General features: G+C 37.8%; 6 protein-coding genes and 1 long non-coding RNA gene across 11 annotated transcripts in view; 1 reads left to right on the forward strand and 6 right to left on the reverse strand.

Moving 5' to 3' along the window:
* Window positions 1-37,048: 37,048 nt before the first annotated feature.
* Window positions 37,049-51,976, reverse strand: LOC121376525. The gene is made up of 4 exons (XM_041504429.1): window positions 50,604-51,976; window positions 44,748-44,981; window positions 41,936-42,941; window positions 37,049-37,397 (listed from the first exon to the last, which is right to left on the reverse strand). The coding sequence occupies exons 1-4, from the start codon at window positions 51,040-51,042 to the stop codon at window positions 37,382-37,384; spliced, it is 1,695 nt and encodes a 564-aa protein (XP_041360363.1). The 5' UTR covers window positions 51,043-51,976; the 3' UTR covers window positions 37,049-37,381.
* A 10,415-nt stretch (window positions 51,977-62,391) lies between these two features.
* LOC121380040 lies at window positions 62,392-89,238 on the reverse strand. 3 transcript variants are annotated; one of them, XM_041508788.1, is made up of 9 exons: window positions 89,173-89,220; window positions 87,422-87,676; window positions 70,753-71,128; window positions 68,638-69,834; window positions 67,384-67,486; window positions 66,607-66,664; window positions 65,385-65,498; window positions 63,859-63,947; window positions 62,392-62,987 (listed from the first exon to the last, which is right to left on the reverse strand). In XM_041508788.1, the coding sequence occupies exons 3-9, from the start codon at window positions 71,087-71,089 to the stop codon at window positions 62,867-62,869; spliced, it is 2,019 nt and encodes a 672-aa protein (XP_041364722.1). In that variant the 5' UTR covers window positions 71,090-71,128; window positions 87,422-87,676; window positions 89,173-89,220; the 3' UTR covers window positions 62,392-62,866. The 3 variants fall into 3 exon arrangements, with proteins under 3 accessions (XP_041364722.1, XP_041364706.1, XP_041364715.1); XM_041508772.1 differs by lacking the exon at window positions 87,422-87,676 and having other exon boundaries at window positions 89,173-89,238; XM_041508781.1 differs by lacking the exons at window positions 87,422-87,676; window positions 89,173-89,220 and adding an exon at window positions 76,098-76,282.
* Window positions 89,239-91,463: 2,225 nt separating this feature from the next.
* On the reverse strand, window positions 91,464-148,488 carry LOC121380058 (unconventional myosin-Ie-like). Its single transcript, XM_041508800.1, has 29 exons — window positions 148,324-148,488; window positions 142,775-142,900; window positions 132,234-132,323; window positions 127,271-127,365; window positions 126,207-126,294; window positions 125,467-125,556; window positions 124,570-124,647; window positions 123,563-123,647; window positions 122,093-122,196; window positions 120,565-120,697; window positions 119,342-119,538; window positions 118,832-118,999; window positions 117,829-117,999; window positions 116,194-116,274; window positions 115,006-115,091; window positions 114,065-114,146; window positions 113,201-113,307; window positions 110,900-110,998; window positions 110,189-110,333; window positions 109,208-109,322; window positions 107,961-108,130; window positions 107,420-107,479; window positions 106,220-106,305; window positions 103,480-103,629; window positions 101,838-101,986; window positions 101,401-101,580; window positions 100,215-100,398; window positions 99,023-99,198; window positions 91,464-96,548 (listed from the first exon to the last, which is right to left on the reverse strand). Exons 1-29 carry the CDS (start codon window positions 148,324-148,326, stop codon window positions 96,472-96,474), a joined length of 3,375 nt encoding a protein of 1,124 aa, XP_041364734.1. The 5' UTR covers window positions 148,327-148,488; the 3' UTR covers window positions 91,464-96,471.
* Window positions 148,489-151,755: 3,267 nt separating this feature from the next.
* LOC121380073 (kelch domain-containing protein 1-like) lies at window positions 151,756-163,746 on the reverse strand. The gene is made up of 8 exons (XM_041508825.1): window positions 163,307-163,746; window positions 162,586-162,744; window positions 161,188-161,324; window positions 159,666-159,759; window positions 159,319-159,471; window positions 158,225-158,380; window positions 156,836-157,009; window positions 151,756-154,322 (listed from the first exon to the last, which is right to left on the reverse strand). Exons 1-8 carry the CDS (start codon window positions 163,506-163,508, stop codon window positions 154,255-154,257), a joined length of 1,143 nt encoding a protein of 380 aa, XP_041364759.1. The 5' UTR covers window positions 163,509-163,746; the 3' UTR covers window positions 151,756-154,254.
* Window positions 163,747-163,849: 103 nt separating this feature from the next.
* On the forward strand, window positions 163,850-176,378 carry LOC121380066 (integrator complex subunit 14-like). Its single transcript, XM_041508812.1, has 10 exons — window positions 163,850-164,055; window positions 165,221-165,388; window positions 166,306-166,476; window positions 166,992-167,365; window positions 167,816-167,952; window positions 168,745-168,874; window positions 170,297-170,376; window positions 174,136-174,308; window positions 174,697-174,762; window positions 175,548-176,378. The coding sequence occupies exons 2-10, from the start codon at window positions 165,227-165,229 to the stop codon at window positions 175,773-175,775; spliced, it is 1,521 nt and encodes a 506-aa protein (XP_041364746.1). The 5' UTR covers window positions 163,850-164,055; window positions 165,221-165,226; the 3' UTR covers window positions 175,776-176,378.
* On the reverse strand, window positions 176,279-181,041 carry LOC121380081. The gene is made up of 2 exons (XR_005958878.1): window positions 180,529-181,041; window positions 176,279-179,477 (listed from the first exon to the last, which is right to left on the reverse strand). It is a non-coding gene; the product is annotated as an uncharacterized LOC121380081 (long non-coding RNA).
* Window positions 181,042-231,755: 50,714 nt separating this feature from the next.
* The window catches only part of LOC121380099 (tripartite motif-containing protein 2-like), a 24,962-nt gene continuing 5,086 nt past the window's right edge, over window positions 231,756-251,631 (reverse strand). Inside the window, exons 1-3 of one of the 3 annotated variants that reach the window (XM_041508854.1) lie at window positions 242,333-242,570; window positions 238,212-238,306; window positions 231,756-234,779 (exon numbers count right to left, since the gene is read on the reverse strand). In XM_041508854.1, coding sequence (XP_041364788.1) covers window positions 233,692-234,779; window positions 238,212-238,281 — 1,158 coding nt within the window. In that variant the 5' untranslated portion in view covers window positions 238,282-238,306; window positions 242,333-242,570 and the 3' untranslated portion in view covers window positions 231,756-233,691. Of the gene's footprint in view, window positions 234,780-238,211; window positions 238,307-240,010; window positions 240,071-242,332; window positions 242,571-251,631 lie in introns of those variants that run through there. The other 2 variants (XM_041508873.1, XM_041508864.1) reach the window with 2 other exon arrangements.

Below are 251,631 nucleotides of genomic sequence, written 5' to 3' on the forward strand. Positions count from 1 at the left end.
TTGACTACATGTATCAAGGCTGAATACGAGGAACGAATATTAGCCTTGATTTATGAAGATGCTACAAGCTGTGCACATTAACGGCCTTAACGAGGCCACACACGTGGACATATACCGGTACTAATAGATCGGACGTGAAACTTTTAGATCTTCGTTAAAAAAATTATGTCGAAATTCCTTCTATTTAAATTTTTTTTTATTAAATACTCCGATTCTCTCTTCTTTCTCTTATTTATTTTTGGACTGTCCTTCTAAAATGCTCCAAATTATATAAATATTCAGCCGAGCAGTCAAATTATTTTTAAGTTTGGCTTATTAACTTATTTTATTTTTTAAAATTCTATTAACTTTTTCACTAATTGCTATTTCCAAAATTCTGCCCATTTCCAACTCTAGCCGCTAACCCCCCCCCCCCCCACACACACACACACCCTCCCCCCCCCCCCCCCCCTACACACACCTTCAGTCGACCCAGTCACTGGCGAAGTCAGAGATTGTGCCCGGGAGAGACGTGCTTGAACCTTAATTGGATATAGGCACCTTAATATGTTATCCACTCCAGTTCGCTAAGGGGGTGCAACCTCCCAGCACCCGCCCTTTGGATTTGCTCCTGGCACTGGTGGTGTTATGGTTAAACCACATCGTTTGAAGCTGGTAGGTGCCAGGATCGTATCCCAGTACTGGCTAAATGCATAGTTTAGTGACGAAGTAAAAACCTACTACACCGACAGGCCCGGATCTAGGGGGTGTTAATAGGGGGGACCGTAACATTTAACGTAATGTTACTAGAATGTAGTTCGCTGACGCTGTACAGAAATACTTTTTTTACATTATACAAAGGAAAAATTAATTACGTGAACAAAAATAGTGGGTACGAGCTCTTTGTGCCCCTGCCTGTATCATCTCATGTTCTCTGTCTATCTGTGTCTCTGTCTGTCTCTGTCTGTCTGTCTGTCTGTCTGTCTGTCTGTCTCTCTCTCTCTCTCTCTCTCTCTCTCTCTCTCTCTCTCTCTCTCTCTCTCTCTCTCTCTCTCTCTCTCTCTCTCTCTCTTGTAACCATTACAACTTCTATTCTCGACAGATGGCTAAGACAGTTGAGGTATGTGCCAGGGACAGCGTACTTAATCAGTAATTTGATCTTTTATACTTACAGATTGGACGAACAAATGAACCAAAGATAAGAGGAAAGAAGAAAAAAAGAAAGAAAAGAAGAAAGAAAGAAAAAGAAAGTGAAAAAGAAAGAAAAAAAAGAAAGAGAAAAAGAGAAAAAAAGAGAACAAACAGACGAACAAACAAACGAACGGACGGTCGAAAGAAGGAACGAAGAACAATTGAAAACGGTGCCTGAGACGTTTGCGTCTGGACACAAGTAATTAAAATTGTTAAATCTCTCGGATTCACGAGGATCTTGATTGAAATTCAGCGTTCTAGCTGGCGACAAGCAAAGAAGAAGAAAAAGGACCCGCTAGAACAAGACTAAGCGCCGCTCTGCGCTTCTCTAACGTGAGTCAGTTGTTTTGTATTCCATAAACGTCGCCAATAGTCGGGTGATCGGAATGGAATTACACATGCCCACCGATAGTATTAGCTAGTTTAATCGTTTTCTCTACTTAATGATTTCAAACAGAGTGTCTCGCAGGCTGGAGTAATTAAAAGAGTCCTAGAGCTGACCGGCAAGTTAATTCGGTGCCTTGGGCTGTCAGGGGCCGCACGAAATGAAGTGGGTAACACAGACCCGGTGGCCTTAACGAGATTGATGAGTCTTATTTCAATTCAAGTTAAAATAATAAGAGAAAAAATCGTCGAATTTTTAAAGGCGCCTGTTCGACTATATTGAGTTTTATTTGGTTTCAAGTTAAAATAATAAGACAAAAATCGTCGAATTTTTAAAGGCGCATGTTCGACTATAATGAATCTTATTTCACTTCAAGTTAAAATAATGGGCCAAAAATGTGTCGATTTTTTTAACGGTGCATGTTCGACTATAATTATTAGTTTTATTTCATTTCAAGTTAAAATAATAATTTTTTAAGAAATCCATTTTTTAAAGGGGCATGTTCGAATATAATGAGTCTTATTTCACTTCAAGTAAAAATAATAAGAACAAAAATTGTAGATTTTTTATATGCTCATGTTTGACTATAATGTGTTTTGTTTAACTTCAAGTTAAAATAATAATTTTAAAATGTGTCGACTTTTTAAAGGTACATATTCCACTATAATGGACCGGCCTCGGTGGCGTCGTGGCAGGCCATCGGTCTACAGGCTGGTAGGTACTGGGTTCGGATCCCAGTCGAGGCATGGAATTTTTAATCCAGATACCGACTCCAAACCCTGAGTGAGTGAATGAATGAATGTTTAACGACACCCCAGCACGAAAAATACATCGGCTATTGGGTGTCAAACTATGGTAATGCAAATAAATAAAGTGATGATCAACATCAATATAAAAATTCAAGGTTTAAACAAAAACAGTGTAAAGAACTGTGCAAAAATACAAATACAAATATCACAGAATTTTACGGACACCGAATTTTACTCTAAACTTCAATTTGTGCTGTATTGGCCATTCTCAAAGAAAATGTTACACCCCTGCACCACGGTGAGGTTACAGCACGCGCAGGGGCTGAGTGAGTGTTCCGCAAGGCTCAATGGGTAGGTGTAAACCACTTGCACCGACCAGTGATCCATAACTGGTTCAACAAAGGCCATGGTTTGTGCTATCCTGCCTGTGGGAAGCGCAAATAAAAGATCCCTTGCTGCCTGTTGTAAAAGAGTAGCCTATGTGGCGACAGCGGGTTTCCTCTAAAAAAATATGTGTGGTCCTTAACCATATGTCTGACGCCATATAACCGTAAATAAAATGTGTTGAGTGCGTCGTTAAATAAAACACTTCTTTCTTTTTTCCACTATAATGAGTTTTATTTCACTTCAAGTTAAAATAATAATGATGATGATAATAAAAATTATATTTTTTAAAGGTACATGTTCGACTATAATTAATTTGATTTCATTTCAAGTTAAAATAATAATTTTTAAAAATTGTTCATTTTTAAAGGTGCATGTTCGACTATAATGAGTCTTATTTCAATTTAAGTTACAATAATAAGAAAAAAATGTGTCGAAATTTAAAACGTGCATGGTCGACTATAATGTCTTATTTCACTTTAAGTTAAAATAATAAGAACAAAAATTGTTGATGTTTTAAATGCTCATGCTCGACTGTAATGAGTCTTATTTCACTTCAAATTAAAATAATAATTTAAAAACATTTGTCGAATTTTTAAAGGCGTATGTTCGACTATAATGAGTCTTATTTCACTTCAAGTTAAAAAAAAAAAAAAAAATGTCGATTTTTTTAAAGGTGCATGTTCGACTATAGTGAGTTTCATTTCACTTCAAGTTAAAATAATAATTAAAAAAATTGTTGATTTTGTAAAGGCGCATGTTCGACTATAATAAGTTTTATTAAACTTCATGTTAAAATATTAAGAAAAAACTTGTCAATTTTTTAAAGGTGCATGTTCGACTATAGTGAGTTTCATTTTACTTCAAGTTAAAATAATAGGAAAAAATTGTCAATTTTTTAAAGGCGCATGTTTGACAACAATGAGTCTTATTTCACTTTTAGTTAAAAATAATAAGAACAAAAAGTGTTGATTATTAAAGGCGCATGTTCTGCTATAATCAGTTTTATTTCACTTCAAGTTAAAATAATAAGAAATTGTCGATTTTTTGAAGGTACATTATTTCTAGTTATTAATGACTTTTGTTTATTTATTTATATATTAAAAAACACTGAACAAACAAAACATTATAATAAAATAAAAACAAAAGAAAATAGATTTTTAAAATGATGGCTTGCAATATTAATTAGTATCAATAAGAAGTTAAAATAATTAAAAAATATATATATCTATATTGTCAATTTCTTAAAGGTGCATATACGACTATAACTCAAGAATGTACGGTATTTCTTGTTATTAATGACTTTTATTTATTTATTTATTTATTTTAAAGAAAAAAAAATGAACAAACAAAAAATTAAAATTAAATAAAGACTAAAGAATTTTTTTTTTTTTAAATGACGCCTTGGAATATTAATTAGTTTCCTAATCGGAATCTTAATTTCTAACATCTGTATATGGTTTTTTTTTCTTTTTCTTTTCTTTTAAATTCTAACATTTGCTTCAGCATAAAGTAGTTTTCATACAAAACAGTTTGTTGGGGGGGGGGGGGGGGTACATTATTATAATGGCGTGCTATTTTATAGATTACTAACGTTTCACATGCACTAGTAACTGTTCTTGTATATATTTTTCCCAAGGAGTATTTTAGATATAGTCCGTTTGCGGCAAAAGGGAACCGGTGAATTGTCACATAACTGTATACAGTATAATATTAAAACTCACATAAAGACATATTATTAAGTTTTAAATCCATAGCAACTCTCATAACATATTTTGCAATCTTTTAAAATAAAACTCACATAAAGACATATTATTAAGGTTTAAATCCATAGCAACTCTCATAACATATTTTGCAATCTTTTAAAATAAAACTCACATAAAGACATATTATTAAGTTTTAAATCCATAGCAACTCTCATAACATATTTTGTAATCTTTTAAAATAAAAATCACAACGTGTCTTTACAGTTTACCATCAAATTGTACAGATTAAAGCTTATTTGTAATACTATACAGGGGAGAAGACAAAATGCTGGAACAGCACATGTATGCAGTTTCGCCTGAAGTAATCGATAATGCAGTACCCAGAGAGTAATCAATCAATCAATAAAATATTTACATGCTCCTATACCACGAAGGTTTCGAGCATGTCTATCCCAGGTTCGGCCACCGGATGCCAGTAGTCCAACCTGGGACAGAACAATTACTGGGGCAATTTTGATATTTAAACAAACAGGGAAAAAGGACTTTACAATAAATAATTTTGTGCGTTATTTTCCCAAACAATATTTAATATACAGCAAACAACTAACAATTTGTAACGCAAATTTAGATCGGGCAGTCCTAAATATAAATATATTTTAAAATTTTTTTTAAATATATTAATTAGCCCTCAAAATAGGGGTGGCAGGTGACTAAGAGGTTAGGCTTCAGCCACAAAAAGGTTTTTTTAATAGGGAAATATGTTTTACTTAGGGGCACCCATCGTATTGGGGACTTCGGTGTGGCCGAAACCGGGGAAGGCTCCGGGGGGGGGGGGGAGGGGCAGTCCCCCGGACAAACCTAACACCCCTTATGGCCAAAACCGCCTACGCCTACCCCAGAGAGTAAAGGTAGGGTCCATGAACTCGCTGTTCCATCAGCTTGCTTCCTTCCTGTGTTAAAAAAGGAGATTAACCCATTCAGTTTGACGGTGATTCATCAAAAAACAATTCTCCTTTTTTTAATTTACTTTGAGATTTTTTTCTAAAATTGTTTGAGACTTGGTATGGGTTTATGTTTTGATATGAATTTTTTAAGGCTGTACAACTGGATATATTCTGATATGCAATAAATAACCCCAAAAGTGTATACACAGCTTATGGTCATTGTGTGTTTAATATCAACCTCACCCATACGATAGTAATAACAACTGAAAAGTGGGTGGTGCATTTTCAGTGGAGTTTTGTTTTATCAATGAACAGGAGTTAGATTCATTTAAATGTTGATGGTTTATTGTATCTGGCTCTTATAGTACTGTAAAAGAGGCAGACTAGCAGGAAATGATACTCGTCTTCTATTACATTCATATTATTCATTCATTCATTCATTTCATTTTAATTTTAAACTTTAACAAACATTAGGTATGGCTAAAGCATACATGTACATCGTTGCCAAAATATTATTTTTGAAGGCAATACTGAGTGTCGCCTTAGCGTAGCCAGGATGTTTTTTGGGGTGTTTTTGTTTGTTTGTTTTGTTTTTGTTTTGTATTGTTTTGGGGTTTTTTGTTGTTGTTGTTTTTTGTTTGTTGTTGTTGTTGTTGGGGTTTGTTGTGGAGTTGAACATTGCTTTGAGATGGAGAGCAAAAGATGCTTGTCAAACTGATCATCAGAAAGAAGGTGATGTCTTTATAGTGGCGATTGTCCTTTTGGTCTCGGTCAGTTTTGGGCTTTGTTCAAAGTTGTTTCGCTTCTATGTTTTTGTTTGAGGTGGGGTTTGTGTGTGGGTTTGTTTGTGCGTGTGTGCGTGTTTATGTGTGGGTATTGATGTTTTATTGTTTCTTTCGTGTGTTGTGTGTGTGGGGGGGGGGGGCTTTTTGTGAGGTTTTAAAACATATTTTTTGTCTTCTTTTTTCTCGGGAGGTGAGTACTTTTATTGTTTGTTTCTTGTTTTTTTGTTGGAGGGTTTTTTTTTGGGGGGTTGGGGGATTTGGGGGTTTTTTTTACTGCCAGGGTTAATTTTGATATTGTTAATTATTGTATACTTAAATTTCATTTATATACTTATTTAATACTGTTAGATGTTAGGGGTTTTTTGGGGGGGGGGGGGGGTCTTTAAAATTATATTGTCTTATCATATTACTGTACGGTTAAGAACAAAAATAGTCAAAATATAAATAATAATAGTAATTAAAATTTGATTGAAATATATGATCATGAACACGAATGGCGATTGATTGTGTGTAATTGAAACCCACTGATTAGTGTTAATTTCCGGCTAAGGCACAGTTCGGTACAGACGACTGGTCGGGCGGAATCAGGTGTGTCGAGTGAACGTAATATTTTAAAGTGTGATGAAAAAGGAGATAACAACACATTTCAGGTATTCGTAAATATTAATTAAATTCGCTCGTGTGATGACTAAACGATCGAAGCAGACAGTCAGACAGACAGACAGACAGATATTTTATTAAAGTCTCATCTTATGTACACAATAATAAAATGCAATTTAAAACACAGTATAAAAATACGTAAGCCATTCCTGACAGAAACTATGAGAGACTATCAATAGATAAAAATATAAAAATGAACGTACATTGTCAACCATCCGTCGTCGTCGTCGGTTTCCGTATATCAGGCCCGTGTTAAGGTAATGAAAAGGAAAGGAATGTTTTGTTTAACGACACCACTAGAGCACGTTGATCTATCAATCATCAGCTACTGGATGTGAACATTTGGTAATATTGACATGGTTTTCAGTTAGTTTGTTTTGTTTAACGACACCACCAGAGCACATTAATTTATCAATCATCGCTATTGGATGTCAAACATTTGGTAATTTTGACATATGGTTTTCAGTTAGTTTGTTTTGTTTAACGACACCACCAGAGCACATTGATTTATCAATCATCGGCTATTAGATGTCAGACATTAGGTAATTCTGGCATATAGTCTACGAGATCCCGTGTCATACTAGAAATATCACAGTGTTCTGTCCAGTGTGTATGTAAGAGAGTGGACTTAAAGTCGCAGACACTAGTTCAACCCATAAAAATAGGCACTAGGTATGTTTAATCTACAAACCTATAACACATCTGGATCAAGTTCAAATAGAATGAAACAACAATCCGTGACACTAACTACGTATTATTAACCCTTTGAATCACAATACCCCGCATATCCACCTAATTCACTAAACCTCGCAACTTTGCGATTTCGCAGTAAATTGCGAAAAAGGAAAGGAAGGAAATGTTTTATTTAACGACGCACTCAACACATTTTATTTACGGTTATATGGCGTCGGACATATGGTTAAGGATCACACAGATATTGAGAGAGGAAACCCTCTGTCGCCACGGGCTACTGTTTTTGATTAGCAGCGAGGGATCTTTTATATGCACCATCCCAGAGACAGGGTAGTACATACAACGGCCTTTGTTACACCAGTTGTGGATCACTGGCTGGAACGAGTAATAGCCCAATGGGCCCACCAACGGGAATCGATCCAAGATCGATCGCGCATCAGGCGAGCGCTGTATCACCGAGCCCCTGAATTGCGAAAAGACTTGTAATGACAATAAGATTTTGTTCGTGAGAGCTTTAAAGAAAGAACTTTGTTAATTAGACCCCTGTTCTAGAGATTAACCACAGTGATATACGTAGTGACAGGGCATGGGGACATCGGATCATTATTAACGCTCTCTTGCCGTAGGGCGTTAATAACTGTGCAAATGTCTGTCTAGCTCTCTTACCGTCAGAGTACTCGGGCTAACCCCACCCCATTCCGCCCGTCGAATGATTTCCTTACCAAGCCCCTGGAAACTGAAGCAAATTCTAATCCAGCATGTAATGTATATGACAACAACAACTTTTACCTTATTACAATTCCAATCAGTGGTGAAAATAACCATTGTTTTTCTTTGATCTTTGTGTGTTTATTATTCATCGATATTTTAATATGACGTCGTCCGGAATAGAGACTCTTTTTTTTCACGATAGCAAGGATATGATAGGGTATAAACCATTAATGAATTCAGAGATTTTGAAAATGGAATAAATATGCAATACATCTACAGACGCTGATCAAATCGGAATGTTTTTTACCAATAGGATTTTCATATGAAATCATTCATCGGAGAATCCCTCATTCTTTGTTGATAAGTATAATGTAAATTTAACTAATCGATACTCGATCAAGGAGAAACCCGTATGCACGTTCTAATGAAATCACCTTAATTGCTCGTCGAATATCCGGCTTCTTATCCGCGGGACTAGATTTGTCTTCAGGGAACGGCTCTGTCATTTTACTTATTGTTCACTTGCAAAATTTTGCAATCCTTAAAAACAAACTTTACCGCTTCAAAAGCAGATATTGTTAGGTAGCCTCGGATGTGAAATGAATGCACGTTATTTGACTAGTGTACTCCGTAACCTGAGGCGTGCATGGATTATCAGAATACGAAAAGAAAGGAATGTGTGTTTAATGGCGTCCGTGCGTATTGTTTAATCAGTGGCGGTTAGAAGAAAGGAAGGAAGGAAGGCATGAAGGAAGGAAGGCAGGAAGGAACGAAGGAAGAATTGTTTTATTTAACGACCTCTTAACACACACACATATATATATATATATATAGCGTTGGACATATGGTTAAGGACCGCACAATAAAACAAACTAAAAACGTTTTGATTTGTTTGGTTATTATGACACGTAGTCTTTAGACAAACCCGCTACATTTTTCTGTTAACAGCAAGAGATCTTCTCTATGCACTTTCCAACAGACAGGACAGCACATACCACGGCCTTTGATATACCAGTCTTGGTGACGACACAGATGAGTTAGCAAACCCACTGCTGCCACATCAAGGGATACTCTTTTTCAGTTAGCAGCAAGGCACATTTGATATGCCCCACCCCACAAACAGGATAGTACATGCCACGGCCTTTGTTATATCAGTTGTGGAGTACTGGTTGGAACGAGATAAAAACATGGGAATCGACCGTAGATTGATGGTGCATCAGTGGAGCGCTTTACTACCGGAGTAGCCTGTGTGTATGTCAAATTGTACAGATAAAAGATTTCTTGTTGCAAATGAGAAACAAATGCAGAGGGTTTTCTTTTTCTTTGAAGATTACGTGTCAACATGACGTGTTTGTTTGGCATCCAACAGCAGAACAGAACAGAACAGAACTGTATTCACTCAGAACACCAAACGGTGTTACAATGAGGTGTTTACAAGCATATATATACAATACAATGGCGGCTGCTGACTAAAAAATACATGTATATAATTATGTATATGTGTGTGTGTGTGTGTGTGTGTGTGTGTGTGTGTGTGTGTGTGTGTGTGTGTGTGTGTGTGTATGTATGTATGTATGTATATATATATATATATATATATATATATATATATATATATATATATATATATATATATATATATATATATAATTTATATATATATGTATGTATGTATATATTTATATATATCATACACAAAAACTAAAATATATGAGGTGAATAAATCTATGACAAAGGTGTGCCGATGATGAATTAATTATTCAATGTGCTTTAGTGGTGTCGTTAAACAAAACAAAACAAACTTTTTTATTCCTAATGGAATCTGGTACCGAGATACCAAACTCAACACGAAACAGCCTTAAAGTCGCTGTTCCTAGTTTGAACGAGTGAAAGAAAACATAATGTTTGGTTAATCTACAAACCTCTAACATCTGTTCAAAGTTACAACAGTGAAATAAGAGTCTATAACGTTGGATAGGAGCAATATCCTTAAAAATAGACTAGAGCTCGTCTCCATAACCATTACTTCTCAGAAATAATTTAGTTGCGGGGTTTTTTTAATATTAAAAATGTATTTCGTGGTATTAGAAACACCAGGATGACTAGAAACACTTCGAATGTACGGAAATGAACAATCTAAATAATAAAATCTAAATAAGCTCTGATTTCATTGATTAAAAAAACGCCCTGCTCCAACAGTGAATAATACGCCGTAGCGTTTAAAAACTAGTATCTGTCACTTTAACACCGGTGCCTTCGCAAACTACGCTACCATCCGTTGATTCCGTTTCCTTTTAATTTATGTATTTATTGTAAATTCTTGTAACTGTTTTGCCTAAATGTTAAATATTAATGAACGATAAGTCCATGCTCGGGATATCCGTGAGATGCCCCATTAGTGAGATTAAACTGAGAGCTAGTTATGCGCTGTCATGCCCGTGGTGGGTCGCGCCATGTTTCACGAGCCAAGTTCTCGTCATTGACGGGGTCCAGTCGACGATGCGTCGAGTTTTACACTGTGCCAGCATATGGTCTGGAGAAATATTATATTCCGAGTGCGTGGATACTTTTGATTAATATTTCACCGTTTCAAGATAATTGTCATTAAAATTCGAGCTACTGCTTTCCGGTTTGATTAATTATTTTCGTTTGTTTCTGTTATTCGAAACGGTAAACGAGAGAACATGCATATGCTATTATAAGAAGAGAAGAGGAAAAAAAACGTTAAGTCGAATTAATAATCCTCATGATGACAGCTTACAATAAATGTTGTCCAGATGTTGAGGTTTCTTCTGTTACTACTGGCGGGGTTGGCGGGGTTGGTGGGGGTGGTGGTGGGTTGGGGGGGGGGGGGGTGTCAATTGACAAAGCGCACACCGGAGGTGCCTGGGTCGTAGGATGTCAATATATATATATATATATATATATATATATATATATATATACAGTAGATTCTCATTGGCTTGAACACCCAACGGTCGAACCTACCGGTATTCTCGAATCAAGAACAATGTCCCGATTTTTTCTCTATTAAACCCTTTTATTTTGGTGCTGATTGGTCGAATACAGATGCTTTCTCTCGAACCAATTTATTGTTCCGAACTGTAAAATTAAATATATTTAGCTCGAACGACTAAGTCTATCCGAAGAAATACAAACAATTATTTATGTACGAATTTTTCATCGACCCTTTCACGTCAGTCACAAAGTAAGTTATTATAAATTCGGAAGTGGAACGAATTAATCCTAGATCATATGCCGGCTTATCATGTTGTTTATTTAGCACCTATCAGTAATTATTTTTCTAGTACAGACAATTGTTCTACGATAATCGTTAGCGGAATGAACCTTGCATGTAACACCAATCAGTTGGTGAGCCTAGGCAGGCCTCGCCGATTTACTTTAATCATTTTAATCGCTACTCTACGCATGAGCGTGGGCATATTTTGTTTTTTAACTTGAAATACATGAGAGATCAATGTAATGTAGTGATTGCAACAATAACAGGTAAAGGGCCTCCACCTGTGCTTCATGCACTTTCATTTTTTCTCAACGTTCTCAATATGTCGCAAAAGATTCTACAACAGCATAATAAAGAACGATTTTTAAAATTAATAAATATTTATAAATACAGACTAGCAGTGTGTTTGTTTATTTAACAGTGATAAATAATAGTTACAAATATATATCTCATCCGACATTTGACGGCGACTTCTTTACTCATGAGTTAATCAGACAATCTCGCCCAAGCCATTTTTACGGAAATATGCCAGGTGTTCCGATTGGTTTTTGTGTTACAGAAGCACCCGACAACGGCCGAATGCATGGTTCGAACTACCCGATGGGTCGAACAGACTTTGATGCAAAGACAGTGTTCGAGCCAATGAGATTCTACTGTATATATATATATATATATATATATATATATATATATATATATATATATATATATATATATATATATATATATATATATTGGTGGTGTTTTATATCAAGTAACAGTGGATATTGCAGATATTTTCTTGTTCAGTATTGTGCTGTATTGGAATTGTTATTGCAATTAAAATTTAAGTAATACCTACAAAACTAATTTTTGGTAATATACAACTGGAGAAAGGAGATGGAGGCAAATGTCATGACTGTTACTTTCTTACTTGATATACAGTAGAGATGTCGGGACTGAATGAGTACTAGTATTCCTGAAAGTGTGGAGATCTGTTATTTGCTGCACCTTATCGCTGTTGTTAAAATATGCCTTGTATAATAGTAAACATTTAATGTGGCCGCTTAATATAGGTATTTTAGCGATTTGGGATCCGATTTACATTATAAATCGTTTTGGAGGGGAAAACGTGGCCGCTTAAGGCAGGTGACCGCTGATTACAGGTGGCCTCTAGGACAGGTTTGACTATATATATATATATATATATATATATATATATATATATATATATATATATATATATATATATATATACTCTTCAAAAGAAGAAACGCAAAACCACATTGTCGTAACATTTGGAGAATTGATTTAATTATTGAATGGTGAGTCCGATAATTACCAAATGTTGCAGGATTGTTCACAATTCACTCTAGTCCATTGTGAGTAAGTGATAGGACACACCACCAAGGTCAAGGTCATCTGGAGTCAATACCGGGTGTGGCCTCCGCGTGTGTTGACAACTGCCTGGCACCGCCTGCCCATTGAAGCAACCAGAGTACGATGATGACGTCCCGGGGGATGGTGGCCCACTCGGCCTGCAAGGCTGCTGCCAGCTCGGGCAGGGTCTGGGGCTGTGGTTGTCGCTGTCGGAGGCGTCGGTCCAACTCGTCCCATAGATGCTCCAATTGGGTTCAAATCCGGTGATATCGATGGCCAAGGAAGGACATTAATGTTGTTGTTCTGTAGGAAAGCCGTTGTGAGACGTGCTGTGTGAGGCCTGGCGTTGTCATGTTGGAACACTGCGTTGGCGTTGGCCATAACTGGAACGATGTGTGGCCGGAGGATCTGGTCAATGTAGCCCTGTGCATTCAGGTTGCCCTGCACGTGGACCAGGTCAGTTCTGCCAGTGTGTGAGATGGCTGCCCACACCATGACACTACCCCCCCGCCGAATCTGTCCACTTCCTGCACGCAGTTTGCCGCATAACGTTCACCACGACGCCTATACACGCGACATCTTCCATCATGACGTCGGAGCAGAAATCGGGACTCGTCACTGAACCACACCTGTCTCCATCGCAGTTGAGGCCATTGTCGATGAATCTGGCACCACTGCAGTCGGAGTCGACGGTGTTGTGGTGTTAAGATGACACCTCGAACTGGACGTCTGGCACGAATTCCTACCTCACGTAGGCGGTTCCGTACGGTCTGGTCGGATATCCTGCGCAAACCTGGTATTGCTGCGGCTGTGGAGGTGGCAGTAGTCAATCGTTCCCGAAGGTGGCGTACCCGGATGTAGCGGTCCTGCCCGGGGGTAATGACCCGTGGTCGACCGGATCTAGGGAGGTCACGTGTTGATCCATGTTGCTGGTAACGGTCCCACAGTCTGGAGATGGTGCTTGGGGACACATGGAATGCCCTGGCAACGGCCGTTCTGGATTCGCCTGCGTCTAGTCGGCCGATGGCATTGTTTCTCTGCGGTTCACTGAGACGTGGCATGTCCTGGATTGTCAACTGTCGGCCAGATACAGAGGCCAGGCAAGCGAACACCCTGCACTTTTATACTGTCGGTGTTCATGTTGCACGTGCAGACAACGCACGTGCAGTGGTGACATGGTTTGCACGTGGCTGCGTTTTTGCGAATATTCACATTTTGGAACTTTATTGTACAGTAGCTGCGTTTTATCGAATGTAACCGTGGGAATGTGTTTGGGACATGCAATGACCTTATATTCACAAAGCATGAACCGGTAGGAAACATAAAATCGGAGTTATAACCCATTTGTACCCTTTTGCGTTTCTTTTTTTGAAGAGTATATATATAGTCATATATATGTATATACTGACACAACGGATAGTGATACGTCACCACTTTGAGTTGATGACGTCACAGCAATTTGCTTTTCGTTCTTTACGATTAAAAGGGCTGCTATATGTAATAAAGATCGTGGTTAATATATAATTTAAATATATACATACATGAATAAATGAATAAATAAATAAATAAAGGGACAGACACTAGTTTATACACACTAAGGCATATTTTTAACCCAGACCCTAGTTTCAATCCGTAAAAATGGACTCTAAGTTTGGTTAAGTTACAAACCTGTAACAAATCTGAATACAACAGAGTGAAACAAGAATCTGTGACGTTGAAATACTCTAAAAGCAGACTAACACGCACTCCATAACCGTTACTTCTCAGACGCACGTGCGTTTTAAAAAATATGAAAAATGTATTTTGTGGAGTTAGAGACAGCAGGATGACCAGAAACACTTCGGTTGTACGGAAATATAAGTAATGTTTGATTTCAGTGATCATAAACGGCTCTAATATTGAAAAATATGCCTCAGTGTTTAAAAACTAGGGTCTGTCCCTTTAATTAACACTTCTGAGAATTTCGCCATCTTTAAGTCACCAATTTATAACCGTGTCGATCAGTGAAACTAGTTTCAACGATTAGTACTCCTACCGAATTTACGGAGCCTGTTTTCTTAAACACAGGTGTTTAAGCATTATAAATGTGTGTAGATACACGCGTGTAAAACATCAACATGCTTTGTAAATTCGACCATTGTCATTATCCGTAATACTGATGGTGTGTTTGTATTCATTTCAACTTATGTTCGTGCTTATATCCAATTAAGGTTCAAGCACGCTATCCTGGGCACACACCTCAGCTATCTGGGTTGTGTTTTCTAGACAGAGGGTTAGTTGTTAGTGGCTAGTGAGAGAGAAGAGGGTGTAGTGGTCTTACACCTACCCGCTGAGTCGTTAAAACTCGCTCTGGGTGAGATCCGGTACCAGGCTGCGAAACCAGTACCTACCAGCCGTATGTCCGATGGCTTAACCACGACACCACCGAGGCCGGTAGGTGTGTTTGCGAAACCTCTATTTTGCAGTATTTATTACAATAGCGGGCGTCATTACAATAGCAGTTGTAAGCGAACCCATTGGGTTTTCCCGTTGCAAGTAACGCCTCACGAGTGGTACATGAAACGTCGTGGTATATGTTGTCCTGTTTGAGAAACGTGCTTATAACAGATCCCTTGCTACCACTAGAAAAACAATGTAGCTGGTTTCCTCTGAAGACTATATGTTAGAATGACCAAATTTTTGACAGCCTATAGCCTATGTTTAATAAATCAATGTGCTATAGTGGTGTCGTTAAACAAAACAAATAATTTAACTGAAAACTGTGTGTCAGAATTATCAGATGTCTGACGATTAATTAGAGAGTGTGCTCTAGTGGTATCGTTAAACAAAGTAAACTTTAACTGTTATCTTCTTACTGTTACTGCTGCTGTTGTTATTGCTAGTGTTGTTATTAATTTTTAATTCAAGTTCGTACTTCTATCCAAAGTCTTTAACACACATCTCAGCTATCAGGAAATCTGCTACATTTTTCCATTAGCAGCAAGATATCTTTTATATGCATTTTACAAAGACAGGACAGCACATACCACGGAATATAATAATTAAACGTATGGCTGTTGGGTAGCTACAAACTTAAATCGACGTTGAAACGTCCGTCCACTGAACTCACATATTGTTCGATCCGATCCTGAGATACGAACTCATCACCTACCAGCTATAAATAAAAACGGTCTAACCACTGCGTACTAGAGCTGGCTATAACTGTAATAATTTTTCGAAGTCTCTGAAGAGATATTTTTTTCGTTTTCGTCTGGCGTGTGTGACACTGATGGAGCGCCGATCCCAGTTGCCCCACGTCCGCGACAGATAAACATGTGTATTCATTCGTCTTGACGTCTCGACGTTAGCGATGACTGCAATCACGACATGGTCAGCGCCGTGGTCTATCGCACACACGGAACAACGGGGACAACATGTGTAGCAGTGGCTGATCGACCGTCTGAGTTGAGATGGGTCGGAGAATCGACTTCCTGGCTCGGGGTTTTGTTCGTTATAGATAGATATGTAGATATAGAGAGAGAGATAGATAGCTAGATAGATAGATAGATAGCTAGATAGATAGATAGATAGATAGATAGATAGATAGATAGATAGATAGATAGATAGATAGACAGACAGACAGACAGCTACAAACATAAAGAGGTACATAGATACACAGATTGACGAAGAGATAGATGAATGGATAGAAAGAGAAAACAAAAGAAATGAACAGAAAAAAGGATATGATGAAAAAATAAGGAAACAATAAAAGAAAAAAGAAACGCGGTAAAAGAAACAGGCAGGCAGGCAGACAGACAGGCAGACAGACAGACAGACAGACAGACAGACAGACAAACATCAGTCGCGGATCCAGGGTTTTGTGAAAGAGGGGGCGTCGGACGTGGTAAGAGGTGGTTGAACCGGCTTTTTTTTCTGGCTTTTTTCTTCTTCGTTTTTTTTATCCGCGCTCGGGCAGACAGACATAGACAGACAGAAAGACAAAGAGGGAAAGACAAACTGAAAGAAATAGTCAGACAAACAGACCAAAATTTTTTTTTAAAGGAAACATAATCTAAGAAGCTGTCGTGTTATTTTTGTTATTGATTATACAAACTGAAGTACATGTACATAAGAGAGAGAAAAAATAATGACACAACTCCCATTTCAATAACTACAAATTGTCTGCGAGTCGCGGACTAGCGGCATGGAAACGATATGACAGAACCAGTCGACGCTGCATATTACGGAGAATTTATTGCCATAACAAGATTACTTGTGATCGAATAGAGCTAACACACGGCCCGCTTCACTAACTCGGCCGAATCGCGTTTAACCATTTAAACGATGTTTGGGGAATACGCTTTAATAAACAACAGGCAATTTTGAATAATTTACTCCGATGACATTTTGCGTGTTATCGTCTGGTATAGCCTGCTATTTACCAAACCCTCGGGGAACGGCGAGTGGTCGCAATAATTTTGCCCCGATATAGGCAAATTAATGACTTCATGAAGTATTAATGCACGCCGACCTTTTGTTTAATGTTTCCATCCGAGAGACAGGAGACGGCTTCGTGGAACCAAATGGCAGTCGTTAGTGCTTCATCCGGGCTATTGTGTTAGCAAATTGGTATATGTAAATAATTGTATTCCGGAACTTTTTAGTTTTTTGTGATATATATTTATTTACTTGTTAGAAGAATTTTTTGTTTTGTGAATTGGCTTATTAAAACAAATACAGCAATAAATAGTTAGTTCGTTAATAATGGATTGAGTAATTATTTAAGTGAATTGGAGACGCACTGAATTTTAATATTTAATACTAAAGAATAGTCCATCAAATAGAAAACAAAGTTATTAGTAATGTTTTGGATATATGGAATTGTTTTTTAATTCATTTTTTCTTCTGTTTTCCTTAAATATTATTTTCTTCTTTTGTTTGATGCTTCACTGCATCTTTCTGTGTTATTCTTTTCTCCTCTTCCTTTTCTATGTCTTTTGTCATTGTAAATGTATTGGTAAATAGTCATATCCAACGAGGTTTTTAAAATATATAAATATTTTGGTTTATAACCATATAGTAATACAGTACAACATATGTGTTGTATAGAAACACATCCAACAATAGAAAAAATAAATATATACAACTATCACCAATACCAGCCGTGGCAATTAAAACAAAATTAACTTTAAGGTTCGAAATTGACACAGATCAACCAACCAGCAAGTGACAGTCAAAGTATGCTAGTGCCCAAACCTTTTGTTGTTTATGTAATAAAATATGTTTTCAATCTAGAGTATTGTAGTGTTCTTAAATTTAAAATTTCATTAAACTCGAATATTTCCCTCAAATAGTTCATTAAAAGTTTCATGTGTCATTTTGGCAGTTTATGTGACATTTTGGCATAAATTATTTAAAAGTTACGTTTTTATTTCGAAGCTAAATCATAAATAATAATCTACCACATTTTAAAAAAAAGAACCGCTTACTTTTATACACAATACGTTTGTTTGTTTTGTTTAACGACACCACTAGAGCGCATTGATTATTCATCATCGGCTATTGGATGTCAAACATGCACCATCCCACAGATAAGATTTCGCATACCACGGCCTTTAATATACCAGTCGTGGTGCACTGGTTGGAACGAGAAATACTCCAATGGGCCCATCGACGGGCATCGATCCCAAACTAACCGCGCATCAAGTGAGCGCTTCACCACTGGGCTGGGCCCCTTTGAAACATAATAAAAAAATAATATAATAAAAATTTTGGCAATCAATAAAGTGCGACATCTCCTATATTTTATTGCACTTTGAGTTGAGTTTTAAATATGTATTGAAGAATAACACATTAAATTCTTTCTTCTAACGCATAATATTGACGTTAGTTAAACAAACGAAGTAACTAAATTATTTATTTAATTATTAATAAAATCATAATAATAAAATAAGAATACAAAGCATCATTTATTGATAATTTATACAGAATTTGTTTTAGTCGTATATGTACCCGGCGGGTATAAAACTGTGCCCTGGTTTCCGTCTGTTGTGACATTGTGACGTCATGCCACTGTTGGCTTAAAATTAACATATTTTTATTGGGTGTTTAGGGTCCTTTTAATCATACATTAGAGACATCCTAGGCTATGTTGAATGGACCGGGGTTAACGTATGTGGAATAAATAGAGGTTATTACCGGACTGTCTTTTGATATCGTCAATATTCAATAATTATTAGGAATAAAAATTGTATTATCCGAGTTTTGAGGAGCATAATAGGCTATATATTTTTACTCCTAATATATCATATTGACGGTATTAGTTATCAAAACAAACGAGGGTAAAACTCCCTTTACCATATAATATCAAGCTTAATACGTTTTTCTTTTATAAACTTTATACTAAATTATAATTCCAATCAGCCAAATATGCATGAATATATAATGTGGAGTCCCTTTACCGACATGCACTGCGCTAAAATCAAATATATAGTTTGTATATAGTGCCACATTCCCGCCACAAATTGTGAATAAATTGTTCAATTATTTTTAGATTGAAGGTAGAATATTACTTACTAGTATAAAAATTACTTTTGTTCATTAAAACAAAACAAAACAAATCATTTTTGTGACAGTTAATATAATGGTGACGTGTTTCTCCTAATATTATGATCGTCTTTACCAGCGTCGTCGTCATGATCGTGTTATTGCTATGGATGAGTTGAATTATAGTTGGCGACACGACAAACGGCACAGACTTTGTATTTATTTATAATTTCTTATTTTGCTTGTTTAAAATATAGTTTCACTGTAGGCTAAATGTTTTTTGTGCATCAATTTGTTTGGATTCTTTGTGGCGGGTTTCTGTTGTCGTCGTCGTTGCTGTCGTCATTGTTGGTGTCGTTGTTGTTGTTGTCGTTGCCATTGTTGTTGTTGCCGTTGCCGTTGTTGTTATCGTTATCGTTGTTGTCATTGTTGTTGTCGTTGTCGTTATCGTTGTTGTTGTCATTGTCGTTGCCGTTGTTGTTGTCGTTATCGTTGTTGTTGTCATTGCCGTTGTTGTTGTTGTTGTCGTTATCGTTCTTGTTGTCGTTGTTGTTGTTGTTGTCGTCGTTGTCGTCGTCGTCGTCGTTGTTGCTGCTGTTGTTGTTGTTGCTGTCGTTGTTGTTCGTTGAAATTAATCTAATATATAGATTATTTCATTCTCTCCCCGTACAAGGAATAAAAAACAATTTCATGTCAAACTATTTACATCAAAATTATAAAATGATCTTATTGGGAAATCCAGAATTTAGTGAACACGAAAATGAAGAAATTATTAAACCTATTTTAATACTGATAACTGCTACTAAACGTTTTTGCTAAAGTTAACACCTTAATTTTATGCTAGACATCACCCAATCCAATGTAAACGTTCTGCACTTTTCTACTCTCTCTCTCTCTCTCTCCTCTCTCTCTCTCTCTCTCTCTCTCTCTCTCTCTCTCTCTCTCTCTCTCTCTCTCTCTCTCTCTCTCTCTCTCTCTCTCTCTCTCTCTCTCTCTCTCTCTCTCTCACACACACACACACACACACACACTTTCTCTACTCATTCTCTTTTTCTTCCTCTGTGTTCAAGTCTGTGTATGTCTGCTGTATTTTAATATGTATCCGCTTGTGGAATGTAGGGAGAGGTCTTAATACAGGCTAAGCCCGTTGACCAATCCTATGTTGTTTTGACAAAATAAATATTGTTTAAACCAAATAAAATAATATGCAACGTCAAGGTGTTGTCGAGACATGAAAACTCACGACGAATTTGTTTTTATCGAACTCTGGCCACCATACACAGGATCAGCGACGGCAGAACATTGAGGCACTATCGTTTTGTTTTATACACGATAAATATAACTGGGAAAATATGCAACACCATCAATAAATTAGAAAGAGGGAGTGTCTTCTTTTTCGTTTTTCTAAACTTTTAAAGGAACATACCCCACTTTTTAAACACTAAGGCATTTTTTTTTTTAATATTATAGCCGGTTTTTTGTAACTGTAATCATACTTTTCTTAGATTTTATGGTTTAGTGGATCAATTTCCGTACATTCGAAGTCGTTTTGGTCATCCTGGTGTTTTTAATACCACAAAATATATTTCTCATATTTTTTAAAAACGCACGCGCGTTTGAGAAGTAACAGTTATGGAGTCGAGTTTCAGTCTATTTTTAGAGGGTATTTCACTATTTCAAAGTCACAGACTCATGTTTCACTCAGTTGTAACTTTATCCAAATGTGTTACAGGTTTGTAGATTAACTAAACTTGGTGTGCATTTTCACGGGTCTGTCCCTTTAATGTTGCATGTTTTATACTTTTCTTCGTTATTCGACCTTTAAAAAAAAAATTGGACTTTTTAATTAATTACCCGATACCGGGCCTACTGTATATAATTATCCATTACTATTATTAAGAATTAAAATAAAATAAAATAAAATAAAGTCCATCACAGGAATTAGATTAATCCTAAATCTTAATACTTGCTTTTGTCCCGTCAAACAATTAAAAATATATATTCATTCCGCCACTGTATATGTAGCCACATGTATGGCCTTGGTCGCTATAATTCCTTTGAAGTAAAATTAATTAATAAAAGTAATTGATGCGATCCGAAAAGTTTTTACATGCTCATGTACCACGAAGGTTTCGAGCATGTGCACCCAGGGTTCGGCCTCTGGAGGCCAGGAGCCCAACTCGGAGCAGAACAAGTAATTGAAGATTGCGCTAGAGCTTTCTACTCTGGATTTGGGAGCGAGGCGTAGCCCAGTGGTAAAGCGTTCGCTTAATGCGCGGTTGGTTTGGGATCGATCCCCGTCGGTGGGCCCATTGGGTTGTTTTTCGCTCCATGGCCAGCCAGTGCACCACGACTGGTACATCAACGGCCATGGTATGTGCTATCCTGCCTGTGGGATGGTGCATATAAAAGATCCCTTGCTGCTAATCGAAAAACGAGTAGCCCATAAAGTGGCGACAGCGAGTTTCCTCTCTCAATATCTGTGTGGTCCTTAACCATATGTCTGACGCCATATAACCGTAAATAAAATGTGTTGAGTGTGTCGTTAAATAAAATATTTCCTTCCCTATGTATTTAAAAGTAATATTATTACAATATTAATTGCCTCCCCCATTAGTTAAAGTTAAGGTTTGTTTAACGACACCACTGGAGCACATTGATTAATTAATCATCGGCTATTGGATGTCAAACATTTGGTAATTCTGACTCGTAGTCATCGGAGGAAAGCCTGTACATTTTTCCTAATGCAGCAAGGGATATTTTATATGCACTTTCCCACAAACAGGAAAGCACATACCACGGCCTTTGTCCAGTTGTGGTGCATTGGCTGGGACGAGAAAACCCCCAATCAGCTGAATGGATCCACCGAAGTGGTTCGATCCTGCGACGCAAGCACCTCAAGCGAGCACTCAAACGACTGAACTAAATCCCGCCCCTCCACTCATTAGAGGCTGTAAACCCCTCACTATAGAATACGCCCCCCCCCCCCCCCCACACACACACACACTCCAGATATCGTTTTCACTAGCCTGATTTTAATTTTTTAGTCTCCAACGACACCCACCCCCCACCCCCACCCCCACCCCCCTCCACGGGCTTCGCACCTTCTTCCGTTTTAAATATAATACGCCGCCAAATGTTTTAATTAGTCTGAAACCCGTCTCTGCTATTTTGTTTGACACTTTCATTCACGTTTTAGCAAACACCAATAGAATAGCTGTCATATACAAAATTACTTTCGGCAAACACCGGAACACCCCCAGTCTTTCGGGTTTTGTTGAAACATTCCCAACCGACAGCGTGATTAAGACCAAATATCCGCTCGTAAACCCTCTCAGGGGACCCAGTGTCGCAGAACGGAAGTTCATCCGCGCTCGGAAGTCTTTTACTTCGACATTAATCAAATCTCGTCAAAACTGGCAGGTATTTCCCTACTCATACCGGCTTTTCTTTGGTCTGTGATTATAGCTTTGGTTAGATGGACATATGGTCAATTAGGGAAAGATTTCCCGACTACCTCACATCAGCAAGGGCAGATCATCAGCGTAATTAATTTCATCGTTTATTTTCTATATCTAACCGTCAAGGATTGATCGCTGGCGCACTTCAAAAGGTAACGCGCGCTGGCAAAGAAAAATTGACAGCAATCAAATGGCGGCAAATTACTAGTGAATAACAAACCGATACTTTCACTTAAGACGAATTGATTTCCCGAATCAGCTAGACAGGTTTGTTGTTTTGAGGTTGACGCTGACGGGAAAGCAAGTGTCGAATGGGTAATGGTAGCATAGGTGGTGGTGTAACTTCCTCAGTGCGTCTCTCATTGGCTTTCGGTTATGTATCATTAACAGTGAGTGAGTGAGAGAGAGAGAGAGAGAGAGAGAGAGAGAGAGAGAGAGAGAGAGAGAGAGAGAGAGAGAGAGAGAGAGAGAGAGAGAGAGAGAGAGAGAGAGAGAGAGAGAGAGAGAGAGTAAAAAACCTAAAGGCGTGCCTCTGTCCTCGAATGGTTCAGGCACGTCCTTCTGGGCACAACCTCTGCAGGCCAATATTATCCGCAAGGTCTCTTTTGACTTCACCAGGCGTGGAGGAAAAGTTAAAGTTTGTTTTGTTTAACGACACTACTAGAGCACATTGGTTTATTAATCATCGACTATTGCATGTCAGACATTTGGTAATTTTGACATATTGTGTAAGAAAGGAAACCCGCTACATTTTTTTCATAAGTAGCATGTGGTCTTTTATATGCATCATTACACATACAGCTAGGATAGCACATACCATGATCACGAGAAATAGCCCAATGGGCCCACCGATGGGGATCGATCCCACACCGCTTTACCACCGAGTTACGCCCCGCCCTCTGACGAGGAGAATGTGAATTATTATTTATGTCCCCGCCCATATTTTTAAACAGTTGCTTTTTATTGCATTTTGATGCCGAAAATTACAAATTTGTATGGCAGCTGATAGGTTCCATGTTCGTGTGATTTCACAGTTCGTTGTGACTGTGTATATAGGGGTCGATCCCCGTTGGTAGCCCATTGGGCTATTTCTCCTTCCAGCGGTTGCGTGTATAGCACTGGCTAATGAGGGCCCGTGCTTATAAAACTTAAAGTCTAGACTTTAATAATTAAAGTCCAGACTTTAACGTAATGCTATTTGAATGGCGTTGCCATGACGTTAAAGTCTGGACTTTATTAAAGTTTAGACTTTATGGTTTATAAGCACGGGGCCAGGTCTATGCACAAGGATGCCCTTTTTTAAATCGGTTTTTGTTTTGGGGTTGAGGGGGTGCCACAACACCTCATTTTAACTTTCCCGTGATAACCACAGGTTACATAATATTAATGTTATTCATAAATATTATTCGTAGTTGGGTATGTATGATTTATGTTGAACCATTCATAATTATGTATGTTGAACGATACATATTTTGTTATATAATCACTGAAAAGTCTGAAAAACAATAATACTAATATTCATAAATGCACCCCTCACTGCGAAGGTAATTATTGGCATTTTAGGTCTCCGTTTTTAGATCGGAAGTCACATAGATATAATTTCTTTTTCTTTTAAAGAGTGTTTTCAGCAATATATTAAAGCTACTATAAAGCATAATTACCCCGACTAGATGCACTTGTAATGTACAGTAATTGATAATCTCAGAGGTGACTTGACGATTCCAGCACTAGTATTCTAGTCTGCTGTTGGGCGAACTAATATAGTTGACAGTATTAGGTCCAGATCTGGTGGTTTTACGACAAAGAGCGAGTGATATCTAAGGAATCTTAAACGACTCTTTAACAAAGCGGTCAAATCGATTGTAGCTAAGCGTTAGAACTCGATTGTGGTTGACGTGTGTATATAATATTCACATTCTAAATTGATCTTTAAAGTCTTTAGTTGTTGTTGAGGTTTTGTTATGTTTCTCAGTGGATCAGATGAATTTGGTTTTGTTTAATTTTGGGGGTTAAGGTTTTTTGTTTGGGGGGGTTTATCCTCTCCCCGCCCCCATGCACGTGTTTTGTATATTTTATCACACCCCCCCCCCCCCCCCTTCACCTCAAATGTATTTATCCTATACACAGATATGCATGTAGATACTAGTATGTAGTGAAAACAATTAGGAGCAGCACTTGTGTATAGTTGTATAGTGTACACTAAATTTAATTCTATTGCTAAAATGTTTTAAACAATGGCGGGACGTAGCCTAGAGGTAAAGCGCACGCCTGATGCACGGTCGGTCTAGGATCGATCCCTGTTGGTGAGCCATTGGGCTATTTCTCGTTTCAGCCAGTGCACCGCGACTGGTATATCAAAGGCCGTGGTATGTGCTATCCTGTCTTTGGGATGGTGCATATAAAAAAATTCTTGCTACTAATGGAAAAATGTCGCGGGTTTTTTCTCTATGACTAAAAAGGACCATATGTTTGACATCCAGTAGCCGATGATTAATAAATCAGATGTGCTCTAGTGGTGTCGTTAAAAAATTTAAACAACTTTATTTTTATTATTGTTACAAATACTCCGAATTTCATTAGTTATATTAAAGTAAATATCAAAGGTATGATTTATTTCCATCAGTAATAGACACAGTTGAATCAGAAAAGTATTTGACAGCTGTATTAAATAATTCTTGAAATGGAGAATAATGGTTAAAAAAAAAAAAATCACTTTTTTGCAAAATTCCTTTAATCTTGATATACTATCTTTACAGTAGTTTTGTAGATACAGTTGAATCAGAAAAGTATTTGACAGCTGTATTAAATAATTCTTGAAATGGAGAATAATGGTTAAAAAATAAATAAATCACTTTTTTGCAAAATTCTTTTTTGTGTCATGAGAAGGCATAAACATTAAAAGTGTATGTTTATCTCTACATGACAGGCTTGTTTCGTGAGAGAGTTGAATTGCTCTCACTCATCAGATGTAGATTTAATTACACCGTCAACGGAAAGCTGATGACGTAATGGACTCTGTGACGTCGAGGTTACGTCACTATGCATTGAGCACTCTATAAAATAGCGTCTTTCAACTCGAAAACGACTACTATTATATATATATATATATATATATATATATATATATATATATATATATATATATATATATATATATACTAACGGAAAAAAGTAACTGTGTATGGTTATCATGTTGATAAAAACATAATTTCAAGACATAAAACGATAAAATGATCAGATAGCATTGTTTATTAGGCAATTCTGCAAAACTTCAATTCATTTAAAATGTCACAGCATCCGTCATTTCATTGGTATTGGGGATGAAAGACACGGGGGTCAAAAACCAGTTCACAAAGTTAATAGCGCGTATGGCCACCGTTTGCGTCGATGCAGGCCTGGCACCATCGCCTCATAGAGCCTACCAAATTGTTGAAGAATGCCTGGGGAATGCCATTCCAGATCTGGACTAATGTATGACCCAGCGCTGCCAATGTCATGTTAGGCAGTGCACGTACACGACATTGCATCTCATCCCCAATGTGCTCGATTGGTGCAAGATCAGGTGAGACTGCAGGCCACTGCAACACATCGATGTTCTGCTGCGCTAGAAAATCCCTTACCACCCGGGCAACGTGAGGTCTAGCGTTGTCTTGCTGAAGCGTGATGTGACGTTGCTGTCCTTGCACAAATGGGATGACGTGAGCCTGGATAATGTCGTCACGGTAGCATACAGTGTTCAAATTGCCATCGATGACCACAAGAGGTGTTTATCCAGTTGACATGATGCCACCCCAAACCATGACACTGCCTCCGCCATATGCACGTCGCTCCACAACATAGGCGTCACTAAAACGTTCTCCAACACAACGATAGGTTCTTAAACGGCCGTCGTAAGTGAAACCTGGACTCATCCGTAAACAGAACACTCGCCCAGTCTCGGCGTTTAAAGCGCAAGTGTCTTCTACACCAAGCCAGACGGGCTACACATGGCGTCTTAGCAAAACTACAACATGGATACGCCATTCACGTAATCGATTCCGTACAGTTCTGGGGCTGATGGAACGCAATCCAGGGTCCGCGCTGTTAGACTTGCTGTTTGGAAGCGAAAGGTGCATGAGTCTGATATGATTGTCCTGCTGTTTGACATCACGCGTGGACGACCTGCATGTGGTTAATTACAATTGTTGAAAACGTCTCCACAAAGCCTGAATAGTGTTTATGTGGACACCAAATTGAGTAGCAACAGCGCGATGGAGCATACCAGCCTGGATCATGCCAATTGCGCAAAGGCGGTCATTTTCATTTAGCCTGGGCATTGCTCTACGTTCAACCGAAAAAAAACATGCTTTTCTGTTCTCCCGGTTGCCAAACAATGACCCGACAGTAGCAAAGTTGACAAAGGCTGGAGCAGTAAAATGTTGGGCAGAAAAAGCGTGAAAAAAACAGACCCATGTCCAAGAAGTGAAACGGCACGTGCCAATACGGCATTGACCCAGTGATTGTGTGGCAGTACGTTCACTGGTCAACTGTGCAAAACATCATGCTAAAATATTGGGCGGTGTTAATTTTATCCGATTTTTTAGGTTACACTGTTACTTTTTTCCTCTAGTATATATATATATATATGTATATATATATATATCTGTGTGTGTGTGTGTGTGTGTGTGTGTGTGTGTGTGTGTGTAGCTATAGAACTATGGAGAAAAACAAATAAATATTGTAACATGGAGAATTATTACAAATAAACAATTTAACGAACATAATGAGATGTACCCAATCGGCATTAACCTATGTAGGGGCGGGACGTAGCCCATTGGTAAAGCGTTCGCTTGATGCGCGGTCGGTCTGGGATCGATCCCCGTCGGTGGGCCCATTGGGCTATTTCTCGCTCCAGCCAGTGCACCACGACTGGTATATCAAAGGCCGTGGTATGTGTTATCCTGTCTGTGGGATGGTGCATATAAAAGATCCCTTGCTGCTAATCGAAAAGAGTAGCCCATGAAGTGGCGACAGCGGCTTTCCTCTCTCAATATCTGTGTAGTCCTTAACCATATGTCTGACGCCATATAACCGTAAATAAAATGTGTTGAGTGCGTCGTTAAATAAAACATTTCCTTCTTTAATCTATGCGAACTTTTGATTCAGTGGAGGGTTAAACAATTTAATGAAATATATTTCTTTGGAGTCCAAAAGTAGATGAACATTTTGATCTTGGTTATCAAAATCTTTGTATATTGGAAATATCTTAAAACAGTGACTCTTTTTCGGATAGGAACTGACTGTCCGATATAAAATCTATCATAATTTGTACATTTCAAAACAAATACATAAACACATAGATAGATAGATAGATAGATAGATAGATAGATAGACAGACAGAGAGAGAGACAGAGAGAGAGGGAGAGAGAGAGAGACAGACAGACAGACAGCCAGAGACAGACAGAGAGAGACAGAGACAGACAGAGACAGAGACAGACAGAGAGAGAGACAGACACAGAGAGACAGACAGAGACAGACAGAGAGACAGAGACAGAGAGAGAGAGACAGACAGACAGAGAGAGAGAGAGAGAGAGAGAGAGAGAGAGAGAGAGAGAGAGAGAGAGAGAGAGAGAGAGAGAGAGAGAGAGAGAGAGAGATTTATATATTATTTGTGGATGAACAAGTCCTATAGCCCTTCACAGTAAATTCCTTTGATTTAATATTAAATGTTGAACCTTCTAGTAAGTGTTTACAAGTACCACACTGTGGATCTTTACAGGTTGTTGTAAACTTGTAATTATTGTGAATTTAATATATATCGCATTCTGGCAAAAAGAAATAAGACGTTCGGGGAAAATTCTACTTATAATATTCGTTGTATTCCACATAAAAATGCGAAGTGGTTCGTTTGGAACCCTATATAGATCTTTGTTGGTAATACAAATATGAATAAAAGTTGTTATCCAGATTTCGGTATTTTCGTTTAATTCAGGCAAAACTCAACCTGCACACTCCCGTCCTCCACCCCTACCCACCAACAAGGGTGCCAGAACGCACATAATATCAGGGCCGTAGCTAGCGGGGGGTGGGGGGTGGGTGGGGGTGACAAGGGGTAAAAAAAAACTTGAAGAAAATCCTCTTCTTAACCCTTTGAGTTTTAGGCATATTCGTCGGTTCCAAGAATTCATCTGACCCACCCAATCCCCACCCCCACACACACCCACCCTCAAAGAAATCTTAGCTACGGCCCCTGGATATTCACAGTATTTAGACCCACCACCATTTACCACCCTTGCCACAGTATGCATATTGCAGCAGATACGTGACATTATAATACACTGACAATGTTCAGTGCAGCACACTATGAGCTTCTAATACAGCTTTTTCTCTCTTATACGTTATAAACACTAATAATACTCAGTGCGCCACACTATATGAGCTTCTAATACAGCTTTTTCTCTCTTATACGTTATAAACACTAATAATACTCAGTGCGCCACACTATATGAGCTTCTAATACAGCTTTTTCTCTCTTATACGTTATAAACACTAATAATACTCAGTGCGCCACACTATATGAGCTTCTAATACAGCTTTTTCTCTCTTATACGTTATAAACACTAATAATACTCAGTGCGCCACACTATATGAGCTTCTAATACAGCTTTTTCTCTTTCTCTCTCATACGTTATAAACACTAATAATGTTCAGTGCAGCACACTATATGAGCTTCTAATACAGCTTTTTCTCTCTTTCTCTCTCAGAATTATAGCCATTAACACAAACTAACGGGTTGGGCTTTTTTCGTGCGCACTCTTTTTTTTATTCAAAGTCTTCGCACAGCAGTTTTGCCGATATGCCTGAAAAGGTTTAATTATTCGAATGACGATAGGACATATGGTTAGCAGTCGATTAATTGTCGTACTCAACTGCTTTTATGACTCTTCCCTTTCCGGATTTTCAACAATCTTAAGTGTAGGCCAAATTTTACATTTCCCTAATAAACACAAAGTGAAGCTAACGGCACCTGAGCCACACTTTCGAACAAAAGAACCCGTGATTTGCCACAAACACTTCCGTTCGTTGATCGTCGCTCGTTTGTCGCCCTTGGCTCGATTTTGAATAAAACTTGCCACTGGCGTCCTGACATCGATATGTAAATAAAGGGTCTCTGTTAGCAGAATACCCTGCTATATAATTGTGGCATTTTTAATGTGGGTGTTGAGCTCATGCGCATATTTATGGTTGATAAACTCTGCTTTAATTGGAGCTGTAGAAACCGCGGATAAAACAAACAAAAGAAGAAAAGGGAAGTATAAAATAAAAATAAAAATAATAGCGGTGCGATACAGATAAAGGGAGGAATTTGCAGCTCGGAATTATTGGTCAGAAAAGATAATTGAAAACAAGATTTTAAAATAATAAATTTAAAAAATAAGTGCAGAATTATTTTAGGAGAAAAAAAATAGTGGGAAGCTAGTTTATTTGTTTGCCACATGTTAAAGTTCCAACACATAATTATTAAAATACACTTTGATTGATTGATTGATTGATTGATTCTTTTTTAAATTTATTTATTTATATGTTTGTTTGTATATTTGTTTATTTATTTATTTGTTTGTTTGTTTGTTTGTTTGTTTATCTATCTATTTATTTATTTATTTATTTATTTATTTATTTATCTATCTATCTATCTGTCTAGACTGAATATTTCTGTCTCTGTAAAGCTATTTCATATTTTATATTCTTTTTTTCAATGATTTCTCTATTTTATATTTATATCTATATTCTATGGCTTGTAATACATCATAATATCTGTATTTGCTTAAACGTCATTTTTACCTGTTTTATATACGAACGAATTTATCTAGAGTTAAAATCCGCTAAATTAATGCTAAACGACGTGGTCTGTGTGGTGTAATGGTGACGTTAAAGGAAACATGACACGAGACCATATTATAGCTCATTTTAAAAGAAAAATGATATAAAAATAATATACAAATAACTTTATAACAATAAAATACGTGTAGTTAACTTAAAATGAAGAAATTACGCTAACCAGTATCAAAGTACGATTTATGCATATTTCTTCGTGAGCGTTCGGAAAAAAAGGGAAGTGACGTCAGAGCCGCTGTACTCTTCCATTGTTGTTAACTGTTTATATATGGAGTAAGGGGCTTACGATCTTTTCAGTCCAACAGTGCCGTACTGCGCGGCCTTCGGGTGTAAAAATAAACAGTTTAAACGATCGGGATTGTCTTTTTATGGTTTTCCAAAGGATTGTATCCGAAGAAAGACGCGTGTATTTTATCGCAAAAGAAAAGATAGGACACCAGCACTGCATAGTACTTTGGTGTCCGCCTAATTACAGCCCGGAGCCCGAACGTTACCCGGAGACAAAAACAGTATTCGGTTGCGAATGCCGAGGTGTACATTGTACATATTTGGCACAAAGATACACCTCAGCATGATGTATTTATATATGTTAAAACAAAAATGTAGAATTTTTTATTTATTTATTTTTTTGGAAAAAAAAGATTTTTCATGTTAGGGCTGTAGGCCTACATAACAAAATCTGTATTCACCGTCCGAAGAAGGAAACGTCAATAAGTAATTAAATATGGCATATACAAACATGGGATTTGGCATGAGGATACATCTCAGTACGATGTATTTAAATATGTTTTTAAAAAACGTGTAGAAAACAATAATAATTTTAAATAATGTTTTTAATATTCGGGCGGAATACGTTACAAAAACGTTCCTCGTCGCCCGAAGCCCCAAAGCAACACGAAGTTCAATACAAAAAACCCCACTACTGTCGGTGTCGAAATAACTATTATGTTTCATCCACGAGCTGACTTGAGAATCGGAGTGTTGTTTTAGTTAATTGGTCCTTTCTTTCCGTGGCCTGCACATGTGATTCCTGATTGGCAGGTGTATATTGCAGGGTATCGACCAGGTAAGTGATTACCACGGTCTAGACATGCGTACAAAATACGTGCCAGTTTTTTTAAGATTACAGGGTATTGTGGCGTAACCTGTCGCGACTATAGTACAATGTTAATGGACATTATCAGCCGCCCTGCTTCATTACTGTAAATAATGCTGTAAAACCCTTGATTAAGTAGACTTTCCCATCTAAAATTACAAAACTGACCAATTACGTAGTACCAAAGAAAAGAAAATTATCACTTGGTATCGTGAGTGAACGTTTTTACTCTAACGCACCCTACCAATAGGCCTAATAATATGCTACTTTTTTTTATGAGAGAAAAATACTATAACCCCATTTCGTTCTATTGATGCAAATAGAAATATATTTAGTTTTAAAAGTTGATTATACTCTCAAGTCATTTATGTTGTTTTACAAGCCAGGTTAATGAAAGTGAAGCGCCTTGTCGTAAATTAGAGCGTTTGTTTACACTGTGCATACAGATTTCATTATGTACAGCCCGAACATAAAAAATGCGATATTTTCTAAAAAACCCAAAAATGTTTGTCCTACATTTATATTTTTTACATATTTAAATACATCATATCGAGGTGTATCTTTATGCTAAATATGAACAGTATACACCTCGGCATTAGCATCCGAGTTTTTGGTTTTGTCTCCGGGTTACTTTCGGGCTCCGGGCTGTAAATTGGTCGACCGGTCTGGTCTGGCACCATCAGTTTTCTCCACCCTCCGACTCGCTATCCGTTTTTTCTTCAGTATCACTGTTGTAAGTAAATGTGTGTCTTTCTTCATTTACTAACAGCTCATATTGATACGGCAAAACGTTTTGCGAACGAACACTCATTGTTTTGGTAAGCTGTGCAAGTCTTAGATTCTTTATGAGTGGTACGGACTAATGCTTTTAAGTGTAAGGCTTCAGATCAAGCGACGCGTCTCTGACGTCAGGGACCTCGTGATTGCCCTGCTCATTAAAGATCGGCAATTTCCGCTAAGAGCTCGTATCTGGGGTTCTTTTATGGAGATATTTTAAGTAATTAATTTTTTATAATATTTTTTTTTAGGTGATTCAATTTATAATTAATTGTACATGGTTGGTGCCAAATATGGTTTACGTGACATGTTTCCTTTAACTCACTAATCTAGTGGTGACGCTAACTCACTACTGTAGTGGTGGCGTTAACTCAGTGCTGTAGTGTTAACTTAGTGCTGTGTAATGGTAACGTTTACATAGGCCTAGCGTTGATGTTAGCTCAGTGTTTGTAGTGCTGACGTTAACCAGTGTTGTAGTGCTGACGTTAACCAGTGTTGTAGTTGTGACGTTAACTTAGCGAGGTGGTGTTAACTTAGTTCTGTAGTGCCAACTCAGTGCCGTAGTGTCAACTCAGTGCCGTAGCGTCAACTCAGTGGCGTAGCGTCAACTCAGTGTTAACTTAGTGCCGTAGTGCCAACTCAGTGGCGTAGCGTTAAACCAGTGTTTGTAGTGCTGACGTTAACTTAGCGAGGTGGTGTTAACTTAGTTCTGTAGTGCCAACTCAGTGCCGTAGTGTCAACTCAGTGCCGTAGCGTCAACTCAGTGTTAACTTAGTGCCGTAGTGCCAACTCAGTGGCGTAGCGTTAAATCAGTGTTTGTAGTGCTGACGTTAACTTAGCGAGGTGGTGTTAACTTAGTTCTGTAGTGCCAACTCAGTGCCGTAGTGTCAACTCAGTGCCGTAGCGTCAACTCAGTGTTAACTTAGTGCCGTAGTGCCAACTCAGTGGCGTAGCGTTAAATCAGTGTTTGTAGTGCTGACGTTAACTTAGCGAGGTGGTGTTAACTTAGTTCTGTAGTGCCAACTCAGTGCCGTAGTGTCAACTCAGTGTTACCTTAGTGCCGTAGTGCCAACTCAGTGGCGTAGCGTTAAATCAGTGTTTGTAGTGCTGACGTTAACTTAGCGAGGTGGTGTTAACTTAGTTCTGTAGTGCCAACTCAGTGCCGTAGTGTCAACTCAGTGCCGTAGCGTCAACTCAGTGTTAACTTAGTGCCGTAGTGCCAACTCAGTGGCGTAGCGTTAAATCAGTGGCGTAGCGTCAACTCAGAGGCGTAGTGTCAACTCAGTGCCGTAGCGTCAACTCAGTGGCGTAGCGTCAACTCAGTGGCGTAGCATCAACTCAGTGGCGTAGTGTCAATTCAGTGGCGTAGCGTTAACTTAGTGGCGTAGTGTCAACTCAGTGGCGTAGTGTCAACTCAATGGCATAGTGTTAACTCAGTGCCGTAGTGCCAACTCAGTGGCGTAGCGTTAACTCAGATGCGTAGTGTTAACTCACTGTTGTGGTGGTGACTTTAACTCAGTACTGTAGTGGTGACGTTAATCCGGGTTAGACACATGTTTGACAAAGTCACCATCCTTAAAAGAACGTTTTGCTAGTGCCCTGTGTATTATCGTAACACAGCTGATAATTGCTAGTGTGTGTGTATGTTTGTGTGTGTGTATATATATATGTGTGTGTGTGTGTGTGTGTGTGTGTGTGTGTGCGTATGTACGTACATACGTACGTATTTATTTATTTATTCCGTTGGATTATTTACGAAACATGTCTTATGTTTGTATAATATTTTGAGCAAAACAATTGTTGAATTAAATATAAACAAGTTGAATTTTTTTTTTATTCAATAATTTTATTTGTACAGTATTATACAACGGTCGATAATACATGTTAGATAAACCGTGGGTTACAACTGGAACCTTTTTACATTTATACGTATTACATCCATTCTTACAGATCATACACTAGACAAATAAATAATATATATACTATACAGCTTCACACGAATAAGCATTTACCATTTACACACAAATTATACATCTGAACACAAAAATAGCATATACAATACATTCATCAATTATTCTTTTAATGACACAAAAACATTTCAAATCTTCACAAACATCAATAATATCTCTTTGCGCAAAAGTAGAATACACAATTTATTTTTATGCACACGCACGCACACACACACACACACACACACACACACATACACACAAAGAAACAAACGGGTGACCTGCATACACACAGATATTGTAAATAAACACACATTGTCTATACTATTTATTTACACTCGACAATTAAGGATTTACGACTGTACATATTTACAGTGATATACACAATATTATATTTACAATAGTTCACGTAAGTTTCATTATTCTGAGAGAGAAAAGAAAACGATAATGTAGTACCTGAAGTAGAGTCACAAAATAACACACCTGTACGTAAACGAAATGAACACTAAAACAGGTAAACTATGATTAAAGAGATTATCCTAAGTTTGTTGTCATTGTAAGAATTTCCCGACTAATGGAATCTTTTAACGACTAAAATTACATACTAGATATAGTTTACTGTTTAGAATGTCAATGTCTGTATATTCAATGTGTTTCTGGTTCGTAAGTAGCTCAAACTGCATTTGGTCTCCCAATAATTTTGTACGTACAAAAAAAATATATATTAGGAAATAAAATGAAGTTTGACCAACCGCCCTCGATGGTATTGTGATTAAGCTACCGGACTTAAGGCTGGTAGGTATTGGGTTCGCAGCCCGGTACCGACTCCCACCCAGAGCGAGTTTAACGACTCGGTGGGTAGGTGTAAGACCAATACACGGAATTCTCTCTCATTAACAAACTAACCACTAACTCTCTGTCCTGGACAGACAACTCAGATAGCTGAGGTGTGTGGCCAGGACAACGTGATTGAACCTTAATTGGATAGAAGCACGATAATAAATATAAATAAATTAATTCATTCATTAATTAATTAAGTTTGATCTAGTTTAAACACTGGGACGATCAGAAACACGTTTAATATACAGCCACTGGTATTTTATGCAGAAAGGTGTATTCAACATGCAAATTTAGTAATTAAAACGTCTCTGTTACTCGGCAACATCTTGATATCTAATATGGAGTTTTCTGATTACCTGTTGCAGTCCTTGGTATGAGCACAAAGCATGCGAATATGGCGTGTAATACTAGATGTGCTGATAGCCTGTGATAAGGTACACTGGACAATAAAGTAACCGCCAATATTAATTTAGCTTTCTTTAATTTTATTTAAACTATTCAGCATGAGTCCCATTATTTTTTGTATCTATTAAAATCAATAACGTTCTGTGAACACTCAAGCCTCATTTTATACAGTGTATTTACCGAATTAAGTTTTATCATGAAGAACTATATGCATTAAAATATTTATGTTAGTTTTTTGTGTGTGTTTTTGCGGAGCTTTTTTGTTGTTGTTTTTGTTCAGTATATTGTATGTCCCTCATCCAAGAATGTGTCTGGTCATATAACTCCCCTCTATTCCTCCTTCTTGGATTGACTATGTCTACAACACTACTAAAATACGGAACACACAGTAGGAAAGACGAAACAACTAACCTATGAAAAATACTTCAGTTATAGACCAAATATTATTCTACGGCAATATTTAACTCGGTAGATTTTTTTAAAAGAAAAAGAAAAAAAAAAGAAGATCTATGACATAAAATATATATATTAAAAATAACGTAATAAAAAGCTACTATTAAATTGTGACGAAATGTCAGATAGTACTAAATAGCAGCGATAAATAGCCGCGATATAACCGTATTCAGTTACGTTATTGCAGAATGGATAAATATTTTTGTTAAACGAAATTAGATAGATCTTCTGTTTTTTTGTGTTAATTTTACTTCTATTTGATCCTTGTGTATTTTTTTAACAATAGTAATATATTTTTATGTAATTATATACTTTTATTATGTATGTACAGTGAAAAGAAAACAATAAAGAGGTGGATCTTGCTTATGGTTGAACAAGAACTGCTTATTAATTAGCTGGATTTTTTTTTTTTTTTTTTTTTTTTTTTTTGATTATTAGTTGTTTTTTTTTGTTTGTTTGTTTGTTTGTTTGTTTTTTGTTGTTTTTTGTGTTTTTTTGAAACGGAGAAAGAACAGACGTGCCTATATTCTATAAAGAACGAAATATTAAAAGGCCAAACATACCTGCGTTAACGCATTTGTATCTTTATAAGGAGTGAAATGACTATACCAGTTTAAATAATATACACTGTGCGTCGCTTCTGTGACGTCATAAAAGTCTGGGCCATCAAACAGAAATACATAATAAGCAGCCAGGTATAATACTATTTCAAAGAGTATAATCGTGGATATAAGAAGAATGCGATAACGTGTGCCCAGGTCGAGTATGACCCTTTAACAAGAAGGAGGAGGAGGAGTCATGAGCAGGAGCGCGAATCTAGGGGGGGGGGGGGGGGGGGGGGGGGTCATGATCCTACACACACACACACCCCCCCCCCAATCCGCCTTACCTCGACTTTATTTTAACCATCTCCCACTCCTTACGGCTATCTTATTCCGCTCGAAATCTGTCGTAGAATGTTTGTGGATAAAGGTAAAGGGGCGATAAATAAAGTAACTATGTGCGATGGATGAGCTGATGTTTGCCATAAAATACTGGTTGTGTTGTACGAGTTCGTGTCCGACTCATTGCCGATAACTCCTGTGAACACGGGCGTATAGTGGTCAGTCACAAATTATCTCCCTTGCAGGTAGATTACCATCTGCGTGAGGTAGAGCTATTCGTGGCATATTTCTGTGTCTGAGTCATCCGGTTATTAGTATGCGAGTTCAAATTATGCTTCCGTGGTACTGAAATAAAAAGAGAAAGAAACGGTGTTAGCGACATCTTTGAAAAGTAAATAATTATTAAGATCTTGTATCATTAAATTATTGATAAATGAATTGGCCCTTACCACTAATTAAATTAAAAATAAATTTATAACAGTAATTTAAAAAAGAAAAAGGAAACGTTGTTATCTCAAAAACAGATATTATTTGAGTAAATGTAACAGTAACATTAAAAAAAAAAAGATATAGCAAACCTGCATTTCGTTATTGTATATTAATGTTTTCAAAATACAAATTCCAAATGTTACAAATTAGAATTGATGCGATTGTTTTACGGGTGACTGAAAACTCAACGATTTGAGCCCAAAAAGGGAGTACAATAAGAAGAAGAAGAAAAAGAAGAAAATGGTAAAAATTATAGATATGGGAGACTAGGTATCATATATTAGAATTATAAATGTATTTAGATTGTTTTAAACATGAAAAAGGAATGAATGAATGTTTAACGACACCCCAGCACGAAAAATACATCGGCTATTGGGTGTCAAACTATGGTAAATGAAAAACAATTAATGATCAACATCAAGATAGAAATTCAACAGTTAAAGGAGTTACTTTCTAAAGAAATAATTATAAATAGTTCTTTAAAATGAATAGGCTTTTTTTAAATTTTAAACGTATTAAAGTATTTGGTAAACACAAAATTAACAGTTTGACACTAAATGACATTTTCAACATGCCCCATTAGTAATTAAAATGTTGGAAGGGGGGAAGTGAATTTCGTTTTCTTTCTTTATATGAAGTTAATCTGTCGCATATCCTATACATAATACCTCATTACTCACCCCACCTAATAAACACCCTGGGTCTGCGCCTGTTTTACAATCCACATATTTATAACACAAATACATTTGAACAACCAAACCATTAACATTTTCAAAATCGTATCTTTGCATAAAGGCAGAGTCAAAAGGATATTTTGTCGGTATAACCAATGCTCTCGTGAGACACTGTGAAGTGTTTCGCCATTACGAGAACTGCCATATACTAGAACGATACTTCCCACCGACTTCAGAGGACTGCCACTCATGGGAAATTCGTCCTACTTATTTTCAACAACTGTTATTCCCGGCAAGTAATATATCCCACCAAATGCGAAGAGGTGCCTCTCCCCAGGACGATGCATGCCACCTTGATTCAAGGCGGACCGCCACTCATGACAATGCATTCTACTTTTAAGGAAAGGTGAGACGTAGCCCAGTGGTAAAGCTCTCGCCTGATGCGCCGTCGGTGCAGGATCAAGTACAGTTCATTGAGTTATTTCTCGTTCCATCCACTGCATCACGACTGGTATATCAAAGGTCGTGGTATGTGCTATCTTGTCTGTGGGATGGCGCATATAAATGATCCCTTGCTAATAATCGAAAAATGTAGCCAGTTGCTTCTCTAAGGCTATATGTCAAAATCACCAAGTGTTTGACATCCAATAGCTGATGATTCATAAATCAATGTACTCTAGTGATGTCGTTTAACAAAAAAACTTTAACTCTAGTTTGTAGGATGACTGCCACTCCATATGACAAGTCATCCTTCCTAATTTGTATGGGACTGCCAAAATCAGTTTGTAATTATAATATACCAATTCAAAGCGAACACACAATCTAATGATTTAAAACACATTTTCAATTTCTAGGCATACTAATTTGTCTAGCCTACAACTAAATAAATAATTGTTTGAATAAAGAACAATTGACAGGACAAAAGAAACAAAGAAGACCATACAAAAACAAACAGCTACACACGTTGAAACGGGAAGCATGGACAAACTAGCACTAGAAGAACTGCATTATGGGTAACAACTTGTCCTCAGTTCAGTTTATGGACAAATATTTATGTGTCATTTAAAATAGCATTATTAGAATTGGATTTTGCTTGTTTGAATATATTTTAATTGTGTATTTAATTACAAATGCATGCTTATAAATCATTGATGTTTACTAAATAACATTATTATTTCTTCTGCAAATAATATATCGACTGCGGCTGTGACTTATTCCAACTAAATTGACTAAAATAACTTCTTGATCTCATTTATTGTTCAAGTAATTTCATAATCTTGATTTAAAATTGGCGGTTATTTAAAATACATGGGGGTATCACATAATACTGTTATCATAGAATTAGACTGGTTTAGCCCACGATAGACCGGTTTTACCCACAATGTAGCTATTTTACCTAAGGATCAAATGATCGTCTCTGTAGGTCATTTTGGCTGAAATAGAAAGCACTGGAATGCAACTGATAATGTTAATTGTAAAGCAACTTAAATAAAATTATGGAAGTAAAACTGACGGTTTTAGCAATATATATCATTAGGCTGCTGCAGTAAAGTCATTTCTGGTCATTAAAAATGGCAACAACTTTCAAATAAATATTCGTCAATACATGGACACCATTGTAAGTCGTGTTGTTTTGAAAACTCTTCCATCGACATTTCAAGACTTTTCTATCTCCTTTCTATATATTATAATATGAAGTACATTTTGACACAGCATACTGTATTATTTATTAGGTAACAAATTGTTATGTCATTAGACATTGTTACTAAAACAAATGAAGGTTTTTATAAAAATAAAGAACCTCTTATATTTTGTTATTGGAGCGATGTTTTGATCATAGCAACGAAAGCTACAAGCTAGGTGACGTAGACAACCATAATTTGTTGTTAAGAAGTAGTACATATTTGATCTTCTTTTTTTGGTATAAAACAAGTATTTTCGGATTTTTCCTTTTATCAATAACATTGTAAATTATTTTTAATGTTCACCAAAACAGTTTAACTTGTAATCGATAGTCATTAATTTTAGAATCTAGGACAGCGTGTTTTGAACCTCCGTATATAAGAAAGTCAATTTCTATATTATCATTATCATCATCATCATCATCATCATCATCGCCATCATCATTATCATCATCATCATGACCATCATCTTCATCATCATCATCATTGATATTTTTTATTAAATGAATATTTGGATTGCAATTTGTATTTTTTAATATGCCTTGTTTCGTCATTATCCTACAGTAACGTAAAAATACTGTATACGTCTTTTTACGATAATGAAACGGGTGGGGTTTTTACCGCCAAACGAACGTGAAGGCGATTGCGAACGAATAACTGTTCTATTGATACCAGCAAAGACGATACGGTTCGCAAAGAGAACGCAAAGCAGTTGAAATTTATCAGCCGTTCACTCCTACATTGCGACTCTCTGCTTTATCTATACTCTTCAAAAAAAGTAGGTGAACTCTAATAAGAATTTACATTTGCCAAAATTGTAAGGTATATTAGCTGTGGGGAAAGGTTATATGATAATAGTGAATTCATTGGGCAAACATTACAACCGGTAGTTCAGTATTACAGTAAATTTTATGACCACCAAAGATCTTGAAGGACGATTGGGGTCAGAAGTGAAATTATCAGTAAATCGCAAATTCAAACAATAAAAATGACTAAAAACAAAACAATAACAACTGTGTGATCAACAGAATGAAAACAATTGACAGAAATAATGTTCCAACGTGATTAATCGACCTTCCTGGAAATTGTCAAAATTGAGAATGACACCCCACGCACGTGTACGAGGCAACTGCGTGATGCACGTGCAAACTATGTAATGTGTTTCGGTGTGTTGATAAACAGACCTGAACGTTCTCTAGGATGTCTGTGGTCAAAACATATGTTCGGTCTAATAGTTGATATTAACATTGATATTTTAGATTCCCCTACTTTTTTGAAGAGTATATATAGCAAAGTACTAAAACAAATAAATCTGATTAAAATTAGCTCCACTATTACACGTGGATCTAACAGCAGCCCGTTGGAGCTCATGTCCAGTTGACCCTTCATTCGACCAATCAAAACCTTACTTGCAAAATCATGCCAGTGATTTGAAAAGAATTTGAAAACACTCGGGATTATGCCGAGGGTATACGAAAGATTCGGGCGAATTACGAAGTATGCCGGAAACTAATTGCAATATAAAATTTATATAAAATTCGTTTCAAGACGAAAAAACCCACCGTGATGATATAGTCATAAAATCTGTTTGTACTAGTATACAATCTAGAGTTTATTACTGCACTTTTTCCCTTGTTTTTTTTTCAATGTTGAAATAGACCAACAAGTTCGCCTATTGCATAAATAGTTTCGCCCGATATTTTTAGAATTTGTATGCTCCCGAATAACGCTATAAAAGGCGAAGTGTAATTGGTCGATATTTAAATTGTTATTTATAGATGAAATGTCACCTGGACATGGGAGTCCACGCAATGCTGTTAGATCTACTGGTAGATCCAGTAGAGCTAATGTTAATCAGATTGAAAACAAATTACATATTCAGGTTCTTTGTAGACCTACTAAAAACATGAAAAACATGAAAATGGTGAATTGAAGATTGAAGAAGAATGTGTTGAGAATTGATTATCGGTAGAAATAGAAGGTCGTTCGCGTTCCTTTGGTGGTAAAGCACCTTACGTTCGCCGACAAAAGTACTTACCAATTTTCCGTTTTCACTCCACATGGAGCACAGATGTTTGGCGGGAAATCGCATTTTTCCGTCTCGGGATTAAAATAGAAACCTCCTTTCTTTAGCGTGCATTTTTCATAACCTCTGAACATTTCATTGTGACAGGTATAGAAATATTCGCAACCCCTCAGTGGAGACGGGTAGCGGCCATTTTTCTTGCCAAAGCAACTGGGGCCCATTCCGCATGGCGCCGGCGTATTGTTAGCGGCGTCGCACTCTCCCGTAACGTGGTTGAAGACCAGTCCATCTTTGCACGCCTTCATGGAGACGACGTAGCGCCGACTGCATTTGTAATACGACATGCAGTTGTTGTCCATGTCGGCGTACGTTCCGTCCAACTGATTCTCGCAGATGTTCGGCAGCGTACCGCACGGCGCAGGGATATCTTGAGAAAACTCGCATTTCTCCGTCTGTGGACTGAAGGCTCCGAACGGACATTTGAGGTAGCCCATGAGCTCACCCTTCCTACAGTGATAGTACATGGGGCACCGGCCGTACGGGTCGGCATACAAACCGTCCTTGAAGCCGTCGCACAGGGTGGTGCTGTCGTTGCCGCAGGGCGGGGCCACGTCGTTGGGTCGACACGTCTTGAGCCTGGGGTCGAACGACGCCCCCTTGCTACACGTCTCGTACTTCGTGAAGTTCTTGTTCTGACATTCGAAGTAGAGGTCGCACCTTCCGGTCTCGTCGGGGTGAAGGCCGTCCTGTCTTCCGGAGCACATGGGCTGGAAGCCGCCGAACTGTTTGGGGACGTTCATCAGTTCCTCGCACTTGTTCGACTCCGGGGAGAAGATGGGTTTCTTCTCGCTGCAGTCCTTCTGCGCCACCGTCCGCTCGTTCTTGCACATGATAAAGCGCGGGGTCCACTCTCGGAGCGGGAAGGGGTGGCGACCGTCGGGCTTGCTGATGCAACTTCCGTGTCGTATTGCGCATGGGCGACAGTGGGACTTGCCGCAGACGTTTTCTCTGTAGTCGCCTGTAATATAAGATATAAAAAAACATCCTTTGTAACAGGCATAAACGTACAAGACGGAAAGGAGACTCATTCAATGAATTGGTTACTGCCTTTCAAAATTCTGGAGATTTAATGGAGATTTTTAAAACAGACGACAAAATTGAAACGGGGCATTTCCAGTTATACATTACACAATCAGACTATAAAATATTCAAAGCGTCCATGTAAAACTTTAGGAAGGTGGACTGTGCCAACCATGATCAAGTGGTTTTAGGTAAACAAGTGGTTCTAGGGAAATGATCCATAACCATTAAAGGCATATTGTCACAGGCCACTGACCTATCACATGGTCTGACAAAGTATTATTTAAAAAAAAAAAAAATAATAATAATAATATATATATATATATATATATATATATATATATATATATATATATATATATATATATATATATATATATATATATGTATATATATATATATATATATATATATTTGATTTGTCCCTAAATGTACTTTATTCAACCATCTACATAATCACCGTAATCCACTTTTTAACGATATTTTGTAAAAATAATTGAATTATGGCAATGGTCCATAATTCAAAAACTAACATTGCTGAGAGGGTTGACTTGGATTTCACTCCATCATGGTGTAGTTAAAGTGATGCAAGAGCTAGATTTGGTCTGTAAAAATTAATGTAATTTTGATTTATTATTCATTTTTAGAGAAATAAGGTCCTTAAATCTGACAGTATGCCTTTAAGGGACCGTCTTGAGTTTGTACCCATAATTTGTTTTATTATAATCCATACAGTAAACAAATTCTTCTTCTTTTTTATTACACCAAACTCTATGGAAAGAGAGGCGAACTGGAAAAAACAGCTCATTTTATCTTACAGACTGGACTATTGGTCTAAATTGTGAAAGAGAAAAAAATAAAATAAAAAATATTATTATTTCTCAATAATTCCTAATAATATTTGGCTACAGAGAAAAGGCTATGTTGGATCGTTATTGCATTATACAAACGTTATCATTATAATAATGTCCAGTTATTTTTGTTATATTAGGAGAATGAATTGTTATTTTTGTTCTCATTAGACATTTGTTTCTCAATTGGACATTTTTTTTCTCAGCCATTCAAGACTTAATTGACGTCAAGGGACTACGTAGCAAACAAAGAAAAACATAATCAAATAAGCGAACGTGTGGTGTGCGGTCAAGTAGACTGGTTAAAGCACGTATTTACACAAAGCGTGTTTAGTTAACGGTGTCACGCACTTGTAGAACCAGTCTAGTTTATATACGACATTTTCCGGTGACACGCGGTCCCTTTTCACGTATTCATTAATTAATATACGGGTTGTTTTAACCACGAAAACCTACATGATCCACTAGGCCTATAGTCCTTCTCACAGGGAACGTCGTTATTGTGCTATAGAATTTACTACAAGTTATTTATTTCTGAGCCGATTGTTTTTTTAAATTGAACATAAAAATAGTTGTTGATTTTTTTTTTTGGGGGGGGGGGGTGTTTCGAAAAACAATTTTACTTTTCTTTTGACGTCAAACTAAACTTAAATTATTTACGACTATACATACATCGGTATGTCCCTATCTGTGTACATACACACGCACACACCACAAATACACGTGCGCACGCATGAACATACATTATGTCTCCCTACATTATTGAAATTGAAGTCCGTTATAATATGATCATATTTTACATACAAAAGAAATATATCAGTGTCTTACTAACTGCTATTTGTAAGAAAAACCTTATGATTAAAAAATAAAATGGTATCTGCTTTAACACGTACACGGAGCCTTTGCGTCTTTTCTAGTGCCGCAGTCAACGTCTTCGTAGTTCTCGCATTGTCTCGTGGCCAGCGAGAACTGTTTCGGGTAGGGACATTCTTGTGTGAGAGCTTCGTGGTACATCCAGTCATCAGACTCCACCGACAGGGTGCAGTTGTAGAACCAGTGGCAGTGCGTGGGGTGGGGCAGCACGACCTCCTCCTTGGAAAACACACAGGGGTGGTTCGGATATACACCTGAAATAAAGCGAAAATTTATCAAAGACATATCTATCAGAATATTTTTAGCTGGACCCTCATAAAGGTATCAGCAATTTGAAGAATTTGGTAAAAAAAAATAATAATAATAAAAAATAAAGTTAAAGTTTGTTTTGTTTAAAGGAATGAAGGAAATGTTTTATTTAACGACGCACTCAACACATTTTATTTACGGTTATATGGTGTCAGACATATGGTTAAGGACCACACAGATATTGAGAGAGGAAACTCGCTGTCGCCACTTCATGGGCTACTCTTGTTGATTAGGGTTACTCTTATTGATTAGAAAAAAAACAGTGTCAGAATGACCATATGTTTGACGTCCAATAGCCGATGATAAGATAAAAAATCAATGTGCTCTAGTGGCGTCGTTAAATAAAACAAACTTTACTTATCGATTAGCAGAAAAGGATCTTTTATATGCACCATCCCATAGACAGGATAGTACATACCACGGCCTTTGATATACCAGTCGTGGTGCACTGGCTGGAACGAGAAATAGCCCAATGGGCCCACCGACGGGGATCGATCCCAGACCGACCGTACATCGAGCGAGCGCTTTACCACTGGGCTACGTCCCACCCCGTTTTGTTTAATGACACTATTAGTTTGACGCGTAATCTTAGAGATAACCCGCTACCTTTTCAATAGCAGCAAGGGATCTTTTATATGCATCTTCCCACAGACAGCACAGGTTGCATATACCATCACCGTTGATATACTAGTCGTGGGACACTGGTTGGGACGGGAAAACACCCAATCAGAAAATGGGTCTTTCTGAGAAAGACTAACATACATGTAATGAATGTATGTGTTTGTTTAAAATACTGAAGGTTTTCTTTTTAAAAGACACACTCAGATGACACCCTCTTGAATACTGTAGATGCCGCCTCTCTATAAAAATGCTGATATTTTAATATTTAAACCACGCCAGTATAGATGACACCCTCTTGAATACTGTAGATGCCGCCTCTCTATAAAAATGCTGATATTTTAATATTTAAACCACGCCAGTATAGATGACACCCTCTTGAATACTGTAGATGCCGCCTCTCTATAAAAATGCTGATATTTTAATATTTAAAACAAGGCAGTATAGGCAATATTAACTAAAATTAATCTATATTTTATAATTACAGGTTTTTATATTATTATTGTTAACTGAGGCTTTTGATTTTGTAAAATGTGAACTGGAAGCTTCACATCGGAAACAGCCTGAAGTTTAAAGTGAACAGTAATTAATGCAACGTTATTGTGTACAAGAACTACTTAGCGAATTACTCAATCGTTGACAACCGAATTTGGAAGTTTGAAGGTTGCTTGGATGAGGGAGGGGGGCGTTATTCTCTCAAAATTAAACTTTGAAGTTTGCTTGGGTGAGTGGGGCGTTATATAAACTTAATTAAAATGTAACTTTGAAGGTTGCTGTCAAGGAATATTGGGTCTATAAACTCGTAGAAAATATATGACCTTTGTTTATTTATTTATTTTCTGTTTGGCCCTTCCCATAAAATCAATTCGCGAGCGTGACCGCGCGTATGTTGGACGACAACTTGTATAAGACGTTGCTAACTTTCCCCTTGTTTGTCTACAATGAGGCAATGGCTGGAATGCAACGCAGTCATGTTCTCCAAACACCCATTACCGTCACCAGTCCACCGTGACGTCACGAAACGAAAGTACACAAATTAGTTTATGTCATTACACTTAATTGATTTTTTCTCAGTGGCGGATACTGAGGGAGGTGGGAGGGGTACCACCTTCGGTAGCGTCCTTTGCAATTGGGTGGTACGTGAGAGTTTGTCTTTCCGTACAAGTGCAGGAAAAGTAGCGTTGTCTATACCAGCGTGTGTTTGAATTCAATTGTTGGGTTTAATAACGAAGAAGGCGTGTTGTTGCTTGGTGTTAGACTTTGACGTCAAATATTTCATGGAATCGATTCTACACTTGAGGTGTAACCCTGACACGTTAAAACCAACGAGTGACACTCCACGACACATATCGTTTAAACAGCGCCTATTAGGTGTCAAATATATGGAATTAAATTACACATGGTCTGGTGTGATATTAGAAACACCAGGAAGACCAAAAACACTTCGAATGTACGGAAATTGTTAATCTAATCCATAAAATCTAAGTAAGGTATGATTTCAGTTATCAAAAACGGTTATAATAATCAAAAATATGCCTTAGTGTTTAAAAACTAGGGTATGTCCCTTTAATATTTTAGTCGTGGAGCACCGGTTGGAACAGGAAATAGCGCAAAGTGCCCACCCAGAGAGATCGCACCTCAGAGGAAAGCTTTACATATGAATCACCGAGCAGAGAATTGTTGGTCACCCCAAAAAACCCGCCAAAAAAAACCCCAAACAAACAAACAAAAACAAACAAACAAACAAACAAAAACACCAAACTATTAAACAAAACGAGAACAGTGCTATTGTAGTTCTTACAGTTTAGCTGGAAATACTTTATTAGTGTGTCCTGATTAAAAAAAAAAAAAAGTTAATATTTTATTTGTTATTTTATTTTATTATTTTTATTTTTTAAAAGAAAAAATTGGACTGTTATCAGATACATTTTATAAGTGCTAATTAACGTTATACCCAACCATGTTTTTGCATATTACATTATCGTGATTCATAAAAAAAAAACTAGAGTAAAAACATGAAGAGTGTATTAGCATTACTATGACCTGTTGCTATATAGAAATAATGGCCGTGATAAACATCAAAAAGTTATTTTTTATAGATGAAACATTATTATTGTGATACAAACTACATACAGACGCTTAAAATTTTGAAACAGGTTTCAGGTATAATATAGTCTGTTTCAAGTTGGTTTCAAGTTGCGTAAATTGTCAATATTAATGTAAGAATATTCTTTGTCAAAATGATATTTTCAATCTAGGACATATAGGACACCTTATTAATGTTTATTGTGTGCGGGTATGTTGTTTGTTGTTTGTTGTTTGTATGTGGTAACAGGTCATTAGAATGCTAATATAGTTATCAGAGTTTATTGTGTGCGGGTATGTTGTTTGTTGTTTGTATGTGGTAACAGGTCATTAGAATGCTAATATAGTTATCAGAGTTTATTGTGTGCGGGTATGTTGTTTGTTGTTTGTATGTGGTAACAGGTCATTAGCATGCTAATATAGTTTTCAGAGTTTATTGTGTGCGGGTATGTTGTTTGTTGTTTGTATGTGGTAACAGGTCATTAGAATGCAAATATAGTGTTCAGAGTTTATTGTGTGCGGGTATGTTGTTTGTTGTTTGTATGTGGTAACAGGTCAATAGAATGCTAATATAGTGTTCAGAGTTTATTGTGTACGGGTATGTTGTTTGTTGTTTGTATGTGGTAACAGGTCATTAGAATGCTAATATAGTTTTCAGAGTTTATTGTGTGCGGGTATGTTGTTTGTTTGTTGTTTGTATGTGGTAACAGGTCATTAGAATGCAAATATAGTGTTCAGAGTTTATTGTGTGCGGGTATGTTGTTTGTTGTTTGTATGTTGTAACAGGCCATTAGAATGCTAATATAGTTTTCAGAGTTTAATTTTAGAGATTTTCATAAATCATATGTAGGTCTAATTAGTAAAAAAAAATAACCTCAAAAAACAGTTGGCAATAATTTTGATTAGCACCTTTTTAAAAAACCTATTCTCGACACATAAAATATCCCTTCTTATTCATTGCCAGTGGGCCTTTTAAGTATTTTTCCAACAAACAGGACAGCTTTTATTTCGGTCTTTGATATGCCTGCTGTGAAGCATTAATTATTGAAGGGAAATCATCCAGTAATTACGAAGGGAAATAACCCAATAATTGTAGCAATGCGCACAACCATATGTTTGGGTACATCCTGGTTTGCCTTTTGGTTTGCGTTTGAGTATAGATCAGTCTGAACCCGAGTCGAGATTCTGAAAGGTTTTGTAACTACGATCTTGTCAAAACACCCCTTTCTTTCTGCTATGTGCAGAGATACCATTTTTGATATTCGGATTTGTTTTGAGATTTGTTTTGTTTTGAGTTTTGAAAGAGAAAGAAAAAAAGCTTTCACTTATAATTAATGAACTCCTGCTCAGTGATGATGATGATGATGATGTTCTGATTTTTTTTCGGAATAATAAGAAAGTCTTTCTTTTTTCTCACAGTAATGAAGGAATGCTAGTACGTTTGCTATTATTTACTAGTCAACATAAATCCTCTTCGTTTTCTGTCATGATCATGCGTCCTTACTATATATTACTGTTTAATATAAAATATGCTTTGTACTAAATTAAATAATTTTGGAGGATGGTAAACCAGGTATGTGAGGCAGGTGGTGGGTTATTACAAATGAACCAAATCTGACGAGTTGTGGCAAAATGAAGCGCAGTGTTGTTAAATATATATATTCTTTCTTTTCGTTTCGTGGAAAATACGATGATTCGCTTTCACATATTGTTTTATTGTTAAATTCATAATTTACATGTAATCCAGGACTTTGTAAACGTGGGTCATAAAAGTCTAACGAGTGAAAGTTTGAGTTTCTCGACGGTAAATTAGCCGAGCTCCTGTAATGGGTCGGGGATCTGCGTCCTAGAAATGTTTTCAAATAAAGATGCTTAAAGACGCGTTTTCAGTGCATTTTAGTGTTGTACATTGTGGATAAGGAATTTTGGTTTTTAAAAAGTAATTAAAAAGGGCACTTCAAACAGTGACACCACCATTGATCAGTTTAATGCTGAAATATCTTTTGACAGTTTTATTTTAATCAAGCTGATATTTTGGTATCTAACAAAAGACAATTTACACATGTCTCGACTCTTTTGACAGTAACATTTGTGTGGGTCCAGTACAAGTGAAAATGGAGAAATGTAAAATCTTGTAATATGCTTAGAAAACGAGCTCGGCTTGGTTTTGGTGTTGCCAGAAAGAGGTACTACAAACCAATTGGATAATATACAATATGCACGATTTCCAGAGATAATTAATATAATTACCTGTACGTGTTCACGAGTTAGTGTTACCGGCCCCGGTGGTGTAGTAGTTAAACCATTAAACATGAGGTTGGTACCAGTTGTCATGCAGCGAGAGCTTTAACAGCTCGTTTGAGAGATGTACGACCACTAGCCACTAACCCTTAAAGGCATATTGTCACGGATTTAAGGACCTTATTTCTCTAAAAATTGATAATAAATGAAAATTACATTAATTTTTGGAAACCAAATCTAGCTATCATATCACCTTAACTGAACCATGCTGGAGTGAAATCCATGTCAACCCTCTCCGCAATTTTAGTTTTTTTTAATTATGGACCATTACCATAATTCAATTATTTGCACATAATATTCTTAATATGTGGAATATGGTGGTTACATAGATGGTTGAATAAAGTACATTTAGGGACAGATCCAATATAATTTTTTTCAGGTAATACTTTGTTAGGCCATTTCATAGGTCAGTGGTCTGTGACAATATGGCTTTAACCGCTGTCCTAGACAGACAGTCCTGAAAGTCGATGTCTGTTGGTGTAGGACACCGTGCTTGAACCTAATCTGATATGAACACGAAAATCAATTGAACTGAACGAATCAATTAAAGCAGTTGTACTTACGTTTGATCTCCACAACATATTTTCCAGCCGGATCCTCCTTGTTAAGTAATGCATCCATTCTGTCAGACGTGGCGGAGAAGTTGCTGATTCGACCCACTCGGACTGTCTTAGACTTGAGTGACTTCACAACCATGGGGGCCGCTTCCACCACAACCACGGGGCAATCGTTCCACCGAGAGTCCCGTCCCACACAGTTCCTGGCGGACACGGACCAGACGTATCCTCGGGGACACCCTGGCATCTTTATGGGCTGTCCGGAGACGCAGATGAAGTATTTGGTGCAGTTGGTAGGGTCCCGGACCCAGTGGACGCCCAGGTTGTTACCCTGACAGGGCGCCCTGACGATCTGGTTGTGTTTGACGATGAAGTGCAGCTGAACCACTCCGAAGAGGACGAGGATGATGAAGAGGGCGAGGAACTTTTCTCCAAGTCGGTCCATTACGAATGACTTCCACTTAGACTCCGTTTTGAATGCTGGAACACGCTCTTTGATAGAGCTAACACTGGATGACAATGATCGCCTTCCATGCCGGGTCCAGCTTTTATACCGACTCGCAGTTTGGCTTTGGGATTGGATAACGTCCACAGATCAGGGCAACGTGATGGCGGGGGACTCGGTTCAAAGTCAGCGGAGTCGGCCTGAGTACACAGTTTCGTATACGCAAGAACGCTTGTTTAGCGATCAGACTCAACCTTCAGCGGCCATGTTTACTGGTTCAATATACGCTCGCTGACTTTGAAAACTAGGAATTCTAAACAAGCTGGCGATGCGATGGGTCAGAAAACTTAATTAATTTGCCCACGCGACACTGCTTATTTAGATGAACCTGACTTGTGCCCGTGTGTGTTTATCTGAAGCATCTTGTCTTCCAACGTGTTACATGTTTGATATTGGCCTGATGGCTGTCGGTATATGTATATATGTGTCATCACATAAGAAATGTATTGTGCATTTCAGTCTGTAATTTAAATATAGTTTGAGACATAATATTGTGATACCTCTGTGTTTATTTTAATATATGATGTTAACAAACAGTTTGCCATCTGCAGTTTGCAATGAACGTGACCGTGTGTGTTATACTCAATATACAGTCTTGAGCGTTCGTTGGGGACGTTTTGCGTATGTGGAAGTACATGTAGTTGTCTCAGGAGGTCATTTATATTAATATATAATATTTATTATTTATCTGCCAAGGCTATGACGTCATGTTGCCATGATGGACCGTAGTTATGTGTTATTTTCTTATGAAATATTCAATATCTTCGAATATCTCCTTTATTTATTCAATAGATTAGCTATAAAAGTATACCAGTTTTAATACACTTTTGATATAATCATAATAGGATGCTTTCTTTCTTTCTTTCTTCTTAGACTATTCGTCAAAATTACCACGTGTATATAAATATATATATATATATATATATATATATAAAAATGATAAAAGAAAACAAGTGTACAGTATATATGTATTTTAAAAAAAACTATTTAAAGAAATAATGATCCTTTTACATGTTTCAGTCTGTACTTATCTTCAGAAAGGAACTAAATAACTGCTAAATATGACGTCATACATATTATGACGTTACTGTATATATATCGGGTTGCAAAAGGAAACAATAACCCTACTGAATATAGAGTTGTTTTACAAATATGGGGACTGCAACTTTATTATATGGATATTTGTCATTTTCAGTGAACATTTTAGGTTCATGTAGGTCAAATATTGTTAAAATAGCAACATATTCAAAACTGGAAGTAAAAACAATGCGCCGCCAAAAAGCAAAATGCCCACCCCCCAAAAACGAGAACCCTACTGAACATGGAATTGTCTAAAACGTATTGGGACTGTAATTGTAATAACACACACTCATTACTCTATGGATATTTGCCACCTTCAGTGACAATTATAGATCCATAGCTCCAATATTGTTAAAATAGCAACAGATCCAAAATTGTATGAAAAATATGCGACGCCAAAAGCTTTGAAATTTTATTTTACTTTTGTTTACTTGAAAAATGTGGTCAGTGTGTCCACAGTTTTGGTCGTAGACTTCCCCAAAAGGAACCGGCCTCGGTGGCATCGTGGCAGGCCATCGGTCTACAGGCTGGTAGGTACTGGGTTCGGATCCCAGTCGAGGCATGGGATTTTTAATCCAGATATCGACTCCAAACCCTGAGTGAGTGCTCCGCAAGGCTCAATGGGTAGGTGTAAACCACTTGTACCGACCAGTGATCCATGACTGGTTCAACAAAGGCCATGGTTTGTGCTATCCTGCCTGTGGGAAGCGCAAATAAAAGATCCCTTGCTGCCAATCGGAAGAGTAGCCCATGTAGTGGCGACAGCGGGTTTCCTCTCAAAATCTGTGTGGTCCTTAACCATATGTCTGACACCATATAACCGTAAATAAAATGTGTTGAGTGCGTCGTTAAATAAAACCACTTCTTTCTTTCTTTCCCCAAGAGGAAATAAATGTTCTGAGTTCTTTCAACGTGATTGCTTCTCATGTCTCTCTTATCTTGTCCTTTAGTTTAATCTCTGTGGATATATTTTCACTTATATTTTGTCGTCGCAGTTTTGTACTTACAATTTTGAATCTGTTTCTATTTTAACAACATCTGACATATGGGTCTACAATTTTCACTGAATGTGGCACATGTCCATATAGTAATGAGTGTGAAATAGCAAAGTTAAAGTCCCTATATGTGTTACATGTAGCTAATGCCATATTCAGTAGGGTTGTCGTTTGGGGGGGGGAGGGGGGAGACCCGATATATCTTACAGACTGTCTTCAAATGGGTTTTTTTTTGTCCATGATGAAATCGATATTCTGATTTCTTCCAACGTGATTTCTTCCAATTTCTCTATTATTGTGTTCTTTTAGTTTAATCTCTGTGAATACTGCTGGTAAATAAATAAGTAGTTTTTGGCGTTTTCTTAATTACAGTTTTGAATCGGTTGCTAATTTAACAGTATTTAACACAATGACCTACAATATTCAGTGAATGTGGTAAATATCCATATAGTAATGATTGTGAAATATTAAAACTTCAGACCCATGCCTCTTTATTTAGATAATTCCATATTCAGCAGGGTTATCGGTTTTTTGTGGGTAGTTTTCTTCCCCTCCCCCTATCCGATATATACACTGCCCCCACAAACATTGTTTATTTATCACGGTGACCACTACCTAATGACACCTAAACAAAGTACTGTCCAATTGCGGTCAGACATTTGTACGACCGTGTTTGTCAAGAGACAGCTGGCTGTATTTGTAGAGAATGGTCAGCGTGGGTGAACTAATGTCACTAACCGCAGACGTGTATGTATTTATAGAGAATGGTCAGCGTGGGTGAACTAATGTCACTAACCGCAGACGTGTATGTATGTATAGAGAATGGTCAGCGTGGGTGAACTAATGTCACTAACCGCAGACGTGTATGTATGTATAGAGAATGGTCAGCGTGGGTGAACTAATGTCACTAACCGCAGACGTGTATCTATATATAGAGAATGGTCAGCGTGGGTGAACTAATGTCACTAACCGCAGACATGTATGTATTTATAGAGAATGGTCAGCGTGGGTGAACTAATGTCACTAACCGCAGTCGTGTATGTATGTATAGAGAATGGTCAGCGTGGGTGAACTAATGTCACTAACCGCAGTCGTGTATGTATGTATAGAGAATGGTCAGCGTGGGTGAACTAATGTCACTAACCGCAGACGTGTATGTATGTATAGAGAATGGTCAGCGTGGGTGAACTAATGTCACTAACCGCAGACGTGTATGTATTTATAGAGAATGGTCAGCGTGGGTGAACTAATGTCACTAACCGCAGACGTGTATGTATTTATAGAGAATGGTCAGCGTGGGTGAACTAATGTCACTAACCGCAGACGTGTATCTATTTATAGAGAATGGTCAGCGTGGGTGAACTAATGTCACTAACCGCAGACGTGTATGTATGTATAGAGAATGGTCAGCGTGGGTGAACTAATGCCACTAACCGCAGACTTGTATGTATGTATAGAGAATGGTCAGCGTGGGTGAACTAAAGGCACTAACCGTAGACATGTATGTATGTATTTCCAGTGTGTGGACACTCGAGGTCTGCTTTACAAACGTGTCACTTGATGAAAATGACCACCACGATCATGCCGCAACGTAAGGTGATGATGATGATGAAGATGATAATGATGATGATGATGATGGTGGTGGGTGTCGTTGATGTGGTGATGTTTTGATGATGGTAATAATGACGATTGTGGTGGTGATGATAATATTGGTGATGGTGATGATGAAGAAGATGATGATGGTGATAATGGCGGTGATGGTGAGGATGATGATGATGTTGTTGATAATGATGATGGTGATGAAGATGGTAATGATGATGGTGGTGATATTGATAATGATGATGATGGTGGTGGTGGTAATATTTATGACGGTGATAATGATGATGATGATGATGTTGGTTGTGATGATAATAATGATAATGATTTTGATAATGATGATTATGGTGATGATGGTGATGCTTAGGACACATAACAACTTTACATATGCCAGTTGTGGAACACTGACTGAAATGGACAGTAACTCGACAGTTAGACACCCGCTGCACTTCCGGTGAATGCTTTACCACTGAGTTGCGACCAGGGAAATCTTTACAAACTCTGGTATCTCCTGGAGCAGTGGTCAAGACATCGGTTTTAAGTTTAGTAGGTACGGGGTTCACACCCCTGTACAAGCAGCTGCCAACTCTAAACGACGAACATTACATGAGTAGACGTTAGATACATTTTACATTATGAGTTAAAACCAGACCCGCGGGAGAGGGTCTGTGCCCCCCCCCCCCCCTCCCCCACTTGTAAGCAAAACTACGTGGGGTTTTTCCTACTCTAAATAAATAAACAAATCTGGCTTGTGCCCCCCACCCTCCATACACATACACTAGAGATTGTGCCCCTCCTATTCTAGATATCTCTCCTATGGACCTGTAAACGTATCTAACGAGCAAAAGCGTGTTGGAACGCACTCAACACATTTTAATTACGGTAATATGGCGTCGAACAAGGACCACACAGATAATATGTGCATGAGAAAACCCACTGCTGCCACGCCAGTGCCTACTCTCTTCGATTAGCACCATGGCATCCCATAGACATGACAGTACATACCACGGCCTGTGGTACACCAGCTGTGGAACACTGGAACGAAAAATAGCCCAATGGCCCCACCGCGGGGGGTCGAACCCAGACCGATTGTGTATACGGTGAATGCTTTACCATCGGGTTACGTCCTGCCCAACCCAGACTAGTACTGTTATGTCTATATAACCCAGAGGCGGATCTAGGGGGGCAGGGGCTCGCCCCCTCCCCCCCCCTCAATTTTGCGACAGTTATAATTTTATTATATATTAATTTTCATTTTTTTACGATCCTCTCCAAACCTCCCCCAAAGTTCCATCGGCATTCCGCCTCATGTCAATGGGACCCCCCTAAATTGATTTTCTGGATCCGCCACTGTAACCGAAATGTTTTTTAAAAAGGTCATCGGCTATTAGACGTCAAACATTTGGTAATTTTTTAGTTGTAGTCTTAGACAAAAGTTCGAAACTACTACATTTTTTCTTTAGCAGCAAGGGATCTTATATACACTTTCCCACACATTGGACAGCATATGCTACGGCTAACAATCGTGGTGCACTGGTTGGGACGGGTAAAACCAGGTTACCCATTCAGAAAATGGGTCCACTGACGTGATTCGATCCTACGACGCATGTACGTCAGGCGAGCGCTCTACCCACTGAGCTAGATCCATCCCCTAACCGAGATATGTGTCCAAGACAGCGTGCTTGAAGCTTAACTGAATGTAAGTGCGAAAATAACGTAAGAATTAATATAAAAGTAAATGAGTTAGAATTTATAGTCTTAAAGGGACATACCCTAGTTTTTAAGCACTAAGGCATATTTTTTTTACTATTAGAGCCACTGTTGATAACTGAAATCAGATATTATTTAGATTTTATTGTTTAGATTATCTATTTATGTACATTCGAAGTGTTTTTGGTCATCCTGGTGTTTTTAATATTACAAAATGCATTTTTCATATTTTTAAAAACGCACGTGCGTCTGAGAAGTAACAGTTATGGAGTCGAGTTTTAGTCTGTTTTTAGAGGGTATTTCACCATTTCAAAATCACAGACTCGTGTTTCACTCAATTGTAACTCTATCCAAATGTGTTATAGGTTTGTAGATTAACTAAACTTAGTGTTAATTTTCACGGGTTGATATAATTTTTGTCATTGAAATACGTTAGTAAAGGAGAGTTTTCATTCCACGACATGCATTTTGTATTCATATTGTAATAAAGCAGATTTTGTAGGCTATTTACCAGGGGTCTGTGATATGGGGGGGGGGGGGGGGGGGGGCACCCCCAAAAAAACCCGAATGGTTGACAAAACTGCTACATTGTTTGTTCATCACGAAACAGTTACTGCATGTTCTTGTTAAGGTCCACATAAGAAGGAAAAACCGACTGTAAGAAAGCTGGACTAAAATATAGGGGTTCAGATTCTGAATATGACTGATAAACAAATATCCAATATTAGACCGACGCAAGCTTGTATGACCTTACTAATTCCTACGACCTTGCATAACACACTCCCCAGTTTTGATATGATACTTGCACTTGGATCTTCTAACAAGAACATACGTCCTGTGATGGTCTATACTCACGAACCTGTTATGTCAATTCTCAAGTAAACGAAACGCTAAACGCAAAGCGTTCTGTTGTTTTTCGCAGACATAAACGACCAGCTGAAAGAAAAATAACAAACACAGCCTTGATCATCAAATTAATATTGTGTTGTTTTTTCGTTCAAAACATGTTGCCGGTGCGACTGTATAAAACTTATAATTCGAGTATTTAATGTGTGTATACGTCTGTGTTTGTTCATCATATTGTGTTGATCACATTGCAAGCTGAGACCCAACGTGAAGATTTGATCGGTGTGATGGTCAAATACGAGTGTTAGCGGTACGTCAACAAGTCAATATGTATGGTATCGTCCACGCACACACATTCTGACCCCTGACAGTCGAATGTTATTTACCGGGCAGATGTCCGCAATGGTGTGTTAGAGAGAGATTCCATAATAGGTTCATGGTGATGCAGTCTGTGTCATTCTCTGTATCAAAAGGGATTCTTCTTCGCCTTCTTCTGTCTGTCTGTCTCTGTATCTGTCTGTCTCTGTCTGTCTCTGTCTCTCTCTCTCTCTCTCTCTCTCTCTCTCTCTCTCTCTCTCTCTCTCTCTCTCTCTCTCTCTCTCTCTCTCCCTTCTCGGTATCTCTCTCCACCCCACCCCCCCCCCAACCCCCCCCTCTCTCTCTCTCTCTCTCTCTCTCTCTCTCTCTCTCTCTCTCTCTCTCTCTCTCTCTCGGTATCTCTCTGCCCTTCTCGGTATCTCTCTCTCTCTCTCTCTGCCCTTCTCGGTATCTCTCTCTCTCTCTCTCTCTCTCTCTCTCTCTCTCTCTCTCTCTCTCTCTCTCTCTCTCTCTCTCTGTATGTGTCTCTATGTGCCTCTCTCACATTCACTTACTCTGCCTGCCTCTCCTCTTTTTTCTTTCTTCAATGTACTATTGGTTGTCATGGGATACGCACTCCTCTCATAGGGAAAAGGTATTATGTTTTATAGTTGGAGGGGTAGCCCGAGTACTCTGACGGTAAGAGAGCTAGACGGACATTTGGACAGTTATATGGTAATGAGCGTAATGTCTGTCTAGCTCGCTTACCACCCGAGTAATCGGGCTAGGGGAAAGGGAGATGGGCCAGTCTAATGTCGTAAACACTGCACTTGGCTCGAATCTACGATGTCTGGCTCAGTACTTTATTAGCATACAATGTATTTTGGCTAAGCATCTAGAAGTAAATTGTAACAAACACCCGCCATGGTAAAGTGTTTGTCATTGACTGGTAAAGTAAAAACATAAAAAGTTTGCTTTGTTTAAAGCGACACCACTAGAACATATTAATTTATTAATAATCGGCTATTGAATATCAAACCTTTGGTACTTTTTAAAACGCCATGAGAGCATATTGATTTATTAATAATCGGCTATTGGATATCAAATATTTGGTACTTTTTAAAACACCGTAAGAGCATATTATTATTGATTTATTAATCATCGGCTATTGGATATCAAACATTTGGTAATTTTGAGTTTTTTGAGGAAACCTGCTACATACGTTTGTCATCAGCAGTAAGGTGCAATGTTTTAGACGGAAACAAATCCACTCAGAGAATGGGTCGACCAAGGGGTTTCGATCCTTCGACCCATGCACCTCGGTGAGCGCTCTGCCGACCGAGCTAGATCTCAGCTCCACTAGCCAGTGGTTTTGTTAATGCTAACACTGGACTGACAAGCGGGATGACGGGCAGGCTGGTGACTTGGGAAGATGAGGAATTTTGGAAAGCACAATGACCGATAAGTGAATAAAGGTGAGTTGATCTTTACTTATTTGAATTAAAACCAAAAACCTATTATGGGTATTAGAATTACTTAATTACACACACACACAAACACACACACACACGAGAGAGAGAGAGAGAAGAGAGAGATAGATATATATATAGAGAGATGGATATATATAGAGAGAGATGTATATAGAGAGAGATGTATATGTATGTATATATATATATATAGAGAGAGAGAGAGAGAGAGATGTATATATATAGAGATAGATATATAGAGATATATATATAGAGAGAGATGGATATATATATAGAGAGAGATGGATATATATATAGAGAGAGATGTATATGTATATATACTCTTCAAAAGAAGAAACGCAAAACCACATTGTCGTAACATTTGGAGAATTGATTTAATTATTGAATGGTGAGTCCGATAATTACCAAATGTTGCAGGATTGTTCACAATTCATTCTAGTCCATTGTGAGTAAGTGATAGGACACACCACCAAGGTCAAGGTCATCTGGAGTCAATACCGGGTGTGGCCTCCGCGTGTGTTGACAACTGCCTGGCACCGTCTGCCCATTGAAGCAACCAGAGTACGGATGACGTCCCGGGGGATGGTGGCCCACTCGGCCTGCAAGGCTTCTGCCAGCTCGGGCAGTGTCTGGGGCTGTGGTTGTCGCTGTCGGAGGCGTCGGTCCAACTCGTCCCATAGATGCTCAATTGGGTTCAAATCCGATGATATCGATGGCCAAGGAAGGACATTAATGTTGTTGTTCTGTAGGAAAGCCGTTGTGAGACGTGCTGTGTGAGGCCTGGCGTTGTCATGTTGGAAGACTGCGTTGGCGTTGGCCATAACTGGAACGATGTGTGGCCGGAGGATCTGGTCAATGTAGCCCTGTGCATTCAGGTTGCCCTGCACGTGGACCAGGTCAGTTCTGCCAGTGTGTGAGATGGCTGCCCACACCATGACACTACCCCCGCCGAATCTGTCCACTTCCTGCACGCAGTTTGCCGCATAACGTTCACCACGACGCCTATACACGCGACATCTTCCATCATGACGTCGGAGCAGAAATCGGGACTCGTCACTGAACCACACCTGTCTCCATCGCAGTTGAGGCCATTGTCGATGAATCTGGCACCACTGCAGTCGGAGTCGACGGTGTTGTGGTGTTAAGATGACACCTCGAACTGGACGTCTGGCACGAATTCCTACCTCACGTAGGCGGTTCCGTACGGTCTGGGTCGGATATCCTGCGCAAACCTGGTATTGCTGCGGCTGTGGAGGTGGCAGTAGTCAATCGTTCCCGAAGGTGGCGTACCCGGATGTAGCGGTCCTGCCCGGGGGTAGTGACCCTGGTCGACCGGATCTAGGGAGGTCACGTGTTGATCCATGTTGCTGGTAACGGTCCCATAGTCTGGAGATGGTGCTTGGGGACACATGGAATGCCCTGGCAACGGCCGTTCTGGATTCGCCTGCGTCTAGTCGGCCGATGGCATTGTTTCTCTGCGGTTCACTGAGACGTGGCATGTCCTGGATTGTCAACTGTCGGCCAGATACAGAGGCCAGGCAAGCGAACACCCTGCACTTTTATACTGTCGGTGTTCATGTTGCACGTGCAGACAACGCACGTGCAGTGGTGACATGGTTTGCACGTGGCTGCGTTTTTGCGAATATTCACATTTTGGAACTTTATTGTACAGTAGCTGCGTTTTATCGAATGTAACCGTGGGAATGTGTTTGGGACATGCAATGACCTTATATTCACAAAGCATGAACCGGTAGGAAACATAAAATCGGAGTTATAACCCATTTGTACCCTTTTGCGTTTCTTTTTTTGAAGAGTATATATAGAGAGATGTATATATATATATAGAGAGAGATGGATATATATAGAGAGAGAGATGTATATATATAGAGAGATAGATGGATTGAGAGAGATTCCTATCATAAATATTATCTTTCAAAAAGAAAAACAAAAATATAAAGTTGATAAATACTTTATTAAAATAATGAAGTAAAATTGTTTGATTACATGATACAAAATGTTAACAAAATACATACAGTGAAAGAGTTCTAAATTATACTGACAGATTTATAAAATAACACAATGAAAGAGTTATGAATTATACTGACAGATTAACAAAATATTGTTGTGAAAGAGTCACAGATGTACTCAGAAAGGATTACACCAAGTAACAGTCATTATTAAACAATGTATGTCACGTACTAGCTACACTGGTCACAGGAATGAAAACCTACATACAATGTTTAAGTGTCATAAGATTAAGATTCAAACTCCTGTGGAAAAACAATCCTACATGAAACCGACTAGGTTGAGGATACAGGAATTAACTTTGTTATACAGGTGTTGTATTAATCAACCTACATTTTTATATTATACAGGTATTGTAGATATATTAATCAACCTACATTTTTATATTAATTCTCTGTCCAAGCAGAGGGAATAAGATTTATATTTCTTCATTTCTCATGAGCTTTAAAAAGTATGGGCCGTAACAAAAGAAAAATATTTTTTGAGGGACATTTTTCATTTGAAATATTAGTAGTAATGAACAATTTTCAAGCTTAAAATTAAAGCTGTAATCCATCTATATTTTTAATATTTAAGCATTTAGAAAAGATTATCGGTTTTTGTGTTCATCACACAATATGTCATTCTTTAAATATTTGTACAATGTTATTTGCCATCTAGGTCACATTCCAGAGCAGTTTGAGTAAAATTGACATCTTGTGGCACCTAGCTTCTCACTGAAGATCTAAATCACTGCAGAACATATACATGTACTGCCTGAAGAAAATTATTAACGATATGTGTCTGAACTTGCCTCCTTAACATGATAGCCAATTGTCTTCAAGAAAGACCTTTCTATATGCACATTAATCTACAGTGGTTATAAATAACATAATGGGTGAGGTAGTGTTAACAATGGCCACGTGGCATGTCCATTGCATGTAGGCAGCTAATGGAAAGGAATGGAATGTGTTGGCGACACCTCAGCACATATTTTACTCTGGCTATTTGGTGCCTTAAAGTCGCAGACCCTAGTTTCAACCCGTAAAAATGGACACCAAGTTTGATTGATCTACAAACCTGTAAGACATTTGGATAATGTTACAACAGAGTGAAACAAGAGGGGCTCAGACATTGAAACGGTGAAATACCCTCTAAAATACGACTAAAACTCGACTCCATAACTGTTATTACTCCGACAGACGTGCATTTTTAAAATATAAAAAATGCATTTTGTGCTATTAGAAACACCAGGATGACCAGAAACACTTCGGTTGTACAGAAGTGGATAATATAAACAATAAAATCTAAGTAATGTTTGATTTCCGTGATCATAAACGGCTCTAATAGTGAAAAATATGTCTTAGTGTTTAAAAACTAGGGTCTGTCACTTTAACATATCTTTATTTTGATGCTTCCAAAAAACAAAGGGACCAAGGACACAGACAACAGGTCATCGACGGACGGTGATGTGTGGTGTGTGTGGTGGTCACGGCTTGTTGACCAGTTACGTCGTGGATGCACTGACAGACAACAGGTCATCAACAGACAGTGATGTGTGGTGTGTGTGCTGGTCACGGCTTGTTGAGCAGTGACGTCATGGACTGACTGACGTCACAGACAACAGGTCATCAACGGACGGTGATCTGTGGTGTGTGTGGTGGTCACAGCTTGTTGAGTAGTGACATCGTGGACGAGGACACAGACAACAGGTCATCGGCAGACAGTGATGTGTGGTGTGTGTGGTGGTTACGGCTTGTTGAGCAGTGATGTCGTGGATGCGCTGACTGACGACACAGACAACAGGTCATCGGCAGATGGGGCTCCACTGTGTACCAGTGTCTTCAGTCGATTCAGGTGCACTAGCGCCCTGCAACAAGGAAACATACCAACGTTATTACTTTATACACTGGTGGGTGTGCAGTAAAAATAAATAAATACAAGTTTTTTTGACAACACCTCAGCACATTTTAAACTTGATTATTCCTACCAAAAAGTGGAAAAGGATCTTTTATATATTTTTTCCTACAGACAGGACAGTACATACCACGGTCTTTGATGTACCAGTCATGGGGCACTGGATGGAATTTGAAAACAAATACATGACTCCAACAAAGATGATCAATACTACAACTCATTGCACGATTTCTGTGCAAGGGTGAAACATTGTTTAGAATATTTCTGTCTTATAGGTATTTGAAAACATGTACATAAATATAGAGCCGTGTTTGTTTTTTATAACGACACCACTAGAGCATATTTATCTTATTAATCATCTATTAGATGTCAAACATTTAGTAATTCTGACATATAGTCTCCTTGAAAGCCTGCTACATGTTTCCATAGTAGCAATTTTAAATTATGTGCACTTTCACCACAGGCAGGACAACACATACCACAGTCTTTGTTATAACACTCATGAAGCACTGGTTGGAACATGAAAAACCCCAATCAGAGAAGGATAAGTATAGAAAATTAGTTTAATACTGTATGTTTTAGTTTGCCTGCTTGTCACAGGGGTATATAAGGGTGTATTGGTATGTATGAGGGGGATTCAGTGAGTTAGGATGAACCCCACTCCCCTACTGAGGCTAAACATTTTTTTTTTTAAAGTGCAGTAGTTGGCTATTAATATAGCTAAACAAAACTGTAAACAGAAGGACCGTTGGGTTCATGTTTGATCCCCCCTCCCCCTCACCCCCAGATTCAGACCCTGTGACAGACAAGCACACACTACTCACCGCTCCAGGCTCTGACCTCCGGGCTCAGATACGAAGTTATAATCTTTTAGCGCTGGCAGTGAGATGGGAGAGACAGGACCCGGTTTGTGCTGAGGAAAATAAAACAACATTGAGCCAGAGAATACAGGTACCGGTATATAATGCTAGACTCAAACACGAAGTTATAATCTTTTAGTGCTGGCAGTGAGATCCACGGGTTAGGCAGGACCACGTTTGTGCTGAGGAAAATAAAACATAAGGCTTATGGAAAGAAAGAAAGAAATGTTTTATTTAACAATGCATTCAACACATTTTATTTACGGTTATATGGTGTCAGACATATGGTTAAGGACCACAAAGATTTTGAGAGGAAACCCGTTGTTGCCACTACATGGGCTACTCTTTCCGATTAGCAGCAAGGGATCTTTTATTTGCACTTCCCACAGGCAGGATAGCACAAACCATGCCCTTGTTGAACCAGTTATGGATCACTGGTTGGTGTAAGTGGTTTACACCTACCCATTGAGCCTTGCGGAGCATTCACTCACGGTTTGGAGTTGGTATCTGGATTAAAAATCCCATGCCTCGACTGGGATCCGAACCCAGTACCTACCAGCCTGTAGACCGATGGCCTAACCACGACGCCGGTATAAGTTCAAGTAGAGATTACATCAAAGTCCGACAACCAGAACTGTTTATATATCCTCTCTCAGTGGGGAAAAAAAAAAGAAGAGTGGTCCATTATCTCTCTTTTTTTATTTTTTTTTTATTTAATGTATGTTTTGGGATGGGGTGGGATGGTGCAAATTAATTAGAGCATACAGTCATGTAGTGAGAGTGGTGCAAATTAATTAGAGCATACAGTCATGTAGTGAGAGTGGTGCAAATTAATTAGAGCATACAGTCATGTAGTGAGAGTGGTGCAAATTAATTAGAGCATACAGTCATGTAGTGAGAGTGGTGCAAATTAATTAGAGCATACAGTCATGTAGTGAGAGTGGTGCAAATTAATTAGAGCATACAGTCATGTAGTGAGAGTGGTGCAAAGCTAGAAACTGCTTTCTTTTTTGGATTGTTTTGAAATGTTTAATCACTAAAACTTGTTTTCCTGAAAACCATCAGTTTGCATATACCATGTACATGTATATGCAAATTCATGTAGTTAGCCTGTAACATTATATTTAAGAAATGCAAAATAAAATATTACATGCCCAACTATTACATAGCAGGTAGAAATATTAAAGTTTGTATAAAAACAAACCTACTACAATGAAGCCAGACACCCACGAGAGTAAAAAGTCCAGTTTTAATGGGTATCTGAACTGATACTTAAAAATGGGTTTAAGCTGTTACATGTATTTACCAAATTCAACAAATATATTTCATAACTAATGCCAAATAGCCAATTGAAAAATGGACTGAAATTTACTTAGGCCTGAAGAATTTCTGACCAAATATGCCAAATTACAAATTAAATAAGGATCCAGCATTAATCAGAGTTGATACAGATTTACCTCAAACATGTTCATCTGAGAAAAAACACCTACCACTAAACTGAGTTCCTTCCCTTGTGTGGAGGTCTCTTCTGCTTGAAGTTTAAAAAGCATGTTTTTCAGTGCCTCCATGCTACCAGGCTGCTGCGAACCCGTCAGTGTTGGCGACTGAATTTATCAAACAAACACAGAAATCTGAATAAGCCTTTCATCATAGATATAATAACAAGCATTATGAGAGTAATGCTAAAGCAATATTTTCATATCTCCTAAATTCAAGGGCCATAACTGTGAAAATGGGTAAATGACCATGAAAGTAAAACTTGATCTGTAACAGTACACGATAAAGCTACATGTACATACAAAATTCCATCTCAATATCTTCAGGCATTGCAAAAAATTAGTCTGCAAAACAAATTTTCATATCTCCAAAGTCCATAACTCTGAAAAATATGTAAATTGCCATGAAAGTCAAACTTGATCTGTAACAGTACACGATAAAACTACGTACACCAAATTTCAGGTCAATATTTCAGGGCCCCTGGTCGGATCAGTAGAGACTAATAATACCGGTATATTAAACTGTTAGGCCGTTACAAATGTATGGAGACAAGGCAAACACAATGACAGGCCATGTAGTATTCTCATATAGGTTTATAGCTCTGGCGGATCAAATTTGTTTGCCAAATTATCTATTAAGCTTGTAAAATTGCAGAAACATTTATTTTTCCATGACATTATTTTGCCAACTTAAAACAAGCATTCTGAGAGTACTGGTAAAGCAATACCTGTTCCCAACCAATTCCAACAAATGTTCATATCAACAGAGCTTTTGATCAACGAACCTTATACCTACGAGCTTACATACTTAAACACACTTAACATTTTACAATTTAAAATAAAAACTAAAACAAAACTAAAAACTATATATTATATTATGCGATTAATGCATGTAGCAACACTTATAAATTAACAATGATACCATCTTAACTGACACCAATTTTGGTTAATAAAATTACGTAAACATTTGTTTAAACCTACCTTTTGCTGTAGTCAACAAAATTACGTAAACATTTGTTTAAACCTACCTTTTGCTGTAGTCAACAAAATTACGTAAACATTTGTTTAAACCTACCTTTTGCTGTAGTCAATAAAATTACGTAAACATTTGTTTAAACCTACCTTTTGCTGTAGTCAACAAAATTACGTAAACATTTGTTTAAACCTACCTTTTGCTGTAGTCAATAAAATTACGTAAACATTTGTTTAAACCTACCTTTTGCTGTAGTTGGTGTTCCTGGTGTTCCTTGTGTTGAGGTAAGACTCCTGTTGTTCTAGAATTAAGCAAAACAAAATAAAACGATGTCAAATACAAATACAAAATTAATTGATTACTTTTTAACATTCTTTCACAAGAAACACTGTACATTTTAATTTCGAGCTGTTTATAGGTCAGAGCACATTGATTTATTAATCATCGGTTACTGTATGCCAAACATTTAGTAATTCTCACATATAGTCTTAGAGAGGAAACCTGCTAAATGTTTTCCACTAGCAGCAATGGCTCTTATATATGCACATTTACATATACAGCACAGCACATACCATGGCCTTTGATCTACTAGTCATGGAGCACTGGTTGGGATAGGGAGAAAAGCCAATTAGAGAATGGGTCCACCGATTTAGTTCAAATACTCAAGTATGTCAAATGAGCGCTCTACCAACTGAGCTAGATCCTGCCCCCACCCACCCACCTCCCACACACCACACACACACACACACACTGCACATACGGTATGTATAATACATTTTTATTAGATTAAATGAAATAAATAAGATTATCATATGCTATAATTACGTGTTGCTCTATGTTAGAATGAACACACACGCACACACACTTCACACATTTCTTGTGTATAATAAACATTTTCCTAACATGCATCTAGAATAGCAAATGAGAATAAAATATTTGTACTTTCATTAATTACATTTCTTAAAAAAGACTATTATACACTGCGCAAGGAAACTTGATTGAAGATATTGGAATACGTACAGATTTGCTCTATCCAGCCCATCACCAGACTCAGGATTCAATCGACTAGTTGGTTTGGCAGGGGTTGGAATGAACGGCAGATCGTCAGACACACCTGTGACACCTGATAAACAGACACAAAATTAATAAAAGTAACAAACCTGTATACTGTATCAACTTGTTCAGAACCTTTCATTTAAATAAATAGCAATGTGCCATACTGTTGTTTTCTTGCACAGAAACAGAAAGTACATGTTATCAGTGTGGTCTCAGCTCATGGTGGTTGCTCATTGGGCCCCGACTGGTATTTTAAAAATGTTTTCACGCAGAACCTTGTATTGTACATCCATCCATTAATCAAACAAAAGCACCTAAATTATTCCATTAATAATTGCAACAAACATTCTGAGTGTACTGCTAAACCAATACGTCTACTACTAGGCCCGACAAATTTTCCTATCTCCAAAGTTCAAGGGCCATAACTCTATGAAAAATAGGTAACTCGCCACAATAGTCAAACTTGATCTATAACAGTACATGATAAAGCTAAACACAACATGTCAGCTCAATATCTTTGTGGGGAAAAAAGATTGACAAACAAATGTTTGTATCTCCTAAATTCAAGGTCCATAACTCAGTAAATCACCATGAAAGTTAAACTTGATCTAATACAGTACATCATCAAGCTATACACAAAATCTAAGCTCAATATCTGAAGGCTTTGGGGGTAAAAAAAAAAAAGTCTGGAAAACAAATTTTTGTTTCTCCAAAATTCAAGGGCCACAACTCATATGATATTTAATATAAGTTAATATAAGTTGGTAAGCAACCTGACTGCTGGTAGTATGGGAGTTTAGTAGCCACTGAACAGTCGCCACAATGGGAAATGACAAATGTGTGGTACAGAGACAAGCAATTATTGCATTTGGAGAGACAAGGACTGGGATGTGGAGGTGGACAGCTAAATGTTAAAAGACAAAGAAAAATTAATGTAATGCCCACCTCTGTTTAATAAATAGCTGATTACAGCAGTGTCAAATAAAGTGACTGACTGCTAGTCCTTACTTAGGTCGCTGTGTTTGTTAATAAGGAATATTAAACTTGACTTCCACTAACAATATTACATGTACTAAGTGCTGTCTGGTACTTACTCAGGTGGCTGTGTTTGTTAATAAGGACTGTAGCACCAGTAATATTAAACTTGATTTCCGCTAACAATATCTACCCACCTGTCATTATATGTATACAGTTTACTAAATGCTGTCTGGTACTTACTCAGGTGGCTGTGTTTGTTAATAGGACTAGCACCAGTAATATCAGACTTGATTTCCGCTCGGCCCGTCGCGGATGAGCAGGTCTCCATGCTCGAACACCGCTGCCTATTTCTCCTGGGTCTGTTCCCCACCTCGGAACTAAACTTTTCAGGAGAAGCCGACACCTTCCTGTCCAGTTCTTCGAGATATTTATCAAGACTGGTCTGCAGCTGAGAGGACTGCGACAGTTCGAGATACATTGCGTCGAGGTACGGATTGTCTCCAAGTCTCTGCTTTGCTGGCAGAGATTCGTCCGTGCGACCGTTCAACTTGTGTAAAACATTTTCCTTCCCGTTAAGAATGTTGTTTCTCTCCTCTTCGAGAGCCAGCACCCGTTGAGAATAAGCACGAATTTCCTCGGACACGCTGTTTCCCTTTCTGCCGAGACCGCTCACCTCGCTTGTGTTCAGATCGGAGAAGTTCAAACCCGGCAGAGAGTTATCTGTAAACCCTGTCGTGTTATTACTGTCACGCGTCGTCGTCTTGGAAAACAAAACTTTCTTCTTCTTCCGGTTTATATCCACCAGCAGGTCTGAGTAGCCGGATATATCCAGATTCTCGGCCGCCTCCACCCATTTGGGGATTCCATTTTGTTTTGCATCTTTATTGTTTTTATTCCAATCCGACTCGTTCAGAGTGTCGGCCTCGAGACTCTTCACCCAACCTGGTGTTACCGTGGAGACGGAGGAATCTAAATCATCCACCCAGCTGGGGTGTCGTTGCAGCGCTGCAAGGTGGTGGCGAGACTGCTGAACATGCGATGGTAACGGTGGAGCCGATCGGCTCCTGTTGCGGTCAGCAGCCGCCAGAGAAAATCTCTCTTTTGCGTATTGTCTTTGTGATTTCAAAACCACGGGAGCTAGACTTTCGATGGAAAACCTTCTCTCCCGACCCGACGGTCTTGTGACCTGTGACTGTAGAGGAACGCTGCTGTCGATGGTTCTCGCCCGAGGTCGCGGAGTGCGGTAGCAGTACACGTGGCCATTCCTCCTATCCTTGTCTCCAGCTATCTGTCGCTTTGACTCGCTGTATGGATCGACAGACAGAAGAACATCCGTCGTGAGGCTGCCGATGTCACTCACACACTTCATGCTGATGCTCTCGTCATCGTCGTTGATGTGCTGGAGCAACGAAGCCGACCTGGACAAGGCATCTTCAACTGGAAAAACAAATCAACAAATATTTGATTTATACATGACTAAATGTCATTATAATATTATACATATTATACTTTAATACAATAGGAATAACTGTTCTAGTTGTAGTATAACAAAAAGATATATAAAAGTCTTTAAAATATTAATTTAAAGGTGAAACCATGGATGTCCAGAAACAAACTGGATGGTAGCCAACTCAGAACTTAAACATTTATTTCAAATGGACTGTCCTGAGTGCACTGCCACTGCTAAGATGTTACTGACTAACAGAAATGTTTATAATGACCACAGTTGCTACATTATATAAAAATGTTTGTATAAAATATCGGTAGCTGTATATTAAATGTGTTTCTGATCATCTTAGTGTTTGTACCAGATCAAATTTCACTTTATTTCCTAATATATATTTTTTCATATCCTTGTAGAAAATAGTTGGAAAAACAAATCCATTTTGGGCTCCTTACAAAATATTAGGACAACCAAAACAACACTGAATAAACAGACACTGATATTCTAAACAAAAAAGTATATTTAGTTTGCAATTTAATTTGTTAAAAGATTTTTATAAGTCGTAACCATCTTACAATGGCAGCAAAATCTGGAGTCTCTTTAAGCCTTCAAATGGTATTTTATTCTCTCTTGTTTTTCAGATTATTTCAATTCTGTACCTCAATGCTACCCAGAAAAGGAAGGAAAGAAGGAAATGTTTTATTTAACAACACACTCAACACATTTTTACGGTTATATGGCGTTGGACATATGGTTAAGAAGCAAGAAATAGCCCAATGGGCCCACCGAAGAGGATCGATCTCAGACAGACTGCGCATCAAGCGAACGCTTTACCACTGGGTTACGTCGTGCCTAACCAGAAAAGATACATACTTCAGAAACTGTCATCAGAGACTTTGTCAACATCTTACCTTCCTGGCGGAGTGCCGACCCATGCTGTCTTCGATCAGCAGCCTGCTTCGCTCTCTGCAGTTTGATTCTCTGCAGCCTGTGTTCAATCTCGGCTTCCAGCTCTCCGGTCCGCGGGAGACCGGGTGGCCGCCGCACGCCTTGTTTCGACAGTAGCAGCTCATACGCGTCCTGCTGCTTCCTTGTGCGCTTCTTCTCGTCAAACTGGTGCAGGTATGCCAGCAGGGCCTCCGACGCAGACTGGAACTCCTTGTTGCCCACAACGATTCGCCCCATCGTACACCGGATCCGACTCTTTGGCAAACACTTCATGGCAGAGACACACGTATTGTTAGTCATGAAGACAACAGATCTGACACAACACGGACCTCACACTCACTGAAGAACAGAAAGAATAATGGTCATGAAGAGTATAATATTAAATATTAAATTTTTGCCCATGCAGACACATTAATTCCTAAAGGTCATCACAGATCTATGCAGCAATGTAATATTGTAGTTGCATTAGACGAAAATTGCAAGAGATTGCAATGTGCACACTTACTTTCAGCCTTTGAATGAGTAAAATCAAGGTGAGCTGAAGATCACTCTCCTGAAATAGTACTCGGCAAGCCATCACACAAAGTTTGAAATAAAATGTATTTAAAAAAAATATTGCAAGGTGATCAATTTGCCGCTATCCTAAAGCTTTCCAGACAAAGCCTGAGCTGTTGATGAAAATGTTTGTTGCATGCGACTGAAATTTCTCCGATCAAACATGTTTAATTTTACTGAACGCAAAATCTAATCACATGAAGTCATAAATGAATACACCTTTGTCATAACGAAGCATTGAAGCAATACATGTAAGTTACACATAAATGACCAGATAGATTATACTCTAGATAGCAAAACACCTGCAGAACCAAGAACCATGAACGATGATTAAATCTGTCTCATTCACCGCTGCAAAGTCTGTCGGAGAACTAAACACGTACTCTACAACTATGATCATATCAAATACTTATATGTACCTTGGTAATAAAACTGCTCACTTCAGCATACTTTTGGAGTGGATATAAAAATCTCAATTTAATCTACCCAATTCGTTTTAGCATTTGTCAAAGCCCACATGCATTCTATGCTTTGTCTTGGCCAGACAATAGCGTCTCGGAGACACGTACTAAAAGCTGTACCATCTTAAGGGGCCACACGACAACACCCGTTATTTTACGATTACATGCCAATACAAAACTGAAAAATAGCATACAGACTCGGCCACGTGTGCATAAAACGTTAATCCCGGTGGGATTAGTATTTTCAAAAGCTGTGTCGAGTCTCATACACAGGCCTGGAGCCCGTGTCCTCCACAGCCCTCTTGCGATTGTCTGCACTGGGAAATCACTGACATAAGACATACTGGAGTGACATTTACCGGATAGGCGTGCATTCAAGCTTGGCGTGATACGTTAATCCCACATATAATGCTGCAGTGCTTGTCGGAATGATCTTTTTCCGCACTAAGGCACTTTCCATCAAGTAGACAGCGAGCCAAAGACTAAAAGCGCAGCCCTCGCACTTCAGGCAGAGAATGGGGTAACAAAACGAAGGTACATGTTGAAAATGTCGAAATTTCAAAAGATCAAAGTGTTCCTTTCTTACAGTGAATGGAGTGTGGAGAATTCCAATGTCATGACAGGTGTCATTAAGGTGGTTTTTAAAAAGGCCTGTAGTCATCAATGTGGAAAAAAGACAAACTTTTTATTGTGTTATATCATGGTTTGTGTTTGATGTTTTGTACATATACATGTGCGGGTGGATTAACACCACACAATGAACGCAGGAACATCAAAAAGACTGAGCCACATCAAAAGTTGTTGTTTACAAAATAACCTATCCTAACATCGACACCAGTTAAGATTCCAGACTAGGGATTTTCGAAGCAATCTTAGCCTACGAAATCGTAAAACCATCGTAGGTTGTGACGTCACTACAGCACACTCCATACTGACATCACAGCTTACAATGCTTTTACGATTATGTACGCTAAGATTGCTTCGAAAATATGTGCCCTGGGCGTGAAATTACAGCTTGTAGAAAGTGAAAACAGTCCATTTTTCATGCCTAGCAGGTGAAATTGAAATTTTGCTTCGAAAATATGTGCCCTGGGCGTGAAATTACAGCTTGTAGAAAGTGAAAAGTCCATTTCTCATGCCTAACAGGTGAAATTGAAATTTGCAGATCAATTTTCAAGCGACAGATGTGTGTACGATTATCTTATCTTTTATTTAGCTAATGACGGTGTTAGATTTTAATTAAATACAATGTCATCTCCGAGGTCCTGATTTTCACACATTATTCCAAACCCTCCTTTCACCCATTCTTCTTATTTCCAGCAGGCCACACTTTTTCTTAGTTGGACATATTTCTGTTGACATGCTATTTAAACAAAAGTAACAGCTAGCCATATTTTACTAAAGACTTAGTATGTTAAGCCCTGATTTCTCATTTTGATCCTACCCCCATTGCTGTTTTTGATTTTGATCAGGGAATACGGTTTTGTCGTTCAGATTAATTCCAGTTTGTACATAATTAGCTGAAAAAGATGTATTTTTATATTCATTAATAAATTCTCTATACAGTACTGTTCAAAACAATTTTCGCTAAAACATTTTCATTTTGGCTAATGAAAATCCCATTTGGGTAATTTTTAGGCTACAGGTATTTTTGATCCAGGGTGAGCCTTCGCTTAGCATGTTAAGCCCTGGTTTCTCATTTTGTATTTTATCACCCATTTATTAAATCTACCATGTATCTACACAGGTGATGGTGGAAGCAAACAAAATGACAGGTTGCATCAAATATTGTGCACCACAGGCATTTTGTCAAACCTCGATAATTTCAATCTTTTAACTTTTCAAGCTACCAAAATTAGTTGGCTGTAACTGATAGGCATGACGATTATAGCCTTATATTACAATATATATTAAAATGTTACATTTAGCTGTGAAAATAATCTCCATTTCCAACTATGGGTTTCTAAACGAACCCTGCCAAAAACCCACCCACCATAACATAGTGTTAATGATCATCATCTTAACAACTGACCAAAATATCCTACAGTAACATATCCCAAGTTAGGTAATTCATTCATGAATTCATTTCGACATCTGTAGTTATTTCCGTGCTTATATCCAATTAAGGTTCAAGCACGCTGTCCTGGGCACACACCTCAGCTATCTGGACTGTCTGTCTAGGACAGAGTTCAGGGTTAGTGGTTAGTGAGAGAGAATTCGGTGTAGAGGTCTTAAACCTACCAACTGAGTCGCTAATCTCACTATGGGTGGGAGCCTGTACCGGGATGCGAACCCAATACCTACCAGCCTGAACCACTATACCACCAAAGTGAGTTGTTAGGTAAGCATTCTACTAATAATTATACTTATAGTAGGGTTTCTGCCAGAGGGTATGGATGGTACCCAAAAATCTTGAATATTAATGGATACATTTTAATACTTTATAGATAGATGATATGGGAAGAGAAATGCTGTAAAATATTTTTCAAAGTACATGAAATGTATCCAATTTCAAAACATTTCAAACCCATATAACCATTTAGTAGGGGGACTTATAATCTGTTTTGTTTTTATCATGTACCCTCAACATATTTTCTGACAGAAAGCCTGTGTACAGGAATGAATGAATGAATGTTTAACGACACTCTAGCACAAAACATATATCGGCTATTGGGTGTCAAACTATGGTAAAGGCAAAACTTAGTGATGATCAACATCAATATAAAAATTCAACTGTTAAATAAAATCACAGTGTAAAGAACTGTGTAAAAATACAAATATCACAGACAGATAAAAATAAAATTTAGAATAAAAGTCCTTATCACGTAGAAACTGTAATATAAGTTTTGGATGGAATCTAAAGGATTCCATGACATTTCGTTGTCCAAATATATCTGTTCAACTTTCATTAAGATACTTATACTTCACCACAATGTGGCGTACCATCAGAATACACTGACAGTGCTCACACCCTGTGTACAGGAAGCAATATGTGCATATTTCACAATCTCAACAGAGTTGAACTGGTGCAAATATTTTCCAAAGTCCTTATACATGTACAGTGAAACCTCTCATGACAGGACCCTCTGTAAACTGGAATTCCCTCAAGACCGGACCCTCTGTAAACCAGAATTCCCTCAAGACAGGACCCTCTGTAAACCAGAATTCCGTCAAGACAGGACCCTCTGTAAACCAGAATTCCCTCAAGACCGGACCCTCTGTAAACTGGAATTCCCTCAAGACAGGACCCTCTGTAAACCAGAATTCCCTCAAGACAGGACTCTCTGTAAACCAGAATTCCCTCAAGACCGGACCCTCTGTAAACCGGAATTCCCTCAAGACAGGACCCTCTGTAAACCGGAATTCCCTCAAGACAGGACTCTCTGTAAACCAGAATTCCCTCAAGACAGGACTCTCTGTAAACTGGAATTCCCTCAAGACAGGACTCTCTGTAAACTGGAATTCCCTCAAGACAGGACCCTCTGTAAACCAGAATTCCCTCAAGACAGGACTCTCTGTAAACCAGAATTCCCTCAAGACAGGACCCTCTGTAAACCGGAATTCCCTCAAGACAGGACCCTCTGTAAACCAGAATTCCCTCAAGACAGGACCCTTTGTAAACCGGAATTCCCTCAAGACAGGACCCTCTGTAAACCAGAATTCCCTCAAGACAGGACCCTCTGTAAACCGGAATTCCCTCAAGACAGGACCCTCTGTAAACCGGAATTCCTTCAAAACCAGACGTTTTACAGAGTCCCTTTCTAAAAACTAGGACAGAACGTAACCTCTCTAAACTGGATCCCTCTTAAAACTGGACATTTGTCTTGGTCCCAAGGGTGTCTGTTTTAGAGGGGTTTCACTGTATGTATATTAAAGTACATGAATGAAATGGATAAAAGCATGGAATGGTTCGAATGACAGACTGAATAGCAAATTACAATCCAGTACACATAGTTTGTCAAATGTAGGGTATACCTGTAGTATTCATTGCATACCCATTGGATTTACTTTGAATAAAATAATATATGGACTACCCTATCAGATAAACCTTATTGTGTACCAAACTAAATTACAAAATCAATATATATGTATGTAACACCAAATTGTAAAATACCAGCTACAAGAATGGTTGTATTGATTACATGTACACGTCGGAATTATTAATATGGACTACCCTATCAGATAAACTTTATTGTGTACCAAACTAAACTACAAAATCAATCTATATGTATGTAACACCAAATTGTAGTCCACCAGCTACAGGAATGGTTGTATTGATTACATGTACATACCAGAATTATTTTGACGAGCAAAACGTTCAACTCTGTAGTCAAGATCCATGCGTATACTGTAGCCTACATGTAGGTACCTAGCTAAACAGGCAATTACTCCAGGTAACATAAACACAACCACAGATACACGATACAGCCCCGAAAAAAACACACAGGTGTATACAAGGATATATCCAACCGTACTGCACAGGTGAACCGGCAAGACCGTCAAGCAGAAATAAACCCCAGCAAAGCGTGGCACGGATAGAGGTCCTTATTATTTACACAGATACATCGCATAGAAACTGGCTCTAACCCATTGCCCCAAAAGCATATAAAAATGTTTTGACAACAATGTGAGATTTTCTGCCTGACGAGTTGTGACACGAACGTACAGACATGTTGAGGGCTAGCCGCACTGATTGATTCACTTCACTCGTAATCAAAGCAGAGCCAACAAAAAGCACATACACATATTAATAAGAGACTTACCATCTTAAATATACATACATAACAATGGAAATCAATTACAGTCATATAATACTTTAATTTCTCAAGGGGGCTGCTTGTAAAACGAGTATGAGGTGAGGTACACTGTAGGGTGGATGTCTGACAGGCAGTTTATCTAGATTAAAAACATACACATTAACAAGAGACTTACCATCTTAAATATACATACACAACAATGGAAATCAATTACAGTCATATAATACTTTAATTTCTTAAGGGGGCTGCTTGTAAAACGAGCATGAGGTGAGGTACACTGTAGGGTGGATGTCTGACAGGCAGTTTGTCTAGATTAAAAACATAGAATGCAATTTCAAATTTGTAGTTAACTTAATATAAAATGTATCAAGACTTAGTAGGCTCCTCCCGTCATGAACAGAACTCTGGCGAAGTCAGAAATTGTGCCCATGACAGGCGTGCTTGAACAGTTCTCTGATGGAAGCATGCCAAAAATTACCCACACACCCTTCTGTTAACCAGCTAATACTGGAGGTATCGGACTTGTTTTACAAGTCAACTGGTTAACAGTACAAACTGACCCACTTTGTTTTTACAGTTAGCAATAATGGATCTAACACAGGTTTGACAGTATAATATATATATAAAGTTAAAGTTTGTTTTGTTTAACAACACCACTAGAGCACATTGATTTATTAATCATTAGCTATTGGATGTCAAATATTTGGTAATTTCAAATTATAGTCTTAGAAATGAAACCCGCTACATTTTTTTCATTAGTAGCAAGGGATCTTTTATATGCACACATACCATGGCCTTAGATATACCAGCCATGGTGCACTGATGGAACGACAAATAGCCCAGTGGGCCCCGCCACTAGTCTACATCCCGCCCTTACCCCAATAAGTTATCAATATGTTTATTATACTAGTATTACACGTGACTAGATTTACAATTCATATCATATGGAAATGATAAATATTGGAAATCAGCAGCATTATTAAAGTGCCTACCTGTGTGTATGTACAGTACTTTGTAGACGGCTACAAAATATACTCTTCTCAACTAGAAGCGACTCGTGGCAATGAACACTGGCACTACATCATGGGGATTAAGTGGGATTTCGTCCACAAAGACGCAGGATTAAAAGAACAACATTACCATGCATTAAGTTATCTTTAATACAATCCACGGACACAAGGTGAAAATGTTTATAAATCACTGCATTCACCACACTGTACAGAATCTACGATGAAAAGCATGTGTGACATCTAATCAGTGTTTATGGAGCAATTGCACACAAAAGGCTGAGCCCATTTGAACAAATGACTGGAGACTTTATTAGAAAGTGTACAATGGTGATGTGAATATACGAACATAGCTGTGGATCAACTTCAAGTGCCAGGGTCTTGGGAAATGGGTATGTTTGCCAATCCGTTCAGGGAAGAACGAACGAGCGACAATAACTGGTAATATTTCATCCCGCCGGCTGTCATTACGGAACACTGCCTCAAGTCGAGCGACACTAATTTTTACCTGTAAGCTATATAGCTCTCGTTAATCGACTGATCAGGTCTGCAAACCTTAACACAAAACTCGAAATACAGCCCTCCATTCATCGCAGTCAAACTCTCCTCACAACCATTCAACAGCTAAAACCCACATGCTCATAACCTTTTCAAATCAAATGGATATTATGTCTTCAATAGTGTTTTTTATATGTTTATTATATACATGCTTAAAAATCTACCCCAACCATTATACTGTTAAATGTCATACCGCCACGTTTCAGTATCTACTATATGACTGGCTAATACAAAACGCACGCAGCTTTAGTGATAATATAACAACTTGTATATTTCTGCAGGCAGTTAAAAATTAGTTATCGTTTATAGCTTAACTGCCATTTTCAACTGATCACTTTTATTATCAGTCTCATCAATTGTTTTTGCAATCTTCTAATACACTATTTTCAATAATAAATTTTTAAAAAGGAACCAAATCTGTTAACTGATTTAATATTCTTACATACATGTACTCGGCATATTTATTAAATACAGGTTTACATGCATGCCTCAGATTGCATCTGATAAGAGCAAGGTTTAGGTTGAATCCCATAAAATATTACCACTTTGGCTAAGCTGCTAAGAAAATCTGTCACCAAATTCAACTTTTATTTAGCTAAACAGCAAAAACGTTGGTACATTAATAAAAGACAGACGATTTTCAAATTAGCTTTTTGACATAATAATAATGAAATATATTCTCCAAATTCAACTTTAATTCACATTTGGTGAGCTATTATTAGTTCAAACCCTTTAAGCGCAGTCAGACAGCCCGATATATACTCTACAAAAAAAGTAGAATTTACAATTGCCAAAATTGTAAGCTGTGGGGAATGGTTATATGATAAAAGTGAATTAATTGGGCAAACATTACAACCGGTACTTCAGTATTAGGTTTTATGACCACCAGTGATTAGGGTCAAAAGTGAAATTTGAAAGTTGACGGGTTTTTTATCAGTAAATCGCAAATTCAAACAATAAAAATGACTAAAAACAAAACAATAACAACTGTATGATCAACAGAATGAAAAAGATTGACAGAAATAATGTTCCACAATGATTAATCGACCTTCCTGGAAATGGTCAAAATCGAGAATGACCCCACGCACGTGTACGGGGAAACTGCGTGATGCATGTGCAAACTATGGAGTGTGTTCGGTGTGTTGATAAACAGACCTGAACATTCTTTACTATATGTCTGTGGTCAAAACATATGTTCAGTCTAATAGTTGATATTAACATTAATATTTCAGGTTCCCCTACTTTTTTTGAAGAGTATAGATAACTGAGGTCTTTCAGCCCTCTGCATTAAGAAGAGAAGTTGGGTGTAGTAATCATTCACCTCCCCATTTTTATTGTATTTATACTTATTTTCTTCTTATATCTAATTAAAGTTCAAGCATGCTGTCCTGGACACATGTACACCTCAGCTATCTGTTCGGAACAGTGGGTTAGTGGTTAGTTGTTAGTGAGTGAAAACTTTGTGTAGTGACCTTTCACCTACCCACTGTGTCGTTAAACTCATTCTGGGTGGGAGTAATGCAGTGCCGTGATGCGAACCCAGTGAGTACCTGCCAGTTTTAAGTTCGATGGCTTAACCACTGAGGCCAGTTACACCTCCCTGTATACAGCTGTCAGACCTAGCTCACTTCACAGTTGGAAGCCAGTACCGAGATATGAACCCAGTACCTACCAAGCTGAAGGCTCAATGAGGGCTCAATCACTACACCACCAAGGTTGATGCAGGTGCAGTCCCAGAGGTTAGTGTTTATGTACAGGTGTGCTGTCGTTAAGATTTACCTGTAACCTCGTTAAGATTTACCTGTAACCTACAGGTTACCTAGCTGGTCCTAAAATAACACAACTAATCCCTTGTCAAACACAGCCGATTTAAAAGCAGACAATTTATCAATACCTTTTTCAAAGCTATCTCCTAACACTGGAAAACATTTTATTGAATGCATGTATATATATATATATATACATGTACTTGAACAAGGCTTAGATACTAGTTCTTCAGTTTATAAAACCATCTTGTTTACATGGTACAAATTCTATTCAGTATTTATTTTCATTTCAAATTAATACTTATACTGATCCTCATGTGCTGTGAAATTTATTTTACAAATAAATCCAATTCTATTCTCAATCACACATATTACATCATATGACATGGCCGGTGCCAGGGTTATTTGGGGAAAACGATATTTGATTGCATAAAAAAACAAGCATTATACGGAAAAGAAATTGTTTATTTAACGACACACTCAACACATTTTTTATTTTACGGTTATATGGCGTCAGACATATGGTTATGGACCACACAGATATTGAGAGGAAACCCGCTGTCACCACTTCATGGGCTATTCTTTTTGATTAGCAGCAAGGGATCTTTTATATGCACCATCCCATAGACAGGATAGCACATACCACGACCTTTGTTGTACCAGTCGTGGTGCACTGGCTGGAGCGAGAAATAGCCCAATGGGCCCACTGACAGGGATTGATCCCAAACCGACCGCGCATCAAGCGAGCACTTTACCATTGGGCAAGCATCTTGAGAGTACTGCTAGAGCAATATATGTCCCCTACCGAACCCAACCATTTTTCTTATCTCCTAAATTTAAGGAACATACCTTTGTGAAAAGTGGGTAAAACACCATGAAAGTCAAACTTGATCTGTAACAGTATATAAAAAAGCTATACACAAAATTTCAGCTCAATATCTCATGGGTTTTCTGAGAAAAAAAAGTCCAGAAAACAAATTTTCAAATCTCCTAAGTTCAAGGGCCATAACTCCATCAAAAATGGGTAACTGCCATGTACGTCAAACTTGATCTGTAACAGTACATTATAAAGCTATACACAAAATTTCATCTCGATATCTCAAGATCTTCTGAAAAAAAGTCTGGAAAACAATTGTTCACATCTCTTAGGTTCAAGGGCCATAATGCCATCAAAAATGGGTAAATATCCATGAAAGTCAAACTTGATCTGTAAACGTACATGATAAAGCTATACAAACAATTTCATCTCAATATCTCAAGGCATTCCAAAAAACCATCCGGAAAACTGTATGTGGGACAGACAGATAGACAGACAAACAGACACAGAAGGACGGAGATGAAACCTATAGTCCCCTCCGGTTGGACTGGTTGTGGACTAATAATAAAATGGATTGTTGATATTAACATGTACTGGTGCTGTTGACTGGAGATAATTGTTTTAATCCAGACTGATTACTGAATGGATCTGTACTTTAATTTATTGGAAAATTGTTCACAGCAGATCTCCACGTAAAAAAACATACGGGGAGTGATTAATTGCTTCACCAATTTAGATTAAATGGGTGGGAGCCATTTAAGATACTACTGTATTGATGCCATATAAATTCACATGCTAAGGTGAGCTAAAAATCACTCTTCTTGAACTAGTCTCAGGGGAGTGATGGGAAGCGAGAGTGACCGCTCCCCTTAAATGACGACGTCGGAAACAAATCTATGAAAAAATGTATGGTGGTCAATTTCTTGGAGTTTCAATCTAGACTGGGTGTGCCAAACCCAATGAGTGTCACAGACTTGTGTTCCACTGTCCTGTATTGTACTACAATGACAGGTGTTATCAGCTGTAGTACAGTCATTAACTGTCAAACACAATGTTGATATATGACATGTGGGTGTTTACTCTCCATGTAGTAAATGCTTGAAATGCCCAGCTTTCTTTTACTGTAATATCCGTGGCCCTATCTATATATGTACTTGTATATAAACCACAAAATGACTCTTTAGATATCACAGGTCATATTTGTTTACTTTAAACACATAAAACATGACGTGCTGTAATTTAAAGAGCTAGCTAGGTTAAAGCCGCACACCCTAGTTCCATCCTGCGAAAATAAATTATAATTTGGTTAATCTACAAACCTGTAACACACTTAGATCACGTTTTTATCAAATAGAGTAAAAAGGCAGGTTTTATATCGATAAATACCATGGGAATCCCCATGTCCCAATTGCTTGAAATAATTTTGAAAGTTAGTATTCTGATGTCACCGGTAGATGTCGCTCGAAGCACAACAATGCCTACGTCACGACAAATTTCACAGAGTGCGCACAGACTTCGGGTGCGTTCTTTTCACCTCTTCTGGACATGTTCCAACTGTTCTGTCCTGGTTGTATCCCCTCTCCAGATATCATAAGACTTAGCAAAATTATTGGTTTTAAGGGTTTGTAACATTTTGTATTGAGACACTTACTTGTCTGAACTTTATTGTTACTGAAAATGTTCACGAACTGTGAAGAAAAATCTCACAAATGAACAACAACAAATCGGATGTTGATTGCGCGAACCGTGCACGAGAAAACAAACCGAACCAAAATGATAACGGTCACGTGGTATACCAACATCTGTGACATTTACACAGGAAGATTCCCTCTATAAATAGATTGGACCTCGCTTGCTTAATGGTTTTTTCTCGACAGTACGTCTTGTGAAAAAATGCAAAAAATGCATTTCGTGGTTTTACAAACATCACGATTACCAAAAAGCACTTCAGGTGAATGGAAATGTGTATTCTAAATAATAAAATGTAAGTAAAGTGCAATTTTATTTGTGAAAAATGGGGTTTAATAGCGAAAAACAATGCCGTAATGGTTAACAAATAGTCGTAACTAGGGTGTGTCCCTTTAACATATAGGCATTATTTGTACATGCGGGTAACGAAAAGAAGGCCCATAGATAAATTAGCCAATTGCTAACTACATGTATTATACAGTCACTACAACATTCAGTAGTTGGCTAATAAAAATGTTGCCTAAATTAGCCATTCAAAAATAATTTGAAAGAAAATACTCTACATAAATGATAATTGCTTAAAACAAAACACTTTTGAGTGTGAGTTCTGCAAAAGCATGCCAGATACTTAATTGTCATTTTGCATTCTAAAATATATCTTAAAACATCTTTTTATCATTTTAAAACATGTCTTACAGTTAATACAGATTTTACATGTATATCTTAGAACATCTTTTTATCATTTTAAAACATGTCTTACAGTTAATACAGATTAGTAAATATGGGCAAGTCCAAAATCTCAATCACCGAGAACTGCTTAATTTGCAATCCAAAAAACATGTAACCCAACAGGGCCCCTGCAAGAGCAGATCCATGAAATTACTGGAGGACTAAGGGCAAAAGGCAACATGGACCAACTCATGAACAGGGCACATCAATTAAAAATTTGTTTTAAAAGCCATAGAAACAAAGACACTTGAATATATTTAGGGGGAATTGGTCCCTTGCCCCCACCCCCAGATCAGCCTCTGCTCTGGATTCTATCTTAAAATCTGTTTTCTTAATACACATGAATAAATAATTATCAGGTTAAATACATACACAACTCAATTCACTGTGTGCCAACTGTGTCTCAAGTGCCATGTTTCGTCAAAACACACCCTCCACAGATATAAAGGTGGCAATTAATGTCTAGTGTCAGATTACAAACTAAAATCATGAACCTCTACAAGTCACAGATCAGTGTAATGTGCTGCTGGACACAGTCACTGAACAACTGACATATCTGATGCACGGAATAGTACACGTCACATTCACATGTGTGTATATATGCAGCCATAACAGGTTAATTGTCTTGAATCAGGGCTCCTGCTTATAAAACGTTTAGAGTCCAGATTCAATCTCCAAATGACATCACACACATTCAATTTGTATGACGTTGCCATGACGTTAAAGTCTTAGACTTATTAGTCTGGAGTCTAGACTAAACATTTTACAAATACCAGGCCAGATCAATTCCCAATGACAATAAAGTTTTTGAAAAACTGTAGTGAAAACACTAGTAATCCCCAAAATCACTCATTTATTAATTTCACTACCCAACCCCCCCCCCCCCCCCCCCCCCCCCCCAGAGAAGTTATTAAAACAAATAAATACTGTTTTTCAATTTTATATGGCAAAACAAACCAGCTAGAATTAAAAGAGCAGTTTTAGTGCAAGATTATAAATATGGAGGTATCAAAATGGTAGATATTACAAATTTTGCAATAGCATTAAAACTGACCTGGATTAGAAGACTTTTTATATCAAATTTAAAATAGGCAACTCTCTTCTATTCTTTGACTGGTTTAACAATGAAAGATTTAATAATTCTTGGGGATCACTTTATTTAGTTAAAGACAAGACAAATAAAAAACTTACTTTGGAAAGATGTATCTACTAAATAACTGGATTTTACTGCAACACAAACAAACATTTGTCAATACAGAAGACATTCTATGTTCAAACATTTGGTATAATAACAATATTGTTATAGGTAAAAAGCCAGCAGTATATAGAAATTACATCAAAAAAGGGATTTTATTTATACAAGACTTACTTAATAACCAAGGACAGTTTATAGATTATGACACATTCAGCTTAAAGTATAACGTAAAATAAAATTTTCTAGAATTTGCTTCTTTATTAAAGGCTATACAAGTTTTATACGCAAGAAAACTACTTTTAACATCCAAACAGTTGGTGTTTCAAAGCATCCCATTTTATCAGTTAAAATAAAACCCTTTTTGAAAAATAAATCTGGAAGTAAAGAAATCTATAAACTACTCAACGACACGAATATACTTCCTACTTCGCAGATTAAATACTCTGCTGAAGGATTTGCTTTTTCCCCTTCAGAGTGGGCGAAGTATTATAACATGCCATTTAAGATTTTAAAAGACCCAACACTGTTATGGTTCCAATACCAAATCCTACATAGAATTACAGCAACGAATACTTTCTTATATAAAATAAAATATGTTGATTCAAATCTCTGTAAACTGTAATTTCTGTCATCGCCAGCCAGAAACATCAGATCACTTGTTTTATACTTGCCCAAAGTCGTGGAACTTTGGAATCTTATAGAACAATGGTTGCAACAAACAGGTGAAGAATTCCAGTTTGACAAAACTATGATTTTATTTGGTGATATAAATAAGGAAAACAATTTCGTAAATTGGTTAATTATAAATGTAAAGTATTATATATACAAAACAAAATTACAGAACACCACACTCAATAAAACTGGATTCAAACATACATATGTATTACAAGAATTGTTTACATAAAGAATTCAACGAAAACTGGGAATGCTGGTTAAGATTTTTGGAAAATATTTAAATGGACAGCCTTTGTTTTATATTAAAAAAAAGACTATGGTTGTTACTACATACATTTACAATGCTTAAACACCTGCAATTATGTTCCCTGTAGAGCCCATTGATTTATTAATCATCGGCTATTGGATGTCAAAATTTGATAATTTTGACATAGACAAATGTATAGTCTTAGAGAAGAAACCCACTATATTTTTCCATTAGTAGCAAGGAATCTCTTATATGCACCATTCCACACAGGGTAGCACATACCAGTCGTGATGCACTGGCTGAAATGAGAAATAGCACAATTGGCCCACCGATGGGGATCGATCCTAAACTAACCACATAGAGCAAAATATATGCTTTACCACTAGGCCATGTCCAGGGCCCACATTTCTTTCTTTCTTTCACTAATATTGCTTCAAAAATATGGGCTCTGCTATTTTATAATAAAGCTTAAACTCTGAGCTACCTTAACAAGTATTTGTCATATTTTTTTGTGTTCAACAAATAGAAAGATTAGTGACAGTGTGCTACATACAATGTGCAATGCACAGGTGTGAACTGGGTGAAATAAATTGCAATTAGACTCCCAATTTTAACACTACCACGGAGGCTACCTGTAAATACGTGTATCAAGTTACATGGCTCAGTGGCACCGCATTGTGAACATATGGCTCACATCTTAATCCATTTATTAAAAGTACAAATAATACCTGTAAGTAGCTTACCTACAATTAAAGATCATAGCTAACATATGTAATACGGTGCGTACCGGCACTACCTAACTACATGTATAGCATACCATACTGTAGCATATGTTGGTGGAACAACAGTTGATCAATGCTAAGTACTATATATATAAGTATAGTACACAATGACACATGCATATACAGGTATATATAAGGAACAAGAAATATTATCGAGGCCTGACAATCTTAACTGGTTATGTCCACTCGTTTAACTAGACAGTAGTCCAACATATACATGTATGTATTTTACATTTGTTCTTTCTGTGTTTACTCCATTACATGGAAGGGAGAGAATACCTACCATAGTGATACAAAGATCTATAGAAGTGGGTGTGGGTACGTACTTGTCAGAGTGACAGTTCTGGGTCCCCCTTCCTCTGAGGATATAATATTGCTGTGACAGATATTTTAAGTATTGTCAATTTGAATACCAGTTTAAGTAAATTAATATACAGAAGGTATCCAATACACCTTTCTACTCAAGAAATACCTACTAGAAATACATTTCTATAATATTTACTATCATTTTGTTGCTTGTTCATAAACTGATCACAAATTCACACTGGGGTTTTATTAGGGCACTTACAGTACTTTAAGGGGGAGGGGGGCCCACCCACCAAATCTCACTATGGGTCATGTTGTGGTCAGTTCTAGGAAGCCTACGAATATACAAAATGCTTGACCACATGATCAGACTAGTCTCCAGGGATTCTTGTCATGCAAACATCTGTGGTATGTACTGTCCTGTCTATGGGAAGGAAGGAAGGTAGGAATCTTTTATTTAACAACACAGTCAATACATTTTAATTACGGTTAATATGACATATCAGACATATGGTTAAGAACCATGTCTATGTGCATAAGATAATTTGTTGCTTCATTGATAAGAGTAGCCAGTGTGGTGACAGCAAGTTCACTCTGTGATCTATAAACTAAATGTCAACAGTACCATGTTAAGACACCAAACAGCCATATTAATATTTATGTATAGTTTAAAATGTGCTGTGGTGCCATTAAACAAACATTCCTTTCCTTTCATAGCAACATAAACAGTTTGACAATTCCCCCAAGACCTGCCCATGACTTTCTTACAGTCAATAGCATCATACAGACCCTATTTTACAAAACACTCTTTCAATAAACTGTGTTTGAATAAAAAAAATCATTAGCTATAATCTTGATAACAGAATATCAAAGTCAATAAAAACATCATTTCAATAACACTGTATGCATTATATTAAAACAAATGGATTATTTATAATCCTTATAATGGAACACCAAATTCTGATCACTTCAGTTAATTTATGTTCCATGTACAAATAGCAAACAAAGGTATTTTCTGTTTAAACAGACACCCTATATATATATATATATATATATATGAATCATTGAATGTGAAAGTCTCCCCATACCTTTATCTCCAGTTCAACTAATGCAGCACACGTACACTTCATCAATGGCTCAGATGTAAGAATCATTGAGAACTAACTCACACACAGGACCATGGTGAATTAAACATTTAACCTCCAGATTGCCACACAGCTGGTTGGCAGATCCAGACCAGCTTGTCTGGACATGTTCTGTGCAGACTCAGTCTTTTGTGCATTTTGCATATCTTCTTTGTAGACCAGGGAATATTTTGTTCAGTATCGCATTGCTACACAATTCTAAAATGTTAAAAGTAATTGCTACTCAATTTTCAACTGATCACTAACTTTCACTAATCAAATTTTTAAAAACAAAATGTTACCTGTACACACAGAAATTCGATGTCAAAACTTAAAAACAATCCTTTATACTCACTCACTTAACTCATGCAACCTTTTCAGACATCCTTGCATTCACATAAATTCCATCTATATTTACCCAGAAAAAATTACCAATACGACTTAATTTTATAATTTATTGCCATGATTGTTTGTAACAAACAGGGATTGAAATAAATGTAGAGCGGTCATTCAGGTTACCACATCAAGAAAGTCAAGGATAGTATGCCATTCTCCACATTTTTTAAAACAAAAACATCACAACCTAAATTTTTATCAATTGTGTTGTTTAACATGAATTACACAGAGATGTATCAGTAGAACGAGAACAGTATTATAGTCTGTCTCATCATTCTATAAAAATGTGGGGGTTTTGTAAATAATTTCAGTTTGGTCTGACGTTTACAAGAAGAAAAGTAAAAGTGTTTTTAAAATATAAAAAAAACACTTCTTTTTGTGTCCAATTTAGAAAACAATCGGCTCAGAAATAAATAAGTTGTCATAAATTTTATAGCATGAAAAAAGGTGTTCCAAGTGGGACGGACTATACAAGTATTTGTGAAGGGATTATAATGTGAATTTCATAAATGTGTCTTAATCTATAGATTACCAGGGCCCCGTTTTACAAAACAATCTTAGTGCTAAGATCACCGTAAATGCATAAGCTACCGTATGTACTAATGGTGATCTTAGTGCTAAGATCGCTTCATAAAACGGGGTCCAGGCCTATAATTTATGTTCACCTATACACAGGTTACGAGGCACTATCATGATTATGCTTAATTTGGGCAGTTCCAAAATAAAAAAATGTTATTACCCACTTGTTAGTAATATTATCACCAGTGTATTGATATGTACAGAAACAACTAAGGGAACCTCACCCTAGACTTGAATTTATTGTGTGGCGTCACTTTAACCCTAAATCTAACCATAGTATAAGCCTAATGTTTAAAGTAGAGGGATAACAGGTGGATATTTTACCAAAAATATATTCTCTGCAGAGCTATGGTAACAAAATGACAGGGGACCAAAACACCTTGGAGCACACCTAGCTTGGTACAGATTGACGAGTGTTCTGGTTTAAAACATAGCCACAAGTATCTGTGGATAAAAGTCCAACAGTCAATAAGTGGTGTCTATGCTAAATTTATCGCAAAGACAAAGGCTGTGGACATAGTGGAAACGAAACCCGGTGCATGTGGAAATGGGGGGATGGGCCATGACTATGGGATTGAGAGCGGTGCGAGTCGACAGTCACGGTGACAGTGTGATGGGGTCATCCTCTCAGTGACACAGAAACAAAAATCACCGATTTGGTCATGAGCGTGAGCTATTTAGTTCACTGCATAAACATTAAAACATTACATAATGCAAATGTAAACCTTTAAAACACTTACTTGACATCCTAGGTCAACTTTTAAACTGACGAATACCTTTCCACGAACACAAACAGCAAAACAACCGGAAATGCACGTCACTAATAACGCTGTTGTTCATTCGGCCAATTACGGATATATTTACGGAATCGACCGAGGTGTAATAAAAGACTTTTCCATGGGTTCACACCACTGTTAATTAAGTTGGAACTATATAGTAAATTTTATTATGTTTTTAATATTGTTATAGGTATAAATGATTTGGGGTGTGAGTGAAACCCTGCTGACCCCCTCCCCCCATCCCTACAACTGCCATTTTCCAGTGCAAACATACCGTTATGTATGCATTTTCTAAAGAACTGTTACCTTTATTTTTTCAGACACAATAATATGGTATACTACAATCCACGATATACCAGTCATTTTCTCACAGATGCAATATCATATACTACAGTCCGTTATGTATCAGGTTTATATATATATATATATATATACCAATCATTTTCTTATAGACATATCATATACCACATCCATGATATACCAGTGATTTTCTCACAGACATATATACTGGTTAAATTTTCACAGACGCGGTATGAAATACCAGTCCATGACATACCAGTCAGTTTCTCACAGACATATCATATACCACATTCATGATATACATGAGTCATTTTAATATAGTCATAATGTTATGTACCACAGTCTATAGTATACCAGTGATTTTCTCAGGCACATTATATACCAGTCCATAACATACCAGTGAGTTTCTCAGGCACATTATATACCACAGTCCATAACATACCAGTGAATTTCTCAGGCACATTATATACCAGTCCATAACATACCAGTGATTTTCTCAGGCACATTATATACCATAGTCCATAACATACCAGTGAGTTTCTCAGACACATTATATACCATAGTCCATAACATACCAGTGATTTTCTCAGACACATTATATACCAGTCCATAACATACCAGTGATTTTCTCAGACACATTATATACCATAGTCCATAAACATACCAGTGATTTTCTCAAGACATATCATTTATACGAGGATTGACCCTAGAACCCACCATACCTGAGGTATGTGTTCTATCACTGAGCAACGTCTCACCACAAACATTTGGACTTAGGCATTCCTCTCGAGGCACAGGCACACAAGTGATTCATGTGGCTACCCATAGCACAAGTACTGAACAATATGTTTCGAGATTTAATTGTAATCCATATATTTAATACAAAAATAAAAAACCCATATACAACCAATTGTGTTTGCTTTGTGACAATGCAGTTCTAAAAGTAAAGTTTATTTTGTTTAATAACATTACTAGAGTGTATTGATTAACCTTAGAGTGTATTGATTAACCTAACAGGAGCAGGATCGATCCCCATCCCCATCAGGAGGCCCATTGGGCTATTTCTCATTCCAGCTAGTGCCACACAACTTGTATATCAAAGACCGTGGTATGTGCTCTCCTGTGTGTGGGCAGCACGTATAAAATATCCCTTGCTACTAGTGGAAACATTCCTCTCTAAGACTATATATCAAAATCACCAAATGTTTGACCAACAGCCGATGATCACTAAATCAATGTGCTCTAGTGGTGTCATTAAACATAACAAATTAAAACATTGGCTATTGGAAGTCTAACATTTTATAATTCTGACACAATATTCAGAGAAAAACCCACTACATTTCATTCATTAGCAGCAGGGGGTCTTTTCAATACACTTTTCCCACGGACACGGAAAAAACCTACTATGCTGGGCACTGGTAGGGATGGACTCCACCGCCCATCTCCACCAATGAATTCGATTCTATGACCAGAGAACCTTAGGGTGCACCCTACTGACTGAGATGTGGTACATATAGATCTCACCCCCTTGGTATAAAGATAACAAAAAACAAACAGCCAAAGAAAGAAATATTTTATTTAATGATGCACTCAACACATTTTATCTACGGTTATATGGCGTCAGACAGATGGTTAAGGACCACATAGGCTATTCTTTCCGATTAGCAGCAAGGGATCTTTTATTTGTGCTTCCCACATGCAGGATACCACAAACCATGGCCTTTGTTGAACCAGTTATGGATCACTGGTCAGTGCAAGTGGTTTGCACCTACCCATTGGGCCTTGTGGAGCACTCACTCAGGGTTTGGTGTCGGTATCTGGATTAAAAATCCCATGCCTCGACTGGGATCCGAACCCAGTACCTACCAGCCTGTAGACCGATGGCCTAACCACGACGCCACCGAGGCCGGTCAAACAGCCAAAAACAAACAACAAACAACAAATACAGCCAATATTGAAAATAGTATATTTTTAGAAGATAAATGTACAATTGTAGAGATAGTTGTAACAGAATTTGATAAATGTACAAGTATACCAGATATTTGTAAGATAGTCTACCAATAAAGAAATTACAATTACATATATATATATATATATATATATTTCAAGGCAAATATACAATAACTATACATATATGCAACAATTTAACCTAATATATAAAAATGCATATAATATATACTATAAAGTTAACAATCACATAAATATTTTAGGCACATTAACCATGTGTAAATAAGTACTTGTAGACAACCAATATATATATATATATATTTTAATATTAAATTGACTTAGTTACCAGTTACATATTTCTACACCAAACATCTATAGACCTACCAAGGATCTTGTAGGGGTGGATGCAGTAAACAAATTCTTTTTTAAAAAGAATCCGGGCTTCGTAATTTAGTCTTCTCCAGCAAGACAAAAAGGTCACTTTTAAATTGAAAAGGTCACATTTAAAACAAAAGGTCACTTTTGAATCCAAAAGGTCACTTTTCTTGGGGAAACTGTCAACATGAAAAATCAGCCTTGTTCGGTTGAAAACAATCCATCAGTCTAACAACAAAACATTTGGTAACTAACACGTAAACTTTGTCACGTGAACAAAATAATATTTAAACTCCAATTCACACCTAATTAGAATAAACTAGTTTCCTTACACTTCCTGTGTTATAAATTTTACTTCCATTTTCTTACAAAGAGTATGGAAACTTTAACATATTTAAAATTTTTTTATATAAAGACTAGTACAAATTATATAGTTCAAATGGGATGTCCACTGAGTAACAGGCTAAATAATTATAGTGATCAAAATTTGTTATATAATATAATTTGTATGTCATATCTTACATTATATATTATAATAATTAATATATAGTGACAGCAAAATCAATAGGAATGTGGTCAGTATTCAAAGCTATATGTAAAGATATATTTTTATCACAGCAATACACGTATATTGCTCCACATGCAGGATTTATGTGCATAAAGTTTGCTATAAATATATTAAACTTGCAGTGAAGCACATATTAAAATTTACATTACATAAGCAGAGATATACAACACAGCCTAGATGGAGAAATGTACATGCACAGATCCATTGTTTAAAAAAATAAAATAATAATAACAAATTATCAATGTTGGAAACAATATTAAGCAAATTCACAAATGGTTATTTAATTAAGTCTTACAATATCTAAAGTATCCCCCAAAATTTAAACTTTGTTTTGTTTAATGACGCCAAGGTATTCCCCAAAGGTCATGTATTCCTTTTAAAATAAAATAAACCTCCTTACATGTACATCAAAGATAGCAATAAATCTAACTGAAATAAAGCTGGTTCTGTTTAACGACAACATTAGAGAACATTTATTAATTAACCATCAGCTATTGGATGTCAAATACTTCATATTTCTGATGTGTAGACTTAGATCAAACCCAATACTATTTTACCATTACCATTATATGCACTTTCCTCATACAGTACAGCACATACCAAGACCTTTGATATACCAGTCATGAGGCATTGGTTGGGTCAATGAAAGAGATTCGACCTATGACCCAAGCACCTCATGTGTGAGCTCTACCAACAGAGCCAGATTCTAGCTGTCCCCCAACTGAAATAAAAGTTAAAGTTAGTTTTGTTTAACAACACCACCAGAGCAATCATCGGCTATTGGATATCAGACATTCAGTAATTTTGACATATAGTCTTAGAGAAGAAACCCGTTACATTTTTTCATTAGCCCGAAGCGATCTATTATAAGCACCATCCCGCAGACAGAACAGCACATACCACAGCCTTTGATATACCAGTCGTGGTGTACTTATTTGTTTTTCTTTCTGAGACACACATCTTTCCTGTTTTGTATAAAATGCATCTTGACCTACTGAACCACACCAAAACAACCAAACACACAATTGATTTGACAAAGATTATAATTTGGAAGCAATGCCAAGTTAACTTTCATAAGCTGAAGCAGCTAAATAAATTTTACACTGCCCAATAGCCATGTATTTTAAGATTTAAAATGTATGTGTACAGTAGATGTAATTAACAAACAAGGATACTAGAAAATAAACCCAATAATACTACAAAAACAGAATCAAACGTCAAGATAAACGTTTGTGACATGCATGATGATTTTAGTGTCAGAAGAGCAAAATTTGACTAATTGAAAACAAGAGGACAGAAAGTTCCATTTCTGGTTTGTGTCAACGATCAATAAGTTGTAACATACTCATCTAAACAAAACAAAAAGAAGAGCAAAATTGGTAAAGCATATATTATTAATGCACTTGTTAATGTATTTAGTCAAACCTGTCCATAATGGTCGCCCACTGAACCTACATAAAGCGGCCTTCATTTATAGATTGGAATAAATGTAGTGATATGTTGAAGGGACACAGCGAGGTGTCCCTTATGGACAGGTGGTTGTTTTACCGTTAGACTTCCCTGATGCATTACTCTGCAGCTTCATTAATAGTGAGGTGTCCCTTATGGACAGGTGGTTGTTTTACCATTAGACTTCCCTGATGCTTTACTCTGCAGCTTCATTAAGTATAATTCTACTTGGCATATGATATACGTGTATCAAAATATGGTGAACCATCTGTCTAATATTGTTTTTAATATTATCTAGTCTGGAATGTAAACAACAATAACAATGTATTATTGAGAGTATGAACTGTAAAACAACTTTCATATTACATTTAATTTAGTAGATCATGAAAGACTACTTTTAAGTAATTTCTATCACATTTACATTACTTTTTTTATAACAAAAAATATATATAACTATATTTTCCCCATTAATTGCAAACTTAAAAAACAACAAGAGAATGGACGTAACCTGAATATCTCAAATAGCTACTAAACTAGAGGATTAAGTTAAACCACACCAAATCTTTTTAAGAAACAGTCCAAAACTATTTCTACAAACTGTGTACATAATAAACATTTACTATTTTTCATGATATATACAACAGATAGAGAAGGCCGGTGAAATAAATCTGTTGACCACATGACAAATGATGACAGAAGGAAAATGATCATTAATAATTACTTGTATATGCACTTTTCTGCAGCAGAAATCAACAACACACTTATCACATAATTTACATGTAATTTAAACCGACTGTGGCAGTGAAATGTAACTAATAACTTCCGTTCAGTATACATTCATATTTTGTTGTTCTTGTGTTTTGTTGTTTTTTGGTGGGTAGAGTGTTCCTGAAACATTTCACTGCAACTTATTTTCGTGCTTATATCCAATCCAAGATTCTAAGTTCAAAAAGGCCACATAGGGTATTCCAAAGAATACTAAATTGCATTACATGTATATAGAGGATTTCCATAGTGCTTTGAAGTTTGGGGGATGGGGTGAGCATCTCCAGCAATAACCCCGTGGATCGGCTCCTAATGAGTAAACACTAGACTTCCATCTGGTCAAAATGAGATCTTATCAATATTTGAGACAGCAGGTTTATATCCTGGCAGTCATTTTTATTTTGGATGTTACATGCAGTTTATTTTAATTTTGTTTTGTTTTAGTTTTGCTTGTTTCTATATTTCTGTGTTTTGGGTTGTTCATCGATTGGTTCTGAATATCAGAAATAAGCTCATTGTGCATTCAATAATTAAATACAACTCTTCAGATCTGAATTAAATGTCTTTTCTTTGTCATTGAAATGACATCAGTTGGGCAAAATCTGCATAAGCACTGGCCATACTTCTAATTATTATACACACACACACATTATTTACATTATTTGTTACAGTGTCAGCATGCAACATAAGCTCAACATACAAATGTAATTCAAACAATACATTGGATACAAAATCATACTGCGTTCAAAATGTAACTAAGCAAGCAATGTATATTAGCTATACAAGAAACCATGAGACAATTACAATGATAAATCGGTGGAAAAGGCTTCGATCTACCTTAAACAAAATACACATTTCCGCAACCTAACTAATCATAAGAAAAAAAAAAAAATCAATTTTATTGCAACCATAATTTAAAAGAAAAATTACTTCCCTTTTCTAAACAACAATATTTGCTATAAAAAAATTTATAATACAATCCCTGCAATTAAGAAAATGTCCATGGTAAAAAAACAACAAGCCATTGGTAAAAACCATGACTATAGTCCAAGGCAAAACATGTGCCGTGGAGAATTAAAAACTACATGGCATTGCCGATTGCCGTGGGCAATTGCAATGGTTGTAATAGTGATTAAAATGTTGCCATGGGATGCAGTAAATGTATCATACGACTCGTAATGCATGGCGTCAAATCTTTGATTATCAGTACACATGTAGCAGGTCATAGGCACCAAATTACCAAGTGACAGCTGTGTCTAGTACAACAAAAAATACAAGCTTTAATTATTATTTCATCCAGTGTATTATTTTCAGCAATTTTTGCTGTTTTGTTTTTGTTATGTCTTAAAACAAAATAGAAACAAAAATACTAATTTTCTGGTATTTTTAACATATTGAATTAACAAATTATATTATATGGCAAAATTAGGCGACAACATTTCTAAAATGAACAATCAGCCTGATTAATCAAAAAATAATACTCAAATCAGTTTGTTTTACCTAGCTTTCACTATACTAGCATTAAAATTAAAATCAAAAAAAAACTTTATATAAATTATATTCAATTTCATTAATGTTAAATAATTAATATAAATATTATTCTCGACTGGATTTTATAGTTGTAAATAAATGAATTAAAGTGCTTTAAACTTAATTCCTTTTAAAGAATTGACACTCTGTGATCAAAATGAATACTTTACGACTTCTCCAAGAAAAAAACTTGCAAAAAGATGACTATATTTCAGCATTTCCTTGTACAATCAGTGGTAATTCTGAAGTGACACTGATTGAAGCGACTTCACAACAAATAGGTGGTCAACCTGAATAGTTTATCACAATGTTTTCTTTTTAAGTTCTCATAATTTTTCCACATAGTTGGCCGGAAAAAGTCCTTCCTTTCCTCGTAACTTTCCTTGCCACCATCCAGCACTGTCTGCAAAATAATAAATAACACAAGAACCTGATTATAAGTAACACTTTATTTTTGTTTAACAACACCATTAATTTAAAACATACTGATTAAATAAATATAAAATACTAAACGAGCTTGCCTGTTATACCATTTTTATGAAATGAGTGAACAGTTTAGGTATCTGACGAGCGCGTGTCAGACACCTAAACTGTTCACAAGTTTCATAAAAATGGTATGACAAACAAGCTAGTTTAGTATTTTATTTATTACAAACCAACTGCAAACAAGCCGCAACGCAGAAGTAAGAAATGTCGATACCTACTTCACGTTATTTTTCTACGAATTGGGTCATCAAGTGATCTATGTCATGCTCACGTTAACACCAATATTACACTAGTTAGATATTGAGTGATTGTTATGACATGAGCATGTGTAATAATTATAATTTATATTACTAGATGTCAAATGTTTGACAATTCTGACACACAGTCTACCTTTAAAGTTTATTTTGTTTACCAACACCAACACGGCACACTGAATTAAAATCAGCTATTACATGTTAAATATTTGATAACTCTGACACATAGTCTTCCTTTAAAGTTTATTTTGTTTACCGACACCAACACGGCACACTGAATTAAAATCAGCTATTACATGTTAAATATTTGATAACTCTGACACATAGTCTTCCTTTAAAGTTTATTTGGTTTACCGACACCAACACGGCACACTGAATTAAAATCAGCTATTACATGTTAAATGTTTGATAACTCCGACACATAGTCTTGAGGAAACATGCCCGTTTATATGTGCTTTCCCACTGATAACAGAGCACCTGACATCACCTTTGATATACAAGCCATGGGGCACTGGTTGGGACAGGAGAAGGAAAATGTTTTATTTAACGACGCACTCAACACATTTTATTTACGGTTATATGGCGTCGGACATATGATTAAGGACCACACAGATAATGAGAGAGGAAACCCATTGTCGCCACTTCATGGGCAACTCTTTCCGATTAGCAACAAGGGATCTTTTATATGCACCATCCCACAGGATAGCACATACCACGGCCTTTGATATACCAGTCATGGTGCATGTCCACTGGCTGTAACAAGAAATAGCCCAATGGGGCCCATTAAGGGGGATCGATCCTAGACTGACCACGCATCAAGCAAGCGCTTTACCACTGAGCTATGTCCCGCCTGGGGGACAGGAGAAAAACAGATGGGTCCGCAGAGGCAGTTCAATCCCGTGACCCAGGCACCCCTGGCGAATGCTTTAACAAGTGAGTTGGATCCCACAACTGCACATTAACGAATAACACTGCATATTAACGAATAGTCCGACTTAATTAATTTAAAATTTATTTATAAAGTTAAAAGTTTGTTTTCTTTAACAACGCCATTAGAACATGTTGATTTATTAATCATCAGCTATTACATTTCAAACATTTGGTAATTATGACAGATAGTTTTAAAGAGGAAACCCATTACATTTTTCCATTAGAAGCAAGGGATCTTTTATAAGTACCAACCCACAGATAGGACAGCATATACCACAGCCAGTTGTGATGCACTTGTTGGAACAAGAAATAGCCCAATGTATCCATTGGCAGGGATCGATCCTAAATCTACCACACATCAGGCGAGCACTTCACCACTGGGCTATGTCCTGTGCACATATTTATCCACACTCATGTCATGTTTTAGTACAACCCATTCTATACATAAAGAAATGTTTTATTTAACGACACACAACACATTTTAACTACGGCTATATGGCATTGGACATATAGTTCAGGACCACAGAGAACATGAGAGGAAACACACTGCCATCACATGTGCTACTCTTTTTGATTAGCAGCAAGGGATCTTTTATATTCATCATCAAATAGACAGGATAGTATATACCACGGCCTATGTTACACCAGCTGGTGAGCATTGGATTGAACGAGAAATAGCCCAATGGGACCACCAACTGGTGTTGATCATACACCGATCGCTCATCAGACAAGTGTTTTACCACAGGGCTATGTCTCACCCCTCCCACATTCCTTACAAGCGGGAAACCCGATTTCCATATAACATGAGAATATATATACATATAACAATATAAAAAAAAGGATGGACAAAACCTCTATATGTGCAACATATAACAACAACCAGACATCACATACAATATGCTCACTGACCGGCCTAGACGGCGCAGTGGTCTAAGCCGTCGGTCTCAAAAGGTTGGTAGGTACAGGGTTCGCATCCCCATACCGTCTCCCACCCAAAGCGAGTTCTTATGGGCTCAATGGGTAGGTGTAAGACCATTAAGTCCTCCTTTCTGTCATTAATACTCTCACCAACTAACATCTACTAACAATTAACCAGTCATAGACAGACAGCCCAGACAACTGAGATGTGTGCCCATGATAGCGTGCTTGAACCTTAATTGGATATAACCACGAAAATAAAGTTGAAATGAAAATGAAATATGCTCACCTTCTTTAACAATGTCGATAATATCTCCAGTGTTAAAACTGAGTTCATCTGTATCCTGGGCATCGTAAGCGTACAGACATTTACACTGAGGCAGTTTGGGTTTGGGCTTCAAACCAGGGCGGGGTTTTCCCCCAGCAGGGGTGGGTTTGGCCGATATACGCTTCTGTCTTTGCATTCTGAATAAATATAAATATACAAAATATACAGTCAGAATTTATACACACAAATAAATTAAAGTAATTTTAATCAAACTATAATGGTCGACAGATGATCATAACACTAATCAGGCCCCATGCTTAGAAAACTTTTAGTAGAATCCAGACTCAATCTTTAATGATGTCACATGCATACAATTTGTATGGCATGGCCATGATATTACTGTCTCAGACTATTAGAGTCTGTAGTCTAGACTCTAAAAGATTTATAAGCACCGGCCAGATTTCAGCTGCCAAATACAAAATGAACAGTAATTTAATATATACAGTGAAAACTGGAACCTCAGAAACCAAAACTGTCTCAAAACCGGATATTTTCCATGGTCACTTTTCAAATATCAGTACAGAACAGAACTTCTATAAACTGGATAACCCTGTTAACCAGACTGTTTTCTTTGGGCCAGTGAGTGTCCGGTTTAGAGGTTATACATTTATTAATAAGACACTTTGTGCAATGACACAATTGGACAGATAGACTAATTCGCAAACCTCCTACACGCTCTTGATTACAAAAGGAAGGAAGCTGTTAAATCAACAGTTATTACAGATCTAACATATGGCAATTTGCCTACATAAACATAACATCACCCTTACCCCTCAAAAAACAGAAGAAAAAAAGGGTTAAATGTTTAAATTATCAAATTGGTCAGCAGCACTTACAGTAATTTTCCCAATATTTGAATCAAAATTCTGCATTCAGTTTAATTGTTAGAGTTGTCTATTTGTCTATTTGTCTAGAAGATACATTCTCTTCTCCAATGTATAAATGTTTGAAGCATCATATTCAATGAAACCTTTCAAAACACTCAGTAAACCAAAATTCCCTCAAATCTGGACGTTTTTTTCAGAGAACATTTTAAAATATCTGTACAGACCAGCACCTCTCTAAACCAGTTACCCCTAAAAAACCAGACTCTTTACTTGTTCCTGTGGTTGTTCGGTTTTCGTGGTACTTGTTGTTTTTAAGTATGACCTACCCAGCGACCCCTGCGTCTGGTGTGGCCAGGTATTCATTGTTGTTGTTAAGAATCGCCTGGTTCAGTTTCTTAGCCATGCGCTGCGCCCCGTCTCGAGGGAGTGATGGCATCTTGTCAGAAGCCTTAGTTCGAGATCGCTGCTTCAGAATCTTGTCCTGAAGTTCAATACTCGACTGTCGTTTAACTGTTGAATACAGATTTTATCAGTGAACACATAATTAAACAAAAAAATAATTATTATTGCTGTAAATATTCTACAAATATACACTTGCTTTTAGAAAATAGAAGCATAAATTACTTTGACTGCCATATATACTCATCTACAAATAATTAAATTTCCATTATAATAATTACAATTTAAAGCCATCCCATTGATCAAGCCGTAGCAAACTTTTATGTGAAAGGCTTCGCCGAATCACAAAATTTGCATATGATATAGAGTTTTATTCATTGTCCAATGAATCTAAAAGAAATAACTGACAATTTTTAAAATTCCGACTACTGTAGGTGAGATAGCTTGCCTGACATCACACAAGCCAAGACACTATACAATATGCAGAGCATTCACAAATTCATATTTCCTGCCTTTTTGCACATGTGACTGACCAGAAATAATAAAACAGGTCGAGACTAAATTGGCCACTTTACTTTTGTGTTTGTTTTTGTGAAATACCTGGGAATACTGATTTGAAAAAGTGGTTTTCAGCGAGTATATTCACTAGACAACAGTGGAGGAACGTCACAGTGACTTTGCAGAATTGATAGCTGATTGTGACAGCTAATTTGATAATAAATTTGACCAATTTAACAAACAAAATATTGGGATATGAATCACAGTTCACAATAATTGTGGACAATAAAACAACGTGATTGGGAATAATAGCTGTAAATACTGGATATCTCACCACAAATGCACGTTAGAAAAGGCATTGTTTACATAATTTTAAACAACAATAACTGCTCTTAAAAACTATACAAATGAGAAAACCCCCGACAAAAATAATACTTACCCTTTCACATCTGAACATTATTTTCTATATTCATAAAATGTTAAGTGAAAATATGTGAGTAAACGTTATAAACTTGTACCCACTCAACGTGATTTTTTTCAAAAATTAAACCAGTAGTCGTCAGATTAATAAACCTGCTGCTTACTGAGTACAGCAAGTGTAAATATTGTACAAACCGTGGCTTCTGGAGGGTGGATTGGATATTGGAGGGGGAGGTGCAGCACTGGATGAAATCCGTGGGGCGGGGCGATTAGGGGCAGGGCCTCGTGATGCCACACCCCGCACTGGTGGCGGTGCTGATCTTCCTGCTGGACGGTACGGTGCACCATTACTAACTGGACGCTTCAAGCCGGGTCCTACAAAAACAAATAATTAAACAAAAATCTCAAATAACATCAAACATCATTGTTATTCTTAGCCTATGTTACATTGCTATATATTGTGATCTGGGATTTTTCAATGACTGTCTTTTACTAAATATTTATCTGATTTTATTTGTATTTAAAAAAGAAAAAAAGATTTGAGATGACCCAATATCCAAAACAGGACATTGCTATGTTCTGTATCTGGGGAAATAAATATTTAAAAAACCACCATATATAATATTTCTTACTGGTATCCTTTGGCAGACCTGGCCCAATACTAATGATGAGGGTTTTTGAAGAAGGTTTCAGAACCGCCACGTCGCCAGAGCCCGCGACAAACTTGAGCTGTCTGTTGCCGCCTCCACCCCATCCTTCCTTCTTCACGGGGAAGTCAAGACTGAAAACACAGTAATAAACACTGAAAACACAGTATAAAACACTGAAAACACGGCACAAGACACTCAAAACATGGTACAAAACACGGTACAAGACACTCAAAACACGAGTCAAGACTGAAAACATGGTACAAGACACTCAAAACATGAGTCAAGACTGAAAAAATGGTACAAGACACTCAAAACACGAGTCAAGACTGAAAACATGGTACGAGACACTCAAAACACGAGTCAAGACTGAAAACACGGTACGAGACACTCAAAACACGAGTCAAGACCGAAAACATGGTACAAGACACTCAAAACACGAGTCAAGACTGAAAACATGGTACAAGACACTCAAAACACAAGTCAAGACTCAAAACACGGTACAAGACACTCAAAACATGGTACAAAACATGGTACAAGACACTCAAAACATGAGTCAAAACTGAAAACATGGTACAAGACACTCAAAACATGAGTCAAGACTGAAAACATGGTACAAAACACTCAAAACACGAGTCAAGACTGAAAACACGGTATGAGACACTCAAAACATGAGTCAAGACTGAAAACATGGTACAAGACACTCAAAACACGAGTCATAACTGAAAACACGGTATGAGACACTCAAAACACGAGTCAAGACTGAAAACACGGTACAAGACACTCAAAACACGAGTCAAGACTGAAAACACGGTACGAGACACTCAAAATATGACTCAGTGACTGGCCTCGGTGATTGCGTGGTTAAGTCATCAGACATAAGGCTGGTAGGTATTGGGTTCGCAGCCTGGTACCGGCTCCCACCCAGAGCAAGTTTTAATGACTCAGTGGGTAGATGTAAGACCACTACACCCTCTTCTCTCTCACTAACCACAAAGAACTAACCATTAACCCACTGTCCAGCTGAAGGTGTTTGCACAGGACAGCGTGCTTGAACCTTAATTGGAAATAAGTCCCAAAATAAGTTGAAAAAAAGTCTCGGTGAATTCCAGCACAAAACGTTTTTTATACACCAACAGACTTGTGGTTTTGAGAGGCCTGAATGTGAGTCAGGCAGTCGCACACACCTAACTTCAGTCCGATGGGTGTGAAATATTGCATACCTCTTTTAAACAAAACACACTTTTCCTGATTATTTTGAAGAATGTAATTTTCTCTCTTTCACATTTTGAGAAGTGTCATTTTAAAAAAACAAATCTGCACTAAAGTATAGAAGTACCAGTTCCGCACGACTGCTGGTATATCAAAAGTTGTGGTATGTGCTGCCTACCTGTTTGAAAGTACACATTTTTAGAATTACAATAAATGCATTTTAGGGTATTGAAAAAAACCTGGATGACCAAAACGTCAGGTGTACAAAAATTGATATTCTAAATAATAAAATCTAACTACTTCTAATTTAAATTATCAAAAAACAGCTCTAATAGTTAAAATATGTCCTAGTGTTTAACAACTAGGGTCTGTCACTTTAATGCCGGTGGTTAGAGTATGACTAATCGTCTCCCACCTGTCAGAGAAGTGTATGGTGAGCGGACGACTGACGGCGTCTTTGTACCGCTTGAACAGTGTCGTGAGGAACTCTGTCTTAAACACCGACTCCAGTAAACTCGAGTAATCATTCTGAACGTTCACCAAGAAAAAGTCGTCCTGCATTGTGCTGGAAAAAACAAAGAAAATATCTTGTAAGAATGAATAATTAAATTTCCGTTACATTCAATACAATATAATGTCATCCCATTGGTCCTGACGTTGCAACAGAAGCTTGTTAATTTCCCGATGCATGTAAAAATCACGTCATATGGGAACATCATATCTGATGACGTCATTTTATATGGGCAAGTTGTCTTATTGAGCGTTATTGTTTATGAACCAAAAATAATTCAAAATAAAGTTTGAAGTTCTGGTGTTATTATTAGCAAGTATGAATCAAATTTAATTATAAGTATTGTCTGTCATTTCTTTTAAGTTCATCTGGGTATGAACCCCCCAAAAATCATCTGCAAACTTATGTGAGAATGGCTTCGCCAATTCAGTTTGCGGATGATTTTTTTGGTGCATACCCGGATGAACGTATAAGAAATAACAGACAATCCTTAATTGAATTCAATATGATTAAGATGATTGTATGAATCAGGACAGCATGTGCCAACATTATAATATAAATATATCAACAGGAAACAAGGCATACAGTACACAGTAACAAATAAGACAGTGAAACCCCTCAAGACTAGGCTCTCTATAAACTGGAACTGCTTCAAAACTGGATGTTATTCAGTCACTTTTTAAATATTAGTACATAAACCAAATAGACTAGGCTCTCTATAAACTGGAACTGCTTCAAAACTGGATGTTATTCAGTCACTTTTTAAATATTAGTACATAAACCAAATAGACTAGGCTCTCTATAAACTGGAACTGCTTCAAAACTGGATGTTATTCAGTCACTTTTTAAATATTAGTACATAAACCAAATAGACTAGGCTCTCTATAAACTGGAACTGCTTCAAAACTGGATGTTATTCAGTCACTTTTTAAATATTAGTACATAAACCAAATAGACTAGGCTCTCTATAAACTGGAACTGCTTCAAAACTGGATGTTATTCAGTCACTTTTTAAATATTAGTACATAAACCAAATAGACTAGGCTCTCTATAAACTGGAACTGCTTCAAAACTGGATGTTATTCAGTCACTTTTTAAATATTAGTACATAAACCAAATAGACTAGGCTCTCTATAAACTGGAACTGCTTCAAAACTGGATGTTATTCAGTCACTTTTTAAATATTAGTACATAAACCAAATAGACTAGGCTCTCTATAAACTGGAACTGCTTCAAAACTGGATGTTATTCAGTCACTTTTTAAATATTAGTACATAAACCAAATAGACTAGGCTCTCTATAAACTGGAACTGCTTCAAAACTGGATGTTATTCAGTCACTTTTTAAATATTAGTACATAAACCAAATAGACTAGGCTCTCTATAAACTGGAACTGCTTCAAAACTGGATGTTATTCAGTCACTTTTTAAATATTAGTACATAAACCAAATAGACTAGGCTCTCTATAAACTGGAACTGCTTCAAAACTGGATGTTATTCAGTCACTTTTTAAATATTAGTACATAAACCAAATAGACTAGGCTCTCTATAAACTGGAACTGCTTCAAAACTGGATGTTATTCAGTCACTTTTTAAATATTAGTACATAAACCAAATAGACTAGGCTCTCTATAAACTGGAACTGCTTCAAAACTGGATGTTATTCAGTCACTTTTTAAATATTAGTACATAAACCAAATAGACTAGGCTCTCTATAAACTGGAACTGCTTCAAAACTGGATGTTATTCAGTCACTTTTTAAATATTAGTACATAAACCAAATAGACTAGGCTCTCTATAAACTGGAACTGCTTCAAAACTGGATGTTATTCAGTCACTTTTTAAATATTAGTACATAAACCAAATAGACTAGGCTCTCTATAAACTGGAACTGCTTCAAAACTGGATGTTATTCAGTCACTTTTTAAATATTAGTACATAAACCAAATAGACTAGGCTCTCTATAAACTGGAACTGCTTCAAAACTGGATGTTATTCAGTCACTTTTTAAATATTAGTACATAAACCAAATAGACTAGGCTCTCTATAAACTGGAACTGCTTCAAAACTGGATGTTATTCAGTCACTTTTTAAATATTAGTACATAAACCAAATAGACTAGGCTCTCTATAAACTGGAACTGCTTCAAAACTGGATGTTATTCAGTCACTTTTTAAATATTAGTACATAAACCAAATAGACTAGGCTCTCTATAAACTGGAACTGCTTCAAAACTGGATGTTATTCAGTCACTTTTTAAATATTAGTACATAAACCAAATAGACTAGGCTCTCTATAAACTGGAACTGCTTCAAAACTGGATGTTATTCAGTCACTTTTTAAATATTAGTACATAAACCAAATACCCCTAAAAACAAACTTTTTTACTTGGTCCCGTGGGTATTCAGTTTAGAGGGGTTTCACCGCAGAACATAATAACAAATAAATTTAGGGCATTGCCACATTACCCAGCCTTAATTAAAGTAATTAAATAATAATTGTGAAACAGTGAATAAAATTTAAAGTTTGTTTTGTTTAACAACACTACTAGAGCACATTGATTTATTAATCACTGGCTAAAATTTCCTCTTATCATGGTCAGTATCCATTGTTATTTAAAAAATAAAACAATTTGACAGTTTACCTCAAACCTATACTAGTGATCTGATCTAGTGGTATATGTCGCTTGACGACTAGAATTTTCTTCCCTTTGTCTGGTCCTTTTTTGATCTGAAATTGAAAACAAAAAGAGTAAGTTTGTCCAACATTGCAAACATACATGTACTAACTGACCTTATGTCATCTAATCTTGGTGATAAAATATACGTGTATATGCACACTGAAATTGAAAAAGGTTTTGTGGAATAGAAACATATCAAAGGGGAGTAACTCCAAAGCTATTCAAGTTGGTGACAATTACAGCAATTTTAGTCCACTACCTTGCACTTTATATGGTGTAAAATCTAACTGACAACTGACTAGTATGTTTCCCAATATCAAAAAAGGTAGACACATTTGTAACAGTAACTTCCCTCTAATTTAAGAAAAAAAAGTACCATGATAGTAAAATAATAAGAAACATTTGCAAGGTAAAATATCTTAAAATTCTAAAGTTAATATAATTTCAACTACGATTTTAGAGCCAGAAACGTTTTTTTTATTCCTGTTAATTTGTTAATTTCTGCTTTTCAATTGTCACTTTTGTTCCTCTGATAAGCCAAATTATGAATTAAAATAATTTAGTATTTCTGTGAATAATTTGCATAATATTAATAACTTCACTTTACGGAATCTTCAATATGTATGATGCAGTTAAAATTCCTTCTTTGGGTTCTACTTTGTTACATCGCAGAATGCATCTATATGGTTAATACACATATCTCTATAATGTAATATCATGTATTTATATTATTAATAGACATATCTTTATAATGTAATGTAATGTCATGTATTTGTATTTGTATTCATATATGTACCAAGCAATGTATTCCTATTATTTGTGTCCTCCTGTTAACCATCTTGTCAAAATCAGAATATGTATGTTCCTCTTAAGCCCTTGCATAACGGCCTGAGTGTAATAAAGTTCTGTTCTGTTCTGTTCTGTTCTGTTCTGCTCTGTTCTGTGTGATATCTCTGCCCATAATTAGAACTCACCACTTCTAGTCCAATCAGGTACAACAATCAGAACTCACCATTTCCAGTCCAATGAGGTACAACAATTAGAACTCACCACTTCCAGTCCAATCAGGTACAACATTTTAAAGTCACCACTTCCAGTCCAATCAGGTACAACATTTTGAACTCACCACTTCCAGTCCAATCAAGTACAACATTTTGAACTCACCACTTCCAGTCCAATCATGTACAACATTTTGCCAGTCAACAGCAGATCTCTCTTCACAGACTGAAAGAAGACAAAATAAAATCTGAGGTAACTGGAAGATTGTTCCTATGATTTTTACCTCTAGTCTGTCCAATTGGGAATGCCTTTTTTCATACAATGGAATTTACTACAAGTTACTTATGTCTCAGCCAACTAATGTTCTCAAAGGAAGACAACAAAGGTGGGGGGGGGGGGGGGGGGGGGGAGTTTGTTTTATTTAACAACACCGCACACCGATTTATTAATCGTCGACTATTGGATGTCAAACATTTGGTAATTTTTAGAGAGAAAACCCGCTACATTTTTCCATTAGTAGCAAGGGATCTTTCAAATGCACCATCCCACAGACAAGATAGCACATACCATGGCTTCGATATACCAGTCGTAGTACACTGGCTGGAACGAGAAATAGCCCAATTGGCCCCCTGACCTAGACCACCAGTGCATCAGGTGAGCGCTTTACCACTGGGCTAGATAGGACACAAAATAAGCACACACAAACCTTGAATCTCCTATCATATTTGTTCACGGTGTCAGCAAACTCGATTCGTTCGCGCCTGCCAACAAGGGCACGTAACTCAGGACAGTTGTCGAGGCCGATGTAATCACCAACAAAGTTTCGGTTAATACTGTGTCGTCTTCGGTTCTTCTTGTTGAAAAGTATGTCAGATGCTGAAACAAGGAAAAAACCAACACTCAAAATAAACACTTGGTGGGTGATTAGAAATCCCTAAATTAGTCGGGAATAATCTCAGGACAAGGATCCAGAATTTTTTTTCTTCAAAAAACAGTTTAAAGTTTGTTGTTTAACACCACCACTACAGCACATTGATGTATTAAGCATCAGCTACTGGATTTCAAATATTTGGTAATTCTGACAGAATCTCTAAATTAGCTGTGAATAATCTCAGACAGGGAACTAAAAGTCTTCAACTTACAAAGACTGCCAAGACGGAACAGGTAGAAAGTTAAAATTTGTTTTGTTTAAAAACTCCACTAGAGCACATTGATGTATTAATCATCGGCTTCTGGATTTCAAATATTTGGTAATTCTGACATATAGTCTTAGAGAGGAAACCTGCTACATTTTTCTATTTGTAGCATGGGATCTTTTATATGCACCATCCCACAGACAGGATAGCACAGCGCCTTTGTCTGGAACAAAAACTAGACCAGTGGGGCCACCGAAGGGGTTCGATTCTAAACCGACCACGCATCAGGCTATTGAGCTACCGGTACATCCTGCCCCATAGGAACCAAAAGTCTTCAAGTTACTAAGACAGCTGCTTAGATGGAATAGATGCGAGTGAATCTTCATTGAAGATAATGTGTCATTTTTGGTTTTACACATGCTCTCCAAGATGTGTTTCCTCATTACTGAATTTGACCCAAGGACAATTTTAGATTTTGTGCAATTTTAGGTTCAAATTTAGTGGTGGGTAATACATTTTAGTAGAATAACTGACCTCATACAAGTTAGTTAATCAATATTCAATGATCTGAAGAAAACTTATATTGCATTCTCCTTCATTAATATTTAACCTGACCTCTGTCCTATTGCATTCCCATGCCCATCCCCCACCCAATCCTATGGTGGCTCTGCAAGACAAGTGACCACCTGAACAGGTTGAACTCTACATCATACAATTAAATATCATCTTCAAATGAACTAAAATGTGTCTGGTTTGTCACAGTTAGACAAAGATGTTACAAAGAGAATGACAAACAATGTGGCAGATACAAAGTTACCTTCTTCACGTTTCTTCTGGTTCAATCTGACAGCATGGTGTTTTCTGTATGCTTTCTGAATCACTCTAGCGAAGCTGTCAAACTTCCTTTCTCTCACTTCCTCCAGCAGAAACAACTGATATTAAACAGAGATATCTTATTTCAAACTACAACATTTGCACTGTGATGTGAAATCATAACTTACACAATAACCTTTTTCTTTTCAAATACCAGTATCTGTGTTTCTGGTCACCCTAAAGGCGATGCCACACTATATGAGTGTCCCGTACAAGAACAGCCAATTTAACAGCAGCCAATGAAATTGTAATGTTGTCAAAATCAGCTATTCTGTGAGACACTCATATTGTGTGACGTTACCGTAATATCTGCAGTAACCCAAAATAGATTATAATTTCATACACACAAAACTTTCCAATGCCATATATATTCTACCATGACTTGATTCTACTTGATTCTGATTGGCCATGCACCTACCTTAAAATAGCAGGGTTAAATTTACAATAACAACCTGTCATATTGTTGATTATTTTAACATATTTGGTTTTAAATGTCATTTAATGCTATTAAATCTACAATAACCTACCTGTAAAATGTTATTCATTTCTGAGCCAATTGCTTTCTAAACCGCACATAAAAATAGTATTTTTTGGTCATTTCCAAAAAACTTTTATTTTTCTTCCTGCATCAAACCAATTTGAAATTATTTACAAAACTTTCTTTTTTTTGTAGGATGGGACGAACTATAGTTGAAAATGTTATAATGGTTACAAACTCTGAACAGTCTCTTTAACAGTTTTAATCTGTCTGAACTCACTGATTCTGGGTTTTTGATAAAGACTATTCTTGACATTGATCTTCTAAACTAAAAAATGTCATGTGTAATTTTCGTTGTTAAAAATGCTCTGTTAGTTGAAAACATCTTACAATGGTTAGGAACTCTGAACCGTCTCTTTAAAGGTTTCATCTGTTTGAATTACTTACAGATTCTGGGTTTTTGATGAACACTTTACTCTTGCCCATCTGGAACTGGTCTCTGTCCATGTTCACAGATTCCATGAGGTGAGTGATGCCTCGTCGTGGGTCGCCTTGCCAGCTGGGATACGTCTCGGGGGTTAGAATGGCATACCTACAATGTTCAGTTAGAACATAAGCTTTATTGATGCATCGTTCACGTCATTTCATTTAACACAACTCATTTACCGATAGCGTAATAATTACTGAATGTCCAGTTCTAGCAACGTGTCTTTTATTTCTTTTTTGAATATTGTTAAAAAAAAGTGATAATTTTGTTTTATAAATTTAAGGTTATATAACACTAACCCTAAGCCCTCTTTAAATTATTCAAGTTTTAAATTTGCACAGGCATGGTTATTAAAATAAAATTAAAATCTACATAAGCAAAGGATCTTTTATATGCATTTTTTCACTAAATACCTTTGGCATGGTAGTCATGGAGCACTGGTTGGGGCATGATAAACCACAAGGAGTCCACTGACGGGATTTGATCCTAAGACCCAATCATGTCGGGTAAGTGCTCTACCAACTGAGCTAGATCCTGCCCCGGAATAGAACAAAACACAAAGCATCTACTGCAGAAAATCCATGTCTAAATCCAAGGAATTTCTATCTATGTTTACTAAATCACACTCATCAATGTTCTAACAGAAGATTTCGTTTAGTATCCTATCATACCGTTTGAGGAATTTGAGGAACTCCCGTCTGAATGCGAAACCTGCTCTCCGCACTCGGATGTTTTCTTTCAGGCCAAGGTATTCCACCTGGTGCTTCACTCTGCCAGAATGAATAAAATAAAATTAGTGAATGAATGAATGAATGAATGAATGAACAATTAACACTAAGAGGTTTAAAAACAGTCATTATAATCCTAACATTAAAAGTACATAGTTACACATGTATATCCAATTTCACATGAACTTAGTTGCAACAACTAGCAATCTAAAAAAAAAAAAACCCATTAAAAGAAAAAGAACAATAAGATGGAATTTATGTGGGGTGTGACATTAATTTATTTTTTATTGCAGAAAACATGTATGCACTAAATACATATATCATTATCAAGGCTTGCGTAAAATATGCGCATATATATATTTTTAGGAATTAGGAGTATATAGGTGGGGTTTTCACATCATAAAGAAGTCATAAAAAATCATGTGACTGTTAAACATTATCTAAGCGATTATGTGATTAGTTGTACTGACTTGTTACATGCAACCTAATCGTACAGAACACCTAAATCAGAATGACATTAGTCTTATGCACATAAGATTGAGAAATATGTGGACCTAATAAATAAATAAAATATATCATTTAAAGGGGTGTTCTCATTATGCGATTAGTCGTACCGACTTGTCGCTTGCGATCGATTCATATTGTGAGAACACCTAAATCGGAACGACATTAATCTTATACACATACAATTAGAGTGATTAGTCGCACCGACTTGTCGCTTGCGATCGATTCATATTGTGAGAACACCTAAATCGGAACGACTTTAATCTAATACACATGCAATTAGAGTGATTAGTCGCACCGACTTGTCGCTTGCGATCGATTCATATTGTGAGAACACCTAAATCGGAACGACTTTAATCTAATACACATGCAATTAGAGTGATTAGTCGCACCGACTTGTCGCTTGCGATCGATTCATATTGTGAGAACACCTAAATCGGAACGACTTTAATCTAATACACATACAATTAGAGTGATTAGTCGTACCGACTTGTCGCTTGCGATCGATTCATATTGTGAGAACACCTAAATCGGAATGACATTAATCTTATACACATACAATTAGAGTGATTAGTCGCACCGACTTGTCGCTTGCGATCGATTCATATTGTGAGAACACCTAAATCGGAACGACTTTAATCTTATACACATACAATTAGAGTGATTAGTCGCACCGACTTGTCGCTTGCGATCGATTCATATTGTGAGAACACCTAAATCGGAACGACTTTAATCTTATACACATACAATTAGAGTGATTAGTCGCACCGACTTGTCGCTTGCGATCGATTCATATTGTTAGAACACCTAAATCGGAACGACTTTAATCTTATACACATACAATTAGAGTGATTAGTCGCACCGACTTGTCACATGCAATCAAATCATACTGTGAGAACATCTAACTCTACACATAAGATTGGAGATGCTACAACAAATTGCATGCAATAGATCGGTGCAAATGATCGCATAACGAGAACACCAATTAAGCCCTATTTAACCTTCTGAGTATTGCAGGCGAGATATCTCGCCCGACGTCACGTCAGTTGAAATACTGTATACTGTATACAGTGCATTCCCCAATTCATATTTCCCACCGTTTTGCACACGACACTCACCGGAAACGAAAATATAATAAAAGAAAAAAGATTTCTTTTCAAAATGGTTGGCTTTTGTTTTGATTTTTTCAACTGAAAATACCTTGAAATTTTTAGTTCAAAAAGTGGTTTTCGGCAAGTATTTTCGCTTGACAAAAATGGAGGCACGTCGCAGTCATTTTTAGGGATCGATAGCTGATTGTGATAGCTAATTTGATAATAAATTTGATCATTTTACCAACAACAAAAATCACCAAATATTGCAATATGAATCGTAGTTCGGGTTTTAAAAAGAAATTCTGGTCAGAAAACCACTGTTATCGGGAATAATGGACATAAATACTGGACAGATGGCCACAAATGCCCGAAAGTAAACGCAACTTTTTAGATGTTTTGACTAATTTTAATCACCATTAACTGATCTAAAAATAATAAAAATTACAAAAACCCACAAAAATAATACTAACCGATTCATATATGAACTTTATTTCATGTATTTATAAAACATTTAAGTGAATATATGTGAGTAAAAATTATAAACTTGTAACCACTCAACGTGGTTTTTGTTAAAAATGAATCCAGTAGTCTAAAGGTTAAAGCCAAGGACTCTACACTGAAAGCGTTACTGTGACAGCACACTGACCTGCTATCCTCCCAGTCCTTCGCTCGCTTCGTCTCATTCGGCTTGATACACCGGATGTAGTGAGGAGTGCACTTCATCAGCGTCGTCACCAGTTTGTTGGCCTGAGTCTAAACACAGAGGTAAAAATACAATTATTGAGAACTTACATGACAAAAGTAAGCAGGGAAACTATAGCCTTGTTGCCATGAGGCTAAGTATTTACCAACCTGTCAACTGTTAATTGTCAATTACACAATATCACAGCAAGAAAAAAACAAGGGCCATAATTCTGTCAAAAATTGACAAATCTCTATGAAACTCAAATGTGATCATTAAAGTTTAAAGTTTGTTTGTTTATTGTCACCACTAGAAGCTTGTTTTGTTTAACGACACCATTAGAGTACATTGATTTATTACTCATTGGCTATTGGATGTCAATCATTTGGTAATTTTGACATACAGACTTCGAGAGGAAACCTGCTATATTTTTCCATTAGTAGGAAGGGATCTTTTATATGCCACATCCCGGATAGGATGGCACATACCACAGCCTTTGGTATACCAGTCGTGGAGCACTGGCTAGAACGAGAAATAGGCCAATGGACCCACCAACAGGGATAGATCCTAGACTGACCGCAATCAAGCTATACACATAATTTCGGCTCAGTGCAGAAAAACCTTTTAAAAAATATATGTGGGACAGATAGACAAATGAACAGGGACAAAACCTATAGTCCCATCCCATAGGGGATTAAAAATAGAAATAGGTTTTAATTGCAGCAAATAATATTCGGACTAAATCTTTTGTTTTTGAAAAGCCGAGGAGATGGAAAAAAGTCAAGTTAGGGAAAATCTGAGAATGTAAAATAAACATTTAATATTTACCCTGATTTTGGTGCTGGCTGTTGTGGGTCGTCCTCTGGTTGTCGCACTAACATCCTCTGGGAACAACTTCTCTATAAAATCACTGGAAACAAACCCCAAACAGAATGAATGTACGAACACATGAATGAATGAACAGAAAAAATAATGAACGAAAATCAGTGTGTAGAGCCGATTATTACAAAAGTGTAGTTAACTTATGTAATAGCGTACAGAGCTTTAATAAATAAAATATTACATGTTGTGTTAAAATATAATATAGTAACTGATTCTTTTAAAAACTTTAGGACTGTTTGTGTGATTGAAGTTATGGAAAGAAAACAAGAGAGAATGGGAATGGATAGAGGCAGGGCAGTTCAAGTCTGATCACAACAGGTTAGGGCAGGTTACGGCATGACAGGGCAGGTTACGGTACAACAGGGCAAGTTACGGTACAACAGGCAGGTTACGGTACAACAGGGCATGTTACGGTACAACAGGGCATGTTACGGCATGACAGGGCAGGATACAGCACAACAGGGCAGGTTACGGTACAACAGGGCAGGTTACGGCACGACAGGGCAGGATACAGCACAACAGGGCAGGATACAGCACAACAGGGCAGGTTACGGCATGACAGGGCAAGGCAGGGCAGGGCAGGTTACGGCACAACATGGCAGGTTACGGCACGACAGGGCAGGATACAGCACAACAGGGCAGGTTACGGCATGACAGGGCAGGGTAGGGCAGGGCAGGGCAGGGCAGGGCAGGGCAGGGCAGCAAAGAGTGTTTATGATGCACTTACGGTCTTTGAGATTTAAAAACTTCTGTAAACAAATGGATTTTCGCAAAACAATCTTTGTGCAAGTGATGCGTGACTGAAGCGATCATTGTCGCAATTTTTAGGTCTGCAATTCTACAGCAAGACAATAAAATATAAATCTGCCAGTGAAACAGCCACTTACCTCTGACTCGACTGCATAAGCTGTATAAGATCTGAGAACAAAACGTCTCGATTCCTCTCACAAAAACCATCAACATCATAAGTGACCTCAATAAAATCATTACATTATGGTAATACAAATCTGTAAATATAGATTTCATTTTTTTTTTTTTTTTACAATAACAGCATTCCTCAGCTTATTAAGCAAATAGATAATATACGATCAGTTGAATAAAAAAATAAGACTTGTTGCCCTCAAGCGAAACTAAAGGAATATTTTTGTGGTGACACCCCAGCATCATTTTAATCTGTAGTTATTATGTGTCTATCATGTGGAAATTGTACGACATGGTCCCAGAGACAAAGATAGATAAAACCCAATGATGTCGTATATGCTAATATTACATCAATACCGATTTGCAATAAGAGATATTTTAAATGTACTTCCCACAGGACAGCACAAATAATGACCTTTGGTAAACCGTGTGGCATTAGGTGTAAAAGAAAAACAAAATGGCAACATGCGGCACTGTTGCAGACATTAAATATGATTATCGTTATTTAAAGCCAATCTATAGATGTGAGAGCCGACAACCAGATCTTTGTTCAGTTATGGTTTTCAGGAAAAGTTTTATAATGTTTAAAATATTCAGAAAAATCTGAAAAAGAAATAGAAATAATTTTTATTTATATTTATTTAAATTAATATACATGTTCATTTAAAAAACTAATATACATGTCTACTTAAAACAAGGGGGAAAGAGACATTTATAAAAGGAAACAATTTTGAAATAGTGAAAACTTTTTTTCAAAAAGTGACCATATCCAGTGATATCAAAGTTATCTAACAGCAAAAGTTTATTTTGTTTAACAACACCAATAGATTCATTAATCATCGGCTATGTCAAACATTTGGTAATTTTGACATATAATCTTACAGAGGAAAGACGCTACATTTTTTTCACTAGTAGCAAGGGATCTTTTATATGCACCATCCCACAGAAAGGATAGCACATAAGTTTGTTAAGCCAGTTGTGGAGCACTAGCTAAAACGAGAAATAGCCAATGGGCCCACCGACGGGGATCGATTCCAAACCAACTGTGCATCAAGAAAGTGCTTTACCACTGGGCTACATGCCACCCCAAATCTAACAGCGAATTCAGGTTGTTCTAAAAAACAGGATTTTGACAATACTCAGTAATTTGTTACCTTGCCAGCGTAATGGTGGATGACAAAGCCAGTACTGGTTCCCTGGAAATGATTGTGTGTTCCAACCGCCATTGACAGTTTCTGAAACATTTAAAAATGCCATTAAAAACATGTACAAAATTACAATGTAAAACAAAGACAGAAAGAAATGTTTTGTTTAATGACACACTGGAACACATTTAAATTATGGTTATATGTTGTCGGACATGTGGCTAAGGACCACACAGATAATGATAGCAAGGGCTCTTTTATATGCTCCATCCTGGAAACACGATAGTACATAAGTTTGTTAAGCCAGTTGTGGAGCAATGTCTGACGAGAAATAGACCAATGGGCCCACCGTTTAAAGGGATTAATCATAGATTAATCACACAACCCCCAAAAATGCAATACAACGTGTATATTAACATTAAACATTTGTGAAAACAAACATGCTGAGAGAACTACTAAAGCAATACATTTCCCAACAAATGTTCGTATCTCCTAAGTTGATGAGCCAATACTCTGTAAAAACTGGGTAAATTGCAATGAGAGAAAAACTCGATCTGTACATGTATAAGGTTAAATACAAAATTTCATCTCATTATCTTCAGGCATTGCAAAAACAAAAACAAAAACAAATTTTTATATCTCCTAAGTTCAAGGGCCATAACCATGTCAAACATGGGTAAATCGCCATGGAAAAAAGTTTGTTTTGTTTAACTACACCACTAGAGCAACATTGATCTATTAATCATCGGCTATTGGATGTCAAACATTTGGTAATTTTGACATATATTCTTAGAAAGAAACCCACTATATATTTCCATCAGCAGCAAGGGCTTTTATATGCACAATCACACAAACAAGATAGAACATACACAAAAAACATCCGGAAAACAATATGTGGTACAAATAGACAGACAGACAGAGAAACAGACAGACAGACGGACCGAAGGACAGAGACAAAACCTTTAATCCCCTTTGGTTAGACCAGTAGGGGACTAATAATGACATATGTCCATATAAAACTTGATTAAAAGTGTTTTTAAAACAAGTTACATGAATGTCAATACAAGACAATAAGTTGTAAAATATATTAACTTAAAGCTGCTACAGAATTCACCACAAGGGTAGGGGTGATGGGGCAAGCAATCTTTTTAGACGCCCACCATTGTTTTATCTAACAGTACACATAACACTTTTTAATTACGGTTATATGGCATCGGACATATGGTTACGGACAAACATAGACAATCTGAGGAAACCCACTTTTGCCACATGTCATGCAATAGGCTACACTTTTAAAGGATTTTTATATGCACCATTCTACAGACAGGATAGTACATACTACAGCCTATGTTACACCAATCGTGGAACACTGGCTGAATTAGAAAATAGCTCAATGGGCTCACCAGCGATAGTACACACTACAGCCTATGTTACACCTGTTAGGAACACTGGCTGGAATAAAAAATAGCTCAATGGGCTCACCAGCGGGGATCGATCCTCGATCGATCGCACACCAGCAAAGTGCTTTACCACTGGACTATGCTCCACCCCAATTAGTCTACAGTGCACTCTACCCCCTCCCCTCCCCTCCACCCATGTGATCAGTTCTGGGACTGTGGTTAAAATGAAACAGGGTCCACCAACGTTCATCAGCTTGCTGTCGGCACCTTCCGACACGGCATGCATCGTCGCGCAGACATCATCCAGGATGGACATGATTCCCGGGGGGTTCTTCGCCTCGATCAGATCACAGACAATCTTATTGTTGAAGTAGTCTATAGCCGTCCATTTTATCCCTTCCTGTACATATTCTTCCTGAAATAACAACACACCATTAGGTCACATATTACCATGATTTCAAATTCTCTAGAACACAATGACACATAGTCTTCAGAGGAAGGAAGAAAATGTTTTATTTAACGACGCACTCAAAACATTTTATTGACAGTTATATGGCGTCAGACATATGGTTAAGGACCACACATATATTGAGAGGAAACCTGCTGTCGCCACTTCATGGGCTACTCTTTTCGATTAGCAGAAAGGGATCTTTTATATGCACCATCCCACAGACAGGATAGTACATACCACAGCCTTTGTCACACCAGTTGTGGAGCACTGGCTGGAATGTAGTCTTCAGAGGAAACCTGCCACTTTTATTTTACATTAGTAGCAAGGGATCTCTTATATATATTTCCCACAGAAAGGGCAGCACATACCATGGTTTCTGATATATCATACAAAGCTGTCACAATCATTCTTTTCACTTTTCACAGGAACCACAATATGACCTTTTTTTATCAAAACTTTTAGGTTTTTCACTTTATATAAAAAATATATTTTGTGAAACAAGCAGGGCCGTAGCTAGGGGTTTTATTTTTATTGGGGGTGGGCAGATGAATTCTTCAAATGAACGAGGAAGGAAGGCATAAGACACTAAGGGGTATTTGGGGGTATGCCCCCCATGAAATTTTTAAATCTAGAAGCTCTGAAATATCATTTTGCAGCCATTTCAAGATTACATCCTTAAAATGTCAATATCAATAACCAGTAAAAACAAACTGCCCACCCACCCCCTAACTAGCTACGTCCTTGCCAAGTGTTAACTATTTCATATCCATTTCATTTCATCTACTGCATATCAAACCTGTTCCGCCTTCAGGGTGAGTTCTATAAATATCTGCTGTAGTTTTTCATTCACATAATTAATGCAAAATTGTTCAAATCCATTCTTTTGGAAAATCTCAAATCCATATATATCGAGAATGCCTATGTTCACTTCTTCTATCTCTTTCTGCATGGCAATGTTCACGGACTGAAAAAAACAAAAACATAGTATTATATACATCACATACAAAACTTATTAAATAGTATACAGTAGCTTGTGCCAGTGATTTACACTGTGACAGCGATCAACATATTGGGTTTTTTTATTCTTCAAGATCTAGCCAAAGAAATCGAGACTCTTGAACAATATGTTTTCAAAAAAGCTGGTAACGTACAGAGACTAAATAATCAAAGAAACATGTGTAGATAACTTACTTTGACAAAACAATCAAAGAGCCATGAGTAAATGACTCACCGCGACTCAATAATCAAAGAGCAGTAAGTAATTACTGTGACTATATAATCAAAAAGATGTGAGTAAACGACTCACCATGACTAAATAATCAAAGAGCCTTAAGTAAACGGCTTTGGCAAGTGCGTCTCGTGTGAACACGGCCTGCTCCACATTGAGTTTCATCTCGATCGTCTCCGTCTTGCCTCCCCACTTGCTGTCCATGATCCGTCCCGTCAGCTTGTCTCTCAGCATCTCCGAGTCAATCCCCAGCAGGAAGGCAGGAAAGGCCAGAACTGCACAACATGTACGATATAACTTTCAGTAAAGTTTGTTATTATTTACAGCCCTAACACTTGTAGTCAACTATATACGTCACAGACAGATCAGTTTCAGGTTAACTTATATGTCACAGTGTAAACTATTTTAATTGGGGATATTTATCATTGGATGGTATGGCAGTAGGGACCTGGTCATCACCTAGGAGCAGCCAGTCATATGTCTTTAAAATGTTATTGCACATGTGTATTATTAGTATGTGTTATCAAAAATAATGAATGATGTTTTCACTAAAAAAAGAAATGTTTTATTTAACGACGCACTCAACACATTTTATTTACGGTTATATGGCGTCAGACATATGGTTAAGGATCACACAGATTTTGAGAGGAAACCCGCTGTCGCCACTACATGGGCTACTCTTTCCGATTACCAGCAAGGGATCTTTTATTTGCACTTCACACAGGCAGGATAGCACAAACCATGGCCTTTGTTGAACCAGCTATGGATCACTGGTCGGTGCAAGTGGTTTACACCTACCCATTGAGCCTTGCGGAGCACTCACTCAGGGTTTGGAGTCGGTATCTGGATTAAAAATCCTATGCCTCGACTGGGATCCAAACCCAGTACCTACCAGCCTGTAGACCGATGGCCTAACCACGACGCCACCGAGGCCGGTAAATGTTTTCACTAATACAGGAATGTGAGAGGGGCTGAAACCAAAAGGTTTACTGCTCACCTTCTTTCTTCCCAAGTCAAACAAAGGCTTTCAAATAGCATATCCTGGACTGGACAAAACTGGCCAATCGCAGCAAAGCCGACGAAATCCAGCCAAGGGAATGCACTAAGTGTGAATACTACTTGCCGCCGCGTGATACTACTTTCGTTTTTTTTTTTTCGCATCATATTATTTTTTTTTTTTTTTTTTTTTTTTTTTTTAAGATGAAATGGAAAAGCACATTTACGCGTTTCCGCATAGCTCTCATATCCCTGCTAATGGGTGTGTAAGAAAATGTTTTAATTCTAATAAAGTTCAAACTCACAGTCATCGCTGGCAATTCTGGCGTAGTTTCCGTCTTCGACAAAGCTGATGTTTCCGAGGTGCAAGATTCCGGCCACGATCGCCAACACGTCATTCTGGTTCTCTTCCGGAATCCCTATCACCTGCATCGCACGCTGCGGGAAACAATACCACAGTGTCAAGACAGTCACAGCATTTCACAGAATTATCAACTTCATATCATAACACTTAATCACAGTCGTCATAACATTCACAGCATTTCATGAATTATCAACTTCATATATAACACTTAATCACAGTTGTCAAGAAATTCACAGCATTTCATTGAATTATCAACTGCATATGGTAACACTGAACATGCTTCTTATACTCGTAATACAAACTTCATACAACAGTATTTACCAAATTTCATCAGCCTCGAGAGGAATCTTTTTTCCCTTTAAAATTTGGATTAACGATAGTTGCTAATCAATTATAAAATCTACTATAATAGTAAATATTTTATGTTTTAAAGGAGCAAGTGATTTTTAATTGCACTTTTGTGTTAGCAGTACAGAACCTACCATAGCCTTTGATATACCAGCTGAGAAATACAGGTTACAATGGAGAAAACAAACTCCAAGTCCACCAATGGCGATTAATCTTAGTTGACATAACAGTTGGGAATAAGGCAAAGCAACTGTCAAAGTGTACACAGCTGAATCTGTATTTAAGAGCAGTTCATGCACACTATAAACCGTCTGTGGATCTAAGGCATCTGTGGATACTTGCCCTCACTATTTACAAACTATGTCAACAAGGGCTAATGGGTTATGGCAACACACAACCATTTGTCATGTTGTTACATGTTAATATAGTCTGGTTTAGAAAACAGTTCCTCCCCCCCCCAAAAAAAAAAACTACAACATTCTGATATGTCTTTTGAAATCTTTCTTTGATGATTACACGTAGGCGGACCTCTGCAGTATTTAAATAACAACTGGTTTGAAGTTACCTGTTATATGTAGTACTAACTGATATGTGGCCAACTGAAAATGTTTATGGTCAACCTATGTTGATTTTTCACACAGTACTTGTCAATAAAATTAGTAGTCAGATGACCGTCTCGACAGTGTTGTATTTTTCACAGAATATATTGTGACATTGAAATTGTATTGGACTGCATGGAGTAATTAATGGTGGTGTGTAACCTTAAAAGATTTAAATCTGGGTTCATCAATAAAGAAGAAGTTTGCTTTGTTTAACGACACCACTAGAGCACATGATTTATTACTCATCAACTATTGAATGTTAAACATTAGGTAATTTTGACATAGTCTTAGAGAGGAGAGCCGATACATATTTCCATTAGTAGCAAGGGATATTTCATATGCACCATCCCACAGACAGGATAGCACATACCACAGCCTTTGATATACCAGTCATGATGAACTGGCTGGAATGAAAAATAGCCCAAATGGGGATTGATTCCAAACTGACCATGCAGAAAGCGAACACTTTACCACTGGGCTATGTCCCACCCTCAGGTTCATGAGTGTAAGATTTAATACCAGTGTGTCCTGGAATTCCTGCACATCATTCATGCCGTCCACGCTGTAAGTTCCACTCTGGTTGAGGTAGTAGTAGTAGTCCGGCATCGTCAGACCCAGGTTCTCTGTAAGAAGACGTCGTAATACACCAGGCAACATTCAAGACAATTTATAGTTTGGATAAAAGTAAGACTAGGGTCCCAGGGTGTATTTGAAATTATTACCCATATGGTTAAAAACAATCTTGGTACCTTTCAAAGTGATACGTCCTACTAGAATGCCAAGTGGGATGTAAGACTTTGACGTCACATGATGACATCATTGACTGGCACACTATAACCGTATAGGAATGTCAACCAAACGAGTTGACTGATATAAATCAATATTGATTATGGGTAATAAATAGGATATTAAACTTGCTACCATTTCGTATCATGTTTATGTCTCTCATGAAATAATTTTCATTGTTACTCGCTAAAGATCGTGACAACTAATAATTAATTTACTCAGAACATAAACAGGATAAGAAATGGAAACTTGTTTAATATCCTACAATTATTGCTCAGACCAACATAAATGTGAGTATTTTTTGTCTTCAGTGTTCTCATACCAACGTTCTGTGGTGCCAAATGTTTTGTATAATGTTTGTTTTACTTTTCCAACCACTTCCCTTTTTCTTCTTTGAGGTCCATCCCTTCTCTTAACACATCTACTGGTCATCTACTGGTCAACTACTGGGAACTGGGAAACTCTATTAACGTGCCCCTATCCACGAAGGTTCAGGCACGCCCACTCCGGATTTAGCCTCTGACTTCGCCAGTGACCAACTCCGGAGCAGGGGGGCTGGTCAACTACTTTATCAAGAATGGTTCAATCACAATGTATGGTTTAAATTTTGTTTGAGAGAGGATTAACATCTCTTCTCTTAACACATCTACTGGTCAACTACTTTATCAAGAATGGTTTGATGACAATGTATGGTTTAAATTTTGTTTGAGAGAGGATTAACATCTCTTCTCTTAACACATCTACTGGTCAACTACTTTATCAAGAATGGTTCAATCACAATGTATGGTTTAAATTTTGTTTGAGAGAGGATTAACATCTCTTCTCTTAACACATCTACTGGTCAACTACTTTATCAAGAATGGTTTGATGACAATGTATGGTTTAAATTTTGTTTGAGAGAGGATTAACATCTCTTCTCTTAACACATCTACTGGTCAACTACTTTATCAAGAATGGTTTGATGACAATGTATGGTTTAAATTTTGTTTGAGAGAGGATTAACATCTCTTCTCTTAACACATCTACTGGTCAACTACTTTATCAAGAATGGTTTGATGACAATGTATGGTTTAAATTTTGTTTGAGAGAGGATTAACATCTCTTCTCTTAACACATCTACTGGTCAACTACTTTATCAAGAATGGTTTGATGACGATTCATGAGGATAAACTGCACTATGTATTTCACATTAACTCAGAGTACCTTTCAGTTGCGGAGTAGCACCAGCTATCAGCTGGTAGAAGATGTGAAAGCTTCTCTCGTGAGCATTTTGAGACACAACCCTCGACTGACAATAGAAAAAAAAAGCAAACATCATCATAAGGTGTTATGCATCAAACTCGTTATAGAGACTGAATTGACCACTGCAGTAAGGAGTAAGGATCTTTGTACAATAAAATATGTTCTCCAAGTATTTTGCATTTGCTTTTCTATATACAAGATAGCTCATACCATGAAATTTACCTTTTGACCATCCATTCTTAATTGTAGTCAAAACATGCAATAACACCATTCAGAAGATCGGTCAGTTTAGACGTCTTGCCTACAATTATGACGATGATTTCTTATACATGATGTAATCTCTTGTGAGATTCCACACATCCGTGATCCGTGTATCAATAAAATATCTCTCAAAAAGCAATTCCAAATTGATGTACATAGATAACACATGGTTTGTGGAAAGCATGGACAGACATGGCAGACATGTTATGTTGATCAATCATGTATTCACAGAAAACAGATAGGAAAAATGTACATATGGAAACATAATTTTACATGATTTTACATTTAGCATTTAAACCTGATGAACGCATTTTCAAGTGTTTGGCATCATTTTCTGACCTCAGCATGACAAAAATCAAGGGGAGTGGTTAATTGCTTCTCTACCTTAGATTATGTGGAGCCAATTAAGATACCACCATATTGGTACCATATAGATTCACGTTAAGGGGAGCAAACATCCCACTGAACTAGTCTTAGGGGAGTGATGGGGAGCCAGAGTGGTAGCTCCCTTTAAACAATGAGGTCTGCATTATGGAAAAGTAAACACATTAACAATATGTATATCTCAAACTATATCATTTGCACTTTTTTTAATTATAAGTTGTTTTAAGTTATTTCCAAGCAAAACTATGCTTCTGATATTTTGTGAAATTGGTCTGTAGACCTTAATTGGACATAATTATGAAAATACACTGAATAACAATGACCTTCTCCAAGAGGAAGTTTGATATTTTGCCGCCATCAGGCTCGCCACCCCGGCTGAACTGAATCTCCACGTACTTGCCCTGAAAATAAACAGTCAACATAACAACTTGAAAAGTCAACATAACATTACAAAGCATCGACTCAACAAGAAAATTCAAAGTTTGTGACAAAAGACAGACATTTCTTAACAATGAATACTATATAGAGATTAATATACAAGCTTGTGTATTGTACCAATTTTACGAAACGAGTGTCAGGATTTTTATATTGCCTGAACGAGAGCCAGAGCTAAAGCCAGAGCGGGAGTGAGGGTAATACATGAATCCTGACACAAGTTTCATAAAATCAGTACGACACAACACGCAAGTGTAGTAATTTCTTTATTAGCAATATTATTAGTGTTATTTTTTATGAATAACAAGTACTGTCTCAAAATGTTTCAACAACAACATGCAGTCTGAGCTAGGGAACCAACGTCATCTTATGACATCGCATCCCAAAATATTAAATCATCACACTTGTTATTACACATGTGCTTCGAATGATGTTTATTAACTTTGGTATGTTGAACCATGAGGATAATAATCTTCGATATATCATTTGACTATACTCACTGTTTATGTCACATACACACATACACAAAAAGAAGTATTGTTCGAGAAGTGGGTCATTATTGTACTGGCTTGTGTTACAAAATGTAAAAGCCTAATAGCTCTTTTTATATCAGATATTAATCGGCTATTTTTAAGAGAAGACAAGACATTAAATACAGTTAAGAAAATTAAATTCCCCTGTTGAAGGCAAAAAAGAAAGATGCTGCCAAACTACTGGGTAGAAATTGCAAATCCAAATTAATGCAACGTTTAAAGCTTATAAACTCTGTCAATTGATGTACTCACAAATCGACTGGAATTGTTGTTGCGTACAGTCTTGGCATTTCCGAAAGCTTCCAGGAGTGGATTTGATTCCAATATAACATCTTTTACTCTCTGCAATACAAATTATAATTCAATACACAAATATTGTTCACCTAATTTCTACATAACTCACCACATCCTATTAATTATTGGTTGGTCGGTCATCATTTGTTTGGTATGTTACATTATTTTTAACTGTAAATTTAATTAATGTATACTGAATGAAGGAAAAAAAACACCCCAGAAATAATTCTAGTTTTGATTGGATATAACCAAAGTTATATGATTATAAATTACATTTTCAAACAAGAATTCTGACATTTCAAATTATTTTTGTGCTTATATCCAAATAAGGTTCAAGCACGCTGTCCTGGGCACACAACTCAGCTATCTGGTCTTTCTGACCAGGACAGTGGGTTAGTTGTTAGTAGTTAGTGAAAGAAAAGACAGTGTAGTGGTTTTACACCTACCCATCGAGTTGTTAAAACTCGCTCTGGGTGGGAGCCGGTACCAGGCTGTGAACCCTGTACCTACCAGCCTTATGTCCGATGGCTTAACCACGACACCACTGAGGCCGATTGCTAAACAGATACAAATCCCACACATGTACCTCACCTGTTGGTGTGATGAGAACCGGTTTTCAACCATTCACATATATGCATTTTCGAATAAACTGTCTGGGTGTTTAATTACTAAATACCTGTCAAAAATCAAACACTCACCTGGACCAAGGGCCCGCCTCCTGAAACCTTGGCGATGTAGCCCATTATGTACTTGGCGGCCACAGTCTTACCAGCACCACTCTCACCACTGTCAATGAGAAGAAAATGCATTAGTTTTAGTTAAATCAGGCAAGGGGTGGAATTTAGCTCAGTCAGTTGAGTGCTCGCTTGAGGTGCTTGCGTCACAGGATCAAACCATCTCGGTAAAAAAAAAAAAATGCAGCAAGTTTCCTCTGATCACTACGTGACAGAATTATCAAATGTTTGACATCCAATAGCCGATGATTAATTAATCAAAAATGTGCTCTAGTGGTGTCGTTAAACAAAACAAACTTTTTTCTTTTTTAAAATCAGGCAAGTTCAGGAACAAGGTGGGTTTTTTAACTTAATAACACCACTGGAGTACGATGAATTATTAATCATCAGCTATTGGATATCAAACATTTGATCATTCTGACATATAGTCCGAGACAAAATTCATCACATTTTTCCATTGGGAGCAAGGTACATGTATCATTCAAAAGCCATTTTCCACACAGGACAGGATAGGACAACACATAACATGGCCGTTGATATGCCAGTTGTCGGGTACTGGTTGGTATGGGAAAAACCCAATAAGTCCACCAATGGGATTTGATTCTCCAATGCTATCCTCTCAGGTGAGCACTTTATACCAAAGTGAAAAAGAATTGTTGGTGATTTAACCAAAAAACAATTCTTAGTGAAAACAAATGGAACAAAATAAAAGCATAATTTATATTATGGGATCTTGTGATATTGTCTAATGAGCTTTTCAACAAATTAAATATCACTAAACAATATTCACCAATGGCCACTTAATTTACATGTATATTGCAAAGCTAAACATTACTCATTTGGTGTGGTCAGGCCTTCTGGGCATTGTTTTGCTCAGGATCATTCAGTTGTTGGAAGTTTTGGATACAATAAGCTAGTGCCAACAATGGCTAGTGTGCCATGTATTAAGGCAAACTGGTATTGTTAGCAGTAACCCAGTTTATTGACACAATATGGCCAAACTCTCTTCTTTTTCATCCACATTTTACCTGATAATCACACACTGGTTCTCCATTTCAATGAGCATGTTTCTATACATGTTGTCTGTCAGGGCGTACACGTGTGGCGCATTTTCATACTGAGCCTGAAAAAATATAAAAACATGATACACACTTACAGAAAGATTACACAAACATGTAGTTAGCAAATTAAAATGTAACAAGAATTCCTCAGAATTAAATGCTTTGTCTACCATAAACTTATCTGGGCCCATGCTTATAAAACTTTTAAGAGTCCAGACTCAATCTCTAATGATGTCACACACAGACAATTTGTATGGCATTGCCATGAAATGAAATTAAATGGTTTATTTAATGACGCACTCAACACATTTTATTTACAGTTATATGGCATCGAACATATGGTAAAGGATAACACAGATATTGAGGGAGGAAACCCGCTGAGGCCACTTCATAGGCTAGTCTTTTCAATTAGCAGCAAGGGATCTTTTGTTTGCACCATCCCACAGACAGGATAGCACATACCACAGCCTTTGATGTATCAGTCGTGGTGCACTGGCTGGAGCGGGAAACAGCCCAACGAGCGCTTTACCACTGGGCTACGTCTCGCCCCCAGGCATTGCCATGACGTTGATATCTCAGACTCTATTAGAGTTTCGAGTCTAGACTCTAAAAGTTTTATAAGCACCAGGCCTGATGTCACTGATAATTCCAACTATCATCACAAGTTTAAAAACAAAAACAAAACAAAAACTTTTTTAAAGAATTTAATTCAATAAAAAGTTTTTAATTAATTAACATTTTAATTTAATCAATTTCAAATTTTTAAAACATTCATTCAGATTAATATTCACAGATGCAACTATAAACCAAGTTTCATTGATGTAGGGCTCACAGTTTGTGACAAATGGAGCTAAACAAGAAACATTGATCTAAATGCAAAAGTTGATGCTACCATATCGCCACATCGGAAACGTAATACTTATAATTCACCTTTTTACTTTGTGAAGCAAAACAAAACCTGCATGTATCATAACCAGTACATGGATTAATTACTTAAAATAGTTTTTAACAGAATCTATGAACAAAAATATCAAAGGCAGTGGTTAATTTAATTGATTTTGGAGACTGTTCAAAGGCAACCAAGAGCTCACAATGAGATTGCATGTAAACAAAAATTAAGTTACCCTGATTTGTTTTTGGGGTTTTGTTCAAAAAGAAATAAAAAAGAAATAGCAGAACTAAGTATAGTACAATAATCAATGATTGAAAATTTATTTGCATTATTTACTGAACAACAAAAGAAAAGCAGATATATATAAATATAGTATGATCACTATCTTTGTTTTTTTGTCTGCAAAGAATTATTAAAAAAACCTTTGAGTGTTGAATGTGTATACAGTACGCATAAATCAGTGATATCACTAGTTAAAGTGTGTGACACACTCTCAAGATTCAATGACCTCTCAACATAGATGGTCGCTTAAAGGTCATATGTCAAAGTTGAAACTACGATATTTGTAATAAATAACAAATTAACTGATTCCATGCATAATCTTTCCATAATGAACTTTAGAATATATTAAAATGTCTTTCACTGTACGACAAGAGGATCCCAAAAAATTGGTGGCTAAATATAGCATGGCCACCATCTGTTTCTTCTGTTAGTTGACCACAAAGAATACTCAAAGAATTCTGGGTAAAATTGGTATATTGAATTGTAGGCATAAAACAGTGACGTCACAAGTTAATACATGTGACACACTCCAAGATTCCCCACTAAAATAATTTAGTTTTTACTGGTAAATGGAATTATTTGGTTGCAATATTTTTTGACATATAGCTGAAGGTATAAAGTCTGTTTCAAAGTAAAAATTAATAAACATTTTTGTCGGGAACCGCCATTATTGCAACTTTGACATAGCACCTTTAATACAGGTCTATTTGTATCATGTTAGCAGACATCTAAATAAGTCAAGAATTACCATTCAGGTGACTAGGAGGTCACTACATGTCAAGAATGTCACAAACAGAACTTTTGAGAAAAACACACCATCTAAAAGTGGATCAATTAAATTTGTGTGCTGTGTAACTACAAATTACACACACACACTCATGTATCAGTACAATGAGAACTGTTACAGTGATAAGAATGAATAACAATTGAAAATATCACCATGTTTGTGAATGAATGATAATAGGAATTGTAAACTTGATAATTGTGTGATAACCTGTATATGTATAGGTCTGTAATATATGGGTTATCAGGTCAATGCATATTTCGATGTCTGTGTAAGATGATTTCAGTAAGTGTACAATGACCTTTAGACAGGACATGCAGTTTAATTAATAGAGGTGGCTGCTAGGGCAGGTTCAACCACAGGTACATGAACCTGACTGTGCATTACTTATTGCTGAACACGTTAGAAACCATGTTAATGAAAAAGAAGGAAAGGACTGTTTACTTAATGGCACCTCAGCACATTTTAAAGTAGAGTTATTTGGTGTTTGGGTTTTCATTATTTTGACACTTAGTTTAGAGAGGAAAGGAATGTTTACTTAATGGCACCTCAGCACATTTTAAAGTAGAGTTATTTGGTGCCTGGGTTTTCATTATTTTGACACTTAGTTTAGAGAGGAAAGGAATGTTTGCTTAATGGCACCTCAGCACATTTTAAAGTAGAGTTATTTGGTGTTTGTGTTTTCATTATTTTGACACTTAGTTTAGAGAGGAAAGGAATGTTTGCTTAATGGCACCTCAGCACATTTTAAAGTAGAGTTATTTGGTGTTTGGGTTTTCATTATTTTGACACTTGGTTTAGAGAGGAAAGGAATGTTTACTTAATGGCACCTCAGCACATTTTAAAGTAGAGTTATTTGGTGTTTGGGTTTTCATTATTTTGACACTTGGTTTAGAGAGGAAAGGAATGTTTACTTAATGGCACCTCAGCACATTTTAAAGTAGAGTTAGTTGGTGTTTGGGTTTTCATTATTTTGACACTTAGTTTAGAGAGGAAAGGAATGTTTGCTTAATGGCACCTCAGCACATTTTAAAGTAGAGTTATTTGGTGTTTGGGTTTTCATTATTTTGACACTTGGTTTAGAGAGGAAAGGAATGTTTACTTAATGACATCTCAGCACATTTTAAAGTAGAGTTATTTAGTGTCTGGGTTTTCGTTATTTTGACACTTGATTTAGAGAGGAAAGGAATGTTTACTTAATGACACCTCAGCACATTTTAAAGTAGAGTTATTTGGTGTCTGGGTTTTCGTTATTTTGACACTTGATTTAGAGAGGAAAGGAATGTTTACTTAATGACACCTCAGCACATTTTAAAGTAGAGGTATTTGGTGTCTGGGTTTTCGTTATTTTGACACTTGATTTAGAGAGGAAAGGAATGTTTACTTAATGACACCTCAGCACATATTAAAGTAGAGGGTGTTTTTTTTTTTGGGGGGGGGTTGGGGGGGGTAAATATTTATTTCCCCCAGTCCATTCTGACCATGTCAAGGTTGGGGAGCCTTGAATTCATGGCCTTACATCAAAGTAATATAATTTATATACAAGTACATATATCTAATTTGTTGTATAATAATGTTATATCATCATATATAACAATTTGATACATAAATGCATTTCTAATGTTTCTGTGTAAATTAAAGATTGGTAAAAAAACAAAACAAATTGCTATGATGCATATAATGGAAGGGACTGGGAAATATAGGAGAAGAAGAAAGAAGATATAATGGTTAAAACACATAATAATAAATTGATAAATAAATAAATAAGCAAACAAACAAACAAAACAAAACAAAACAAAACAAATAAATAAATAAACAAATAAAATAAAATCAATCAATCAATAAATCAAAACATGGGGGGGGGTGTAAATCTATACTAGCGCGAAACGAAAAAGATCTGCAATTCGAAACAAGTAGAGCTATTTGGGGTCTGGGTTTTCGTTATTTTGACACTTGGTTTAGAGAGGAAAGGAATGTTTACTTAATGACACCTCAGAACATTTTAAAGTAGAGTTATTTGGTGCCTGGGTTTTCATTATTTTGACTCTTAGTTTAGAGAGGAAAGGAATGTTTGCTTGATGACATCTCAGTACATTTTAAACACCGGCTATTTTGCAGCTAACATATGGTTATTTTAACACTTGGTCTAGAGAGGAAAGGAAAGGAATGTCTGTATAACAATACATCAGCACTTTTTAAACAATAGCCATCTGGTGTCTAATATATATAAAGTTATTTGAAAACTTAAGCTGTATCCTAACCGGATGCATGCTTCACGAGCGATGCAAGCAATACAATAATATTTATATCCTAACCAGAGACGACTATAATGAGTCTCCATTTTGAAATTGAAGTTGAAGCTGCCAAGTAAAACTTGTTCAGTTGGTTAATACATATTTTTGATGCTTGTGTCCTGCAAGAAAAATAGGAACAATTCCCATGGGTATTGTGTGGTCATGCGTTTGATTAAATTTAGCTGTCTCACCATGTAATCAGAATATGGCGATTGAAATCAATGGTTTCTAAAAAAAATTGCTTGCATCATTCGCATCCGGTTAGGATACAGCTCAAGTCTTATTAGAATGAAATGTTTTATTTAACGACGCACTTAACACATTTTATTTATGGCTATATGGCGTCAAATATATGATTACAGACCACAGATACTGAGATGAAACCCGCTGTCGCCACTTCATGGACTACTCTTTTCGATTAGCAGAAAGGGTTCTTTTATATGCACCATCCCACAGACAGGGTAATACATACCACAGCCTTTGATATACCAGTCATGGTGCCCTGACTGGAATGAGAAATAGCCCAATGGGCCCACCGACGGGGATCGACCCCAGACCGACCACGCATAGAGCGAGCGCTCTACCACTGGGCTACGTCGCGCCCCAAGTCTTATTAGAGGTAAGTGAGATGTAGTGGGAAAAAAAGAATGAGATCTAAAGAAAATCAAAAATACTAACCGCTCCTTGGTAGATGTCGATGTGTCTGTCGGTGAATATGTTGAGCTGCTTGAATGGGTTCACGGAGACCAGGACGGGACCGATGTACGTCTGACAAACGTTAAGGCAAACAACCGGAGGAAAGGAAAGTCTGATGACACCCCAGCACATTGTCTAATTACAGGAAATGACATTATATATGCTTTTATTTCCAATAAAGGTTTTTTCAATTTAATAAAAATTATTGAAAATACTGGATTAAATTGCCTTTTTGGTTAAGAAGAAAAATAACCTGGGAATCCGGGAGAATTTTGCCCAACTACAGTCGTATAATGACATAATGAAAACGCTCACTAATGACGTCTGATAAATAAAAAATACCACTAGAGCACAATGATTTATTAATCATCAGCTACTGGATGTCAAACATTTGGTAATTCTGACATATACATGTAGTCTTAGAGGAAGCACACTACATGTTTCCATTACTAGCAAGGGATCTTCTATATATGCAACATCTTACAGAGAGCATAGCACATACCACAGCCTTTGATACACCAATTGTGGAGCACCGTCTGAAATGAGAAATAGCCCAATGGGAATCGAACCTAGACCAACCACGCATCAAGACTAGTGCTTTACCACTGGGCTACGTCCCATACCCACAACCAACAACAATGTCATCTTGGATTTGTTTTTCCAATAAAGTTTGGAACGTTTAGGATACGTAATTTGTAGGACTATATGTGATGCTTGTGTGAAAGCTGAAGTAGGAATAACACTTTTCACTCAATATTGGCTATACAACGTATACAGTGTCAGTGGAATTGATTTAAACTATACACGTAGCTCGTAGTTAATACATTCATTATAAAGTTAACCTTTAAGTAGCATTTGTTTTAGTTTTTAAACGCCACTAACATTTAACACAGACATTTTTTGTATTTTTGGACATTACAAACATGGATGATGATGAGATGAATGGTGAAGCCGCAGTATTTCCATTTTAGTACGGGATTACTTGACAGGGCCATGCTCCACGCTTGCTGTCAGTTGACTATATCTCAGTATCACCTGAGCCCAGGGTACACAGAACCTGCAGTGCATGCTGGATAATCACCCTATGTGGGGTCATACACTCGGGAGACACACCCATAAACGCACCCGTGAAGTGGGTGAAACTCAGTGTATGTGGCCTTACACCCACCCATTGAGCCTAGTAGTGCACTCACTCTGGGTTGGAGCTGGTACTGGCATGAAAAATCACCCATTGCCTCAGGTGGGATACGAACCCAGTACCTACCAGTGTCAAGTCCGATGGCATAACCTCTAAACCACCAAGGCTGATTTAAGTAGCTTGATGGTGCACTGCATGCCATTAGTTAATTAACAGATTTATACTCATTTTCGTGCTTACATTCAATCACGCTGTCCTAGGCACACACCTCAGTTATCTGTCCAGAACAGTCGGTTAGTGGTTAGTTGTCACTGGTTAGTGAGAGAGGAGTCTGTATAGTGGCCTTACAATCTACCCACCGAGTCACAATGGGTGGGAGCCAGTACCGGGCTGTGAACCCAGTACCTACCAGTGTTAAGTCTGATGGCTTAACCACTACACCACAGAATCCGGTATTAAGTTAATTACATTGTGGACATAATGGCACAATGTGGACCATTATTAGAATAACCTCACGAAAAGGTTTAATATTGATGTTTTTATTACACGTGATTGTTATTTTCAGTTGCTGGTGCGATTATGACAACTGTTATTGTAATGATTATTATTATTTTATCATTATTTTTATTGCTGTGGCTGTTATTGTGAAAGAACTTATTAAAAATATGTTAATATCATCATCATCATCATCATCATTATCATCATCTTCATCACCATCATCAATGTGGGGGCAAGATCGGTGAGGTGCTTGGGATATAGGATCAAATCCCCACAGTGGACCTTTTTCTCCCTCCCAAATGGTGCCCCACAATTGGTATATCAAAGGCTTTGGTATGTGCTGTCCTGTCATTGAAAAAGTGAATATTTAAAAGAACCTTTGCTACTAACTGATTTATGTTTTTAATAGTTTGCCTCCAACTATGTGTCACAATGACCAGAAGTTTGACATCCAATAGCCAATGATGAATAAATTAATGTGCTCGAGTGGTTTCGTTAAACAAAACAGTTTTAAGTTTTATTACAGATTTGGATTTGCTGCATGCCTTGTGAGTAATGAACCCTGCTGACTCATATCGGCTGACTGTGGTGAAACTCTGCTAACCCAGGAAGTTGTAGATGGACTGTGCAGATTGATAAACATGTCAGCTACACAATACAGTCACACTTGAGATCAGCTTGATCACTGGTAATACAGTAAACCAAACTTAGATTATTACTGTATGAGTGTCGGCTCAATCTCTGGCAACACAGTAAACCAAACTCAAATTATTACTGTATGTGTGTCGGCTCAATCACTAGCAACACAATAAACCAAACTCAAATTATTACTGTATGAGTGTCTGCTCAATTGCTGGCAACACAGTAAACCAAACTCAAATTATTACTGTACGAGTTTCGGCTCAATCACTGGCAACACAGTAAACCAAACTCAAATTATTACTGTATGTGTGTCGGTTCAATCGCTGGCAACACAATAAACCAAACTCAAATTATTACTGTATGAGTGTCGGTTCAATCGCTGGCAACACAGTAAACCAAACTCAAATTATTACTGTATGAGTGTCTGCTCAATTGCTGGCAACACAGTAAACCAAACTCAAATTATTACTGTACGAGTTTCGGCTCAATCACTGGCAACACAGTAAACCAAACTCAAATTATTACTGTATGAATTTCGGCTCAATCGCTGACAACATAGTAAAACAAACTAAAATATTATTACAGTAACTATAATTAAAGAGTTTTGCTTTAGTTAATTTACTAATACTTAAAATAAGATATATGTGTATATGCTGGGAATTATCTATGCATTCTGTGGGACCAAACATAGGCCCCTTCCCAAAAAAAAGTGGCACGGAGAATTCTCTAGTTGTCTGTTCTAATAAATTAATATCCCTGGCTACAAATGGATTTTTTTTTAAATTGACATCCAATAGCCGATGGATGGATGGATGGATGGATGGATGGATGGATGATGGGGATGGATGGATGGATGGATGGATGGACGTATGGATGGATGATGGGGATGGATGGATGGATGGATGGATGGACGTATGGATGGATGGATGGATGGATGGGGATGGATGGATGGATGGATAATCATCATGGATGGATGGATAGATGGATGGATGGATGGATGGATGGTTGGAAGAATGGATCAACAGACGGATGGACGGATGGATGAATAAATGGATGGATGGATGGGAGAATGGATCAACAGATGGATGGATGGATAGATGGATGGATGGATGGATGGATGGATGGATGGATGGATGGATGGATGGATGGATGGATGGATGGATGAATAAATGGATGGATGGATGGATGAATGGACCAATGACTTGATGAATCAATGTATGAACCTGCATGCCTAGAATCTAAGACGGATGGATGTGTGAATGGAATGGACGAATGAATGCATTGATAGAATAAAAAATAAGCAGGATGTTTAAAAAAAGACTATAATTACGTAATGTATAATATATAAACTGCTTCACTCACACAGAAATATTTTAAACCATTCAAATATTGTGGAAACAAGCGAAGACTTTGATAGACAAATATTAAGGGACTGAGAGGGGAGGGGGAAAAGCATTAAACTGACAGCAAAAAAAAAGTTTGTTTTGTTTAACGACACCACTAGAGCATATTGTTTTTAATTTATTAATCATCGGCTATTGGATGTCAAACATTTGGTAGTTTTGATAGTCTTAGAGAGAAAACCCGCTACATTTGTCCATTAGTAGCAACTTGCCAAGGGATCTTTTATATGCACTATTCCACATACAGGATGGCACATACCATGGTTTTTGACATACCAGGAGGGCGGGACGTAGCTCAGTGGGAAAAACGCTCGCTTGATGCGCGGTCGGTCTAGGACCGATCCCCGTCGGTGGGATGGTGCATATAAAAGATCCCTTGCTGCTAATGGAAAAATGTAGCTGGGTTTCATCTCTATGACCGTGTCGAAATGACCATATGTTTGACATCCAATAGCCGATGATTAATAAATCAATGTGCTCTAGTAGTGTCGTTAAACAAAACAAACTTCTTGATATACCAGTTGTGGTTCACTGGTTAAATTGACAGCAATACATTACTAAAACTGGGGGGGAGAGGGGGAGGAGGGGGTATGAAGACTAAAACCAAAGAGAAAACATATTTTGAAGGTTTTTTTCACCCTATGTTTTTTTTTGTATTTACAGAAGCCATATTCTTTTCGTAGCAGGACATATATACACATGTATTTGTCTTATTTGTTTTTGGTCAGCTATTTAAAACAAACCTAACAGCGGGCGATATTTTACTTCCTATTTCAATACCTGTAATAGAATACATTTGTACATCTTGAGCCACGAATCATTGTGAACATCCATGATTCCTACTGTTTTAGTTAGATTTAGTTTTTAAATAAAACCTTTATAAATGTAGCTTTTGACAGACGTGTTAAATTTTTTTACCAAAATTAGTTTTAATACAAAACAAATGCCTTGTACTTTCACTTTTTAAGTAAATAAAAAGCTACACATTTATAGGATTGAATATTTGTAAAAGTTTAGGGGGGGTAGGGTAATACACATGAATAAATGCAATACTTTAAAGAGATCGAGGACCAAAAAATACATTCATTTAATTGAATATTTGTACTACTTTAAGAGAAATAATAAAATAAAAAATAAAAATTGTTTTTAAAATAAAAAACATTCACAAGTCATGATTGAATATTTTCAACATTTCATGAGAAACATTTAAAAAAAGAAAAACAAACACAAACTCATATAACTGAATATTTGTAGCATTTGAATTTTCATATGACTGAATACTTGTAACATTTCAGAAAACCCCCCAAACAAAAACAACATTCATATGAGTGCATGAATACTTGTTTCACTTCAGGAGAAAACCCCAAAGAAACATACACATTCATATGATTGTATACAAGTGAAACCAATGTACATAAACAGGGTTTTTTCAGAATTGGGAGGCAGACTACATGCACTGATGTGTTACGGTTACGCTATTTTTAGAACATGCAACTATAAGCTTGAGCACGATTCTGACAGTTTGTACAAGTATTAAAGAAGACACTGATTCTTTTAATCGCACACATAGGAACATGTAGGGCAGCCTTGCACCTATTGAACAAAAACACTGTACACTCCTAACGTGAAGTCATACAGGAAACATCCTATATTTATGTATGACGGTACAGGCAAGTTCCCTAATTAAGTATACATTGTCATGTTGCTGTGACATTCTTAATATGTTGTTTCCTGTAACTCACCTCATCATTTTAATAGTGCTGGTTTGTAGACAATTTAAAACATTTTAATACAGTGAAACCTGTCTAAATTGGACCCTGAATAAACCAGAATTCTGACAATACTCAGTCCAGTTTCATGGTCCCTAATGTTCTAAATTGTAAAATGTGACCGTCTAAACATCAGATCCTGTCTAAATCGGATAAAAATTAGGTCCCCAGTGTGATTCGGTTGAGACAGGTTTCACTGTACTTCTTTTAGTTGGTCATAATGAAACAGGGAAAGAGGAAAGTAAGCAAGATATTACACCCAATAAGAAAATGTTTATACAGATCAGGGCCCTAATTCACAAAGGTCTCTTAGGCTCTGCTAGACAACAAAGCATCCTCTTTGCAAGTCTTTTAGCATTGCACTGCGAGATCGCAGTTGCAAGAGTTTAGTGAATTAGGCCCCAGATTACAGTTCTAAAATTATATCTTTTATAAGACTAGCCTAATTTTTATTCACACAAACAACCCTTGAAATTCAAATCATCATGTGACTGCAATTTAGTACAAATAATAACAAAGTCAATACCTGATAATGATAAAAATGCCATATCACAGGCCCGCAGGAACCGGGGGGGGAGGGGGGGGAGGGGGGAGGAGGGTGGTCGGGGTGACACAAGTCACCTACACGAGGACTGAAATGTATGTTTTTTGTCCTACTCTACATAACCGTTCCAGCCAGTGCACCACAAATAGTATAATCAAAGGTCATGGTATGTGCTATCCTGTCTGTGCGATGGTGTATATAAAAGATCCCTTGCTATTAATGGAAAAATATAGCGGGTTTCTTCTTTGACTATATGTCAAAAATTACCAAATGTTTGACATCCAAAAGCCTATGATTAATAAATCAGTGTGCTCTAGTGGGGTCATTAAACAAAAACAACTTTAACTCTTTTTACTCTATATAAACAAAGGTAACAAGAGTTACATGATACGCCCATCAGGAGTTTGATGGAAAACCACAGATATTAATGAATATGTTACGGGTATGATTCAAGTCTAACTATGACCTAGTAATTGTATGTGATACACCACCATCCCAAGTTGTTCCTACATGTGAGGTCTGAAGGTCCTGTATGCATCTGTGTGCAAAATATGGTCTGGACAATGATTTACTGTTATGTGCAGTAGACCATGAAAAGTAGGTCACAGTGACCTAGTAATAGTACATGACACATCACCATCCCAACTTGTTCCTACATGTGAGGTTTGAAGGTCCTGTATGCATCTGTGTGCAAAATATGGTCCGGACAATGATTTACTGTTATGTGCAGTAGACCATGAAAAGTAGGTCACAGTGACCTAGTAATAGTACATGACACATCACCATCCCAACTTGTTCCTACATGTGAGGTTTGAAGGTCCTGTATGCATCTGTGTGCAAAATATGGTCCGGACAATGATTTACTGTTATGTGCAGTAGACCATGAAAAGTAGGTCACAGTGACCTAGTAATAGTACATGACACATCACCATCCCAACTTGTTCCTACATGTGAGGTTTGAAGGTCCTGTATGCATCTGTGTGCAAAATATGGTCCGGACAATGATTTACTGTTATGTGCAGTAGACCATGAAAAGTAGGTCACAGTGACCTAGTAATAGTACATGACACATCACCATCCCAACTTGTTCCTACATGTGAGGTTTGAAGGTCCTGTATGCATCTGTATGCAAAATATGGTCCTGACAAGAAAAAGCTAACAGACGGACATACGGAAGGACAACGCCATACCATAATACGACTCACCAGAGATGGGCATATAAAAATGGCTTGTGATTCCCCACTCCTCTAGAGGTTGTGCCCCGCACACGGCCTGCCACAGATCAATTTAGCAATGGCTTTTTGCAGCAGCTCTTTATATTATCATTGCAAATTTCAATGTCATTGAGGCAGAAACATTTTAAAATTTGATCAGGGTTTAAACTGGAAATAAGACATTATTAACAATTTGGCAAACTTGCCATTTTGCTATGGCACCTCTATCACAACAAAGTATTTACTTTGTTATTAATTATATCTACAAAACTGATGTCACAACATGATCTGAAATTCAAGGGTTGAACCCTACATATCATACAGCTAGTCAACTTTGTAAAGGAAATTACAAGTAAATCAAGTAGAAATGTATATAAAGGACATGCTCTGTGTATCATTATCAAATATAAGATTTACTTTTATGAACAAATTATGCATAACTATTTTTTTTTTTTTTGTTATTCTCTCTCTGGGTTTTTTTCCCCTTTGATACTTGACTTGAGGCTATGGTTATGTTAATAAACTTCTCCCAGTGTTATTATAAACATTCTCAAAGATGCCACAATGACTGTGAAATATGTAGCCATATGTACAGGTAAAATATGAAACATTAGGGTATGGCTATGCAGTGTTTGTAATAACAGCCTGCAAAAACTTTTAAAAAGTGAAAAGCAGCTCATTTTTAGACCAGGCAATTGAAACAGAAATTCACCTGCTATCTTCACCCCTCCAACCCCACACACCAAAAAAGTATGGGTTATTTTTTAAGAGATGATTATGTATGATTATCTCATCCGCTACTAAGCACATATCACAGCCTTTGATATACCAGTTGTGGTACACTGGCTGGAACCAGAGATTGCCCAATGAGCCCACTGACTGGGATCAATCCTAGACAATCAATCCATGTATCAGGCAGGCACTTTATAACTCAGCTACACCTATTTTTTGTCCAGTAAGACACATTCCCAAACCCTCCCCGTATACCATGCTGTGACTGTCCTATTTCCAGTAGGCCATAGTTTTTGTTTATCAGGACATGTATTTTTTGTGCAGTAACACACATTCCCAAACCCTCCCCTTATACCATGCTGTGACTGTCCTATTTCCAGTAACACACATTCCCAAACCCTCCCCTTATACCATGCTGTCACTGTCCTATTTCCAGTAACACACATACCCAAACCCTCCCCTTATACCATGCTGTCACTGTCCTATTTCCAGTAACACACATTCCCAAACCCTCCCCTTATACCATGCTGTCACTGTCCTATTTCCAGTAACACACATTCCCAAACCCTCCCCTTATACCATGCTTTCACTGTCCTATTTCCAGTAACACACATTCCCAAACCCTCCCCTTATACCATGCTGTGACTCTCCTATTTCCAGTAGGCCATAGTTTTTTGTTTATCAGGACATGTATATTTCTGTTGGCCTGCTATTTTCAAAGGTATACAGCATACTATATTTTACTTCCTATTTCGAGCCCTGCCGTGGTGCAAGTATTATTAAACGCTATTAGTACAACATATGTCACCTGTTTAACTGGTCGACCAAACATACATTTCACTGCTAAATGGCCAATACAATACTGAAACGAGTGTGTTGCCTAGGGACATTGATTTTAAATTAAATATAGACCTATTAATACACAGGTACAGTACGTATATATATATATGTTTACTTGTAGGGATATTACTGACCACATACATTATGTTACGGTGTCTTTCCTGTCAAACTTATTACACTGTACATGTTGGCACACATTTTACTGTGTAAACAAAGTTCTGTTTACTTACTTCCTTCCTATGTTTAATACCACATATTACTGTAATATATATTTTCAATTATTTATGATGGATGGATGGACAGATGGCTGAATAAGTGAGTGAATGAGTGAATGAGTGAATGAATGAATGAATTAATTATTTGAATAAGTGGATTGTAGTGAATAAATGAATTTATGTCATAATGAATGGATGGATGGATGGATGGATGGATGGATGGATGGATGGATGGATGGATGGATGAACTTAATAACAGAACCTACTTATGATACTGTAAATTGAAATAATACTAGTACACAAGTGAGTGGATGGATGGATGGATGGATGGATGGATGCATACATGGATGCATACATGGATGCATGGATGGATGGACATAAAAGAAGTTACATATGGATATTGAAATAATACTAGTATACAAAGTGGATGGATGGATGGATGGATGGATGGATGGATGGATGGATGGATGGATGGATGGATGGATGAACTTAATAACAGAACCTACGTATGGTACTGTAAATTGAAATAATACTAGGACACAAGAGGATGGATGGATGGATGGATGGATGCATATATGGATGCATGGATGGATGAATGGATGTATGGATGGACGGACGGACATAAAAAAGAAGTTACGGTACATATAGATATTGAAATAATATTAGTACACAAAGTGGATGGATGGATGGATGGATGGATGGATGGATGGATGAACTTAATAACAGAACCTACGTATGGTACTGTAAATTGAAATAATACTAGGACACAAGAGGATGGATGGATGGATGGATGGATGCATATATGGATGCATGGATGGATGAATGGATGTATGGATGGACGGACGGACATAAAAAAGAAGTTACGGTACATATAGATATTGAAATAATATTAGTACACAAAGTGGATGGATGGATGGATGGATGGATGGATGGATGGATGAACTTAATAACAGAACATACGTATGGTACTGTAAATTGAAATAATACTAGTACACAAGTGAGTGGATTGATAGATGGATGGATGGATGGATGCATACATGGATGCATATATGGATGCATGGATGGATGAATGGATGCATGGATGGATGGACATAAAAAAGAAGTTACATATGGATATTGAAATAATACTAGTACACAAAATGGATGGATGGATGGATGGATGGATGGATGCATACATGGATGCATATATGGATGCATGGATGGATGGATGGATGAATGGATGCATGGATGGATGGACATAAAAAAGAAATTACATATGGATATTGAAATAATATTAGTACACAAAGTGGATAGATGGATGGATGGATGGATGGATGGAATCACGGACAAATGAACCAATGGATGAACAGAGGGATGATTGAATAAATGGAGGTTGGCCAGGGACGGTTTATAGAAAGGATGGTTGGATGGTGGTTTGTGATTAACAGCAGAGGTAAACAAACCCTGCTGTATATTACTGTTCAACAATCACTCAGTTATGAACAATATTTTGCGTCCTGCTTAATACACATAGATATACAAAGGATACATAAATGCAGTCTTCCATGAAGCGTTTCTTGAGATTCTCCACAATGGATCCTTCGGAGATTTTCTGCAGCAAGACCATGTCATCGACACCGCTGGTCTTAACATTGTGGCTCTGCCAGTGGTAGGCCTGGAAACAAAATGTTTAACATTGTCACTCTGTCAGTGGTAGGCCTGAAAACAGGATATTTAACATTGTGGCTCTGCCAGTCATAGGCCTGAAAACAGGATATTTAACACTATCACTGTCGTAGGCCTGAAAACAGGATATTTAACACTGTCACTGTGGTAGGCCTGAAAACAGGATATTTAACACTGTCACAGTGGTAGGTCTGAAAACAGGATATTAAAAATTGTCATTGTGGTAGGCCTAAAAACAGGATATTTAACACTGTCATTGTGGTAGGCCTGAAAACAGGATATTTAACATTGTCATTGTGGTAGGCCTTAAAACAGGATGTTTAACATTGTCATTGTGGTAGGCTTGAAAACAGAATGTTTAACATTGTCACAGTGGTAGGCCTGAAAACAGGATATTTAACACTGTCCCTGTGATAGGCCTGAAAATAGGATATTTAACATTGTCACTGTGGTAGGCCTGAAAACAGGATATTTAACATTGTTACTGTGGTAGGCCTGAAAACAGGATATTTAACATTGTCACAGTGGTAGGCCTGGAAACAATGTTTAACAGTGTCACTGTGGTAGGCCTGAAAACAGAATGTTTAACATTGTCACAGTGGTAGGCCTGGAAACAAAATGTTTAACATTGTCACAGTGGTAGGCCTGGAAACAAAATGTTTAACATTGTCACTGCGGTAGGCCTGAAAACTAAATATTTAACATTGTCACTCTGTCAGTGGTAGGACTGAAAACAGGATATTTAACATTGTCACAGTGGTAGGCCTGAAAACAGGATATTTAACATTGTCACTGTGGTAGGCCTGAAAACTAAATATTTAACATTGTCACTCTGTCAGTGGTAGGACTGAAAACAGGATATTTAACATTGTCACAGTGGTAGGCCTTAAAACAGGATGTTTAACATTGTCATTGTGGTAGGCTTGAAAACAGAATGATTAACATTGTCACAGTGGTAGGCCTGAAAACAGGATATTTAACACTGTCCCTGTGGTAGGCCTGAAAACAGGATATTTAACATTGTCACTGTGGTAGGCCTGAAAACAGGATATTTAACATTGTCACTGTGGTAGGCCTGAAAACAGGATATTTAACATTGTCACAGTGGTAGGCCTGGAAACAGAATATTTAACAGTGTCACTGTGGTAGGCCTGAAAACAGAATGTTTAACATTGTCACAGTGGTAGGCCTGGAAACAAAATGTTTAACATTTCACAGTGGTAGGCCTGGAAACAAAATGTTTAACATTGTCACTGTGGTAGGCCTGAAAACCAAATATTTAACATTGTCACTCTGTCAGTGGTAGGACTGAAAACAGGATATTTAACATTGTCACAGTGGTAGGCCTGAAAACAAAATGTTTAACATTGTCACTGTGGTAGACATGAAAACTAAATATTTAACATTGTCACCCTGCCAGTGGTAGGCCTGAAAAAATAATATTTAACATTGTCAGTTTACCAGTGGTAGGCTTGAAACAGAATATTTAACATTATCAGTTTGTCAGTGGTAGGCCTGAAACAGAATATTTATGGTCTAACATTCATACAGTACATGAACAGTCACAGAAAAACATGTTTGTTTAACCAAAAATGTTACATTATTATTAACCATTATGTTTCAAATTAATTATAAGGATTGTCTGTTATTTCTAGAGTGGATGATTTACCATTTCAGATTCTGGTAAATTCCTTCTTGTTTTTACCATTTGTGTACGGTATACGGTATACAAATTTACTATAATGGGTTTCTAAACTATGTTGTCAGATGGATCAAATGATTCAGTTGTTTACCAAAAGACCAAAGAGTGAAAAAAACAAATGAAAAAAACAAACATAAAAATTGTGTAATCTATGCTAAAATCAAATTTTTATGTTAAAATCAAACTTTTATATCTTTAAATGTAAAGTGCTCGTCTGATGCATGGTCAGTCTGGGATAGATCCCCGTTGGTGGGCCCATTCGGCTATTTCTCATTCTAGCCAGTGCACCACGACTGGTATATCAAAAGCCGTGGTATGTGCTGTCCTACCTGTGGAATAGTGCACATAAAAGATCCCTTGCTACTAATAGAAAAATGTAGTGGGTTTCCTCTCTAAGACTATATGTAAAAATTATCAAATGTTTGACATCCAAAAGCCGATGATTAATAAATTAATGTGCTCTAGTGGTATCGTTAAACAAAACAAACTCTTCTTATATCTTTAAATATCAAATCAAGTTAAGATCATTTTACTATATTTTCTTAAAGGGACATATCCTACTTTTTAAACGCTAAGGCATATGTTCGACTGTTATAGCCGTTTTTGATAAATGAAATCATACTTTATTTAGATTTAATGGTTTAGATTATCAATTTCTGTACATTTGAAGTGTTTTCGGTCATCCTGGTGTTTTTAATATCACAAAATGCATTCCTCATATTTTTAAAAATGCACGTGTGTCTGAGAAATAAGAGTTATGGAGTTGAGTTTTAGTCCACACACACATACACACACACACACATCCCCATTCTGTGGCTCCTGATCAGTTACTGAATTTTGTGATACTGTTAGTTTTCGTGATTGTGGAAAATCATCCCCTCTATATTTCGATTAAATTCATCGGGGTATATATGGACAAAACTAAAAAAACATCCACAAAGTTATGTGTGAACAGTTTGCCCTGTTGGACAAATGACAAACAACTGAGTAGAAAACAGCAGATCTGATTAACTTTGGAATTCACAGATTACAATAAACTTGCATGTTGGTAACTAGTTACATGTTGGCTACAGGAAGCAACCCAACACCCTTATCTGAAACCAGCAGACTGTGTTTTAAATAGTGGTGTACAGTTTCTTCTTGCTCCATTGGTATTGATCACAAACACTATAGTACAGTGAAACCTCTTTAGACTGGACACCCATGGGAACAAGTAAAATGTCTGGTTTTATAAGGGGTATCCAGTTTGGAGAGGTTCTGTTCTGTACTGATATTTAAAAAAGGAACTGTGGAAGGGTTTCACTGTACAATGTTATGACTGAACTCTTAAAATAATCAAAATAAAGGTTTGTGGCATCTGATTTCGGAAAAGTCTATATACTTTACCAACAGTACTTAATTTGAAAACATATGGTTGTTGAAATTGTCGGTCTTCAAAACTACCTTTTAATTTTAATTAAAGTTTATTTTGTTTAAAGACACCACTAGGACACATTGATTTATTAATCATAGGCTAATGGATGTCAAATATAATATTTTATAACAGTCTTAGAAAGGAAACCTGTTACATTTTACCATTTGTATCAAGGGATCTTTTATATGCACATCCTGCAGACAGGATAGCACATACCATGGCATTTGATAAACCAGCTGTGGTGCACTGGCTGGAACGACAAACAGCCCATATGGGCCCACCAACGGGGATCAATCCTAGACCGACTGCACATCAGGTGAGTGCTCTACCACTGCACTACGTCCCACCATAGACTACCTTACATAAACGGGGAACAGTTTGAGGATTTTTGAGCTGTCTTTCTTCTTCTGTTATGGGTTTCCTTTCCATTCAATACAGAGGTTGGGGAAGTGGTGAGACAGAGCCACATGTAGCCCCACCCACTCAACTCCATGTGGCCCCACCCACTTAACTCCATGTAGCCTACCCACTCAACTCCCATATGGGCCCACCCACTCAACTCCATGTGGCCCCACCCACTCAATTCCATGTGGGCCCACCCACTCAACTCCATGTGGCCCACCCACTCAACTCCATGTGGCCCCATCCACTCAACTCCATGTGGCCCCACCCACTCAACTCCATGTGGGCTCACCCACTCAACTCCCATATGGGCCCACCCACTCAACTCCATGTGGCCCCACCCACTCAATTCCATGTGGGCCCACCCACTCAACTCCATGTGGCCCCACCCACTCAACTCTGATAACCCAGCTATGATCAATGTTGACAGATTTTATAACAATGAAAAGAAAATTGTAAAGACTGTTTAAAAATACATTTTTAACTAATGAATGGCTATATGCTAACACACATGGTTATTTCGACACTTGCTCGAGAGAAATAAACCTGCTGCTACCACATATAGTACCATAGTCATTTCGTACTATAGTCGTTTTGTACCATAGTGCTTTGGTCATTTCGTACCACAGTCATTTCGTACCATAGCCATTTCGTACCTACTTTTTACCATCTCGTACCATAACGTTTGGTAATTTCGTACAATAGTCATTTCGTACTCGATATCTTATTTGTGTCATGGTATGCCACTTCTTATTTTTGATAAATAAACGTTGACGTGTAAACATACCTTGTAAAGTGAGCAAAGGTTTAAATAAGAGAAGTAAATTAACTATGAAATGTGTTTCAGTGGTCATTAACCTATTGAATTCACTTTTCTGAACATATGTATATTGCCACATATGTATATTGCTAATAAATGATTGAGGTACAAAATGACTATGGTACAAAATGACTATGGTACGAACTGACTGGTTACCTTCCAACACATAAGGCTCATATTTTAGTTTGCTCTCCCTTTAACAAAACAATTGGTCTAGTTACCTTCATCCCTGTCAAACTAGTTCTGAGTTCCACATTAATTGACCACCCAACAGACAACACCATCTATATGTTGGTATGTTTTACATTTTATAATTTTCAGTAAAATATCATGTTTAAGTTTAAAAAGATGAAATAATAGTTTTTTTAAAGTACCATTTGTCAAATATATCATATCAGAAAATTATTGGTAGATATGCAAGTGTGTGCAGGGTTGGTCAAACCCCAGTCTACTCATGCAAATGTTCTTGTTTTTCAATATATTTCCTGCGGACCATGACTGGATCCCCTATAAACTTCACTCCAACAGTCTATACCCCCCCCCCCATCCCACCCCTCCTAAAATTCCAGCACGTGCCTGCTGTTATAATCAAGGACATAGTGTGATCTGGACCTGGGGGGGGGGGGGGGGTCGAATATGAACAAAGTGGACCCCTTTTCTATTTTGTTTTTTTAATCACCAGAAACTCCATATGTATAAACCTGTATGTTTTAGTTCTGAAAGCGGACCATTTGCTTGATATTTATTATATATAAAAAGGCTGTGAATTTAGCAGGGTTCTGTGTTTTCGCGAAACCCAGATTTGGAATCAGAAGGGAAAGAAGTGTCTGTCCTTGATCTTAGTAACAATTACTTACAATAATAATAATTTAACTAATTTTGTATTATATTCAGCAATGAATCTGATCTAAATCTTGCAACTTATAACTCGTACTAATTAACCTATAAGTAGGTGTGCAACCTGCCAAACTACGTTTATTTCCATTATCCTTTAATTTATACACACCTGTTCAGTGACCAAATAAGGTTTTATTCGTAACACCTGTCAATTTTATAAACGACTTTAAAACTTACCATGATGGTGCTTCTGGTTAGGCCTACTCCGTTTAACGTAGAATATCCGGACTAATGCATATCAAAGTTGAATTTGTTTATCACTGCTAACCGATAACTTAATAAAAACTTTTATAACATAATCAAACTTCGGACACTTTTCTTTTTCTAAACGCGGAAGTGTAACCTTTTTCCGTTCTTGCGCGACATGTATCCGGTGTCATAGTTCGGCAACACTCGGTTAATTTCGTCCGATATGTTCATATGCGATTGAAAGGACTGACTTCACATCGTCTTGTGTTTTAGGCCTTAAGGAAGGAAATGTTTTATTTAACTACGGACTCAACACATTTCATTTACGGTTATATGGCGTCAGACATATGGTTGTGGACCACACAGATGTAGATCTATAGGCCTACTACTAGAGAGAGAGGAAACCCGCTGTCGCCACTTCATGGGCTACTCTTTTCAATTAGCAGCAAGGGATCTTTTATATGCACCATCTCATAAGACAGGATAGCACATACCACGGTCTTTGATGTACCAGTCGTGGTGTACTGGCTGGAGCGAGAAATAGCGCAATTGGGCCCACTGACGGGGATCGATCCCAAACCGACCGCGCATCAAGCTGTACCACTGGGCTACGCCTCGCCCCCATATATGCGATTTGAACGACTGACTTCACATATCGTCTTGTGTTTTAGGCCGTTGTGAACATTATAATTATATATGCCATATTGGGGAAGGTCACGCATATTTGTTGGGTTATGTAGCACGAGAGCTAATTGTGGAAGTTTAGTGGACATTGCATTCGCTAGCTGCAAACGCAAGTAGGCTATAATTCAAGTTTGCAATTTATATGGAATCGCGACTGATAACTTTTGGAAAATTCTAGGTGTGCTAGGTGTCAAGTGAACAGTACATGCTGGTACATATTTTACTATTCTTTCTGTTTAATATTCTGACAATATTCTCCGAAAGTAGATATCTTTGAAGATGTTTCAAGCGGGAACACCCCTGCAGCATCTATTACAAGAGGGGGACACCCTCACACACCCACCCTCTCCGCCGACCCAATGTCAAATTCCATACGACACCTCTGTAACTTGTAGTAAATTTTATAGTATAAAAAAGGCATTCCCTGTGGGATGGACTAGGCTATAGCTCTCTTACCGCCGGAGTACTCTGATTAGGAAAAAAGAAAAATGTTTTATTTAACGACGCACTCAACACATTTTATTTACGGTTATATGGCATCAGACATATGGTTAAGGACCACACAGATTTTGAGAGGAAACCCGCTGTCGCCACTACATGGGCTACTCTTTCCGATTAGCAGCAAGGGATCTTTTATTTCAACTTCCCACAGGCAGGATAGCACAAACCATGGCCTTTGTTGAACCAGTTATGGATCACTGGTCGGTGCATGTGGTTTACACCTACCCATTGAGCCTTGCGGAGCACTCACTCAGGGTTTGGAGTCGGTATCTGGATTAAAAATCCCATGCCTCGACTGGGATCCGAACCCAGTACCTACCAGCCTGTAGACCGATGGCCTAACCACGACGCCATCAAGGCTGGTACTCGGATTAGGGGTTATGTATTATATGTAGTAAAACCCAATAACAATATATGTATCTACTTCTGATTTGGATTACCCCCACCCCATTTCTTACGGGCATGTTCTTTCTTTCTTATGTTCCTTTATTTGTTTATTTTTATATTAATTTGGCAGGGAAAACATTAATGCAATGACCGGGATCCATGGGACCAAGCCCCCATCCCACCCCCAAACAAATCACACCTCTTCCCCCAACCAATCAATACTTGTACAGTATGGGTGTTTCCACACATACCCCATCCTCCCAATATAAAATCCTGGTTACACCAATGTGAATGAGTAACAAAATAAGCATACATGCCATACACAAAAAGTCCAATATGCCCCCACCATGTCACTTTTTTTTCTTGTAACACTCTTACAGAATCCTTGCCCTAGCACTGAACATGAATGCCAAGTCATGCCATTGTCTTGCATTTAGAACCCGGTTGATGCGTTCAGTATTATGACGGACGGACAGCCAGATTAAAAAGATAAACTAGCACTTGATCATATAATTATTGTGTAACTTGTATTGCTGATTAGTTATGTCTGAAATTAATGCTCTATATTGTCTCACATGTACAGCATGTACGGGTACTCGAGTCCTGTGAACGGACTAGCCTTGCTGGACTTGGCCCGTGCCCGAGTACTCATGGAGACCCTACACGGGCGGGGCGAGACGTAGCCCAGTGGTAAAGCGTTCGCTTGATGTGCGGTCGGTCTAGGATTGATCCCCGTTGGTAGACCCATTCGGCTATTTCTCGTTTCAACCAGTGCTCCACAAGTGGTGTAACAAAGGCCGTGTCTGTGAGATGGTGCATATAAAAGATCCCTTGCTGCTAATCGAAAAAGAGTAGCCCATGAAGTGGCGACAGCAGGTTTCCTCCCTCAGTATCGGTGTGGTCCTTAGCCATATAACCGTAAAATAAATGTGTTGAGTGCGTCGTTAAATAAAACATTTCCTTCCTTCCCTACACGGGCATACATACCAGTACACATACAAACATGTACACAGTGCAGAATCTAGCTGTTGGTAGAGCTGTTGTTTGCTTTCACCCTACGATCAACCCCCTCCCCCCCCCCACACACACACACAATGAGCCTATTCTCTGGGTTAATTCCCACTCCAACCAAACCATACGACTTTCAAATGGTTGGTTTCCTCCAAGTCCACATGTCAAAATTTAATAACCACTGGTTAATAAATCAATGTTCACTCTAGTAGTATTGTTACACATAACAAACTTTTTTCAAGAAATGCCTACACAATTTATTTATATGTTATTGGCAGGTATTCGGAGGAAATCTGCTAGATTTCCCCCATCAGCAGTAAGGGATCTTTTAAATGCATTTTCCCCCACATACTGGACAGTACATACCATGGCCGTTGATATATATTGGTTGGGATAGAGAAAAGAACCCAATCGGATAATGGGTCGACCAAGGGGATTCAATCCATCAGCCCAAGAACCTCAGACGAGCACTCTCCAACTGAGCTACATCTTACTGCCAAACATACCCAAAATGATTGTTTTGTTTAACGACACCACTAGAGCACATTGATTTATTAATCATCAGCTTTTGGATATCAAACATTTGGTAATTTTCAGTCTTAGCGAAGAAACCCGCTACATTTTTCCATTAGTAGCCAGGGATCTTTTATATGTACAATCCCAGAAAGGATAGCACATATCACAGCCTTTAATATACCAGTAGTGGTGCACTGGCTGGAACAAGAAATAGCGCAATGGGCCCACTGACGGGGATGATCCCATACCGACCACGCATCAAATAAGCGTTTTACCACTGGGCTATGTCCCATCCCTTGTAAACATAACAAAGCCAGTAACAACTTTAGAATAGTGGTGTTTAATATTGAGGGAATTTCTCCAAGAGTAAATTAGTAAATGACAATAAAATATTTTTTAAATATATACTGGAAAGAGGGAATACAGATGAAATGATTAATATTATTGACCACAATCAGAATATTATGGACAAATGTTTTTGTAGATAATATATACATACATGTATATAGATGAAGACCTCACTGTTTAAGGGGAGCTATCGGTTGCTGACCATCGTCCGTCCCATAGGGAACAACTTTTTTTATACTATGGAATTTACTACACGTTATTTATTTCTGAGCTGATTGTTTTGTACTTTGCACACAAAAATAGTAAATTTTTTAATTTCCAAAACACTGTTTACTTTCCTTCTTACGTCAAACCAAACTGAAATTTACAAAAAACATTTTTATAAAATGATGGGACGGACTATACTTCAAGGAGAGTAATTTTTAACTCCCCTTAGAATGTGAATTACAAAATATATATAGTACTACAAAAGGATTATATATGAATGCCCAATATTGTAATATCTTAAATGGATCCCCAGATCTAAGTTAGGGGAGCAATGATTCACTCCCATGAATTTTTTTCATGGCGAGGTCTGTATATGCCTTTTCTTCATCCATTTCTATCAGGATCCGTTACCACAATTTTACATCTTATTGAATTCATAAGAATCAATTTAAAAAAAAAAAAAAAATTGATGTTTTGTAATGTCCCAAATAACTATTCAGAATTTGATGCTAATAATTATCTGTTTATGGAAATTTTAGTTTCTAACACTGGGTGTTGGAATGAAGTTGCTCGTTATTTTTTTAATTACTGATTGAACTTGTCGTTTTCATTTATTGGAATATTATGGGATCAAATTCTCTAAGAAAACCAAGCCCTGGTACAAACTATTTATCAAGTCTACTTCATAAAGTTGGTTTATAATGATAAATGTTTAGTAACTAGTTGCGATTTTATTCATTTCATAGAAGTAAAACAAATGATAAAACAACAAAAAGAGAACCATCGTGTATCAACATTAAAATATGTCAACATATATTTTTATTGCTGTAGTAACTAACAGAATGAAATGGTTTCAATATATTACATGCTCATAGTTTGATACATTATTTAACACCATTTGCTATGAAATTGTCATAACTTAATACTAACTACCACGATTTGCTGTAAAACCACCATACAATCAAAATTTAAAATCTGATCAATTATTTCAACTCCACACCCATTTTAATGGGTGCAATTAAAATATTTCTGTCAATATTAACTCCAAAATGCTGCCTGTTTAAAATATTTTTAATCAGAAAATTTAAAATATATTTTCCAGCAATCAGAAAGATAAAGCAATCAACTGATAAAAATTCACAGATTTTTTATAAACTTTTGCAGCTATTAACCATTCTGGAATTAAATGTGTCGCCTGCACTTTCTCAGTGCACTGTGATCAACATCCATAAGTGCAACTATAAACCAAGTTTTATTGACTTGGGACTTATAGTTTGTGAGAAACTGATCTAAACGTGAAACATTAACGCAAAGTTGACGACATTGTCACTGGAAAAGTAATATCCATATCTTGGCTTTTTTACTTCAAAAAGTAATATTTTGTATATGATTTTATACAGAATAACTCTGCCACATAATAAAAATATCTTTAAAAATCGAGTTTGTTTTCCCCAAATATTGGTAAACATAAACGATGGTTGCCAATGTACTTTGAAAGAATGTAAAATTGTAATGTTCAAAACACACAGACTGAAGAAAATAACAGTGGGTGAAGGATTGAAGAATGGATGAATAAATGGAAGAATGAGTCAATGAATAAAACAAAACTACAGCACAAACAATAACCTGGGTTTTACTGAAAATAGTAAGTAGAAAATATAAGTTTATTCTGTAACGACTGTAAAAAACCCAACCTCTTCGATGATGTAATAAATGGTCCTGATTTTGCACGCATACTCTTTGTTGTGTTTGCATAGAAAGGTTTCAGGTGAACTGCAGTTGAGTAAACAGTATACACTGAACTAATTGCAGATGCATGATTCAAGATTGTTTTTGTAAAAAGGATATAAGATTAAGAAGGAAAAATAATACATTGAACTGATTTTGTATTATTGGTTGTATTCCGGTAGGTAATCCAAAACTTGTATACAAGAGTTATGGTTCTTGTGTGTTTTATTGCAACTTTACACGTGATAGCTAAAATAATGGAACATTAGTCGGTGCGTTTTGCAATGGAATTCAGGATATATACAGTAATTACTGAGCATGTAAACGGGAAATTCAACACTATGTATTGGCTGCATTATGTTCACCAACTTCAAATATTGCTGCCTATAACTTGTTAGCACTGATGATTCAATAAAAGGTATTGACAAAATGACAGTCACTGTTTTTTCATTATCGCTTTGCAGGGAAGTCTGTTCCTGTCTATTATGGTGAGTTATTATGAGAATAAAACATGCACAGTCAACATCAAACGATACATCAAGAAAGTCCATTTCGCACGGGAGTGTCTGGTTTCTTATCAGTGCAGCCACCTTTTATTACGTCAGCTGAAAAAAACAAACAAAAAAACAACTAATTAAATAATCCACCTAAAACAACTAAAAACAAATGCAGATTATTAGTCTTAAACCAATCTGATATTCTCGAACAGGGCTCAAAACTCGCCCAAAAATATGGTGGTCCCAAAAATAATAATGGATGTTGGCAAACTAAGGTAAGCGAACCATGAACCACGAGCAAGATTTTAATGTGGAATAAATATATGCAATACAAATATTAATAGTGACTCATATGTTGTACATCTAAAGAAGATCACCCAAATAATATTATTTGGGCAACTAACGCCATTATTTTTTAATATATAAGTCACCCAAATGGGACATTGCTTGCATCTGGCGACCTGGCCACAGAAGGTTTCGAGCCCTGTTTGAAGTGAAATACTTTTAAATTGTTAAAGACTTAACCATGTACAGTTTATATATAAAAGTGTCAATCAATCCTATAGCCATTGGCAATTCTGGAAATGAGGTACAGCGAAATGCAATGATTTCTTGATTACTATGCAGTTAATACATGGAGGATATTTCATGTTTTTTATCAAATATTATTTATATCTCATCTCGTGAAGTTTGCAATCATAACTCATGAGTCGTGCTTTAAAATGTGTTGTCATCACTGAATGACTGATAACACTTTTACTTCACTGATATTTTAAAATATTTCACTAAATGTTATATAATAATAAATAAAAAATGTCTTTCTGATTATATTCATGAGATCTGCTTGTCAACATTTTTCTTACTATCAATATTGAAAAAAATACCCACTGAAATTACCTCCTTTAACAACAGTTTAAACCTTGGTTTCAAGTCATATATATGAAGTCTTAATGTCTGGAAGTGTATACATCAAAAACAAAAAGTGTACATAAAAACAAATTGTAAAAACTTTAACGGCTTAGATTTTACGAGTATTGAAAAGACGACCAGAAGATTTTAAGCCATCTCATTTATTTCAACTTATTTTCATGCTTATATCCCATTAAGGTTCAAACACGCTGTCCAGGGCACACACCTCAGCTATCTGGGCTGTCTGTCCAGGACAGTGAGTTAGTGGTTAGTGTTTAGTGAGAGAGAAGCGGGTGTAGTCGTCTTACACACCTCAGCTATCTGGGCTGTCTGTCCAGGACAGTGAGTTAGTGGTTAGTGTTTAGTGAGAGAGAAGCGGGTGTAGTCGTCTTACACACCTCAGCTATCTGGGCTGTCTGTCCAGGACAGTGAGTTAGTGGTTAGTGTTTAGTGAGAGAGAAGCGGGTGTAGTCGTCTTACACACCGCAGCTATCTGGGCTGTCTGTCCAGGACAGTGAGTTAGTGGTTAGTGTTTAGTGAGAGAGAAGCGGGTGTAGTCGTCTTACACACCTCAGCTATCTGGGCTGTCTGTCCAGGACAGTGAGTTAGTGGTTAGTGTTTAGTGAGAGAGAAGCGGGTGTAGTCGTCTTACACACCTCAGCTATCTGGGCTGTCTGTCCAGGACAGTGAGTTAGTGGTTAGTGTTTAGTGAGAGAGAAGCGGGTGTAGTCGTCTTACACACCGCAGCTATCTGGGCTGTCTGTCCAGGACAGTGAGTTAGTGGTTAGTGTTTAGTGAGAGAGAAGCGGGTGTAGTCGTCTTACACACCTCAGCTATCTGGGCTGTCTGTCCAGGACAGTGAGTTAGTGGTTAGTGTTTAGTGAGAGAGAAGCGGGTGTAGTCGTCTTACACACCTCAGCTATCTGGGCTGTCTGTCCAGGACAGTGAGTTAGTGGTTAGTGTTTAGTGAGAGAGAAGCGGGTGTAGTCGTCTTACACACCTCAGCTATCTGGGCTGTCTGTCCAGGACAGTGAGTTAGTGGTTAGTGTTTAGTGAGAGAGAAGCGGGTGTAGTCGTCTTACACACCGCAGCTATCTGGGCTGTCTGTCCAGGACAGTGAGTTAGTGGTTAGTGTTTAGTGAGAGAGAAGCGGGTGTAGTCGTCTTACACACCTCAGCTATCTGGGCTGTCTGTCCAGGACAGTGAGTTAGTGGTTAGTGTTTAGTGAGAGAGAAGCGGGTGTAGTCGTCTTACACACCTCAGCTATCTGGGCTGTCTGTCCAGGACAGTGAGTTAGTGGTTAGTGTTTAGTGAGAGAGAAGCGGGTGTAGTCGTCTTACACCTACCCATTGAGTTGCTTAAACTGGCTCTGGGTGGGAGCCGGTACCAGGCTGCAAATCCTGTACCTACCACCCTTATGTTCGATGGCTTAACCGCGACACCACCAAGGCCGGTTAAGTCATATCATTGGCTGTTGGGATGTTGGGACCAGTCTACTGACTTGAGAGGGAATATGCCATTAGATAGATGTACGGTTGAAAAGATTTTGCAAGACTATCACCAATTTGTACCCTTGTAAAAATGTTGGTAATTATGCAGCTACTACATGTAACTTTTACTAATTACTCCATGAGTCTATTTTGAACTTGAATTTAAATTTTCAAGAATTGGTAATTTTTTTTATCCTTATTACAATAATAAGTCTGAGGCACCTGTTTTAACGAGGTACGTGTCTGAGAAATGGTTATGACACTGCATCATCTCGTCACTGAAATTAGCCGATCCTCCGCACACGACAAGAGAGTCACCAGCAACTACAGCAGAGTGCTGTCCCCTTGCACTAGGTACATCACCACTGACAGACGGCTGCAGCCACTGTTTCGTATCTGAAAAACAATGTTATTCTCCATCATAAACAGTATTATATATAGTGCTAATAGTGGAACGGGGGGGAGGGAGGGAGGAGGAGGAGGAGATATAAAGAGGTAATTGGCAGGGGATCCAGTACCCTCCATCTGAAAATGACAGGTCTTTTTTTTCTCCTGAATGAGTAAACACGGTGATACTCCAAATTAGACCCTGCCCTAACTGGGAAACTTTTATGCACCTTTGGTAAACCACTGGAATTAGAATCTGCTTGAAAACACAGTGTTAAAGACCATCAATCTCATCTGGTTTCACGGAATCTTGTGCTGGTGCAGAAGGAATATCAGCACACACCTAGGCCTTTAATATACCAATTTTTGGAGCATGGGCTGAGATGGAGAGAAAAACAAAAATATGGGTCTGTAAAGTTGACAAGTGCTCTATCAACTGAGCTAGATCCTGCCACTGTCTGTGGGAAAGATCCGTTCAAACAGTGTTGGTAAGAGAATCATGTGATTTCAAACGTGTGTTCAAACAGTGTTGGTAAGAGAATCATGTGATTTCTTCTCTAACACTTTTAAACAGCTAAAAACTACTTTATGTTCGACACTTAAGATTTGTTTTTTAAATGTCATTAAAAACAGCAATTCCTCTTTTGATTGATAAACAGTATTGAATGTTATTAGTCTTCGACCAAGTTAGGTGAATGATTACTTGTGCTGCCCTCTACACTTGCCCTGAATGTTTGAGGTAAGCTGCTAATTGATCGCCTTGCAATAAAATGTTTAATAAATTTTAACTGAAAGATCATGTAACTGCTCGCCTAGCACCATTTCAGGACAATGCTAAAGTTTATTATGTTTAAAGACACCACTAGAGCACATTGATTTACCCATCATTGGCTATTGGATGTCAATCATTTGGTAATACTGAGTCTTAAAGAGCAAACCTGCTACATTTTTTCATTAGTAGCAAGGAACTTTTATAAGCACCATCCCACAGACAGGGTACCACATACCATGTCCTTTAATATACCAGTAGAGGTGCACTGGCTTGAACAAGAAACAGCCCAATAGGCCCCCCCGATGGGGATTGATCCTAGACCGACCACACATCAGGCTAGCACTTGACCAATTAGCTATATTTCAGGACAGAGCACCGTGACGTTTTCTCATAGTTATTGTCTGTAATGGTCCGAGATAATAACCCTGTGTAACGAATATAACGAAGTATACCTGCATCAAAAATATGTATTTCTGAGAAGTGTTGATTCTTCAGACCACGCCCTCCAATAACGACAAGTCGGTTGTTTACAGCTGATATTGTGTGAAATGAGCGGGGTTCTGGTTGTCTCCCTTCAACTTTTAAGTCCATCTGCCATTTTCTTGTGTCTAGAAATATAAAATTGTACGTTTTTATTTGAAAATTAATATATCGGCAAACAGCATGAAATCAGATGTGATAAAGTATGCAGGTACTGCAACAACATTGCATTTTGTCAGCATTTCTTTACAGGGAGACGAGTGCAGGAAATGCATATTGAAAAAAAGTTTTTAATATGCAAATATGTTGCAATAAACACAAAGTTGTGGTTTTTCTTTTTACTTTAAACACATTTAATTTTTTTTATAAAACTTGATATGGACAATATCTTCTTTCATTTCCAGTTATTACCAATATGTTATTTGTCAGCATGCTTAATATATATGATATGACATTTCTACAAGAGATTATTCAGTGGCTCTCCGTTATGGCTCTCAGTAAAGTTGAATGGTGAAAATCATGCCATGGGGATGCCTTGACATTGAGATATCCATGGCTAACGAAACAACAGATCGTGAGAAAAGACTGTTTAGGTGGGTGTTATTGTCCATTTGATTCCACGAATGTCATTTTTGACAGAAGGCATTAACCGGAGGTCACAAATGAAACATTTGCGAGACTAACATCTGCCAATCTAAAAAATTTACCTGGTAATGTCCATTGTAAACAAAATTGTTTTTGCATGGAACAAATTAAATGTCTCATATTTTTTTTTAAGAAATACCTGGCAAGTCTAACCGTTGACCTTTGAATAGTTAACATGTCTATTTGATGCCTGCAAATCAATGTAATTAACCAATCGCAATACAGAACACACTTACCACTAGTTTACAGTAAAAAAATAAAAAAAATAAAAATAATAATTGAGGTTGCATAATAAATAATATCCATAAGCATAAAAAATCTCTACAAATCTTTATAAATTATATATATATTAAAACAAATTGAGATTACATAATAAATAATACCTATAAGAGTAAAAATAAATTTTAAAATCTCTACAAACCTGTATTGTATATGTGCAAGTCGTTTTGCCTGGCGTCAATGCCCCTGCCTCCGAAGACGACGATATCTCTGCCCATACGGCACATCGCATGGGCGGCTCGCGCAGTCGGCACTCCCAGGTTCATCTGCACCGGCTGAGACCACTTGTTTCTTTCTGGAGTACAAGATATATTTTAAATATCCCTATAAAAACCCACCCACTTGTCTTTGCCCATTTAAGAATTTCAATTTAAAGTCCTAATCAAAATTATAACCATTTGATTCATTAAAAACACTGGATTAAAAACATGAAAGTACAAACACAAATATCTTTGACTTTTGACTTTGTCAAGGGGAGACAACCAGTACCTGTATCAAGCACAAACAGATCGTTGAACCAGCCAAACTCGGCTCCCTCCTGATTTCCCGTTTCTTCAATTTCTTCATCATCGTCGTCATCATCCTGAATCATGGGGAAAAAAATACCAATATCTTCTTAGTTCCTTAATCATGAGTTATTTGATAATTCTGATATTTAGTTTTCAGATGAAACCTGCTATTTTTTCCCATTAGCAGGAAGGTGACAGGACAGCTAATACCATGGCCTTTGATGTAACAACCATATTTATTCTATTCTAAATCAGGTTTTTAAATTTTTTTAACTAGTGTTTAAATATTGATGTCACAATCTTGGAGTTCCCAAATACCAAATTATTATTTGTGATAATGTAAAAAAAATTGACAAGTCAACCATCCATAAAAGCATTCAATTTCCTCTAAAAAATACTTAATTCAACTAACTTCATAGTCATCCTATCCCCTTCGCTATCAATATTCTAGCATAAATAGCAAAACATAAAAAATAAATAAATAAGAAGCTGTAATTTGAATTTTCCAGTCAAACGTGGGGTAAACAAAATACTTAAACCCTGCATTTTGTTTTCTAATTTTACAATATAGTGGTATATACAAGTTGTTATTATCATAATGAAATTAATAATGTTTTTTAGAAAAGGCTACCATAATGTAGTTTGTGTTGAACAAATTAACTTGTTTTGGTAATATAGTCTTTAGAAACCAGTCCTTGAAATAAGGCACAGACGATAAAGCCAGCTCTTGGTCTTTTGTCTGTAACCGATCATTTGTTTGCAGAGCATGGTTTTCATGATTTTCTCAGGCAACTGCACTTACTGTAACACTAATACTCAAATAAAATAACATATTTCTAATAACATTTACAGGGTGTGCATTTTATGGTTGCCACAAGTGAGTGAAAACAACATCAGGCGAGTCAAACAAAACCTTATCTTGAGTTACCCACCTGGCGACCAAAATGTCATGCATTCCTGACAACATATTATTTCGGAATATCCAAAATGTAATTTTTGTAAAACAACCGAAAAGTTATTTTTGATAATAATTCAAGATGCGTATGCCCATAGAAACTAATCTCCTATGCCAAATATATTTACTCTGTTTTAGTTTTTTAAAATAAAATTCAGGCTACTCCAAAAGTACACGGGCGAGTCATATTGCTGACATGACTCGCCCAAATGACAAGTCAAAAAATCCCAAGTGCACACCCTATGTTTATTATATTTTCTAAGGTAATAAAAAACTTAGCAACACCATTTTAATTGCATTAACATCTCGCATTATTTCATATCGTGGGAATTAAATGGGTCCTAGTAAACATCCAAACCCATCAATATTTACTGAAATATTCATCTGGTGTTTAGTATGATCTATCCTGATTGGCAATCTATATGTATTTTGACTTCTAGTTGAAATTTTTAAAGTAGTAACTAAGCTAGTTACAACTGACAAATATCACGTAATCTACCGATGGTTATGCCGAGTACAGCTTAATTAGAGAGCTGAGTAACCATACCTCTAGGTCTGCATCGGCCGACTTTGGACCAAAACCACCGAAGAAGAAGATCCGCTTATCTACAACAGCACACTGGAGTTTGTCTCTCGCGCTCGGCCGCTGACCCTCACAGTTGAAAACAGACCACGTCCGGGAATCTGTACAGAAATGTATACAAAGCAATTATGTGGTTGTTCTACAAAAAGTTTTATTTAACAACACTACTAGAGCATCTTCATTTATTAACCATCAGTTATTGGATGTTAAACATTTGATATTTCTGACATATACATGTATGTAGTCTTACAGAAAACCCACTGCTTGTTTTCATTACGTCAGATCAGGTCATAGGGTTTTACTTGCATATTCAGAGCAAGCTGTTGTAGCGCACGCCTGTCATGGGCACAGGAACCGGGTCCTGGTCGGCTCGTCTGTCCAGGACAGGATGTTTTCATCAGTAGTAGGGGATCTTTTATATACACATTCTCACAGATACAGCAGCTATAAGACTTTCCTGTACTAGTTCTGGGGCACCTGTTGGGATCAGTGGCGTAGCGTGGGTTGCCAGCACCCGAGGCAAACCTGCTCTCGCCACTTCATGAGCTTCTCTTTTCGATTAGCAGTAAGGGATCTTTTATATGCACCATCCCATAGACAGGATAGCACATACCACGGCCTTTGATGTACCAGTCATGGTGCACTGGCTGGAGCGAGAAATAGCCCAATGGGCACACTGACGGGGATCGATCCTAGACCGACCGCGCATCAAGCAAGTGCTTTACCACTAGGCTACATCCCGCCCTTTCTATCTGTATCAGTTCCACAGGGACGCATGGGACATAACTCAATCATAAAGTACTTCCAGTCTAGGATCGATCCGTAAGTACACTACGACTGGAATATGTGTTATCCTGTCTGTGGGATGTTGCATAAATACATAAAAGATCCTCTGCTACTAATGGAAAAAGGTAGAGAGTTTCCTCTCTATTATTATATGTCACAACCCCTACAATTAAGAAAACATCCACAGCAAAAAAAGATGCCATTGAAAAAAACCCTGAATATATTCCAAGGCAAAAAAGTGCTGTGGAGTATTAAAAACTCTACGGCATTGCCGAATGAAATGGCAACTGCAGGGTTCATGTCAGAATTATCAAATGTTCGACATCCAATAACCGATGATTAATAAATCAATGTGCTCTAGTGGTGTCGTTAAACAAAACAAACAAACTGTTCAACACTGGGAAAGAGTTGGACCGGTACCCCTCTGTATCAAAGGCTCTAAAGACCAACACTAACCTTAACCATTGAAAGGGGGTTATGGGTCGAACTCACACACACAATTGCTGGCATCTTCTGACATCTACAGATAATGCTCCAGAGTCAAATGAAATTTGAAATATATTTTTGCACTGGTACCTATATCAAATCTATAAAGATCATCAAACCAGCCAAAGGCATGACTGAGTCCTCCAAACAGGTAGAGTTTGTTGTCAACTGCAGCCAGACCGGCAGCAGACCGCGGGGGTGGCGGACTTCCCTTCACGACCAACTTTGTCCAGCTCGGATTCTGTGCAGCTGCAACATAAAGGTTAATTATTAATATCATGATGGCAATCTATAAATGTTCCTCAACAAACATCGCAGGGTTCATACCCTTTGTTAGGAATCATGACCGTACATGACTTTTTAAAACATGTTTTCCATTACCTTTTGTTGACAATTGCAAGGATTTAAAAAATAATTATTTGTTAGAAATTTAAAGATTTGTGTTTTAGATTGTGTTGCTAAATTCTGTACTGTATATGATCTACTATTAATGTGTGCGAGAGTGACAGAAGAATAAAGATAAAGACAAAGAGAGAAACTAAGGGGAGATGGAAGGACTTTCCTTTGGCACGATCACTAACCCCAACCCTATTTATTATAAGTACCGTATTTATGTTCTTTATACGTGACAGTGCCAAAAGAATGGGTATAATATCCACCCGGTCCCCTCCGTTATTATTTTTAGTTAGGGTTAGGGTTAGTGTTAGTGTTAGGGGTTGGGGTTGGGGTTAGGGTTAGGGTTAGGGGAGGGGGGGGGACCGGGCGGATATGTTTCCGAGACAGACAGAGAGAAAGAGTGAGATGCTCCAACCTGGATCAAATAAAAACAAATCATTCGACTCTCGTAGTTCTTCGCCATCCTGGGAAACTCCGCCAAATGCGTAGATTTTGCCGCCCAGTTCACAGCTTACGTGGCCCTCCCCACAAGGAAAATAGCAGGGCAGCTTCTTCCAAGACAGACAAATGTCATTTCCTAGTGTTTCGACAACATTCTTACTACTTTCGCTTGCCATCTTAAAATTAAATTTAGCCTTAGTTTGGCGTGAATAAGTTTCCCGCAAATTCTTTTCGTGCCTACGGAAATGGTTACAGCTCGATTCGTACACGGTTGCATACGTCCCTAAAAATGTTCAGTTTCTAATAGGTTGGTCGTTGCATACTTTCGCACTTCGAATATGTAAAAGTTTTATTCCAATGAATGTTCAATACTGATATTTAATTTAAATATGTTTCCCTTTCCGTTTATCGGCTACTTTAAGCACCAAAGAAAAAGAGAACGATACCGCTTTGGCACGGAGCGCAAAATCAAAAGGAGGAAAATTCAGTTTATAACCTCTATTATATTATTTTCAACTTGTCTTTCAATCTTTGGAAATCGAGACATTTCACGCTTTGTGAGAGAAGAAAATTAAATAAGATTAAAAAATATAGCTGGAGATCAAATGTAGTTAGAGGCATTCAATATTTTTAGTTAAGGCATCAGTTGTCAATTTACTTTTGCAGACTGCTGATTTAGATAACATGTTGTTGGTTTAACAACTCGATCCTACTACAGTTACGGTACTTTGTTTGTACATTCCGCCTTTAAAAATAATGCCACCTTTAAAAGAATTATGCCACCGTGACCATGCATGGAACAGTAGACAAAATTAGTGAATTACACATTTAAGAATAGGGGACATACACAAATATAATTTACAAAAATGAAAGTTGGACATTTACAAGAATAAAATTTTAATTACTTGCAGACGCTATTATATATTTTGAGTTGTGACAGGTTCACAAGAAACTATTATTTCAATATTTGGTGTATTTTCATCAAATTCTTGAACAATGTGTCGGAACCATATTGTTAACAACTACAATAAATTACTCTCCAACCTTTAGTAATCGTTGGATTTCCACAACATATTGTCCAGACAGAAATTGTGAAAAACAAATTGCAATGACACAGATTCCACATACTAAATGGTATTCATGCCATCAATTTCTACTCTGCTGAAATCTCCTAGAATAAAAAATGTAGGCTGTCATTTTTCATTTTTTATGGAATACGCTCCAAGAGGGGTGGAATTAAGGATGTGACATAATCTAACGTCATGTCATATGTTATGGTATCTATGGCAATCATCATGACATCATATTAATTACTTCACATACTTAGGAGGCTTCCACCCCTCTTGAAGAGTATTCCATAAAAAAGCAAAACGTCAGGTGGTGAAATATCACGTTTTTTGCTCTAGGAGATATCAGCGAAGTCGATATATGTTACATGGGTACATTCTAGCATGTGGAATCTGTCGATGTAATGATTTTTTTCATGACTTGTGTCTAGATAAAGCCTTTTGGAAAATCTAACACCTAAAGGTAGAAGAGCAATTTATCGTAGTTGTTAACAATGTGGTTCTGACTTTAGGTCTACTGAAATGTCGGATAATTATTTATCACCCAGTCGTTATATTATTTATTACCCAGTCTGTTATATTATTTATTACCCAGTCGTTATATTATTTATTACCCAGTCTGTTATGTTATTTATTACCCAGTCTCTTATGTTATCCCTTCAATAAATCAGAGAGGATGATCAAGTTTTGCATGATTTACAAAGGCAAAAATGTTTAGTCATGGGTTCAAGAGTCAAAATAAACCATACAGTAGGTCATGTATTGACATTGTATATATCAAATTCAATATTGTGTTGACCTCTTCTGTTTTTATTTTTTAGTACAAGATGCCAACAGTGATTGCTCTGGATGTGTCCCTCTCTATGAGCCGGCCAGTCTTGATTCCAGATTGTTCGGAGGAATATGAACGACGACATTTGGCCGTGAATGGCATCAATTCTCTGCTAGACTTTATGACGCAAAACTGCAAGCTGGAATTCTTTTCATTGGTAATAATAATTAATCTGGTAAAACCAGTGCACTATGACTGGTACAAATGTATATCAAAGGCCGTGGTATGTGTTATCCTGTCTGTGGGATGATGCATATAAAAGATCCCTTTCTACTAATGGAAAAATGTAGCGGGTTTCCTCTCTAAGACTATATGTCAAAATTACCAAATGCTTGACATCCATTAGCCAATGATTAATAAATCATTGTGCTCTATTGGTGTTGTTAAACAAAACAAATTTCTTTTTTTTAAAACGGTAAACATTGTATTTGTTTTTTTGGTTTTTACTTTATTGATCGGTTAAGGTACTATAAACCAGGAAAGAAATATATGCTTATAAATTTGGCATTGTTTGTGCCCAACCCCAAGTTACAAAATGTATACAATGTATTATTTTCCAGGTAGAGTGTGCTTAAGGCGATGTTGGTTGTATTCTAAAAACAAAAAAACAAACCACATCAAATATTAGTCCAGTTAAGTTTAAGTTTCATTTTAATTTACCAATTTTTCAGTTTTGGCCCTAGAACTTTGGAGGTATGAAAATTTGTTTTCCAGAATTTTGTTTGCAATGCCTGAAAATATTGAGATAACATTTTGTGTATAGCTTTACAGATCAAGTTTAAGTTTACGGAGATTTACCCATTTTTAACAGAGTTATGGCCCTTGAATTTAGGAGATACAAAAAGTTGTTGGGTCCAGCAGGGGACATGTATTGCTGCAGCAGTACTGTCAGAATGTTTGTTCCAGCTTATGAAAAAATATTAGATAATCGGGACTAGTAACTTTTCTCAACTAGTAGTCCCCCAGGACAATGAAAACATTTCTTACATTTTACCTTTGTATATACACATGTATGTAGATAGAATAAATATATTATTTTGAGTCCCTTTGCCATGATGTTCTGGTTGTTTTCAGGTGGTGTTTTCATATCTTTGGGATCAGTTGGTAACATTCACACGGGATTTTGATGCGATCAAGGCTGCGTTAAACAAAATTGAAATCTTCAACAAGACGTGCATTGAGTCGGTGTTGACGGGAATTAAGGCTTTGATTGCTGATGAATGGAGCACCATTACACCCAGTCAGGTACTTGGAGAAATAGTTGTGTAGATAATATCACCAGGAGCTGATTTAGCCTTAAAAATATAGGAAAAGTGATTTCTCCCTTTCCAGAAAAAGGGGAGAAGTTTGACAAAAATGGAATAAGTGAATCAGTGATTACTTATTAAGTAATGTTTTGTCATAAATAGACCATAACCATGTTTAATTTTCGCCTCTAAATAAATTAAATTACAATTTATTCTGTACTTAATTGTTAAATTGTTGTTATTTAAAAACATTGTACATTATAATATTTACTTTTAGAATGGAAACTATAATATGGTATTCCTTTTTACATTTCTCACTGGGTATACTAGTACTAGAAGAAAAGTAAATCATAATTGGTTTATCAGTTCATTTCATAATGTTTCATCAGGTGTAAAGGTCTTTGCATTGTTTTATATCAGTTGTAATAATTTTGTTTGTGTATTTGCAACATTTGTTCTTAAATTTGGTCTTTGAGATATGAATGGACCTTGTTTAAACATTTTACATTACAGATAATTTTAATAACTGACGGCAATGCTGGAACAGGTCCAGGATCACTCAAACATTCCCTCGAACGCGCAGCAAAATCACCGGACGAGAAATTCCCGCTTCCGTTTGCCTTTCCCTGCATTCTTAACATTGTGTGTCTAGCCAATCCAACTGATCCAGATCTGCAAAGTTCTCTGCCCCTGTATCAGAAACTGGTTGAACTTAGCAGCTTCGGTGGTGAGGTGTTTGTACCCGAAACTGTCCTGAATATGAAGTCGGTGCAAGAAATGTTTCTTCGACTGGCAAACCGATATTATGCGCCGTTTTACGGAAACCTTCATTGTGGTAATATGAACTGTGCTGTCCAGCTGTACCCATCTCCGAACTCCTGTTTACAGTAAGTGCGATAGTGTTCAGGATATTTCACAATGACAGGTGGGATGTAGCTCAGTGGGTAGAGTGCTCGTCTGAGGTGCTTGTATATCGAAAGATTAAATTATCTTGGTGGACCTATTCTTTGATTGGGTTTTTTCCCTCGTTGTGGAGCACTGGTTGCAAAAGGGATAAAAACCCACTTGGAGAATGCACTCACAGAGGGGATTTGATTCTTCAGCTCGAGTCCCTCAGGCGAGTACTCTACCAATCAAACCTTTGTGGCAAAGCGAGATTTAAATACATGATAATAGTATCAGCAAAGAAGTGAACAGTCACCATTATTAATAAATACTATTTTCTAACAACTAATTTTGTATTTATTATATATATATATTATTTTTTTTTTTTTTTTTTTTTTTTTTTTTTTTTTTTTTTTTATTTATCTATTTATTTGTTAATTTATTTTTCACAGGAATCCCACAGGTTGTAAGCCACTTCTTTCTAATACATTGAAAATTTGTGGTTTTCTGGATATTGCTGATGTGTCGAGCCCGCCAACTATATCAAGACATCTTGTGTTACCTGTGGGAACAAAGGAGAAAGAAAATGGTGGGTTGTAATCTTGGTTGGAAACAAGAAGAAGTGAATAATTTGCCTCATATATTTCTCAAATGATGTAAAGATTTTCTGGTGGTTTTATTTTTTATCTCAAATATTCCGATTGCTTTTCTTCAAATTAAAAAGAAAAAAATTGTCATTACAGAAAGCAGGTAAAATATCACACAATATAAATGTATAGTAGAGCCAAGTAAAAACTAATTATTAGTAAGTAATTGATGAGTAAACATAGTATGACTGATTAAACCGACTAACCGTAGTAAATATGATTGGGTTAGGAAATCAGACACATTGGTAATGTATATATGAAAAGGTCAGCACATTTCATGCAGCATAGCCTCTGAAAATTGCACAAACAATTGTTTCACTCGCACGTCATTCACACATATCTATTGTTTCACTTGCACATCGTTCACACATATCTATTGTTTCACTCGCACGTCGTTCACACATATCTATTGTTTCACTCGCACGTCGTTCACACATATCTATTGTTTCACTCGCACGTCGTTCACACATATCTATTGTTTCACTTGCACGTCATTCACACATATCTATTGTTTCACTCGCACGTCATTAACACATATCTGTTTTTGCGTAACCCATTTTTGGTTCTCACCCCCCAAAATAGACATGAAAAATATTTTACACTATCATTTGATATACTTGTAATGGGTTACACAAACTTTCAATTCTTACAGGCCTGCATTTAATACATGTTAGACTCGGTTGATATACAAGTTCATACCACTTGAAATGTTACTGTCTGGGGTTTTTTTCTAGAAAATGAACAAAAAGCTTCCAAGTCTGATGATGCAGATGGCTTGTTGGATGATGGACGTATCCCAGCATTCACTGTTCTCTTGCATGGCAGCCTCAAAGTGGAGAGCATGGTGGCACTCACACAAGTTGGGTATGTATCATATTATAGCCATAAGTATACGCAACATGGGGGCAGGGAGGGGCAACTGCCCCCCCCCCCCCCCCCCCCCCCCAGTGCTGGAGCAAAACCTCAAAGTTGGGCAAAAATTATTCAGATATTCGGGCAAAATGTACTAAATTGAGACCTTTTTACCATGTATTTCCATCATTCTACCCTGAAACTTAGTTGTAATGCATGTAAAAAATCAATAGTGATTCGGTTGCAACCCTATATAGCTGTTTGGTGGTAATGCTTATATGAATAAATGTTGTTATCCAGATTCAGGCATTTTCTTTTAATTTTGGCAAAAGCCAGCCTGCCCTCTTCTCCCCCCTAAAAATGGGAGCCCATATGCTTGGTTGAAATGAGAGGTCATCTGGACAAATGATAACATTGGTTTTGGTCAGATCTACTAGTGAAGACCTGAGGTCAAGTGACCAGTAAGATCTGATTTCATTGACCGTGGCTTGGAATTGTCTTATCTATACCTAATGTTTATCACTGATCATCGGTTATAATCAGTTTGCACCAACCGATCAACTTTCGATTACCCAGTCAGTTAGAAGTATATTACATCAGAAGGATTTTAATTATGCAGCTGTTGTCATGATTTGGGGTGGGATGTATCTGAGTAGTAAAGCAATCCCCGTCGGTGGGCCCATTGGTCTATTTCTTGTTCAAGTCACATATATCAAAGGCTTTGGTATGTGCTATCCTGTCTGTGGGATGGTATATATAAAAGTTATCTTGCTATTAATGAAAACTTGTGGCGTGTTTCCTCTCTATGGCTACATTCCAAAATTTCCAAATATTTAACATCCAATAGCTGATGATTAATAAATCAGTGTGCTCTAGTGGTGTTGTTAAACAAAACAAACTTTAAACTACTGGCTTGATCATCGTGATAGACCCTACAAATCATTAATTTCACCTCTAATAACTGTTTAATATCTTCTTTTTTACTTCACATACACATGAAAATAAACATTAGTCCCAACATGTTTACTTTAATTCCACCGTGTAAACTGGAGGAACACTTACAGTTAATATTTTCACACACATTTGATTATAGATTTTTATAATTGATCATCAAATCAGTAAACCTCAACTGATGAATCAGGGCTAGCTCTGGCACTCGCCAAATTCGCCAATTTAAATAACAATTGGTGAATTTTATTTTGATTTGGTGAAATAATTTTATGGAATAATTGTTAATTTGAGACAAAATAACTGGGGTTTTATAGATCATTTGGCGAAATTTTCTGCTTACACAGAGCTAGACTTATAAATTTTCGATTATAACTGACCGTTGGAACATAACAAGTGTTTATGACTGGTAAATAATTTGTAACCGAATACTGTTTTAAAATTATTGATCTGCTGCGTGTTTTGAATGTGTTTGTTTATTTTCAGAGAAGACTGGTTTGGACTGATGTATTCCTGGGCAGACAGCAAGAAGAAGTCCAATCTGATATTGGCGTTATTTGAACAAGGTGACAGGCTTCTCACTCAACAACATGTACAGTGTATTTTTTAAATGACAAATATATGCATTAATATGTATTAAGACAGATTTATATATACTCTTCAAAAGAAGAAACGCAAAACCACATTGTCGTAACATTTGGAGAATTGATTTAATTATTGAATGGTGAGTCCGATAATTACCAAATGTTGCAGGATTGTTCACAATTCACTCTAGTCCATTGTGAGTAAGTGATAGGACACACCACCAAGGTCAAGGTCATCTGGAGTCAATACCGAGTGTGGCCTCCGCGTGTGTTGACAACTGCCTGGCACCGCCTGCCCATTGAAGCAACCAGAGTACGGATGACGTCCCGGGGGATGGTGGCCCACTCGGCCTGCAAGGCTGCTGCCAGCTCGGGCAGGGTCTGGGGCTGTGGTTGTCGCTGTCGGAGGCGTCGGTCCAACTCGTCCCATAGATGCTCAATTGGGTTCAAATCCGGTGATATCGATGGCCAAGGAAGGACATTAATGTTGTTGTTCTGTAGGAAAGCCGTTGTGAGACGTGCTGTGTGAGGCCTGGCGTTGTCATGTTTGGAACACTGCGTTGGCGTTGGCCATAACTGGAATGTGTGGCCGGAGGATCTGGTCAAAGCCCTGTGCATTCAGGTTGCCCTGCACGTGGAAGTTCTGCCGGTGTGTGAGATGGCTGCCCACACCATGACACTACCCCCGCCGAATCTGTCCACTTCCTGCACGCAGTTTGCCGCACAACGTTCACCACGACGCCTATACAACGCGACATCTTCCATCATGACGTTTCGGGACTCGTCACTGAACCACACCTGTCTCCATCGCAGTTGAGGCCATTGTCGATGAATCTGGCGCACCACTGCAGTCGGAGTCGACGGTGTTGTGGTGTTAAGATGACACCTCGAACTGGACGTCTGGCATTTCCTACCTCACGTAGGCGGTTCCGTACGGTCTGGTCGGATATCCTGCGCAAACCTGGTATTGCTGCGGCTGTGGAGGTGGCAGATCGTTCCCGAAGGTGGCGTACCCGGATGTAGCGGTCCTGCCCGGGGGTATGACCCGTGGTCGACCGGATCTAGGGAGGTCACGTGTTGATCCATGTTGCTGGTAACGGTCCCACAGTCTGGAGATGGTGCTTGGGGACACATGGAATGCCCTGGCAACGGCCGTTCTGGATTCGCCTGCGTCTAGTCGGCCGATGGCATTTTTTCTCTGCGGTTCACTGAGACGTGGCATGTCCTGGATTGTCAACTGTCGGCCAGATACAGAGGCCAGGCAAGCGAACACCCTGCACTTTTATACTGTCGGTGTTCATGTTGCACATGCAGACAACGCACGTGCAGTGGTGACATGGTTTGCACGTGGCTGCGTTTTTGCGAATATTCACATTTTGGAACTTTATTGTACAGTAGCTGCGTTTTATCGAATGTAACCGTGGGAATGTGTTTGGGACATGCAATGACCGTATATTCACAAAGCATGAACCGGTAGGAAACATAAAATCGGAGTTATAACCCATTTGTACCCTTTTGCGTTTCATTTTTTGAAGAGTATATTAATCCATTCTGATATTGGCGTTATTTGAACAAGGTGACAGTCAGCAACATGTACAGTGTGGTTTTTTAATGAAAAATGTATACATTAATATGTCTTAATACAGATTTATATATTTTTACAAGCTTCCAATTCTTATCATGTTTATGTCCCAAGTGAAATAATTTTCAGCTGTCATAAGCTTTAGTGAGTGACAATGGAAGTTATTTCCAAAGGGAAATTGTATTGAAATGCATGTAAAAGTGAATGTGCAACATGTAGTGTTCAATCAATCAACCATCTGACTCCTGCTTACATCCACTGCAGGTTCAAGCACGACTGTCTTGGGCACATTATCTGAGATCCCACGGTGGATGTGTCCAAGACCAGGACATTTAGGGTTGCAATTAGGGATGTGTAGTATTTCCAGAATCCCCTGCTCATGACGTAAATAAAATTTGTGTACTTATTTAAAAGTAAATTCACCACCAATATACAACTTTCATGTGACCCCCACCCCCACCCCCCGCAAAAATTCATAGATCCGTGCACTCGTTTATAATCATGTTTTTCCGTTTTGTAATATTATTTTCTAATGTAAGACATAAGCATAACTTGCCGCAATAAACTTGTAATATCAAGATATATTGCTGCATAGTAACACATCTATTTACCATTTGTAATACGCCTAGGTATTTTCATTGTTGATTTGGCAGATACTGTTTTTCTACCTGATCAAGCTGATAAATAATAGCTAACACTTTCCACTACATTTGATGTACAGATGTGTACGTTTTACGAAAGTAAAATAATCCAGTGTATTTAGTGGATTTTCATTTCCACTGAGCATATACCAGTGTTTACAGCTCAAAATATACCCCCTGCCAAACTATACCCAGGGTTAAAGTGGGCTAGCCTGTTTTATACCCCTAATCCTAACCCTCATTTTTTATTACTAACCTGTATACAAAATAAATAAATAATAAACGCTTTAAAAGAAAAGTAACTATTGCTTTCATAAAAGAGAGGTATATTCTGGGCTAGCCTGTTTTATACCCCGGGGTATATTCTGAGCTAGTCCAGTTTATACCCCAGGTATAGTTGGGGGGGGGGGGGGGGGGGTGGTGTATAATTTGGGCTATTACACCAGTAGTGTCACTCACTATGGTGTAATTTCTTTTATTATCCACATAGTTCAAGATATTCAGGGAAATATAACCAGTATGACCCACATGTGTCATAATGATTTCACGTGCACAACGAATGATGTAATTTTGTGAAGTGACGTTATAACTTAATGCAGTGTAAACGTTTATCAAAATGACATCATTTTCCGAAATGTTTCATCTTCTCTTTTCAGTTACGTTTGAATTGTTTTGACATGGTCCAAGCTTGCTATTCACGACAATAATATTTTGGATAATGTGGATAATAAAGACATCATTACACTAGCATGTGAATCGTACTGATATTACGAAACTCGTATCAAGATTCATGTATTACCCTCGCTATTGTTCGGGTAATACAATAATCCTGACACTCGTTTCGTAAAATTAGTACAACACACAAACTCGTATAATAATCTATATATATCTTTAAAATGTGTATGTCTGTGCAAGTGTAGTGGAATCAAGACGTAATATGATTGGAACATCATTCAGGGCTCATTGCCAAATTAGCCAGTTGCTAATTTTTTAAATAAAGTGTCTCCAATATTTAGTCTTTGACTAATAAAACATTCCTTAAATTGTAATCACTTTTTAAGGAAATAATTATTATATCTGAAAATTGGCTTTACAAAAATTCCTTACAGTATGAGTCCTGGTCATTGAAAAAACCCTGTTTTGATCTGTTATATAGAGAATAACTAGTTACCGGTAATGACATTGGATATCTGCTTTTATCCTGTGATGGTAAGAAATGGGAATTTATCATTCGCCTGAACACGATAAAGCAGATATCCGACGCTATTCACTAGTTATTATCTTTATCCTGCATACCATAAATCTTAAGGAGAAAAGCAATTATTTCTGTTATTTCAGCCACATTGTATGTGGGGTGTAAAATGAGTAATTTTGTAATGTAGCTATGCACATGAGTGGCGTCAAGTGATATCCTGCTACTATACCTATATGACTTTGCTTTATCCGTCATCATAATATGTCAATACACACTGTGGTTGCAGGATATAAAATACTTTCAAATTCCCCCTCACCTTGCAGGTCTGGACACGTTGACGTGGCTGGGTAATTTCGACCACTTGGCGTCGATGTCAGAGTTCAGCGAGTCTCCGTACGGAGAGGATGACAGCAAGACTCCGTTTCCTGTGCGTCCCGCCGAGAAACACAGCTACGCTCAGAGCTGTGTCGTCTGGATCAAGCCGTCCGGTCTTCAGGTAGCGTGCCATCATTGTGTTCTACTTCTAGCCTCAGGCACGACACGTAGTCCAGTGGTAAAGTACTCGCCTAATTCGAGGTCAGTTTGGGATCGATCCCCATCGGTGGGCCCATTGGGCTATTTCTCGCTTCAGCCAGTGTACCACGACTGGTACATCAAAGGCTGTGGTTTGTGCTATCCTGTCTATGAAGTGGCGCAAGTGGGTTTACATTGGGTTTTTCACCATCCTAACCAATGTCACACCTATGGTCAAATAGGCAATAACACCCACAAATCTAAAATCTCCACATGGTTATCTCTTCATTAATTTCTTCATCCATTCAGAGATTGTGCTCTACAACTGGTATATCAAAGACTGAGCCCATAATATATATTTGTTTTTGCAGGCTGATTTACAGAAGGTGTTGAGACATGCTAGGAAGCTTCCTGACAAACAACAACAGTTTTATAAGGTGAGTATTTGGTGTTATTACGATCGGAATGTAGTTCAACGGTAAAACGATTGCTTGTAGTGTGCTTCATTATAAGATTAGTTCACTTTTATTCCATTCCAACCAGTGCCTTCTCAGCCATATATTAAAGGCCATAGATGATTCTGTCCTCTGTGGATAATGTGTATAAAAGATCCCTTGCTGCTATTTGATACGGGTAACCAATGTGGGATCAACATTTATTACCCATATGGTTACAAATATCTTGGTACATATCAAAGTGATACGTCCCACTAGAATGCCAAGTGGGACGTAACACTTTTGACGTCACACGATGATGTCATCAATTAGCGCACTACAACCTTACAGGAACGTCAACGAAATGAGACAAGTGATATAAATTAAGATCGATTATGTGTAATAAATAGGATATTAAACTCGCTACCATTTTGTAGATAAAGCTCGTGACAATTGAAAATTATTTCACTCGGAACATAAATATGATACGAAATGGAAGGTCGTTTAATATCCTATAAGTATCTTCTCTTACACTGGGATTAATCCAAGTCAGTAGAGCGCTTGCCTGAGGTGCTTCAGTCTTACTATGCACGTTTCACAGATCGGTTCGCAATTCCAAAACTTTAAAAAGTAGTTACTTATCAATTTTCAGTCATTTAACAACTGTTTGCTAATCAAAATGTTTAAAACAAAATATTCCTTGTATTACAGGCTCCAAGTTTGACACCCAAATAGCCTTGGTATTTTTTGTGTTGGGGTTAAACATTCTTCATTCAATCATTTTACAGGAGCTGAACAGAATCCGACGAGCAGCTCTAGCATTTGGATTCTACGAACTTCTCGAAGCTATGGCTGCCATGTTGGAACGAGAGTGCACCATGTTGCCAGGGACGGCACACCCTAGTGCCGCCATGCAGCTGACGCACGCTGCCAATGCCCTGCGAAGTGACTCGGCTAAAGACGTTACCGTGACTGTGATGCCGCTACAGACAAACTTTAGTACTGAAGATGGATAGGGTTTAGAAGACAGCATCATTTCATATGTTTATTATGTGTATGAATATATACAGTCAGTATATACATGTACAAGGTTAGCTCTGGGTGAGTAAAACTATTCGCCAAATTGTCTATTAAACATCAGAAATTGAGTTATTTTCTATAAAAAAATTCAATTACTACATGAAATTATTTCGCCAAACTAAAATAACATTTGCCAACTGCTTTCAAAATTTGCAATTGGCGAATTTGGCGAGTGCCAGAGCTAGCCCTGCATGTATGTGAATATATATACATTCAGAGAAACCGCCCTAAACCAAACACTAAACAACTGGGCTGGGTAGAGCTGAAATTTATGCTGTGTTCAGGGTATACGCCCAATTTATTTAAAGAAAAATGTTGCTGGTGGGGGTGGTTACAGCTCCCATAGCCCCCCTCCCCATTGGAAATGCTATTGCAACTAAACTTGGAGATAGTTTTTAAATACATGTCAACATACAGATATATATAAAACATACAGTTGTAAATTGTATAAACTTTTATTCATAAATATAATATAAATTAAAAAATAAATCTACATCAATCATGAACACTGAAATGAGGAAATAAATGCCTAAAATATGTTTGATAAACATTGTTTTTGTTTCGTCACAAACTCTGGTTTGGCAATACTGGCAAAATATATCCACCGAGTTATTTTAAACAATTGTATTTAACTTCCTGCAATTATAACATGTTTTTGAGTTATTTATGGGAGGGGTGGGTAAAATCCTGTTTGGGCTCCTAAAATTACCAGGACGGCCAAAAACACAGTGAATATGCAGACACTGATATGCTAAACAAGAAAATGTATTTAATATGTAATTTTAATCATCAAAAAGACCATGTTAGTATGTATGTATGAAAAAACATATGTACCATATTGGAAAACAAAATGCAATTTGAGTTCACAAAAAAATTAAAATAATCGGAAACATATTGAATATAAAGTCAGTAATATTTAAAGAGAAACAGAAAGTTTCATATTCATCCTAAGCCTTATCTGTATCTTAAAAATAAAACACATTTTCCACAAATACCCTGTATAAAGCATTTACATCAAAGAGACAGTCCTGATCTTGCTGCCATTGTAAAATAGTTTATCGACAAAAATTACATACTGAATATAGTTTCTTGTTTAGAATACTAGTATCTGTCTATTCAATGTTGTTGGGTTTTTTATCATCCTGTTTGTAAGTAGCCCAAACTGTAGTTAGTCTCTCAATAATTGTGTACCTGTGAAAAAAATATATTAGGGAATAAAATTAAGCTTGACCAGTTACAAACACTAGGTTTATCAGAAATATATTTAATATGTAACTACTTGTATTTATTGCATTGTATTGGCAAAATCGAAACAATGGCAGAAAACCCAGGACTGTCCTTTTATCAATAGTTTGCAGGGCTCGAACTTAACAACAGCACCGACGGCAATTGCTGTTGTTGAGATATAAATTGCTGTATGTAGCGAGCATTACCAATGGCACTTTTGTGTCGTCGATAAAGCTCCTCGACAATAGCGAAATGTATACACCTAGGGTACATAATCTTCCAATATTTAACATTTGCACATTTAAAATATGTCTGCATATAACAAGATAGCCTTTCAGTCACGTTTATTTGCTGCAAATGTCACTTTTTAACAAATTGCCAAAGGCAGGCTCAAAATTGCTATCGGTGGACTATTTCACCCATGGCAATTATTTTACAAATTGCTTTGTGACACAAATTCTTAAGTTCGAGGCCTGGTTTGATCAAATGGACATTTACACTGACTTCTTTTTTAATCGTTCGATTTACTATCAGTGATAAAAATAAGCAAAATTGTTTTACTAGTCCATCGGAAAAATACACCTAGAAATCTACTTGTCCACCAATATTTTCACTTGTCCAAATAAATAGATTGTTTTATTCAAGTACAAGGATGACATTTTTAATTTCTCCAAATGAAACTGCACTGAAATGTTTTACTTGTCCACTGGACAACCACCGAGGCACATGTTGCTTTTCCAAATAGATTTTTACTTGTCGAGACAAACGAACACGTGCATATTTCAAACACTAGCTATACTTGTACTTATTCAACTGAACACTTAGTGACGGCAAAAAACAACGAGGTAGTCTAATGTAGATCAGCTGCCGAGCTGAGTACAAATGTTTGAAAAACTAAGTAGCTTACTTTATAGGTGAATGGTGCGATATCCCTTATTTGTGAATCCCAAAACAGACAAAAACCCAAAATGTGTTTCACACGCAAGAACACCACTCAAACACCAAATGTGCAACTAACCTACAGCATAGAAGGGAAGTTTATACTCTGTATGTTAAAATAACAGACCAAATTTACAAATAACTGACCAAATTTACGAAGTCTGTTTCTCTTAAACAAGGTGCTTAAACATTGTAAATGTATGTAGTTACAAATGTGTAAGACATAAACAGGCTTCGTAAATTTGGCCGAATATCTTTTAAAAATATCTTAATTCAAAAATATTTTATATTCATGATTAAATACCTTGTAGGCATGTACATATAGAAATAGAAGACATTAATTTAATATTTCCTTATAAAGTCTTCATAAATTCAGCCGAATATCTTTTTAAAATATCTGAAATACATTGTAGACACGTATATATAGAAATGGAAGACATTACATTTTTTAAAAATAAATTAGCAGCACAAAGTGTTTTCACTATGAACACACAGGAAAATGTCTGGCTTAGAAACCAAATTTCTGTACAATGTAGATGTAGATCTTTCAAGTATATTATCAATCAGTATATATGTATGAACCAGTACATCACTTTTCACGCTGTCATACTGAGTCTTAAACACAGACTGTACCTGGTAATGAACTACAGTGGACTATACAAAACGTACATGTAGCTGTTACATGGTTTTAGGACGTATGCTAGCATATGTAAATATTTTGCATATTTTTCAGAGAACATCGAAGTGTTTTTATACAAAAATAGGTCTTTAATCTGTAGTATTGAGCAATAGTTCATGCAAAACACATATTGTATATTTTTCCAAGTCTGGGACACGTACAAATATCACATGTACGTTTTCCATGACATGATTTCTCATTCTGTTTTAAACATACTTTTCCTATCTCAGATTTTCATTCTTTGATCCTACTTAATACACGGCCAAGATTCTTCATGACATCTTTAAGCACATGGTATCCTAAAAGGCTTTTTGCATCCACTTCCCCTGATGGTATATATGTCAGTTATATCGATGTAGCTTGTTGTAACATTAGACACGTATATTAAACATGTCATCTCTTAGGTTGGAGTTTCTCCAGATCGTTGCAGCTGAGCGCTTTCCGTATAGCGTATTCCGTCGTCAGCTCATCACCAATTGTTTGAAGAGCTTTACCGCATGAACTACAGAGATAATCGTCGCCGATTAGTCGCAGTAGCCGACCACACACCCTGTGGACATGAGCACTACGGGGACGATCGGCCTGTAACCGGCGGGGAGTCGGGGCATGGGGGGTACTGAAACCCACCCTGTCTAACTGACTGGCTTCTCCATTCTTGGCTTGTTGGTTCATTTCCATTGATACTTCTTCCACAGCTGGTTGAGTTTCTGTGGATTGTTTAGCCGGGTTATCCTCATTCACGTTCTGCGACTTTGGTTTGGTTTTATATCCCATGCTTATGTACTGCTTTTTTCTGAAAGAGTAAAAGGAAAAAAATTAATAATTTTGTTAAAGGAGCTCTATCATGTGTAGCTGAGAATGTCATACTCTATTATTTTTACTTGTATATACATGTATAATAAATAACAATAAAGTAATCAGTGATGTGATCCCACAGTAAGTATTCCTCTTGTAATTATCAAAATTACCAAATGTTTGATATCCAATAGCTGATGATTAATTAATCAATGTGCTCTAGTGGGGTTGTGAAACAAACTTTAACTTTTCCTATTGTAATTGATCATAAATGTTCCCTTGAGTTTTGCCACATGTCAAGGTATTAATTTGTTTAAATTGTGGTGGAAATGGTAAGCAAATTCACCTGCAGAATGACAATTATCATTACTTCATATTGCACAACTAATCAGAAATTTTCAAAAAGAGAGGAAGTGAATTTATGACCAGTAATTTGATATAGTACACTTAAAAGTGTTTGAAAGTTGTTGGGTTTTGTGTGTGTGTGTGTGTGTGTGTTTTATTTTAGTGGGGTTCTTTTTTTAAATTACTGGCGGGGTGGAAAAAGACCAAATATTTCTGTCTTTCTAAAGCAATATTTATTATTTTTAAAATTATGTGTCTGTTTGATATTTGTCTTATGCTCATAAATATCAAATAGACAAATAGTTTTAAAAAATTAATCAGTATGAAATATAGCTTATCTAGGGTGGTTGCTTATTTAATAGGATGTATAATTGTATTAATATTCTTCACCAATTTTTTATTTTTTTGAATTGAAGTCATTACAATTTTTAACATTTATCAAATAAGAACATTTGTAACATATTATGAGTGGATTTTAACGTTATAATCTTTACAATTGCACTGCTGCGGTCAGCCTCAAAAATTGTCACTGATCTAATCATCAATGACATCAGATTCAGGTAACAACTCATAATGATACATGAACTTGTACAATGACCTACAACGTTAAGAGTAATCTACAAACAGTTTAATTTCTACTAATAAACAGGTACAGAATAACAAAGCCAGACAATCGTCATCCTATAATAATAAATTAAACTTACCAGTAACAGTTGTAAAAGTTTCTTCTCGTCAACTCGAATGTAATTCCCACGCACATCTAAAATTTAGGGAATCCTCTCAACGTCACGTCCTAAATTTAGAATACTGGTAATGATAACCGTTTACCTGTGGCATTCGACGCTTAAAACGTACTTTTTAAAACGTGATAGCGAACTAGTCGATAGCCTTATACGGCTCACAGCATGCGTGGCTAGCTACAGGTTAAAACCTGTCATTTCTCGTCCTATATAACGTTTGTAGTTTCCAAAAATAGAACTGTTTTTTTCTGACGCACTAATTTCTTTAATCATAGTATTATACCTGGTTAGAAGTAGACTAGCTATCCGGTTCCGTTTCGGTGGATGTGTCGATTGACTTTTCTCGTGGAAAAAATAGTAAACAAACGCATGTCACATTTATCGTCAACGTCCCTAACTGCGTTATGCTTCAAATTCCGTTCACTTTGTTTTCTCGTGCATGGTTCGCGCAATCATCATCCGATTTGTTGTCATCGGCATGTCGTTCATTTACGAGATTTTTCTTCACAGCTCAGGATTTTTTTTTATAAACATTAAAGTTGAGAAAAGTAAGTATCTAAATACAAAACTTTACAAACCCCTAAAACCATTAATTTTACTAAGTCGTTTTTGTTTATTCCTTAAAATTACCGATATCTGGTCCACATGACTGGTAGAAATTGACTTAAAATGGAGAAAGATGAAATAACTTTCGGTGCGTGTCGCATGACCTCACTTGCCAGATCAACAAAGCCAAAGAATTTAATTTTGACGATTTTTAAGATCCCTGTTGTTAGAATTTGTTTTCAATTATTATATTCGATCTGCAAAAGGTATGCTACATTTGTGTGCCTCTATTGTAGTGAATAGTATTCATAATCCATTCATAACAGTTGTAAATAATTTTGAGTATATAAATTGTGTTAATTTAGAATCAATTCATTTAAAAAAAAAGATATTTTACAAACTATTCGCAGGTATGAACGTAGCCCGAGTACTCTGACTGTAAGAGAGCTAGACGGACATTTGGACATAAACACGCTCTCATTACAGTCAGAGACCAACCTATGTCTTTTTTTGGCAATTCCTGACTACCAGACGGTAGGCAACGAGTCCCGCTCTAATACCACAACAATCCTATGTTTGACGTCAAATACCTTTACATCAATCATTTTCGAGTTAAGTGATACAAAAAAATCCACATATTAATCACTAATACACTTACTACAGAAAGAAACCCGACAGCACCCACATTCAGCTACGCTTCGTGACACTCCGTCGCAACAATTGCAAAGCTCGGCGATCTATTTCGAGACGTAGACCACGTGATCGCGCACTGGGCGATTCCGCCTTGTGCAGCAGTTACAGGGGCCGTCTCATATCAAGCGGTTATTATTTTCATAAACAAATCGTCAGTCAAAAAAAGAACTTGTAAATCAGCGACAAATATCATTGTCGTACTGTTAACTGCCAATGCGTATCGATGGGTAATCTCATTAATTGTGGCTACATTCTACGCTGAAAAAAGTTCTAAACCTTTTTTTAAAGCTCCCACACACCCTCTCGTTCTGAGTACAGTTTGTGGCCCTGATCAGAAATCGTGGTAGCGTACTTGAACATCAAACTGATATAAGCAGGTTAATTCCCGACATCGGACCTGGCAGTCATTTGTGGCCATACATGCATACGGCGAAACTCATCGCCATCGGTCCCTAGGCGTCAGCTTGTCTACTATGACGGAACTCCTGTCTACAACTGATCATTGAGTATTGTGTTACAGAATCGGTCTTTGTTCAGTTGTTGAAAACAATTGGGCTGTGTTCTACGTAGGTTAATTCACTGTCAATAATTATTAACTACCATACATATATGTGATTTACATTTGCTTGGATAAAACGATCGTTCATATGAAATTAGTTATTAAGCAAACAGAATACTTACAAACCAACCCAAAACAAAATTTGAACTATTTTTATTACTTAATTTACTAGTATCCTACCGCCTTTTTCTTCTTTATTTTTCTTTTTGCTTTTTAATGAGATATTACACCACAGTTTCACATTTGAGTCATTTCCGCATATTTCTTAGGGAGTGGGTTTCAGCTCAGTCGTTTGAGTGTTCGCGTCGCAGGATCGAACAACCTCGATGGATCCATTCAACCAAATTGATTTCTTTGTCGTTCCAACTAATGCACCAGAACTGGTCAGTGGCCTGTGGGAAAGTACATATAAAAGATCCATTGCTAATGTAGCGGGTTTCTTCTCCAATTCATATCAGAGTTACCAAATGTTTGACATCCAATAGCTAGTGATTAATTAATCAATGTGCTCTAGTGGTGTCGTTGAACAAAACAAATTTCAATATTTTTTAGTTTGATCTGAATAGCAAAACAACTATAAGATAAGTTTTAAAGATCGAATGAGCTATGCACCGATTCAATTTTGATTTTGCAGTAACAAGCATTGCCATCATTCCCCTTAACGCCTCGGAATACATCTTATGATACCCCATCCCCTCAAGAGCGTTACGTAATTGTTGAAGAAAAAAACCCCACACACACACTCTACTACTGTACTAATGACTAATTCATAAAACATAAAATAATCAAATTAAATTACTACTTACTTTATCTTTCATAAGAGGAGGCAGTACGTAGCACATACTTTTGCCGTATCCTGTCGATAACACCCAAAATGTATCCTTCAAATTCAAAATGGAATCAATAATGTGTAATTGTTTTGGTTTAATGACGTAATGAAATCCAAATTCATCCAAAACGGCATTAGCCAACTCTTCCATGTTGTAACTTCGCTTGATATGAGACGGCCCCTGTCCTTTGCACAAGGCGGAATCGCCCAGTGCGCGATCACGTGGTCTACGTCTCGAAATAGATCGCCGAGCTTTGCAATTGTTGCGACGGAGTGTCACGAAGCGTAGCTGAATGTGAGTGCTGTCGGGTTTCTTTCTGTAGTAAGTGTATTAGTGATTAATATGTGGATTGTTTTGTATCACTTAACTCGAAAATGATTGATGTAAAGGTATTTGACGTCAAACATAGGATTGTTGTGGTATTAGAGCGGGACTCGTTGCCTACCGTCTGGTAGTCAGGAATTGCCAAAAAAAGACATAGGTTGGTCTCTGACTGTAATGAGAGCGTGTTTATGTCCAAATGTCCGTCTAGCTCTCTTACAGTCAGAGTACTCGGGCTAGTATGAACGTAATGCCTATCAGTATTGATATCAAGTGTGAGCGATGTGTGTTGATAAAACGCGGACAGGACTAGAACGCTTGACAAATTAAATTTTTCCTTTAAATTTCGGCAACTGTGCATGATTAAGAAACATATTTTTTCATGTAGTTGCCTTAAAAATGGAAAATGATGAACCGCACATGCGCAGTATGATACGTTTTGCAAATGCATGCACCTGAACGCAGTTAGAAACGTCGCACCCTTTCCTGTTTACCGGAGGGCGTTTCATTTTTATTATTAGAATGGATTTGTTTTACGTCCACATTGTTGATTTTTTACGTTACTTGATTGCAATTTATTTTGGTTTACGTATTGTAGCTGAAAAATGTAGAATAGTATTTCCGTAAATATCGTATTCGTGTTTTTGTCGTTACGTGAACACAGTTTGGGACGTCGATGGTAGCCTATATGATGGCAGAGGTCTACTTTTTTTCTCTTTTTTCCTTTTAGAATTCCTAATAGAATTTTTTACTAAAACTTTTCACCTTTTTTTTTTTGGTCAGCTTTAAGGTGGAACGTAGCCCAGTTGTAAAGCCCTCATTTGACACGCGATGTGCGGTCAGTCTATGATCGATCCCCGTTGGTGGACCCATTATACTATTTTTCATTCCAGACCGTGCCCCACAACTGGTATCAAAAGCCGTGCTATCCTGTCTGTGGATTGGCGCATATAAAATATTTCTTGCTACAAATGCAACACGATAATATGTCAAAATCACCAAATATTTGACATCCAATACTTCAATAGCCGATTGTTAATACATCAATGTGTTCTAGTGGAGTCGTTAAACAAAGCAAACTTTAAAAAAATTTTGGTACCATTATATAGAGGATAATAAACGAGTTACCAGTTATCAAATTTATGTCCCGAGTGAAATAATTTTCACTTGTCACGAGCTTTAGAGAGTGACAAGTGAAAATTATTTTACGAGGGACATAAATTTGATAATAACTGGTACCGAGTTTGTTATTCTATTTATTACCCCATCTATTTGGGTTTGCTTTTTTAAAGCCTTTATTTTCGATATACATCGGCTACACGTCATTAGCCTATATATAGAAACGACGTAAACTACTCTTCTGGGTATTGCTTTAACTTTGTATTTATTCACGGTTCACAGATAGTTTTCAAAAACAAAAGTTCTATGTATTCTGTAAAAAAAAAAAAAAAAAATATATATAAAATACATTGCGTTAAATTGCCATTTTATTACAAGTTTAACACTGAAACTAGAATTTACGTAAACGCAAACACTTTAAAACTACGTGACGTCATTGTATGTGTTTTGCCAAATCGTGACGACGTCATATTTAGTACCGACAAAGTGATTGGTTTGTTGGCGTCAAATCGTCCAATAGTATTGTACGTTAAACCAATGCTTGATAATTTCTCTGAGAAAATTATGATTTTTATTACCTACGAGGTACAGCATAACGAGGGTCATATTTATCGAACGATTTCCCTCGTGTGTCATAACTAAATCGTATGTCCTCCTGGCATTGTTGTTTAACGATTGGCTGTTGTAAGAATACATTTCTTTATGATTGGCCGACACGACATTCCAGCTAATTTTGAATTTGAATGACGTCAGTATTCCAATGACGTCACTTTACATCTCCTTACAGTAACACGAAACTGGGTACATGACGTTCCCGTTTTCAGGGCGCTGGGAAAATGACAATGCAAAATTGCTATTGAATTTTTGTTTGTTTGAACATTATTAATTATTTATACAAAAGTTAATCAGTACAAATGTGCCACCCACTGAAATTATGCAGATATCAGGACACAAGAACATTAAAAAAATAAACAATTGCTCCCCCGTGTCACGGGGATCCTATAATACCCGTAACTGAATAAAACACGATTATCCAAATATCTCTCCTAACTGTATATCTATTAGATCTCTCTGTATCGGGCATTCTAATACACGAGTGGCTCGGCTCTAGGTATAATCAGAGATACGATCTTATATATATATATATATATATATATATATATATATATATATATATATATATATATATAGCACGTTTAGCACACTAGAAAACACAAAACACAATACACTTTGGAATCTGTATTAACACTACGCTGACAAATGTACTTGCCGCAGTAGTTAATTAACAACAACAATATAATAACAACCTAGAACTAATCACTTAACTAGTCAATCACTAGTTTACACAATATTCTAATCACTTCACCGTGATACAACACACACACGTGTGATAATTGAGAAACGCTGCCAGTTGAACTTAATTAATAAAGGAATTACAACTCTATTCCTAACTGGTTAATTTTAAATTAACCCTTAACTATTCATTCAGTAACCTTGTAATACAGAATTAATACTGGTATCTATCACAATAAAGACAATAACCTACAGTTTACCTAGGTCCTCTAGGATGACCAGCTAAGCTTTATATTACCAAATACTCGTATAAAAATATTAGAACAGTGAAGCCTACTGTCTAAAGAATATTGGTATAATACAGTATTAAAATATTTAAAGTCACATCAATCACATCAAGGTTATACAACAGAGCAGAAAATATATTTACCACGTCCGGACTGAACTTATATAGATCGTTTAGTGGACGACGTCCGTTCCCCTGGATACTTCCAAAGTTTCTCCCCGATATATCTAAAATCCTATCTATTTATTCAAAAATCTCGGAGACAGCGAATATCGCCTGGGGACATAACGCGGTACCTCATCTATCATGTGATATTTCCACAACTCCCAGAGTCGGTATTTTCTCTTAGACGGCCAGACTTACTGTCACCAGTTCGCTAGCAATACCCCGGTCATAAACCGCACTACCGGAGTTATTACGTAACTACTGGCCACATGGCCTCCACATCTGGTCTGGGTGTGTATTAGGATGTACGGTCGCGCGGAGGTATTACGTAACCAAGCTGCACTAGCCCCCAACATAATGGACATAGCCACAGGCGAAAAGATAAGAGCATGTTCCGTCACACACACACACCTCAAAAAGGATATTTCCTCTACTCTAGGAATAGGGAAATATACTACATTTAAACAAAACAAAATGTGCGTTAATCGACGCATCCGGGCATTTATAACACATAGTAATAGGGTGACTACCAGTAATCACACTGAGTCTCTGAGTCCCTGGTATACAATAAAATATATAAAAACAAAACAGAAATCAAGAATGTCAACACATTATCATAACGTTCAACTTCGGGACAGGGCATCAGCGATTACATTGGATGTGCCCTTGATATGTTCAATGGTAATTGGGAATTCCTGCAGAAGAAGATTCCATCTCAAAACTCTCTGGTTGGTGGCTTTCATTCTGTGAATGAAGGTAAGCGGATTATGATCAGTAAAGACAGCCACTTGATGCAATGCCGATTTCACGTAGATCTGAAAATGCTTCAGAGCTTGTACCATGACCAAAGCTTCCTTCTCTATAGTGGAATAGTTCACCTGGTGTTTGTCAAACTTTTTGGAGAAGAAACTTACAGGATGGTCCAGTCCATTTTCATCTTCCTGGAACAGCACAGCTCCAGCTCCCACGTCACTGGCATCCACAGCCAGCTTGAAAGGCATTCGGTGGTGTGGTACTCTCGCTCGGGAAATATGATAATTTAGGCACTCGTGTCGTAAACATCGTCTGTCATGGACACTCATATAATATCCTCTATTTATTTTCTTTGTTATGAGTGTCTGTTGGGGTAATAAAACCATTTATTTGCTCAACTTATAAGACAGTTCAAAGATATCAGAATTGTCAACACGACAAATGTTACCTGTTTTGTAATTTATCTTTTAAATATTTAAAAGCATTTTAAAGAATTTATTATAAGTACATGTTTTGTTAAAACACATAAAAACATACATGCTTTAATAAAACACCAAACAGTTTTGTTTAAGAAAGTTCTGGATATAAGTTATACCACTAAATGTTTCATTCACCGAAACGGGTGACGTATTTAATTATATCTACGGTTCAAACATGCTACAAGTTTTTTTTATCCACCGAAACGGGTGACGTATTTAACGATATCTACGGTTGAAACATGCTACAAGGTTTTTCTATCCACCGAAACGGGTGACGTATTTTATGATATTTACGGTTGAAACATGCTACAAGGTTTTTTTACGCTCCGTGCAGAAAACGTACGTACCAACGGTTTAGTGCTCATTACAAGCGCAGGAAGTTAAAAGTTTGTTTTGTTTAACGATACCACTAGAGCACATTGATTTATTAATCGTCTGTTATTGATGTCAAACATTTGGAGGAAACCAGTTACATTTTTTCATTAGTAGCAAGGGATCTTTTATATGCACCATCCCACAGACAGGATAGCACATACCACGGTCTTTGATATACCAGTCGTGGTGCACTGGCTGAATGAGAAATAGGCCTATGGGACCACCGACCGGGATCGATCCCAGATCGACCGCGCATCAAGCGAGCGCCTCGGTGAAGCGCAAAAAAAGTAATAAACAAGTGGCTGTTTTCATAAGAACTGTCTGTTTATAAATATCGATATAATTTAAAACCGAATGCTTATGTCCCCGAAACTGGTCTCCGTACTACGTTACTGATTATTCGGGGATATTAGGAATTTACGAACGATGTCTCTTAGCAACGCATTTCTAAGCAACATTTATTATTAGCTATATTTGTAATAAATACGTATACAACAGTTAATTACTTAAAATATGATACCTAATATGTCATATTCCTAACTAATTTTGAAAATCACTGATTTGGTTGACCAATTTTATTTTATACTTTTTCCTTCTTTTTTGTTTCAAAATGCCGCGAATTTCTGTTGAAAGTGTCCATATTACTTGTGTTATTATAAAAATCAACAGTTATGGATTTTTAGAAAAATAGTTTTTTTCATTTTCTTTTTATTATTATTATTTTTTTAATTTTTTTGGCAGCAAGATATATCTCCCAATTTGTGGCACCATATAATCTCCACATTAAAATTACACCTTGAAAGCTAACAAATATTTCAATGATTAATATGATTATAATATACAAAATGTGTGTATGATATCACTTCAGAATCTATAATACATTATGGAAAACTTAAATTCATCATGTTAATCTGATTTACTGTACACCAGCATGACTATGCATGTAAATATGTATATTGATTAATACAGTGTACAATAATTTGAAATAACTGTATAACGTAACCGTTACATTAGATTCATATTATTTTGGATAGAACAGAAACTATAGGTAGAAGCAGAGCACCACATAAAATGTTAAAGTGTTTTATCATTAATACCACTTTTTGGATTTAACACATTAGTTTTTCCAGTATGAGCATGATTAATGTCGCTACGTACTGTTTCAGTCCTACTTTTGTCCTACTTTTCCTATATTTTCATTCCTACGTTTTCATAAGGGTGTGCTACCGGCCTCGGTGGCGTCGTGGTTAGGCCATCGGTCTATAGGCTGGTAGGTACTGGGTTCGGATCCCAGTCGAGGCATGGGATTTTTAATGCAGATACCGACTCCAAACCCTGAGTGAGTGCTCCGCAAGGCTCAATGGGTAGGTGTAAACCACTTGTACCGACCAGTGATCCATAACTGGTTTAACAAAGGCCATGGTTTGTGCTATCCTGCCTGTGGGAAGTGCAAATAAAAGATCCCTTGCTGCCTGTCGTAAAAGAGAAGCCTATGTGGCGACAGCGGGTTTCCTCTAAAAAAAAAACCCAGTGTCAGAATGACCATATGTTTGACGTCCAATAGCCGATGATAATATAAAAAAAAGCAATGTGCTCTTGTAGCGTCGTTAAATAAAACAATCTTTATTTATTTCATAAGGATGTGCTGGAAAGCCTGTGCATATAAAAGATCGCTTTCTGCTACTGGGACAAATGTAGCGGGCTTCTTCTGATGTCTTTTGATATACTCAAGCCGATGATTAATTAAACAATGTATTTTAGTTGTGTCGTTATACAAAACAAACTTGACTTTTACTTTCCGTGAAATAAAGTAAACTTTTAACTCGAGTCGCCTCTGCATATTCGCCGTCTTGCCACAAGCTTACATTGTACAAGCTTTAATGAATGTCTTCTTTAAAAGGATAGCCTTTAATATTGTGCATCTCGTTAGTCAAGTCGCTCATTGCCTTCAATCATTGTTCTTATCTGTGATTAACGAGTAGGTCTCGACTATATTTGTGATAAATCAGTCACTGAACAGCCCACTATCGGCCAGTTGGATCCCCTTAGCAGTGATTAGATGATAACAGACCCTGGGCTGAATATCTTTTGGTCAATTTAAAATATTGGACAAATCATTTCAGAAGTTCTGTAATTCACAATTTGTAAAACCCGGCGCGGAGACATTAGCCATTTCACATACTACTACCACGCGCCGTTAGTACCATACTTCTTTTGAATGGTACAAAGGTGATCAGATAATCACCCGGGTTAACTTCACTGACTCTGATTTTTCATAGTACAGGGAGATAGAAAGAAACATGTTTTATTTAACAGGATCACTGGCTGGAACGAGAAATAGCACATGAGCTCACCGATGGGGATCGATCCTAGACCGACTGCGTAGTAGCCGTGTGCTTTACCAATGAGCTCTGCCACCTACAAGATGCGGACATTTTCTGTTTGACAATAAATTCATTTGGAGGTATAATCACCAACAGATGGCCACGATCACATTGGATTTGTCGACTTTGATCATTAGAGGGGAGTTCTAAGTAATCTATTATTTAACTGCAATAGAAGGTGTAATAGCCGAAAACATCATAAGCTTACTAAAGGGGGGGGGGGGGGGGGGGGCTCAACTGCCTCCACCCCACCCCACATTCGAGCAAAAACGATGGAGATATTTTCGGGTAAAATGTGCTGACCTAAAAACGTTTCATCGTGTATTTCCATTATTCTACTCTCGCAGTATTAGTTATAACCCTCTAACAATGATCAGTGAGGCCTGTGGGACCCTCTTATAGCAGTAATGCAAATATGTGTAAACGTTGTTGTCCGGATTTGTCCAATTTTTGTTTAATTCAGGCAAAGACCCCCCCCCCCCCCCCCCCCCCAACAAAAATGCGAGTCCGTACGCCTATCGAAAATACTACCTAATACTAGTTATTAGAATATGTGTCTTTTAGTAGAGCGGATAAGAGTGATTTTTGGACATAATCGTTCAGTTGGTGATACAAGCATGAAAATTGTCATGAGCGGTGTCCATGGGTCACTTGACAAGAAAACGGTCCTAGCCACTTGAAATTTCAAAATGGCGGCCATTTGTATCTTTAAATTATACCTTTTCTCATAGAAATTGATTGGGTTGTCCGATTAAGGAGGTTTTGGTGTCGTTTCGTCTGTTTTAGACTGCTGAAGCCAATGGTGCTAATTATTTGATCCTTAAACAACGTACCACAATCGTCAGGAAGTGTACTTCTTCGAAATCTGTCTCTTTGTAATGCAATGAAACCTCTTTTTTTCATGCATGAGATGCAGTAAAGTGTCATTCCTGATATCCGTCATATATTGCCCATATTGTGCCCATCTAGGCCTGGCAGTGGCAACTACATAGACCTGTGCAACTGAGTCCATAGCTGTAGCACTTGCACCCTTCCAGTAAATGCCTTGGTGTATCCACATTTGGCCAACTCCTGACAATTCTTCGCAATAGGTGCAAGAGGAGTCCAGAAGATTTTCCACTCCTCGCCCTGTTTGATCCATCCCTAGTCGGATGGGCTGGTCGTTTCTGGCTGTCGCATCAATGCCTGTCCCCACACGTGTCCGGCCTCATAAGAAGCACGTTTGGCATGCTCTTTGAGTGCTGCTTGAGTTGGTGGTATCGAGTCATATGGTCTTTGCTTTGCTTTGCTTTATTGTCGCAACAGAATGGGCCTGGTCTCGGAGGAGGGGAAACAGTGATATAATGCTAACGTCAAAACCCTGGCTCCTCCTTTGGTATGCATGGTGGGCTGACCATGTTATGCTGGCAGAATCGTTGACTTCTTGTGTTAGGCTAACCGTCTCTAGCCAGTCATACTCGGGTGCGAAGTTTCTACTGAATACGGTGGGGTCTTGCAAAGGTATGTTGGTTATTGGACAGGGCTCCGGGTTTTCTTATTGAAGAAAGCTGGTCGGATGTTGGTGACGGATTCAGGAATCTCAGGAATTTTCTTTGCTCTGTTGTCTGAAAGTTGGAGTGGTGGCCTTATCTCGCCTTCATTATCTGGGCTTGGATGTTGGAACATGGAAATACTTGTACCATGAAAGGATGTATTTGCCGTAGTTGCTGTTGGATTATGGTCAATGTTGTCCATAGCAGAGGTGGTGAAGAGTCCCTTTCGCAGAATCGGTGGGCACACAACCCCATCTGCCACATACTGGTTCACCACGGATTCCCCTAGCAGTGCGGAAACTTACAACACCCTGTCGTAGGAGATGCTAATTGCATTCTCATGAAGCATGGCAATTAGTTGTCTTTTTCGTGTCTTTGCAAACACCGTCATCCCGATGTATACAGCGAATGGAGTTTCACGGTCTTTCGAGTGCCTGTGGGTTGCTGCACCGTATGTGCACTTATTGTAGCAATTGTATTGCAACAGTTGTGCTATAGCAATGTCTGATTTGAATACACCATGATTCAAATGTGACTTGATATCCACACCATGTTCAATATTGCAGATGAACTGAAGAAGCGTTGGCGGAATGGATTCTTCAACAAATCCCTCATGGAATTCGTTGTCAAACTTTGTCTTGTGATTAAGCATCTCTTTACGTATGATGTTGGCAGCCTTAGCTAGGTGAATGGCTTCATTGTATTTGCTTGTATCGGAAAGAACAGAGCTGACGTCCTTCTTGAATGCGATCAGTACATCGCGTCCTGCCTTGTGCGCTTCTAGTTCGGGTATGCGAGAAAACAGCTGCTCCTTCAATCTGGTTGAATTCACATATGGTGATTCCACACCAAGTTGCTGAAGTCGTTGCTTGTAGAGAGAGACTAGATCTGCAAGCTTGAATATAACTGTATCCGTGCCTTCACTTGTGGTCTTCATGTCCATGATGTAGATGACAAGTTCTGAAAAGGCAAAGGGATACAAGTTCTGGTTGGCTGAGCTTTCAGGGTTATGATCATGCTTGAGGGTATTGAGAAGGGCTCGCTCTCTGTTTTACAGTCCTACTAGACAGGCAGGGTGGTATTTAAATTCCTGTGCAACAGCATCCCCGGCACTAAGCTTTGCAAGGAGCTTCTCCTGGCACATTCATTAAGCCTGACCGGCCTTGGTGGCGTCGTGGCAGGCCATCGGTCTACAGGCTGGTAGGTACTGGGTTCGGATCCCAGTCGAGGCATGGGATTTTTAATCCAGATACCGACTCCAAACCCAGAGTGAGTGCTCAGCAAGGCTCATTGGGTAGGTGTAAACCACTTACACCGACCAGTGATCCATAACTGGTTCAACAAAGGCCATGGTTTGTGCTATCCTGCCTGTGGGAAGCGCAAATAAAAGATCCCTTGCTGCTAATCGGAAGAGTAGCCCATGTAGTGGCGACAGCGGGTTTCCTCTCAAAATCTGTGTGGTCCTTAACCATATGTCTGACGCCAAATAACCGTAAATAAAATGTGTTGAGTGCGTCGTTAAATAAAACATTTCTTTCTTTCTTTCATTAAGCCTGCGTTCACAGATAAAGCACACACAGCTTTATCTGTGTTGGGGTGTTCTCGGCCTCTTGACACGGATCTCTTCTACGGTATCGTCAGCAGCAGTAGAAGACGCTCTCTTTTGGACCCTTTCCAACTTAGTGTTGTCGAACAACAATTTGCAACTCTGATGATATTTTGCTCTGTTTTTCGTCAACGTGCTTTCTATGCCATCACCGTCATCTAGTCTGGTCGGATTCAGTAAGATTGGCAGAGCATTGATCTCGTAAAACAATGGAACATTTCTTGCAATGTTGCCGTAACCAGTACGATCCTGCTCTTTGCGGAATAAACTCGGCTGAATGAGTTTTTCCTTGGTGTCCTGCTGACAATTGCAGCATTTGGCCCAGTTAGTTTTCTGAACTGCCATTGTGTGCAGAATACTACTCAAAGTATAAATGGCAGAAATGACTAGTCCCAGCTACTTTTTAAGGTGATTTTTCTCGAATCTATATCCAACTAATAGGTAAAGGCCGAGGGTTTATCCTTTTACCACCTTTTACCATGCACTTTTATGTAAGGGATTCAACTAGGTTCATGCTTTATAGCCCTACACCTAGTCCGATCATTCATCCAATGCCATTTAAATCCCGTGCGATCTGTACACCATCCAGATAACTAAAACCCCCGTTATCCTTGGCTCGGCTCTCCCGCGCTGGCACAACCTGTCAATTCAGGTGCGGCTATCTAACCTTTTGGGGGTAAATTAGATAGCATTTGGGATACTAACTTTAAGTTAGCCGACATTGAACCCCATTCTGAGTTTAACAGCAGTGAAATATCACCAGTGTGCCCTGGTAGTGCAGATATTTACTCATCTCTAATCCATCTCATTGTTGGATTTATCTATGGATTAACATATCAAAAATATTGGATTTTGATGCATTAAAATGACATTATAGTTCTTTTTCATAGCAGAATTGCTTTCAACATGACCTAAAAGATATAAAATGACACCAAAACCACATTAATCCGACAACTCTAACTGTGTCAGAATGGCGGCCATCTTGGAAAATTGCCGCCATGTTGGAATGTTAGGTAGATTATGTTAGCACCATTGGCTTCAGCATAGTCTAAAACATATGAAACGACACCAAAACCTCCTTAATCGGACAACCCAATCAATTTCTATGAGAAAAGGTATAATTTAAAGATACAAATGGCGGCCATCTTGGAAATTGGCCGCCATTTTGAAATTTCAAGTGGCTAGGACCGTTTTCTTGTTAAGTGTCCCATGGAGATTGCTCATGACAATTTTCATGCTTGTATCACCAACTGAACGATTATATCACTTATCCGCTCTACTATTTAAACTGAAAATTACCCAGTAAATTGAAAATATAGCTAAAGCTATCTCACTTGTAAAACCCGGACTTATTTAAAGACTCGTGAACCTTTGTATATGATAGGCCTCAGATTACAGTTATCTTCCCATTTGGTTGTCAAAAATCCGGAAATTTGTCCGCGCAAGTAGTCTGCTGTTTGACTGATTATTTCATGGCAGACAGCTGTGAAGTGGCAACTATTTGACTGAAGCGACAGGGGAGAACATGTAGTTTGTAAACATGTATAACTTGTTGACATTGAAGACTTGTTTGTGGTAATTCCGGCCCATGCAGAAGTAGTGCTTTTGTGTAAAATGGGTGGCCTGGTTTAGAGGGTGTGTTTGTTTAAACAAATATGCTATGAGAAAGAGCTGGACAACAGGGGTTGTCCTTTTCAGGGTATGTGTCCCCCAGACAGGTAAAGGTACATACAAAAATCCATGGGCCTACTGATATTAATAAAAATGTTATAGCCACTAAGGCTGTATAGAAACATATCGCGAAATTAATTGTGGTCTGAGGCCGGATGTATTGAACAATCGAAGAAAGTTCCATGTTGCAGCGTCAAATATTTACAGAGTAAAAGCAGCTGAGGCTCTGATTGGTAGTAATATTGTGACATTGATTATTTGTGCAAATACTATTGCCAATAAATAAATACACCTTTATTTGTTATCCGGTTATGTAATATACATAATAGGTTGAAACTAGTACAGGGTACCTCCAAAAATGAAACTGCTATTTTCAGCAGAAATGAAGATTGCTAATAAAAACCATTCATCAAATATCATAAATCGTATGTCACACCCTATTTTCTTGCAGGTAGATTAAATGTGAGGTGTTACACCTGTTATTGGTGTACTGTCTGGGTGTGTTGATACTCTGCAAATATCAGTCTTATGAATACACGTTGACATCGGCAACAGGAATTGATTTGGTATATTGTAACCTGTTGATGAACAAACCTTTGATGTATAATTATATCATCACTGGCACCTCTTGCGAATGGAACATTAATAATATAGGTGGTCACAGACCACAATTAGTTACGCTATATGTTCCTATACAGCGTTAGAGGCTATAACTTTTGTATTAATATCAGCAGGCCCATGAATGTTTTTAATGTACCCTTTCCTGCCCGAAGGAAACATACTATGAAAAGGACAACCCCTGTTGTCCAGCTCTTTCTCCCAGGATATTGGTTTAAACAAACACACCCACTAAACCTGGCAACAGTATACCCATTTTACACAAAAAGCACTCTTTTTGCATAGACCGGAATTACTACAAACAAATCTTCAATGTCAACAAGTTACACGTTTGCAAATTACATGTTCTCCCCAGTCATCTTCAGTCTAATAGTTGCCACTTCAAAGCTGTCTGCCATGAAATAATCAGTCAAATAGCAGACTACTTGCGTAGACAAATTTCCGGATTTTGGACAACCAAATGGGAGGATAACTGTGATCTGAGGTCAGGTTAGCTAAAATTGGTCTCCTTTCCAGACAACCATATATTTCATATCGGCCGCTAGTGCGACTGAAGACTACAAGTCAAAACTATCAAATGTTTGAAATCCAAAAAGCCAATGATTAATAAATCAATGTGTTCTAGTGGTGTCGTTAAACAAAACCAACTTTAGCTATTGATTAATACTAACAAACAGATAAATGCCTTTTTTTCTTCTTTGTTTTGTGTTTTAAAGAATTGAAGGATATTTTCGTATTCAAACTCTAATCCGGAATAATTTTAATCTCTTGTACTTATTTGTAATGTTTTTCTTTCCTTCATTTCATTTCATTTATACGTATTTTCTTGCTTATATCCAATTAAAGTTCAAACACGCTGTCCTGGGAACACACATTGGCTATGTTAAAATCGTACTGGGAGCAGATACCGAGAGGCGAACTCAATATCTACCAGGTTTAAGTCCGATGGTTTACCCACTACACCATTTACTCAACACTCAGTATAAATACATAATGCATTTTTTGTGGCATTTAATATGTATATTATATATTGTTCTTTTCAAAACTCCATATATATTCTACTCTTTTCTGAGAGATAGGCGGAAAAATTTGTAAACGGGATCTGTTAATTTTTTTTTTTTTAACTATTGACAAACGGAAACCATCTGCTGTCTCTGTGTGCATTGTGGTTCTATGCAACGATCCGAGTTCATGGATCACTGAGCACTGCGAAAAAAGGAGCATATTCCGCCAGTATCGTCGGCACGAAGAGGTGCCAGACTTTTCGATCTGTAATCTAAATGATCGCCAACAAACTGTCGACGTGGCGAACAGGGCCACGCTGATTGGCAAACTTTGATTTCAGCGAAAATCACATCAGCAGTGAAATCACTGGATACAGAGGAACATCGAAGTTGGGACAACTCGATTACTGGACGAAGACTGAGCCGCGATGACTTCCAATTCCAGTGTGTAACCAGACGACAAGCGGTTAACGAGGCGCCTCTATTTCAGGACCAAACATAGACAAAGATTAAGAGGAGAAAACCCATTGGACAAGCGAGACTAGGACTGGCACGCTCATCTTGGTGCGCAATGCCGATATCGAACGATTGATTCGCTAATTAAATTCCTCAAGTGTGAATAGAGTGTGATGTAGTTAAAACAAAGTCTTGTCAAGGGAGGGAACGGTTAGGACAGAACCGACACCAGTCTTGCACAGTCCGCAACTGTTGAAGAGTTGGGTATCTCTCCACCCTTTCCACGCCTGGTTCCGGACACGTAGGCCTACTCTTTAAAAAAAAAAAAGCGATATAGCGTACACACTGCCCGTTTTGAAAACAAGAATCGCTCTGCTAATATTGACTATTCGTGGTTATTTTCGACCAGCGTGACGCTCAAACGACTGGGTTTTTAACAGAACTTGCTGTCTACCAAGTACCACCAGGCGGCCACGGGCCATGAAGCAAAAAGGGGAAAAGCATTAACCCGTAGTCGCGTGACTACGAGTGATAGTTTTCAAAGAATAATGGTCTTGCTAACTCCAGGAATCGATGCGCTGTTAAAGTGTTGGGCACTGTTCGCCACTTCCATCTCCGAATGATGTTTCAATTACTCAAGTCTTTTTACGAGCTCCAACTCAGTGGGAGGATTAACGGGCGTGTTACTGCATTAATGTCAAAGTTATTCCAAACAGAGCGTTCACAAATGTTCGGAGAGATGAAAGCGTGATCGAGAGTGTGCCACAGGTATGGACCTACCTGTACAGTAAACAGACGGCGTGTGTGTAAACATTTGACATTTCTACATGTGTTTGTAAATGCGTAGCTTCTAAATATATGTCTGTAAACAATTCTACAAGTGTTTTTCCTGTGTTTCTGTATCCCATAAAGTGGCTGCATTAGCCAGTGAACCCGTTAAATGTTTCTGTACGTAGGGCTAATTGAAAATTAATTAAACAGAAAGTGTCGACATGGGAGTGTATGATATAAACTAAGTGCAACTGAATGTACTATACACGGCATTCAGGGAAATGGTTTTTGCCATTATAATGATTTTCTTGACGTGGGATTTGATATGGGATATGATATAAACTAAGTACAACTGGATGTACTGTACACGGCATCTAGGAAACATGGTTTTCGCAGAGGAATGTTTTCGTACACTATTTTCAACAAGTTATTCTTGAAGGAAGTGTATAGATTCTAAATTGTTTACCTATCACCAAAATAAACTGGACTGAAGGAAGAGTCCATATATTAAACTGTTTAACTGTCACCAATATAAGCAGGATTGAAGGAAGAGTCCATATATCAAACAGTTTTAACTGTAACTAAATTTCACTGGATTGAAGGAGGAGTACAGATATTAAACTGTTTTAACTGTCACTAATATAAACAGGATTGAAGGAAGAGTCCTTTTAACTGTCACTAATATAAACAGGATTGAAGGAAGAGTTCATATATTAAACTGTTTAACTATCACCAAAATAAACAGGATTGAAGGAAGAGTCCATATATTAAACTGTTTATAATCACCAAAATAAACAGGATTGAAGGAAGAGTCCATATATTAAACTGTTTAACTACCACCAAAATAAACTGGATTGAAGGAAAAGTCCATATATTGAACTGTTTAACTGTCACCAAAATAAACTGGATTGAAGGAAGAGTCCATATATTAAACTGTTTAACTGTCACCAAAACTAACTGCACAGAACTGAAGCGATTATTTGTGTTGTCTGTGTGCCCGTGTGCACTGTGTTCTGTGAAACAGCAAATTCGCACTGTTCTGGAAACTGCGTGTTGCCTCGCAAGCATCAGTGGCGCGAAGAAAGCAGCATTATTTTATTAGCCCATGACATTCAGTTTGACTAAATACCAGTGGACCAAAGGTGACTTACAGTCTGGATTATCACTTATGATGAAAATCCACCGACATTTGCGTCTGTGGATGGTTTTGTGTGCTGGCATTTTCATACCATTGATTTTGTTGTACAACGCAACATGCAGTAAAGCGTTTCATGACGAACGTCAACCAGTATCGTCCAGAGAATTTGCAAATTACAGACATGAAATAATATCAGAGGAGAAGAAGATTTTACTTTTGCCTCCTGTGTTCCCATCTGTGAACAGATCTGTGATTAAAGTCATTAACAACAATACAAAAATTGGAGCCATGTCAACGTATTATTTCCAGCACGGCAATCTGAGTGAGCCGAAAACACCTGGAGATTATTGGATGCTTTTTCAACCAATGGTAACCCAGACCGAACGTGACGTAATGCTGTACACATTTCAGATCTTCATCCGGGCATGTGAACAAGCAAATCTGACGTACTTCCTGTATGGCGGCTCGCTCCTGGGTGCGTATCGACATCATGGCTTGATCCCTTGGGATGATGATGTAGATGTCATGATGAACGCAACAGACAAAGGTCGCATTAAGGAAAGTCTTTCAAAATTCGGCCATTTTGGATTACATTCTCCTACACACAAACAGTGGAAATTCTATCTAAAAGATCTTCCCAGCTTAGGGCACAGACCTTATCGTTGGCCGTATGTGGATATATTTTTCTTTGTGGATCATGTTAATTACATCTGGGATGAGAGTCGCCAATACAGGCATGAGTTTAACTTCAGTAAATCCGTCGTCTTTCCGTTGCAATTTCGTCCATTTGAGAACGCTCTACTTCCGGTCCCGTGCAACATGGCGTCTTTTTTGTCCACGAACTACTTGAAAAATGTTTGTATAACAACAAATTATGTGCACAAACTAGAATCCGACCGACCTGCATATATAAAGCGAAAGGTTCACTGCAAACATCTACATAATCTGTTTCCGTTTGTTTTTCGTACAGAAAACAGTGATGGTACCATCAGTGAAAAGGTCAAGATCGGCACCTTTGAAGTAAAAACGCTTGTTATGCCGCAATTTTGTAAAACTGGTCTGTTCAGTGTATAGATCATTGTTAATTTGTAAGTTTATATTTCAGCATTAATGATATTTTAAAAGCAATAAATTAAAAGAAGTGGTCGAAACATTATTATCTGTTTCGCAATTTTAGGCCAATGGAAATAACATTAAGATTGGTAATACTAGTTAGAGAAGAAACTCGCTGTTGCCACAACATCGACAATTCTAGACTGTCGACATTCATTTGACAAAAGGTAACTTCTATATGTACTTGATTTTAAAAAAAAATGACTGCAAGCGATACCCGAGGAGGACGGGGGTGGACATGTCTCGTTATATTCAAGTTAGTCAAATACATGTATGCCTACAAGTATAACGGTAACCCAAGGAATATAAAAATCAGCATTTTGGACAGTTGCTTTATATATAAGAAAATACATACAAATGTTTATAGAAATGAAACCTATCAAGTGATCGCTATAAACAGGTGGTTGTTAAAGTCTTATGCAAGGTTCCTACTTTATATATAAGAAAACACATACAAATGTTTGTAGAAATGAAATATATCAAGTGGTCGCTATAAACAGGTTTTTGATATAGTGTTATGCAAGATTCCTATTACTAGTATAACAAATTATCAACAGGCAGAGTGTCGGAAGATTTATTGGAAACCTATGATGGGTGAAATTTATTCAATTGCATTTGTTTCATATTTCGGATGTTTGACGTGCCACACGCAATAAAATAATCCTTTTCTGATGTATGTAACTTAATTGACATTTCGGAGCTATGCATAAGAACACATTAGTTCAAAACGGGTTTTTGACGATATATGCTGATTAATGAAATGTTATGTTAGAACTCATGCGTCCAGTATTATTGATGGACATGTACACAGTTAAAGAGACTATCCTGGGTTTACTACATTGTGACAACTAACATCACACACTAAATACAGTTTCTTCTTTAGAATATCAGTGTCTGTATATTCAACACGTTTCTGATCATCACAATGTTTTTAAGTAATCCAAACTGGATTTGGTCTTCAAATAAGTTCGTACATACGAAAAACAAATATATTGGGAAATATTACTGTACAGTCAATAATAAGTTTAAAGAGACAAAATATAGTTAATATGTAATTATAGTCGTTAAAACGTCTCTGTTAGTTGGCGACATTTTAATTACAGCAAACTCGGGACAGTCCCTTTAAAATGTATGTTTCTAAAACATATATGGCTTTAACAATCTCTTTCGTACCTTGTTTCGTTTTATTTTATTTTAAAAAGTAATTAGCAACATTACTGTCTTTATAAGGAAATTATTGTTAACAACTATTGTTTATGTAAGAGAAAAAAAAACCCGCATTTGAATATAAAACTGTAAAATGTTATTGTTTGTTCTTTCTTTTTATACGGATGTTCTTTTATGTGGATACTATTTTGTGTGAATCCTATAGTAATATCGTTTGTTGTTTTTCTTTTTCTTTCTTTTTTCTTTTTTTGTGGGGGGGGGGGGGCTGCTTTTTTCTTTGTTTTGAGAGGGTAATTTGTACTACAATTCCTTCATATGTTTTAGTACACTTTCGAATAATTGAAATTTTTGTTAGTCTTTACTTTTATACGCACGTTTCGGGTAGTATATTTCCCAGTTATTAATGCGTTGTTCAGGTGGCACTTTGATGTGACAACCATGTAATGTATATATTATCGTTATTACCCAAAATACAATTTATCGTTCTTCTTGACACCGGGTCGGTGGTGAAGTGGTTAAGCAATGGAATGTAAGGCTGGTAAGTACTGAGTTCGCTTCCACTCAGTGGATAGATGTACGACCACTACGCCGACTTATCTCTCATTAAGTACTAACAACTAACTATAAACACACTGTCTTGGACAAACACCCAGATAACTGTGCACGGTGTGCTTGAAACATTGGATATAAGCACAAAAATAAGTTTAAAACAGACACCAAACAAATAAACGTCCTGTCATCTACCACTGAATTCCCAAACCTTAGTGATACGGTAATCGGTGGGTGACTGAAAAGTCTGACTGGAAGAGAATAAGTTACGCTTATAAAACTGTATATGCAGCGAATCCAACATTAGAAAGTGACCAAGTGTATCCAAACTAAGTACACTAGCTGATTCGTGTATTTTGTAATCAAAGCAGTGAAAGCACTTATCGTCATTAACTCCAACTTTCATCTGATGGAACAGCACGCCTTTAATGGATTTACTATTATTTTTGACTTTGATGTTTTCATACAGCTATTTCACAAGGTTATAAATAGTATTACCAGGTTATCATTTGACCCTTTGAAAGGTATTCCACCAGTAGGGTCTTTTTGAAATCCAAAAAACTGAAGTCACCATCTTGCCCACTGATGGAACCATTTTGTCTTGCTTTGCAATTGGAGAAAACAAATACTTACACTGCCGTCGTTAAAAAAATAAATGAATAATCTAACTAGCTAGTGTATTTAGTGATAAACAATGGATAACTTTCTAGTGTTGAACTGACTATGTGGAATGTTTTATTAGCGTAACTTGTTCCCATTCTAGTTAGTTCGAGGACTTTTCAGTCACTCCACCTACGGTACCATATAGGTGTTGAAGGATGCCAATAACTATAGCAGCTAGTTATACATTAATTCGCCTTTCAACGGGGATGAGGATTGCAATGCATAATCATCAGAGAGTTGAGACTGTGCCCGCGCATGGCCACCCTCCCCGCTCTGCTTTCGATTGCTACAATATGTACCACAAGCATAAAACTTTCGAGGTTTTCTGTCTTGTGGATTTGTGAAAAACCAGAGCAGGCAGTGATATCTTGAACTGATACACACGAAGCTTAATAATACGGTACGGCAAACATATTTTGGATAGTGAATTATTGATTTGCAATCAAAATAAAGTGCTCTGACAGTGGGAGAGATGGAAGAGGCGGCCCTGTATGGTCGTACAGACAATGTAAGCGCGGTCCCAATAGAGCGATCACTTCTTCGACATGACTGATGAGTCTCTCCATACAAAAACATTGATATTCCACAAACACATAACCAACCGACTTGGCGCCGTCCTTCTCATTCCGCCTGCGCACTGCAACACACTGCACTCTGCACTGCACTGCACTGCACTCATTTTTCATCGCCATGTGTTTCTTTAATATGGTGCATTTGTTTTAAATCGAGGTGTGATCCATTAAAATATTCAGAGGGGGTCCACAAGGGTGCAGTCGTGTGATCCCACCCCCTCCCGCTGTTTAAAGTGCCCTATTTTAATGACATTTGTTATTATTAATTCATAATCCAGAATATACAACATAGCATTGGCCTGAAGATGCGACTTTGAGCATTGTCATTTTATCATTTCCTGGGGAGTATGCCCTGAATCCCCTGCATTTCATTTTAACTTGTTTGTTTTTGTGTGCTTATATCCAATTAAAGTTCAAGCACGCTGTCCTGGGTACACACCTGAGTTATCTGGGCTGTCTGTCCGGGACAGAGGGTTAGTGGTTAGTCGTTAGTGAAAGAGAAGAGGATGTAGTGGTCTTACACCTACCCACTGAGTCGTTAAAGCTCACTCTGGATGGGAGCCGGTACAGGGCTGCGAACCCAGTACCTACCAGCCTTATGTCTGATGGCTTAACCATGACACCACCCCTACAAATATTGCTCCCTTTGGAAGCTCGACAAACTCAAACGTGTTGTCCTGTCTGGGAAAGTGCATATAAAATACCTCTTGCAACTAACAGATAAATGTAGCTGGTTTCTCCTAAGAGTGCAATTCAGAATATTTATGATGCCCAATAGCCAATAATTAATAAATGAATGTGCTTTAATGGTTTCATTAAACAAAATCGACTTTACCATGTTTGGTGTCTGCTATTTTTAGGGAAGAGCCAGTATTGTCAACAAACTTACAACTGTACTGTTGACAAACAAACAAACAAACAAACAAATATTAAAAAATCCCAAGTACTATTACTACACAATCACTACTTTTATTGCTGCTTCTGCATTTCCCAGATAAGATATATAGTTATATCAGATAGAGATTTCTCTACATTCATTGGCGTGCCTATGCCCCCATCCCAGTCACCTCTTTTTTTCCCCACCGCCTTATATATTTGCCTATTGCTCCATAACACTACTCAAAGACAATGTGAATGGCGCCACTAAAGTGGGTGACAGCCCCCCCCCCACCCCCCCCCCCCCCCCCCCCCCCCCACCCCACCCCCCGTATACAATCCTGACTAGGCCAATGTTGGAATTGGTCACATTTGTGACTTAAATACACTGATGTTGCAATCATATCCAAAAACTCAGAAAAATTGCTTTTGTTGTTTGGATCTTTGATTAGCAGACCATGACCTCCGTCCCGCCTCATACAATGATCAAATCAACAGAAAATCAACGACAAACAAAAAAGTCAGGACATTAAAAGTGGTTTTATTGTCTGTCACAGGCCAGGGCCCCGTTCCACGAAGCGATCTTAGCCCTAAGGTCAACTTAAATGCATAGGGTAGCTATACGCTTAAGTTAATCTTAGGGCTAAGATCGCTTCGTGGAACGGGATCCAGATCAATACAGGCTATATGTAACCTATAAAATCACCCCACTGAGAAAAATATTCAATTTTTCTGATAAACATTTGTACCGCATTAAAGAGATACCAGCCGTTTTGCATGGCTTCATGAATCACACAAACTGGCAGACGGCGTCTAATATTGATTTAGACACAAATTGGCAACAGTTCCTGACTTGTGTCAAAGCGGATATTGCCTTCAGGCGGAAGTAACTACAAGCGGAAGTGGATACTTGTAGATCATTTCTCCCTACGACTCTACACTAACGACAATACTCTAAAGTAACACGATATCTGTGTTGCATTTTATAACTGGCTGCTTCTCTTGGATTGCATTTCCAAATGACTTGCTGTTGTATAGAAATACGACTTTTGATATGTCCACGGTTTGACCCTGTTGGTCTGGCCTGAAACCAGTAGTGGATTAAGGGGTTTCATGGTATTAGGTACCAGGGCCCTGAACCAGAACAGATTATGTCTAGTTTTGGATGACAACAATGTAATGGGAGGAATGGAAATTTTTTAAAGCTATATAATTTGAGTAAACAAATAAAATTGCTTCTTGTTAGAAATTGTCAGAATATTTTAAACCTTAAAACGGCAAACAATACAAATGCCTCGTACGAGACAAGACACACAGTACGATTCATTCGAATAATCGATTGCTATGCACTCGTCTATGCTCGTACTAAACACTCGAACCGTGTGGCGTCGCCTTTAATAAAAAGGAAAAACAAAACAAAAAAACACAACAATATTAACAACATGCAAACAAACAAAACAACAATAACAAAAACAACACGACTTTGGGCATGAATATGAAGACTTTAAAATTGCAATGGATGAGCTGAAAATGAATATCTTCGCAAAATAATATGTACCACTCTGCAAGGATGGAAAGACGTGCGGTTCGTAAAACTGTATGCGACAGAAAGTAACGTACGCTAGCTTGTTAGCAAGGTTGGCCACTCAAGTCATGATATTAGATGGATTGTTTAAGGAAACGTTTTACAGCACTCTTTTTATTTAAGAAAAATATTGGTTTCACCCCGAATAAAATAACAAATTCGTTATGGCAGCCATAATATTAAGAACCTCAGATTAAAGTATTCATGGTATTTGCGTCTTATACGATAAAACATTACAATATTTGTATGCTATGAAAACATACTGGTCATTTATTTATTAAATTCAGCGTCGAACAGTCTGGGCGTATTCACAAAAATAAAAGATTATGTTCAAGGCACCACGTCTCAATCTGTCGGCTTAAAATAGTCTGGTTAAGAAAATAGTTCTTCGTGGAAAACCCCCATAAAATACTGGAATACGTTTTCCTTGATGATTACGAGTAGGTTAACATCTGTAGTATTTAAATAACGCATTAGTTTGAAGTTACTTATTATTTTTGGTATTAACCAATAACAACTGTTCAAGTTGTATGCTACTACGTAACAGCAACATGAGGTGGTGTTCTGGGGGCCCATTCCACGAAGCAATCTTAGACTTAAGATCATCGTATGTGCATAACTACATTATGCCCTTCAGGTGATCTTAGCGCTATGATCTCTTCGTGGAACGGGGCCCCGGTACTATAAGGTTGGCTAATTGAAAACTTCTTGGTCAACCTATTCTGTCTTTCTTTCTTTAACTTATTTTCATGCTGATATCCAATTAAGGTTTAAGCACGCTGTCCTGGGCACACACTTCAGTTATCTGGACTGTCTGTCCAGGACAGTGGGTTAGTTGTTAGTGGTTAGTGAGGGAGAAGAGGGTGTAGTGGCCTTACACCTACCCATTGAGTCATTAAAAAACGCTCTAGGTGGGAGCCGGTACCGGGCTGCGAACCCTGTACCTACCAGCTTTATGCCTGATAGCTTAACCACGACACCACCGAGGCCGATCAACCTATGTTCATATTTTGCAAGGTAGTTATCAGGGGAAAGTATTTCCTAAAACTAGCTGTCACGTAGCTCTCTATGATATTTTCACAGAATATATTCTGACGGAATTGTATTGAAACGCACTGATGGTGTACAACTCTAGATATAGGTAGAGCTGGTAAAAAAACATTGAAGGAAGGAAATGTTTTATTTAACGACGCATTCAACACATTTTATTTACAGTTATATGGCGTCGGCATAAGCGTACGAGACAGTGATGGAAAAAATAATCAAAGTCGGGCAAAAACGATAGAGAATTTCGGGCACAATGAGCTGGCCTAAACCCTTTTCACCATATATTTCCATTATTCTATCTATAATATTGATTGTAATCCATGTAAAAATGTTTAGCGATTCATTTGCAACACTATTTAGCTGTTTGGCAGCATTGCTAATACAAATAAATGTTGTTATACAGATTCGGGCATTTTCGTTGAATTCGGGCAAACATCGGCCTGCCCCCCTACAAAAGTAGGAGACCGTACGGCTATGGGCGTCGGACGGGTGGTACGATGACTATCGTGGTATTGGTGTCTTGTTGGCGATGGTAGATTTACTGAGATGGTAGTTTTAAGAATGGTATTGTTGTTGATGGTGCTAGTGGTGATGATGATGGTGATAACGATACCACTACCGCTGCCGTTGTTGCTGTGGCTGTTGGAATTGATATGTCTGGCGCAGTGGTCCTGGCAAAAATCATATTCGGATTCTTTGCAGTGAGCTCTTCTTTACAATTAAATTGAGTGGGTGGATTAAAAGGCTTGCAAGATCTTGCAGTTTCGTGTAAGATTCCGAAAAGGTTTAAATGAGACATTGTTCCTGTATTAGCACAGGCAGTTGATAAGGGCTGCAGTTCGTTTCGCATATTCCTGAAATGGACGCATGGAAACGTACATAATGCTTTTATCAAGCCAAACCTCGCGGCAAGAAAAAACGGAGCCATTTGATAGCACTAGAAGGAGAATTTGTGCGTCATTGTGGTAAGCGATTATCGTCTCACAAAGATAAACAACCGAGGAAATCAGATGAGCTGTCCAATTATTCAGATACTTTCCGTAATGAGGCCGCTTCCAGCAATTCTCCACATTGATGCAATCGCCGTCCCCCGTGGCACCGACAAAACACGAGAAATTACAAGAAAACCAGCCATAATTAGGAGCCGTTATTCTGATACTTCGTGAAGTCTTGTTAATGGAGGGCGGGGTGGTGGTGGTGGTGGTAGGCGTTTAGACCAATACACAGACATGACCAAAATATTGATCTGGTTATCTTTTCTTTTTTTTCTTCTTTTTTTCTTCTTTCATACTGAGTGCTGTTCGTCTTGTTGGAGCCGTCATTAAACTGAAATATTTTGACACGTTCATGGGTCATAATAGCGGCCTTCCAAGACGTGAACATGTTTTTAAACTGGGAAGAGGACTTCAAATCGATATAATGTTATTCTAGATGACACTGCTTATGGTGGTGTTCGCTGGTTAATCATAGGCTCTGTATTGACCGTTTCCAGATATTTAGAAGACACGAACTATTTGACAGACTCGGTGCTTCAAGCAGCTTTAACACACAAACCCAGTGGTAAAGCGCTCGCTTTACGTGCGGTCGCTTTGGGGTCGATCCCCGTTGGTGGACCCATTGGTCTATTTCTCGTTCCAGCAGTGCACCATGACTGGTATATCAAATGTCGTGGTATGTGCTATCATATCTGTGGAATGGTGCATATAAAAAGATTCCCTGCTACTAATACAAAAATGTAGCGGGTTTCATCTGTAAGACCAAATGTCAAAATTACCAAATGTTTAACAGTTAATAGCCGATGATTAATAAATCAATGTGCTGTGGTGGTATCGTTAAACAGAAACAAACCTGAACTTTGACAGCAGTCCAAGTACTTTTAACAGACAATGCGTATTTGTATGCATCTAGCAAACGGTTGTTGTTGTTGTTGTTATTGTTGTTTTCAGTTCTTGGGGTTTATTTTCCTTTCTTTTTTATTATAATTTTTTATTTATGAAAGACTTTTAGGGTTGGGAGAGTCACTTCTTTACAATACTTCAGTCATGAAAAAGGTTAGTGTTGTCATAAAACAGGCACAGACACTGAGACAGATACAGATACTGACTCAGACACAGACTCGAACACAGACTCATGTAGACGCGTGAAGTGGAACGGAGATGGGGGGTGGGTGGGGAGAGGGGTTCCAAGCTAATTGTATTTTTTTCAGTATATTTTCCGATGTAGCATGACTGAACCAACCCATAAAAACTTCGCTCGCCACAGTACAACCACCACCACCACCACACACCACCACCACGAGCACCACCACCACCACCACCACCCCCAACCCCTGCAAATCCGTCTATACTCGGACACGGTCATAAACAAACACTCAGACGGCCACAGACAGACTACACCGACAGAACGACATAGACACAGACAAAGAAAGAAAGAAAGAAATGTTTTATTTAACGACACACTCAACACATTTTATTTACGGTTATATGGCGTCAGACATATGGTTAAGGACCACACAGATTCTAAGAGGAAACCCGCTGTCGCCACTACATGGGCTACTCTTCCGATTAGCAGCAAGGGATCTTTTATTTGCGCTTCCCACAGGCAGGATAGCACAAACCATGGCCTTTGTTGAACCAGTTATGGATCACTGGTCGGTGCAAGTGGTTTACACCTACCCACTGAGCCTTGCGGAGCACTCACTCAGGGTTTGGAGTCGGTATCTGGATTAAAAATCCCATGCCTCGACTGGGATCCGAACCCAGTACCTACCAGCCTGTGGACACAGACAAATACCATGTTGCGCTTTACAACAGGCAGCAAGGGATTTTTTATTTGCGCTTCCAACAGGCAGGATAGCACAAACCATGGCCTTTGTTTAACCAGTTATGGATCACTGGTCGGTGCAAGTGGTTCACACCTACCCACTGAGCCACTCAGGATTTGGAGTCGGTATCTGGATTAAAAATCCCATGCCTCGACTGGGATCCGAACCCAGTACTTACCAGCCTGTAGACCGATGGCCTAACCATGACGCCACCGAGGCCGGAACCAGTGAAAATGGACGCTAATTTACAAACCTGCAACACATTCGGAATAGAATAGAATAGATGTTTAACGACACTCCAACACGAAAAATATATCGGCTATTGGGTGTCAAACTATGGTAATGCAACACATTTGGATAATGTTATAAAAGAGAGAAGCTAGTCTGTGATGTTTTAACGGGGAAATATCGTCCAAACATAGACTAGAGCTTATCTCGATGACCATTACTTCTCAGACGAACGTATGTTTTTAGAATTATGAAAAATGCATTTTGGGGTAGTACAAAAACCTGGATGACCAGAATCGCTTCAGGTGTACGAAAATTAATATTCTAAACAATAAATTGTAAAGACTTGTAATTTAAATTATCAAAAACTGCTTTAATAGTGAAAAATACGTCGTAGTGTTTAAAAACTAGGGTCTGTCAACTTAAGACGATGCTACACTATACAAGAATAGCGGATTGTTGCGTCCACTTTAGTGGTTAATGAGAGAGACGTCAGTGTACAGTAGTGGTTTTATGGTTTCATACCTTCCCACCAATACACTGTCCTTATTGTATTTATTTATGTATTGATCACGAATATCGATATGTTTCAAAACTTGAGGCAAATTTGAGTTTTAAAAAAGAAGAAAAAAAGAGTAATAAACAAATCTAGCTTGTAACCATGTGTTTCTTTTATCGTACAGTATACATAATTCAATAATTAATATTTTTCGTGAAATCGGAATAAATCCCTGGCGTGTGATTAGTGATAATTAAAAGAAAACGGACAGTGCTTTATGTAAATCCGTTTAAACGGCGGTGTTGTGCAGGGCGTCATTACAAGATGGACACGAGCAGTGACAGAGCTGGAAACCAGTAAATATCAAAGATGGCGTGCTTCCTCGACTCAGACAGCTTAACAGTCGCAATGTCCGTGACACATTTCGACGATGATTTATCGTAGTGATTATAGCAGGCGTCGCAATTATATTTCGCGCCACGACAACCGAAACTTAACGTTTTCAGCAGTAATTTTCATTTTGAATTGTAATAGGACAAACGGGTAACTGGTTTTCAAAATGTACTTACTTGAGAAAACTTGTACACACATTTTGGGAAATATATTATTTATATTGTAAAATATATGTTTTTTAAACAATTAGGGAGCGGTTTTGGTCTATGGGTTTTATTAATTATATCTGTCATGTTTGTTACTGTCACAACTATATATTGTGAAAATGTTATTTTATTAATAAAAATAATGTTATATCTAGTGACTGCATGCTCTCATTGCAAGACCAATGTTGCCATGACCAGCAGACAGGTCCGTATGGAGGCTTCAAAGGGTTGTCGAGAACTAATCAAATGTACCACTGCAAACCCATTTGCAGAGGCTGGTGCAAATGCTAACATGCCAAAATCAAGGCAGTGCATATGTGTTTCCGTGTTCATCAATGCATTTAAAGATCAATATATGTTATGAGTGTAAGTTTAGTGTTGAATGATCATGACATGGTAAATTGTAGTAATGGCGTAGCATGTATGAAACCGTAGATATAACGAGATGGTTAAAATACAAGTTAATAGTTGATTCAGTTACCTCATAATCTATTTTATATAATCTATTTTACATAATTCAGATTATCATAAGGTGTGAATAAGCGCCATTTCGAATTTATGCAAATTAGAAATTATCAAATCGTATTGTAATATATTTCAATCTATTAACTCCAAAACCCTATATTCCAGCATTTTAGACCACTTTCATATATCATATAGTTGTCAACATATAAATACATATCTTTAAACGGCGGCCATCTTAAAAGTATGCAAATTAGAAAGGGGTGAATTCATTTTTCACGTCTGTCTCACTATCTTGTTTGTCATAATGTCTGTAGTAGCTCAGGGCTAGGGTCTTCGTGTAATCTTTTGGCGCGTGCTAGCATCGAGATCAGTGGCGTAGCCAGGGGGGGTCATTGCGCCCCCCCCCCCCCAATCCCGGGAAATTTTTACCTTTTCGCTTATTAATAACATTAAAAAGGTTCCCGTGTTATATCCCACTACACAGGTCCCCCCCCCACCCCCCCTACAAAATCCTGCCTACGCCACTGATCGCGATTGTTGATGATGCTATAGATGCGCACACCATCTGACAATAGTTTGAGCGCGAGACTATACCTTATGTAAATATGTATTTATGCGTCCCTGGTCGCCATTCGGAACCGATTAATATTTATTAAGTTTGGTCTGGTGGGAATATCGGCAATTCCGTGCAACGGTTATCAGGAAATCAATCGCACGCTGACCGGGCTAAGGATTCGGACAAGATGTCACAACATCAAGTGACTTGTCGTGATACCCAACGCCTTCCGATTACATTACCATTCCCCCGAAGACTGGCGTCGGTCACTCGAGTGTATTCGCGTGTTTTCGAGTATTTGCGTTACTTGTCGGAACAATCAAAGGGTCCCGTCGTGTATTTAGTGATAACAGATCGTATCGGCTGAACCTTGCAAGGCCATGTTTAATTAAGCTCAAGTAATTAATCGAGCACAAAACCAACCAACAATACAACTGAAGCACTTCTGCCACCAAACAGGGATGCGTCAATATTACAGATATTAATCATTTAGACCCGAATTCTGAGAGGTAATGAACTCTGGGCCTCAACTTTGGCATTACACGAAGTACATTTCTGACGCAATAAAATAAATATATATTTAAACACGAAAAATAAATAGTTGCTACCTCAGTCTCATTTAAAACAACAACAATGTCATCATCAACAACAAAACAACCCCCAAAGACCCCCAAACGTGCGTATTGTTTCGTGTACTTTCGATTTGTAGCCAATTTTGGGGGGAACTGTTTACGCCAAATAGCAGAACATTACAATTTTGATGTTCCAAGTTAACTACTCAAAAGGTATGTGTGGAATCGATTAATTCTTAATTTGTTATCATACATAAATATAAAACTAACGAAATATGGCCCTACAAGTGTTAAATGTTAAAACTCCGTTAATGTGTGAAAGTGGAAAGAGGAAAGTCGCTACTGCAATAATTTATATAATTTTCACTATTTGTACTTAGCAGCATGCGGTTCTCTTTCTATAGACCGGACTCCACATACTACGGCTGTTGATATATAGGAGCAATAGGTTTATCACGAATATTAATCATACCACCTATTGCACCTTACTCGGGCTCTCTAACAATTGAACCACACATTGACGTAGCCGCAGGCAGGTTGCTCCCCAAACACTCCTGGATGTAGTTAGCTGTAGCTGCACTGCAGAGTGCAAGGCATGCAGTGGCGCACGCTGCAGCTGGAACAGCGCAGGCCTTTCATGCATGGACTACTGCAAATGCGAGGGAGGAGACATCTGCTGTAGTCCTTTCACCAGCAAGCAGATGGATATCGAAGACGATGAAGGGGAGCCAAGTGTCGATCATGAATAAATACACTCTTTATTTCCTTGTTACACTAAATAACATTGCAAGGTCAACATTATGGCAACCTGACTAATGATACCCAGGACCTACCTACCTACATGTAGACATATCAAACATACATGTACCTACCTACCCATCCTAGTAAACCCTGACATTCTGGAATAGGTAGGCAACGAACCACATATAATCGGTCAATAGAGGTGATTTTTTCCTGATTTTATGTCAAATTTGACCTTTGACCTCTGATTTGACCTTGACTTTGACCCCGTATCCAAAAAATAACTCCAGAAATGGACTCCCCATCCTGGAAAACCTTTAAAAAGAGGTATTATACGACCCTCTATGTCATCGAGATCAAAAGTTGAAAATTGGCCGAAATTCAAGATGGCCGAGACCGCCATCTTGAATTCTGAGAAATGCTAAAGGTTGCACAAGTAGCAACCAAGCTAACCTTGCTCTCCTAACCATATATAATACATTTCCATAACAAAAGTTTACAGTAGTTAACATTGCCAGGTCAACATTATGGCAACTTGACTATAAGCGCTATGCGCCCCTATCACACCTCTTTTCCCCCACCGCCTTTTACTTTTGCCTGTTGCCCTATAACACGTGATAAAGACAGTGTGTCCCTTCTTTCCACAGACGCATGTCCAGATAATTTAGCACGAGAGTTTAGGTGTGGTGAGCGAAATTTATGCGGGGTTGGGGGACGGTCGAGTAATTTTCCCCCAAAAAATGTATTGATAATAAAAAAAAATTACTCGACGGGGGGGGGGGGGGATCGACCACCAGTATCCTCCCCCTGTACTCGCGCCTGCCTCCCCCCCCCCCCCCCCCCCCGAATGTGGTCCCCCACAATATAAAATACTGACTACGCCAGTAGAACCACATCTCTCACTCTACATTCACCCACATTATTATGCATATGTGTGTAGAGTTCCTGGCGCAAACTGACCAGACAAGATGTCACAGCATCAAGTGAGTGGTCAATGCAATCACCGCTCTCTCTCATCAAATCACCATTTCCCCGCAGATTGCTTCCCGACTTTGTCATGTCAGCGACAAGTAGCTGCGTTTCCGCCAATATTTGCACAGCGCTAAAACCCGAGAGCGCGCGCGTATGTGTGTGTGTGTGTGTGTGTGCTGGACTGGGTCCCGTCGCTTTAATCCCAGAAGACGGTGCCTAATTAAACTGGCGTGAAATTAAACCACGACAACAAACACTTTGATGAGAGGGACGAATTCGTTATGGAACGGGTCACGGTATAAATATGTGGCAGACTTTCAGCAGAATAGAGGCAATTTCCTTAGTCTGTAGCATTTGTAACGAAACAGTAAATTAGAAACGTCTACTTGGCCGGGAATGCGTATTATTTTACCACGGTTAGTCGGTTCGTTTCCGATTTATGAACTAAAAATAACAGCAATGATAATCCAAGGCCGTATTTGGCTTGAAATAGGCACAGATTAAGGATTTTGTAAGGGGGTTGGGGGGGCAAAATTCTAAAAAGGGCAATTTGAGTTTGTTGAAGGCAAATGTTTCCAGGTCAGGAAAGTTTTGAAATAAAAGTGCCCAGAAACGCGTTTTCAGGGCAATTTAATGTTGTAGTCATATATTCTGGATAATTATTTTTTTTAATCATTAAAAAGGGCATTTCTAACGGGCGGGGTTCACAGGACCCCCCCCATACCGCCCCGCCCCCCGCCCCCCCCACCTGGATCAGCCAGTGGGGGGGGGGGGTGTGTATAGGAAACAATGAGGGAACAGTGAGTGCCGTTTTCCCTGAGCAGGTTTTCGGCGCATTGCAAAGCAGAAAAACGAACGCAACAAATTAAAGGTAGTTTAGCTGTTTATCAGTATCAGTGTTTCCAATATGAGCGGCTTGGTTTTTTATAACAATATCGGCGCCCGCGCCTACGTACAAAAAAAAACCCTGTAGACACGGAAACGACCCTAATACACGTATATAGGTCTAATGATCTTCTCCAGTTAGACAAAACTGTCACTTTTAAACTCAAACTGGAAAATGTGTATTTTTCTCACCGAGTCGCTGTTCCCTGGTCCCCACTAGTTACGTTCCTGTAATAACCATTACCATTGTGATGGTGATGATGGTGATAATGGTGATGGTGGTGGCAACAACGTTGACGACAATATCAGAATTTAAAATTTAAAAAAAAGGACTGGTGGAAAATATTGTGTCAGGTTTTTCTTTTCTTTCTGTTTGCCAATTTCGTCATACGGCGTTTGTTTCTATTTGCGATTTTTAACTCTTCCACAGTATAACTTTCAAATATGAGGCAATTTTTCTATTGATTTCACATCCATACTGGTATTGGAGACCAGGGATTAGTGTGGATACGAAAAACTGTCGTAATAAGCACTGATCAGGGGCGTAGCGTGATCTGGACCGGGGGGGGGGGAGGGGTCGAATATGAACCAAGTGGACCTTTTTCTATTTTATTTTTGCACCACCAGAAACTCCATATGTATAAACCTATATGTTTTAGTTCTGGAAGCGGACCATTTGCTTCAGCAGGGTGGGGGGTGGGGGGGACCCGGAACCCCCCTAGCCTTAGGCCCCTGCTGATGACATTTATTAAGACATCTCTCTCTCTCTCTCTCTCTCTCTCTCTCTCTCTCTCTCTCTCTCTCTCTTTCTCTCTCTCTCTCTCTCTCTGTATCTGTATATGTATATCTCTCTTTCTCCCAATCTTATTAAAATTAGCTCCACTATTACATGTGGATCTAACACCAGCCAGTTGGAGCTCATGTCCACCAATCAAAACCTTACTTGCAGAATACTGCCAGTGATTTAAAAATAATTTGAAAACATTCCGAATTATCCTGAGGGTATACGATATGTTTCATGTGAATTACGAATGTCTTATTTTGACCAGTAGAACTAATTTTAATCGGATTGCTAACAACACTACGTAGTCTTCAATGTCCAGGTAACATTTCGTCTGTAAATAATAATTTAAATATTGACCAATCACACTTCGCCTTTTATAACGTTATTTGGGAGCATACAAATTCTGATTTTAAAAATATCGGGTGAGTCTTTTTAGTCTTTATTTTTTTAAGGACCACAGTAACAGCGAACCATACCAATACGTACGGGGCTGAAAGGGTTATCTCTTCGATTTTACATCCAAAAATTATAGTAGAGCTAATTTTATAGTTTTAAGGCTTTCGTAATTCACACGAAACATGTCGTATACCCTCAGGATAATTCGGAATCTTTTCACCATTATGTGAAAGTAGGTTTTGATTCTGGACTGAGCTCCAACTCTGGTTTTTGTTAGATCCACTCTTCTAATAGTCTAATTTTAATCTCTCTCCTCTTTCTCCCCCCACCCCACCCCACCCTCTCTCTCTCCCTCTCTCGTCTCTCTCTCTATCTCTCTCTGCATCTATCTCTCTCTCTCCTATCTCTCTGTATCTTCCCCTATGTATATCTCTCTTTCTCTCTCTCTCTCTCTCTCTCTCTCTCTGTCCTCCTCTCTCTCTATCTCTCTCTCTCTCTCTCTCTCTCTCTCTCTCTCTCTCTCTCTCTCTCTCTCTCTCTCTCTCTCTCTGTGTATCTCTCTCTCAGTATCTTTATATGCATATCTCTTTCTCTCTCTCCTATCTTTCTCTCTCTCTCTCTTTCTCTCTCTCTCTTTTCTCTCTCTAACTCTCTCTCTCCCTCCTCCCTCCCTCCCTCTCTCTCTCTCTCTCTCTCTCTCTCTCTCTCTCTCTCTCTCTGTATATATATATCTGTCTCTCTCCCTTTTTCTCCCCCCCCCCCAACTCCCTTTTCAAGACAAATGTGGGAAACGTAACTGGTTTCCTCTGAAGACTATATGTCAATATAATCAAATGTTTAACATCCCATTAACCAAGAAGGGGGCGGGATGTAGCTCAGTGGTACAGCGCTCGCTTGATGTGTAGTCGGTCGATCCCCGTCGATGGGCCCACTGCGCTATTTCTCGTTCCAGCCAGTCCTCCACGAGGGTTTCCTCTCTCAATATCTGTGTGTGGTCCTTAACCATATGTCCGACGCCATATAACCGTAAATAAAATGTGTTGAGTGTGTTGTTAAATAAAACATTTCCTGCGATCATGCGCAATTCGCTCAGTTTATTTTAACTGTTGTCAGAAGTGAGACTGTGAAATAAGTACGCATAGTTTTTTACCAGCAAGAATGAATGAATGAATGTTTAACGACACCCCAGCACGAAAAATACATCGGCTGTTGGGTGTCAAACTATGGTAAATCCAAACAAATAAAGTGATGTTCAACATCAATATTAAAATTCAACAGGTAAATAAAAACACAGTGTAAAGAACAGTGTAAAAATAGATAGATACAGATAGATACAATTAAAATATAGAGAGTAAAAGTCAGTATCACGTAGAAACTGTAATACAAGTTCCGGATGGAATCGAAAAATAAAAACCTACCTGATGCCAAGTTTGATAAATACAAAAAACTGATACCAAATTTGACAAATGCAATACAAGTGTAGGCCTACATTTTGAAATTCTGATCCAGAACCAGTCTACCAGCAAGAGGAAAACTCTCCATCCCCACATATCAAAAAGAAACTGGCGAAAAAAATCCCAGAGTGAAAAACATGGGCGTTTGATTTGAAAAGCAATTGATGGAAGGGGTTCGTTATTGAGACTACCTTTTCTGGAAGTTGCCATGGAATTCCCTGTGTCCTCTTTGGGACATTAAATTAACCATTAAGTGAAGGGGGTTTGAAGTGATTTAAGCCAATACATTGTTTCATTAATGAAATAGTACAATCCACTTTCATTCGGACACGAACAGTAAATCAAATAAAGAGACTTTGAAAAATTGGTTTTCGGCTGTTCACTGTGTACCGAACGTTGTCAAGTTTCCGTGACCACAGCGTGACCTCAAGTCACGTGATTAATGAGACCGTTACTTTGGATTCGGTTAATTGGTTTGAGGCAATAAACGATTTGACTAATTGCACAATCGGCGTGGTTTTATTGTTGGAAAATACATTTACGAAATTGAAATAGATAAAAGACTTCGGAAATAACATCGTTAGGGCCTCGACTGTCACGTAAATTATTCGTTTCTATGAGAGGTATCTGGAAAATAAAGACTAAATCTTCGTTGCGCCCCTACGTCTGCTTGGCGACATTGCATGTGGGCTTGTAGTCTCAACTAGACTAACAGAAGTCAGGTCGATAGACATTTATTCAAGACCACACGGGGAGATATGTCCTTTTTTATTGTAATTAGTGTTTTTTCCATAAATTGTTGTGTAGTCTGTAAATATATTTATTATAAATTTGCAAAATTATGAACTAAAAGGAAAATAAAAATATGGTAGTAGGCCTTGCAAGTGGATATAAACAAGTAAAATTAAAATATCTTCTTTTTTTCACCCATTCAGCAGTGCTATACTGTAATCAAACCAACACTCATTCAGTCCGCAATCCCGATGAAAAACATCTTATATATAATTAAACCTGTCATTTTCAGCGCTTTTTTCCATTTTTATTATATTAGTATAATCTGGGATGACGTTAAAACATTCATTGATTCATTCATTCATTATTCATGTTTTGTTTCTTGTTGTTGGTGGGGGGGGGGGGGGTTCTTAATGGCGGATGTATTTTTGTTTGTGTTTATTTATTTTTATTTTTATTTTATTTTATTAAAAAAAATTGGGGTTGGGGGGGGGTATTGTTTTTGGGGTTTTGTTGGGGTTTTTGTTTGTTGTTGATTTTGTGGTTTGTTTGTTAGCTGGTTAGTTGGTTAGTTGGTTAGTTGGGTTTGTTGGTTTGCTGGTTTATTGGTTTGTTCGTTGGTTGGTTTTTGTTGTATTGTATTGGATTGTTGAAGCTGGTGATCTTCTGTATTTTACTTTTTGGCCGGATGGGCCTTGTCGTTAAATTGCATTATGTGTAGAGCCGTTCAATAATTATATAAAATTTGGCATTTGTATATTCTCTTCCCCGTGTAATAACGCAGACACCACTCCTATAGAACTACGTAATGTTTGTCAACTTACAATATACTCGACTTCATCCATGATTTCAGAGAACCTACAAGAAACTGGATTTTAGCCATGATTTCAGGGAACCTACAAGAAACTGGATTTTAGGCATGATTTTAGGGAACTGGACTTTTAACAGATTATTTATTTTAACGATACTTCGTCCTTATATTTACCACTCCGTGTTTGTAATAGGATGCTATGCATATGCTCATCTGTGTGCCCTTTGTTTACGAACGCTGTACAAAGGTTTTTGATGATGATGATAACTAGTTTAACGTGCCCATATACCACTAGGGTTTCGAACACGCCCATCCCGAGTCCGACCTCCGATAAGATCGGTGGCCTGACTCGGGATGGAGGGGGGGGGGGGGGAGATGAAAATGGGCAGAATTTTGAAATTAGCAATTAGTAAAAAAGTTAATAAATTAAAGAAAAAAAAGAAAAAGGTTACAAGCCAAAAATAAAAAAGAATTGACTGCTCGGCCGAATATTTATATAATTTGGAGCATTTTAGAAGGACAGTCCAAAATTAAATAAGAGAAAGAAGAGAGGATCGGACTATTTAATAATATTACAAAAAAGAAGTAATTTCGACATAAAATTTTGAACGCAGATCTAAACGTTTAAAGTCCGATCGATATGTCCACGCGAGTGGCCTCGTTAAGGCCGTTTGGGTGCACAGCTTAAAGGGACGAGATGGGTTGCATCCCGTCAAGAAAACCCCTAGATTGACAGTCGATAGACGTTGAAGGTGTAGTGCTGTGCTGAAATACAGATCTTGAGAAGCCGTATCCGTCTTAACGAGTAGAGTATCAGACTAGGGTATAGTCCAGTCGTCATGGGTTGGTATAGTGGTGCGGACGGGCCCGACTCCGGAGGATACGAGATGGTATCACTATAAAACAATGTAAAGACTAGAAAAAGAGTAGTAGGGGCCGACCCCGCTTCCTATTTCTTCTTAGAGTTGGGCGGTCAATCTTCCAGTGCTGCTAGGACAGGCTCGGACATGTAGAGACTAAACGCGAACAACCGTGGCGTTCTGCAGAATGGCCGTCATACGAGTCACGAAAAAACAAGTCAACATAGTCAGACGGAGAAAAACGTGGAGGCGAGGAATCTCGCTGAAAAAGAATCCAACCTGGTGGTGCAGACTGTCGAAACGAGAAGCGTTCCAGCGTTCAATCAGTTCCAATGGCCGCATACATCCCAGTAGAAAACTTCATTTCGCTGACAAAAACAACGAAATGAAGGACCCCCAAGTCGAGCACACGAAAGCACGTGCAGTGTGCACAAGCGAAACAAACACGTCTTACCGCGTGGAGCTCCAGATTGGGAATGAAGGTTTTTGAAGTGGCAATCCTCCTACCGACTAACCTATATATCGTTGTTAAAATGTCCTTTATAAACCTTTTATAAAGAAAGCATCCGGCAATTGCTAATGGCTGCATACCCACACCCATAACTTCTTTTTCTTTTGGAATCAGTCTTGCGCAACTGTATACATGTATGCTACAATGACAGATTTGTAATCGTCACGTATGTTCTTACGCAATCTGATTAAAATTAGCTCTACTAGGTCTACCCTGGTAGATCTAACAGCATTGCGTGGACTCCCATGTCCAGGTGACATTTCATCTATAAATAACAATTCAAATATCGACCAATTACACTTCGCCGTTTATAGCGTTATTCGGGAGCATACAAATTCTAAAAATATCGGGCGAGACTATTTATGCAATAGGCGAACTTGTTGGTCTATTTCAACATTAAAAAGCAGGGGCAAAAGTGCAATAATAAACTCTGGATTGTATACTAGTATAAACAGGTTTTATGGCTATACCATCACAGTTGGGGGGTTTTCGTCTTGAAACGAATTTTATATAAAATTTTATATTGAAATTAGTTTCCGGCATACTTCGTAATTCACCCGAATTATTTCGTATACCCTCGGCATAATCCCGAATGTTTTTAAATTCTTTTCAAATCACTCACTTCCAAACTAACTTGCGATGAGGATAGACGTTTCGCCATGTACTCTCGAGTTAACCCAACCCCATCCCATCCAAGTTCAGATCGGGAAAATTAGGTCCGGCTTCCTGAAGTTCGGATCCGGCATCACTGATGAGCAGACTAGTGAACCAGAGCTAAAACAACTGCCTGATGGAAGCGCTTACGAGCTACACACCATCAAATCTACAGCCGGCAAGACGGGGTTAGTACTAACTCAGCGCCGAGAAGGAGTCTACCGACAAGCGGTCCTGGTTAGGGAGATGGATAGCCACACCATCCACAGGATCGTCAAAGCCCTTTTCGGCAACGACTACCGGAGTGTCATAACCATCCTCGCCGACCAGAGATGGAAGCACTTCATCCCCCGCCTTTGCCGGTTCTCCGCTCATCGGTTCGCCGTAGGCCAACCTCCAACGGCCTTAACGAGGCCACTCACATGGACATATAGATTGGACTTTAAACATTTAGACCTTCGTTCAAAATTTTATGTCGAAATTACTTCTTTTTTTAAATATTATTAAATAGTCCGATCCTCTCTTCTTTCTCTTATTAATTTTTGGACTGTCCTTCTAAAATGCTCCAAATTATATAAATATTCGGCCGATCAGTCAATTCTTTTTATTTTTGGCTTGTAATTTTTTATTATTTTTTTATTTTATTCTATTAACTTTTTACTAATTGCTATTTTCAAAATTCTGCCCATTTTCAACACTACCCCCCCCCCCCCCCCCCCCCCCCCCCACACTTATCGGAGGTCGGACTCGGGATGGGCGTGTTCGAAACCCTACTTATCATCATCATCATCATCATCAAATCACTGGCATGATTTTGCAAGTAAGGTTTTGATTGGTCGAATGAAAGGTCAACTGGACATGAGCTCCAATGGGATGCTGTTAGATCCACATGTAATAGTGGAGCTAATTTTAATTAGGTTGGTTCTTACGGCGTCTATTATATGCTTTTAAAAGATTATGTTTTTGGTATATTACTGGTGAGTATATTAACGCATACCTTCGTCTGTTTTATCTGGCGTCTGAAAATTACCAGTTTGATTGTTTCTACAATGATGTCTGGCTATACAAAATAGGCTAGTTTATTTGCTGATCTGTTTAAAAGTAATATGTGTTCATTTCACCTAAATACACCTGTTGTAAATTTACACACATATAAAAATATCTTTACACTGCCTTGTGACTATGTAAAATTACAAACGAAGAAAAATTGCTTATGTATATATTTGCGTTCATATGAACAATTTACATATATATGTGTGTGTAAAATTATATACCTGTATGTACAAATACATACGAGTGTAATATGGTGTATAAGAACGAGGTTTTAAATACGTATAAAATTAAGATTAAAACCTGTTAACAGAGAATAAATGAAAGGAATAAGTTTATATGGTTTTAATTTATGTGGGGGCGGGACGTAGCCCAGTGGTAAAGTGTTTATCGATGCACGGACGGTCTGGGATCGATCCCCGTTGGTGGACCCATTGGGTTATTTCTCGTTCCAGCCAGTGCACCACGACTGGTATATCAAAGGCCGTGGTATGTACTACCCTGTCTGTGGGATGGTGCATATAAAAGATCCCTTGCTGCTAATAAAAAAAAGAGTAGCCCATGAAGTGGCGATAGCGAATTTCCTCTCAGTATTTGTGTGGTCCTTAACCGTATGTCTGGCGCCATATAAACGTAAAATAAAATGTGTTGAGTGCGTCGTTAAATAAACCATTTCCTTCCTTCCTCTCAATATCTGTGTGGTCCTTAACCGTATGTCTGACGCCATATAACCATAAAATAAAATGTGTTGAGTGCGTCGTTAAATAAAACATTTCCTTCTTATTATTTATTTATTTATCAATTTATTTATTTATTTGTTTGTTTGTTTATATGTTAATATACTAGTATTTGTTTTTATTTATTTATTCTGTAAATAGTGAGTTGATATTTACAAAAACTCCTGATCATCAACAGCACGGTCAACTTAACTTGATCGCTAATGGCGCTAACAGATTCCATGCACAAAAAAAAAGTTTTGAAAGAAGTCATTTAATGGTCGTCTGTTTGTTCAGACAGCAATTGAAAGGGGGAAAAAATGTTGATTTAGTTTTACTCTTTTAAAAAAAAAAACCGGCAAGTCATTTAGCTGGCGTGTTGATCTAGCACGCTATCATCGCAATCTCGTATCCTCGTAATCGCCGTAAATCGGTGAGCAGAAAAGGAAAATGGTGCCGAGATCAATTTGGCCTTTTACCACAAAGAGCCGCAAATAGTTCTCTCCATGGCTGAATGTCTATATTGATTTTTATTCTTCTCTTTTCTGTTATCGATTAGTCGGTTCTGGTTCGCGTGGATCATGTAATAGTAATGGAATCCGTTACATATTTACCATCGCGCCAGACTGATGTGTGTATTTAAATGAAACCGACAAAATATTAATAAATCCATTTACTCCGTCTAGGACGAAGGGTTGGCGCAAAATAAAATATCGTCTTCCCATGATGGACGTGCTTTAACATATCCATTGCTAATTGTATTCGGACCCGTGATTCGAAAACCATTTTGTCTCTCGCCTAAAGCTGGCCTCAGACTGTCAACTGTCACGACGAAGTTGATCAACTCGACGATTGAGTTGTAGTTTCCCCAATTTCCGACTTACGACGGGTGCGCTTAGATTCATAACGAAAAAAATATAATGAGTTATTCAAGGAGAATCGAGTTGTGAGAGCGTTCAGACTAGCAACTGGACAGTTGTAGAAGTGAGAGCAGAAAGTTGGCCAACTTTGTGCTGACAGCTGGTAGTCAAAGCCTAGCATAACCAGCTTCACACAACATCGTAACTTTGCTATATTCATCCTTAGAAGTTTGTTTTGTTTAACGACACCACTAGAGCACATTGATTATTAATCATCAGCTATTGGATGTCAAACATATGGTAATTTTGACATATAGTCTTACAGGGCACACTATTTCACGCGAACCGCCGTTCTGTTCGCGTGTCGGTTACGCAAAATTAAATTTACGCGAACCGCAAATCGGTTACGTCGTGACCTGTAGACGTTCAGAAATTAAAACTTGTAGACTTCACGATTACAGTAAGTTTATTCATGCAGACATACTACCAGTATTCCGACACATGTTTTAGACTGATTTTTAGATACTTGATGTGCAGCAAACCAGTAGCCAACGGTATATTGCAACGGTTGTAACTTGCGACCAAAGGCTCCTAGCAGCACTGGAAGATTGACCGCCCCACTTTAAGAAGAAATAGGAAGCGGGGTCGGCCCCTACTACTCTTTTCTAGACTTTACTTTTTTTTTATAGTGATACCATCTCGTATCCTCCGGAGTCGGGCCCGTCCGCACCACTATACCAACCCATGACGACTGGACTATACCCTAGTCTGATACTCTCTCTCGTTCAGACGGATCCGGTTTCTCAAGATCTGTATTTCAGCACAGCACTACACCTTCAATCTAGGGGGTTTTCTTGACGGGATGCAACCCATCTCGTCCCTTTAAGCTGTGCATCCAAACGGCCTTAACGAGGCCACTCGCGTGGACATATCGATCGGACTTTAAACTTTTAGATCTGCGTTCAAAACTTTATGTCGAAATTACTTCTTTTTTAAAAATATTATTAAATAGTCCGATCCTCTCTTCTTTCTCTTAGTTAATTTTGGACTGTCCTTCTAAAATGCTCCAAATTATATAAATATTCGGCCGAGCAGTCAATTCTTTCTATTTTTGGCTTGTAACCTTTTACTTTTTTTTATTTATTCTATTAACTTTTTTACTAATTGCTATTTTCAAAATTCTGCCCATTTTCAACACACACACACACACACACACACACACACACACACACACACACACACACACACACACACACACACACACACACACACACACACCATCCCGAGTCAGGCCACCGATCTTATCGGATGTCGGACTCGGGATGGGCGTGTTCGAAACCCTAGTGGTATATGGGCACGTTAAACTAGTTATCATCATCATCATCAAAGGCTCAGTATAGAGTCGAGCCAAAACTTTTAAAGAAATGTGCACGGACCGCTAAGGCGCCTAAATTATCTGCTGCTATTCTATCTCTAAAGGTATATATGTAGACATAATATTGGATTGCCTATAATTTTACAAAGGTTGAACACGGTTTTAACGTAAACAAAAATGTCACAAAAGCTAAAAAATACTAACATCGCATAATGAGCTTTAAATAAACATTTGGAACGTCACTGTAGTATAGAAGTACCAGCGATAAAGTAAAAGTACCATCGCCACCTCAAAATATCAGTGTCAAATTGTGGTCTTTCTTTTTATGTTATTATAAGATTTATTTTTATTAATCAAATCATGCACCAATGAGTAGCCTGTTTTATAGTTCAGAGGAACTGGACATTTGTTGTTTGGGATTTTGGTGGGGTTTTTTTAAAATCTGGTGTATACTAAATTTTACGAATTGTCAGTGACAAATGGTAGCCTTTATTTGTTATTTATATAAAAAAAAATATTAGTTTAATCATGCACCAGTGAGTGACTGAGTGTTTTGCATTATTCTTCAGAGGAACCACTCGATTTGCAAGCATTAAAAACTGTTTTATAAAACGTTTTCTTTTGTATTTTGTTTTAACTTTTATGTTTGAGCTAAATATTTGGTATTTAAAATATAATTTCAACGTAACTTTGAGGTAACCGATCAGGTAATCCACAGGTTACGCAAATATAATTCACGCAACCGAACAATTGGTTACCTAGGTAAAAACCACGTGAACCGACTTCCGGTTACCTCAGATTTCAAAATATTGTCCCCTGGTCTTAGAGAGGAAACACGCTACATTTTTCCATTAGTAGCAAGGGATCTTTTTATATGCACCACCCCACAGACAGGATAGCACATACCACGGCCTTTGATATACCAGTCGTGGTGCACTGGCTGGAACGAGAAATAGCCCAATGGGCCCACCGACAGGGATCGATCCCAAACTGACAGCGCATCAAGCGAGCGCTTTACCACTGGGCTAGGTCCCCCCATATTCATTCTTAGAATTATGCCAGAACCTAAATTCAGTTTTAACATTTAAACTTTGCGTTTAAGGTTAAATATCGTACGTTTATAAGTATTTCTCATTCCAGCCAGTGCACCACGACTAGTATATCAAAGGTCGTGGTATGTGCTATCCTGTCTTTGGGATGAAGGAAGGAAATGGTTTATTTAACGATGCACTCAACACATTTTATTTACGGTTATATGGCGTCGGACATATGGTTAAGGACCACACAGATACAGACAGGGAAATCCGCTGTCGCCACATTCATGGGCTACTCTTTTCAACCAGCAGCAAGGTATATTTTATATGCACCATTACACAGACAGGCTAACACATACCACGGTATTTGATGTACCAGTCGTGGTGCACTGGCTGAAATAAGAAATAGCCCAATGTGCCCACCAACAGGGATCGATCCCAAACCGACTGCGCATCAAGCGAGCGCTTTACCACCGGACTATGTCTCGCCTCCTGTCTCTGGTATGGTGCATACAAAAGATCCCTTGCTACTAATACAAAAATATAGCGGGTTTCCTCTCTATGACTGTGTCAAAATGACGATATGTTTGACATCCAATAGCCGATGATTAATAAATCAATGTGCTTTAGCGGTGTCGTTAAACAAAACAAACTTTTAACAAACGTTTATAAGTATTTGGGGTTGTTGTTTTTCTTTCCGCCAAAAACATTTACACAGACATAAAGACATTGTTTTTTTTGTTTTTGTTTTATGGACATTACAAACATGGATGATGGTGAGATGAATGGTGAAGCCGCAGTAGTTTCGGTATGGCACTACTTGACATGTACCTCGGTATCACCCGAGCACGGGATACACGGAACCAGCAGTGCATGCTGGGTAAACATTCTCGTGTGGAGTCTTGGGAGACGGCCTCAGACCACAATTAATTTCGCTATATGTTTCTATATAGCCTTAGTGGCTATAACATTTTTTATTAATATCAGCAGGCCCGTGAGGTTTTGTATGTACCTTTGCCTGCATGGGGGACACATACCCTGAAAAGGACAACCCCTGTTGTCCAGCTCTTTCTCCCAGCATATTGGTTTAAACAGACACACCCTCTAAACCAGACCGGAGTACACCCATTTTACACAAAAAGCACTACTTTTGCATGGGCCGGAATTACCACAAACAAGTCTTCAATGTCAGCAAGTTACACATGTTTACAAACTACATGCTATCCCCTGTCACTTAAGTCAAACAGTTGCCACTTCATAGCTGTCTGCCATGAAATAATCACAGTCAAACAGCAGACTACTTGCGCGGTCAAACTTCCGGATTTTGGACAACCAAATGGGAAGATAACTGTAATTTGAGGCCAGACCACTGGGCTACGTTTTGTCCTACCTCCACTTCCCATCCCATTGGTTTATTAGCTAACACATGAATGTTTTACTGATGTTTTTACTGATGTTTTACTGATGTTTATTGTTGTTTTCGTGTTTTGTTGTATTAATATACATGTATATTATACACATACATACATACACACACACACACACACATATATATGTGTGTGTGTGTGTGTGTGTATATATATATGTGTGTGTGTGTGTGTGTGTATGTATATATATATATATATATATATATATATATATATATATATATATATTATTTTAATTTATTTTATTATGTTGTTGTTGGTGGAGTTTCTAGACTGTGGCAAGTGAAGTTATTGGGTGGGTTCGCGTCATGTTCTCACCAACGGGTGTGTAAGAAATAGATTTATTACACACCAGTGTAAGATATTGCTTATGTCATAACAATCACTCGATATCTAACTGGTGTAATATTGGCGTGACATGAGCGTGACGCTGACCCAATTCGTTGACAAATAACGTAGTTTGTATTGACATCTGCTTACGTTTGCATTGCGGCATGTTTGCAGTTGGTTTGTTATAAATAAAATACTAAACTAGCTTGCCTGCCATACCATTTTCAAGAAAGTCGTGAACAATGTTGGTATCTGACTCGCTTTCGCCCGTCAGAAAGAAATGTTATATTTAACGACGCTTTCGTCCGTCGGATACTAAAACTGTTCACTCATTTCATAAAAATACTAAACGAGCTTGTCTGTCATACCATTTTTATGAAATGAGTGAACAGTGTTGTTATCTGACGGGCGAAAGCACACGTGTATGTATATAAATATATATAAACCATCGCTCCTGTTATTATTTTATACATAGTACGCCTGTGTTATCGTTTTACACATTACCGGAACATTTATACTCTTCACAAAAAGTAGGGGGACTTTAATAAGAATTTACAATTGCCAAAATTGTAAGGTATGTTAGCTGTAGGGAATGGTTATATGATAATAGTGAATTAATTGGGCAAACATTACAACCTGTAGTTCAGTATTACAGTAGGTTTTATGACCACCAAAGATGTTGAAGGGCGATTGGGGTCAGAAGTGAAATTAAGTTGACGGTTTTTTTTATCCGTAAATCGCAAATTCAAACAATAAAAATTACTAAAAACAAAACAATAACAACTGTATGATAAACAGAATGAAAAAGATTGACAGAAATAATATTCCACAGTGATTAATGGACCTTCCTGGAAATTGTCAAAATCGAGAATGATACCCCACGCACGTGTACGTGGCAACTGCGTGATGCGCGTGCAAACTATGGAATGTGTTTTGGTGTGTTGATAAACATGCCTGAACGTTGTTTACTAAGATGTCTGTGGTCAAAACGTATGTTCGGTCTAATAGTTGATATTAACATTAATAGTTCAGGTTCCCCTACATTTTTTGAAGAGTATATATACTCTCAAAATAAGTAGGGGAACTCTAATAAGAATTTACAATTGCCAAAATTGTAAGGTATATTAGCTGTGGGGAATGGTTATATGATAATAGTGAATTAATTGGGCAAATATTACAACCTGTAGTTCAGTATTACAGTTGGTTTTATGACCACCAAAGATCTTGAAGGACGATTGGGGTCAGAAGTGAAATTTGAAAGTTGACGTGTTTTTACGCAGCATCGCAAATTCAAACAATAAAAATTTGATAAACAGACCTGAACGTTGTTTACTAGGATGTCTGTGGTCAAAACGTATGTTCGGTCTAATAATTGATATTAACATCTCAGGTTCCCCTACTTTTTTTAAGAGTATATAATATGAATCATTCAGCAGTTCCAGTAACTCCCCATACACAATCAAGTAATGTCTGCATAGTTGTCCCCCTTGGTTCATATTTGACGCAATGTTTTTCAATCTACGAATATACATTGATCCTATTGTATTTATCTACGACAAAGCGTGAAGGGAAGGGGATATAAATATGTTTAACAACACCTCAGCACATTTTAAACTACGGCTATTTGGTGTCTAACATATGGTTATTTCGATATTTGGTTGAGAGAAAGAGTTAAAAGTTCGTTTTGTTTAACGACTACATCACATTGATGTATTAATCGTCGGCTATTGGATGTCAAATATTTACTAATTTTGACATATTCTTAGAGAGAACACCAGCTACATGTTCCCCTTAGTAGCAAGGGATCTATTATATGCAACATCCCACAGACAGGATAACACATACCACGGCCTTTGGTATACCCGTCGTGATGTACTGGCTGGAACGAAAAATTCCCCATTGGGCTCACCGAAGGGGATCAATCCTAGACCGCTTTACCACTGAGCTAAGCCCCCCCCCCCACACACACACACACAAAATCCCCCCCCCCCCCCCCCCTCCATTTTAAAACAATCCTATGTTGAGCAACAGATCTACACATATACATGTAGTTTAATTTTGATCTGGGATTTACGTCAGGTGTCTGTTTATTGTGATTTGTGTTTTCCTGTTACATTTAACAGTTTGTATTTGTTCACATTAATGCGTTTGCAGGAATGTCTATACATGGGCGTACATGGGGGGGGGGGGGGGGGGTCGATGGGTTCGACCGAACTCCACCCCCACCCCACCCCACCCCCGAAATCGCTTTTTTTATAATTTAATATATCTGACATTGATATCCGACATTATATTTACTCAACATAGAAATATATGCCCAATATCTCTGCAATCTATTTTGGAACCCCCCTTTTCAAAATCCTATGTATTGGAACCCCCCCTTTTCAAAATCATATGTACGCCCATGCTATATATTTTTAACAGTCTTCACATTTAATTTGCAGTACTGATATGAACGTCTTTTTTTCACGCACAGAGAGAGAGAGAGAGAGAGAGAGAGAGAGAGAGAGAGAGAGAGAGAGAGAGAGAGAGAGAGAGAGAGAGAGAGAGAGAGACACACACACACACACACACACTGAGAGTGACTTATAATTATCTGACGTGGTTATATCCAATTACGGTTCAAGCAGGCCTGCCTCTTCAGAACAGAAAGGGGGATGGACAAAAGGCTTTATTCGGTTAATTAGTGATCTATAATCGATCAAATTAGTGGGTGTATTTTCTAATAAAAATAATTTTATTGTCGTCGTTATAAAGTTTTTAATAATGTGGACGAAAATTGTGGCGGTCTCCTAAAATAGAGTCAAAACATGCTGATTTGGTTATATGAGGACATACATGGTTAAGGACCATACAGAAAATGAGAGAGGAAACCCGTTGTCGCAGCACAGTGGGCGGCTCTTTTCGATTAATAGTATTTGTTCCAAGGGAACTTTTATAAAGTTAAAGTTTGTTTTTGTTTAACGACACCACTAGAGCACATTGATATATTAATCATCGGTTATTAGATGTTAAATATTTGGTAATTCTGACAGGTAGTCAATCAGAGGAAATCCGCAGTCTTTTTTCCTAATGCGGCAAGGGATCTTTTATATGCACTTTCCCACAGACAAGAAAACACGACAGGAGACCATGGCCTTTGACCAGTTGTGGTGCATTGGTTGGAATGTGAAAAAATATATCAGTTCAATGGATCCACCGAGGTGGTTCGATCCTGTGACGCTAGCACCTCAGACGACCGAGCTAAATCCCGCCCCACATCTTTTATATGCAGTTTTGGAACACTGGCTGGAACCACAGGCGTTCTGGTTCTGGTTGGAGTCTATAGTCCGTCTCAGCCTCCTACCAAAATGTTGGGGGGTTTTGTTGTTGGGTGTTTTTTTTTTTGGGGGGGGGGGGTGTTGTAAATAATTTCAGTTTGGTTTGACGTAAGAAGAAAAGTAAATGTTTTGGAAATAACAAAAAAAGTTCAAATTTTGCATGCAATTTAGAAAACAACCGACTCAAAAAATACATAACTTGTAATCAATTCCATAGAAAGAAAAAAGGACGTTCCCTGTGGGAAGGATTACAGATGTTTGATTAGTACCAGTCGATGGAACACTTATACGGGCTACGCTCTATTGTCCGTCGAAAGTCAATGTGTTGTTGAACTTTGAAAAAAATTTACAAACAGAAACAGTTATTAATACTGACATTTTGTTTATTACATTGTTTACAACACAGAAGGAAATTAGAACAAATACGCGGACAGGGTCACAACGGAGTGAAGGACGGCATTGTGGAATCATCAATTTCCGTACAACACCAACAGTCGGGTGACCCTTCCACCAAATCTGTGATCAATAATGTATTCAGCCTTCCGATTTCAGTGAAACTAAAGAGTAATTAACTATTTGAAAACAGCTTTTTGAAAGGGAAACAAATAAATATTTAATTACATGCAAATAAAGTATGGAAAATAAGTCGTTTTGGCTATAATAAAATAGGAAAATAAGTCGTTTTGGCTATAATAAAATAAGGAAAATAAGGTGGTTTAGATCTGGGTCTATTCGACATATTTATGTTATCCAACATACACTGAACATTATATTTTTGTCTATGATTACCAACTGCATAATGTGAAGTAAATCCGATAATTTATTTCTTCAGGAGAAACTTTAAAATTAAAAACAGCTTTTCATCTTAATTAATGTTTTTAGACCTAAATTGTTGTTCATCTAATAACTTAATTAATGTTTTTAGACCTAAATTGATGTTCATCTAATAACTTTATATCTAGGAAGGATCAATACATGATTGTTTACCTTAAACTAAGACCCAGACTATTGTAAACCACACACAATGTGGTCTAATTCACACACTTGGGACTACAGTGGTATCACGTTAATAGCTGGGGCGAGTTCAGGAGGGCCGAGCACTCGCGAACCATTTGACTGGTACCATCGTCTTTTATCACATCACGTTCATTTAACGTTTGGCGCAAAGAACCAGTTTAGCTAGCGACCGCAATCGCTAGCCCCCTGAACGTGCTTCTGACGTGTTAAACGGATGACAGAGTAGCTTCATATATAAGGCACATGACACTGGCTACAAAAAAGCAGCAAAGGTTCCAAGCAGAAGAAAAAAAACCGGTCACATATATTTACAGTGATCCAAAAATATAATAGCTTAGTAAAAGGTGATACTACGAAAAACAAATTACCAAAGTACGTTTACTTTGACTGTGTGGGGTTTTTTGGGGTTTTTTTTTTTAAAGATTCAGAATTCCCCCTCAGCAGTGAGTATTGACGTAATTGAGAATGAAAAAGATGAAAATTCGTTCACAAAAATGTTAAACTCACTCTTAAAACAAAACCATTAAAAAAAAAAAATAATAATAATAAAAAAAATAAAATAAATAAACCGACGACAAAAAACCTAAAATCCACACACAAATACATTAAGGAAATGAGATAGAGACGTGGTTACTCAAGCAACCAATTGTTGAATGCATCACTGAATTATATGAAAATTAAACATCTATAAGAAGAAATTGCTGTATATGTATATGGCCACTTGCCAAACAAATAAAACCGTAGAATAAGCATGCACCTTTAAAAATAAAATGTACATGTTATAGTAAAATGCAAATAACCTCGCCCAAAGATTAGATTCGCTTTCTTAAGAATGACACGACTATCCACGAAACATGTGATAATATGCACAGGATAAGAAGCCATATTTGTTGTAGAAACCTAAGTGGAGTTGTATACGATTTAGAATTGTAACATCATAACACTTATGCATCTGAATAGTAGCTCCAATGAAAGCAAACTCGCTATAGACGAAACGAAAGACGAAAAACAAAACACAACAGCACCAACGGGCTGGCACTACACCGGTGTCCAGGGAGTCCTTTGTCCTCATAAACAGGGAGTCATGTGTCCCATTTTAGACCGGTGTCCTTGACGAATAATGTGTTTTGTGTTCTATCTTAGACTCCTTTTCGAAAAGGGAGCTAATTTTGTCTTCCACTTCAGACACTTGAACATTTAAAAAAGAAAAAAAAAGGAAAGGAAATGCCAAACGGTTCATCACGCCAGTGCTTTAACGACAGAAACTAAATTCTAGAACATTTATCACCGTTTGCTGAGAGATCGGTATGTTCCGGGATATCGCGTCTTCGTTCCGTTCCGTAGATACGTGGACTCGACCTGTGAGCCGACGTCGCCAAAGTTGGAGATGCGACTAGTGAGTATGGGTTCGTCGCGCGAGTTGAACGAGAACGTCGTGACGACGCCGTCGTCCACCTCCCTGATCTTGAGCGGTGGCCCGGCGCGGTACTCGCGCACCTCCTGGTGGATGCTGAACATCTCCTCCACCTGTTTGTCCTCCTTGGCCTTCTGCAGAGTCTTGGCCTGGGACATTAGCGTCTTCCTCCGGTCGCTGAGCAGCTCTCGCTTCTCGTCCAGCTTGCTCTTCTCCTTGTTGATCTCGTACTCCGCCACGCCCTCCAGCTCCTTCTGGCGATTGTCCAGAACCGTCCTCAGACGGCTGAAAGTCTCTTCGATCTTTGCCAGCAGCTCGGAGCGAGCCTTGTCGAGGTTCTCCGAGGCCGTCTGCAGGACGGTGGCTTTCTCCTCAAGCGCAGACGACTCCTTGTCCAACTCCATGATGGCGTTGTCTAGCACGGGCGTGTATTTCTGCAGAGCCACGTCCAAGTCCATAACAAGATGAGCCTCGCTCTCCTTGTGGTCGAGGATGGTGCAGTCCCGACACACCGGGGTGATGCACGGCTCGCAGAAGAAGTGCAACGGCTGCAGGTCGTGTTTGGAACAGAAGTTGACGGTGTATCTCTGCGTGTGCTTCAGAAAGTCCAGCAGCTGGATGACTCTGTGGTCCGTGGGAAGCTGCTTGAGATTCTCCTCGGTGGTGACGAAGCTGCCTCTACAGCTGGGGCAGTGGATGCTCACCGCCGTGGGCATGCCACGCAATGCCGGGGTCAGATTCTGGCGGTACTCCTGCTCCGTGTTGTACAGTTGCTGGATGCAAGGGACGCAGAACGAGTGGTGACAGGGGAGCAGTTTCGGGGTCTTCGTCTCCGAGATCGTGAACGTGTCCCTGCACACCATGCACCTCAGGAACGTGTCCTCGAAGTTGTCCTCGTCCAGGACAATGGAGCGCTTGTTCTGTACGGCGCCACTCTCGTCCTTACGTGAGACAAAACCTGAAATACACAACAGACAACTGTAACATGGCTAATACAATGACAATATAATGTGCATAATCATTGTAGAGCCTATTGAAAATTCGACAATGAAATATTCTTCATTTGTTTATGGTACTTTCGAATTCTGCAATGTATCATCTATGAGTTCATTCATTCATTAATTTGTTGTTGTTTTTTGTTAGTTTTTTTGTTTCTTTTTTCGGTGATCTTTGTTGTTTTTTGTTTTGTTTTTGTTGTTTTTTTGTTTGTTGTTGTTTTGAGGTTTTTGGTTGGGGGGTGATGTGGGAGGGGTTGTATTTTGGGGTTTTTTTTTTAAACATTGAATTGTTAAATTTTCATCACGACAATCTAATTATTTATAACTTTCTCACGCTATCTCCACGCCCTAAAAGGACAACACGATTTATTTATCACATAAGTGAGTTTTCTTCATTTAAGGACATTGTTGAAAAGGTTTGAGACGTATTTCTCGGCAAAATCTAATCATATCCTTTTTCAAAATGGGATCAGTTTAGTAAATCAAATATAGCATAAGATTTATTTTTATCTATGATTCAGTGCACCGATGACCTTGATGGTATTGAATAACGAAGCCACAAAAATCCTTGCATTCTTTCGAAATTCACAGTCAATACGATTTATGTCAGTCTCCTGAGTTAAATGATTAAAATATCCTTACATCGACCTATACTACCATGGATACCTCAACCAAGAATAGCACCATATAATAAGGTACCGTTTTACAGTTCCACATCACACGCAATCACGCTCACACAGTTTGTGTCTCTCGATTGGTAATATTTTATTTATTGAACACACCAATTACCTTTTTCACAAAACAGCTAATTCAGCGAAATCTACATGTACATAATCCACAGTCTTCAACTAATGCATCAGCAATTCTTCTTGAAATAATAGGAATGTATTATTCATGGCGTGGAAAAAGCTCTAGGCAGACAACAACAAATCAATATTAATATACCCGAATTAATCTCAGCCAATGTTTGTAAGCAAACGTCAGCTCGACTGTTATAGTCAATATGATAGCAAAGGGAAGAAATGTTTGGTAATCAATATTTTAAGATACAAACAATTCTGCGAACAAAGTCGAAGAATTCATTCAATCAGTCATGTGTCAACATATTTTAATGGTATAATTGATATAGGATAAAAAAAAAATAATAATAATAATAATGCTGGCTTCACAAGTCTCAAAGGGCAATGATTTGACCTCAATAGTCCCATCGATTTGTTTTCCATTTGAAACAAGTGCTGTACGCCTGGTATTGCCAAGGGACGTAGAAGGTGTGGTGACAAGGGAATAGTTTAGGAATTTCCGTCTCATAAATTGTGAATGTGTCTCTGTACAAGATACACATAGAGAATGCATGTGCTCTCCAGTCTGTCCAAGAACAAATATCAACTAAAATATTCCTTGCTGCTTGTCCGAACACGAAGCCAATTGCAGACAGTGACTTCCATTGTCCTTATATGCTAGATGGAACACACATACATATGTTGCTTATGGTTTTACAAGATATGGACGGGGGGACGCAGGGGACAATATTTCAAAATCTTAGGTAACCGGAAGTCAGTTCACGTAAGTTTTACTTAGGTAACCGATTATTAGGTTACGTGAATGTAGTTCTCTTAACCGATGAGTTAGGCCTAAAACACTTGAATTATGGTTCTGTGCTACATTGGTGGTTTAAATGTATTTAAAAATATAAACTGATTTTCACTTTCATTCCTGACGTGGTACGTTTCATTTCAGAATGTAATTGTTCACCACGTAACCGATTGGCGGTTCTCGTGATTTTAAAGTTGCGCAACCGACACGCGAACAGAACAACGGGTCTCGTGAAATATTGTGCCCTGGGACGGGTGATAAACAATCTGTTGTTTATTGTTTTATAATACACACCAGAGGGGACAATCCGACACAGTCTGTTTACACTTTCAACACATTCAAAAACAGGGTCTGGTAGTCTTTTACTTGTATGTACATCACATTCACAAGTACAAGGCATACATGAGGAATCGGATACATCATTTTGCTTAGTTTTACAAGAATTTACGGAGGAGATATACAGTTTGTTGCAGTTTTACAAGAGGATTCAGAGAGCAAATACATTGTTTCGTGTAGTATAACTATAAGAGTAGAAGGGTCAGCTAAAGTACAGCTTATAGCTCATTAGACATTTCAGAGAGGACAGCTATGTCTAAAAATAGGACATAACACAGAAACAGTGCTGTTTACAGTTTTACAACACGTATATTAGACGTCACGAGTAGGTATAATGTTAACACTTTTACAAGGCATCAGAGGGAACAGGTAGAAGGTTTACAGTTTTACAAGGCATCAGAAGGAATAGGTGAAAGGTTTACAGTTCTATAAGGCATCAGAGGGGACAAGTAGACAGTTTTAGTTCTATATGGCATCAGAGGGAACAGGTACAAGGTTTACGGTTCTATAAGGCATTAAAGGGAATAGGTAAAATGTTTACAGTTTTACAAGACATCAGAGGCGACAGGTACAAGGTTTATAATTTTACACAATATTAGAGGGAAGATATATGTTTATAGTTTTGCAAGGCACCAGAGGGAATAGGTAGAAAGGTTTACAGTTCTATAGGCATCAGAGAGAACAGGTAGAAAGGTTTACAGTTCCATAAGGCATCAGAGGGGACAGGTAGAAAGGTTTACACTTCCATAAGGCATCAGAGGGGACAAGAAGACGGTTTCAGTTCTATAGGCATTAGAGGAAACAGGTAGATGGTTTACAGTTTTATAAGACATCAGATGGACTAGATAGACGGTTTACAGTTGTATAAGGCATCAGAGGCAACAGGTAGACGGCTTCAGTTCTATAGGGCATTAGAGGGAACAGGTGGAAGGTTTACAGTTTTATAAGGCATCAGATGGACTAGATAGATGGTTTACAGTTGTATAAGGCATCAGAGGCAACAGGTACAATAATTTTACAAGACATCAAAAGGGGACAGGCCAAGTCAAGTTACAGTTCTAAAAGACATTTCAGAAGGGACACCAATTATTTTAGTTCTGCAAGATAGATCACAGATGTCAGAAAAAGGCTTTACCAGTTTTACGGTGGCGGTGGTGGGGGAGAGGCAGACAGGGTCTGTTTACAGTTTTACAAGACCTATCGGGGTGGGGGGGCATAGTCTATAGTTTTGGACGACATATTAGAGGGAACAGATATAGATTGTTTAAAGTTTGTCAAACATCGAGGGGGGGGGGCAATCTTTAGGTTTACAAGACAATATGTGTGTGTGGTGGGGGGGGGGGGGGTATTTTTCTACTTATATGTTTACATGACATATCAGAAAGGGGACAGCTGGTCCAGATCTACTTACAGTTTTATTAGGCGCACATAAGGAGAAGCACTTAAGACTGTGTGTAACTTACTTTCTGTGAGAGCTTTCGCGAGCTCGTTATCAGTGGAGAAGTCTTCGTCAACACACTTGGCTTGTGCCATCTTCAGAATGGAATATCATGGAGGTCTGAAAGTAGGAAGAGTCAAGGTGAAGGACGCGCATGCAACAGGATATTGTAGAAGCAAGTGGTATACTACAACTGACCAGTGTTTGCAAGGGCGGACCCAGAAATGTTTTTAGGGAGGGGACCCAGAAATGTTTTTAGGGAGGGGACCAAGCACAAAATGACACAGGGACCAACTCCCTGAAAAAAAAGCACGTCAATGAAAGATACAAACAAATTGTTCCCCAAAAAGGGGCACTTTAATTTTTACGGGGGGAGGGGCAGGTCTCCTTGGTCACCTCTCTTGGATTCGCCCTTGTGTTTTTACAATTTTCATCTGACAAAAAACCCACAAAAAAACAAAAAGGTCTGTTTGAACAGTATTTGTACTGAGTGAACGAACTATTTAGTTGGAAAGAAAATAAAATGATCAGAATACCAACGAAAAGAACAAAACAAACACAAGAAAAGAAAAGACATGGCAGAAGAAACGAAAAGAAAATTAAATGCCTGAACTGGTAGAGTACGTATCGACGACTGACAGCTACTCATTACGAAAATGACAGTAGTCCCATATTTCTCATCCTTTCCTTTTGGGGAGACATACATGCTATAGAAGGGATGGAAAGCTATGAAATTTAAATAAATAAAACAAATTTAAAGGGATTTTTTTCCGGATTTTTTTAAAATTTGTTTAATGTTAAAACTTATTAACCCCAAAACCATGACTAGTTAGTTTTAGTTGTCAGTCTTCGGTATGAAGCTTAAGATGGAAATCGATTGAAACGAATATGTTATATATGATGCATTGTGCAACAGGAATAATATACAAATCTGACATACATGTGTATTAGAATGCACTTATTCATATTATTGTTAACTTATATTCAAAAGATCTTCAAAACACAATACTGCTGACACATTCAATACTTTGGATTATCGGGGGTAAAACGTGCTGAATTGTATTCAGTCTGATTAAACGAACAACGTAACCCGGTGCCAAAGTGTCTGACTTTTTTAACGATATCTGCTTTTCTGTAATCATGACCTCCCCCCCCCCCCCCCCCCCCAACCACCACCACCACACACACACAAAACACCCCAAATCATTTGTACAGTTCCTCCGTCTATTCGTCTGTCTGTGTGTATGTATGTGTGTCTCATTCTCTCTCACACACAAAAACAAAATCATTAAAAAAAAAAACTTTAACGTGTATGCATTATATATGACACCGTCACACCTAACAACAGTTAACGTACAATTATTCAAGCAGGTGAAGCTAAAACTCTTCATCTCCCTTTCTCTCACTCACTCTCTCTCCCTTCACCTTCCTCTCTTTCCCTCGGTCTCTCTCCCTCGGTCTCTCTCCCTCTGCCTCTCTCTGCCTCTCTCTCTCTCTCTCTCTCTCTCTCTCTCTCTCTCTCTCTCTCTCTCTCTCTCTCTCTCTCTCTCTCTCTCTCACACACACACACGCACAGAGAAAAACACTAAACAAAACATCAAAACTCGCGCATTGTGTAACACACCTAACAAAAGTTAATTTATTCAAACAGGTGAAGCTTAAAACTCGTCTTTGTGGGGGTTTTAAAAAAAACAAAAAACAAAGCCCAAGCCGAACAGTAAACAATCGTCTAGCACTAAACTACATAAAAGTGATCAGAACCCAGTCGTCTGCTTCTTGGCCAGTAACCAAGTGCTACATTATTATAATATGTATACTAGCTACCTGTAGATGGTGAGGTACTTCCTCTAACGTCGCCGGCGCACTATTTTCGACATTCTTGACTAGCCACTAGTGTGACAGGAAATAAAACTTCTACCAACGAGTAACCTTAGCCCGGCTAGGAGTGGCCAGGTGTCACATATCGTCACGCGTCTACCCACCTAGTAAAACTATTCCACCGATAGCGCAGTGACGGGTCTGTTTACACACGCCCAGTTTCCAAGTACCCTTCGAGTAGTAAAAACACCGACCTGTTGACATTTTATCTACACCGGGTTCGACACTACCCTTAATGTTTGAACAGTATAGACGTGCGGTTGAGTCTTGATTACGAAAGATCTTTTATGTAAGGGGTATACGTAGTTCAGTCGGCAATGACTTCTTATCATGAATGTGTTGCGAGGGTTTGTTGAACTGTCGGCTTTTTCTTTAGCTGTAATTCTCGTTGAAAAAAAAAAAAAAAAAAAAAAAAAAAAACTTCATAACTATCAGTTGTATACCACACGTAGAACTCGTAATGAGGTGTGTATATAGAGTGAAAAGTCTAGTTAACTATCAACACTATTTCTACAAAGATATTTAATTTCCCCGTGAAGTATTGACAAGTCTAACAAGACTTTTTCAAGTGTGGACCGGCCTCGGTGGCGTCGTGGTTAGGTCATCGGTCTACAGGCTGGTAGGTACTGGGTTCGGATCCCAGTCGAGGCATGGGATTTGTAATCCAGATACCGACTCCAAACCCTGAGTGAGTGCTCCGCAAGGCTCAATGGGTAGGTGTAAACCACTTACACCGACCAGTGATCCATAACTGGTTCAACAAAGGCCATGGTTTGTGCTATCCTGCCTGTGGGAAGCGCAAATAAAAGATCCCTTGCTGCTAATCGGAAAGAGTAGCCCATGTAGTGGCGACAGCGGGTTTCCTCTCAAAATCTGTGTGATCCTTAACCATATGTCTGACGCCATATAACCGTAAATAAAATGTGTTGAGTGCGTCGTTAAATAAAACATTTCTTTCTTTCTTTCTTCGAGTGTAAATATATTGATATCATAACAGAAAAGTATTCTAAATTAACAAGATGTTTGTATTATTTAAATCATAGTCGATATATAAATTTTAAATTACAACCGAAGTACGTATAGCCATAAGGGTACGGGACGTGGGGTGGGGGTGGGGGATCCCGTACGTCTATGTATATAGCACAAAATTGTACTTCAATATAAACATAGGCACCGGAAGATATGCATGGGTGTTATCCCAACAGTTTGACTCCTCCGGGGTAATTTGAATGCAGGCCCAGTGTTTATTAAATGTTCAGTCTAAATCCAGGATCAACGTTGGTATAGCTGGATGTTCAATAACACCATTAATTATATAAAAATCGTATGTAATGGGAGTTTAAATTAAGACGATGTTTGCGCCTTGGATATAACTGTGCAAACACAGGACCAGCTTTGCAATGTGTCTTCATTTTGATAAAATATTCACGATCACACGCCCGTGTTAAGTTACTCAACTCATATCTTACTGACCACACTTGAGCTCACGTGTTGTCTCCATCAGTTTATCTAACCAAAGCCAATGTTCTGAACTGTCCTGTGATGACCTTTCATTCGACCAATCAAAACACATTTCGCGACGATATGAGAGCGCTAAATAATCCGTAAGACTTCGAGAATGAGTGTTCATGAATATGTGAACCACAACATATATATCAACTATGAACTATAGCAGACCATGATGAATGAACTCTCACCCGGAAGTAAATTGTTATGTGTAGTGACTAGTGAGACCTTGACATTGACAGACAAAACCAGAGCAGATACACACTGGCTAGACTGGATTGTGCGCTTCGCCACAATGGGGACCAGTCAAATAGTTTGCGAACGTTAGCACTGTGTTTTTTTTTTTCCTGAACGCAGACAAGGCTGGCGGTTATTTGTTTTAACGTGAGCAGCGTACCGTACACGTCTTCGAATTTAAAGTAGTTTCATGTACAACGTGTGTTTCTTTCTTTCTGGATGAAATGAAAAAACTCAAGTCAACATGACCTTACGTTGTTAATAAAAGCAAACCATATATCAACCTGTATAATCAGGAAGATAGGCTACTATCTATCTATGACTCAAGCGAAACACAGATACATACATCTACAGCGGTAATTCAACCGGAACCTTCTATCAGCATATTTTATCGATTTAACCATGCAACGGTCCACGGTGGCAGGGATATTAAATTTGTAGCGAACAAACGCTAATCTGCATTTTATGACGAGAATGAAACTAGATCCTCCGAATTTAACTGGAAAACAAACACCCGTTCCCTACCTTATGGTTCGCCATCTTTCACGTGTAACATCTGTTTTGGCGCCAAATGTCCCAAAGTCATCCGAAAAATGGCTTCGACCGTGTTGTCGTCTGCCTGTGCTAGCAAATGTGCCAGACGACCTACCAGCTCGTTGTTCGATCGATCCAATCCCGCCAGCGAATGGGATACATACTGTGTGCAAGCGACTATATACTGTGTGTGAGAAGTTGCTGTAGTATTGTAGTATCAGTTTTGTGCAGAAGCGTATATAACTCTCAAAAACCAGACATACGGGTTGTGGTTGGACAGGTTACATTATGAATAAATTATGACTGCATAATTTAGTAACACAACCCACTGAACTAAGTAGGCGTTACAACATTCGGGCTCTACTTTAAATGTGCAAAAGGTGGGTGTTTTTTTTTTTAAATTTAAAGTAGTAGCCTACTTACTCTTATCTTGTGACACTGTACACAGAGCTAGAGATAAATTTATACACTAAGTATTTTGATCCGATATTTGTCATGGGAAAAGTCACACGTACAACAGACGACTTTTATTGTAGTTGAAAGAATATTTATTACCGTTATAAAAACATCGTATAACGTCTTTAAAAAGTTGGTCAACACATTGGCGCAGCTGTCGCAGGGGGCACCCACATTGTCTATACACGTTTTGTATTATGTGGCGACAGGTAACTATAATAGTCTAAGACGGACCCCCCCCCCCCATAACCCCCCCCCCAAAAAAAACCCAACAACAACCAAAAACCAAAAACAACAACAACAAACAAAAACAAACAAACAAAACAAAACATTCTACGTCCCATTCGGACTAGTAACTATAAAATATGAAGGGGAAAAAGACGTTTATTTGGAGCTATGCCCCTCACCACCAGTCACATCTACTCCCCCCCCCCCCCCCCCCCCCATCAGCTTTTTATATTTGCCTGTCATCCCATAACACGACCCAAACAGAATAGGTGGCTCCCCAACATAAAATCCTGGTTACGCCAATGTGGCCCCCATACCCCCTCCCGCTTTGCTACGCCAGTGGGTCAACATACAGCTATGTATATATTCAGAAATAATAAAAGACCTTATCTAGACATGAATGTTATTATAAAATAAATATACTGGCTTTACAAACAACAACAGTTAACACGTAGGCGCCGGGTGTTGACAGCGACTGGGAGTGGGGTGGGTGGGGGTGGTGAGGGGAGGTCAGCTATAATATATTAGTTTAATTTTTATTATCTTCAGAGTTGTAGGGGCAGTGTTATGTGGCGGACCCAAAGATAGACTTGGGATTTATAAGCATTCAATGTGAGTGAGTAAAAGTTTTACACGTGCGTATATACCACGAAGGTTTCACGCACGTCTGTCACGGGCTTAATCTCTGACTTTCGCCAGTGACTAAGTCCGGGCCAGGTGGGGGGAGGGGTACGTTTGAGGTGGGCGGAATTTGGAATAAAAAATTTAGTGGTCGGTCAAAGACCTAAGTCCTAAAATCCTAACGACATTCTACACTTCTACACATGTCCGGACTAAGAATTTAAAACCAAAAGTTTTTGACTGCTCGGCCTAAAAGGTTTTAAGGTGATTTGAGCAATTGATCGGGCACCAAAGTAAAGTGCGTTGGACTATTTATAAAAAAATAAACATAAGAATTTTGAGCCGCGGCCGAAATTTTTTAGAGTCCAACTAAGCCCAAACCATTCAATGTGCTTACAACCGTACGCGGATTTCGTTTCGGACGCAGTGACGCGTTCACTGCCGCTCGCTACTATTATAGTATTGTTGAAGTATATACTTCCCATGTTATCCTCTGTAACCGGCCTTCTGTACACGCGCAGCTGTATAATAGCTGTTTGTAATACGCATACACAGCAATACTTGACATACATACATAATTCGCGTCATGTCAATGGCAGCATTCAAATATGCAAGCTCTGAATATGACGCTCTCGCAGACATGTCTAAGTAAATTAAGAATCTATTATCAGATAAGTTAATAAATTAACTTGCCTGTATGTACATTTGTTAAACTTGTAACTGAATATAAATACTACAGTTATTTTAAAGGGACATACCCTAGTTTTTAAACACTAAGGCATATTTTTCACAATTAGAGTCGTTTATGATCACTGAAATCAAACACTACTTTTTATTTTATTGTTTAGATTACCCATTTCCGTACTTCCAAAGTGTTTTTGGTCATCCTAATGTTTTTAATATCAAAAAATGCATTTCTCATATTTTTGAAAACGCACGTACGTCTGAGAAGTAACAGTTATGGAGTCTTAGTTTTAGTCTATTTTCAGAGGGTATTTCACCATTTTAAAGTCACAGACTCGTGTTTCACTCAGTTGTAACTTTATTCAAATGTGTTACAGGTTTGTACATTAACTAAACTTAGTGTTAATTTTCACGGGTTGAAACTAGGGTCTGTCCCTTTAAATTTAAATAAAAATTAAAATATGTACTGCAAGGTTCGACCATACGACCAAAGCACCTCATTTGACTGTTCTACCAACTGAGCTGGATCGCACTCGTTTTATTTCATTTCAACTTATTTTCGTGCTTATATCCAATTAAGGATCAAGCACGCTGTCCTGGTCACACATCTCAGCTATTTGGGCACGTATCTCAGCTATATGGGCTGTCTGTCCAGGACAGAGAGTTAGTGGTTAGTTGCTAGTGGTTAGTGAGAGAGAAGTCGTTAAAACTCGCTCTAGTTCGAGAAGACAGACAGACGGACAGTCAGTCCCTGTGAACGTTCAAGTACAACAGCAGTTTGAACAAGTTACAGAAGACAGACAGACAAACAGATGGACAGACAGACAGTCCCTGTAAAGGTTCAAGTACAACAGCAGTTTCACCTAGTTAGAGTAAACAGACAGAAAAGACAAGACAAGACAGATAAAAGATGCGGCCATGCAAAAACAACCGCATCTGCCAACTCTGCACATCCATGAAGCAGCAAAAACCAAACGATCTAAAAGCACAAAAGCCCATCATCGTAAATGATGACATTGTCCTCACGGACCTTCAGATGCCTCAGTGATTCTCTTGATGAAGACGCATGTTCCAACCATAAAATGAACAATATGACGTCCCAACAACAGCTTCTTTTGTCTGGGTACGTACATCGGAGGAAGACATTAAATGACACTTGGTGTATTCATCTAGAACAAGTTTGGAAACACAGGCAGTTTAATTTGTAAGCGATGGTGTATTAAAAAAAAAAATCTAACGTGTTTCTGGTCGTCCTAATATATATAATATATAATGTTTGTAGTAGCCCAAACTGGATTTTACCTTCCAATAATTTTATACATATAACATTATTGGAAGGTAAAAATCAGTTTGGGCTATTAGAAACATAATATATATGTGTGTGTGTGTGTGTGTGTGTGTGTGTATGTGTGTGTGTGTGTGTGTGTGTGTGTGTGTGTGTGTGTGTGTGTGTGTGTGTGTGTGAAATTATTGGAAGGTAAAATCCAGTTTGGGCTACTACAAACAATAATAATAATAATAATAATAATAATAATAATTAAAAAGGAGCTAAAATCAGAACGAGTTTAAAGTGGCAGACCCAAGTTTAAACCCGTAAACATGGACACCAAGTTTGATTAATTACAAACCTGTAACACATTTGGATAACATTATAACAGAGTGAAACAAGAGTGGCATTAAAACGGCGAAATACCCTTTAAAATAGATTAAAACTCGACTCCATAACCGTTACTTCTCAGACGCACGTGCGTTTTTAAAAATATGAAAAATGCATTTTGTGCTATTAGAAACATAAGGATGACCAGAAACACTTCGGTTCTACGGAAATGGATAATCTAAACAATAAAATATAAGTAATCTTTGATTTCAGTGATCATAAACGGCTCTAATAGTGAAAAATATACCAGTGTTTAAAAACTAGGGTCTGTCCCTTTAAATATGCCGCCACTAATTTCTCAAACGAGATATGTATCTCACATGTAATTTTAGTCCTTAAAGGTTCAGTTAGTCAGCAACGTCTTAACAATGGCCGTCTACTCAGGACAGTCTCTTTGAACTCTCTAATCTCGACCAATCAAAAAACAAGTGGCGCGTGACAGTCATTCAAGATGGCATGTATAATTTGCATACGCCATTCAAATCAATGACCCTTTTTTTCGACGTACGGACGTACCCTTTTTGTGTCGCATAATTTATATTTGAAGCCACTGCAAACATAAGGTAACTAGAAAGGCACCGAATATACGAAAAAAATGTTTTAAGAAATAATGGTAGTCGTAATTCCAGAACATATTTTACACCATCTAAAAACTAGGTTATGTCCCTTTAAAGATAATACTCTCGGTGTTCAATTAACGGAGACTATTCTTTTTTTCTCTCGTCCCAACCACTACCCAACAACTGTTATCAAAGAATGTGGTATGTGCTGTTCTGTCTGTCGGAAAGTGCATATACAAGATCCTTGCTTTTAATGGCAAAATGTGTCAGAATTACGTAATGTTTGAGGCCCAATAGTCGTTGATTAATTAATCAATGTGCTGTAGCGGTGTTGTTAAAAAAGTTTAACTTTCTATGTTAATATTAAAGTTGTATGTATATGAGCTTGTGTGTCAAATAGTAGCAACAAATACAATGTTCCGACGCCATATAACCGTAATTAAAATGAGTTGAATGACTCATTAAATAAAACATTTCTTCCTTCCTTCTTCCAAACAGTATGGATTTGTAACTGCTGGTACAGTGGGGAATAGTCCACTGCCCTTGTTTGTAAACGTAGCAGAACTACAGCATACAGGTGTGCTATTTCCACTCACCTCAGAGTGAATTAGCATGGACGCACGATGCAACACAGGTATTTACCTGCATTCGTACACACAGATAACAGTTTAATGGTAATATTGATTTATAACACCCTCTGGTAACAGTTCTTGGCGTCCAGCCAGAACAGAAACATAATATGGCATTGCATAGAGAGTTTTTATTATAATTTCCTTTTTTCATGGTCACCCTAGGATCTAACTTAGAGTGCGTGATTCTATACGTTATGCTTAAGGGACGGTCCATAAATATCGATGTGCTTCACAATCCGAACAATGTTCGGGAGGGGGGGGGGGGGGGTAAAAGCCATGTTCGGATTGCTTTTCAGGTAAAACATCGGTCCATCGAAGGTCAATGTTTCTTACAATTCGAAACAAGGGGGAGGGGGGTAAACGCCATGTTCTGATTGCTTTTCAGGCCATAACATCGGTATTTTTGGGGCTAGTTTTTGCGGCGGCGCTCTCTACAATTGTCATCTACTGCATCAATAAAAGTCATCTTGTAGTACACATTATATCAATGTTTTTATGTTAGGATTAGGGGAGGAGGTCAAACCCAATCCTAACATTGTTAGGATTATGAAAACCATTGACATTTATGGACCGTCCCTAAGACTGAAAATAATATTCAATGATGCATGTTTAATTGTCAGCGATACAAAGATGTTACAGTGTAGGCTTTCTTAAAAGGGAAGTCACCTCAAACAAAAGCCTTTTATGTTGGAAAGATGCATACCCGGACCACCAACACAAAACGCGTCATTTTAGAGTGAATGAAAAAAACGTGATTATCCCTGCTAACTTGGGACAGCCATTTTGTTTCATTTTTGTGGCGTCCGGTACTACAGCTTGGGGCGAGGTGACTCCTGTATGCAAAGTGTAAACAAACGCTCTAATTTACAAGGCACTTCGCTTCCACAACTTGACTTGTAAAACAACATAAATGACTTGATAGTATAATAAACTATTTAACTAAATATATTTTAATTTGCATCAATAGAACGAAATGGAGTTATAGTATTTTTCTCTCTTAAAAAATCCAAAGAAAAACATGCATATTATTATGCCTATTGCTAGAGTATGTTGGAGCAAAAACGACCACTCACGATACCCAAGTGATAATTTTCTTTTCTTTGAGACTACGTAATTCGTCAGTTTTGTGACTTTAGATGGGGAAGTCTACTTAATCAAGGGTTTTACAGAATTATTTCCAGTAATAAAATAGGACGGCTAATAATGTCGATTACGATTTTAGGGGTGTCCGCGCGGTTATCACACAATACCTTGTGATCTTAATAAAAGAGGCACGTATTTTCAGTGTGTCTAGATATATTGACTGGGTACCGTCTAAATATACACCTGCCAATCAGGAACCACAGGTACATACCACGGAAAGAAAAGACTAATTAAGAAAACACTCCGATTCTTATTTCGGTACGTGGGTTAAATTATGGACAAAACATAATACAGTTATTTCGACACTTTGTCTTTGACAATGGTGGTTTATTTTGAATTGAAAAATAATATATACTAATTGCTGGCTTACTGGGATGGATATTATTATAGAACATTGCGATGCATCCGCAAAAAATTAGTTACGTTTTGTTCCTTCGGTTCTAAGACTAATTCCTGACTAGACGTGACACGTTAAGTATTACGTAACCACTGGCTCACCAGAGGGCGTATTCACTGGGATGGTACAAAATGGCTGCCCCCGTTATATACGATAGCCGTCACATTTAACCGTTTTATTAATTAACTATATGATTATACTTGTTGATATCAAGCAATAATGTGCATTATATATCGTTGAATATGCATACCAGTCCAAACGTCTTGCGAGAGCATCACCTTAACGGTAGTCAAAGCAAGGGACGGATATAGAAGGTTTAAAAAATGGACGCTTATATAGATGGATTAACGCTTTCTAAGGCCCAAAACCAATCGCAGCTTGGTAAGGGTCTGGATCGGGGTCCTGCCTATGAAAAACTGTATACAAAAAGATCCCTTGTTTTGTTTTGTTTTTTGGGGTTTTGGGGGGGGGTGTCTGTGTTTCAGTGGGGGTAGCCAATGTACGGAAAGAACCATGTTATCAAAAAGTCTGTTTTATTTAACGATACCAGTAGTATTTTCTATATACACCGTCAAACAGCTGACACGTAAACGACTAGACAGTTCGTCAAGTAGATGATCGCCAGTAGACACGGCAAGATAGATATGACATATATGCATTAGTATTATTAACACAGACACATTTGAGGCCTCGGGCTACTAACATACAGTTAAACCTACTACAAATCGCACCTGGAATTACCACCACCTCATTATAAATGACACCTCAGACATAAGCGTTGTGGAGACGGTAGGGGGTGTCAACTCACCCCCTCCCCTCCCCTCCAACCCCCAGTGCTGAAGTATTATTCAAATTCATTGCCAAAATGAGCTGCTCTAAAAACGTTCCATCATGTATTTGCATCATTCTAATCACAATATTAGTTATAATCTATGTAAGAATGCGAAGTGATTCGTTTGGAACCCTCTATAGCTGTTTGGTAGTAACACAAATAGGAATACATAATAAATGTTGCAATCCAGATTTGCGCATTCTCGTTTAATTCCGGCAAAAATCAGTGTCTCCCCGACCCCACCCCACATACACACATGGGAGCTCGTACGCTTATGACCTCAGATGCATCTTTTGTACATACAGATTCATTTATTTCGACCTTTATACACGGTTTGGGGGCGGGACGTAGCCCAGTGGTACAGCGCTTGCTCGATGCGCGGTCGGTCTAGGATCGATCCCCGTCGATGGGCTCATTGGGCTATTTCTCGTTCCAGCCAGTGCACCACGACTGGTATATCAAAGGCCGTGGTATGTACTACCCTGTCTGTGGGATGGTGCATATAAAAGAACCCTTGCTGTTAATCGAAAAGAGCAGCCCATGAAGTGGCGACAGTGGGTTTCCTCTCTCCATATCTATGTGGTCCTTAACCATATGTCTGACGCCATATAACCGTAAATAAAATGTGTTGAGTGCGCCGTTAAATAAAACATTTGCTTCTTCTTATACAAGATTCACTAACTCGAGTGCTCTGTAGCTCTGACCTGTTCATGTGTTGGGTCAAAGCTAGGTAGTATTCTATGCAAAAAATGGTCAATTCTTGACAACCAAATGGTCGCCAAGTACTGTGTTTTAAAGGGACTGTCCTGAGTTTGCTGACTAGCATAGCCTGGGTCGACTGTATAATATTGTCAGGTAAAATGAGTGCGTTTAAACAATGGCGATTTTTACTGTGATTGGAAATGTAATAGCCGGGGGCTAGCCTGTACCAGTGTTTCATCTCCCGACGATACACAAATAGATGTCACGCCTGTCGGCAATATTGGTAATCATTGCATATCAATATTAACAAAACAAACTCCTTCAAAGGAAAAACACCACTTATCTTATATAAAGTTAAAAATCGTAAATGTCATGTTTGTTATTTTGCGTTTGTTCTTCTTTTTACCCATTTATTATTAAATTCGAAATACATGTAATATTATTTTGATTTCATTTCAACTTGATTGTTGTGCATACAATCAATAATGGTTAAAGTAGGCTGCCCTGAACACACCAAGGGTCGATAACAAGGGAGGGGATCGGAGGACACGCCTCCTCCACCATACTAAAACATTAAATTGCGCTTTTTTAACAAGTTGTTGAAAGTTTTTATTGAAGTGTTCTTTCCAGGGAGTTGGTCCATGTGATATTTTTGTCCTTGGTCCCCTCTCTAAAATATAACCTGGGTTCGCCCTTGCACATACCTTGAGCAACTACCTGGTATGTCGAAAACATGGGTTAACAGTTAGCGACAGACAAGTCGGTGTAGTGGATCTACAGTTAACTTTAAGTCGTTAAATCGCACTTGAACCCAGTACCTACCAGCTTTAAAGGCACTGTATCATAGTTACAAGTGCCATATTTCGCTGTTTTTACTAATTAATTCATCCACGCATAATCTTTGCATAAATAATTCGGGTGTAACGAAATCGTAATCTGTTTCTACGCCGTACAAACACGGTTCAGTACGACTACATTCTGGTTTTATTAGGAGCGTGTGCGCGGATATGGATGGGTGGTGGAAAGGGTGTCGGAGGTCGACCCCCACCACCATCACCATCCCCCGCTCAAACAAACTTTCTTTTTTTAAGATATATTTTATTGGAAAACACGACGAACCCCCTAGAAACTTCGTTCACCACAACCAATACTGCCCCCTCCCCTACACAACGTCCTGCACACGCATCTGCTTATCACATCTTATGAAATTAGTGAATTCACAAAATCTGGCAAGTTGATTGGATAGGGCATTCATAGAGAGAAGAGTTGCACGAAGACAGCGCACTTGTCGACAACATCAGACTGGCGTAACGTTACGGGGTATTCACCTATAGTGAACGCGCCCAATTCCGTCGGTTGTCCTCTAAATATTTTCCAA

Source organism: Gigantopelta aegis, chromosome 2, assembly GCF_016097555.1.
Source record: "Gigantopelta aegis isolate Gae_Host chromosome 2, Gae_host_genome, whole genome shotgun sequence".
Taxonomy (NCBI): Eukaryota; Metazoa; Mollusca; class Gastropoda; order Neomphalida; family Peltospiridae; genus Gigantopelta; species Gigantopelta aegis.

What these genes read in the sequence shown, in the direction of transcription:
- LOC121376525 (XM_041504429.1), bottom strand. Translation starts at nt 51,042, where the DNA reads ATGGACCGACTTGGAGAAAAGTTCCTCGCCCTCTTCATCATCCTCGTC. An exon ending in ATATGTTGTGGAGATCAAAC is followed by an intron (nt 44,982 to 50,603) that starts GTAAGTACAACT and finishes GCTTTATTTCAG; the next exon opens with GTGTATATCCGAACCACCCC. An exon ending in AAAAGACGCAAAGGCTCCGT is followed by an intron (nt 42,942 to 44,747) that starts GTACGTGTTAAA and finishes CTTATATTACAG; the next exon opens with GCGACTACAGAGAAAACGTC.
- LOC121380073 (XM_041508825.1), bottom strand. Translation starts at nt 163,508, where the DNA reads ATGGCAAGCGAAAGTAGTAAGAATGTTGTCGAAACACTAGGAAATGAC. An exon ending in TTTGTTTTTATTTGATCCAG is followed by an intron (nt 162,745 to 163,306) that starts GTTGGAGCATCT and finishes TTTATGTTGCAG; the next exon opens with CTGCACAGAATCCGAGCTGG. An exon ending in TCTTTATAGATTTGATATAG is followed by an intron (nt 161,325 to 162,585) that starts GTACCAGTGCAA and finishes ATTTCTGTACAG; the next exon opens with ATTCCCGGACGTGGTCTGTT.
- LOC121380040 (XM_041508772.1), bottom strand. Translation starts at nt 71,089, where the DNA reads ATGACTAACAATACGTGTGTCTCTGCCATGAAGTGTTTGCCAAAGAGT. An exon ending in GTCGGCACTCCGCCAGGAAG is followed by an intron (nt 69,835 to 70,752) that starts GTAAGATGTTGA and finishes TTGTTTTTCCAG; the next exon opens with TTGAAGATGCCTTGTCCAGG. An exon ending in GGAGGTCAGAGCCTGGAGCG is followed by an intron (nt 62,988 to 63,858) that starts GTGAGTAGTGTG and finishes TCCTTGTTGCAG; the next exon opens with GGCGCTAGTGCACCTGAATC.
- LOC121380066 (XM_041508812.1), top strand. Translation starts at nt 165,227, where the DNA reads ATGCCAACAGTGATTGCTCTGGATGTGTCCCTCTCTATGAGCCGGCCA. An exon ending in ATTGGCGTTATTTGAACAAG is followed by an intron (nt 170,377 to 174,135) that starts GTGACAGGCTTC and finishes CTCACCTTGCAG; the next exon opens with GTCTGGACACGTTGACGTGG. An exon ending in AACAACAACAGTTTTATAAG is followed by an intron (nt 174,763 to 175,547) that starts GTGAGTATTTGG and finishes ATCATTTTACAG; the next exon opens with GAGCTGAACAGAATCCGACG.
- LOC121380058 (XM_041508800.1), bottom strand. An exon ending in TCACCCTGAAGGCGGAACAG is followed by an intron (nt 118,000 to 118,831) that starts GTTTGATATGCA and finishes TTGTTATTTCAG; the next exon opens with GAAGAATATGTACAGGAAGG. An exon ending in TCCACCCTCCAGAAGCCACG is followed by an intron (nt 100,399 to 101,400) that starts GTTTGTACAATA and finishes TGTATTCAACAG; the next exon opens with TTAAACGACAGTCGAGTATT.